Source organism: Chelmon rostratus, chromosome 23 (assembly GCF_017976325.1).
Source record: "Chelmon rostratus isolate fCheRos1 chromosome 23, fCheRos1.pri, whole genome shotgun sequence".
In the NCBI taxonomy this organism is placed as follows: Eukaryota; Metazoa; Chordata; class Actinopteri; order Chaetodontiformes; family Chaetodontidae; genus Chelmon; species Chelmon rostratus.
This window is the reverse complement of record NC_055680.1, coordinates 7,826,214-8,113,688: the sequence shown is the minus strand read 5'-3', so window position 1 is coordinate 8,113,688 and position 287,475 is coordinate 7,826,214. Positions and strand designations below refer to the sequence as shown.

The 287,475-nt window shown below is 43.6% G+C and overlaps 12 protein-coding genes across 17 annotated transcripts; 3 read left to right on the top strand and 9 right to left on the bottom strand.

The window, feature by feature from the left end:
- Nucleotides 1–61,850: 61,850 nt before the first annotated feature.
- On the bottom strand, nt 61,851–89,532 carry dhx15 (DEAH (Asp-Glu-Ala-His) box helicase 15). The gene is made up of 14 exons (XM_041965005.1): nt 89,390–89,532; nt 87,239–87,569; nt 85,737–85,930; nt 84,428–84,587; nt 82,851–83,069; nt 79,086–79,253; nt 70,882–70,968; nt 70,365–70,514; nt 69,771–69,879; nt 65,812–66,003; nt 64,604–64,726; nt 64,330–64,520; nt 63,350–63,519; nt 61,851–62,483 (listed from the first exon to the last, which is right to left on the bottom strand). The coding sequence occupies exons 1-14, from the start codon at nt 89,455–89,457 to the stop codon at nt 62,366–62,368; spliced, it is 2,280 nt and encodes a 759-aa protein (XP_041820939.1). The 5' UTR covers nt 89,458–89,532; the 3' UTR covers nt 61,851–62,365.
- Nucleotides 89,533–96,648: 7,116 nt separating this feature from the next.
- Nucleotides 96,649–111,559, bottom strand: ccdc149a (coiled-coil domain containing 149a). The gene is made up of 12 exons (XM_041965010.1): nt 111,450–111,559; nt 109,734–109,895; nt 109,505–109,543; nt 108,171–108,278; nt 107,925–108,041; nt 106,893–107,065; nt 105,834–105,906; nt 105,602–105,686; nt 104,829–104,973; nt 104,626–104,702; nt 99,014–99,118; nt 96,649–97,693 (listed from the first exon to the last, which is right to left on the bottom strand). Exons 1-12 carry the CDS (start codon nt 111,498–111,500, stop codon nt 97,179–97,181), a joined length of 1,650 nt encoding a protein of 549 aa, XP_041820944.1. The 5' UTR covers nt 111,501–111,559; the 3' UTR covers nt 96,649–97,178.
- Nucleotides 111,560–111,790: 231 nt separating this feature from the next.
- On the bottom strand, nt 111,791–117,003 carry LOC121626676 (serine/threonine-protein kinase/endoribonuclease IRE1-like). The gene is made up of 7 exons (XM_041965318.1): nt 116,890–117,003; nt 114,331–115,848; nt 114,044–114,207; nt 113,738–113,961; nt 113,301–113,430; nt 113,102–113,202; nt 111,791–112,911 (listed from the first exon to the last, which is right to left on the bottom strand). Exons 2-7 carry the CDS (start codon nt 115,670–115,672, stop codon nt 112,722–112,724), a joined length of 2,151 nt encoding a protein of 716 aa, XP_041821252.1. The 5' UTR covers nt 115,673–115,848; nt 116,890–117,003; the 3' UTR covers nt 111,791–112,721.
- A 26,241-nt stretch (nt 117,004–143,244) lies between these two features.
- Nucleotides 143,245–148,527, top strand: LOC121626561 (serine/threonine-protein kinase/endoribonuclease IRE1-like). Of its 2 annotated transcripts, XM_041965137.1 has the most exons (7): nt 143,245–143,367; nt 144,393–145,917; nt 146,041–146,204; nt 146,287–146,510; nt 146,818–146,947; nt 147,046–147,146; nt 147,595–148,527. In XM_041965137.1, the coding sequence occupies exons 2-7, from the start codon at nt 144,492–144,494 to the stop codon at nt 147,860–147,862; spliced, it is 2,313 nt and encodes a 770-aa protein (XP_041821071.1). In that variant the 5' UTR covers nt 143,245–143,367; nt 144,393–144,491; the 3' UTR covers nt 147,863–148,527. The 2 variants fall into 2 exon arrangements, with proteins under 2 accessions (XP_041821071.1, XP_041821073.1); XM_041965139.1 differs by lacking the exon at nt 147,046–147,146 and having other exon boundaries at nt 147,595–147,729.
- A 13,501-nt stretch (nt 148,528–162,028) lies between these two features.
- Nucleotides 162,029–167,317, bottom strand: LOC121626702 (sensor for unfolded proteins in the ER ire1-like). Of its 2 annotated transcripts, none has more exons than XM_041965356.1 (7): nt 167,200–167,317; nt 164,636–166,113; nt 164,349–164,512; nt 164,043–164,266; nt 163,606–163,735; nt 163,407–163,507; nt 162,029–163,003 (listed from the first exon to the last, which is right to left on the bottom strand). In XM_041965356.1, exons 2-7 carry the CDS (start codon nt 165,954–165,956, stop codon nt 162,745–162,747), a joined length of 2,199 nt encoding a protein of 732 aa, XP_041821290.1. In that variant the 5' UTR covers nt 165,957–166,113; nt 167,200–167,317; the 3' UTR covers nt 162,029–162,744. The 2 variants fall into 2 exon arrangements, with proteins under 2 accessions (XP_041821290.1, XP_041821291.1); XM_041965357.1 differs by having other exon boundaries at nt 163,606–163,732.
- A 7,456-nt stretch (nt 167,318–174,773) lies between these two features.
- LOC121626557 (sensor for unfolded proteins in the ER ire1-like) lies at nt 174,774–180,627 on the bottom strand. 2 transcript variants are annotated; one of them, XM_041965133.1, is made up of 7 exons: nt 180,504–180,627; nt 177,963–179,910; nt 177,721–177,884; nt 177,412–177,635; nt 176,549–176,678; nt 176,373–176,473; nt 174,774–176,136 (listed from the first exon to the last, which is right to left on the bottom strand). In XM_041965133.1, the coding sequence occupies exons 2-7, from the start codon at nt 179,890–179,892 to the stop codon at nt 175,917–175,919; spliced, it is 2,769 nt and encodes a 922-aa protein (XP_041821067.1). In that variant the 5' UTR covers nt 179,893–179,910; nt 180,504–180,627; the 3' UTR covers nt 174,774–175,916. The 2 variants fall into 2 exon arrangements, with proteins under 2 accessions (XP_041821067.1, XP_041821068.1); XM_041965134.1 differs by lacking the exon at nt 177,963–179,910 and having other exon boundaries at nt 180,504–180,619.
- A 1,848-nt stretch (nt 180,628–182,475) lies between these two features.
- lgi2a (leucine-rich repeat LGI family, member 2a) lies at nt 182,476–188,713 on the bottom strand. 2 transcript variants are annotated; one of them, XM_041965142.1, is made up of 8 exons: nt 188,303–188,713; nt 187,971–188,042; nt 186,856–186,927; nt 186,149–186,220; nt 185,805–185,876; nt 185,465–185,634; nt 184,835–184,999; nt 182,476–184,742 (listed from the first exon to the last, which is right to left on the bottom strand). In XM_041965142.1, the coding sequence occupies exons 1-8, from the start codon at nt 188,563–188,565 to the stop codon at nt 183,925–183,927; spliced, it is 1,704 nt and encodes a 567-aa protein (XP_041821076.1). In that variant the 5' UTR covers nt 188,566–188,713; the 3' UTR covers nt 182,476–183,924. The 2 variants fall into 2 exon arrangements, with proteins under 2 accessions (XP_041821076.1, XP_041821077.1); XM_041965143.1 differs by lacking the exons at nt 186,149–186,220; nt 186,856–186,927 and having other exon boundaries at nt 182,476–184,737; nt 184,830–184,999.
- Nucleotides 188,714–191,218: 2,505 nt separating this feature from the next.
- Nucleotides 191,219–200,558, bottom strand: sepsecs (Sep (O-phosphoserine) tRNA:Sec (selenocysteine) tRNA synthase). Its single transcript, XM_041965222.1, has 12 exons — nt 200,441–200,558; nt 199,276–199,391; nt 199,043–199,197; nt 198,642–198,760; nt 198,292–198,450; nt 197,918–198,071; nt 197,693–197,795; nt 197,343–197,472; nt 196,153–196,244; nt 194,236–194,329; nt 194,028–194,118; nt 191,219–191,983 (listed from the first exon to the last, which is right to left on the bottom strand). The coding sequence occupies exons 2-12, from the start codon at nt 199,387–199,389 to the stop codon at nt 191,737–191,739; spliced, it is 1,458 nt and encodes a 485-aa protein (XP_041821156.1). The 5' UTR covers nt 199,390–199,391; nt 200,441–200,558; the 3' UTR covers nt 191,219–191,736.
- A 14,593-nt stretch (nt 200,559–215,151) lies between these two features.
- Nucleotides 215,152–254,977, bottom strand: LOC121626470 (sodium/potassium/calcium exchanger 2-like). 2 transcript variants are annotated; one of them, XM_041965004.1, is made up of 9 exons: nt 254,930–254,977; nt 252,631–253,707; nt 236,177–236,285; nt 224,495–224,593; nt 222,468–222,550; nt 217,723–217,857; nt 217,519–217,608; nt 216,980–217,146; nt 215,152–216,264 (listed from the first exon to the last, which is right to left on the bottom strand). In XM_041965004.1, the coding sequence occupies exons 2-9, from the start codon at nt 253,531–253,533 to the stop codon at nt 216,015–216,017; spliced, it is 1,836 nt and encodes a 611-aa protein (XP_041820938.1). In that variant the 5' UTR covers nt 253,534–253,707; nt 254,930–254,977; the 3' UTR covers nt 215,152–216,014. The 2 variants fall into 2 exon arrangements, with proteins under 2 accessions (XP_041820938.1, XP_041820937.1); XM_041965003.1 differs by lacking the exon at nt 254,930–254,977 and adding an exon at nt 254,562–254,677.
- Nucleotides 254,978–264,670: 9,693 nt separating this feature from the next.
- rpl34 (ribosomal protein L34) lies at nt 264,671–267,134 on the top strand. Its single transcript, XM_041965188.1, has 5 exons — nt 264,671–264,696; nt 265,155–265,226; nt 265,347–265,446; nt 266,661–266,764; nt 267,004–267,134. Exons 2-5 carry the CDS (start codon nt 265,162–265,164, stop codon nt 267,086–267,088), a joined length of 354 nt encoding a protein of 117 aa, XP_041821122.1. The 5' UTR covers nt 264,671–264,696; nt 265,155–265,161; the 3' UTR covers nt 267,089–267,134.
- An 809-nt stretch (nt 267,135–267,943) lies between these two features.
- ostc (oligosaccharyltransferase complex subunit) lies at nt 267,944–269,715 on the top strand. The gene is made up of 4 exons (XM_041965237.1): nt 267,944–268,167; nt 268,561–268,654; nt 268,760–268,957; nt 269,146–269,715. The coding sequence occupies exons 1-4, from the start codon at nt 268,029–268,031 to the stop codon at nt 269,162–269,164; spliced, it is 450 nt and encodes a 149-aa protein (XP_041821171.1). The 5' UTR covers nt 267,944–268,028; the 3' UTR covers nt 269,165–269,715.
- A 3,304-nt stretch (nt 269,716–273,019) lies between these two features.
- On the bottom strand, nt 273,020–283,256 carry etnppl (ethanolamine-phosphate phospho-lyase). Its single transcript, XM_041965177.1, has 13 exons — nt 283,158–283,256; nt 282,588–282,706; nt 281,947–282,106; nt 280,598–280,672; nt 280,338–280,431; nt 278,290–278,406; nt 277,146–277,228; nt 276,569–276,794; nt 275,928–276,082; nt 275,376–275,465; nt 274,495–274,625; nt 274,264–274,334; nt 273,020–274,081 (listed from the first exon to the last, which is right to left on the bottom strand). Exons 1-13 carry the CDS (start codon nt 283,214–283,216, stop codon nt 273,986–273,988), a joined length of 1,476 nt encoding a protein of 491 aa, XP_041821111.1. The 5' UTR covers nt 283,217–283,256; the 3' UTR covers nt 273,020–273,985.
- Between the last annotated feature and the right edge of the window lie 4,219 nt (nt 283,257–287,475).

The window sequence follows — 287,475 nt, the reverse complement described above, 5'->3', positions numbered from 1 at the left end:
ACTCATTTGGCGAAGGAAAATGACGGCCGAGAGCAGGGACTAACTTTTTTATGACATCAAAGCGCTGCTGATTTTCTACCTGCCTGAGCAGCAGAACTAGTTGAGGAAGTTTGGAATTTTGAAAGGTGTTGTGTGCTTTGAAAAACAAGCATACAGTATGCCGAGCGAATTTTGGATCTGGAGGAGTGATACAGTATTCTGATGCATTGGAGAGTGTCTTCAGGTTTTCAGACATCAAACTAGCAGGCAGATTGGCACCTACAGGCTAGCACTGGCAGACTGTTTACTCACCAACCTGCCTTTTTTGTATTATACATCTGTGGACACGCTCTCAGTGGAGACAGAAAGCACAATGGCACATGGAAACCTCTCTAAAGCGTTCAACATTCAAGAGGTGAGGCAGAAGACGAGAAATTTGCCGTCATCGGCCATGCTATCAAAACATATCTAATGATTTCAATGTATTTACCGCAACCAAAGAAGACAGCAATAAATTGGCAGTTGATTATAAAAACAAATGCAAAAGTCCACCGCTTTTGATGATAAAACAAGCCAAGTTGATGACAACTGTTTCTCAGCGCTCGCTGGAGGTTTTGAGCTAAATAAAGCCTCATCTGCTCAATATCAGACCGCTTAATTTTTCATGAAAGGAAAGGTCATATGGTCCACGGTAATCTCAAGTCTCAGCCTCTGTGTATCAGCAGCTGCCTGTCTTATGCTGTAGCATACATTATTCAACAAATACTTGAGAGTTCTTCTGGAGGAATGCTGTGGTTTGCCTCACTGTCTTCCTTTGAATTACACAAATTCCACTGCAATATTGCAAAGGTGGCCTCAATAATTCACGATTTGCTTTCCCTTTCTTTGAGTGGAAACCAAAAGGGAGGAGGGATCTGTTGCTCTCCGAGAAGTTGCCAAAGCAGTTGACAGAGAAGAGAAACACACGTCAAAGTAAAGCCGACAGGTTTAGAGTGTTTCAAAGTCTAATTTTGTCTCTGAGTATTTGCATAAAATCACTGATGTGTTGGAGCCTTTCTTCTGAAGCGTGAATACTGGATCAGTGCTTTTACTTTGTGATAGATTCCTCCAGACAGTGAGGGTCCGGCTCACATTGAGACATTCCCGACTCAATTTCCACCCAAGTTGACGTGACAAGGTCTCCCATACCTAAATTTCACTCACTATACCTCAACCATGCTGCAGATCTACTTAATTTAAATTTGTGCAGCATTTCAGATGAATTAGAATATTTTACACCACCCATGTTGTGTCAAATCAAACTCAGCTGAGTTACACAGAACATCTTTTTTTTTTTTTCCGAGGTCTGCTGAATGCATTCTGCCTTCAATGGTATATCTCCCGCACTCATTCCTGTGTAAACGCTGCTGGGCCTCGGCTTGCTGCACGCCGCGTTAAAGCCAAGGAGTCATTGCCTCTTCTGAGGGGAAGAATCCATCAAAACCACTGGGGAATAGCTAGGTAGAGCAGCTGTCTCCCAGTAAGGGAGGCACAGAAAAGTGGCAGAGTTGCAGATTATGTGTTATTGTTGAGCTTTCAGTCCTTACTTTCGCTCTCACAAACTCCAAGTGTACTTTGCTATTTTTGTCTGCAGTCTCATCTTTATCACTATGGAAAACGGTGCTTGAGCCATTACACAACATCACTTTCAACTATAATCCACTGCAAATGGCAGCTACATAAAACTAAATTTAAGAAGAAAACATAAAAATCAGGCTTGAAATTACTTTTATAACACACAGCTGCAGTTTCTGGCAGGATGCGGCAGAAGCTGCGCGCCGCCGGGCCTCGACGAGGTCGGGCTGCTGGCAGTTTTATGTGTTATTAGCCCGCTCTCAAAAGTGATCCACCTGCCTTTCAGCCACAGCTAACAAGGTGTTTCCTGAAAAAGGAGAATAGAATCAGAGTGGAGGAGCAGGCCACGATGGAGGAGGTGTAAAATGAATTATTCTGAGGTCGTCCTCCAGTCCCTTGGACTAGACAGGGCGGACAAATCCAGCAGGTGTTCTGAACGTGTCTATCCATGCCAAAGAAAGTGATTTTCTCTCTCCCTCACTTGCTTTCTCCTTACATCCATTTTTTTTCCTGTTCACAGCTACATGCTGAGAGACATCCACAAAGATTTATGTATTAAAGCTTGAACTTAGCATCGCGCTCCGCACTCCGAATCCATCCCTCTGTCGCCCTCCCTGCGGCTTCAGCCGAGTGAAGTCTGGACTTTTCAGAAAAGCAGACGGGTCACTGCCCATACGCCGATCTGCCTGCCCTCGCAGGCCAAAGCCCCGGTGCAAGCTGGGAAAAAAGAAACCTTTGAAAAGAGAAGCGCTGTGTACACAGTCGCAATGTGTAAACATCCTTTCAGAGGCCTTCCCTGAGATGATGAAGGCACTCAGCTGGGACCAGAGAAGAGGAGACGGGAGGTTCAACAAGATAGCCCAGAATGTCTATTATCGCACAAGAGACGGGTCGGCATAAAATAAAAGTCAGCTTCCACGCTGAAGTGGGCTCTGCGAACATGTGATGCATGTGTTTGAAGGTCCCGAAACGTTCCAGACAAAAATGAAAGAGGAAGAAGAAGAAGAAGACAGAGAGTGGCGATAAAGCAGTTGTTGCATCTCTGCATCCCTGTGGGGAAATCAGGAAGAAAGTGCTTTTATAAAGCGTAGCAGCACAACAATAAATTCCTGAGTAACTCAATGTATTACATACATGATAGTTTTGTGGCCGCAGCGGGTTTTCATTTCAGAGAGCCCAACTAAGAGCAATAAATGTAAGCTCAACAACACCTTTGATGACTTATCAACTGCTTTTCCTGAAAGACGGGCATGGAAGAACTGTTGCGTGCTCACTCTTTGCGCGGACCACCTCTCCAGCCCCACACGAGGACACAGAGGCTCCTCGTGCCGCATTGATTCACACATTTGTGACTCTGTTCTGCATGAAAACTTTTCGCCATTATCATCTCCCTGACCTGTCCCGCATCGGATAATTGCCACTGATAAGCTAAATTTTCCCCTTCTGCCTGTTTCAGCCCAGCCTTTTCTTCCAAACGACTGCCCAGACCTACATTTCCCTGCATAATTGCTGTGGATCACTGTAGTTTATGAATTGATGATGGGTTGCTTTTGCCACACTGCATGGGAGTCCTAAAAACATCTAAACAAAGGCTTTAGTGTGCACTATATTATTACTATTTAATATGGTACATGGTTTGCCATGTTGCTGCTGTCTAAGGATGCATATTTCGAGTCTTTACTTAAATAACAGAGGCAATACCTCAATAAATAGTTATTTGAAAGGGGCCACTTGTAATGATGATCTCAGTGTTTTACCCACTGCACACCAACACACACAAACAAAACGAACAACGAGCTTGCAAACATATTGGAGCATTTAGCAGCTGTAGATGTTTCCTTCAGGAGCTAACGGAGCTAAAATGAGAGTGAATATTAGACCTCATTTACGCTTGGTAACTTCATGCATCTCGGGAGGATCGGATAGCGATCTGATCTCAATAAAGCCAAGCGTAAATGCAGCCAAGAGGCATTCAAGGCGGTCTGAAATCTGAATGCGTGATTCTGGCCAGATGTTGAAAAGGTGTAAATGCACTCGTCTCTCCAAGATGCACGTATAATCTTTACGCCTCTCATGGTGTCTCACTTAGCAGTCTGTGGAAATTTCCTTAATACATCCACAGTCTGTTTCCTCCGTCCTCATGACAACAGCAGCTGTAGTTACGTTAAAAGAACACTGAAACTGGCGCTCGGTCTCATTAAAGCAACAAGGAAACGCAGTTCTGGTGATTTCTGCACATACAGCACGATCAAACACAAGGCGCATCAAGCTGCTGTGGCGTTTATCCGATCCCTGGTCAGTTCAACCCCTCAATGATCTGCGTGGGTAGGAGAGCATTGATCCGTGTGAGGGAGGGAGCTGCGTGGAGACAGCGAAGCCTTTCCTGTCGAAAACTCGGATGAATCTGAAAACTCATCCGGATACGAGACACTTCAGTCGTGTATCATTGGATTATCATCACTGATTCACTGACGTGCACACGTCACTTTAATGTTGTGTATAGATCATAGTTTGTATGTAAAATCTTAATTTGAGTAACTTGAGTAAACATACTGAGTTCATGTCGCCACGGCACATCAGGAATGCTGCTGGTAAATTACATTTCTTTCATCTTTTTTTCACCTCCACAATTCAGAACAGGTCTTTAATGGAGATCTTGGCGGGATGCGAGACCCATCAGCATCAATAATTAAGGAGCAGAAGACAAAAGCGAGATGAAGTGTTTAGTTTTTTACATCTCTGCTGGCTAAAGAGGTCTGCGGAGCAGGAAAATCTCATCTGGATTGTGCGAGGCTCGGCAATGAAGTGCTTTTTAATCACTGTCCCCCTGCGAAGCAGCTGAACGCGCTCCCTCCCGACTCCGCCTACCCTCCAGCGTACCCTGATGACCGGCATCATGGTGGAGTGAAGGGCCTGAACGAGAGGATTCATGAGGGGAACACTGTTTTTATCATTAATGATATTCGGTTATCTGTGCCACCATCTCCACACAACTGTCCTCTTTTTTTGTTTGTTTTTTTGAAGAGCAAAAACAAACCCCAGCGAATTCACTCAGCGCGCTGTGCATCTACAGTAGCTTAGACGCAGCTCAGCACACAAAAACAAACACCGCACACAGACACATTTCATACCAGGGGAATACAAATTAACCTGAGATGCCATCAGCAATTAAGCCTAATTTCAATAACGTTCAACATTTTATATTCGTGTGTGCTTTCCCATTAGCGTAATCAAGCGACAACAAATGTTTCCCTGCATGATAATGGCATGCTGCCTCCTCTGTGTGTGGATGAATTAAGGAAAACATACAAGTACTGATTAAATTTGGCCCATCAGGAGGAAGAAGTGGGACGACGGCTGTACGCCTTCCAAGACGGCGGATCCCCCTCACCCTGATCTAATAGAAGAGATATGCGGAAACGCGCACATTCAGCTCACCCTTGAACCCTGCCAAACCCCAGGATCAATCACTATTCAGAAAGGCACCACTGTTAATGATGTTATTTCACTGATGAAGTGACGTTGCTGTTAAGAGTTGCTTGACATTAATATTCAGTAGTGCTCGTGGTAGGATGGAGCAAGGCAGGCGTAATTAGAGTTGATGGGCTCCATAAGCATTAATATTGTAGCGCATCAGCAACGTGGGCCTCTCGCGGCAGCCTCCAGAGCTTTCAGTTCCCCCTGCTGGGACAGCTCACTTTTTTCATCTGCATTGTCAGACTAGTCAAGAGGAACACAGTTGATTGTTAACATGAAATGCTTGGCTATTGTTGCCCCGTCGGAATCTTAAAACACCTAAACCAGCTGTTATTTTTACTTGATTACGGGTTAACACTCCATAACTACTGGAGGAAATTGATGAGTTGGCAGAACCGGAACCCCCTCCTCCTAGAAGTACACGCAAACAGGAATCAAACACGGGATATGAGGACAGAAATAGCCCCTCTGATAGGTGCTGACTGCATTTCATCCGCAGCCGGAGCCCCAGCTCGTTCCCAGGTATTGATGTCAATTACAGAGACGTCCATTAGCTGTGGAGTATTCTGAGGAGAGTCAATTTTGGTCATGTCATGCAGTTCAGTTTCACATTGAGGAATGACCCTGGGAACCAGCTGGGTTCAGCTAGCACTGGGGCTAATGGCCCTAATGCATGATACAATAAACATGTGCCTTTATAAACCAGCCGGAACCTCTTACTGTGACAGCGGGCTCTCAAATGACACACACTCAACATTAAGCCTGGCCCATAAGAGTGTGTAGCATAGTGTGATTACATTAGCAATGTGTTCGACACTGTGCAGTATGGCTCAATGAGGTGATGCTGGGATAGTAATTACTGCCATTCCACTTTGTGCTTGTGTTGTACAATGCGGGGAAAACAGCTGGCTCTGAGGTCACCTATCCAGTCTGCGTGAATTTGTCCATCACTAGCATCCTTCTTAAATCTTAAAGCGGTACCTTTGTGGCCGCGGTCTGATGTGATACCTTCGAGTGACAGAGCTTGCAGAATTCTTGCACATAAATATGTGCTGCACCACCATCTGCTTTTAGCTACACTGCAGAGATAAAAAACAAGCTCTGACCTATCTCATGAGGCATGATATATTGACCTGAGTGTATCTCCAGCCAGGTGCACACACAGGGAAACTGATACAGTGTCAGAAAATATTTCAACCAAACCACAGTCAAACTGTTCTGCCAAATCTGTGCAGGGATGGAAAGAGTAGTTAGAATATCTTACTATTTTAGTAAGAGCTCTGTCGCTTTAGAGCGATTTTACTCGTGTAAAAGTAAAAGGTCTTTGCTGCATGTTCTGTCTCTCTGCAGCTGTGCTATCAAATAAAGACAAAAAAAAAAAAACAAAACGGCAAAATATCTTGAAAGAAGAGGTGTGGCATTCAAGGTCAGTTCAGATTTTTTCAAGTGGTCATAGTCCCATAGTCATAATAATACCAACGTCCTGTTACGCTCTAATAAAGAGAAATTCTAAATGTGGATTTTCATGACTTTCCAAAGATAAACATTTTCCTGAGAGATAGGTGACGCCTATCTGACAATAGGAAGGAACCAGATTCACCTGTATTTTCTTGCATTACTTCAATGTAAACAAAACAGTGAAGTAAAAAGTGATTTAAAACTTAATGGCTGATGGTGTTTGTGTTTCTGTTTATACCCGTGTCCAATTTCAATAAACACATCAAAAATTTAATGCAATGGCAGAATAACAGCAGTATGAAAATTAAAATATCTTTCCGTTGTAGGCCTGGTCTGAGGTCCGCTGTGCTGGTTGGTCTGTGTGACTATGGGGTGAGAGGGGTCTGTGAGCGTGACTAGCCGGCTGCTAGATAGCTAATCAGTCTAAGTGTACGCTACATTTAGAAGATTTTCATTGCATCACTTTGCTGTCAGACAGCCCTTTCCGACTGGGAACTGAAGTCGTGATATTCACCTATTATTGTAATCAAAGTCACCAGACTCCATTGTGAAAACCTGTAATTGTACTTTACAGAACACGGGAGTCGCTGGCCTACCCCTGTCTTCATCTGTTAGCTTGTTTGTGTTACACTGTTTGGTTCGGATGCAAACTAAAGTGTTAAAACACCACAGTCACACAATGATATAAACAAAGTTGCTGATCAAGGCAGCAGTGGACCAGCAACTCCTGTGTTCTGCGAAGTAAAATTCCTGTTTTTGTCAAAGGAGTCTGGTGGCTTTGCTGAGAGCAATATCATGGCTTCTGTTAATCTTACCCATAACCCTTATTGATGTCATCAGTAATTTCATTGCCTTGTTTTGCATTTTCTGTCATGCTCACAGGCTGTCACCTCTCTGGAGCTCTGCCCTCTTGTGGCTGGAGGCACACCAGCCGCTTCCTCTGTGCTGCAGCTGCTGGCTCCTTTCCATTGTTCCAGTGTCACATAGTTTATTATGACTTTTTCATGTGACTTTTGTTTCTCCTCTGTAAGGACTGCAACTTGAAATGTCGCAAAGTAAAATACTTAAAAGTACAATGGCTGACTTTTGAAAATACTCCAAAAAGTTCGAGCACACAAAACAGGACTTTGTTACAGTTTACAAGAGGAAATACAATTAATCACTTCCACCCCTGAATCTGTAGTATCCTGAGACAAATTAGAATCAAAAGCATTTTGGAGGTTATTGTGATGAAGGATGGAGCAGGGCTGATATTATCAACCTCAAAGCATGGTCAGTATTTATGCACGTGGTGTACAGCCGGGGTGATTGAGTAAAGCTGAAATACGAGATGCTGGTTTGAAGGACAAAATGCCTGCTGGAGCATTGGGGAGTGGAAGCGGTGAGTGTATATATGGGCGTGTGTGTGTGTGTGTGTGTGTCAGTGGGTGGGTGGGGTGTGTAAATGAAGAGGTAATCTCAGGAGTGAATGCCTGGCAAAGAGCGAAGAGATGACCTCTCCGAGGAGGAAATCGAGGAGAAGAGGGAAAGGACTATAAAAACGAGAATGCGCCCGAGTAAAGGAGGAGGAAGAAATAAGGTAAAAGCTATCAGAAAGAAGAGAGGTCAAGAGGACAGCAGAGCAGAGGGCAGAGAGAGGAGGAAGACGGGATTGGTCTGTGATGAGGACGGCCCGACTCGCGGCTCTGATTAGAGACTTTACGGAAAGCTGTAAAGACTGCAAGACAGACTTCAAGTTGCCCACAGTTGGCTTTTTCTCTCACCTACAGCAAAGGACCTCTGTCTCATAAATCCCAGCGGAGAGGACTTCTATTGCCTCTGTCAGGATGGACGGGCTTTGATTTTGTCACTGTCCTATTTGCTATTTCCAGCTGCATACAAATCTCTTCTTTGCTATGCTAGTGGCATCGCTCCGGGGATGGCACAATGTTCACCAGATTTGTCCTGACTCAAATGTCTCAACGTTTGCTGGATGGGTTGCCAGTAAATGTGACTCTGGTGATGCCCTGATTTTTCCTGTGCTGCCACCAGCAGGTGTGATGAGCTTTCACTTATCCTGTGAAACATCTCAGCATCGCCTGCACAGATTGGCACAAACTTCAGTTCAGACATTCATGGTTATCCACTGACTCTTCATCTGGCACCATCATGAGGTTCACTTATGTGGCTTTGGCTGAAATATCTCAGCAACTAGTGGTTCAGAAATACTCTCCAGTTCTGATAATGCTACAGCAGCATCTAGGCTACCCTCCTCAGAAGCCACCATTGTTGTTGGCGAATGAACAATAGCTCGCTGTTAAACCCCGCCCTTAGCTGCCAGTGGCTCCTCATTGAAAGCGGATTGGTCCAATCCGTTGTGGCTCAGCCACAAGCATACACAGTAACTGGCAAGATGGAGTCTCGGCCTGTGTGATCTCATGATCTCATGAATCCAGCTGCCTTGCAAGGTAATTCCTGTCCCCATCAGGATGAATTTTAATAACTTTGGTTTTTCCACATAGCACCATTATTAGGCCCAAATTACCAAAACACTTTGGTTTATGATCAAATATGTGCAAAACTATCACCATTCCCGTCAGCATCAGCTGTAGTTCCTGTGTAGTGCTATTTTGCAAATGTTAGCATGCTAACATGCTAAATTAAGATGTGTTCGGCACATCTGCTTTGAGCTAAATGGCTAAATATGGCCTCAAAGAGCTGCAGATTTAGATGGATTTAGACTCTTAAGCTTATTAAATGAGGTCAGAACGGACTCATTATCTGCTTTTAAATTTGGTCCTGAAACAAAACAACACCTTTTAGCCGTGTGCGGGAATTTCTACAAGAACCAGAGACCTCTTAAAGAGGGCTGGCTGCAGAGCGTATCTGTGCGGGTTATAAACAGGCATAAGTTGTAGAACAGCACCCAGCATGAGTGATTAAAAATGGGGTGAACAGTGAACGCTTTGGCTAGGTGAGGTGCAAACATAATAGTGTGGTGTCGACACATTTTAGTAATGATGAGGCACCATTTCAGAAAAAAAAATGCACGAAGGCAATTTTCATTTATTAGGAAGCAGCAGCGTTTCAGTGAGCTTCAGTGAAAATTCCAAGATTGGGCCGAAAACAACTGCAACGCTCCATATACAAATGTACAGTATGAACACTCATAATCACCAGTGAAATGGAAAACATGCATATGCTTACAATATGTATATTTCTCCAATAGTTTACATCAGGAACAAAAATTGTGCACTGTTATGCATAATTGGGATGCACAGCAGCATGCATAATCAGGCCTTTTTCTTTTTTTATACGTCTACCGTGTCCCGGTTAGTGCACTCAATTTCACATAAACACAGGAATCCTGCTCTGACATATCCCAAAATGTTTGTTGTGGCCAAGAGGAGCCCTCTAATGCCTCCCAGCAGGGTGTCATGCATTTCCACGTGCAGCCCTCGCTATCTGAATTCCAATGTTGCCACAAGGGCCATTTGTCGAAAAAGACTTCTGTACACGGCCTCATGAATAGAACATTTTCCTGATCCAGCCAGGTGAACTGTGGTGAAGCGACAACCACGGAGAAAAAGAGGACTCCAGACATGGCACGCCTCACACACACACACACACACAGCCTAATCATAAACTGTACATGCAAACCAGTATGGCGAGCTCCACGGACTTATGCATGCAGAAAGAGAAACAGGAAGCAGGGCGCTCTGTGCTGAGAAACGATGGGGTATGCCAAAAACCATTAACAATGAACGCTGACCAAACAGGAGAAAAATAAAGACAACCGGGAGGAGAGAGTGGGGGATCACTGCATTTGTGCGGGTGCTCAAAGCGTCGCCTGTAATCGCGCATTGCTGCCCCCCCCCTTCCCCTCCTATCTGGGAGCCTGAATGTGAATGCATTAACCGAAAGGAGTCACAGAGAAGATTATGAATAAGAAAGTACCGCTGTTGATTATGCGTTTTCAGCGCGCGAATACAATTTACAGCTATCAGGTCCTGTGATGATTGAATGCCGTCTGTTGCCCCCTGGTAGTTGAATGGGGGAGGAAATGAAGAGTGGCGTGCACGGAAGGAAAGACGGCACTTTCAGAGGAGGAGAAACTGAACACCACACTATCATTTCTGGTCCTGTTTACCTTCCAACGCGATCCATCAGTCAAGCAACTGGCGAATCCCTCGTGGGTAGATTACACAGTGGCCCGGCTTTGTTGAATGCGTAATATTTATAGTACCATTAGGGTCTGTGCATTAGATTATGTGCTGTAGCCCCATCGAGGGAATCACAGAGGAACTGTCTTGTGTATTACTTGATTATCATGAAAGGAGAATGAGGCCTCGAGATTGAACAAAAGTCTACTTCAAGGAAGTCTGGAAGAAAGAGAGCACACGAAGTTTCCATTTCAAAGGCTCCAACTCACGAGCCGCCGCAACAACATAAACAGAGAGCGGCGCGCGGTACCTGTTGTGGGAGAAAGCTAGAGGAGGAAGATTCAGAGGGAGCATTAAAAGGCAGGGTATAACGCATGTACACATCACGCTTTAGCTCTTATCTGCTCCGAACAACACATCTGCTCAAAACAACAGCATATGAAAACACACCATTTGAAGAATGCAATCAGAGATGGTTAGGTTCCCGTGACAGCGAGGCGCCCCTTCATCTCCCTCCGTGCAAACAGAATCCCTCTTCCGCGTGGCGGGAGGCGGCGGCAGCTGCGATTTCACGAGGCCCCTGCCTCCGCAGCGCGCCCGCGCTTTGTGGAGTTCACAATTATTGGCGCCCATGTGTGACAATATGATGTTTGTAGAGAGCTGCTACAAGTGTCTCCAGTAATAAGATGGCATGTGGCAGAAAGAAAGCAGCGCTGCCTGAGTAAACAGACAAAGTTATCTCTGATGAAACACTAAACGAACAGCAGGAAGTAGCTCACAAGCAAGCTCTAACCATCTGAGATCCTCCATTTGATGTAAATTACTTTTTGGACGATTTGAATTTCACACATGCGTGCTTATTTTCAAATGCAACTTTCAGTCCCAGGCAGCCCAAAGACATACGCAACATGAGTGCCACTCTTTGGTCAATATGACACTTCACAAGACTTTTGACCGTTTGAAAACTTGAAAGCTTTTCACGCCTCAAATGGGTCGACCCAGCCTGATCTCAGCTGATCTTAACTCCTAACTGATGGATGGAAAGATGCACATTTCGGTCTCTATGTCTCTCCATCATCTGACTTCCACCACTCAGACACAGTGTGCATTTACTTTGGTGCAGCGACTAAGAGCATCATGTCATTTACTGTGCATGTGGATCCGCTCATATTGTCAGAAGATGCTGGGAACTGTGATCCCAGGAAATGCCATGAATCTACATTGTGCAGATAAAATATGATTATATGCAAATGAAATATAATCAGAGGATGCCAAGGGCAAGTCGAAATAATTGTGTTGCCATGGATACAGTGTTGGAGAGACAATTAACTAGTTTAGATCCTTGAAGAAAGCATCTAAGATTTTTGTGTGTGTGTGCACGATGTTGGAATCCATGTTTGAAGTGGATTTGTTTTCATTTTCTTTCTGTCTTTTATCAAACTCCTTTCTGTTTAATGGAGACGAAGACAAGACGGGTGTTTTTGCCCTGTTGCACTGGATGATGTGGTGAACATTTTAGAAAAGGCGATTAATCAACTTAAACATATTTAGCCATTGAAAAATCTTTTAATTATGGGGGCTGAGAAATAAGTACAATAAACCAGAATTACTGCCTCGCGGTTGTTTGCCTCCACTAACAAGCTGCAGTTTTCATCCATGTCTGTCCAGACTCATATAATACATGTAAGTGAGGACTTTCAGGGAATTAACTCAAAGGTATTAAGTGTATTTTTTGGTGAAATGGCAATTTCAATATTACAATATTGACATGTAAGATTCCAGTGAATAATTAGCAGTTAGAAACATGTTGTCTTCACTTATAGACTATTCTTACAGAGGACCAACAGAGAGCTTCATCACATGGTGCAAAGAAGATGACCTGGAGCTCAATATCAGCAGAACCGATGAGCTTGTGCTGGACTACAACGCTTCAAATACGGATGTTGCTGCAAAGAAGCTACAAACTGTAAAACATGGCTGCTTCACGCGTATCTTCAAGCACAGATGATCTAAACAATCAGCACAGTTTCAAGGTGGACGCCCAAGATTTGTGTCACCAATTCAGCGTCTGACCAAATGTGAAATATGGTCACAATCTGCCTTCTGTTTCTGAGTTATGGTGAAGAATAATGCCCAGAAAAGTGTTAATGATGCCACAGTGAAGTTGACCTTTGACCTTTTGGATATTAAATGTCATCATTTTGTCCTGTGAGACACTCGTGTGAGATTTTGCCATAACTAGCATGAATTCATTCTTGAATTATGGCCAAAAACGTGTTGACCTTTTGCCCACTAAAATCAGTTTATCCTTGAGTCCAAGTGGACGTTTGCGCCAAATTTGAGGAAACTCCCTCAAGGCGTTCCAGAGATATCACGCTTTTGTGAGAATGGGACGTACGTACCGATGGACGGACCACAACATGATGCCTCCAGCCGCGGCTGTCGCTGGAACAGAGGCATTAAAACATAAAGATGTAGCCTGGTAATTCTGAACAGGACAATATTTATTATTTATAATGTCACATCTAAATTAGTCCCGTTTAAAAGATGAATTCATGACACATAAAACAGCTTTCCTCTTTGGCACTCATGCTAATATGGGATGTCGTCTAACACAGATTTCTGTTTTGATCAGTTCACGTCCCAAATGATTTGATTTCGTGTTGCAGAAACTGCTCCAGTCTCCGGTAACTGTGATATTTGGGTGGTGGCGAGCAGCCACCTCATGCCATAATGACCATAACCAATTACAAATCCTCCAATAACTCTGAAGATAATGCGGCAAAGTTGGTGCTCGTCCCTGCCCGGGATAGCTGAAGACAAATTTCACGCTAGATTAATGCTGGCCAATTGTATGCCACTTTCAATTAAGTTCATTTTCTCCTCACAAAAGCTCACAATTGAGATATTTTGACGGATTCTAAAGCCAACCGTGCGCTGACTTTCATATCTTGATTCAAACTGGGCGGTGGCGGCAGAGGTGAGCCCGCCCCCGTGCGCCCCGATGATTGAAATCAAATTAACTATTTGCTTACATGCTTACGCTGGCAGATTGCATGTTTAGCATTCAATCAATATTTGGTGTTGTGGCACAATAACTTCTTGAAATGCAATTAGCTTCGCGGCACGGGGAGATGTATGGAAAGCGTTTCGGCATGAACAGACTTGATTCAGGTTGTCCAGTGCAATTATCTGCTGAGGGGAAAGTGGCAAACAGAGTGGCAATTTGGCCCCGGCTCGCGCACACTGTACTGTTATGATTACCTTTATAGTCCCCATTGATTTCCTGATGACATTATGACTTGTAATTTTCACAAGCAATCTCCATGAGAAGAAGCTCGCTGTTCATTTGAAAGTCATGATTTCAGTTCTCTCCTTCACCCTGGGTGTATAGTATTCTTTTCTTCCCCCCGTTCCCTCATCCTTTACTCTCCTCTCCCCTCCGTCCTCCCACTCCCCCGTGCACACATGCACAAACAGATGGGAATTTCTAAGAAATTAAAATCCCATTTTTGGCTCCAGTTCAATCCTTTTCTCTTTTTCTTCTCCCCCAAAGCTTCTGGCACAGAAATGGCCAATTCATGACGGCAAAGCTGAGTGAGCACACTAGTGCGCACATTTACCCGTGGCAATTCCTTCTAACAAGATGAGAGGTGTTTTTCGTCTCATGTTTGATGTGATACAGGTATGGATGTTACCATTCTAAGCCCAGACAAGTGTACTGTAATATCCCTCTAGACTAAATACTCTGGCATGACCGAAGACGAAGGGAAAGTGATGTCTAGGAGGGGGAAGTCACTTCACAGTCAAGGTAATGCATGGGAGTATTTACTGCGCCACTTCTCCACAGCATTCTGCTTATCTTGTGTTAAATAGACAGCCTCCTTCATAACATGCAAGACATGAGAAGGGGTGGGGTGATAACCTCCATCTCTCACCCCTCTCCTTATAATCAAAGTCACTCGCCACTGCCAGTGTAGCACTTGCAGCGCGATTCGCTTCTCGATAGCCCACCATCCCTCTAGCAATTACAGCTCTGACAGCTCCACTAAGACATGCTTCCCCGCTATAATTACCCGTGGCGTATTTATCCAGGGCGGGTATGTAAGTGTGTGTGCGCGAGTGTGCCAGGCCAAGGGGGTTTGGACTTGTAATGATGATCATCGGGGAACCTGATCGTCTAACGGGGTGGTATGTTTGTGCTAAATAGAAAGGGAGATCCCCATTATGTCCCCTTCACTTCTGCAAGGAGTGCGCCTGACGTGTGATTATAAAGCGACTGGTAGCAGCGTGTCCTCGTGCACAAAACGGCGTCTTTACTTTTCTCCAGTTTCTCCTGTTGATGAACACGATCATCAGTCCACAAAAGAAAAAAAAAAAGTGTGGCTGATGTCGCAGCTTCCTGATGAAGAAAGAAGGTCCGGCTGCACTGATGAGGGTCAAGCGTTTGCTGCAGCGCAGGAAATAAAACTCCTAAAAGCTGCCTCTTGTGATTGAAATCCATGATGAGATAAAGAAGACAGACCGCTTCTGGGTAAATAGGTGAGGTCCCTCTGCCTTTCCTCGCTTGCGACCCCGTCTGATGAGATCACAGTTTGGGCCGATGATTCCTTCAGTCGCCCTTAGCAAAAAATATGATTGGTGCAAATTCACTCGAGTCATCTGCGACAGCAGAGTGTTAGAGTCACTGTTTGCCTCTGCAGGTCTTGTAACATTCGGCTGATTGAAGTACGTGTCGTGATTAACATTCGTCTGGTCTCAGCATTGGTATGTGCTACTTGTTCCACAGCGACGCAGCAACACAATTGCACGCCTTTAAGTACGGCAGCTGTGCTGGCACATGTGAGTTGGCGAGACGATGCAAATGCATTCGGACATTTCACAGTGGAGGAGCATCAAAAAGCTAGTCACATTTTCCCCTCAGTGCAACATTAGGACTGTGTTTCCTGGGGAATATAAGAATCAAAGTAGGCTGTCCATTTGCAATGTGTATTACCCTCGAGATCCATAATATGATTTATCTTTACACCATCTCATTTCGTCACTTTACTGTGTGATCATTCGGTGGATTGCCTTGAATTTTGAGCATCCTTTCCCTCTGCTGTGCTAATTTGGCCACATTAAAAAACACACAGGGAAGGTACTGTTCTGACAAATTGCTATTTTGTTATCCTCAAAGCTCTCTGGCAACGGGAGGCTCATATTTACATTTGCCAAGCTTGTAAGTATAAGTCTTAAGCACACCATTGACAGAAAGCTGACAACTTTAGAAAAAGAGAAATGGAAGGGACTTCGACTTTGTTTGCACTTTTCCTGCTGCTATTTTGGTTGGAATGTTGTGCATCATGACAACAAATGATGGGAGTGCAGTTTTTGGTGTTTGTGGAGGTGGATGGAGAGGGGGGGGGCGGCTTTTTCCCTCTGACTGGCTGTCACTGCAGTTCTAAATCAGGCGTCATAGCCGCTCCTCATTAAAAACCATCCATTAGACACATGGCCCTGAAAGCCATCCAAACAGAGCTTGTTTTGACCCTTTTACATCCCTTTTTCTTCATGTGCCAGTGAGACGAGCAGAAAGCTAGTCTGCAGCTGGTGCACGATTGACAAGGTAATTTTAGATGCGCTACTAAGGGACCTTCTGCAGTATTTTCTCGCTGTGGAAAAATACGAGTATATACATATATTTGAGATTCTTCTAATCCCTGCAATTTTCGTCTCTGAGCTCAATCCTACAGACTGGCTCTAATGCAGCGTTTCAGTCTCAATTACATTTAATGGATGGATTAGACATCTAGCCTATTCAGTTTGCATGTTATGCAGTTGAGCATGTGAACTGGGCTGGAACTGCAGGGGAACACGACTTGTTTTCTTGGGACCAGCCTCTGAGGTGCACTCGGCCTGGCTGCCAAAACAGGCGATGTTTGCCTCCATCAAAATTCCCCAAAGTTAACCTTGTGGCAAGCAAAGTGGAAAAACCGACATGTCTTGCATCTCTGCACAACAGCACAAGACATGTCACACTGCGTTCCCTCTGCTTCGATGTTCTTAGCTTCTTGAAGGGAATTATATAAAAAAGCGATGCTGCCAAAGTGCTGAAGTTATGAGTCCTTTTGTGTTGGCGGATGAAAGACTGTCTCACTTCTGTTTCTCCTCTGTGCCCCAACAGGACCCTCCAACTTTTGTGTCATATAATTAATAATCTCGAGACGGATACATTACTCCTGAATGCTGAGGGGGCAACATCATATTTTTGAGCTGCTCTGTTTGTCACATGTGGAATTCAGGCGGCTCCCATCACATATGATTAAAGGGACAGTTCACCATTCCAGGAAGAGATTGATACCGGGTTAGCTTAGCTTAGCACACTGGAAACAAGGGGAAACAGCAAGCCTGGGCCTATCCTAAGGCGACAGAATCCGCCTACCAGTAGCTCTGTAGCTCACTGATTAAGACATTGTATCTGTTTTTATTTAATCCGTACAAAAAAAAGAAGTAAAAAAGGACAATTTGCATTTTACAGAGGCTTATGTGCCAGACTATTTTTTGGCTGAGACCAGTAACTTCCTGGAGACTCCGCTGGTTGCCTGGTCCCAGCCAAGAGAGAGTCTGGCACAGAACCACCAATAAAACACCCAATTGTCATCTTAACTCATCGGTTTTTCACCATTTGGACACGAGGGCGAGATCAATCTTCACATCTACTGTAACTGTCGGCAAGAAAGTGAATAAGCGCATATTCCAAAATGTCAAAATGCTCCCTGGAGAGGCATTCATTCTAAACTGAGCAGGTACGTTACTTCTTTTTGGGCGCCGGAGCCACTTGTGCACATAATAACGCAGCTGGTCATCAGCAGCCGTGTGTCACTGCAGTGCCTGAGTCACCGCCGTGCCGGACAACGTGCGGCATTGCGACATCTTTGGAAAAGCAGCAAACAGTCTGTGTAGCACAGTGGTGCAGCGGTTAGCAGTGTCACCTCACAGCAACCCTCCAGGGGATAAGCGGTTATGGATAATGGGTGCATGGATAGTCTATGGAACAAAAACAGACAAAGGACATGATGCTCCGTCATGCAAAACCAGTCAAATTCTGCAAACAAACCAGTTTGTTTACTTCCACTGATAAGTAATGTCTACAACTTGCAGAAAATTGAAAAAGCAACTGACAACTCTTTTTAGGCTGCGTGTGATCAAAGCACGGCAACATTTTGAACATCAAATGGAAAATCTTAAAAGGCTGGGTAATGAACAGTCAGGTTTTTTTTTTTTTTTTTTTTGGCCATTTTGGTGCGGACACATATTCATTATGTAGCATTGCGAGAGATGTGCAGCAGGACGTGCTACGAGGTCCTCCGTCTGCAAACAGACTGAACACACATATTACTCACACTGCGTCTTTTCTAATCAGTCTTTTGTGTGTTTGAGTTTTATCACAGTCATGGCACCGAGGAACTGACGCCGCCCTGCCCCACGTTCGCGAACGCCACATGAAACAGGTGGAAATTTCAAACATCGAAAGTGAATTATGAACAAATACAGCAGCGGCAGATATGCAACATGGTATGACAACGAAATGAGGCTTTTTCGAGAAAAAACAAAATGAGGTGACTTTCAGTATAACCCTTTTAATTTGTTTCATTCCGGGATGGGAGGGGTGGTTATCATTCCAATTCAAGTAATTAAAACATCACTCTGCATGTGCCAAAGAACTGCTGCTTTTCTCTCTCTCTCTTTTTGCCTCTGCACAGGGTCTCCAAAGCATCAGCACATTACAAACCAATTTCCCTATATCAGCTTATATTCACATTTGATTCTGTCGCAGTGCTGATGGGAGTTGGAACACGGGTCTCTGTACACAGGAATCTAAATAACGTTATGAAGCCTGGCGCAGACCTCATTTATAATCCAATGCCTTGGCTGAATTCCATTATGAGTTTCTCCCATCCTTTATTTGTGGGAAATAAGGGAAAACTGAGATTATAAAAATGGCATCAACATACAGTAGCTGCTTGGAAGCGGTGGCTCCAGTGTAAAAGCGACTATGTGCACAAAAGGTAGCCGAGGACAAGGTTTTATAAATTATCCTCCCTTTGGGGACAGCAACAATATATCAGCTTTGCTTGCTGAACTTTTATCACAGGCTATTGATACTTGATACCCACAGGTCCTATTTAGAACTCGGGTCCAACTGCTTCGTGTAAGACAGAGAGGCTGTGTGTGTGTTGGGGGGCGGGAGCTGAAATTACATCTTTCTCGATGGTGTGAGCAACCAAACTGAGGAAGCTAACAACACAAATTCATCTCAAACCAAACATGTCATCATAGGCAGCTGCCTTTATCGCAAACACCTGCGAGCCAAATCAACATCTGCAACGAAACTGATAAAGCATTTCCTGGTGCATGAGCTACGAGCGAAAACCGCTTTGATACACTCTGAACTTTGCTGCAAAGTTATTCGACAGACTCGGGTGTCGCACACGCAAAGTCAGGGTAGCGATTTGGCGACAGTGGCCCCCGCAGCGCCGGCGGAAACCTTGGAACATCTGGAAAGTCCCTTGGTGAGCGGCTGGCAGCCGGGCTGGGAGAAGGTGTCAGACCTGAGTGACACACAGATGTGTGGCCTCTTGCCCGTCCGAGGCTACGGGGCTGGGATAACTCATTAATCAGAGGACCCTGCCAGCCGGAGGGTGCTACCGCCGCCAAGTGTTTCCCTGCACACTGCCTCCACAGCTCACAGACATAAACACATTACGGCCTGCAATGCTTACTGTATAGTAATTGACATTCTGCATATATTTCCTGTTCTTTTCTGTCACATCCTCAGCCTGAAACTCTTCGATAATTGGCACAAATGACCACAGCCGACAAATACTAATGCAATCCTCTGCTGCAACCACAAAATATGATCTATTCCCTTTATAGTATCAGACACAAAACAACAAGCTGGGCGCTGTATATCATCATTACAGAGCTTCTCCACACAGGGGGGAATGACAAAGAGTTACCTGTCACCTTGTCTTGGGTAAAGGCTATTTAATTACTTATCAAATAGCCTTCAATGTCAACAGACTAAATCTGTTTCATAAATGTGCGAGTAACAATTTTTGACTTTTTCCACTTCCCAAGGGGAGGAAAATCAATTTTAATCTAAAGTCCTCAAGCCGTTCCATATGTATGTCCCAGTGCAGCATACTGTACATCATCTGAGGCAATAAATGGCCGTGTGACAGAAGAGAGGGGGGAGCGCAAAGAAAAAAAAAAACATAATTGAAGTTGTTGTTTGCATTGCTTAGTGGGGCACTTTTTGCTGAGTGGTGCCAGAGTCATGTTATATTGTATTGTCAACATTCCTAATGATTTGCTCTTATAATTTAGGGTGCCGGGCAGCTGATGAAAGATGGAAGGAAAAGGTGGAGAAAAAATAAAAATAAAAATCACTGTCTGCCATGTTGCTGAATGATTACAGCAACTGCACCCCCTTTTGCTTTGAAACAACCCACTCGTTCTGATGCGTTTCTGTGCATCACTTAGTCACTCCAAAAGCTCTCCACAACACTTGATTTATATATAGGAGCGTTATGCAAATGCGAGAACGCTAATGCTCTTTTTTTTTCCCTCTTTTTTGGAGAGTGTGCTCTCTGTGCGTGTGACACCGAGGTTGCTTTCCTTAATTCAACTCAGATTGCATTTTCTGACCCTTAATCCTGACAATGGCATTCGAAGGGAGGATTTCACATCCAGTTAAAATACATATATATTAATAGAGAGAATGAATTTGTTTATTTCTGTCTAAATGCTAAAGGGGCTGACTCCTTTCATCACCAGCTGGACTCTTGGCAGGCAAAATCCCAACAAATTAGCTGGAATGACAACTCTGCCTTAAGCATTGGAGGAAACTCGTTGGAGGCCACCATCTAGAGACTAATCTATTTATCACACTTGGCATTAACTCGACCGAACGGCTCAGACCAATGCATCAAAACATTTGCTGGTTGTTACGTATTGAATCACTGCGTTACACAAAGCTTTTTTGCATTTTCATTTTTTTCTCCCCCCGGTGATAGAAAGTCAGGCATGTTTATACATGAAATGCCCAGAGAATATTTGCTCTGAAGGGTTTCCACCGTGAATCACAATAGCCTTCTTAGAGAGGAGGGGTAGACGAGAGAGAGAGAGGGAGAGGAGGAGAGGAGAGGATGGACAAATCTGCTTACTTTGGAGCTTATTGAGCAGAATGAGTCATGCACAGAGATGAAACGTGACTGCAAAGCAAAAGGTAAGGAAAGCCTGACGAGAACAGAGGAGCGAGGAGATGAGACGGAGCGAGGGAGGAGGGTACGGAGAGGTGAGACAGACAGGGGGAAAACAGAGACACATGGAGACAAAAGGGGGAGCGGGAGAGGGAGTGGGAGTAAAGACAAGGAGGAATAAATGTGAGTGTGTGTGTGTGGGATTGGGGTGGGCGAGTGAAAGAAGGGAGGGACGGGAACATTAAAGGCCAGATGAAATTAGTTCCATCAGGCCACTCTGATTGTTCTTTTTATAGTGTGACCTGCCACCGGGGGAGCCGCTGCCTTCTGGGAGTGTCACCGGCAGGGTTGCTGACACACAGCACTTTCAATATCACTGACTGAATTGTTCAAGGTGTCACTATTGATAGTGACACAGCCCGCTGAAAAGGAGCCAGCCTTCACATTTTGTTTTTTGCTCCCTCCGTCTCTGCCTGTCCCGCTTTCGCCGCTGCTTCTTCTTCCTCTTCTTCTCCTCCTCCTCCTCTTCCTCTCCTCGTTTTAAAAATAACTGTAAAGTCTCCTCCCCTCTTTAGCTTTTTAGGTGTGAACGGTGTCAGTGTGGCTGCGAATCATCCGGCCTTTCCCTCTCCCGTCAATGTCATGACCCGACCGTGGCTAACCTCAAGCCTGCATTGGATTTCCTCTCATTCAGAAGGAACAATGCTAAGGGGTTTCCAGGCTACTTGAACATTAATGACTCAGGGGCCTTTAATTGTCAATGGGGAGCAAGTCTCAGGCACAATAGGCCAGGGACAAGGGGGAGCTCTTTTTAATGCTATCGATTATTTATCCTGACCTTCAGCCATGAAAAGAGAAGAAGGCAACAGAGAAAGGGAATGTTTCCTGAGCAACTGAACACCTCTGTCTCTCTGTTTCTCCATCTTTTTATACACTGCAACACCCCCCCATGTTTTATCCTATCCTTAAGCCCAGCTGCCTCTCCCTCTCCTCTTCCCACTGTAGTCTTTAAAGCCCGTCCAAAAGAGTAATCCCCATAACTAAACCAAAAAAAAAAAAAAAAAAAAGTCCAAGTCCAACAGGATGAGGTAGCCAAAGCACTGGCTTGATAGCAAACAACAACCCCTCTTTCTTCAGGACCACTGTGTGGGATTATCATGCACATGGAAATGAACATCGCTTAATATTTCCTGAATAGCAACAATCAGCAGAGCTATTGTGCTGCAGCGGTGCGAAAACAAAAGCAACATTTGAGTTTCAGTCGTCAAATTCTTAAGAGGCGCATTAATCGGGCGGTATTTTCACAAAATCTATCGTCTACACTGAGGTTACGCTTTGGGAAAAAGGCCAGCAATATCATTTAAAAGGCTGCGTGTATCATTGTGTTAACCATATGCTTAAGAAAATGGAAATTCACCAACCATCAGGGGAATTACAAAGGGAGAGAGGCAAGTTTCAAAGCCAGCAGTTAAGCTTGTTGACACATTTTAATCTAGGAAAGCCAGACGCGCGCCTCCCAACCCATGACTTTGTGGGGAGATGTAAAGGCTGGAGTGTGCTTGAAACAGATGTCAGGCGCTTTTTTCCCCCGTCCCTCTGAGTGTGATATGGATGCCATCAGCATCACGGGTTGCATTCATAACAGCGTCATTGTACCTGGGCTCGGCTCAATTGGAATTCACCGCCACGCCACGCTGTTAAAGCTCTATCTTAAAACATGCACCTGGCTACGTATGGAAAATAAGCTTGTTACCTGCTGGAGGGAGATGAGGAACCCCACTGGCTCTCAGCGAACTCACCTTGATGGCCAAAAGGCTTTTTCGGAAACAAAGTCTCTATATTTTCTGGAAAACGTGGAAACGCAATTGATCTTTAATTTGCATAATCCATTTGTGATTACACGGCTAATTTTCACCTCAGGTTTATCGTAACTCTGCCGAACTTTGATATGACCAAACACGAGCGCATAAATATTTATCAAACTAAGCAAAGTCCAATTTCAAATTAAAAGTTTTTATTGCACTATGCTGGATTTGAGAAAAAAAAAAAGAAAAAATGCTGAAAAAGACCCAAAATATCAGAAACTCCACCTTTATAGTGAGGCAGCTCACAACCAGGAACGATCTGTTATTATCCAGTCAAATAATTCCTTCCTGAGCGGATACAAAGGGAAGCTGTGAAGCTAAGAGAAAATAACAGAAAGAGGCTCAGCACACTGGCAAACATAAAAATATTGGTGCATCTAAGTGGGACAGAGTGTGACTCAAAAGGTGACGCTACATGAATCTACATCAAACCCTGGCATCTTTGTTCGCCTGAATCATTTGTAGTCGCGCCTCCCTCAAATGACTGCTGTGCACAAACCTCAAATCAGCAGCTAAATTAGCATCCTGTCAATTAAGAGGGAGCGATCAAAGTTGATTTTCATACTACGGGTAGGACAGCTCCTGCTTAATTGTCTTGGTGGCTGCTGGGACAGAGTGTTCCCTTATGTAACAGCTACAATGACTAACACAGTGATATTACTGCGGGGGGGGGGGGGGGGGGGGGGGGGGGGGGGGCAAAACAGGAAAACCAATAGAGCTCTGTGTGGAATTGGAAGTGAAACATTGGGTGCTCAAGACTTCAGTGCAGGATGCATGTTGGCCAGTGGAGTAAATAACGTTTAATTTAAATAAATGTGTGTTAAGTCACAATCATCAAAAAAACAATGGTGATTAAGCACACTGGTGAAAATGTTGACAGTATTATGAACTGGGTGGGACATTCCTGGAGAAAATGTTAAATGTAAAGCTTCACATTAAAAGCACTTCACTGGCCAAACATGAGTTGACCTTCATTATGAGGTTGTCACAGGAAATGCGATGAGCTTGTCAGGGAGCTTGGCACCTCTGCTGTCATTCATCAAAAACGCATCTGCAAAACAAGACAGCAGTCGGTTTCAGCATTTTTGGACGGCGGATCAGCTGGAAATATTTCTGGGAGCAGTGGAACAACAAGCCACAGTTGTTAGATGAAGAGCTCCAGGTGACAGGCTGCGCACCTCCAACTTCTGAGCAAGGTAGCCAACTCCTTTCCCTGTACCCTGCTGCTCACAGAATGATGGGAAAAGGCCAATTTTTGCCTGACTTCTTCATTAAATTACAACAGTTTGGGGCACCCTGAGAGCTCACCTGGTAGAGCAAACCCCCCTCATACTAGAGCTGTGTCCCTACTGCAGGGACCCAGGCTCAGTTCCAACCCGGAGCCCTGAGCGCCACGCTATCCCAACTCTCTTCCCCCTTTCCTGTCTCCCTCCAGCTGCAGTGTCAAATAAACCCAAACAAAATCCTTAGAAAAAGACCAAAGTTTATTTTCCTGCTTCTAGATTTATATGACCTGTAGTAATAAACTGCATCTGCTGTTCCCACCAGTAACTACAGGTGTCGCCAAATCAACCAGGAGTGAAATCTTCACTGAAATCGCCACTTAAAGACAGTCCTGCATCATCAGTGATCTGAGCACACACCTTTCACAAACAGAAAAAAATCCATGTGTAATCGCTGATGAATAAACAGTAATATCTGATCACTGAAAATCTCCAATCCTTCTAAAACTTGGTCAGTGATTAATCAAAAAGTGCAGGGCGTGGCATCCAGTGAATTCAGCCTCAGAACATTATTGACGTTTGCGAGGACGAGAAACTGCTTGAAAATGACCTGAAAGATTATCAGTAACTTTTTTCAAAACCATGGTTCAGGGTCCCTGAAGTCCTCTCTGAAAGCTTCTCCCTGCTTGCTCCATAATCAAAAACCAATTCAGAAATTGAACTGTCACACAGGAGCTTATGCGGCGCACATCTCCGCAGTGCTTAAGTTATACATAAACATTGCTGCCATGGAGCCAGATAAGCAATAGGCATTCCTGGGGGAGATAGAGGAGGTCAGTCCCCATGTCCATTCACATTCTCCTCTCCCTCCCCCTGTCTCTCCCCCGCTGGCCTTTCATGCTAATTATAAGATTTAGCTGTAATCCTGCACAAAGCCACAATCTGCCATGTAGGAAATATTTATGCTCCTAAAAACAGGGGGCTGCTCTCTTACGTTCTCTTCGTTCCCTTCGCTCACCGGTTAACGGGATCTCGTCTCACCTCCGCTTGGCAGGGGTCGCACACTTACACGGTTACACGGACTTATGCAAATATGGTCAGCTCACCTGTGGTGTTTGCGTGTAAGGCGACGCGTGTAGTGTGGAATCAGCGGCATAGCGGGGGTGGGGGGGTGGTGGCGGGGGTGGGGCAAGGAATCACAGAGGAGGTTTAACTCCCAGCAGGGCAGGTTAACAGAGTAACACAGCCTGAAGGTCAATCACCGCAACTCATTTGTTTGTTTAGGGCTGGGTGGCTCTGCTTTATCGAGGCTAGCCTCGACATACTTGGATATTTGCCCTCTTAAGGGCCCACGCAAGGTAGTTTTCCCTCAGCAGTTGATGGAACACACACCGCTGCTTACTGAGTAGATGCTGATCACTCAAAAAAAACGGTTGGCTCGTTTTCACGGGAGGACCGCGGCCATGCTGTAGATAATTCATCAGAGGGCTTCCACTGTCTTTCGCACAGTGGAGCAGCGCTGTCCGGTCCCTGCCAGCCAAGGTCCGGGTCCACCAGCTAATGGCACGGCGCTCCAATTAGAGGTGACAGAGAGGAAGGTCCTGACCCCCATAAACCTTGTCAGCGGAGAGCTGTCAATCAGAGCGCAGCAAAAGGGGAGGGCCCGTCGCCTGGCAGTTATTGGCATGATGGGCGAAACTAGGTCCGCGGTGATGAGGTCGACATTGACCTGCGTGCTTATCTCCGATCAAACATCTGCTGCTGATACAGACGCAGGAGGGAGGCGCCGGGGCGGAGTTAAATGAAACCTGCATCCGTTATGGCTTACGAACGTGACGGCATGGTTGAATGGATGGCTGTTCAATTAGAGGTCACCTGGACACTTCCCATTGTCATGCACATGTGAGATTCAATTTCCTGATTGCCCGAGACTGTCCTCACGCCTCCCCACAGCAGGAGCAACAGCGTTCCTGTGTTCATTTCGTCGAAGAGGAGGACGTTAAAGCGCTGTCAATTCGGGTGGTTCTGCAAATTTATCTCCCATGTTTTGAAACTGCTTCATACTATAAAAACATGTTGAGCAGAAAGTATTACATCAGTCTGTGAAGAGGCTGTCATTTATTCAAACCGCATTTTAAAATGTATGAGATGCAGCAGCAAACAACAAATCTAAATGGAGATGATTTCTGTGCTCGGAGATGTTTTGACAGCAATAAGGCGATTTCACATATAACATGAGACAATCAGGAAAACATGAAATGCTGTACTGAGGGATTAAGACAAAGTTGACAGAAATCAACCACAAAGGACTGCTTGGTCTAATGAATATGTGATCTTTTCCTTTTCTTTTTCAACTCATGACAATAAAAGGCAAAAAAGCAGCTTTTTCTCCATCCTTTTTGCCATTGAAAGACGAATGGAGACACACGATGTCTGTATTAAAACCTGCCCCGTGAGCCTATTTGTTTCAGCATTGTGACATTTTATGCTCACTCAGAATGCTTCAGACTTTAAACTGTTATAAAATATGTTTTAAAGACCCAACTGTCACGCCGCTAAACAACCTCATTTGAACTGTATGTTCGGACTGTGTATATTGTTCATAAGTATGAACTGAATGTGCCAAATTGCAATTCACACAGTATGTTTTTCTATCACATATCCCTAAATTTGGTAAAAACATCATTAGTATTTGATCCTTTAAAATTCAGCCTACTTCAATTTAGTAACTGTTGATAAAAGGTTCAAAATCAACATATGCAGTAAATGTCGTCAAAGTGAATCTCTGTACAACTTCTCAAAAACCACAATTTCCAAGACAGCCCTCAAAAATCTTTCATGTTGTGCCAGCATGAGGATACGTAGGAAAAACTAGGCTGCAGTAAACACAGTCACCGTTGCAACACAGTCACAGGAGCAGAGAACAGTGCCAGTAAAACAAATGCACTTCAAGCTCTCCCTGCCCACTGACCTGCATTTCCTGCTTTCCCTGTGCACCTAGATTCTGGCACAATCTTTTTTTTTGAGGGCTGAATTCGATAGTGTGGCTCTTTGAAAGGCTGAATACATGCTATGTTACTTTTGAAAGTGTTTTCAAATTCGACCTGAGTCCTTGGCGGGGAGGTGATCTTCAAATATAATTCTGCATTCAAAGTGAATGCCAAAAATCACCATCTTGCATGCATATTTAAAGATGGCTTCAAATTACTGGAGGGTGTTGCTTATGTTAAATTCATACAAAATACTGCAGCACCTTGGTGTACCAGACAACATTGTCCAGCACTGACACTCGTGCGCTCCCCATGTGCAGGATAACCCATGTTACACATGTTTCTAATCACTTTATATTGTCAAACTGTTAAAGCTACATCGAACTTTCATTTTTTTTTGTTGATTCTGGCGGCCCCTGTGGACCAAAGCGGTACTGCCTCCCATCCTAAAGAGCTTGATCTAATGGCACATGCTTTTGTTTCGGAATCAAGTGAAAAAAAACATATTTCACACAATCTTTCTTTTTTCAACTCAGCTGTCTGCAGGATGCGTATTGTGGCTATGCAAGATGAGTAACTGCAATATGACGATAGGGAAAAAAACAAAACTGCTTGCAGGTAGGTTACATGCAAGTCCACAGCTAACAGATTGGGTTGCTCAGTCATCATGCTTTTGTTGAGGTTAAGCTACACTTATAAAAAGCCAGAAAAAGTGGTTTTAAATTTCAGAATTAGACCTTGTTGATTGCTTATGTAGGTCACACAGACATTAATTACCAGTGAAAAGCTCCTTACACTATGTTTAAATAACATATATCTTCATATAAAGCTGAAATCAATTACACAGATAGAATTTTGGACAGGAGGTGCTGAAGGAAAGAGAAATAAAAAGGGGTGCACTGAGGCTCTCTTTTTATTGAACTGGCGCAGTGCTTCTCGTGGTTACCAATAATGATCTCACACTCATTTCAGGCATTTGATCACACTGATTATCATGCCACCTGGGCTGTGCTGCGACTTTCTGCTCCTGCAATATTGTTCGCCCTCGCATCCTGGGATAACTCAGACAAGGTGTTGTCACTGACAACGCAAACTATCCTCTCCAGGTTCTCCGCCCCAGACATGTGGAGATTCCTTGACACTGACGACCATGCGGCAGCGCTATGACAACCTGTTAGTAACGTTACATTGTGTGTACGGGGGTGTGTGTCTGAACACTGGTAAGGGGGTGTTTGATGGAAAGATGATTGAGGGGATGGAACATGGCAAAAGACATGCAGTCCTAGTCGCTGTCATTTTGAGAGGTGTGTGATGAAGCTGGTGTGTCTGCGAGCGACTTGTTTTTCTTTCCATCTTTAACTCCTAACCGAGCACGCCCTCCCATCCTCTCCCTGCGCCGCTTCTCCTCCTCCTCACCTCGCCTTGTCCCAAAGCCCAGCACAATACATCAACGGGTGTCCAGACCGCCGCTCTGTAATAACTCTGCAATCTCTGGAGGAAATACTCCGTCACAATGCATGAGACAACATCTTTTTTTAATCAATTGAGCGAAACAAACAATGCGCGCTGACAAACGCTGCCAACAACCACCAAAAACACGCTGAATGAAGAGCGATACACAAATGGAAAACTAAATTACCGCCAGCATTTATCTGAGCACAGATCCGGGGAAAGGGTGAAAAAGGAGGAGAGAAAGACGACAGTGGGGGGACGGATGGATGGAGAGAAAAAGAAAGAAATGAACACTCAATCATTAAATTATGCCCATTCTGATTTTGTTCCCTTCCATCACTTTCAATTATGAAACACCGCCTTTAAGAATGAGTTACTTTATAACTAGAGAAAGACCAATAGTCCCTAAAGCTGCACGTTACATTAGTAGACTAGGCTATGTGGAGAGCAAACGACTTTCATTTAGCTTTACAGCTGACTAGCTTTTATGTCCTGCTGAAAACTATCCTCAGAGCCAAACGGTCACGTGGAAGAGAATGAGAGCGTGTGTCTGTGTGAGAGGGGGGGGTAGAGATGGATGTGAGGAGGGAGTATATCAGTCCACAAGCACAATGGCTATAATTAATCATCAGCTGTGTTATTTCTTATCAGGAGATTATTTAGGGGAGGAGAGGTTGTGAGATGGGAGGAAAAAGGTGTGTATGGGAAGTGGTTGTTGGCTCTCAGGTGTGGTTGCATTGCAGCAGTTGGATTGAACAGTCACCCTGTGATCAAGTCAACAAAGACATCCTGGGTTCAAACGAATTCTGACAGGAGTAGAGGTAATATGCACGTTCTTGTCTCCTATCCTGTCCTTGCCGTTCTCCAAACTGAGCAGCAAAATACGTCGTCGGTGTGCAAAATGGCCCATACAGAGAGGCGATATCATCGGGCAGGTATCGTCTTTCATAACATAACGTGCAGTGTGAAGTAACCCCTAATCCACAGTCCAGTTTTCATACAGCGTCCGGACAACAAAGTAAACATCATCTGTTTAAGAATGCAAAAAATAGGAATAACCTGCATAGTCACACTGGCATGTTAGCATCAGATCTCGACTGACACATACGCATTAGTCACCCATCTACTCGATTTCTGACCTGCAAATTCAGACCTGTGTGGATGCTACAAAAGCCTCGATCCATCCAATCCACACAACTTCCATTGAATCGAAACTGCCCAGGCAGGATGAGGAGCCTGGCAGAGAAAGCGAGCGTCGCACGTTGTCTAAAAGTTCATAGCGAAAGGATAGTAGGAGACTTGTGCAATGCTGCCTTTGGGGATTTTATGTTTCACTAGGCCCCCAAATGAAAAATACTGTCAGATAAAGTGTGAACATAAGAACAAACAGAGGGTCACATATTTACATGGTGTGGTTTAGCCTTTAGTCAGCTGTTTTTTGCAGGGTGAAAGGCTTTAAATAGCTGCAGCTCTCGTCTTGTTATCTAGAACCAAGAGCCACAAGTTGATTTTAGGTACATAAAGCCTCTGGGGAATGCAGTGTGGCAATGTTACTGTTCGTGTGCTTGCAATTCACTTTTGGGAAAACAACCTTTCCAAAATCAAGTTATATGGCTGTTACGAGCTGTGGCCCTCCCGGAAAAGAGATTTCATTCTTTCATTCTTTTTTTTTCTCCAAGTTATTTCTCCTAACGAGACTGACAGCAGCTGTGCTGGAAGTCTTTGATGATTTCCAAATGACCACAAAAATCAACAAGATATATTTAGTAGACGCGCCAGAGGAATCGAGGTTGCTGTTGTCTCATAGACCCTCATAGGAGAAATGTTTCATGTTGCACTGAAAAACTAAAATCAATACAAAGCATAACTACTGAGACCTAGGGAGCTGCTGATGAGCGCCTGTCACCTTTAACTGACCTTTAAGCAGCTTTAATTTGTTGCTTCTATCAAGAGCAGGATTTGCAACAGGATGACATGTATCAAACCGCTAAGAGGCAGCAATGATTGCAGCGGCATAATCCTGCAGTGGTCACATTTAAAATCCACAGAAATATGAGAATTCTTATAAGGTAAAGAGATATTAGGTATTTGAGGGTAGGTGGATCCTCGGCGGGCTATCGCGGCTTGTCATTTAATTTCTCATAGCTCAGCATCACTTGGTCCTAATAAGCAGCGCCGCATCCCTCCCCCAGCACGGAAAATCAGCCAAGACACAGCAGCACCTCAGAATCTTTTGGCTAGGTGGCACTTGACTGTTTCACCATCAATATGGGATCAAGTACCCTCTCTAATGACTCTAATATCGATGCCCTGCACTTACAGAGGCACCGAGCCTCCAAAATGTCAACAGTGGCATTTTATGTGCTAATGCCATATGGGTGCAATGGGCTGGTAAAAAGCTTTTCCTCCTGCACGCTACGCTCAAATGCTAATACCTCGGCACTCTCTGGTCTGCTTCATTTTCAGTCCCCGTTATGCTAGATTAGCGGCTGGCGCCTCACGGCGAGCGGCCGGCCTGCGTTGATACAGAGGAAGTTGCTCGTGGGTGGCCGTTGTGACTCAACCCCGACAGATTGGCGTGCCGTACAACGCGAGTACATTCAGTGCTCTGCCCGGGCCCTTCCAGTCCGCTTTCTGCGTGGTGGCGAGGTGAAGGGCCCGGGCGCAACCTGTGCAACTTGTTCCGCGGAAAGAAAAATTATGTAACATCCATATTTCGCACCCAGAAATAGCAACGCGGGCCTGGCACAGTGCTGGTGAGCCACGCACGACAGCAGCAGAGAAGTGTGACAAAACAAAAGCTGCAGGAGACGTCACTCAACCTTAGATTTAGCATCATGCTTTTCAAACGAGTGTCCCATTTTACTTTTTTTGACTATTGCCCACATTTTCCCTTCATAATAGAATTGATGTATTGTTGAAAAGTAAGTTAATTTGTCAGAATCTAAAATCCAGGTCCAGTGGTGAAGACAGGTAGAGTGAGATTTGGTCTAATAGCTTCCCTCTTTGACAGGCCAACAGTCTCTTTGTTCCTCATCACACTCCATAACCCAACTGACAGCCATGACTCATTTTGTCACTCATCTCCCACACAAAGGCTGTCCTTGCCTTTTTGCCCTGTCAACTGACTCGCTCTAAATCTTTCTGTAAAGATGGGAATAGCGCCCAGGCTTTCCTCCCAGAATGGATTTGAAATTAGGTAGATAACCCCTGGAGCGCTTACTCTTTCTGCCATGCCTTGCACACTTGTCACGACCTGCAGGTGCGCAAACGCCGCCTCGCCCCCCCCCCCCCCTCCTCTCGCTCATTCCCCCATCCAGCCTGCGATGTGACAGGAACAGAGCACACTGGTTCTCTGCAAATTGCAGAATGTAAAAAGCGCTGAGGCCCGGAGAACGGCGGTGTTTATCTGCTCCGAGATCTGCAGATGAGCTGACTGATCTAAAGCAAGCAGGGCTCGGGGCAAAATGAGATTTCTAATCCTAAACAAATTCTGAGGCAAGGCGGAACAGAAGAGCAGAGCTCCCTTATTTACATAGGCTGGTATCACAAACACAAAGCGACAGGGAGGCGATCCAGGCAGGCAAAATGTCAACCTTGTTTGAGTGACCTCATAATGCAGATTAATACTGACATAACTTGCCATTTAGACAGGATCGAGTAATCCTGCAGGTTAAGATTATTTGAGTATCAATGGCTTGTAGGCCCATTCACAGATTCATTATGGTGACCAACCCTTTAGAGGAGTGAGATTGCGCTCTGTGATGCCCGAAAGCACTGCTGAAATGTCAGTCTAGCTGTCACTGAGATTTGATCAGTTTCAGGGCAGCAGCGTGCTGACATGCAGCTCTTCAGCCAAATAAAATCCTCCTGCAGTTGTGGAATCAGAAGCCCCATCTACGTTTTGTGTACAGTTTATACATCTCAGTGCGCAGCTTGTTCGGCCACTGCTCCTCAGCAATCGCCGAGGCCCTCCTCTCTCCACTGTTTCTCCATCTTGATGAGATAACATACAGTATAATTGCGTTCACTCACCGTGATTGTACATCTGCCATTAAATGGTAAAGATAACGCCTACCTAAAAACTCACTGAGTATCCAAGCGTGTCCGTCCGCTGAGAACAATTTGGAAACATAGTCTAATTCAGATTTTCGAGCTACATTAATTACAAAAAAGGAGGGAAAAAAAAGGAAAAAAGAATCTGATCTATACCGAATTAATTAGGCCCGGGTGAGCGAATGTAGTGAATGCTGGGGGAGCAACTGGGTAATCAAAGATGGTCTTAAATCATCACTTGTTCTACAATACCCCCACGGCGAGCCCGATGAAAGACTGCTGCAAATTAAAAAATGACCATCATTTATTGGTCACCGCTTGAAGCCAGCTGCCAGAGCAGAAGCCCGATAGCTGTTCCCAGGCCTGCCCGGGCCCACATCCTCGCAGGCCCCCGCAGCGGCGCCGAGATTAACGGCTCTGGCTTTTTCTTAGGAAAACAAAATTACTGGGGGAATATCACAGATGTCTCTTTTTAAAAAAAAAAAACAAGATGGATGTGAAGATGCCAGACTGGAAAGCACAATTTAAAAGCACTGGTTTCCTACAGCCTGTTGCACCAGGTGAATGAAGGTTTTCACTGAGTGTGAAGTCAACACTGTCTACGTTGTAACTAGTTTCACACTAAACTCGCCTCTTTGTTCATTAGCACCATCTGTACTTTCCATACAATTCTCTTCTAACGATCAGTTCTGTCACACTAGCGGTTAATAAGAGGTGATTACCCCTGCTCCCCCAAGCAGGTGCAAGTTTTTCTTGGCTCTACATTGCAACACGTTTGTGCAAAGTTATAGCGTCACTCGCACAACATGTGCTGCTGTTGCTTTACATCATCACCATCATGTGACACAGTGCACAGTTGGATGGTTAGGGAAACAATTCAGCTGACTCGACCTCGTGACCCGCCAAAAAAAAAAAAAAAAAAAAAAAAGCCACTTTTCATTTACGAGGAGGGGAGTCAGCTGGCGCCGGTTCCACACCATGAGACCTTGGCACGGGCTGCAGGAGCTGCACACACTCGCTGGAGCTGGCATCAGTTCTAAAGCTATGTAAAGGTCCAGCCGTGACGCAAGGCAGGAGTATTCTGGGATGAAGCGCGTGGGTTCCCATGGAGCGACTGGAGATAATTTTAACTGGGTGAACACAATTCCTTCCTATTCCAGCATTCCAGTGGAGAAGTTATTTTGGGGTGATGCTTTTACGAGGCACCGGGCACAGCGGAGAGACATACCGCACAGTTGGAGGAAACGGGGGAATGACACATCTGACGCTGTATGCGGTCCTGCAGCCGGGAGGAAGGTGCAAAAACACGTGAATCCTGCACAGAGTCACAGCCGAGCTTTTGGCAGGTAGAACCAGTCTAATTTTGTTGGTGTAATATTGTTCCTTGCTTCTAAAAACAGATTAGTTTCACAGCTTCTGACATGTCAAAGACTTCCAAAACAATCCATGATAGTATGATTACATTACAAACCTCCTCTAACGTTGTAATAACTGCGCATATCTGGTTTATTTATACCAAGCAATTAGATTACACCTGTGTTTTTGCATCTTGTGCACGCAGCGAGGAATAACAGGGTGAAAGAATCAATGTGAACTGTACAAAAAGCAGATTCTGGCTCAGGAACACGCAGCACACTGGAAATATAGATGGACACGTTTTTTTTTCACTGTCTAATTCATATCATCTTCTGCACAGAGAGGCTCATTACATTATCAACACCTTCCTGGGCGCATTGCCATGTCCTAGATTTACACAGCACACCTTGCACACTTCACTCATGCACTCGGAACAAAGAGGAAAAAAATAGAATAAGGCGATCATTCCTATAAAAAGGAGCAAACCGGGTTCTGTCTGTGGTTCACAAGCGACCAGTTTCCGGGTTTCCTGTTGCAATGCTTTGTGCGGACATTGCATTTTCTCTGTTCCTGGGTTTCGTGTAAAGCGATCCTGGCACACCACTGTTCCGGACCGTCTCGAGTGATCCATTACTCAGCCATGCCAACTGCACCCTTTTTAGTCTTCCAGCTTTGGCAGCTTGTAGAACAGGCACACAATCAGAAATTTCATCCCGGGTGCTTCTTGCAGCCCGTGTTTCTGTTGCAAATCACTGATTTTCTTCTTTCTGAGTGCCCACATGCGTACACATGCTCCTGTAAACCACACAAGAAAAACAACTACGCTTAACTCTCCATCTCAGCGTGAAAGCCTTTCGAGGTACCATTCAAGGCTGCAGCAGTGGCCTGTGTGTACCGCCCCATAATAACCTGTGAGCAAAACAGGTAACTTTACCATGTGGAGTTATTCAAATTCATTTGGCCCCAGGCTTTGTAGAACCAAGCCAATGGAGAGTCTGATTGTATTCAGACAAGGACAAATGGGCACGCTGCATCCATTGAAGCTCATGCAATAATTAGCTCCCGTCAGGCCCAAGAAAGGTTGACGGTTGAGTGGCTGACACATTAAAGCTACAAGGAGGAAGGGAAAGAGGAGAAGGTGAGGGCCGAGTGTGAAGCATGACACAGCTGCGTGTCGTCTAATAGTCTCCCGCCGCCGCCGACGTGGTGCTTGTTCAGCGATTACTGGAAAGGTGACATGAGGTGATGAGTGTTTGGGTGGGTTGGAGAAATAGTTGAAGTGAGGCTGGCCTAGCTTACTTTTTCCCCTCTGTGTGTGTGTGTGTGTGTGTGCTAGAGTGAGGTAGGGCCCGGTGCTCCACAGCTCGTTCTCCTAATCGTGCGGAAACTCAGACTACTTACAGGAGCAATGAGGGAGGTAATGAGAAAGTAATTTTTACTAATTTCGGCTAGCTCCGCTTCCATTCTGTATGACTGTGTGTGCCGTCTGCATCATTACGGGCAACATCTGCAACGACTCGCCATGCGTACGCCGCCGAGGAGGCGGAGGAGGGTGGGGGGTGGGGAGCAAAGAAAGGAAGAGGGAGAGAAGAACAGGAGAGAGACTCCAAGCTTTGATGTCGCCTGAAGAAAATAAAAAGCTGCCAATCCTCAGTGCTCGTGCTGCCTCCTGTTGTCGGGATTCTTACTCATCAAGGTGGTTGTGGTCGGAGACAATGAAACCCTCTGCCGAGATGTTTTTTTTCTCCCACCAAGTCTGTCGCCAAGCAGCTGCCGCTAATCTCTGTTAGCAGAGCCCCACTAAACAGCTGACTACAGCCTTTAATCTGGTCCCACCACAATCATTACCTCTGGAGCCAGGAGGGGGGGTGCCTAACACAATTGCAGAAGAGTAAACAAATGAAACCCGATTTGTGTCCATTTGTCTGTCATTCCTCTGGCTTTCATGTAATCTCATTTGAATATTTGTTGAGGAGCCAAAGTCGCTATCGTTTCATCAGGCTGTCGCTCGGCGGCTCGCGCCTGTGTTTGCCCAGTCTGCCTGAGTGTTGCAGAGATCTTGTTCTAAGAAATATCCTTTGAGCTCCATGTGCTCCTTTACCTTTATTCCACCTTTGACCTCCAAGGAGGATGCAAGCACACTCTTTCCACAGAGTTCAACCTCATCAAGCCACCCGTGGCCCCTGTAGCTCCCGTAGCGCCGCCGGCCCTCCCCTCCCACACACCGGCTTGACACGGACTCCTGTGCGCTTTATGATTTTCATGCCACGTCGAACTAGCGCGCCGGGGTGGGGGGTGGGCGGCCACTTCAGATGACAAACGCCAGCACAAATTTGTCTTTGCGAAACACGGCTCCACGTGTCACCGCCGGACGGGCTCGCTCGTCGTATAGCTCGCATTCCTTTCTCTTCGAGGATCACAAGTCTCTGGCTTGCCCCCAACGCTTCTATCAAAGCCTTGCGATTCGACTCCTCCGCCATGACCGCATGAGGGAACAGGTGCCCATGAAATGAAAGTCAGGCGAGGTTTTCAGAAGCGTGGAAGGAAACGCAGGAGAAGTCCCTGTGCTGCAAACTGCAGATTACCTCCACATGGCACGAGGGCCGCCGGAGAGCTGAGGCAGCCCCCTGTGAGGAGCCCACAGGGAGTACGTTACCGGCAACTTGACAATGACATCTGGACATTTTGTTCTTTGCACCTCTGAGGGGGAAAAACTGGACTTGTTTGGTGATCACAGGGGGGTTTGATGCTTGCTGTGTTATCAGAAGATGCAGTGCTTTGCCATTATTGTGCCCCTGTGCTTATTATAGATTCCATTAAGATGGCAGTTAAATTGGATGTCCCCATCAGCTCTGGAGCATGTTGTTTGTTTTAGAGAACGCAGTGCTGAGTCACAGAAGTATTATTAAGTCTTTCAGAAGATAACAGATGAATTAAAGTGACAAAGCGAGCAAGAGGCTGCCATCTTTTTTTTTCTTCTTCCCGAGCAGCTTTATTAAGAAAACGAGAAATCAAAACACAGTTAAGCTACCATCCATATTTAAGATAAATTAGTCTCATTCAAATGATTTTTAGTTGAGCGGCAGCGTCTCGGAGCTTAAAACATCGCTGACTTGAATATGTGATGTCAAGTTCGGCAGCAGAGCGATGCCGCTGATAACAGGCAGGAGACTGACGATGTGGACCCCGGCGGTGCTTGAGTGATTGGGGATATGAGGACATTAGTTTTGTCACATTAGAGGCTTAGAAATAAATCACTCCTCAAAGTTTTCGAGCCAGTGGAGCAGGCGCAGGATGTGTCGCTGGGGGACTTCAGGATTAGATAAGTTACAGTTGTAGTTAGCACTATGAGCTGCAATCACTATGTTTATCTTTACAATGGAACAAATGACTACTTGTATGTTAAAACGGTCGCTTGCAGTGACACCCACACAGAATTATGCCCCAATTCTGCAGCTCTGCAGAGCATTTCAGTGGCTTTAGTCCGAGCGCTTTATTGTCTTGCAGCTGTTTTCAGCAAAAAGCTCTGATAAACCAACTGTGCGCTACCCGCTCAGCGGCAAACACAGTTAGCAACTAGATGGTGAACATGGTGGAGCGTTAAGCAGCTGAAGAACCACATCTTTCCCTAAGGAGGTGCTGAGGAACAAAATAGAGCTATAAGGAGAGTGAATATTGGACTTTCATCAAGCTGATCAAATACTGGCTATATCAGGTGAAGATGTGAATGTTGTGCTTACAGCTTCTTAAAGTGGCCAAAAATAGCAATAAATTCAGTGTCAGGTTTAGTTGTGATTTCCATCTGCCATGTAACTGCACAACTGTTTAATTATCTACTTGTTATCCATTTGGAAATGAAGAAAGATATGAAAAAAAGTTTTGGTGTTGTTGTCTGGCAAAGACATATTGATATTCGTAATAAAATATGCAGATGTGAATTAACCTCATCAGGATCACATCAAAATGTGCATTTGCTGTACAGTAAAATTAAAAAAAAACATCTAAAAAATAGGTCAAATGGTCAATGGTTTCCTGTCGTATGATTTGTGACATGTGTGCAGCATGCACAGCATCTACTTCTGTATCTGCTGCTAATAGTAAGATCAAAATCTGCATTCCCAATCAACCAAAGCTTGAAAATCAAGTTTAAAACTGGCTGTGATTCACTCTGATTCCACGTTAGCAAACATTATGCAGCAATGGCTATATGCAGACAAACACAGGTCTGATGCACACACCCTCCACGTTTCCTGACTGCAGTAGAAAACTTCCCATAACCTACCACCTATGATGATTAGAAGAGATAATAATGCACTTCTTCCAGAGCCTTCACATTTCCTACTTTGAAACCAATTCCAAACTGAAAGTTTCAAACAACACCGCACAATCCTGCGAAGCAACAGCAGCAAGAACGACCTCTTACGCAGTTTTCTTTAACATGTAGGATATTTCTCCCTGTGACGCCCAACAACTACTTCGGCACACAGTAATCTAGTGGAACTCCGATGCGACCAATCTGGGCTTTCCACCGCAGCCACTTTGGGCTTTTAAGACATTTTCCTTGCATGGCTGGGGAAGGAGCACATTGTAAATGAAAGATTAGTGCGATTGTGTTACATTATTGTGAGGTTCTCCTCTCAGCTTTGGCTGATTTGTGAGCCCGTTCAGCGATGTTTCCGGCACACTCCCTTTGTAATAGATTCACTGGGCCTTGAATTGTTGTGCAGTAGAAGCAGTTCAATTAATACAGCACCACCATAAAATAACTATTGAAATGACAAACGGGTAAATGAATAAGCATTTGCCTCTGCAGGCGCCGGGAAGGATGTGTGTCTGCTGAAATTTATGCCGGCAAATCAAGCGCTTTTGGGGACGGCGATGCAGTCGACTAAATATATCCTGCTGTCGCACACAAGAAGGGGCAGGTAAAAGATGGACCCGTTATCGCTCACACCATCGACTGATGATGGCTCATTTGAATATTTACAGCTGCATCTAAGGTAGATAGAATGATCTCCTATCATTAGGCCACGGCCCTTCAGTGTAGCATAAAGATGCATCAAAGACAGCAGCCAATGCAAGGAGAGAGGGGGAAATAAAGGAGACTGCTCTGTGCTCAGCTACCTCTCCCACTGCAAGCAGAGGAAAGGCCCCAGAGTGCCAGGTGCACAAAGCTGACCGTGTGGTGGGATGGAGAACGCCCTCTCACTGTTGTCAATATTCATTTCCAGCAGCATTGACAAAAGCTGCGAGGATAAATATGCATGAAGGCTGAGGGAGGTGGAAGGAGGGAGAGCGAGAACTCCTGGTTTTAGTCAACGAGCCCACAGTGTTCACTGCATGCTGATTAAACACTCAAGTGCAGGATGACTAAGTCATGTCTGACAACTGCGGGGTGAATTTTTAATTTACACTTCGCCACATCCAGGAGGTTGTCTAGTATTAGTCATGGCTGCTGTTTTTACTCGCTGTAATTGGACTACGATGTTTTTGACTATCCAAAGCTGGTTATTTTTGGTGTTGCGTGTCACTGCTGGTTCTAAGTATATTTGGTCGTGGCTGTCTCCTGACATTTCCCGGCGAGACTTAATTCTGACTTAGCGGCTCCCGTGCACGGGGCTGGGAGATTTGCTCGGAAAAAGGAACGGCGCAAACGATGTGACTCGAGCTGAGTTAATCCCGGCGTCGGCCTCGGAAATTTGATCAAATCGCACGTGCACGTTTCCCTTGCGGAGGTGGCTTGCGGGAAAATGGATGGCGTCCAGAGTGTAGTTCACATGGGTTTCAATTAGCAGTGTCTAAATGAATTAAGAGGTTTAAAGCCATTGCTGTTCTAGTGGTGGTATTAACCTGGTGCTTCTCATTAGCCACCCCTGGCTGATAAAGAGAGTAAGGGGAGCGGCGGTGCAGACAGACACCTCTTGCTGACAACGTGTGACAGAGTGGATCACACTGCCTCATGAATAGTAATGGCCGCCAACATGTCCCACTCTCCCCCGTGTGAGGAGTGACGGATTCCTGTGTCAACAGGGCCCATGGCTAGGGAAAAAGGACTGACAACTGACTGAGACATTCTGGAGGGAGGAAGAATGGCGAGGAGGGGGAGAGAGAGAGAGAGAGAGAAGGGGGGGGGGGATTCAGTCCTGACATGAAGGCTGCATCATAAGATTGTTTGTCTGTCAGAGCTGCCTTCATTGCCTCCCTGAGAGCAAGTAAATAAACACTGTTTGCAGGGAAAGGAAGTGAGACTGGATTGTTACCTGGTGCCCTTTGGGTGCGCAGAGAGGCGCTGGTGCGTCTCAATAAATCAGGCTGAGCAGCCACTCTTAATGCACTCCCAAAACTATCGATAAGGGGAGAGGAGAGGCGAACGCCGCCTTTCCGAGTAGTGATGTCACTGATAACCCGGCGGGCTCCCGCTCGTCCTGGCTGACCGGGTCTTGGCCAATCAATGGCGGCACGGCGTCTCGCCCGGCGAACGCACAGGTGAGCGGAATGTCAAATAAGCAGCCGGAGACCGAGTTGAACAAAGACCGACTTCCTGATGGCGCCAGAAGTGGCGGTGCCGGCTGTGATGTCCAGTGCTTTCGGCAGGAGCCACAAAAAGCTATTCTGAGCCGAACAGTTGGACATCGCACTTCAGCCAAGTCTACAGCCTTGAAACGGGGATGGGGTGAAATGGCACCTCTGCTCCCAATTGTCTGGATGGAGCTTCGTTTTTAGCAAAATCTCTTGTTTTTTGACATTTGGCGCCGGAGCAGGGAGCTGTTGACTGAAACCTGAACACAGCTGGGTCCATGAATTGTTCATTTGTTCCTTGCGAACTCCCCTGGCCCTGGACAGAGTTTAGAACTAGTTGGTGCCAAAAAAATAAATAAATAAAGGTTAGAGGTTACAGCGGCAGTCGCTAATCAAATCTGTCCTCGGAGGCCAATTACAGAAGAACCTAGGGCAACACGTCTCGGGCCTTTTAACACAGCGGAGCACGAGCAGCTTTAGAACATCTCCATCCTCCGTCCTTCATCCTATTTTAAACTAAGCCCTCCTGTCCACACAGCTGCCATGTGCATTGCTCATACCCAGAACAAAATTATCTTCATGGAGCCGGCTTGTGACTCACTCGCAAACTCTCACATTCACATCTAGCAGGTATGATCTCCACAAGGGGGGAGCCGTTTAGTTCAACGCATGCCAAACTGTGCAGGACTGCAGGATCCTACAACACTCGCTACATTCAGGAAAAATGGCCAATGTATGAGTGGTTGTAAATCGAAAACCCCACCCCCCTCAAACAAGAAATCAGCCTCTGAAACACAATGACAGGCTGCAGCTGTCCAAATCATAGCAGCTATTACCTCGCCTTTGGGTGGTGTACTGCTGTTACTTTGCATGTCAACAGGTAGGCCTGGTTCCAGCAAGGTCTCCATGTTCTTACGGCACAGAATAGGCCCAAAGATAATGTTGCTCCGCTGCCTGATTTAAGTTGCGTTGTTACACTGTATTTTTTCATGAAGGACGTGTAAAATACCCAACATGATTTAAATTTTTTAGTCACTATTTCACAATCTGAAGGACAGTTTCGGCACCTTGCCTGGGGAACCTTGGTCCAGGGGCCGAGATAGTGGCACCACTGATGTTTCATGTCTCGCCATGGCTGCCAGGGACGTCACATCCAGAAAGATCTCCTTTGTGAAAGAAACCACTGTTGTTAATATTGTATCTCCCTCCCTCTAGATTTGTCTTATCGCACACACAAAATGCGCAGCGAGGCTGACATGTCGTGGTGCTGTTTGTCAGGCAGCCCTCCGACGGCATGCTTTTTCTCCTGATCAAACTGAAACGAAGCATATTTTCAGGCTATTTGTTGTCACAAAGTCAGCCGTTCTTCACGTGGATGTCGTGCGTGAATGATAAAGTGCACCGCAGCAGCTCAGAGCTCGTCTCATCCGGTCAATGAAATGGTTTGAAGAGTTAAAGAACTCACTGAGCAACACTCTTACATAAAGCTGGTGACAAACTGCACTGACGCGCGCTCCATTAGATAATCTTTGACTCAATTTGTTCTATATTTATGTTTCTAGTCATTTCAGTCAGCGGAATGGAAGCAAAATGTTCCTTTGAATTTGATTTTCACAGCAGAAAAATGAGGGGATGCTAATCTAAAATCTTAAAGACCATATTAAAAGCAATGCTCAGACGTTTACTCAGAAGCGTAAATCATGTGACATTAATGTTGGATGTTTTTTTATCATTTCCGCATTAATGTGATCACTGCAGCCAGGCAAGTGAGTCGCAGCAGTCGATTGTAGGTGTTTGTACATAAATTGAATAATTTGGGGGGGTGTATGTGTGTGCGTTGGGGTAAAGGATCTGGGGAAAGGGTGGGCGGGGCGGTGGGGATGGGGGGCGCATCATTATGGATCCTGAAAAGCTGAGCACGATTTCCGGCATCAATTATTCAAGTGTACAGCCTGTTTCTGTAATCACTCTCCTATTGTCCGCTAAACGTCCCAAATCACCACAGAGTCGACATGGAAGAAGACAGAGTGCGTGCTCAGCAGGAAATGATGGGATGGGGTTTCCTCCCACACCATTCTTGGGCAATTTTTTTTTTTTTTTAAGGTGGTATGATTTACAATACAATGCTTATCTGATTCAGATCATAATAAGGTAATGCTTTGAACGTATTGACGGCTGAGTTGAGCTATGCTTTAAATCGATTTCAAAGGTGCTTATGTTGAGCAGGTATAATGTTTAGCATTTTACTTTTGCATGCTAGCATGCAAACATTTGTTAATTGACACTAAACAGTCCAGATGAGGCTGATGAGGACAAAGTGAAATCTCACACGCTCTCAAAATGATGAACGCTTGGACCGAATTGCACAACTTCAAGTGTGTTGAATTTTGGGTTTGCAACTATAATTTGCTTTTGTTCTGGAGATGTGATCCACGATGGCCCGAGAGAAAAACAATCATCATACCTGAATTATTTGTCAGGGGGACGCGACAGCATCAATCCTCCTCAGCTGTTCAGTTTAATCACAGTCAATCAATCACTTCTGCGATCGCTTTTAATCTTGCTTTTCTGTCACCTACTTTGTTCTGCAGTTGGATTTTGGCCATCGATAGTCCACGCTCTGATCATTTATTGTCTGGTTTACAGCAAACACAGAGGTTGATGTTCTGTTCAGGGGGGTTTCGCTCGTCTCTGGGAGCTGGACGGCTCCTGGTTAAGGAATCAATTTGACTGGACAGCCTTACAAATTGCATAAAGAGACAAAGTTGTCCTTGGAGTGCGCCACAATTGATTGATGGCTCAACACACTTGCACCGTAAATCCTCCCGACAGAACGGAGGCGAATCAGTCGCCTTCGTCTGCTCCCCAACCTCCTGTGCTATTTACCTACCTCCCCTATCTTCCCTCGCTCTGCCTCTTTTTACACACACACACAACGCCACACGATTCAAATTTATTCAAAACAAAGTCAAATTTCTCCCAACCTTTACGCTTTGCGCAAAATGTGCATCTGCAACATACAAATGCGCTTATCAGACACTTTATATGTAAATTTGCGGTGAGAATTGAATGACAGTGAGTTTGTGTTGAGAGGCTGTTACGAAATTAAAAAAAGCCATCCTCTGTGTAGACCAGATGAAGCTGAATCCAACAGCGCTTTTATTTTTTTGGTTTAAAGTCAGCTCTGTCGCCTTCCTGCGCGATATCATCATCTTGTGATGTGAAAAACAAGGCATCGGCAAGCACACAGTTTAAAGCCCAAAGTTAACAGCACTTGGGAGATAAAGCAACTTCTCTCGGGGGTTGTGCTGTGCTAAGGAAACGGCGGCCTTCCCTGGGGAGGCCACACCAGTGTTTGTTTCTGGAGAAAAACACTACAGGCGTCTTTTTAGAGCACCCCCACTAATCAGAAGTGATCCGTTCACATGTGCTACCCACTTTCCCTCGGGAAGGACAGGAGGAAAAAAAAAAAGAAGTGCAGGATAGTTGCAGACGCAAGACAACAATGCTGGAAATAAACATCCAGAGAGCAGAAGTGGCAGGAAGATGGGGTACTAAATTTGCCCCAAAGCAGCATACTGCTTATATCTAATTTTTTTTTGTGCGTGCATGTGTGTACACCGGTGCAAAAATACATGTTCTGCAAACACGCTTTTGCAGAAATTCACGCAGGTGGAATGTAAAAGATGGCCTGCAGAAGACGTGAAGCCAAACAATCCGAAACTATCCAGCGCGCGCCAGGGCACACGCTACACACACACTACAAGCGGATGATACCGCTGCGCCTGGGGTTTGTGTGGGCAAGTGGGTGGGTGGGTGGGTGAGTGTGTGCGCTGTAGTTTTAGTGTGTTTTTATTAGAGTGTGTTCTTGTTGGTGTAGAGGCGCAAGCAGGTACGACACAAAATATGTCATCTGTTCAGGATTCAAATGCATGCCGCCATTCCCCAACCACTGCCACAAGACAAGAGTGCAGGATTTGGATGGAGTTAAAGTCTAAACCCGACACTCAAAGGGGGAATATTAGATTCCTTCTGTTGTATGCATGTTGGTGTCCTCCCGATTTTCATACCGTAACAGATAGGTATAAATAATTAAGCAGCCTGTTGCCCTGAATAGCCGGAGAGCAAAAGAGAAGAGGGAGGACAGAGGAAAATTAACAGCGATCAGCCCCGCTTGCGGCATTTTAAAGTACCACAACATTGTCATAATTAGGTTCTCTCTCTAGGAATCACCAGGAATTTCTCCTGCTAGGACAAAAGCCTCCGACACTCTCCCTCTCTTTCTCATAATTAAAATACAGCCTTCGCTGCTGCTTACATGAAGACGTAGTATGCACCATATTCTCTGTCACTTTAATGAGAGCGAAAAAGGCTATGCTAGCTTTGGCTATTTATAAATTTTATGGCTCAAATTGTGGCATAAAGGGCACAAATCAGATGAATGACAGACGAAGGACAGCTGCGGCATCGTCCCTCCATTAAACGCCGCAAATGGCCAACTGTGGCCCGAGCAGTTAATTAGCCAGAGAGGGCCTAATCAGAGTTTTGGAGCTGAGGTCTTCCCCAGGTAACACACTAATAGGAGAAGCTTGTGGAGACACAGATGGAGTAAAGAGTGTGGAAACAGGAGTAACTGCGGTTTTTGGCTTCTCATAAGAAAGGCAGGAGCATCCCACAATCACCTGCTTTGACTTGCTTGGAAAAAAAGGTAACTTGTGACTTTGGCTAAATCTGTCAGTTTTTTGAGATTTTATGACACATTGTAATTAAGCTGTTTTGTGTGAGCCGGTGGTTCCCAGCCTGGGGGTCAGAGCCCATAATGGGTATGAAGATAAACTGGAGGGGTTGCTACATGATTAAAGGTGCCCTGTGCAGATTTTTTTTGCAAACAAATAAACAACGTTACCAATGTTTGCATCTGTATTTCTTGAGGCCTTGAAGTGTGGTGTGCAAAACATTTGCAACATTTTTTTTTATTTTAAACCATGCATGTTTGCTAGCTTGCTGTTGTCTTCCTCCTTTAGCAGCCTGCCATGAACCGTCGTTCAGCCGAAGGGTGCAACACCAGCAGCAGTAATGCTCATACAAACAAACGTGTAAAGACATTGCTTCATATTATGGCTAGTGGTACAAAAGCCCACAGGGAACCTTTAACAAGACAGCAGAGAAGAAAAAGCTGTTACACACAATGTTTCCTGGCTTTTTTAAGTGTTTTTGTCATGAAGTACTTCTTCTGAACATCACCTGCTGGAGGCAGTTCTTCATTTTCATACATGCACATACAGGACAGCTGCCATAAAAATGCACCGTGGAGTTTAGCTCCATTAGAAATAATTTGAGTCATTTGGAAAAGCTTTTCTGATGAAACCCACTCGACAGTGTGCAACTCAAACAGAACAAACCGAACGACAAATATACATCACTCCGTGGTTGAACTGCTTACAAATTATAGACATAATGCAACCTGTGACAAAGTCTAGAAGAGGCGCTGCTTGGCTACAAAAGGTAAGAAACCAAAAAGAGTTGGTCTGTATAAGGGACGGCTGTGTGATCGAGACAGAGAGCATGATGGAAATCATCTGCCACACAGCAAACAGCGGAGCAGTTGCGCCTTGACAGCAACAGAGGACAGGAGCGAGCACATGTCCCCTGTTAGTGCGAGTGGAGGAGCTCACGCTGAGGCTGGCATTCACCGAGACACACGAGTGCCTTAAGCAGGCTGAAGTTCATGAGGAAAGCTCTCTGTATCCACATCAAACAGGTCCCCCGAAATAAAATGCAGCCAGCTCCTGTTACGTAATCGACCCAACGATCAGCCAGCGAGCTCATCCCACTGAGGAGAGGGAGGAAGAGGCAAGGAGGCAGAGAGGAAAAAGCAAAAATAAATGAAAGTCAGGCTGTCCTGACTGATGGTGTGCTGCTGTAAACAGGGAAGCTTTTTTCTAACAATTAAAGAGCAGGGGCTTATTGATTTCCAATGCTGCTCTCCAGTGACTTGCTGGCTGTCACAATGAGGCCTGCGGTAAGGTGACCATGTCTCTGCTCGACGTGATAAACCTTGCATGTCATCAGGTAGGGAGGACGCAGTGTCCCCCTCCCCCGGCCCGCCCTCTCCGCCTCGCGGGCTGCCGCTGCAGCGTCTCTCGCGGTGGCGCTGTGGATTCGCCGCTTCATTTCATGATGAAGTCAGCACAGAGCGCCACATACCGCCACAGGAGGAAGTGAGTCAAAGTTTAGAGCAAATTTAAAAGTTCAGGTGCTCATACACGCACAGATAGGATTTTTTTTTGTTTTTTTCCCAGATGACACTTGGCCCGGCAAGGCAATCATGCAACTCGATGTGCGCCTTTACAGGCATCATGGGAAGCGGTGGCAACCCTGATGAGGGGTCAGCTCCAGTCTTACTCCAGCGATAAACAACCATAAATCAGACGACGAGCTGTCACTCCTGTAGATCCATCATGGGCCAACCCGCGGCGCCGAACGCACGCACGCACGCACGAACAAATGCTTGTACCGCGGTGAGGAAAATAGAGAAAAGGGCCCATGCAGATTGATTGGCTCTTTTAAATGAGTGGCAGCGGGGTTATGTTGATCGATTCCATGGATAATTGACTGATTCTGGTGTTGTTAGAAGTGGAGTAACGACTACATGTCAATGCTGTGATGTGACACAGCCCGCGGGCATCGTAAGCTGTCGACGCGGCCTGCAAACTGAGAACGGGTAAAGAAATTGTCCCTAGTTTTTGCTCCCTCCTCAGATCTTTGGAATGTGTTAAACAGGTTTAGATGGCAAGATGTCATAACAAACACTTGAAGCTATAGGAAGCCATAGAAAACTTGGAAAGCATCACCAGTTGCCAAAATCCACAAAAATGATCTTGTTTGCCAAGCCCATTTGCGCTGTCTTGTAATATCGAGGCCTGGCTGAAATGCACGCTGCATATAAATATCCGTTTTTATTGTCACTTGAAGTAAAAGTTGATTGGAATTTTTATGGTGGAGAATTCAGCCAAACGGAGAGTGCTCTCATCTAATATTCCTACACCTCCGCCGGCAAGTCTCCATTCTCTCAAGACGAGACCAATCAATGAATGAACTTGTTACTCAGGCATTAAAAAGGCAAAGCCATGGAGGAGGAGTAGTCTGCGTTTTGGAAACCTTCCCGCTTTGTGACGCAGCAAATCGCAGCTGTTCGGAACTGTCAGTTGGCAGCAGGGAAAGAACAGGTGAAACAAGGGAAAAGGCGAAATCAGCAAGCCCACAAATTCAAAGATTAGGAGTTTCCTGCAGATTTATGACAAGACACGAGACAGAAAAAGGGTCCAGAAAATGCCAAATCATTTGTGAGTGAAGGGCCCCCCTCCCCTATGGTAAAATTCAGAAAGCTTTATTATGCCAAGAGGTGGTCACAGAGTGGAGGAAAGGACACTGATGCATAGAATGCAAAGCGACTTTTAATTATTCTTGGGGAAAGAGCACAAGCCCTTGGCTTGTTTACCACTTTACCGGAAACTGCTTATGATTGCTTTGTAATTATCTCCTTGATAATGTAAAATTTACCCCCCACCTCCTTTCCGTCCACTCCTTTCCGTAGAACACCACGCAAAAGTGATCAAGCATTCATCATTTAGCCCAAATGTTTTAACTTTTATTTGGGGGAGGCGGAGGGAGGGCTAATAGATTATGGGTAATGAAGCAGGTCCGGCAGAAACACAAATAGGACTTGCTGTGAAAGACACAGGCGAAGGCGCGCCTGTGCTGCGATAATCAGTCTCTCTTTTGTCTCATGATAAGCTGAGAGCCTAACCTTCACCCAAAGAGCACATCATTTCCCCTATGAGAGCCTTAATGAGACATTAGCCATACTAACAAATGGTGGACGAGAAAGTGAAAGTGACTTTCCAGGTAAAGGCCGTTTGCTTGACCATAATCAGTCCCCAAGTGCAGCTAAAAGATGGAAACAACTCTGAGTCTCCGTCTCAACAGCTTGCTGTGGCTTTTATGACGGGCCTCCGAGGGCCCATCGGATGGCATGTAACATCTTAATATCCCTCAAATAGAACAGGTAATCTGCTTTTGTTGTCGGCTCGTCTGCTGTCATACAGACAATGCAGTTTGTCCATTTGGGCTTGTAATTCTGTTTGGGTGGAGCACAGAACTCAAAAACAATTACCTGTCAGCTTGGGCACGCATGTGCACGCTTATGGCTGACTTATTGTATTGAGGGTTGTGTGATACAGAAGTAACGCAGACGGGTACCTCAAAAAGCATGGAATTTGCAGTGCATTTAAATCCTATTTTAGATCGCATCAATATGCATCTTGTGCATGAATCGTGCATTAAAAATAGTGTTTCTTCTGTGCAGAAGCGCAGGGCGGTTTGGAGATTTGGGACTAAAGACACAGTGGCGGATGGATAAAGAAAGGAAGTGACGAGCCGGTGCGTGGAGGGGCCCTGTTCCCCCGCCGGGCCTCCCAGCTCAATTAGCTCAGCTCATCCCGGCTTTCTGCTGATGGGGAAAATCAGCAACCCCACACTGTAGCATGCAGTCCAGGGAGTCCAGCCTGTTAGTGAGTGAATGAGTGAGCCGGTGTGCACATTATGCGTCCGTTCATGTCTCACGTGCCGATTTTGCGTGTGTGTGTGTGTGTGCAGGCTGTCTCATCTCTGCTAGGCTGGAGCCCCACAGTGCTCTCTGTATCAAACACCTGAACCAATTAGGCTACACTCACAAAAAAAAAACCCTAAAGCCACTTACAGTAATGTCATAAACAGTCATGCAAAACTTGGGTTAGACGAGAAGTTTGTCTGGATTCACTTACTGAGATAAAAAAAAAAAAGAAAAAAAAAAGATGAACTGGAGAGAGACCAAGACCAGAAAGTCTGAGTTCTGGATTATGAAACTCCCGCCTGACACTAGAAAGGTTATATTTCTAACGCTTTTCTGCCAACAACTCTAGGCTAAGAAAGAAACTTCTCCATGCCTAAATGCTGAACTCTCAGCCTGCACCAACAACAGGGGGGGAAAAAAACTGATTAAAACTTTTTCTTTACTCCTGTGGAAATCAAACTCCTGAGAACATTTTAGCACAGCGCTGTCCAAACTGTGAAGGTACTGTGGATGGTGTGCATGTGGGATGTAGTGCATAAATCATTGAGATGGCCCCTGGATGTGCTTTCAGGATGTCCTGAGGAAGAAGAGAAAAAAAGAAAAAGGGCCAAGGTCTGAAGGAGGCAGTCCGCTGCTTTATGGCGGTGTTCGGAGGCAGAGGCTGGGACCTTTGCAGAGACGTGATGCACATGCCTGTCTCAGAGGCAAAGTGAGATTGGAAAAGAGCACTCAGTGTTGGGGGGGGGAACGCTTGGCCAGCAGAACTCAAGGCCAAAATCTACTTAATCAAGGAATAAGAACAGTTCCAAAAAAGGCAGCGTGATATTCCTGCATACAAACTGCCCCATCCCCCGTGCACACCTGGCTGGGTGACCCGCAGACACTTCACGACCCACAACACATCCACCTCGTCCCAGCCGCTGCTCAAACTCTTCCCAGAAACGAACGCACCTCTCACACGTGCTCAGTCTGCCTTAAAATATACCCAGGAATGCTGCAGTGCGCCAAGTAACTAGCGAAACAAACAAAGTAAATACACAGATAACGCCGTTGATAACATCCAAGGCGAAATGAAAGGAGGAAGGTCAGTAATTGAGAGAAGGTGGGCTGGAGGGGGGGGGCATGGTGTGGTTTGTTTTTCTCCTGGCAGGGGTCCATCTGGGCGCGTGCGGCGGGCTCCGGGGCGGTGTAGGAGCACGCCTGTGCAAAGGTTAAGAAAAGCAATTAATCCACGGCGCAGATAATCAAAGGAACCTCCCCCTCTAGACAACTTGGTGGGGGAGGAAGAAGGGAGGCAAACGGAGGGAGACAGACAGAGAGGAAGATGGGAAAATACTTGTTTACAGGCACTGCTGGCGCGATCAAAAGCGCAGGGGTTCTGCTCCGCCACCGGGGCCCTCCGTTTCAGGTGGAATTGATAACACTTCAGATGTACAATTCAATGTTTGTGAGAGGACTTTTACCTCCCGGTGAGAAGGCAAGGATTTTTCACAGTCTAAGCTGCATTTCCTTTCATCTCAGATTTTGCAAGGTATCAACAGATTGTCAATGGCGAGGAAGACGTTTTCCCACACATAATCAAAGAATGTAGTCTGGAGTGCCTGCGCTGCCTCCGCGGTGACGTCAATTCGCAGTGCGAGGAGGCTCGAAAACCAGATTAATATCTCTGGAAACTAATATTGTGATTGCATTAAGTTATCTGTGAAACAAGCGCCTCGCAGGCACATGATAGAGGCTGAAAATGAAGCTGAAAGATGTTCCGTTTAAGTGCATTGGCGCTGCTCGCATCGCCTCTCTCAGCTCAGATGCAGCCTGTGCCCGGCCGTGGTGGTGGTGCAGTGAAGGAGCCTCTAACCCTGCTGAAAATCCTTACATTGAACTAATGACGGGACTAATTCTATAGCTCTGTGGGAAATCAGAGCTTGTTGCTCCCTCTGGTGGCTCACATCTCCCTTTGGAAGTGTGCCTTGGGAACATTTATGTTCATGTCGTGATCAAGAAACCAGCTTCAGTCTCTGCTCAGACACCTCCTCTCCTTTACGCTCCTTCGTGCTATGTCCTTCTCACATCCATGAACACATCACACAAGACATGGTCCTCTGCATCAGCGCCTATGCAAACCCTCAACCAGTGTCCTGCCCTGCAACAAACACCAAAATGCAGCTCTAAATTCAGTTTGCAGTGTGTAAACATCATGCAGCAAAAACTCCGGCAGACAGTTAGCAGGTCAGCTGTGAGTAAGCGGCGGCACCTTCACAAAGTCTTGATTAGATAATTACCCATCCATATCTTGGCAATATGCTGCAAGGGAGCGACACGCTTCTCATTATGCTGCCGACAGGCCCTGGTCCTGTGGGCTGCTGTCAGAAGCAAGGTGCTCAGCAGGCACACACTTGTTGATTTAAAAAAAAAAAAAAGCTGTGCCAACATGAAATTAGACTCCTTTGGGGGCAGCTGTAAGAGGTGGGAGTAGTTGACTGAAACCAACCACCACAAACACTTTTGTGAAACACACATTTTCTTATACTTAGATACTTTTTTATAGTTTTACCTTTGGTGCATTTGTCCATTTTAGTCCTAATTTGGAATGAACAGCTGCTCAGCACATGCTGCATTCAAGTCATCTTTGCAAGAAAAGCCTCTCCTGGCAAACACGGGCTGAATCAATCCTGTCAACTTGTTGCCTATTGACCATGTGTGGCACAGACTGCACCACACGTTAATTATAGTGGACATTGCCTGTGCCACTTCACAGCACTTGTGGGACGTTTTGAGTTCGCTACATGGGCTGTCGTGATTCAGTCGCGTGATGTAACGTTAGCTTTCGTTCGCGAGAGGTGTGCAGGAGTCCGCGGACGGAGCTAGCTTGACCATTAGCTCGTCCTTCTGCTCCTCCAAATGAGTTTCGTCACGGTAATGTTTGCTCTGGTAGGCTAACATGCTCAAGGTACAGCACTAGCACATCGCAAGCCGTCCTCGGCTATGGACTGAAACTCAACATCAATTCATTTTACTCAAAATCAGGAGGAAGAGAAAGGACAAAACTTCCACTGAATACTTTGCAAATCCACTGAACATAAAGTTTTACTTTACTCCTCTGTCATAAGTCACATGCTACAAAAAAAAAAAAAAACAAACCCAAATGTTTTTTATCTCGCTCTTGCTGTAACGTGCGCCTCCACTGAAACCACTCCGGCTACTGACTCATTACACAGAAAAAGAAGTGACTCGCATGGATCAAATACTGTACATAAGAGCCCACACAAAGGAGCTTTCATTTAACCAAGCCACTGAGTGAGTGGTAACGTAACATGAGCCTCGCTGTGATGAAACACGCTGTAGGCAGGAGCAGACACATGGAGGGAAAAAAAATGCATTAGTCCTTGCAGCTTCTGAGAGCACGACGTGGTACCTGCAGCTTTTTCAAACGTCTTGAATGATAGGGCCTCACCCTTTTGAGCCCGACTGCCAAGTGCTGGCACGCTTTTTTGTCCAGACAAACTGAATACATTGCTTTTGAAGAGCGGCGAGGGCCGGGCAGGGATTGCAAATTCTGAAAAAGACATGCACAAAATGTGTGATGAAACTTTCAGCACCGTGGACAGCGGCCCTCGAGAAGCCTGGCGAGGGGGGGGGGGGGGTGAGGCACAGAGTGGAACCGGAGAGAGAGAGAGAGAGAGACGGAGTAAAGTGGGAGGCAATGAGTTCATCTGATAATTAAGCAAAGACTTCAGCTTTCCCACCACACGCATTGCAGCTATCCCCATGTCTGCTTCTTCAAAAGTGGAGGCGTTTACCCCAAAACGCACACACACACACACACACGCACACACTCCTGCGGCAAGACCCAGCTTTTCCACAGTTTCTCCCCTCATCTCTGTGTCTCAGGCTGAATAATGCAGGGCCTTTACCCAGCGCTCAAGCATGAGTGGATAATCTGGCCACAAGGACAGGCTGTGTCAACATTTCCTTTTGCTTCCTTATTTATTTATTTACCCACCCGCCGTAGGACTTGGGGAGGGCAACGGAGGATACGTGCGCGGCGAACAGCATGCTGGCCGGGCAGATGACCCGCTTTCAGACGGTTCACTTTTCTTTTAAACCAGGAAGGACTTTTAAGGGGAAGCGGTGGACTGTACCAAACCGAATCTGGGAGATCACACTCGAGATTCGCGGGGAGGGCAGAATTTTGTTTGAACTGCGCACGCACCTGCAAATCTTGGAAAAATGATGAAGAATAATGACAGCAAAGTTGAAGTGGATCCTAACTTCTTGGTTTGTCCGACAAACACTCCAAAACACAAAGATACTCCACTTGCAGACATATCCAGCTGAGAAAAGCAGCAAATACTCGCATTTGAGAAGATGGAACAAGCTCGCGTTTGGTATTTTTGCGTGACAGTCAACTTAAAAGATGATTTGATTAAAATCGTACATCGCCATGGCACTAAAAGCACATTCCCACACATTTCAGAGCCGTGAAGTAAAGTTGTGAACTGTGATTTTTAAACCCTCTGTGTTCGAGGCGAACGCAGCGGACGGGTGCGAATCCGGCCAACGTCTCCGCTGCTTAGCCAATTCTTCATTGTGGAATTAAGTGTCTTAGGTTTGTAAATGCGCGCCTCCCGACTGATGTGCCAAAATCCATTTCGCAGCAGAAGCTGCTGGGGCTTAATTGTTGCACATTGAAAACGCCAGTCACAATGACTTTGCAATCCTGAATCATGTTTGCGGCGGCTTTTGTCTCCCCGTGCCTAAATAACTGTTACAATGTGACGGCCAATCGCGAGCCCGGGCTTTAAGAGCCTAATCCTCTTTAATTTGTGATTACTTGTAATTCAAAATGGTAGCCCACTAAACCACAAGAGATTTATTGTTCAAACGTCCTCCGTCAAAGTATTGCAACCTGGATGCTGATAACAGAAATAAATATCCTGCATATATACCCTGAGCTCTCGTGGTGGCATTCAAGCAAATTACCATAAAAAATCACTGTACAAACATTTTGGCATCAATCATCGAGCATAAATTGCTAAATAGCTGGGAGCCCTCTTAGCATTCACAGAGAACGATTTCATTGGCATTCTTGTGGCAGATGACTTTAGCCTCACACACTGCTCACACAAATTAGAATGTGAGAATTAAGAGGGATTTCATACGGCACGATAAGTGTATTTTAAAGGCAGAACTGATTAAGCTTGAGGGAAGAGGGAGGAATTAGGTAATTATCTCCAAACAGACGCCACTGCCACTCTGCTGTGAGAACAGGCCCCAGCACTCGGGGATCAAAGTGCTCGGCATCAAGTCCCCTCTCCGGACACAAAACTCAGGCCAGTCCGGGTTTGCATTGCCTGGCTCCACCTCGCCTATCCGGCAACCCACGCTTCTCGGGACACATGAAAGAGCCTTGTGATCTCCTGCGAAAAGCATCACTCGGTCCACACAACACTGAAGACGACGCATCTCAGTTACTTCAAAGGAATGCTAAGTTTGTGGTTGCCTCTTATTTATTAATAGAATTCCTGGCATAAGATTTATTTTGTCTACTAGGTTAATTCATTATTGATTTTAAGGGCAGGATGTTTGAGCCCTTCTAGTGGGAGACGTGGAAGTTCGGGAAGGCAGCATTTTAGGAAGGCAGTTTGGGCTGCTTTTCCCTTTAATTAGGCTGCAACTGTAACGTGAGGCAGCAAAAGTTTGGGGCAGACACGCTGGTGGGAGAAAGACCGCGGACGGGGGTTCGAGACCCCCCCGCGGCGCATCAATTAAAGTTGCCACCTGCGCTCACCTCATGTGCTGACTCACTCGGATGATCCCTCTGCAACTTCTGTGACTATTTCTGATCAGCGACGCCGTAATGTTGAAGAGAGTCGTGTCCTACCTGCTCGTAGCAATTCTCCCAGGTGAGGTTCAGGAGGCAGGAGGAGAACAGCTCATCTTCGGTCCGGGCATAACCGTCCATGGTGTGCGCCAGCCGTCTCGGTTGGAGCAGTCTGCGGAGTTGTTGCGTCGCAAACGGAGATTTAGTCTTTTTTTAATCGTCTTCCCTCGACGGGTGTCTCTTTTTCTCTGAGTGTGTGTGTGTGTGTGTGTGTGTCTGCCCCGCTTGCTTCTCCGTCCGGCGCCGTTGAAGCTATCAAACGAGCAGCGGCGGTGTGCTGGCTGCTGCTTCCCCCTGTCACGTGGGTGGCTTCTCCCAAAAAAAAAAAAAAAAAAAAAAACAAGTGCGGCATGCTTTCGGGGGCGACGGTTCCCAAAGTGGGGTCCGCGGACCCCCTGTAGGTGTCAGCCACAGGGGTCAAGCATGGCCCCTGCGTGATGGAGACCACTTTGATCTGACAGTCATTTCTGATGGTTGATGTCTGTTATCTCCCCACACCTGTGCAGGTCCTTTGTGAATTAGTGGTGGGAGCTTTCGTTCAAACCGTTCCTGTCCAGGAAAACCATGTATCTCCAAATGTGCTGATCTTGAGTTTTGAGTGTTTCTCATAAACAATGCATTGTGGGAAGTTTTTTCGTGCACTTCAGGTTGCCTGAGCTTTAGCGACTTGTTCTCCAGATAAATAAGTCTAATTTCTTTACACTTGCCTTTACAAAATAACACAATTCTTCAGCTTTTCTGTGAATTTAACACCAAAGGCTTGAACCTTTTAATTTAGAATTCCTGATGATTCGACTCAAACTGTGCAAGCTGGAGGGAAATGCATGTGTGTGTGTGTATGTGTGTGCGCATGTGTCAGTGCAGACCAGCACAGCCAGCCATATGCAGACATAAAAACTACTGTGGTCAAGCAACACCTGCAAAACATTCAGCTCAGACGTGAACAGGAATAAATCATCAAGGCCCAGTGGGTCACTTTAAAGTTTGAAAGTTTCATTGAAAGTTGCAAATCGAAATTTTAAAAATCTTGAATGGAGCCATCATTATAGTTATTACTCACACCTGTACTTTAGCTGCAACGGCAAGTCAGAAAATCTGCAGCGGAAAAGAGTCCACACAGTTCCGTCCACCATATCTAACAGCTAAAATCTTCACTGATGTGTCTTCGATTGACAAAATCTTTAGTCTCAGTTAAACTAACATTGAAATGTAGAAGAGGAAATGGAAAACGAAGAAGCATTCTGCCACACAGGACTGTGTGGACATGCACACTGTTTTTGATTGGCATCTTTCTCACTCTCCTGTTAGTATTGTCACACCTGTTGCTCGGGGGCAACACCTTTATCATTCGTACTATTGACACAGATAGACAGGTGGCATCACGCGATTCCTTGCTCAGCTTCGGTATGACCAGAGGTCAAACCAGACAGAATAAGTGACTGCACCCGTGTGAGTGTGCAGGACATTTAATTAGCATGACATTACATTCATTGAGGTGACACTTTTATCCAAAGCCACTTAGAATAAGTGCATTCAACCATGTGGATGAAGAACATCAACTTCATCAAATATGCTGAACTGCTTCATGTGCTACATGTAGAAACAAAACACGCGTCCTTGATGTAGGATGGGCCTGAGCCATGTGCAGAACGGTGGGAAGGCACCAGTGACTTGAATCGGATTGGAGCAGCCACCAGTAGCCAGTGCAGGGAGCGGAGGACGGTGTAGTTGGACGGCTGAAGACCAGCTAAATATCAGGAGCCTGACTGTGTCCTGATGAATCCATGGCACTGTCCATGGCACTGTCCATGGTCGAGAAGCAGACGGTTCCGTCATGGATCGATAATGTTCTCAAAACTTTATCCTATAAATGCTCAATTCTATGCTATACTGTTGCCTGTAGAGAGGTGTTATCTTCAAGGAGGCTACGAATGTGTAGTCACTGAACAGCGAGAGGATCATAGAGAAACACTGCTGCCTGTAGTATTCCTATAATATTTCATTTATGCTTCTATGATCATTCAGTAGCATGATCAGTAGCATTTTACGAAAGGGTTATGGTTAGTATTAAATTGTGTTGTGTTTTTTTCGCCATTCCCCCGATAAAACCCAATATAATAGTTTGTAACACATTCATTTTGACAGGACAAAATATATCACAGCCCACTGCATCAGAGATACATGTAGCCAGAGGCTAATTTGCATCAGGTTATCCCCAAATCAGGCCAATGAAAGAAAACAATCTGACGAAGAGCAAGCAAACAAATTAGTGAGAGACAGATTTTAAGCTGCAAAATGTCAGGTCAGTAATATCGCACGATATGATCATTTTGATGAAGTAATGCAGGATACCAACTGCATATATTTACCTGACTACCCTGTTAGGCTGAAACCAGGTTTGCTGGTTTTGGACTCTCTACATTGTGCAGTGCAGAGGTTTTTCAGTCTGTTTCATGCATAGTGAATACAGCAGGTTGAGTTTCGAAAAGCTTCACACCAAATACCTCAAGAATGACTAATTCACTAGATCTAAACTGCCTGACCAAAAGTTGAAACAAAATTCCCCTTTTATTACTGTCATGCCATTACATTGCAGTACCGACAGCATGCAGTGAGGGGCGGGGAGTGTCCCTGAACATGGTAGGTTTTTGTCCCTAAAGCATGACATCATGGACGCTTCATTTAGAATAACAGGGCTCATGCATGCGACAAATAAGTGCAGGTTAACAGCATCATCTATCATTTAAATATTAAAATCAAAGTGAAAACATTCAGGTAAATAATAATCATAATAATAATAAAGTTTTCTGCAACATCTCTGCATCAAGCTTGCCTTTAAACTTGAGCCTTGAATGCAGCATCTGATTGTATTTGGTGGACAATGAGGTTTTAATCAAGCCCATTACGATGGATCCAAATGAAAACCTGTCTGATTCAAGATTATACTCCCACAGCGTCAGACAAAAACGTGAAGTTTCAGGAGAGTATGTCACCCATTAGAATAACTGCAAAACGTTGTTGAAAGCCTTCCTCCTTCAGAGTAAAACCGGTACAACATTGCACTCCAGAATTTATTATCCACGTGCAGCCATGCCGAGCGCAGGGCATCTTTTCAGCTCGCTGTACGTGGAGGGCTGCTAGCAGAGCTCATTTGGAGAGCTGTCTTTTAGCACGCTGTTTATTGTGATGCGAGAGCCGAGCACTTCGACGGGCCTTTTGTTCATCCGTTTTCTTTGCTGGCCCCCTTGTTTGATCAGATGCATTGGCCACGCATGGCCTGCGCCCGTTTGAAGCGTGGTCAATTTGGCACAGCGCTGTGCATTTTCCTTTTCCCAGAGAAATTGTCGAGAATTCACTGCAGCGGTGAGACTGTAGAATGATAGAAATGACAGCGAATGTCCCCCCGTGGTGATCGGCCATAACACAGCCTACATATTTCATCTAATTCATTCTCACAAGGCTTGTTAGATGTGTCAATGCTGCAAAACTGTGGAATAAAAATACATTAAAATGCCTTCGAAAAGCGACAAAATAAGGGATTTTGCAAGGCTTTGAGCTTTCTGTGACAGTTGCAGGTCTGAGTGATTTACCACTTTTTGATTACACTGCTGCATATTTTAATAGCAATGCATTATTGGGGAAAACACACGGTAAACCGAACTCAGTGCCCTGCAAGAAATCAGGCCCTGATCTGGAGGTAAGGAAAAAGACTGATGCAAGCAAAAATGAAGAGCAGTTTGTTCTTTAGCCTTATCTGTCACCATCAACCATAATCTGTCCTGTCCTGTAGATTAATTTAAAGATTACAGAGCGCCATACATTTGCACAGTGGAGGAGGCTGCCAAGGCACGAGAGAAATCACAAGCACAGCTCAGCTTGCGCGTATCATCGTGCCCGTTTGCTTCCTCTGATCAGCTTCTTCTTCTGCCCAGTGACACATGAAAAGCTTTTCGCGGAATCAAATCAACAGCGCGAGATAATTCAGTGTGACAATGCAACAATTGTGTCAGTGTGATTTCATGTGGGGATATTCCTATCATTCGCACACATCTCATGGAGGCAGCGGCAGTGAAAATCGGGTGAAAGTTCGGGACAGCTACCGATCCGGCAGCGTCGCGGGGAAGTAAATGAGGTCAAATCAAATATTGTGTCCCCTCTTCCTACAGGTAGTGGCTGCACATTTCTGCACAGGTGCCTTCAGTCGGAGATTCATTTCAACCTGGCAGCCCATTTTAAACATGCAGTCTACATGCCACATCTCCCCTACACAACCAATTTATCAAGCCTAACCCCGCGGTACGTGCATATACTCCCATATCACAGAGAAGGCTGGAAAGCAACTGTCATAGATGGCATGATTGAATTGTTCCCTTGCACTGTCACCAGAGGGGCTATTACTTCAAATTAGCATACAAATTCAAACCAGGACAGATGGATTTGTCACATTCCAGTCGCCATCTTCCTGGAAGATTGGCCGTGCTTGTGCTGTGTGATGGAGATAAGACACCTGTCTCGTCTCCGATTGGTGGCGGCTGTGGTGGTTGCTGGCTGGGGGGGAGGGGGAGGAAGGACGGGGCGTGGGATGGGAGGAGGACCGGGTGCGGGGATGGATTTCCTGAAACGCTGAGGTGTTCTGCAATAAACTTCCCTACCCACGGTCTCAAATGATGATGAGGCACCATCCAGGACTCTGTGGGCGGTCGGAGATTGAGCTGTAGCGAGGTGATGATTCACACTGTTTGGAAACACGCTGAACAATACCTGTCCGGTATTTGTTTGTGTTTGCTACTTTTGGTGAGTTACTGTCAAGGAGCCACATAAACTGGCCTCTAACGTCAGCACAGGGTGCACGGATGAGAGTGCTCTGCACAGCCGTGTGAGGAAATCTACAGTACATGCTTGACCTCAAGTCACTTTCCAACTTGAATAGCTGAAAGGTAAACGACAGATCTTATCCCGACTGTCAGAGCTCAAGCTTAATAATATCTAAAGACCCCTACGTGAGGACATAGGAAGTAGGACTGCATGCACTAACGAAATACAAGTTGGAGACATAATGATTTTCATTCGTAATTATGGCAGCGTGAATCAATGGGAAGTATTGAGCATGAAAATCTGTCCTTACCTCAGGATCAATTCCATATAATTTCCAGATCAGCTCAAACTAATGGGTTTTCTATTGGCTCCACTTTGGAGGGAGACTAATCTCTCCGGCACCATTTTGTGGCTCTGTGCACGTTCCCAAGCAAAAGGCCAGCCACTTAAAAACACGTCTCCCAACAGTCCAGAAAATATTAAAGCACACATGCTAATTTCCTGACTTAGCATATTACACAATCTGCAGGCTCAATTTAAAACTCCCTTAGCAGGCCTGGTATCTCTGCCTGCCTACTTCCAGACACTACAGAGATTGGGAAAAATGCTTACTGGCTCATTTCTGCCTCTATCCTCAGGTCAATGTTATGTATATTCCCGTACAATTGATGTAAAGTTGAGATGTGGAACAGAGGAAAGCAAGGTTACGCTATCATTAAAGGCGCCTGTGTACCCACACAGAAAGAAATCTGGATTAGAAGCGGTTAAATAAATTGCTTTTTAAAAGGTGATGTAAGAGACAGCCAGAAATAAAATGGGGTCTTTGATTTGCATTTGTCATTGTGCCCGGACAAAGTAGAGCTCAAACTCACTTGATACAAGAATATTGCTTTTTTTTTTTGTGCTTCCAACTCGCCGACACAGAACAGTTCCATTCACCTGGAGGAGAATTGAGACCATAAGGTGATTAATGGATTAGTCGATCAACAGAAAATTAACTGACAACTATTCTGCGTTTGTCATTTTTCAGGTAAAAACGTCTAATATTTGTCGGATGCTGCTCAAATGTGAAGCTGAATGACAGGAAACTGAATATCTTTGAGTTTTGGAATGTTGCCATGTTCTCCTGGCCAAAAACTGGTGCCTACCTTACCCACAATGCAACTCGATTTTAGTGGGTTATGCGAACAGCCGCAAATGTAGCCTTGAGCCGCTAGCCTCAAGCGGAGACTTTCTCGACACGTCAGACTCGTCGTCCACAGCCCCAACTGACATTGACTCAGATGACATCACTTGAGGCAGTTTATCAAATTTGCCCCATTGAACTCCCTCTGAGAGATTTGAGGCACAACCGCCTTTAAAATGCACTTCTTTTTTTAACTTTAATTTTGTTAGTTCCCAGCACTCACAATTTGCTCCCTAGGTGCACTCGCCTTCTGACCTGAGTTCAGGGATAGCCCTTGCCTCTACACCTTCAAAGGCCTCTGACGAGTCCCGTTTATCAACCTCTATGTGGAATTCACGCTCCGCCACTCGCAGGCAGCTCGCCTCGTTTAAGTTGCTGACCCACAGAATGAGAGGGGAAGGCTTCCCAGGAAAGTTTGTCAGAACCCATCCAACTTTCTTTGCTGCTCAGGAATTCTTTCAAGTTTGGTGCCGGACGCCACATTCGAAGCTTAACCCGACGAGACACTCGCGGTTTGACTGTCGTGAAACTAAATGCACATTCGAGTCATGTCATTGACCATTATTCTGGTTATTTTTTACATCACCGCAGTGCTTGGAATTCAAGTTTCCCCAAACTGCAAGCTTTACCTTCCACATTCGAGAGGCGCTGACACAAAGCAGTACAGCCAGAACAGGCTCCAGCACAGCAGGGATTTCACACTGATCTTGTTCTGAAACATTTGTAATTAACATTCCCCCTCACTCCAACTGTTTCTGAAGCTATCAATATCCCAGTAAGAAGATTTAACTTCCCTGAAGAGGCAGGAAACGAGCTGGATTTGGCAGGTCAAAACGTGATTGCTCTCTCTCTCTCTCTCTCTGTCTGTCTCTCTCTGTGTGTGTGTGTGTGTGTGTGTGAGGGTGAAGTGAAAAGTTTTATGCACAGATTATCCTGTTATTTTAATGCTGACACTGGAAAAATGTTTTATTACAAAGTCATTTTTATTAAGTTGAACAGCGACAGGAAATGTGACCAGAGTGCCTTTCTTAGCATCTCCTTGACAAGAGAACAATACATTATGCCTGCATCAAAATACAGTATAAATTACATTTGATCAAAAGCTTGGCTCCGTGGACTAATGCCGTTTCAGCTGTACAAGCAGCCAAGAACCCCGAGCTGTGACTTAGTATGGATGTCTGAAAGAGGAATGATGAAATTTACATGAAATATCATGCTTTCAACAGAAATCGGTATTGGCTAAATTCCTCATAACCCTTAATTTACAGTACATTTCTAGTAGTGCTGAACCCTCTTGGCTTACAAAAAAAATGAGACATGAGGTGGCCCTCAAAGGTAATGCAACATAATTGATCAATCATGAAAATACGTTACACACAGACAAAAACAGAATTCAAAATGAGGCTGTTGGTGGAACAAACCAGCTCAAATGAGTTCAGATCTTCCTTTGCACAGACACTGAGGACGCCGTCGCAGTGCATGCAAACCTTCTTAGTACTGAGAGTATTCCTTGGATGAGAGTTTTGCAATGATACGCTCCAGCTGTCTCTTTGCTTCACACTGGGGGAAGTTACTCATCTCATAGTACTGCGGGGCAATTTTCACCAGCCTAGGAAAGAAAGCAAGTAAACATTAGTCACAAAAATTGTCTTCAGTGTTTACTTGTGGGAGAACGCTGTTCTTCCATATTCACGTGGTGACGACCAGTGCAGGCTCAACAAATGCGATGCTTAATTGTACAAGGTCACAGAAGGGGGGAGGGAAAGACGGGTAGCAGGCTGATCGCTGTACAAGTGTGTGCAAACACCGGTGAGAAGACAAACAAAACATTTATCTGAAAATGGAGAAAACGATGAATGTGTGGCGCCTGTCAGTGATATTCACACCTACTATATGAGGATTGCTAACAATACGAAGGACTCTGGCATTTATTAGAATTGTAAAGATATATTTCTGTTCAATAGCAAACTCACTGTATAAACTCAATCGTAGCTCACTGATCAAATCTTGAATGTCAATAAAGTGAATAATATTCCTTCAATATCAACAAACTGAGTAAAGAATGAAGAACACAGACATCAGCCAGTGTCAGTCCTTCCTCCTGCCCCCACTCCGCCTCCCTCTGCTGCCAATGGGATTCACTGCCTGCAGGTACCGCTGGCAGACGGAGGAGGGCTGGTTTTTTCTCAGCTGGCAGCTAACTTTACAAGACTTTGCCAAATTTTAAGATACCTGTCAAACTGAGCAAAACAGTTCGACTACATATAGACAGCTGTCGTTTTAGCTTGTTCATAACAATCAGCTGTTAAGACCACTCAGTGCTGTGGTTGTGTAAAATAGTGGTTCTTCTTGCAGAATTCAAGCTAACATCAAATAAAATGATAAGATATGTATTATACAAGCAAAGGATTTAAGTATTTACGTGTTTTAAATGTCTTTAAAACATATCACTCCGTAGCTACCACTGAAACGTACCACTCTGGTTTGATGTCAGTGCACGTGCGGATGTAATTCTTGGTGGTGAGCACAAACTCGTTGTAAAGCACCCACTCCGGCTTGTGGTCCAGCACAGTGGAGGGGTGCAGCTGCACGACCTGGTTGTCCTTCGCCGTCAGGTAATGGCCGGTGCGCTCCAGGTGAGCGACCTGTTCACACCACAGAGAGAGACGAGGGTCACTGCCAGTAACAAACTCTGAGATCCAGTTCAGGCAGAAAGACAGGAAAAACAAACACATATAGGCCTGTTAATGGTGCTTAATTCAATTTCTGTCTGTAATTTAACTATACAGACCCATCAAAACCTCATTAGTAAATAACTAATATTTCGATCCAACAACAGCCTGACGTTGACAACAAATTTATTTGTAACCAGGAGAGATTTTCCCGACTTTGTCGGTAAAGCTACAGAGGTTGTTGTGATTAACTCCGGCAATCAGTCTCAATAAAGGCCTCTTCCAACAAAGACATGATTCAAATGCTGTGAAAGCTCCAACATGAGCTGCAAATTTGTCTCTGAGATAAAGGTTAATGTTGACAAATATTTAAATATTAACACCATAATTCAACTTGTCAGGTTGCTTGTTTGAGGTAACCCCGAAAATGGCTTCTTGCAAAATGCCATTTGTTTCCTTGAGCGAGGAGCAAATAGACTTGATTTCTTTTTATGTGTTTAAAAGAAAGCAGCTGTGTGTGTGCGGGTGTTGATATGTGTGTGTGTGTCTGTGTGTACTTTAAAGGCGATTATCTCAGCTGCACTTTTTGTCACTACTGGGTTATGCACAAAAACACTACTTTTTCAAATGATCAAAGTTAACAAGAGCAAACAGCAGTGAGCATCAGAATAGCAGCGGAGCTGAATATTAAGACTGCATCTACACACACAGGGGAGAAAAAGTACAAATACAATCTGCTTTGATGAGCAAAGAACTTCACTGAGGGACCCTGATGTGACGAACCTGCATGAAGAAGCCAGTGACCAGCGCTCGGCGGATGTTGATGTAGTAGTCTCTGCTGCTGAACTCAGTGCTCCGCCGCGGCAGGCTGAAGCGGTCCATGATCCTGGACAACTGCTGGCGTACGTTGTCTGCCGACATCAGCGAGCGGTAGTTGACGAAATTGTCATAGCACCACTGAGTGGACTCGTGGTCTGTGTGAGACAAGCGCAGTTCAGAGTTGAGGCCGAATGGCGAAGACATGACGCTATCAAGAGTGCATGTAAGGGCCGCTCACTTTGTTTAAAGGCGTGGTAGACGTTGAGCAGCGTCATGTGGTCCCCGTCGATGTGGGCGAAGCGCATCTTGGACTCGTCGGCAACCTTCTTAGCCTCCGTGGGTCGGACGAAGCACTGTGGGACTAAACAAGGTTGGTATAGGCCCCAACACAGCCGCCCATAGGGATAAGTTAAGCAAATCCCACAGAGAGGAACAAGGCCTCAGCTAACAGAGAGGCACAGAGCACTTCACAGGGCACACTGCATGTGAAGTGTTTGTGGTGGGAAAGGAAAGGAGGAGGGTCAAAGAGGGGAGAAAGATGGGTTTCTCCATCCTGATGAGCTACATTACGGCTTTACACGAGATATAGCAGACAGATGACGAGCATCCTATCTTACAGACCTGACACAGAAGCAAGATAAAAGTGGAGCTGACCCAGAGGACTCTGGTTCTGTCGTCTCCCCTCTGTGAACTCGCTCTGAGTTGCTTAACGTCAAACCTGCTTGATCGTGGCCTTAATGGGGAAAAGCTGTGTTTATTGAGCCTTGTGGTTGGGTTGCTGTGGCGGCACCGTCCTCAGGTGTACTTTCACTGCTTACTCTAATGAACTCAGCAAAAAAAACTGCCGTCCTGAAACACCTGCTTTAAGTGCACACCACGTCCAAACAGCTAGTTAAATCCATTTCCCCGCTCTCAAAGACCCTCGCGCTCCCTTCAAAGGCGCCAAGATTCATCTCAATGAGCAGCATTCTGCTTTGGCAAGCCTAAAGAGCAATTACTGCTGTAGCATGCTGGTGCTGCTCCAGCTACACCTATACATTTAGTACAGACATGTATTTTCCCCCGTCCAAACAAATAATAGCTGACACCCCTGACTTTATCCTCTACTTGCCTTGTATTTAAGTTCAGTAAGTATACATTACATTTCTTCTACATTGATTTTGACTTCTGGGGTCTATCTATTGTCCAAGCTGTAATTAAAATTTGTGGTAATGTTACGTTCAATAAAACTTCTAATTATCCAGTTAAAATAATCATTTCCAAAGAACTAACATAAACACAAGGGGTCAAGGAATGCAAACACATTTCAGAGACTGAGAAGATAAAGAAGCTGCTCTGTATATTTCCTTTCCGCTCATAGGTCGTTTCTGCAGCACGGTCCACGAGCACAGGAAATGGAAAGAGTAGCAGCTCAGACCCACACAGTGGGCCAGCCCTGAGCATTACCTGACAACATGGCAGTGATGGAGAGGACCTCGTTTGAACAGTTGAATTCACAGCTGGCGATGACCATCTTGGCCAGCTGGGGGTCCAGGGGGAACTCTGCCATCATGGAGCCCAGCTCCGTCAGGTCACCGTCGTCATTGAGCGCCGCCAGGTAGTTCAGCAACTCCAGGGCTCGCATCAGGGTCTCTGGGGCTTGAAGAGACAGAAAGGGAGAGGTGGGCCATTAGCAATGTTCCAAGCCCATGGGCAAGACACACACAGATGAGGGAGAGAGAACAATTTGCAGAACTGTCATTTTTTTAATCACAGCAAAACTTGAGAAGAAGAACAATTTGGAGCCTTTTCATACACCTGTGTCAGGATTGATTAATACTCAAGCACTGCAGAGCTGATTTCAGCCACTTAAATGTGACTATTTGCTGCTTTTTGAACAGATTTGAGAATTGTGTGAATATCTTCAGGTTTGAAATTGTTGGTCAGATTAAACAAGACATGTGAATAAGTCATGTTGGGCTCTGGGATATAATAAATGGACAATTTTCAACTGACAATGACAAAGCAATGGATTACTTGAGAAAACAATCGACAGATTAATTGGTCATTGAAATAGTAATTTGTTGCAGCCTTATTTATTATTTATGCTTACGGTCCAGCTTAAAGGAAGGGTGCAGCTGTACGACTCGGTTGGCCTTCCCTGTCAGGTAATCTTCACAGTCCCACTAAATAATACATTTGTCTACTCTAGCATTAGATCAAACTATTTCAAGGATGGTCTGACACACTTTGCTGGAAAAATGAAAGATTTATTTGAAATTTGGCTGGTCGAGCGTTTAAAAATTAAATGCTGTTTGTGTCTTCACACTCAATTGGCTTCGAGACTGAGGAATGTTCATTATTTTTAAATGTAAGTTCTCCATAAACACAGTATGCGCAGTGTGCAAACCTTCACATTCAAGCAACTAAATAACAAAACATACATTTTCCAAATGATGGAACAACATTTACATCAAAAATAAAAATGTGAATGATGGCAAATGATTTATTTTTAGCCGAGGAATATACAGGAAAGTTCAGCTGCTGCTTGTCGGCACAGTAGCAGAGAAAATCTGCAGCCTGATCAACCAAATTTGACAGAGAGAGACAGAACGGAGAAGAAAAGAGCTGCTGCACTCAGACCTTTAACAGAAGACAAATGCAAGTTGAAACAAAGACACAAACAAAGGGAAGCTGTTTTGGGGTTTAGTGGCAGGGAGCATGGGGTCAATCAAAATGAGCAGGCCTTCTGTACGTGACGGCCAGAGTTCCACTAGACAGCAACTTAGTGGAGAAGTAATCATGACAGAGCTCATTTTTCATCCCCCTCTCAGGCAATCCTTAACAACGAATGCAATTACAGGGGAACTTTCTACTTAATGCTTCAACACAAAAGGCTTCCACCGTTTGGTTAAAAGATTTTTCCTCCAGATGCAATTATTGACCTTTGGCTCCCGAGAGCTGGAGCCTAATGACCAGTTGCATGTTAACTGAAAATTAGCTCCAAGCGCTCGCTGCGGTGTTCGTTCACTTTCATTTCTCTCAAGTGCGCCCAAAAAAATTCAATTTCAAACAGCAGGGAGGCATTTTTTTATGATTAACAAATATTGATTTGGGGCATCAAAGCTACTTTTTTACACAAAGTGAGCGCAGGCCAAATTACTTACCAAACAGCAGTGGCTTGTGTGGGGCTAAACAAAAGGTGAAAATCTGATTTCCAAGTCCTGCTAGCATGATGAACCAGTGTGGAAATTCAATCTATATACAACGCGGCTCATCAGAAAGTAAGTATTGACTGCCTCGACACACAAGAATCCGATATATTAACCAAGGGCCAAATCAATGAGACGAAAGGCTAAAGGTACATTAAACCACATTGGCTTTGAAAGGTACTTCTTTGGAAATGTCACAAGGCAAATGAATCCCACCCAGCCAAGTCCTTGTGTAAATCGCTACTGATTTCTTTTGGATTTTCCATTTGGTTGGCTGGCTCACACCGTCGCTCCTGTGTTTAGTGAGCGAGGAGCGAGCTGGGAAAGAGAGAAATGAACTAGATATTTGAGCATTTCACAGTAAAACGGAAAATCAAGGCTCCCATCGAGGTGTGGACAAGCTCGAATGGGAAAAACACCATCATCAGGGAGACACCACCTAAACACAAGCTGACTGGACTTGAAATTTAAACATCAAGAGTCAACAACAGAAAATGTAAGTTAGCCTAGCATTACCGCGATAAACACTGTGGTCTCAAACCAAGCAGCTTTTGACCATAAAGACGACAAGACTATTCACCAACCACCCATTTAGGGTTTGAAACATGCCCAAAACAGATTAACGAAGCAGTCGGACCAATAAATATAACCCGTAGCATCTCAGAACTCATTATTTCAACCTGTGTTCCTCGACTCTGCAGAGACACTTCTCAGACCTGTCCATTTACTCTGAGGTGAGCCTTTGACACAGCACATCGAAATTGATCCACTGTAAACGAGATATTATAAAGCTCCAGGAACTCTCTCAGGCTCAAAGCAGGCTTCATTCATTGCACTGAACTAGGTCCGGTGTGCTCAGGAGCTAGTTAGGAGAAACCTTCTGCCGCGAGTGGATCGAATAAATAAAAGGTAATCCTCCTCTTTTCCTTCACCCCACTGTTCCCAGTTAGACTCGGCAGACAAGGCCAATCCCATATGTTGACGCTTACCCTTGCGTTTTGTGAGAAATGTGGGGGTGGCGGTGGAGGTCAGTCACGTTTCACTGGAGGAATATAAAGGGAAGGCAATAGCTAAGGTGATAGCGCCGCTATTGATGTAACCAATTTCATTCTCAAAATGGCGTTTGCCACAGTGGACGGGGAGAGATGGGTTTAATCTCAGAGGTGAGATGAAAACTATATTATGGTGAGAAAAGGGGGGAGGGAGGAGGCGGTTAAGGATAGGAAAAGGAGGGGTGGTCGCCTCGGGAAGACATGGGAACACACACTCTCCTGGAGAATGCCATAACTTGACGCCTCAATGAGACTCGGTCTGTTTTTTGGCCTAGATCCAGCATGATTCAGATGTACAAGAAATAAGAAATGCAGAGACAGAAACATAAATTGACTGATCAGCCAGAGTACTAACTCCACACATCACTCTCTTTCCACCCTCTCACTTTGAACAGCAATAATCTTAACTTTAAGTAGACTGCTCATGAAAACTGCATAACGCTGCTGTGTAGCCCATGTCTGTCAGAGCACTTACGCTCAAATCTCCAAACATTCAGTTTGCAGCATTTGATATCTGCCAGGATCATTTTATCTCGGCTTTGTTGTTTTTCCCAAGCTCCCAAGCGACACAGGCAACCCAGATTTGATATTGTACATGAAACAACCACAGTTCAACTAAATGCAGATTTCATAGCAGTTTGTAACTGCATTTGCAAGGATTCAGATGGCACTGATCAAAATCAAGATCTCTATATTATTTGATATTGAAGTTTCAGACATCAGTCGTGTTTGTTTTGCTGGTGCTGTTAGCTGTATAACTACAGAAACACTTGTGAAGTGGGTACTTTGTCAGAGAGGCAACAGAGGAGCAACTGGTGTATCTGCTTACAGCGCAGCCAAACTAAACATAGTTTTAATGAAAGGAAACAGAATGTGTTTTGATGCTGCATGCCGCAGAAATAGTTAATTGAAAATAAAACATCCCTTGTGTGTGAAAGCAATTTGAATCCAGTGAGCAAAGGGTGTACCCCGCCACCAACAATGAAAACTACACAGAAAAGTAATTACAAAATGTAAATGCACTGGCTATAGCTGCAAAAATGATGACCACAAATATTCTCAGGAATGGGGTCACATTTCTTGAAAAACGTCCAACTTTAGATTTGACATGTACAGATTCATATTTAATCATGAAAAAAGTTTGTATTTTTTTCATACTAACCTGGCGGATCCATGAAGTCGAAGTGCACCAGGTCATCAATACCCAGTTTCTTCAGCTGCAGCACCACAGAGCCGAGATTAGACCTCAGAATCTCTGGATACGTGTTGTCCTGCGCCGGTTAAGAGGTACAAGAGAAACCCAAGGAACAATTCAAAATGAATTAGTTAGGGTGCTTATTATCTCCTCATGCGTCGCTCATATGTCAACTTGAACAGAGACCGGGAGTCTAGGGCATTTGAAGGGCTATTTAACTTGTTTAAAAAATTCCCTTTGCCACTCAGCGTGACATGAAAGAATTAGCCTGTTAAAGTGGAGAACTGGGCCTCCGCAGGTTCATTTGTCACAAGGTGGCTGCTTCGTTAACACAGGTTAGGAGGAAGGATGGAAGCAGTGTGGTTTGGCACCAAGCTCTTGGAATTATAATTCTGTTGAACTGGGAATCAGTGAGTTCAAAGAGCAAATATTGCATAATAGAGAGCTTTGCCTGCTAGAGTGCTGCTTTGGGGGAATATAAAGTGCTTGTGGCACCGAAGAACGAGAGAATCAAACACCTCATAGAATTTCTAACCATTTTCAGAGAGTCTTGTTTCCTACCTGCATTTCTGTCTTGTAAGCTTTCTCCGTGTAAAGGCGGAAACACTTTCCTGGCCGTGTCCGTCCGGCACGACCTGCCCTCTGCTGGGCTGAGGCCTTGCTGATGGCTGTGACCAAAAGGGATTCCACTCTGATACGTGGGTTATACACCTGACAGGGTTAAAATAAGAAAAGCTCAAATTATGCATGTTTTTTTTTTTTTTAAGAAAGCAGTTCAACACATGCTAACACCCACAATCTACTATATATAAACAAGCAGCTAACAAAAAATGTACCATAACATACAAACACAATCCGCCATAGTGCGTATATAATCTCTTTTTGCGGCATGCGTATGACTTGGCTCCAGGCTGGTGAAATGTCAGAGGAATAAATAACTGGCTTTTCCATCTTTGCCGTTGTCAGGTGTGCACTGCTGTGTTTATCTGGGGATTCTCAGGCAACAGACACAGATGATCGCAGCAGATAACGAGCGGTGGGTGAAGATGGGGGTGGTGTGGAGAAGAGGGAGGCTAACCTTTTGCTTGGCAAATCCGGGATCAATTACAAACACCACCCCATCGATGGTCAGGGACGTCTCGGCAATATTTGTTGACACGACAACCTGTGAAAATGAGAACAGATGGGTTCAGAAATGATCCACCCGGGGTATCTGGAGGGACCGACGAGACTTCAGACTCTAGTGCTAGACCTTGCATCAAAGTATTTTCAGTCAATTTTACATATGGTCTGAATGCAAGCATTCAAATACAGAGAACTCAACAACTGGTACATTTCAGGAATTATGGTCCTGACTTTTGTTGAAATATTCGAAAATAAAGTGCAGAACTACATTTGCTGATTGTCATTCACGAATTAAAAAGAGCTTTTGTACAATGAAAAAGTGTAGTGCTTTCCTACAGTGGAGCAGTTCAGAAATCAAAGTAATTCTTAAGCACGAGTAAGAGGAGAGACAAACAGGCTCAGATATCAGCTTTGCTTTAACTTGAAAACTATTCCCTGATGTGAGCCAGTTGACTGAAGAAGCTTGTAGAGCTGTCACTTTAGTGCGCTGTACACATGCTGTCTAATGCAACCCAACAGGGGAGTACCGCAACAGTTTCTGCAATCAAGTTCAATGTGCTTTCAACGTATTTGTGGAGAGAGCTGGCTTGGTGCTTAGTGTCCCATCCAAATGCATTACCTCTGGCCTTTTTGTGTTATGTGTATGTGTGTGCATGAGGCTGGGGGTTCTGGCCAACTGCCCTCAGCATGCTGCTGGTTTTGTCGAGATGTCAGCTTCTCTCTCTTGCAAAGCTCTTCCCAGAGTTTTTCAGAGTCACAGAAAACAGTTGATGTAATGGGTCCTCTTAGGTGGCCTGCTTTTTAACACATTGGGAGCTCTGCAACGGTTACATCCGAGCAACTTTTCTTCCCTCCAAATGAGGGCTGCTGTAGATATTTCATGTGAATCCAGCACAGTCTCGAGAAATTTGGAACGCGGCTGTCTGCGGACATGCCAACTGTGCACGGCTCATTGTCGCTGATTGGCTCTTGCTGTGTGCTACGCAATGCTGGCCCCTCCAAAGCTGTGTCTCAAGCACATGCAGTGGCAAACAGCATTGCAAATATTTTAAAAACATAACCTGCCCACTAGAGAAGTGCGATAGATTGTAGGAGCTTTTGAGATTTGACAGCAATTCTTTTTTTCTCAATTAACTTAAAAAAAAAAGTCAAAAAGAGGAGTTGTATTCCAGTTTGTGGTTCAGACATGTTAAAATATGGAAACTGCATATTGTGTGACAATATGTGGTTAAATTTGGTTGTTTGAGTTGAACAGGTTTGTTCAATGCTTTTCACAGACGATCCGTGTACCCTGGTGTTATAAAGTCATGAAAGAACCCACCAAATCTAAAGCTGGATTTATACACACTAACAAAAATATGAACGAACAGTTTTGTTTTCACTCCCATTTTTCACAAGTTGAAATAAAAGATGCACTATTAATTCTTTGCCCACAAAAGGTTTATTTCTCTCAAATTCATTAATAAACTTGTTTCAATCTGTCAGTGATAACTTCTCCCTTGTCAAGATAATCCATCCACCTTGCAGGTGGGTCACATCAAGATGCTGATTAAACAGCATGATTCTTGCACACGTGTGTGTTGGGCTGGTCACAATGAAAAGCCACACTGAAATGTGCAGTTTTATCACACAACACAAAGCCACAGATGTCACAGGTTTTCAGGGAGCATCCAGTTGGCATGCTGAGGGGGGGGGGGGGGGGGGGGGGGGGGGGGTGTCCACCACTGCTGTTGCCCGTGAACTCAATGTTCATTTCACAACCATAACCCGTCTCCAACGTTGTTTATGACAATTTGGCACTACGTCCAACTGGCCTCACAACCACACACGATATCTAACCACGCCAGAACAGGACCTCCACGTTCGGCTTCTTCACCTGCAGGACTGTCTGAGACCAGCCACCAGACAGCTGATGCAACAGCTGGTTTGCACAACCAAAGAATTTCTGCAGAAACAACCTTAGTGAAGTCTATTTTGAGGCTCTTCCTCCTCACCAGGGTCTTTACTTGACAGCAGTTTGTCGTTGTAACTGACCTGAGGGGGCAAATGCCCACTTTCGATGGTATCTGAAACTTTGCGAAAGTGTTCTCTTGATGGATGAATCCCAGTTTTCACTCTACTGGGCAGATGGCAGTCAGCGTGCCTGTGTCATGTTGGCGACTGGTTTGCTAATGTTGCTGTGAACATAGTTCTGTGGCTAATATGGCTAGAAGCATTCATTGCTTACCCCAACGCTGGAACAATGCTGCCATGCTGAATATTGAGGGACACTGAAGAGAAACTGTGTGAACATTAAGCCTCATTTGAAGCCAATGAAATCACCAGAACAGTAGCATGGATGTGGGAAAACTGTCACCTTGCTTTCTGTGTTGCCTCACATGTCAGACAAGGTTATCGCCACATGTCATCCTGCAACGTGAGCTCAGCTGGTTTTGTTGTTGGAGGAAACCCCCTCTGCTGCGTGCCATGTCGGTATGTGTGTCTGCTGCTGCCATTTGTAAATGTACTTCATAGACATGCCCTGTGGTACACTGACTGCTATATTTACATAATAATAACAATATAGTTTGGGTTTTCTGCCAAAGCATATCATGTTGTGTCCGTCTGTTGCTGCCGTATGTAAATGTACTTGATTGACATGCCCCGTGGTACTGTGACTATTGTACTTATACTGTGGGTTTTTTGCCAAATAAATGCTGTTAATCCTACCCTAAATGAACCACATTATATTTAATCCTTAACATTATGGGGCTGGTTACTCCTTCCAAAATATTTGTAGGCCTATACCGCATTTTCATTCCGATTTGGAACCAATGAACATATCCATTATTTTTTTTTTGTTTTTTTACCGAAGGCGTGTCGGCTTACATTGTTAATAGAGTGAAAAGGGGTTGAATAATGCTTTGAGTGGAGTATCCCTTTTTATAAACAAATATATTTTAGGTCATACTGCCCACCCCTACCATATTCTGAGGCCCATTGTTGTCCCAGCCATCAACTCATGTTGCTGTATAACGATGCACGGCCCCATGTTGGCCACCATCAACAGCCTGATCAACCCTATGTGAAGGAGATGTGTCACACTGCATGAGGCAAATGGTTGTCAAACCACAGACAACGGCTGGAATGATATGCTTATCTCACAATACCGCACAATGCTTAAAGAAGTATTTCGGTTCTACGAGTACTGTGATTTAATGTTACAATTGTTTGCAATTGGTTGATTTTGTAACACCAGATCATGGGGAAAAGATGAATCACACACACTTCTCAAGACTGCATATCAGGAGTCTTACATATCGGACTTCACTGCATGTAAACGTTGTAAAAAAAAAATATATATATATATATACACACACAGACAAAAATACACACTTTTTTTAAAGTGCTACATTCAGCTGTTCCTGCTCATCAAACGAGTGCTGTAAGAACAATAAGCTGTGTATGTGCTGCCCTCTCCTGGCATGCGAAGTCTCCACCTAGTGGTGGCTGTATTTTTAAACCAATTAGAAATTTTGAGTTTTGACCCTTTGAGGGTGCTGTAGCAGATTGCTGGTAAGAATGAGCATACCTCGTTTTATGTCAAGCATGTTCAGTAAAGCAGATCGTTTGGGAAGATAATATCACGGTTGCAAGGCTAACTTCTGTTTCCATGAGTTAATGCTAATTCCCAGTATGTGTTTGCATCGAGCTAACAATACCACTGTCACACCGCAAAGGTATGGGAGTTGATTTAAACACCAGGGCAGGTGTCGCTCTCAACTGTCCTTAGTCAGGTAGAGGAAAAACAAGTGAAATGAAAAGCTGACTAGTTTCTGAGAATAGGGAAAGTGGGGAAACTGTGAACCTGCACCATCTCTCAGTCTCAGATCTTTTTCAATTATTCCCAACAGCAAGGCTGTTGATGAGAAATGACAACTGATTCCGAGCAAATAATAACAATAAGAAGCAATCTAATGAGTCACAACATCCTATGGGTCTCTTGCTTTCAGCACATACACAAACAGAGGGAGGAGAGGAAGGCAGATTTGCAGCTGCACTCACGCGAACCTTGACCGCCGCTAGGATGAGTTATCCTTATATAACAGCTGAAACAGACTGGACAGAGAAACCCTTTAGATTCATCATAGCACTTGAGACTGTGGTGGCCGGGTCATAGCCCACTCTACTGGCAACTGCCACTCCAGTGTCATAGCTTAATATACGAGTGGGTGTTTGGAAAAATGCCTCTCCACAGTTCAGAACCTTTTCCTTGCTCACTTGCTCAACATCGACCACGACAGGAACAAGCTGTAGGCTGACCTGAGCAGTCATTTGGTGGTAGCCATCTGCTTTCTTGGTAGTCCTCATGATGAAAGCACAAAACCAAACAGTTCTCTGTAGTCTTGGCTCATACAGGTCCAGAGAAGCAATTTTGCACACTTGACACACTTCTTTTGTAGCTGTGCCTCCTCAGCTGTCTTCAAGCTGTGAGCCTTACAGACTTTTAAATCCCACCTTTTAAGCGAGGATTTCTCTCCAGCATGAGAATGCCTGACTGTTTAGTTATTAATGCCAAGGAGGGCCTTTTTTCCCCCCTCATTGAGCCCTCGACCTCGGGTAATTCACCTGTCGAAAGGCACATTCAACATAGTATTCAAGCAGAGGAATGAAGAGATGACAATAAATTCCTGTATGAAGCTGATCAGACAGCAGTATCTGGCAAATGGTTGGGTTGTTATTCATGTATTTCTTGGCTGAATAGCTGTCTGGATCTGATTGATGTGAGCACTCCATGACAAATTTGAGATGCTTAATTTTGATAGACAACTGAAAATTTTATGGGCTAAGTAACAGCTAGCTTCGTGGGGTTACACGAAGACCAACGGCTTGGTTCAAAGGTATGAGGTAAACTCCTTTCCCTATTTCCATAGTAGGAACTTACTGAAACGTCACCTAATATGTTTCCATTATCATGGTTCAACTTTTCTTTCCGCTGTTCTCCATCTGCTTAGGGGATGTGTTTTTAGAACTAAATTTCTCATAACTCAAAATTCAAGTTCCAGCTGCTTTCAGGGGTTGTCGACAGTGCTGTCAATCATGATTCGTCAAGCAGATGTGTTGTAACATCACAGCAAAGATGACTACAACAAACCATCACATCAGTACTGCATCTGTATTGAACTGGACAGCCAATACTCAAAAAAAAAAAAAAAAAAAAAAAAAAAAGAATAACAATGGCGAACACTTGAGAGCGGAGAGTGTGCGGTTACAAACGAAAAGGTATTATCAAACAGATAAAACCTATGGCCAGTAAGTGCAGGAAATGTTTTCAAGATCAAGGAAGATTACAGGGAAAGAAAAGAATAACAATGTGCGCAGTGAAACAAGCTGAAAAACTATGAAGTGACTTGACACACTGGATACCATTTTCATGTAAAATGATAAAGCACCACTTCTGATACTGTCATGCCAAACTCATACCCAGACTGTAAAATACAGGGAAAAATCAAGGAACAATCTAGTACCCAAGACTCACAAGGTTCCTAAAAGTTAAGTTTATGGGAAGCCCAAGGTAACAGGGTTGTTAAGTTCCTACAGTGAAAAAGGGCTGTCGGTGGTGCAAAGGTACAGACCAATCACGTCTTTAAGAAACCAATTAGTCACACATTGGCAGTCTGAAATGAAAGTGCCCCCCCCTATCAGACAGTGTCTCATGACAGCCTCTGTATGCCAGCAACCAACAACTCAGCAAGGAGTGAAAGGCATGGAATGCTTCAAAGCTAGGTGAGGTTGTCCTGCATGTTGGGACACAGTCAGTGCTCCAGCAGATGCCACACATGACACCCTCTCACATTTCATGATCATATGGGTGGCCTCATTGACTGCATTGATTCTGAAGGATTATCCGGGCTAGGGCCATTACACTGAACATAGGCTGGCTCCTTCCAGTCTGTTGCTGCACTGGATAATCCTGGCTTCTTCATCAGTAATATCATTAGAGCATCATCTCTGCATGTTATTTCTGGGTTATTACCTGCAGGAGAGCAAGTACTATGGCTAACACAGGCCATCTTTCACATTCGCTGGTGGGGAAACACAGCCTTGTTGACAAATAAAGCCTCCCCCCTCCACTGGGGAAAAGGAGAACGTGCCTCGAGCAGCGCCGATGCACCCACATTCGAAGCTCATTGAAATGGATGTGTGGCGCAATCGAGAGTGGCATTTGAGGGAATGTTCCAAACGTGACAATGCTAAAAGCAAACCGAACACTCATCACAGCACATTTGTCTTTGAGACGCTGGAAAGCAAAGTGAGATTATAATCTTTGTTTGTAATTAGTCAATTGCTGCCTTGGCTCTAAATGATTAAACTGTTCAAAAATAGAAGATCAGTGGCTTTCCTGGAGAAATGGAGCAATGACGAGCAAGTGCTTTATGTTAATTGAGGGGTGCCTAATGCAGTCATTAGCATGCAGAGTGGCAGACGTGGCGAACCTTAATTCTTTTTCACTACCTCCTCTTGGGCTAGCTTGGATGACATCTCTGCATTTTTCACTTGATCAGTCGCTCAAGTCAGTCATGGAGGAGAAGCACATTCACTTCAAGCACGGCAGCTCTGGATACCACCTCCACCAATTTATCGAGCAGCTAACAAATTATCTCGACGGGAAAAGAAGGTGCGTCGGCTCTGCTGTTCTGAAGCAAAAAGTGGCTGCTGGGTTAAGAGTTCAGAGGTCGCAGTGTCACTACATTCACTTTATTTCATGTATGAACTAAACTCATGGGAATCTGGGAGAAGTTGCTGCAAGATGTTCACCGAGAGGAGGAAACAATGTTATTCAGCAAGCCTGCCGCGAGTCGGTCCAATGTATGCAAACTTACAGGGCCAAACAAGAGGCACTGCAAGAGTAATGTATGTAATACTTTAAACCTGTCCCGTTGCAACCATGGCGCTGTTTCATGTCAACATCCCTTTGAACAGCAGAGGCAAACACTGGGAATAATATTTGAACTTTTGAAAAAGATCTTATCCAACACTGGCTGATCAAACGACTAAGAATGCTGAGTCTCTTAAGCCTGTGCAACACACACGCACGCACGCACACACACACACACACATGCATGCATGCACATGCACACACACATGCACCCGCAATTCAAACAGAAAGCTGCAAGAGATGAAACTATAAAACTCAGCACAGTAAAGCAAGATGGTGCTATACTGTTTGATCCAAACCTCGTGGTTAATCCTCAGCCTGTGCCGTGCTAGAAATGTGAACTTGGTAAGACACTCGATCCCTATTTTATGGCGTATCTAATACTTTTTAAAATTCTGATTCATTCACATTGCGAGGAATCCTAATATTCCCAAAATCCCGCTTGGATTGAGCGTTTTTTAAGTATCGGAACGTGTTTAACTTTGACAGCCCATAAACATTTTCGCTGCTCATATGTCAGCCTGATCTGCCTCAATTAGAGGGGTTGTAGCAATGAGTCATTCATCAACATCATCCCCTATCAGATGCTGGCGGTGAATGTTTGCTCATTCACTGGCAGCGATGATATTCTGATATTCTGTCAGATCCCTGGCCAACAGTGTGGCAGCGCAGGTGGTGCTGCTACTCTGGTGATGAGCCCGTCTGAATAGAAACTGTCACACAAAAGAGAGGAATTGTCTCTGTGTCTGTATCAATAAGAGGATCATCCACTCCTCTGAGATTAAGTGATTCAGGAAGAAGACGACTTGTCTAATTTTTGATCAGCTCGTTTGAACGTACACCTTTCGCGTGGTTGCAGATGGCCGAGGTCTTGGGCCTCCGCTCCGAGCAGCAGGGCCTGTGCAAATGTGGTGGAAAGATAAAAATGACTGAGAATGCAGTACTTTCCTCAGGCTCAGAGGGCGTGAGTAATACCCCAGTTATAATTTAGAGCAGAGAATCACATGCTGACAAAAGCAGCATATGTTGTGTGAGTCAGTTCTGCGCTAAAGCTGAGAAAGGGAAAAAAATAAGTTTCAGTCCCTACCTTCCAGCTCTCCTCCTTTACCCACCGTATTCCCCATCTGGCCTTTCTACATCAACTCCACTCATTTTGTCTTTCACTTCTCTTCTCCCTCAAACTCCCAACATCAACCTCCTCCCTCTCAGTGTTTTTTGTCACAGCAAGGCAGTTATACCTTCCTTCCGATGGCGCCATTTGGTTTATTGGGTGGGGGTGGCTCGAAGATCCTCTGCTGCTGCTGTGGAGGCAACGTGGAGTACAGTGGGATGATTTTGATGTCACCGACTTCGGGCCCGAGGTCGTCAACCTCCCTCTTGATTCGCTTGCAGGCTTCATCAATTTCCTGCGAGATGGGAAAGCACAACAATGAATGCGGGCGTTGCTTGAGTTTGCAAAACAGCAAAGTGAAACAGGTTCTGAACAACACCTGGATAAACAATAGCAGTGAATCTGGATGACAGGGGAAGGCGAGGGGAGGTGGCCGGGGGAAACCGTGGTTCCCTGCTACAGTACATTTGTTCTAACTATCGCTCCATCTGACGGAGGAAATTAAACCTGGACTGCAGTATGCTTTGCCGAGCTCCCCGTGGCTCTGTTGTCAAATGCAGCAATCATGGAAAACATGGACGCGCGTGCTCAGAGAGGCGCACACACACACTGAGCCAGACAGACTCAAACAGGGTTCATTATTCCACAGTGCAGTATTGTAGAGGGGAATGTGAGATGAGACTGCAGCACTGATGCATAACCAGCGGCAAATCATGGCAGATCAGTTTAGTGAAGCTGAACGTTCTAGAGCCGGTGGGCTGGCAGACAGACAGAGGACCTGAGCAGCGCCAGGAATAAGGAAGCATCATAGTGAACACAGGGCTATGGCCTATTCTCGAAAGGCTTATTGGAATACACTATTAAATGTACTAAATATGCATACATATTCCACACGCACCCCCTGCTCATAACTCATTAACATGAAGACTTTTTTTTTTATTTCTCCCTATAGACACATACAGATGTTTAATGATCATATTTGAAAGTTTTAAGGAGTATGGCCTAAAACAACATATAACAGCTTTTTCATTTCTACATGACTCCCCACTGTTTAGAACAATTTTCTTTGTTTTGCTAACAACAATCATTTAATCCTCATGAAGCAGCAGTTAGTACATGTGTCACATTACAGCCTATGCTGTTGCACCACCTGCAGGCCCATGGGAGCAATGCAGCGAAGAGATGAATCATAAGGCACTGATCAGGAACTCAGATTCCCCAAATTACTTTACAGGTGCTCATAGACACACAATGGAATACACCAGAGCTCTACGTGCATACTTATTATTTAACAGGCCAACAAAACAATCCATAAAACTTTTTTGTTCCCTTTTCTAAAAGCACACCACGCTTAAATTAGTTTAAGCACAACCAGAACTGACTTAATTTCTACCAATGTGTGAAGCCTGTAACGCTCACCTTGACATGAGAAAGCACCACGGTGCTGTTTTCTGTTTTCCTTCTGGACTGCAAGTGTGTTATTAGCCCTGTTTGTCCCCTTATTCATCGCATTAAGTCAAACCCTGCTGATGGCCATGTGCCTCTTAATCAACACACTGACAAGTGGAAAATGGTAAATCTGAATGGATTGGTAAAATTAGCCTGGGTATTAATAGCCTATCAAGCCTCTGGATGCAGCAGCTGCCATGGAGAAAAAAATGGACCTCTTTGCCAAAGTGCTGGAAGCAAGCTGGCTGTGTATCCCTTTGGGACATCAAGACAGAGTGAGTGAGTGCGTGTGTGAATGTGTGTGTGTGTGTACACGTAGGGGCAGTTGGCCAGTGTTGGGAACCTGTCCACCAGCTCTCCCTGCGACCCCAGAAGCAACAATCTCTAGCCAAGCTAATAACCGGCACATTTAGGCACTCCTCTTGACTAGCAAACAACCCCCCTGCCAATCCCCATGTTTTGATGTTAGCTGCTGAGGGGGAAGCTTAAATATTAGGACTTATCTTTGCTCAACAGCTGTGATAAGTTTCGACTTTCTTGTTTGGAGTTGGTGCTTCAGTTCTATTTGTTTGTGGAAGCAAAATATCTCACAGAAAAGCTAAGAGAGAGGAAGAGGGTCCTGTGCGTTTTGCTTTCGTCTGATATAAATTAAACAGTCAGATAAAAAGAGTCTATGGCTTTGCCATGGATCTCCCTCCCAATCATTAGTCTACATCAAAGTTGCTGAGAGACTGAAGAGGTTAAGAAGCGCTCGAGGGATGCGCTGCAGCACCCTTTGAACACCCATCTCTGTCAGACCTACCACACATTAACTTCTTTAACCCAATTAGGAGGGGGTGATAATGAACTCGCTGTGGGAGTGCTCTCAGTAATGCTTTAGCTTGACAACAGTGCAGGGGGTGGGGGAGGGGGGGTTGTGGAATATAAATCAACAAATTACATTGAATTGCAAAAAACGTCTCATACATTGCCTGCAAATATGCAAATATGACTTTTCTACACACTCACAGTATCACACTATCAGTGTTTCTGGCCATCCGGGCAGCCGGGATACCACTAAATCTAAAATCAATTACCAGCTCTTGGTGGAGACCACTTCAAACACCATGCCCCTCCAATGACTTCATCCCCTTTGTAACAAGCCGCATATTGATCCTGCTTTGGCAAATGAAAACTGACGTAGCGCCACAGTCAAGCCGCTGTTGACTGACAAATAATTACTGCTAATAAACATCCTGTCACAAGGTGTGACCGGGGAAGCCAGAAAGACGCAACTATATGAGAGCTTTTAAAGATTCCTTGTGCAGATGAAAAATCGGTACTGTGTAGCAAAAGAGTCCAACATGTACCTTAAATCTCCAGAGCAATTTCTGTTGTGTTTACACCAGTTACATTCTCCTTTACAACCACAGGCAATCACATGGTCTCCAATACCATCAGAGTGCTGAGAGAGAAATCATACCAGCACAGGCACCGTTGGCTCTGACAGGCTTCTCCTGTGCAATGATCAGGACATTGAAACATTTGTTGGTGCTTTTCTGTGTGTGCGAGTGTGTGCGCATGCATGCATGTGTCCCTACCCTGCTGTGACCAAATTCATCATTTTGGGCATGAACCCTGCCCTCCATTACACATCAGTGGACAACATTTGCAGGGAGGGAAAAAAATAATAAATGACTTAATTTCAGAGATTCGTGGGAAGGGCAGAATCTGGGTCACTCCTAGTTTCCCCCCCCCCCCCCCTTTTTCCCTTCGCTGTGAAAAATCCTGGTGGTTCCCAAACAGGCACACTCACAAACATTAACATCTATCAGTCTGAGGATTAATCATTTTTTGTGCAGAGGAGTGCATGTGTGCTTGTCACTAACTCGTCTATGTAATTAGATTAATATGCACACTCTTAACTTGAGATATGTATAAAATCTTTGCCTTTATTATTATGCATGTATCCCGTGCTGAAACAATTAGTTGATCAATTGACAACCAAAAATTAAATTTCTAAATTGCTAACTATTTTGATAATTGCTTACTTGTTTTGCATTTTTTTTGCATAATTTTGTGGAAGGATGTACTGCATTTCTCTGCTTTCTATAACAGCAAATTTACTATATTTGTGTTTGGGAATGTTAGTCTGGCAGAATGTTATTTGAAATCTCATTTTGGGTTTCAGAAATCTGTGATGGTTACAATTTTCTGACAAAATCCTGACTATTGATCAAAAAATAACCAATTAATCAATAATAAAAAAATAATCATGAGCTCCTGTCCAGCGTGTATCTGATGGAAGTTTCACTAAAGACAGTTTTCCTGTATAAAAAGCTTTCTAGCCAACATGAACCCATCATTGTTTTCTGTTTACAACCACCACAAATCTGGCTTTTAGAAAAGAACAAGGGCACTCTGTGAAAAAATAAAAAGTAATTAAAAACCTATGGAGTCGTACCTCTTGTCCGGTGAGGAAGAGCAGAACGTCCCCTTCATCCCCCTCACACATGTGGATCTGGATCACAGTGCGGATGGCCGCCTCCAGGTAGTCCCGCTCCGGTTCCGGCGTATAGAAAATCTCAACGGGGTGCGTGCGTCCGGGGATGGTCAGCAGTGGGCAGCTGTCAAAATACACCTGGAATTTACCGGCATCGAGCGTGGCGCTCATGATGATGACCTGGACAGAGAAGGGCACAGGAGCAGAGCAGCAAAGTCTGAGAGGGACAATGTATTCATAAAAAGAGGTGAAAGGAAAGATAAAACTAAATGTAAAGACAGCAGAGTGTAAATGACTGCGGCGATTACGGGCATGAGCAATCAAGTGTAGAATGAGTTAACATTTTATGCGGCTTGATGATAATTGGGGATAAGGACACATGCTAATTGGATAAGGGTGCAACATACAGAATAGATGGAGAGTGCAAAAAGCTATGCAGGCGGGATAATGCTTTGAATCAGAATTTAGGATGAGGGCACTGGCACAAACCCAAGGTGGTGTCCATAGTGTAGAACTTGGCATTACACTCCAAGTCACTGACCTACACGGAGCTATGACAGTCCTTGTTCCTGATGTTGGGTACACAATGTTCTCTCCAGAGCCATTAGATAGAGCGCATTAGGATTCTGATGGGAAACACGTCTCCCATTTTCAATCTCAAACATTTTCAGGGGCCAGTGTCTCGGCATTTCGCTTTACGCTCTGCGAGACATCATAATTGCTCTTAATCAAGGCAAATTAAACTTTCAAATTTGGTAGGGGATAGGGATGAAGGAGATAGAGGGGTGTGGGTGGATGATCATTCCCAATAACCCTAGACCTCATTTAACAGTCCGCGAACAACAATCTAACCTTTGATTCCACGCTGACAAACAACTAGTCATTATCCATCTGCTTTATGAGAATGATGTCTGGCACACTATGCCTATAAAATTTCTGCCTGCCTGGACGCTCCCATCCGTGGCGACAAGTTGCTGTTCTCCCCCCCGGTTGATTGGCTTAAAATGGGGCTGACTCAGGGAGCTACCTCCAATAGTGCTGCGGTGCAGAATAGATGTTCATTTCTGAGCCCAACAGCTCAGTTTTCTTTTTTCCACAACAGATACACAGCTGTCAGACACGGGGACAGTGACAGGAAAAAAAAATGTGACAAAAAGAAGGAGTGACAGAAGAGGGACATTAACACTCGCTGTTACTGAATTTATCCTCAGGGGAAGTAATATTCAGGGCTTTAACTGTGTTTTGTAGGCAGAAAGTGGGGCATATTTGTTGAACAAATCAGACGACTGTCAAGGGTACTTTCAATACCAAGCTTAGAGATAAGACAAAATAAAAGTGAAGTAGACTTGATTTCCAGAATAAACAGTGGCTGTAGGTGCTGGAGAAATGGTCTCATAAAGATTTAGGGATCCAACACTAGCTTTAAAATTAATCCACCTGCTATCAAAGGCAATGCCGATCCTGAAACTAAGGCCATAAATATAAATATTGAGAAACATACTCGATGAACTCAGCATATTTCTACAAACGGTTTTTACCTTGAGATCAGGCCTCTGGCGGACCACCTCCTTCAGGACCCCCATGAGGATATCGGTGGCTAATGTGCGTTCGTGCGCCTCGTCCAGGATGATGACACCATAGCGCTCCAGCAGAGGATCATTCATGGCCTCCCGCAGCAACATCCCATCTGTCATGTACCTGTGTGAACAGAAGAAATGCAGGTTTATCATCACATACAACAACCTCATCTGAATAAAACAATGCTTAGAAATGATGGAATGAGGAGAAACCCCCCCCCCCCCCCTTCAAAGTGCTATGGGCAGAACCAGAGTTCACACAGATAGGGGCAAGACAGATTCACTGGCTTACAAGTACTTTTTCCAGCACTCTTTTATTTTCAGGGATGAAACTGCTCTCTCTGCAAATGTCCATCTGTTGCAAGAGAACTGCGCATATTCAATAATGGAGCTAATGATCTAAGACCATGATCAGTCTCAATGACAACAACAACAACAAAAAAAACTTTCATTTTGAGTTAGAGACCAAAATATCTGATGCAGGTTTATATGCATGCCTGGAGCTCATTGCTAAAAACTGACTGGAGATTTGAAAATACGTATATAAAAAATATATTACGGACTGCATAATTTATTTTTCTCACAAAATGTGGCTCATAACATACGTGTACAGCTACATTCACAGTTTATACTGCTGACCTCAGTCCATCCTGACTGCAGGCAGCTCCCTAACTCTCACCTGCCCACTCACTCGCTCCACCACGCAGCTCAAACAGGTGTGGCGCCACAAACTGTCAAGACTGTTTTTCAGCACAATTTCGGATGAAACTTTTTGTCCTTAACTTGGAAGTTACAGTGCACAGCAAGTAATATGTTTCATAAAAGAATTTGTCATTCTGTTCTACACTCAGTTTTATTAAAGTACTTTTCAAGGACCAAGTTAAAACATATCTGATTTTCAACGTATTCCAGAGCTTAAATTTCTGACTGCCAAGTTCACATACTTCATGCACCTTGTATGAACCCTGCAGAACATAAAGAAAGGTAAGGAAGAATGAAATCAAGACAAAGCTAAAAAAGTCAAACCCATCCTTTAATGCAAGTCAGTCAAGAGTTAACTGTACTCGAGAAAAAAAAGTGCACTAATTATGGTCATATCCACTTTTGCATATTTTGTGTTACTTTCAGAGCAGCCTGAGACTATTGAATCCGTTGTCAAGGCTCCTGTTAAGCTAATGGGCTCCGACTATTGTCAACTTCTTCAATTACAGCTGTGGGTCTGTGATTGGTTGTTTTCCAAAAGGTGATGATTTTTAACTAGCCTTCTTACTTGAGTACCGTCTTGGCAGAGCTGCAGTCCTCAAACCTGATGGAGTAGCCCACCTCTTGGCCCAGCATAACATCCATCTCATCAGCGACCCTCTGGGCGACGCTCATGGCCGCTACCCTCCTGGGCTGGGTGCAGGCCACAGCTCTCTTCGGCCCTGGCACTGAACGCACCATGTCCACACACCACTGGGGGATCTGGAAGACAGCAGACAAGTCAGGCTGTGCTTGAGCCGCACAGATGCATGCAAGGACGGTGATGTAGAAGGATGAAGATTACATAGTAGTACTACTTGGAAGTGCATGAATGCAGTATTCTATGTCCTGCAAAGCAAATATATATGAAAGTCATACCTGTCAACATTTGAACTAATGGTACATTCTTGTAAAAGAAGAACAGAAGCAGCTTGCCAAGAAAGGCCCAAATGAAGAGTCTTACTTCCACTCTATTAAGCTTGAGGTTTGGATGAGTGGTAAGATTTCAATCATCTCTAAAGGGCAGTCTTTAAAATGCCATCCAATCGGAAAAACAAAAAAATGCCAATGACAGGTTTGGAAGAGATAAACATTTCACAGGCAGTCTTAAAATCTGTTATTAGTACTTACAGGACCTGACCCTAATCATCAGGGTATGTCTGGAGGAATGTTGAGTCGGGCTGTGTGATTAATTGTATTACCATTGCAATTTCAGTTAATACCTGCGTGCAACCTCATTTTGAGCATGGCAGTAACTTAAACTACATTTGCAGTAAGTGAATGAAGGATTTTTTTGTTTTGAAATAGGTTTTCCCTGAAAATTGTGGTGCAACTGTAAAGCTAAATTAGTCTGCTTTTCTACTCATCTTTTATGTTATAGATATGATGCTTTATTCTAATTTGACAACATGAAACATTTGCTCTAAAATTTCCAAAAATACCATGAATTATTAAACTGCATCAAGGATTATTTTTCCTTTCCTACATTTCAAGGGTAATAACCACAGATGACTGTCCTTAAAGTTTCACATATGTATAGATACCTTGGTGAGCGTACTACGTGTACTTGTGGAGTTCAAAAATTCATGATGAATGTGGAGAATACAAATGTTTTCCAGCATCATCAAGGCAGAAAGCACTGACAAGATTACACCACTTAATTTAAGAAATGTTTGGAAGATAGTTTATATTCCCCTCAGGAGGAGGCAAAGGCTCAACCAGTGATTTTCTCTAATCTTCTCTCTTGCAAATTTTAAAAAACAGACAACCCAACGCTTTCAAGAACTTTAAATAAACTTAACAACCACACACTGTGAATCCACTCCACAGAGAAACTGTTTAAAATGCATCATTTGTTCATTGCACCCTGTTTTTTGTCATATTATTACACCAATTATATTATAGAATTTCCAGTTTGAGCAGTATTTTTATTTAATCTGACACACTGCAGTCACTTTAGGGGCAAATTACAACTCTAGTGCATCTTTATGGGCTGGTCATGGAAAAAATGCTGAACATTTTGCCTTTTACCTGTGTTGTCTTTCCAGAGCCCGTCTCTCCCACCAGGACAAAAGACTGGTTACGCATCAGGATCTCAGTGAAGCGCTCTCTGTACTCCCAGACAGGCAGCTGAAGCCGCTTCTTCAGGATTTCATAGTAGCGTGGCGTGTGGGGCAGGTTGGTGAAGGGGTTGATCTGCTGCTGAATAGGCATTTGCTTAAGGAAGCCTCCACTGCCTGCAGTTGGGATGCTGGGCACCCCGAGTGACTTCACATCTCTGTCCCTGTCACGGTCTCGATCCCGGTCACGGTCCCTGTCCCTCGGCCGTTCATCACGGTCTCTGTCTCTATCTCGGTCACGCCTGTGAGAGGAAGACGCATGAGGTCAAGATCTGATGAAGCTTTGCCACACAAATGAACCTATTTAACCTACCACAGAGACACAATATAACTCCAAATGACCTTAACACAAATGCATACACACACACACCCACGAACACTGGAAATGACCAAATCTTGGTAAGTCTGCCCGAGAAATGGTCAAGATTGAACCAAACGGAAAAGGCACAACATAAAAGAGACAGTGCACAAATGTTAACCCATGTCAAGCCCTTTTCTTGAAAATTGCATGATAAGGTCACTGCACGTTCTCATTCACAAATGCAAAAAGCACAGCCCAATCAACTGTAGCATGCAAAGGTCAGGAATAAACTGAAAGTCGACAATCCACATCATTTTCCCGGCTGGGGATTCATAAAGTCCTGTCTTATCTTATCAAGCACATTTGTTCTCCTACTGCAGAGAGACGGATTTAATGGCTTCAGACCAGAATGTGAACCCTTTCCACACACACATTAGCTGGAAATGGCTGAGCACAATGTTGACTTTCAAGGTACCCTAGAGCTAGGTGCTTCACAGCCAACTGCTGCAGTGGAGGTGGCTGCACACAGGCCAGATGTGGAAGATGGTGTGTGTGTAGCTCTTTGGTAGCACTAGGGTGTTAGCTGTACCAAAAAAAAAAAAGAATAAAAGCATACAATCAAAACATTACGTCCATCCAGCAGTGCAAATTAACTAGCAATGTATTGCATATTTCAGTATTTCTTATTTTTTAATTGATCCTTTGTATTAACACTGATGATTAATATTTCTTTTTAATATTTTGCAACTAATTCCCAAAACAACTGCGTACAGTATAGCAGAAATGAGCAGACAAAAAAAGTGATGCCAAGCACGACTTGGTAGAGAGAAGGGCCGCATCATCTGGTCTCCCTTCAACCTTACAGCTCGTCTGCATGTGCGCATCTCTAGCATTCACGTCCTTGACTGTGGGAGAGCTGCAGCCTGCACATCACATCATGCAAGACTCTTTTGTTTCAACACTAATATAACTGAATTCATCGTTCACGCGATGCATGCAACATCCATTTATCCCCCGTGGGGGTTGGTTTGCTTGTCCCACCCGTAAGGTCAAAGCGATGTCAAATCCAGGGCAGTGACCCTGAGCATGCTCTCCGTGACTTTAGCCTCAGCATCAGCCTGGTGAGGTCCTCCAACTTCTACAGGCTTACCATGTCTTGTCTAGACACATATGCACGCTCACCCGCTTTGAAAACTCATATAGAGACCTTGGCTTCACAGAAAAAGCCGATTGGCACTGATTCGGACATGGCTATGACATCTGACAGGGCATCCCGTATCTGCTAAGCGGCTAACAGCAGCCCGGCTAGGGGTCCTGTGTGTACACGAGCATTCCGCAAAAGCCACAGACCATAACAACAACAAGAGCTCATCATGACATGCTGACTTTGTGTCATGAAATTTATGACCTTTCCATTTTAGACACAGCACTTGATGTGGCGCTGACTAGCATGTAGCCACGTGCAGACCAGACCCGGATGGTGGCTCTCTGTTTGCTAACTTAGCTAACGTTACACTAGCCACTTCGCCTGATAACCACTGCGTAACCTTACCGTCCAGCAGCAACTTCACGCAGCTGGCTGGGTTTCCTATCATTACAACGATGAGCTTACATCCCCGCCAGTGCTAAATTACCAGCTAAACCTGCAAAGAACTACCGGTAGCACGGCGAGTTAGCAAGCAGGACAACAACAAAACAGCACGCAGCAAGCAAAATCACTGCAACGGCCAAACGCTTTTAGCGCCCACTGATGTTACATACCCATCAGAGGGTCTCTTTTTGCTCGACGAATAATCTTCACCCAAGTCTAACCGATGTCGCTTGAACATCTTGCCACCGGCATCCGTTCAAGCAGCTGCTTTAGCTGCTAATATACTCGCTCCATGCAGATTCTTCTCCCCCAAACAGTTATTACACCGGGAAAATGGCGACCGGAAGCTCTTACCTCATCATTATTATCCTTCGCAAAATGATTCAAAAGCCGCGATTTACTGTGAGACCGAGCGAGCACGTTGCATAGAAAAGGTCCCAGCGTTACTGAGACCCGCACATGATGTCGCCCACGAAAGCCTGTCGCGGTGCCTGCAGATACGACGCAGCGGTCCAGGGATGCGGGGGAGGATGCGGGAGGTCTGCTGCCTGCCGCTCGGGTCGGGGACGGTGATGTGCCTGTAGCTGCCGGTGCCCGCCAAACAGCGCGCACAACAGGCGCTGCTGTTGCCTCGCCCCCTTCAATCCAAAGCCCCGGTCACTGCAGCACAGGCAGGTCCGTGTTCTCTGAAGAAGGCTCTCTGCAAATATGTTGTCGGTGTGTGACCCCGTTGCACGAGCGGGGCGAGCTCAGAATGTAAAGTTTCCGCCGCTCAGTGAAAGCCACACACGGCCAGCATCTTTGCCACCCATGCAGGGGTGATGCTGGGATGCTGCAAACTAAGCAATCTTGGGTCTGATGTGCTGAAGTACAAGCCGCAATAAAATAGCCTTTAAATGAATCAGAAAAGGGCAAGAGCAATTTAATTACATGACATATTTTCATTATTTTATTTAAAAATCAACACTGACTCCTGAGAACAGTAAGCAATAAATACATGAAATCAGTTCATACACAATACACTTTGAATGGCTGATGGGATCATTGAATGAATTTGCTCTCCCTCCTCGCACCCAGTTTTACTGTTATAAATCCACCGATTAGCCTAATCTATACCATCACTCATCATCATACTGGATGGGCCAACAGTCTACGACTAAATCGAGTCCAAGCTTCAAGGGTTGTTATCAACTGTTCATGCATTGGCAAATCTTTTGTGGAAATTGTTTATTTTCATGTTAGATTTCAGATTTTAACCAGAATTATTGGATTTTTTTTTTTCCGTCTTCTTATATCAGAACTGCAGTGCAGGGGAAGGTGCAGCCAGCAAAAGTGATAAGCATGAAGAAATTTGTACGTCTAGGCTCCGTTAGAAGAGCTAAAAATCCTTTACAATTAAAAAGTGATGAATAATCTGTCACTAAAGACAATCATTGCCGTTGACACAGGTAATTACACACCCTGGACATTGCTAACAAGCTGCATAATGGCAACTGGCTCATTGCTTATAGCTGGGGGATTGATGGTGATGGTTAAGGAGAAGTCAACGTTACAACAAAGTCATAATGCTCTAATATTCAAGGATAATTTAAAATGCTGGGGATTTTCCACCTTTCTGTCCGTCTCTCTTTCACAGGCTATTAAGTAGCAGTCCAATTGTATTGAAATAGCTTTGGCAAACAGCTGCAGAGCTGGCGGTAAGGGCATGGACAGCACTGGGGACTAATCATTCAGAATATTGCTACATGAACTCAAACTACAACCGCCAGCTTTCAAGACCAAGACGCGCAATGGATTAAAAGCTCTCAGTCACTTACTTCTGTTTAAGATAGGAATGTCTTCAAGGTGGTATTTTTTTGCTCCTGAATCAGATCACAGCCATTTAATATTCAGTATCTGCCAATGACATCCATTCCAATATGTTTTTGTAAAGCATACCGAGATTACAGGAACATGTCATTCAAATACAGCACCAGAGAGTGCTTTTCACCTGCAGAATGTCACTCAAAGACACTGGTAGGCTTCGAAAAGCAAACTGCAACCATGAACGCTGTGACTACTTTCTTATCTTGAAATAACATGATGAATAACACACTGTCTTAATGTAGTAAACACTTACTTGAGACTACAGTGATCCAAAGTAGCTTACTTCCCTGAATAAATGGTTTCATTAATATCTTCTGTGTTCATTTTTGCCGTGCAAGATTACATACTGAAGGGATTCCTGTCTGGAAGAGATTAAAGAAAATACTCTTTCATACCAAGTTAAATCAAGAAAAAAGACTTTGCTCTTCTGCAGAACTAAACAGAGCCAACAATGATGAATTGCAGTAAGCTGTAATAAGTGCAATTTATATGGTAGGTTGAAATCTTCAAACTTGTCTATCTATGTATAATATTTCAAATACAGAACCTTTCCGATTTAAACGTCAAAATGTTGCCATTGATTGTCTTCTGAAATTGCCAAATACTGCGAAATCTGAATCAAGAAAATTGAAGACTGCCTCATCATACCAACGTCCAGGACAGGTTGGGTCCAGCCCTGACCCCCCTGCTGGTTGGGGACAGTGTCATCTGCAGCGAGTGCCCCATCACTGATATCACATCACTCTGTCCTGTCGGCTCTTATCGCACTGGCCCACCATCTCCTATCTAAATAGAGATCTGACTGTACGCCGTGGCTACGTGCTGACCCTCGGTGTGGCCTTTCTGCTTATCGGCCGTCAACAAGCTCACGCTCCTCCAGCGTCCTGCAACTGTGCTGGCATTGCTTGCCGGCAGGGCCTTGGGAGCCATGTTGTTGCTGTCGTTGTTGCAGTCAGTTTCAGTTTTGCTTGCAGGGAATCTGTAAACGACTGAGGTAGGTCACAGTGGGGCAGGGCAGCCAGTCTTCTGTGATCAAGGAAACTTCTGTACTAATATGAGGGCTGATGGTAATTCCAGTGTATTTCCAGCCTTTCTAAAATCTGAGTCTGCTTGATGTTGCTTTAAAAGGAAAAGTTTGACATTTTGTTTTATTATTTGTTTTAGAGTATAACATTTTGGGAAATACACTTGTTTGTTTTCTTGCCGAGAGTCAGGTGAGAAGATCGATATATTTCTCTCATGTCTGTTTGCTACATATGAAACTACAGCTACAGTTAGCGTAGCATAAACCCTGGACAGTTTTTAACTTCATGCTTTATTTGAGGACATTTGTTTGGGACTCTACACTACAGTTCCACAATTGTATCTAATGTTAGCCTCAGATAGAGCCAGGCTACCTGTTCCATTTGGTGTCCAGGGCTTATGCTAAGCTAACTGGCTGTCGTTTCATATTTAGCATACAGATATGTGAGTAATATATCAATCTTCTCACCTGACACTCGACAAGGAAACAAGTGTATTTCCCAAAATGTTATACTCTGTCTGTAGTTTAAACTGTAAATAAGACAGAAAAATCAATCAGCAATGGAAATCTTTCAAGGGAGGACAAGCCCATGTGAGAGGACTGTTTGTCATGTACCCTAAGACTTCACAGCCTTTAGAAAGTGGAGTAGGGATTCAGGCTGACACAATTTACCTATCTCCAACTGACTATACCACATTCATGTCTGACAGCTGAAGTGATGAGAAAATGCACACAGTAATTGCACAGATGCCGAGTCCATATAAAAGTGCAAACCGAGCAAATGATGCAGTTATGCATATCGTATCTATGATACATTAGAATTATTAACTCCGCGTGAAACAAGCGGGAAGAAGATGACTGACATATTTTGCCTGTTTTTTTCCCTTCCCTCTATTATCTCAGATAATAACAGTCTTGTCAGCAACAGAGCAGAAAGTTACACTCCTCAAAATGAGCACCCGGGGAGGAAAACCTGTGGGGCTCTGCCAGTGTCTCAGAGGCGCCACACGATAAAACTCAGGTAAGCGTAAAAAAGCAAGGTGAGCGAATGAAGCATGGATCATAAGGGCACTGACCATCACTGGAAGGGGCATCTGGCTGGTATAGTAATTAACCCTGCTGAGCGGTTGGCCTGGAAACTGCTGGCTCCACATGCCCCTGTCCACCCCCATCCCTCAAACCTTTGGAGGACCCAGAGATGATGGAGTGTCAAACCCTCCCTGGTCACACTTATTAGAGCCAGTGAGCATTGCTGTGACCCGGCTGGTCTCTCCCACTACCCAAGCTCCAGGGTAGGATAAGTGGGGGGGCTAGGGATCAGAACAAAGCAAGCTGGTACTGTGAAAAGATTAGCGGTCTATATGATATGGTACAACTCATCTCAACATCTAAAACATGAAAAGGTAGCAGCGACGTACAAAGCTACAAAAATCACAGGACAGGCGTGCACACCCATACAAATCATTCCTCCCTTGATCTCTCTTTCAAGCACAGAGAGGCAAACACACACCTGAGTGATTTAAGCAGCACGCGGCCAATCGAAGCACTTCGCAATGCACATTTTTTACTTGCCCTCTAGTGGGGGATGTCGCTGTCACAGATAAGGGGCTAAGATTAGTTTTGGCATGGGCGAGTCTCAGCCTCATTTTATCTGTAGTGGTGATGATTGGCTACAACAGCTCTCAGCAATCCTCCGTTGCTCTCCGGGGTCTGGAGAGGCAGCCTGAATCTTTCAGCTGTGTGACAAGAGCAAACACTGGCCAATGAAATCCTGACAGGTAATGGGTCAGAGGGGCAGCGTCTCCGATGAATCTTTAGGAAGTAAAAAAGCTCATACAGTCTGTCTATGCTGGCTGTTTGTGTTGTTATATGAGGTTCATTCAAGTAATTATTGATAAAGCAAAGCACCGATACACTTCCAGAGCCCTGTCTTTGTGTTTTTTAAATGCCTAAGATAACTGGCAATACATTCATTGGGGCTTGAAATCAGCGTATGTGCTGAAACTGCTGTCCAATATAAACAAAGGGACGTCACCAACCTTTCAGTTTTTTGGGGTGGGGGTTCATGTACAGCTTGACTGATACTAGATTTTATAGGCCAATACCAAACTCAATATTAGGGACTTTAACAAATCCAGCTTTGAGATATTTTACATATAAATCAATGAGATTTTTTAACTAAGTGGGACATTTTGCAGTTGAGAAATCAACTTGTCAGTGCTTTCTGGTGGACCAACTATGTAAAGGCAAAACTAAGACCTCAAGCATATATTTGGCATTTCTACACCCCAATTTCTGACTTACTGGCCAACATATACCCTGATATTGCTATATCTGATAAGCAAATACTGCCCAATTTATCGATCCAGCTTTAGTTTTCATACTTTACTTTTGGTTGCATTAATGTTGATATCAGAATTGATTGAAAAAACTTTCTATATTATGTATCAAATGTATAATTGATGGGGATCCTCCTGGTTGAGGAATGGAGGGCAGACAAAAAACATTTCGTCAACCTTTATCCATGTCACAAGTCCAAGCAGCCTGCAAGAGTAGCCGATATGGCTCACTCCTCCCACAGTCACATCTTCCCTGAACCAGACAGTGCGTCTCACTACTGTGCTCCATCTTTTCTAACAGATATGCAAAGCTCGCTAATTTCTCCAAGGCGCTCACAAGCATGCAAAAATCAAAAATTGGTCAACGACTTTGAGAGGAACCTAGTGTGCAAGCTGGTGTCATCTCGCAATTCCATTAGCTCACATTCCATCTGGTTTATAAACTTAACAAAAAAAAAAGGCTCGCTGCAGTATGCCAAATCAGCTGCCTGGCACAGGGCCGACACTGGGTACACACCACGGCTCCCTCGCTCCAATCCTTTCTCTCTTCCTTGCCTCTATTTTGTGTCAGAGATTAAAAATAGCAAGTGGCCTTCTGCAGAATAAGCAGTTCATGGATTCTGGCTTTGACGCTGTGTTTGCCTGGAGAGGCCAGCTGTCACCTGCGTGCAGGAAGAGTAGGCCTCGCCACTGATTCTCAATACACAGTGGGCTCTGGACTTTGGCTGCCAGACAAAACGGGTTTGTCTGCGCATCCATTTCACAGTGCTGGAAAACTTTTGGTGCCTATAAATTCATTTTTAAGTTATACAATGATATGCACATATAATATTTATGGACGCTGGGCTGGAAAAAAAAACGTCTTCGGACATTGACAAAACCCAAAACAGTGGAAAATAACATAAATAAGCATCTAAATAGACACCCAAAATATAAACCTTCCCAGAAATTGATGTTAATTTGACTAAAAATAGAATTTGAATACTTCTATGATTTTAGACAGCAACACGTCTGGATTTGTGATGCCATAACAATTCTCTCCCAAGGCTGGAAAGAAGAGAATCAAGTTAAGCTGCTCTAATCTGTAAAACAATCAAACGACTGAGGCTGCTGCATTTAGAATTAATGAGAGACCAACCTTGTGAACACTTAGAAATTAGTCAGAGCGATTTTCTGCAGATATGGGCTCATTTTCTGGTTCAGAACATTGCGATCAAACAAACCTCATTTGTGTGTGGAAAGCTCAAACAAATATTACACCAAGTTCACAAAGTCAACCTCTGTGTCAGAGATGAAGTTTTGATGTGACGACAATTCCCGCTTGTGTGCTTTCTAAGTTAAGGAGAGAGCTGACACAAAAGCTTTCAATGTCACTGGACCAGACAAACCCTGGTGCTCGCCCTCAATGACACGACTCCTCATGATTCAAGCAAAGATTTTAAACCCGCTGTTATTTAAAGAGTTATTGTTAAGAGTGGATGTTACAGTTGAACTCTCATACAATTGAACGTTAACTAAAGCTCTGGTAGGCGGTGTATTTTTGACATCATTGGGCAAAAATTCCATAATAACCTTTCAGCTAATTGTTTAAATCAAGTGTTCTGAGAGCAAAACTAAGTGTGGAGAAAGGTCTCGCTTCAGTGGTCTTAGCATTGTGCCATCACTGGAGGAAGTGGGAGCCTAATTCAATGGCAGAGAATCCTGCAGAAAATCTTGCAACTTGTGATAAATTTCCAGCACCTCCTTTGCCGACAGCGGCGAATTGCACAAAACACGTGGGAACATGTCGCCGTTGCGTTCAATGCCATGGTGTTTGTATTGATGAGTGGCTCAAGTGTTGCCTACTGCAGCTTCAACCATTAATCCATCACTATTTTCACCATTTGTCCATTATTGTCATTGTTTTTACTGCCCATTTTTTCAATTTAGTTGAGCTTTTCCACAACCTTCTCAAGAAGGCCTTCACTGTGGTTAAATCCCCCTGGTTGGGAAACACTGCACAAGGCAAATCAGATATATTTTTTTGTGTATGTGTGTGAGTTGGAAAAGACTTCCAGACAGGTCTTATAGCATTGGTTTATGCATTTATATTCATAAATATCAGGGAATACTTCCACATATAAGGCACATGTAGTCTCATCTGAATATCAACTTCTAAATGAGGAAAAAAAAAAACGGACTGATTAGCAAGATTCACCGATACAGATAAATAGACATAAATAGTCTCTTTAATATTAACATCATTAATTCACACATATATACAAAACAGTTTTGGTAAGCCAAGTTAGACCCCCGATGAGAGTAACAACAAAATGGAGAACTCAATTTATCGGCATCCCTTAGGAAGAGGAAGAAAGCAAACAATTGGGATTATCTTATCGCAGGGGAAGGAAGAAGGGAATACGGGGCACAGAAGTTGAGGCTGCCATATTTATTATTTTGGTAGCTAATTTTTTCCTGCAGGGCATGAAGTTTGCGATTACACTGATTTCAAGAGTTTCTGTTCCTGTGCAGCAACAAGCCGTCTCAATACAATGTGCACCACCGGTTCTGTTAACGCTGGCTAGAAAAAGTGTTTTTTGGTTTTATTGGCTAAAACAGCGTTGAAAAGCGAGTTAGTGAGCGGTGGTTACATTGTAAGAATGCAGCAAGACGGAGGACAAAGATTTAAATAAACTCCCTCAGTCTTTCAGTGGTGTCGCAGCACTGTTGTCACTGTGACAGGCGTCACTACGCTGATTGACAGTGAGCGTCCCACTCCGTACTCGACACCTCTGTGGTCTGGTTCTCCGGCACTGATATTGAGGCTTCTACATGTTCAGGTACATTATTAGACCCATCGTCCTGGGATTCGCAGGGCTGATCAACCGCCTCTGAGTGATCAGCAGAGGTTTGTTTAATTGGGAGCCAAGGAAGGTCTGATTCAGTGGACGGGACACCCAGCGCCAAGGCTGCCTCTTCTCCTTCCTCCACCGTGGAGCCCAGTTCTTCATCTTCAACTCCCTCAACCTCGTGCCCCGCCTCTTCCACAGGACTCCGCCCCTCCTCCAGCTCCAAGGCGGCTCGATCTTCCGTGAGGGTCACGATTTCTCCCCCTCGCCTGTCAATCCCATTCGTCTCCAAGCCCACGAGAGGCTCCAGGCTGTTGAGCAGCGCAGGTGTGTCTTCCCTGCTGACGCCATCTGTGCCAAGGTCGCTGCCAGCGGTGTGGCATTCCCACAATGATTCATGTGAACTTCTGTCGTCTGACACAACAGGGAGAGGGAAGATGAGACAACTGGTCATTTTAATTACTCACTTGATCTGAAGCCATAGTTTCATCAGCAGACAAGTACTTTTGCCCGATTGTGTTCCTCTGTCGGAGTAAGACGGCCGCTGATTTGTGTTAGCTGGCAACAACGACAGTAAGTAACTTCAAATATCAATTATCAAATATTTTAAATTGACTGAGTAACAGACTAATCATTACAACTATACGATCTATTGCAAACACTACCAATAAAAAACTTTAGCTGAGTGGCAGCATTCCAGCCAGAGTTGTTGTCAAGCGTGCGTCATAGGTGCACTCCGGTACTTAAATAGTTCAACATCTCTGACCCAACCCACAGACTTTGCAGGTAAATGCTAAGAGTCTTAAAGTGATGCATCACAAGGATGGCTCACTTTATCAAATGTATTTGCTGTTTGCTTCTTCTGTTGATGGCATGATGGTAAAAGGGATTAGTAGAAAAAAGTTTTGTTGATTGCCAGGGCAGACAGCTACCTTCCAACCCTATTTGTACATGTGGTGCTGCATAACACAGAAAACAGATGAACAGCCAATATAATCCAAGTACGCTGATAGACCAAGGTCTACAGTGTCATGCCTGGTCTTTTTTATCTAAATAAATTAGGACAGGATGAAAAAACACAAGGAGAAAACATAAGGAAAACTTTCCTCTTTCAGAGTTGGACCACTGTGTCAACATAGAAAGTTATTTCAATTACTTATGTGACTGAAGTGCTTCCATGGCAACAGGCTAAATATAGCAGCAGTGCCCCAGACAAGGGGATGCAAGACAAGTGTGACGCCCCGCATCTTGGCAATAGCAACAGCTTAGTTCTGCTTCTTCGCCAAAATATGCTCTCACTTTGGGGATTACTGACCCATATTTGTGGATGTGCAGGCAAAAAGGTTAAAGACTGCGCATAGAGTCCCAGCCACCTTTCCCCACACATACATACACAGGAAAATACACGCAGGAAGAAAGCAACATTACTTGAACTGACATCCATATTTATGGGCCCCCACCCCCACACCCCCTTTCAAAGAGAACACGGCAGAAGTTTCTGAATGTCAGCAGGCGAGAATTTGCTTCACATTTCCAAAATGCCATGGCATTTGGGCAGCTTGCACCAATGAGAGGCAGGGAGGAGTGGAGGCGGGAAGGGAAAGGACTTGGGTTAAACATGGAAGATAGCGAGGAGTGTTTAGCACGCAGTGGCTAATTGCAGTGTTTGTGCCGTGAGCTGCAGCGCGCTTATCAATGGTGGGAGAAGCCAGTTGCATGCAATTACACTCTCACCTTTGGGTGGCTGCACTCTGGGCTGCATGTTGGGGTGAGACGTGGCACGTGTTGGATGGAGCTCCGGCTGAAGGTTTTCATTCAGGGTGATACTGTCTCGTGTTCCTGTAAGACGGAACAAACACTCGCTGTCACTGTCGCACAAGAAAAAGACAAAGTAAGTGCTATGGAGAGTTCTGCAATGTTTGGGCACGTCAGGACTGGATGGAGCTCATCCGAGCGCATGTACGGTGCTGCGCCGTGTGTACTTTCACACAGCGTACAGGCATGCACGCACGTAAGCATTGCAGTGCTCACAGGAAGTGGCTCCAGCTCCCTGTCATCTGTCTTCATTAGTGATGGCTGCACGCCTCTTAGGCTGACGCCATATGCTACTCATAGGAGACTGTGCGCGATAAACCAGACGTCACAAATACACACACGTAAAACTGTATTCACAAAGACGCATGCATACACTCGAGCCTGCGTGCGTTCAGATCAGCATTTGCCTTCACAGGAACGCTGTGAATAGGCCTGTTTCTGACCGTTCAAGTGTGAGACACAAAAACAAACAGAAGAATGAGAAAATGGATGACCGGGTGACGCGATGCGTGAGAATCATGAATGGTGAACGGGGACCATATTGTTATGAATGCAGTCCATATTGTCATGCGTGCTCAAGTGTTGACACTGATGTGGGAACAGTGAGTGGGAGGGTGGGGTGGGCTGTCTGGATCCTGAGGCTTCCACACACAAACTGGCTCCATCAGGAGAAGCAACAAAGTTGATATTTGTCTAAAAAGTTGTCTTATTTCTGTTGCAGAGACAGCAGCCTGATTCATGATGCCAGATTGTTTTGCTCTGTGGATGGCAATGTCGGTCTGATGGTCCACCACTGAAATATCTCAAAAACGACCCGATGGATTGCCATTAAAGTTTGTACATTCATGATCGCCATGAATCCTGATGAGTTTGGTGACCCTCTGACTTTTTCTCCAGCGCCAAAATCAGGTTGACATTTGTGATTTTGATTGAAATGTTTCAATAGCTATTGCCATGAAATATGGTACAAACAATCGTGTCCCCTCGGGATGAATTCTAATAACTTTGGCGATCCCAGGTCAAAATTTCAATCCGTCCAGCACTTTGGTTTGTGACCAAATAATTGCAAAACTAATTCCAACCAGCCTCAGCTGTACTTTGTGTTTCATTGTAATTAACAAATATTAGCGTGCTAACATCTCAGACAGTGAATCTAGTCAACATTGTGTTAAACATCAGCATGTTAGCATTGTCAATGTAAGCGGATGTTAGCATTTAGCCTGAAATGCTGCTGAACCAAGGTGGTCTCACAGCCACAAGCATGAAAGTAAACTAGTTTTGTTACTCTTTAATTCTAAATTGATTATTTTAAAGAGCCACTTAAGAAATTAACTAATTTCAAATGAGTATTAGCAACAGGTTCTGGTTCAGGTACTGTAACTAGGGGTGGGTCATATGGATACAATTTTACCTCATGCACCTCATGTACTTTATGTCATATTATAAATCTGTAAATACATTGAGTTTTCTCATAATTCTAAGAACTAAACTGTTTGCAGATAAAATGTAAAGGGAATTGTTGTTTTAAATATCTGAAAAATCAAGATGTTTCATAACATTAATGAAAAATCTTGTGAATCTAAGATTGCCATGAAGCGGTTGTGCTCAGTGACTTGCAACACTGCCCATAATGAACCAGAGATATCAATCAACTGTGTCAGCCGGAAAGAAAAATGTTTATATAAACATCTGTGATCTCAATACATACATTGCTATATGATTACTCCTAACTCAAGTCTCACTTCGCTCACAGCTGGATTAGTTTTGTTTGGAGAATAACAGATTCTTAAATGTTGTGTATCATAAAACAGCTTTCACAAGACAAAAGAGTCAGCAGTTCTCCAGAGGAAAAGTCATTAAGCTCAGATAGCTGGCCTCCAGCTTTCAGACTCTGCTCCTTCATCCAAGCGCAGTCTTTAAGTTTCCAGAGAGGGGCCTTAGAGGAGTTCTGCAGAGTGCCTTTTAAAGCCAGTAATAAGGTGGCGTTAGTTACTGGTATGAAGAGGAAAGCCCAGACTGAGCAGGAGCCATGCAGCACTCAGGAGGCGGCGGAGGCAGGAGGCACCAGCAACTTCCTTTCAACCGGACTGGAAGCTGCCTGTCCAACCATCTCGTAAATGTAAATAAAAACAAAACGCAATCTTTTTGCAAACAAACAGTGTTCACCCACAACGGTTTTACGAAGTATTCCTGAGCCCATGTAGCAACATCCTCGCTCCATCCTCGCTTGTGAAGCCTCCAAACAGGTGTTTTTGGAGCATTTCACAACTTTCTCAGTCTTTTGTTGCTCCTGTCCCAACTTGTTTAAAATGTGTTACTGCATCAAATTCAGAATCGGCAGATATTTACAAAAATCAATGAAGCTGATGCAGTAAAATATATTGTCTTTGAACTGTTTTCAATTGAGCATATGTCAAAAAGGGTTAGCAAGTTATTACATCCTGTTTTATGTATGTTTTACAAGTTGGAATCAGGATTGTATGAATATCCATATGCACCTACCCTGCTGGAAAAAAAAAAAAAAAACTGTCAACAGTTAGATGGTTAAATCCTACACTGGGATGCAGTGCTGTCTAGCTCCAGGGTGACAAGGAAATGCCTTCCTCTTAACTGGCAAGAGTCTGTCACTGATCCCAAACAGAGCTATATGGATGCACTCTGTATCCACCTCTGTCTTTTCAATAGCTGATGCACACTGACAGGCTTTCACTTGCTGTGTTACATTTCAGCTTGAGTCCTTCAGCATGGGGGGTGGGGTGGACCGCAAGACTGGTGGGGATCTATCAATCACAACTTTATCTGACTCACTGCATCGGCGTCATTGTTATTGTTCTTGGCTCTCTCTTATCCGGAGACAACGCAGTCACCTCTAGTGTTCTCCGGGCCTCAGGTAGGCAGCCAAGGCCCTCCATCCTATCCTGTTTGCCTTTAATATCCATCAGCCCAACTTCACATCACATCAAGGCCACAGACGATCACATCTCTCTCTATATTTCTGTCTCCCTAACTGTGGTGGACAGCGTGGTCGTCAGGCACTCTGGGCCCTCGCCTACAAATTCCCTAATAACGGCACATTCCCCTAAATGTGTTTGTAATGTGGGCAATCATTTTCAGTAATGGATGCTTGTCAGTTTTATAGCGGTGAGAATGACGGTCTCATGACAGGGCACCTCCATCCAGCCGCAGCCCCTCCACCTCTCTGGTTCATACACGGCACAACATCGCCCTCCAGTGGCTGAAGCGGGGAACTATTTTCCAGGTGGACTGTCGTGCCTCCTGGTTGGATTTGGAAATCCTTTCTCAGACACAGTAGTTGCACACGCAGGTTGGGATACCACTTTTGGTACAGTTGACATTTGATTGATTGTCATTTTGCATGTTTTTGTTTGGTTCTGCTGCTCTGAGGATGAGGTTTGTTTAAAGGAGGAAAATTTAAGTGTCGCTATGGATACAGAGCATGTCAAAGTATATTCTTGTCAACTAATGTAAGCATTAAGGAGCAAATTAAATGGCTAGTTTGCTATAGTTGGTTTTCCTCACAGTCTGCAACATATATCTTGTTCTCATGTGGGTTCTGCTTCAAATTCTTACCAGTGTGCATCTGACACCCCTTTCACACCTGGTATTAAAATGGGATCTGAATCCAAATACGTTAGCTGGGTAATAAACGATCTCATCTTGCCTTTGCGTTTACACTTGGCGTTTTTAATGCCTTCTCGTTATCCTCGTTGAGATCTGATCCGTGTCCTCCGGAGCAAAACCTGCATGTGAGGTGGCGGCAAATCAGCCCCAGACTCCCTTAAAAAAAACATCACAGACTCAGAGTTTTGTGAGTCTCTGGGTAAGGAGAAGCTTAATATTTTGTGAAACGCTGTTTCTGACAAATTATTTGTACTCTCTTGTAAATTCAGCAAATGCAATACATGAAGCATTCTTTGAATAATAAATGTTGTGTCAGTTGCTCCCACCGAAAAGGTGACTGTGACTAGATAAGGTCTACGCCTTGTTAAAAGCTGATCAGCTGCACAGATAAGTGTAGCAGTTATTTCCTACTGTATATCATGCTTTTTCCTCCTGTGCTGCTTTCATTTTTTGCACAGTTCTGTTGAATAAGGTATCTTTTGATGCTTCGTGGCACAGAATAGATGTATATCCAGTTCCAAAGAAAAAAGCTCCCACACACACTTATCATCTCTGCACTGATTTCACAGAGTGATCAGTAATTAGAGGCGTGTCTCTTTCAGCCTTCTCACTTGCTCCCTCTCTAAAATTTGAACAACGTCCTCTATGTCCAGTGTGTACGGATCCCAGCACATTGTACAGACTGCATTTACACCTACCGAACACAGTGCCGGACAGACTACCTCCAGATGTGTTCAGGTCGATCGGATCACATTCCGATCATGACGCATCTACACTTTGCATGATTTTCCTTATCTGGAAAACGTGTTCGGATTAGGTTCCCATTTTAATACCAGGAGCACACAGGGTCTGAATGCATGTTAAAATAAACCCAGAAAACATTAGTGTGCTGCCTTAAAAAAAGGACTCTCCTGCTCTGAAAACATGCCAAACCCAAATATTAAAAAAGAGCCCTGAGTGTAATATTTAAGACAGATCCACTAGACCAAAAGGATCAATGTGTGATATTCAGGCAGCCTGCTTCAGTCAATGGTATCATGAACACACACACGAGCGGGTGGTCAATGGAGTCGACACATTGTAAACGGTGGGCATGAGGTGACACGCTTTCTGGGCGTCTGCCCAGATTTGTCCTGGCATGACATAGTGGAGGGCATGGATGGGCTAAGTGGGGCAGAAGGAATACATACTCCCAATTCCCACAGATACGCGGTAGGTCAAGCCTGAGACGCAGCCAGGGAGAGAGAAAGACACACTGTTATGAACATAAAACCCTATTAATGTATCTCGATTAATAAAAAAAAGAGAAGAAGAGAAATTAATTTAAATCGGAAAAGATCCCTGGGTTTTTACTCATAAAGAGATAAGTGATAAAACAGGAGATTCAAAAGCAACTTATGGCAACATGTTAGGAAAAACATGATCTTCTCCAATTTCTAGAGCAAATTATTACTTACAAAGAAATGGACAGCTTGTCATGAGCTAACTGCAATTTCCCTTCTGTAAACACACACACAGTCACATGGTCACGTTGACTAATGCTGTGGTACAGTTACAGTTACCATCCAGGTCTTTGCAACAGGCTGAGACCGATGCCTTGCTTCACAGGGAGTTACAGTTAAGTTCCTGATCATTACAGATTTACAGCCATTTAATCACAAATTGAGCTATATATTTACCCACTGTCTTAAAAATCACTGTTTAAAAGCTTGACTGCACAGAAGAAATGTGTTTAATGTAAGGTGATAGACGAACAGGATTATTTTCTATTCAAGCCAAAATAACCGTATCCATGACAAATTACTGTGCCACTGAAATATTGCTTCACCAGTTGTTTGGTTTCATATTCTCAAGATAAGAGTTTCTGTCAAATTACTGTTATCACCCACCTGGAAGGCTCCACAGTCCTGAAACCTCCAGCGTCTTCAGCTTCCTTTCCAAATCTGCAACTCTGTTTCCGAGGATCCTGCAGACCAAGTGCGATGGGTCAGGTTACTCGGGAATGACGGGAAAGAGTGTGTACTCGCAGTGTTTGCCTTGCAGGTGGAGGAGGATTCTCGGGACGGGTAGGCAAACGTTACAGGTGCGTTACCTGTTGGTGTGCCTCTGGTGCTGGATGACCAGGTTCTTCTCATGGATGGTCTCCAGCAGAGCCGTGGCCAGGGACTTGAGGTCGGAGATGGACTGAGGTGTGGCTGGCAGGCTGCAGCCCTGCTCTTCCAAGAGCATCTCCTGGACTGAAAAGGAGAGGTAAAATAGGGGCGATAGCAGATAAAAGAAAGAGAAACAGGAAGGGAACAGAAGAAGGGAATAAAAACGACAGAGAGCTATTTTCACTTGAAGCCGCATGTGTTTATGATGCCATCAATGACAACATGGCCTCATTTATAAAAGAGATGTTGGGTAATAACCTGCAACATGCCAATAATGCCCCGATAAAACTTTCAACACTTGAAAAAACAGGTACAAGAGAGAATATGGTAATATAACAAGAGACGGGGAAAACAGCATGACAAGAGCAAGACGGAGATGGAGAGTTAGAAACAGCTGTCTGCTAGGTGACACTCTCCTAACTTTAACTCCGGAGCCCACTGTGCTGCTTCTGCCAGCAACTGTCAGTCATCATGGCAGGCTCATTTCCCTGCCAGTGGTGCTCTCCACCACTCAGAATACAATTAGTAACGCGGCTGGTGTCCGGGCGGTGGCTTGAAGGATGGGTGAAAAACAAAAAAACAAAAAAAAAAAAAACAGACTTATTAAATCTTCATGCTATAAAACAGGGGAGGCGCACACTATTTTACTGGCCTTCAAAGCTCTGGTTTCTATTTATGTCAGAGCTTCAGAGAATTCAGAGGGAGGTTTCACCTTGTTTGGCAGAGAGGACTCCAGTGAGGGGGCTGCTGTTTGATTTCCCGAATGTGCTGGAGTTTTTCCTCCTCTCAAGAGCCGTCTGTGAGGAGGGAAAAACGAGAGAACGATTTAAATAAAAGCAACCTCGCGTACTTTCACTGCAAAATCAACTTGAGGGAAGTTCAGGATTCAGGAGCCTCAGAATCAGCTTTACATTTCCGTTTTATCCGAGGCATTCAAACGGTACCTTGTACTTCATGATGTTAGATTTCAGCAGGTTCACCTCCTCTTGCAGTTGGCTGAAACGTTCATGCAGATACCTGCAGTGACAGAGATCAAAATCACAATTCACACACACCGATGGCACAGCTGTCAGGAACAATTCAGGGTCCAGCATCCTGCCCAAGGACACCTCCAACATGCAGGGGATTCGAACCACTGATCATTGATCTACATTTGTGATTGGTATTGTTTTTTTTAAAAAAGGATTAAATCACTTCAACACTGCAAATACTAATGAGGTCTTTTAATTAGTTTCTAATCTTGATAGAGCTCAAAGATTTCAGAAGAGGGTGCGTGCACAAGCAGGCAAAAATACTCAGGTGCAACACTAAAAATACTTTGTATCTCACTGCAAGGCACAGAGGAGACAGTGGGCTCCAAATAAGTAGTTGATTTTAATTATTTATAATTAATTCCCCTCTCAAGGCCATGTTTCAATCTACATGATCTTTGTCCGGCAAAAGGAAGCAGGCGTTTCTTTTAGAGGCAGTCAGCAGCTCATGTCCTGATCACCTGCTGGCCAGAAAGCAGCAGGGAAAAACAAACACCACAAGATGGCGACAAAGGCACTCCAGAAAAATAGGCACGCTACAAAATCCAGATTTTTCTTTTTTTTTGGATATAGTGTGTTATAGTGACAGCACCTGAAACACATGTGTGGGACAGGGAAAATGAATTAAAAAATATATATACCACACCCACACACACATTCCTCTTTTGCACTGATTTTGCATCAAGCTGGAGCTTTTGAGACAGCTCACATTTCCCATCATGCTGTGCTAGACTGAGTAGTTTATTAAATTTGCTGCTTTATATTCAAAAATGCAACTCTCAGGCTACTGTCTGTTAGTGTTTGCCGTGTGTCTATTCAGAACATGCTGGTTTATAGTTTTAATTACTGAAGCAGCTGTTACATTTCTTGACTTGCTGGCTTGCTGAGAACTACCAAACAATGTCTCCTCATCGTTACTGTACTGCATTCATTTTAACGTCTTTACTCCCAACACTGGACATCCCTGCTGACCTGTTCTCCATGCAGAGGGCATCCACATCAATGATGCGTGCCTCACGGTTGCCCAAGATGTGGTTGAGCTCCACGTTGAGTCGGTAGGCCTTCTCCCTGAACACACTGCGCTCCGCCTTCACGTCCTGCAGCTCGTCTGTCACAGCCTTCATGTTGTGCTCCATCTCCTCCATCTAGGAAAAGATAGCCAGGCAAAAGAATGCTCGTAAGAGAAGTCAGTGAGAGGAAATTCACAGCTTTGTTCACTAAAGCAGAGTCCTCTGAGAGTGCATACACTCTTTTCAGGAATCAGCAACTTTCACCAGAGCGAGTAGCTCCAGCAGAGCAGACAGAAGTTAAATGGCTTAAACCTTAACAGCAGCTTTAAAGGAAGGGACAGTACCCTTTTTTCTTCTAAAATCCAAAACAACAGCAGCTCACTCGCCTTATGAAGAGTGACCATCATAAGGCGAGTGACAGTCATGAGAATATTTCCAGAAAGTGAGGCTTGATGTGAAATGCAAAATATAAATAACTTGTATTGTGACAGACTTCTCTCTGTAGCATTCGTCCCTTTTCGACCAACAGCACGAACTAAGTTCAGGAACCAAACCCCGAAGTACGAAGGAACGAAAGAACCCCAAAGATTTAGATTCAGCGAAAAAAAACAACAACAACAGGGCACAGTCATTGTGTTCTTCTTTGTGGCACGACTTTATGGTTTCATGGATGTAATGCATTGATGGAGAAGGGAGAAGAAAAAAGAGACTTAAATCTCCAAACATCACGAGAAATGTCCTTCTCTCCTTTGAACTGATACCAGGGCTGAGGAATTAAACTCAGTGGTAAGGTAAGGTTCCTTTGATCCAAAAATGGTCCAAAAAAGTCCCTGTGGATGAATCAGGCTGACTGTTGGAACAGGGACAGTTTGGAATAATTTTTTTTGTCTTTGGCCTTTGACAGATTAACTGTCAATGTTTTGAATGTGCCATCTGATGTTTGGATGGTTTACGATGATGATTACAAAAAAGAAAAAAAAGGAAATGTATCAACCTGCAGCCCCGCTCTCTCTAGCTGGTGAACGAGATCCTCCCGTTCATGAGCGGGGAAATGGCGTGTCCCCACCTCCTCGTCCCCCAGCCTCTGTCGAGTAATGGTCATCCTCAGGAGCTGCAGGAAAAACAACTGTTAAATTTACTGCTTCACTCAAACACATCAACCCAAGCCCTGGACTGAGTGAGGGGGGGTCATGTTGAACTGCATCCAAGCTTGCGTGTGCGCTGCTACCGCTAACCTCACCTTGTTATCCCCCTGGGCCTCTGCAAGCCTCTGAGTCAGCTCCTTCACCTCCTCTGTAAGCTGCTTCGCTCGGTCTCTCGAGTCTCTCAACAGCTGAGCCAGGTTCACCTGAGAAGGTGGAGAGGAGGAGCAAATGAACTGAAGGAGAAAGATACAGAGAAGCAACACGGTCTGAAACTGCAAACAGCTGGTGGCCACTTGATGTCTCACGGAGGAGGGCCAAATCCACGGATAAAACCCATTTTACCACTTCTTCTGCTGTCAGCTCTTGGAAATGTATGCACAGGAACAATTGTTAACAAACAGAAATGAGTGCTGAACATGCTTCTTTTAACAGCTTCTGAATGGGTCGTGCATCATAAATAGATTTTTGAGATCAAAAGACTGCAAGGGCAAAGATAAAAAGATTATGCTGAGCAAAGACACACCGATTATTTCTTGGTTATGGTTGATTTCACACCTATATTACCCTTGTGGCAGTCTCGCTATCAATTCATAAATACTTACTAACAGGCATTATTTCACAAATTACTCGATATCAGTGAAATCACAGCCAAAATGTAAAGTCACTGTAAAATTTGTGACACTGAACTCTCCTTTCCTAGACTTTCCAAAGTCTGTTGTTGCTCCTGTCCCAACTCGTTTCAAACATGTTGCAGCATCAAATTCAGAATAATATTTACAAAAATCAATGATGCTGATGAGGCAAAATATTAAATATATTGTCTTTATACTGTTCTCAGTTGAATATATGTCACTAAGAATTAACAAGGTGTCACATTATGTTTTCTTTATGTTTTCAACAGCGTCGCAACTTTTTTGGAATCGGGGTTGTATATAAAAAGCGATAAAATGTGCATGTCAGCATTATCCTCACAATGCTGATGTTTGTTTTTTGTCCTCTAAAAGGCAAGACTGCTTTTTATAATGCAATTCAGCAGCCAACTCTTCAATTAAGGCTGTCACAGCGTCCTTGAAGGCACCACCATGCAGAGTCCTACGGGACTCTGACGACACGTCCCCACCCTTACGTTTAATCTAACCGTAAGAAGTCTTCAGACAGAGCTAATGAAAAGGTTGTTCAATCCAGCGTCACTAAGTGAGCGTATGATCTGTATTTGCTTGGTATTATGAGGTTGTTTGTTCATGGGCATCTTGAGTTTGACGTGAACTCAGGTCCAAGAGGTTGATCCTCATCTATCTGAATCAACAAAACAAAGGCAGAGAGCAGTTTCATTCAGCCACACCTTCACATTTACACTGTAACATCACAAAGGCAAATATGTTTAGCATTAGTGGCTGTGAGAAGATGCTCAAAACCAACAACGACTTACTTGATTGCGTTTTTCTGGCGGCAAAGAGGGGTCCCCATCCTGAAATATGAAGAGTTACAGAATTAACATCATCTCATGCAATTATTATATGACATTACGCAGGCTGTTAAACAAGCCCATTAAACTGACAGGCTGCCTCATCAGTGGGAACCAATCAACAAACCATTTGCGTGGACAACATCGTGCACATGAACAAACAAACACCTCCTCGAAGGTCTGAACCACTCACAATGAGTTCCCTGTACTTTTTCTTGAGGCCTTGGTGGCGCTCCCTCAGCTGGTTGGCCATCAGCTTGTACTGGTCTCTCTCCTGCTGACAGGTATCCAGCTCCTTGGACAGAATGAGCAGGGCCTCCTTCTTACTCTCGAGCTTCCGCTTACACACCAGGAACTACAACAAACGGCGCGCACACAAGGACAGAACTGAGAGTGGAGGCGTTATGAGATGCATTATTGTGGACACATTTCACAGTAGGTCCCCCAGCTCCGAGTGTTCATTCCAGGACCACGGGAGCAGGCATGTATATAACATCAGGCTGTACCACCTACTGGGACCCGGTCTTGACGTGGAAGCAGTCAAAGTACTTAGCTGTAACTGACCAGCTCCCAGCAGGTGGAAAAGCACACACTGGAGCCAAGTGTTTAAAGTATAGATAAGAGCCAGCAGAAGGAACAGTAAACCTTGATAGCCGTCAGACCAGTTCATAACCAAATGAAACAGCAGCAGCTGCCATGCAGCTGAATGTACAGGAGTGTGTAGTCAGGCAAGTTTTATCAATCATTGACAATGACAGGGGACGCAACTAACACAAAGAATCCAGGTTGAATTTCAGTTAAATAAATGTCATCTATGATAATCATTAAACTTCCTTTCACTCCATATTTTTCCCCTGCTCATCCAAGTTCCCCCTGCCCCACAAGGAGGTCCGCTCCCCAGTTTGAGAACCACTGCGTTATAAAAAGCTGCAAGTCATGATCAATGAATCTGACAACTGTTTCTTTTTTCCCCACAGTCCTCTAAAACTGGTTGTCTTTAGTATGTTTAGTTTGCAATCACATCTGACAAAGAAAAGCTGCAAATCCTTACAATTTTTGGCGTTAAAAAAGACCACAGCAATTATCTGAGCATCAAAATAGTTTGGATTCATCATTTCATCACTGCAGCTTGACCCCCCTGCTCTGTAAAATTGGTGGCCTTCATTCAAATTTCAGAGGGTACAGTTGGATGATCACCAATGTAGATATCAGATGATCAACCAGTCATGTCCTCCACCTTCTGGGTGGAGGTCTCTTCTTAATCACGGCTACATAAGCAGTCCCTGCAAGCTGCACGAATATCTGACTTTTATTTTGGAAAATGTCATTTTGACGTTCACCAGGTGGTGGTGGGTCACTCTGCATTAAACTAACCACTTCACTTCAGTCTGTATCACTGTTGAGCTGAAATATATATCGAATAGCGTTTTGTTTTTTTGTTGGTTTTTTTTTTACATTTTCGTGAATACAATTCTGCCATATCTTTACGGTGCCAATTACGTTATTAGCTCACACCGCGTTTTCACCTCCGAAATACACTCATATGTATTTTATGCGCCCACACAGCTGAGGTCGAACCTTACCGTCGGTTTAAATGCTAACAAGTAGATGTCGCCCCACAGGTGTGTTATCTATGCTGCTTCATACGTGCTTCAGAGGCGGCCAGGAGTGTTCCTGCATTAGCAGGCAGACACGGATGCTGTCGGCCTGTCAGAATAGCATGCTAGCGTAACCCCATCAGTGTCCAAAGCTAAAGGCGAAAAAGTAAGAGTTTTCTACGTGGCGTTGAACACCACCTCCGTCCATTAGGACGAGCGGCTCGGAGCTCGTTCCATATGGAGGACGGCGCATCAGTCAGAATGAGTCCGTCTCCGAAGCGGCTGTTCACGGCTCTCCGCCACTCTCTTACCTCGCTGACAAGCCCCTGCCAGTCACTCTCACTCCTCTTAGAAGACTGCATTATCCGAAATATTACGACCAGCTGTCCGGACACACGCTGCCTCCCTGCCGCCGTCCGACCTGCCGCTCCCCCGTTTGTTTATCCTGCAACGTCACAGTTTTTTTTTTTTTCTTGGGGGGGGGGGGGGTACTCAAGTCGCTCGGAATGACAAAAAAACTACTTCCGGTACTACGTTGAAATTAAAACGATCGAAGAAGAAAATTAGTTTTGAGCGGTAATTCTGATTTAATTTTAAAACAATTTTAATATAAAACAGTGAGCAGCGTGCATTATTCAGAAATAAATGCTCCTGAAGAGGAATTAGTCAGAACAAAACGGAAATTGAACAATGGGTCCTTCATAATAAAAGCATCGCGCATGAACAGCAACTTTATGTGACTATGAATGTTGTCTGGTGAAGGTCTGAGGACTGAAACATGAGTGAAGTTAGTACACCTGACTGGCGCAGTAAAGCAGGGATTTTGGACACACCCTCACCTGCTTTCAAGGTACACAGAGAAGTGGAAAAGTCTGAAGATGTCAACTCCAGCAACTCTTGTGCTATAAAAACAAACTTTATTGTCAGATAAATAGGTTTTGGAGTGTGACCTTCATCGGGGTCACCATAAAACACATTAAAAACAACATTTAAAAAAGAATAAGGTTAAACAATATTCATAAAAGTAGCAATGGGGCACCAACACATACAGTGCATGGGCTGGGCATCATACTGTATCATCATACTGTATGGTCAGGCCAATCATATTCTGAAAGTGCTTTATATAGATATATAAAGAAAACAGTGTCAAAATATGCAGATATCATCTTTTGCATCATAATTACACTAAATCTCTGGAAATAGTTATGACCTGACAAATAAGTCCTCCAGAGTCAACGAGAAAAAAAATTTCAGATTCAGTTTGTGGGCCCTGACACGTATGACCATCCCTCATATATGTTGAAAAACACCTGACTGGGCTCACATCATCATCACTGTATCCTTATCACGAGTGTACATACAATACAGTGTACATACATACATACACATATTATAAAAGCAAACTGTCACACCATCTTATAGCAACATTTTAAATACATCTTACAGGCTGCAAAAACAACTGCAACAATATTCTTTTTTTTGACAGACGGAAACCTGTATTTCAGCAAATCACATCCTCCATTGATTTCATTCACTGGCCTCAATAGCAGAGTAAAGGTTCCCCTGTTAGATTTGCAGTTGGCTCAGAAGGGAACTGGGGCGATGAGATGCTCCTCCTTTGTGGGGGGCTTTTTAACTCTGGAAAACAATGTTCCAAACATTTCCTGCAGAGGTGTCTTTAAATTCCACCCTTTCCTGTTGGCAAATGTGTAAACGCATCCAAAGAGACCAGGAAACATCGACATCAGATCAACTTTGTACGCATCCTCGGCCCTATGGAAACAGACAAAGACAAAAATCAGCAAACGCTGGCAAAATCTGTTGTGGCCACAATGATCAGTGTGTTTCCTCAAGTGAACAATTTATTCCTTCCACCAAAAGAATATTTCGAGAAAAAAAGAAGAGAGCATTGTATTATGGGTGAGTTTTGAACATTACTTTATTTTAGCTCAGTTTTACTTACTCGTGCTCATAGAGGTTTCGTATGAAGCGCAGTAACCCCAGAATGTTTTCGCTGTACACTTTCTTGGTGCCTTCCATCTTCTGGACCACCTCTGCTGGAAACTATAACCAAACATTGGTTATAATCATGCTTAGAAATAAAATTGACAACAAACCAGTGGGGCTCCAAATAAAGAATAAAATTGTTCTGTTGCAGTCACCTTCTCTTTCCACAGTTTGAAAGATCCAACCCCAGCACCTTCTTCCATTGAAGAAATTAATTCTGGGTCTGCATCTTTATATTTTCTCACGTCCGGCATGTTTCCGATCCTTCTCAAGTATTCGACTCTTCTGAAAGATCAAATGCATGTTTAGGGTGCGTGAACCATTCTGTCATGTTATATTGACAAAGGTGACAGATGCTATGGAAACACTGTATGCTGATAGCAAAAAGAAGACTTCCATGCTAGCTGCTCCATAGATGGCAATGTCAGATGGTGTGCCATGAAGTTAGCACTTGAAAGCACCACTGCATGTTTGAGAGCAGCCTCAAAGAGTGCCTCGTGTGGCTGAAGACTTCTAAGTCTGGTTAACGTGATGCTCGCTACTAAACATAATAATAATAGAAAATCAGTTGGCATGATCAAAGTGATTCTACCTTTCAGGGGTCCAGAAGAAGGGATGACTCAAGCATTCTTCCACTTTAGGCCTGTCCTTTGGTTCTTCAGTGATCATCCACTCGATGAGATCCTTCGCCACCACATCCTGAACATGGTGCAAACTGTAGTTCCCTTCAATGATGTTGTTCTCACATTTACAGGATTTGTCACCGAAAGGATGGTGTCCTCCAGAGAGGACAAAATAGATTAGCATGCCCGCCACCTTAAAAGTAAGCACAGCAGTTTGATTACAGAAGGAGTTTTCAGCTAATCGTGACGAGAATTCGCAGAGCAGAAAAACTAACCTGTATGTCGCTGCTCCGCTTGTATGGTATTTTGCCTTCCCCAGTTAAAGTCTCTTTGGCCATCCAGCATTTTGTTCCTGCACTGTTTGTGCGATGAGTTGTTTGGTCATCGAGTAATTGCCTGCTGATGCCAAAATCAGCCAATCTCGCCCTCTCGTTAACATCTGCAGAACAAATAGTGGAGATTGATTGAGAAAACAAATTCATTCATTAACAAGAATAATTTCAAATATCTGTGTGTGCTTTCAATTTCAGATCATGAGTTACATGTTTTTAACTTGTCCTACCGATCAGAACATTCCGTGGCTTGAGATCGCGGTGGAGAATTGGAGGTTTTTGACAATGAAGCGTCTTTAAACTCTTGAGAATCTGTTTGACATGTTTCTCTCTCTGCGAGCCGTCATCAATCTTTTCGATGTATTCTTCCAAGGTGTACTCACAAAGTTGAAGACAAAGATATCCGAAGTTCTCATCTCCTTCAAAGTCAATGTATCGTATAATAGATGGATGATCGAGCTTTGGAAGTCGAAGGATTCCCTCCTCGTTCTTCAGCTCCTTGTAGTTGCTTTTAGACATTCTCTTAATGGCAAGTTCAGTGCCATCTTTTCTCAGCCCCAAGAAGACTTCAGTACCATCACTTCCCTTTGCAATGCGAAATTCTGCATTATTCACATACATGATGTTCCCAATTCTGGTTACTTTACTTTCGTCGGTCATCAGAAGCTTCTCCAATTTTTTTTTAAACTTCTTGCTGATTTGCAGCCATTTGTGTGGCATTGATGATGTAGAGGTGATGACGTTTGAAGTTGAGTCCACAACAGGAGCTGATGCTGGATCAGTTGCAGCAGTGCAAACTTCATCACTCGGATCTTCTTGCTTTTCTGACTTTTCCTTCATTTTCTTCTTCTTCTTCTTCTTCTTCTTGGATCCAGCTGAGGCTGTATTATCTTTCGATTCCAAGTTTGGTGAGTTGAAATGATTTTTCAGTCGTCTGAGAACTTCTTTCAGCTTGTCATTCATTTTCATATCTGCAGATAATAGTACGTCCTCGGGCACTGAAGTGATCCCCACTGATGGAAAGATGTTGACCGCATGTTCAACTGAAAGCATGTTTGCAAAGACGCCGTATGTGTAGACTCTGATGTCAGAGGAGTGTTGGTTCTTGACAAAAGGAGCAACTGTTTTGCATAACTTCTCAGTAAATTTGGGATCCCAGCCATTTGTGCCGTTTGTTTTCTGTGTTATCACATACAGCGTTTTCAGAACAGCTTCCCATATATCAGGTCTTTCTTTTGAGTGAAGCTGGTCCAGTAGTTGGGGGATTATAGCCAAAGCCAGATCATTTGGTATCTCTTCCATTGTGCAGAAAACTGCACGTAAAGCAATGATTGCCGAATACACAAATTCCTGGGCAACGTGTGGAAAGCGAGTAGCTGCACTTTTAATGTATGCGGTCACATTTACTGTGTCTATCAGCCATTTGATGCGTTCTTGCCTTTTCTTTTCTGCATCATGCCCAGTTACGTTAAAAGGTGTTTCAATCATGGTCAGGTGGGTCTGAGGATCCACCCATAGCATGTGATTTTCAGAGGTTTTGGACACTTCAGCTTCCTCTACAGCAGGTTCCATATTCAGAAAGTAGATACTGGAGTGGAATTAGCTTCCTTCACCTGGATTTGCTTTTTCAGCAGCGTTTCTTTGGACACTGAGATGTGATACAAAGGCGTCAAGTTAATTTGTGACACCTTGTTTGGGGTCTGCACCCTCTTGCAGGACGAAACAGCAGCATCAGCATCAGTGTGATTCTGTGGTCATGGACAAAAGCATGATGTTATTCTTCAACATTTGATGCCATGCAAAGCTGTAGACCACAATTACACAGTGGTGGACTGAAGTCTTCAGAGCTTCTTTTTTTCAGAGCTGCTGTTTAAGTAAAAGTATAAACACCACACTGTGAAATGCACCACTACAAGTAAAGCAGATGTTTGAGCTTCATTGTAACAGCTTCATGAACTGTTGGGTCATTTCTTGACTTCATGAGCTCAGAAAAACAGCCCTGCTTTCAGCTCTGTGACGATGCATTTTCCAGCTCATCCAAAGCTTTTTTATGATGATAAAGTTTATCTATCTTAAGAATTAGCACTCATATTTGACTTCTTTATTTCATTTAAAATATTGCACTGGCTGTTGTTCACATGACACCACAATGTAATGCAGAGTACAGCCTGAACAGTTTTGGGATTTATGATTGATTAACTGACGTCCCCTACAACCAGAGACATTCTTTCTTAGAAATGAAAGAGGAAGTCGTGGTGCACACAAGCTCTGTCAGTGGGTTTTCTGTGGGTGGGGCCGATTATCTTCAAGTAGAAATGTAATCAATCCTGACAGGAGTGCCATAACTCTCACAGAAACACGGTGAAACACATCTTACAATCACACTTTTACACATTTACTTTGATGCTTTTCCATACTTCCACAGTTTGAGAGCAACATTAAAACCGAACAACGGATTCCCAGACATTTCCGTTAAGCAGCAAACAAAGCGCTGCAGTTCCTACTTTTGAACACAAGGAAACGTGCTGAGATGGCAAACGCTGATGTAATCAAACCTTAAACCGATGGTGTTTTGTCTTCAGGTTGTGGCCACATACTGTACTCTTTTTAAAGTCCTCTCTAACACAGCAAAAACTGATTAGTGATAATTTTAGTCTTATCTGGTTGACCGCTTGAGCGCATTTTGCCCTGTGAAGTTTGTCATTTATTAAAGGAACGAGAGCTCGACTTTCTCAACTTCAGAGCTCGACTCAGTCTTGGAGAAAAGTGAAATAATTCAAATAACTTACGATTCTGAAGTGTAATTGCCCTCTTCGAGATTAACGATCTTTCGAGCTCTGAGCTCTTCACTCAGGGTGTTCGTGTAAAGAAGCAAAGTTGCCCCGTGTTCTTCCGTCTCTGCGCTTCCTCCCCCTCTTCCTCTTTTTGAAATACAGCCTCTCTCTTCTGACTTGGATCAATGGTGACATGTTAATCACAAATGGTCGAGACAAGAGTTACATTCAGACCTGTGCCGTCAAGTGCGCAGTTCACAAAGACGTTAAAGGACACAACGTATAATTGCGACAGGGCACAGAGCAACTTTTGGGAGCTGCTGGGCTAACAGGGTATAGGCGACTATCCTGATCCACGTAGCCGCCGAGAGGCTGAATTAGGGAAAAAAACATACCATGCCCGACGCGCTGGCTGAAGTTTGTGTTCAATGAATAACCTGCTCCAAAGGTATACTGTTTCGTGCATTTATTAGTGATTAACACAGCACTTACATCAGAAAGCAGGAATTCTATGAATGACAAAATCAAGCGGTCAGCAAAAAGTAGCACTTCCCGTTCACCCCCTCTCAGTTCAAAAACCCCAATGCCAGGTGAATAGCTGACTATACCACCTCTGATGCTGACGTACCACCACCACGTGACCTGCCCACTCCGATGTGACAATACAATAATAACAATAAATTACCGCGGCTATAGCGGCCACAAAGAGCTGGCCTCTACACAGGGTTTTTCTGACACTCAGGAGTAAGAATGGAGATCAGATCTGAGAGACTAACATCCATCACAACCACACCACAAAAGGCCAGATGACATTATTTTTCCCATTGATGTGTACCTGTTGGGGCGAGGTGTCGCAGGTGTGGCCTGCTGCTGTTGTGCAGTATTTTGTCGCCCATGGCGATGGTAATATTGTGTCACACCCTTTGCTCTCTCTCTATCTCTCTCTCTCTCTCTCTCTCTCTATATATATATATATATATATATATATATACATACATACATACATACATACATACATAATATGGCGTGCCATTCAGGAAATTAATCCTTGAATATATTGATTGAACCTTGAATATATTGAATGAAACTTTGAATATATTGAATTAAACTTGAAAATATTGAATGAAACTTGAATATATTGATTGAACCTTGAATATATTGAATGAAACTTGAATATATTGAATGAAACTTAAATATATTGATTGAACCTTGAATATATTGAATGAATGAAACTTTTAATATTTTGAATGAAACTTTGAACATATTGAATTAAGCTTTAATAAGTTTCTACAAAATTGAGGATACTGAATGAAATCAAAAACCTAGTTGTGTCCTTTTCATCAAAGTGACAGCCTTCTGAACGCCTCCTTCTTTTGCAAAATGGCAACAGTTGAAATATTCCAATACTTTCTTGAACTGGAAAACTTTTTTGCAACTGGTTGTACTCCAAATGACACTAACAGTTTGGAAACTATATCGCGTCACCTTGAGGATCATATCTCCATTGTTGCAGCATTCATAGTGCTTATGGGTAATAATGTTCAACAAAACATTGCTGAAAGAACATTATGCGTCATTCTGGAAGGAATTTACGAGTCTCTAAGGGAGATGTTGGTGGACATAACATCTCAGCTGGAGGTTGATGTACACGCGCATGGCATGGGCACTCAGAGAGGAAGGCCGAGGTAAGTAATGTTTAAATAAGCATATCTAGTACATGGTACAATGAAGAAGATACAAACTTATTATAATTTATTATCACAGAAAAATTATTGTATTCTGCAAAGTAATAACACTATTCACACTGTGTGAATTAACACATTTGTTTTTTTTTTATTTTTTTGTCTTTGAAGGTACAGCATACCTGCTGCTCTGCTGATTCACATGCGGGACTGAGGATTTAGCTGGATGGCCATATCTCGAATGCTGTCTGTGAACATCCGAACACAGGACCCAACTCGGTCTGGTGGACTATGGGAGTTTCACTGACATTTCAAATGTGAGTCTGGATCGACTTATTGCTGAGATTCTCAGACAAACGCCCGGTTCTGGAGAGACCTATGTCACTGGTAGTTTGAGAGGAAGAGGAATCAGAGTTCAGCGCTGGCGAATACGGCAGCGTTTAAGAACAGTAGATCCAGTCGGGCAAGCCTTGAGAGGAAGAAGGGCAATTCAACGGAGGGTCGACAATGTTTCTGCCCCAAATGAAATGTGGTCTGTGTTGTTTAATAAATTTGATGAACACTAGTTAATTCTCCCTCACTGGTCATTGACGCAATTCATAAAGATAAATGCAGGGATTTAGGAAGAACCAAAAAATGTATGTAAAATATACATGCAAATGTGAGATAATGCAATAATGTTGAAAATGTTAGCATTTCAACATTTTTCAAGACATTTTTTGGGCTTTTTGCCTACTTGATAGGGCAGCTGTAGAGGAGACAGGAAAAGGGGTTGAGAGAGAGGGGAAGACACACAGCAAAGGGCCGCAGGCAGGAGTCGAACCTGCAGCCACTGCAGAGGACATGTAGATTCAGTAGACAGGGCGCCCGCTCTACCAAACATTCTTATTAGGAAGGAGAAACAGTTGTACAGCAAAGTCAATGAAGTTACATATTTATGTACATCCAGTGTCATTTATTACAACAACAACATTTTTTTTCTTGTTTCAGGCATATTGACACAAACCACAAGTTAAATCCATGGGGATTTGTGTATCATGGTGTAGTTGATGGCTACAGTCGCTGCATTACCTTCCTGAGATGTTGCAAAGACAGCAGAGCATCGACTGCCTTGCATCTTTTCCAGGGTGCTGTTGATGTATTTGGACTGCCACATCATGTCAGGGGTGATGCTGGTCGTGAAAACATTGACATTGCACGGTTCATGATTGAGAATCGAGGAACAAACAGAGGAAGTTTCATGGTTGGACGTAGTGTGCACAATCAAAGGATTGAAAGATTGTGGGCAGAAGTAAACAGAGTTGTCTCAGGATACTATAAAGACATTTTCCTCTTTATGGAAAATTCCGGGCTTTTGGACAGCACTGACCCTCTTCACATCACAGCTCTTCACCATGTTTATCAACCAAGAATAAACAGATCTGTGGATGACTTTGAGAACCAGTGGAACAACCACAGCTTGAGGACAATGGAGAGTCGATCCCCACTGCAACTGTGGACAATTGGAATGCTCCAGCTTCCTCAGCATCAAAGGCCACTCAATTGTGTGCCTGTGCAACCCCCTTATGATCACCAGTGGAATGTGGCGTTAAGGACCATCAACCCCTTCACCGATGATGGAAATCATGGAATTGAACTTTCTGTCAGAGCATGTGACCTTCTTGAGAGATAGTCTACTAGCGTGAGTAATTCAGTCATTACATTATTGTGGTGCCATACATTGTCACATATAGACAGCTGTTATGTGTACAGGTCGTAGGGCCAAATATTTGCTTATATTTTTCTTTCATAACAAAATGTGATGTTGTCACCATGTAGAAATGGGCCATGCATGTTATATTCACCTGTGGATGAAGAATTCAGTTCTTTCAGTTAAGTAAAAGTATATAAGTGTTTGACTCTGAGTTGTACAGTTTAAAGCAGTGGTTCTCAAACTTTTTCACTCCTAGGACCCCTAAACTGACACAAACTGAGATGCAGTGAAGTAGAACTATACAGTTTTATGCAATGCAAATACTCATGTGAAGGACCTGAAATCTGTATTTAAGGACAACACTTGGGTAAAAGTACTTAGTTACTGTCCACCCCTGATTATATTATACATAATTATACAAAATGTATTAATTTAACCCTATTGATAATGATGAACTTACAGTATATGAATTCATTTTGTGTACAGTTTTTCAAATCGGACAAATATGACAGGAGGCACATATCTTGTAGACATGAACCAGTTCATACAAAGAACATAGAACCATTTATTAAGAAGGGCTTACCCTAAACTTTAAAGGGAAAAATCTGCACTGATCACTCAATTACTGGTCTGGGTCATATCAGAGGGTGGAGATAAATGACATACATCATACAGTTGTCAACTTAAAAGATCACCAAGTGCACATTCGTAAATCTGAAACAATGTGTCTTACAAAGCAACAAAAAAACATTTCTACTTGCATTTCTTGCCTTAATTCAAGTAAATACTGTCTCTAGGAAAAACAACATAACTGAAATTATTTTTGAAAAACAAACAAACAAAATAAACATCCTCAATATAACTCAAGCTCGACAAGCCCTCCATAATATTATCTCTCACGCTCTTCCAAATCCTGGTGAATTGCGTTTGACAAAATCCATATCAGATTTGAAAGCAGTGTATACTGCATGAACTGGAATGAGAAGTGTAACGACTTGCCTGTCATTAAAGTCGTTTGAGAGGATGAGGTCCTGTATGTTTGTGTGACGCGCTGCTGTTGGTTCACAAGCACGCTGAGTCCAGGAAAGTTTCAAACATTTAATACTTCAAATCATCAAAACATCACAGCTACATCAGCAGCTTTCAGGTTACACACGCCTAATAGATGGTAAACGTGCACTGATGGCGAATATGTAACAAAACAATAAACTGAACAAAAGGCGGAAAATTGGAAAGTTGCGGTCAACAAAAATTGCGGCTACCTACACTCCTCTCTCTCCTCCGCCGTGCAGGTAAACCAGCTCCCTATATCACCGCGGCAATCATCCCCAGTGCCCACGTGACCCAAGCCCTGTGCATCACCGTGGCAACCAGCCCAAGCAAATCAAGAGATAAATAATCCACCAGTGACACAACACGGCTCCTACAACCCAGCCCCTAATTATGGAGTTAATCATAATTACTCACATACAGTACCAAGTAGGAGACGTGCACATGCAAAAAAACACTTTCAACCACAACAAAGATCAACAATTAATGTCCATCAATAATCCACTGTGAAATCTTCTTTCTTCTTGAATCAATATGACTCAAAAGTCCAAAGTCTCATCAGTCAAAGTCAAACACAATGAAAAACCCAAGGTGAGTCTCATAACAGTCCAAAAGTCAAAGTCACAACTAAAGCCTCAAGTGGCTTCAGCCTCCTGCAGCAGGCAAACCTTCATGATGGGCCGCTCCAGGCAGCTGCTCCGGGTTTTAATCCGCACCTGACGAACCAATCCTTTCCGATCTGGGAAGGTTTGTATGACTCGTCCCACAGGCCAAGAGTTTCGAGGTGCCGTGCTGTCCATGATGATAACAAGATCTCCCACGATGAGATTCCTCTTCACTCCTGTCCATCTCTGACGCTCCTGCAGTTGAGGTAAGTATTCTCTCACCCATCTCCTCCAAAACAAATCAGACATATATTGAACCTGTTTCCATCTCCTGTGTGTATATATGTCTGAGGGTTCAAATACCCCTGGTGGTAACATTGGTGAGGTCTTCAACAGTAGCAGGTGATTTGGTGTCAATGCTTCCAGGTCATTCAGATCCATGGAACCTTTGGTGATTGGCCTGCTGTTGATTATGGCTTCAATCTCACAAAGCACTGTATGAAGGCTTTTCTCATCCAAGTTTTGTACTTTAAAGGTTGAGTTGAGAACCTTTCGGATAGATCTTATCAGCCGCTCCCAAGCTCCTCCATGATGTGAGCCCGCAGGTGGATTAAAGCTCCATTGGATTCCCCTCTGAAGCAGGACATCATGGATCTGCACCTGATTCCACTGCTCGATGGCCCTCCTCAGCTCCCGCTCTGTTCCTACAAAGTTCGTTCCATTGTCAGAGCGCAGCTCTCGCACTTGACCTCTCCTGGCAGTGAAACGCCTAAGTGCATTAATAAAGGAGTCGGTATCCAGCGATGATGCAACCTCAATGTGCACCGCTCTGATGGCAAGGCAAGTAAAAATAACACCGTACCTCTTTACCATGCTCCTTCTGCTCTTAACCTCGAAACGTCCAAAGCAGTCTACACCCACACGCGTGAAGGGTGGTTCATCTGGGACAATCCTTTCGTGGGGCAAGTCTGCCATCTGCTGGCTCTCCACTATAAGACTCCTCTGTGCCACTGTCCTCTTGAAATTATTCATCTGCTCTTCCACAGAAGATGTCTGGTTTTCTTTGGTGATGTGAGACTGTGCATAGGTCAGGTGTAACTCTCTTCTCTTCTTTACACAGGACATGAGAAAGGTTTTAATCTTCAAGAGCCATGCCACCGCCTTTCTCAGACTTGTCCAAGAGGAAAAGTATTCAATAAAGTGAGTTACAGGTTCTTCCCTGGCCTGGACAACACTCACTGCAGCAACACTTTTGACCTCAGGGTCACCAGGTGAAAGATGATTGAGGTCTTCATGCTCAACAGGCCATTCACTCTCAGGATGCAAAAGAAAGTGAGGCCCTGACACCCACATAGCATCAGCAACAAACACATCAACTCTCACACCTCTGGAGGCCATATCCGCTGGATTGCTGCTGGTGTCCACATACCTCCATTGGGCCGGACAGGAAACCTTGAGGATTTGTGAGACCCGGTTTGCAACAAAAACTTTGAACCGAGAAGTCTCATTCCTGATGTATTTCAGAACAGATGTACTGTCCGTCCAGAACACAGAGTCCAGCAGATCCATCTGTAACTCTTTCCTCCAGAGTGTATCAATGCGGCTGGCCATAGTTGCAGCGACCAGCTCCATCCTGGGGATTGTGACACATTTTAACGGTGCTACTCGAGCCTTTCCCATCACAAAAGCACTGTGTATTTCCAAGTTCTTTGTTTCCAACAGCAGGTAAGTGACTGTTCCATACCCATGTTTGCTGGCATCACAGAAATGATGTAATCGTGCTGAAGCCACTTCTCCAAAGCCTGGTGGCTTCATGCATCTACTGACCTCAAATCTGTCCAACAGATACAGCTGCTGCAGCCACTCCAGCCACTCCTTTGAGACAGACTCAGGCACAGTATCATCCCAGCCTATCCCTCTCCTGCACAGGTCTCTCAGGATCTTTTTTGCTATTAAATTCATTCCAAGGGGGGTCGTAAATGGAACTGACGGTTGAGAGGATTCCTCTTCTGGTAAATGGTCTATCCTTAAGAACAATCTTGAACTTAAAGGAGTCTGATTTAATACTCCATTCCACACCCAGCACTCGCTCCACAGGTAGTGAGTCCAGCTCCATGTCCAACCCTTCAACGCCTTTTGCTCTGTGATTCTCTGGGATGGCTTCCAGCACTCCAGACCTGTTACTCAACCACTTTGTGAGAGTAAATCCACCCTTTGAACACAAAGAGACCAAATTCTTGTAAAGCAACACTGCTTCCTTCTCCGTGGCCACTGACACAAGGCAATCATCAACATAAAAGCAGTGCAATATTTTATCCACTGTTTCCTCAATGTAGTGATGTCCATAGTCCTCTGCACACTTTCTGAGAGCAAAGTTGGCACTGCTGGGGGATGATGTCGCTCCAAACAAATGCACCTTCATCCTATGCTCAGTAGGTAGTTGCTCCATATCCCCGTTTGGCCACCAGAGGAACCTGAGGAGATCTCTGTCATCAGGAGGCACCTGTACCTCATGAAACATGGATTCAATGTCGGCCATGATCACAACTGGTTCTCTCCTAAATCGGGTCACCACTCCAATCAGAGAGCTGGTAAGATCAGGGCCCTGTAGAAGTTGAGCATTCAGTGATGTATGTTGCACACTTGAATTACCTGTCAGTGTGATTTGTGTTTTTCTTCTTTTATTTCCATTCTGTAAATATACATATGAAACGGTGCATTACTTCGTGACACGTCTGTCCAACTCAGCAGGAAGTGCTGTTATTTACAATTGGCTTTAAATAAAATGAATTTTCCCCAAATGCAAAATACAAAACAAGAAATATCAAATACTACACAATTACACAAAATTTCTCTGGCTCCCTGCTTCCTAATTACTATTTTCCAATGGGTACAAGTGATTAAAACACAGCAAACATTCTATGTTGGAGTTCCTACACATTACAGCCGGAGTTAGCATAGCAACGGGGTCTACACCGGAAATTAACTTTCCACACAACAGCTCCAGTTACACTTCAAATACTCAGTGGGAATAAACGGCCAACTTTCCCCACTCTCGCCATAACTCCCTGCATACTTCTGTTCACTTATTACCCAGTTTGCTTACCTGTAAATATACATATGAAATGGTGCATTACTTCGTGACACGTCTGTCCAACTCAGCAGGAAGTGCTGTTATTTACAATTGGCAGGGGTGCTCACTATGAGGGATACTACCTCTTGTGGCGAAAAGAGGCAACAACACCTACTCTCCTATACACCGTTTTAAATGCAGGAACTCAGAGCACAATTGCCATCTTTGTTCATACACAGAAAGGAATATGTATTTTGGAAGGCAGTACCTTTTAGCTTTTTAACACTTTATGTTTTATATTGCTATAATGAAATGAGACTACAATTAAATGAAATTAAATAGCCATTACATTAAATGAAATATGGGGGGTGGCTTTTTTACATTAACCTTTTGTATTTATGAATTTCTTATCCAATGAACTAATGAACTCATCTTCACATGTACCTTGGTATCTTGCTCCACAGTCAAATACAACTCTGATCTTTCCTTTGGTGGGATGGTAAACGCCATGGTGTGGTATGTACCATACTTTCCTATCACCACGGTCCAGCTCCTCTATGGGCACCTTTTCAGCATAGCCTTTAGCCAACAGGTCATTTATAAAGGTGTTATACTCATTGTGAAATGTTGAGTCCTTCTGAAACCTTCTTTTCAAATAGCACAAACGCTGCTTAACAATTCTCTTGTTATTAGGCATACTGACATCAATGTTCCTCAAAGGTAATGAAATCTGGTAATGCCCCTCCACCTGTCTTGCTGAATTGATGACAAACTCCAAGAATCTCTGATCCTCTCTTGACATATCAGGTTGTTCTTCAATGCTGCTTTCAGGGAAGTCAATCTTAAACTGTTGCTGCCAGAGGTCCTCCAGGTTCATGACTGAAACTCTGTTGACAGATAATTGTGGATGCTCCCAGCCTACAGCATCTCCACCGTTTCCAGTCAGGGGACCATTGACAGTCCAGCCCAACATGGTACGGATAGCATATGGTCCATCATTCACGCTACACACCACTTCCAGTGGTTCCAGTGCTTGAGGAACATTGGTTCCTATAAGAAGCTCCATTCCTGCATCAATCTGAGGTAAGTGAATGTCTTTCAAATATGACCATTGTTTAATATCCTATTCAGTCGGAATATTTCCTCTGTTCACAGGCATGGACTCCTGCGTGTAAGCTCTTGGCAGCTCGAGAAAATTGTCCCCCTCCGGTGCAGCAACCTCCAGTCCTGACACAATGTTGCTGCTTACAGCTTTCTCCTGGCCCATGGTTCGAAGGAGAATGTGGCCCTTCCTCCCTGTGAGGTGGAGCTTTTGCATTAAGCTCTCAGTGCAAAACACCGCAGTGCTCCCCTGGTCCAAGAAAGCATAAGTGACGACAATTTTGGTTCCTTTATTAGAATTAACCTGTACCGGCACAATAGGCAGTTTGCAGTCCTGGTCTCCAGCCCCTGTAAGACCACTAGACATCAGTGTGATCAACACGCAGCTCTGGGCTCCTCTCCTCCATCTGCTCAGAATCTTTAACGCAGGCATCTCAAACCGGTTCCATAAAGGGCCGCGTGGCTGCAGGTTTTCATTCCAACCCAGGAGGAGCACATCAGGCCAACCAATCAACATCAAGGGATCACTTATTTGTCAGCTGAAGACTGAGATCAGCTGATGAATTGATTCCAGCCTGGTGTGCTCCTCCTTGGTTGGAATGAAAACTTGCAGCCACGCGGCCCTTTATGGAACCGGTTTGAGATGCCTGCTTTAACGGGTTCCTTGTGAAGTACAGTGGGATGTTTAAGGCTACATCTTGAACAGAAAATCCTTTTATGGCAATCCTTACTGATGTGTCCTGAACACAAGCAGCCAAAACAGATGCCATTTTCCTTTAAGAAGCCTATTTTCCTTTCATGAGGCATTTTTCCCATTTGTACACATACATCTAATGTGTGTCCTCCTTCACAGCAGATGCATACTTTCCTTCCCATTTGTTTGATTTCCTTTTCTTTCCTTGCAGACTGATGTTTGTACTCCAGAGGGCCTACAGTGGTAGCAAAACTGCTCCCCTTGTTTCCAGGACGAAACTGTGGCTTGTTTTGGTTAGGTTTGTTTGTTCCTCTAATCACTATTGGTTGAGAGTCTTGTATGTTGCCGAACACAGGGTCTGTCATAATTTTCACTTGCCTTTCGATGAAGTCAGCGATATCTGTGAATCTAGCTCTTTGGCCGTGTCGTTCTTGCAACTCGCATGCTCGGTTTCTCCATTTGTCTCTGAATTTGGAGGGCAATTTTTTAGTGATGCTCAACATGTTAGAAGGGATATCCATATCCAAAAGATACTGCACGTCCTCCATGACGTTACAACAGCCTCTGAGGAAGAGACTGTAGTCCTGCATGGCCTTTGCGTCCTCTGATTTAATTGGAGGCCATGAAAGGGCTTTGTCCATGCAAGCGAAGGCAATCTTTTGTTCATTTCCGAAATAAACTTTCGCACACACAAGCAACAAAGCACAGGCCTTATTCAGCGCACGGAGCAAACATATACACAGACATCGCTTAACCAACCAGCATCCCTTATTCAACTGTTCCAACTGTTTGAGCTGTGAGCGGTCGCTTTCTTGTTGCCTTTTTTGTTGACAAAATGCAACGACTTGCCTGTCATTAAAGTCGTTTGAGAGGATGAGGTCCTGTATGTTTGTGTGACGCGCTGCTGTTGGTTCACAAGCACGCTGAGTCCAGGAAAGTTTCAAACATTTAATGCTTCAAATCATCAAAACATCACAGCTACTTTAGCGGCTTTCAGGTTACACACGCCTAATAGATGGTAAACGTGTACTGATGGCGAATATGTAACAAAACAATAAACTGAACAAAAGGCGGAAAATTGGAAAGTTGCGGTCAACAAAAATTGCGGCTACCTACACTCCTCTCTCTCCTCCGCCGTGCAGGTAAACCAGCTCCCTATATCACCACGGCAATCATCCCCAGTGCCCACGTGACCCAAGCCCTGTGCATCACCGTGGCAACCAGCCCAAGCAAATCAAGAGATAAATAATCCACCAGTGACACAATACGGCTCCTACACGAAGAATGTTTTCACAAGTATTTGCCTGTGGAAATCGGGAATGGGTGATGAACTCAAGGCTTGGCTTTGGAGAGAAGCCAAGGGCTGGAACACTGTCACATCCAGTGAGGAAAACAAGAATATCCTCCAGAGAGACATCGTTTTCAACTGAAAGACATGAAAAAGGAAAAAAATTATATGATGGCTGCATCTACCAGCATTTTCATAAAGTCATTAAGTATTATACCACTGAAGTGATGCAAAACATGTAATGTAAGAAGAAGAAAATGTAATGTAATGTAAGACAGGTGAGTAGTTAAATTCCCCTAAACCAGCATTAGGCATTAGTTTTTTATTTTTGAAATGACAGTAATTTGAAAGGACAGCTCATAATGCTAAGACTAGCATTGCGTAAAGCCATAAACTTCAATCATACACTTTATGTATTCAATCATACACTCTATGTGACCTAATGAAATATGTTGTGTTAAAATCAGGTTTGGAATGCTTTAGAACAGCCACTGTAGGTAGCCATGGTAGCCCTAAAAACCTGTGTTTTGGGCTGTGGGAAAGTACCTAAAGTTACTAATAAGGTATAAACAATCATCACCCTCATTAAACAAAAGCAGAGGATGAGCAGGTTCAAAAACACCCGACTGGCCTGAAATAACACCAAATACAATCAGTCCAAGTAAAAAAGGGTCTTAAAGATGGCCTGAACCTACTCAAAGCAAAGGTCACAGAGGAGTAGGACAAACAAAACAAAAAAAATAGATAGGAATTATAAGACCATAAGAAATCCAGGCTAATTTTGCTTAAAGTTTGCTGAATGCATAAGAAGCAATTACAACCTAAATATATAGTACATCCATATAGATTACGGATGTACAGTGTTTTATATGAAATAATGTTGCCAAAATGTATTTTAAATCTAATTAGAAGATATACTTTATTAATTCCTTGAGGAGAAATACAATTTTTTTACTCTGTTGTTACAGAGAGATGTCAGAATGATGGTGGCTGTCTGTCCCATGGGATGAGAGGCTGCTCACTGCAGAGCCAATGACCTTATAGGCGACTATCCTGTTCCACGTAGCCGCCGAGAGGCTGAATTAGGGAAAAAAAACATACCATGCCCGACGCGCTGGCTGAAGTTTGTGTTGGATGAATAACCTGTTCCAAAAGTATACTGCTTTGTGCATTTATTAGTGATTAACACAGCACTTACATCAGAAAGCAGGAATTTCATCAATGGCAAAATCAAGCGGTCAGCAAAAAGTAGCACTTCCCGTTCACCCCCTCTCAGTTCAAAAACCCCAATACCAGGTGAACAGCTGACTATACCACCTCTGATGCTGACGTACCACCACCACGTGACCCGCCCACTCCGATGTGACAATACAATAATAACAATAAATTCCCGCTATAGCGGTCACAAAGAGCTGGCCTCTACATTCCGGCCCCTAATTATTACCATCGATACATAGCATAGAGTAATAATTACAGAATATTAACCATATCAAAATTCATATCATATACAAAATAATAAACAGTACAATGCAATTCCCTCTTTCTTGCAATATTTGCTCTTTTCAACACAAGATGATTTTCTTCTGAATCCAAATTTTCCATCATCAATTATGTGAGTTCTTTGATTCATTCCTCCTTTAAGTCAAGAGAAGTCATGTCAGGACAGAGGTTACTAGCACTTGTCCTTTCTTCAGAGTGAATAACCACTCAAGTCAAGTCAAACAAGCAAAAACAAACTAAGGTGAAGCCAAAAAAAAAACAAAAAACAGACTTCACAATTCAGACTCCTGAAGAAGGCAAATCTTGGTCACAGGCCTGCAGAGAGTGCTGGTCCGGGTCTTGATGCGTACCTGCCGTACAAATCCCTTTCGATCTGGCACTACCTCAGTAATCCTTCCGATAATCCAGGAATTCCGAGGTGCAGAATCATCCACTATAAGCACTATGTCCCCAGGGATGAAGTTACGCTTGACCGTTGCCCATTTCTGTCGCTCCTGTAGCTGTGGCAAATATTCCTTAGTCCACCTTTTCCAAAACAGGTCAGAAATGTATTGTACCTGTTTCCATCTCCTGCGTGCATAACTGTCATCCTTGTGAAACAAACCGGGTGGAAGACTGGGCTTAGATTTGAGAAGAAGGTGGTTGGGTGTTAACGCTTCCAAGTCGTTTGGATCTGTGGATTCTTTGGTAAGCGGTCTGCTGTTCAGAATTGATTCTCCTCCTCATCCAGATTTTGAATTCTCAGCGTGGAATTGAGAATCTTCCTGATGGAGCGAATTAACCTCTCCCAGGCTCCGCCATGATGTGATCCAGTAGGAGGGTTAAAAGTCCACTTGATTCCTTTCGAGAGAAGTGCATCATTGATTTGCTCCAGGTTCCATCCCTCAATGGCTCGTTTCAATTCACGTTCTGCACCAACGAAATTAGTGCCATTATCGGAAGTAGCTCTTTGACCTGCCCTCTTCTGGCAATGAAGCGCCGTAAGGCATTGATGAATGAATCTGTGTCCAGAGATGAAGCAATTTCAATGTGTACTGCTCTTACTGCCAAACATGTGAAGATGACTCCATATCTTTTCACTAGACTCCTCCCACGCTTGATGTCAAAAGGTCCAAAGTAATCAACTCCAACATAACTGAAGGGAGGTTCATCAGCTGAAACTCTGTCAACAGGCAAATCTGCCATTTGCTGTTGTCCCGCAGCTCCATGTAGCCGGCGACAAATGACACACTTAGCCAGGACTTTCCTTATGGCAACACTAGCCGAAGGAATCCAATAGCGCTGCCGCAGCCTTGATAGCACATGGTTCCTGCCACCATGGCCAACATCCTGATGGATATGCCGTATGATGAGGTCTGAGATGTGAAGGTCTTTAGCGATTATAGCTGGGTGTTTAGACTCCTCAGGCATGGCAGCTTTACTAAGTCGTCCTCCAACTCTCAATATCCCATCCTCCAATATGGGACTGAGCTTGTATATGTGGCTGTTTCCTTTCACACACTCTCTCTTTCGCAGACACGCTAATTCATCTGGGAACCTTCTTCCTTGACAAAACTTTATTATTTCCAGTTCGGCATCTCTGATCTCTTCCACTGAAAGACAACCATGACCGGATTTGTCGTCATGCACCTCCTTGTTGAGAGCATCCACATGCGCTGAATCAGGCGAAGATTGAGACAGATGTGCGACAATTTTCATTTTCTTCCTGACGTTCAGAAGTAAAGTCTTGAGCCTCAGAATCCAGGCCATCACTGTTGTGAGACGGGTCCATGATGAGCTGCGATTTATCAAATACATCACAGCATCATCCTCTTCTTGTTCCATGGAAACAATGGCACCCGATGCCTTAACTTCTGGGTCTTCAGATGGAAGCTCTCTGGAAGCTGCCATCACCGCTGCTGTCAGCTCCATACGTGGAATCGTCACAGGCTTAAGAGGTGACACCCTGGACTTTCCCATGATGAAGGCAGTGTGTGTATGGCCTTGCTGGTTGTTCAACCGCAGGTAAGTGACAGTGCCATAGCCCCCCTAACTTGCGTCTGCAAAGTGATGCAGCTGAGCTAAAGTTGCTTCCCCAAAATTGGGGGGCTTCAAACATCGTCTAATGCCGAAGTCTTCCAGCAATTGCAGTTCTTTAACCCAGTCTGTCCATGCTTGGGTAGCAGATACTGGTATGGGGTCATCCCAGCCTAGCCCTTTCCGGCGCAGGTCTTGAAGGATTTTCTTAGCAGTGAAAATCATAGGGGCGAGAATCCCTAGAGGATCATAGAAAGAGCTGACGGTTGACAAAATTCCTCTTCGGGTCAACGGTCTGTCTCTGATGGTTACACTGAACTTAAAAATATCATGTACACACCATCTCACCCCCAGGGCCCTCTCCACTGGTCAGACGTCCTGATCTAGGTCCAGGTCCTTAACCTCCTTTGCTCTTTCCTCCTCTGGTATTGCTGTCAGCACACCACGACTATCGCTGCTCCATTCAGTCAAATGAAAACCACCCCTGGCACAGATGGTTCTCAAGTCGTGATACAGAGACATAGCTTCCTGTTCTGAAGCTACCGAGGTCAGGAGGTCGTCAACATAAAAACTGTGCATGATGGTTTCAAACACCTGCTGGCTAAAAAGCTCCTTGTTATCTTCGGCGCACCTCCGTAGAGCAAAATTAGTGCAGCTCGGGGATGATGTAGCGCCAAACAAATGGACGACCATCCTGTATTCTGCCATATCTCTTTGGAAGTCTCCATTGGGCCACCAAAGGAAGCGCAACAAGTCCACATCTTCCTCTGACACATGAACCTGATGGAACATAGCCTCAATGTCAGACATCAGAGTAATGGGCTCCTTCCTAAACCTGGTCAAGACACCAATCAGCGTGCTTGTAAGGTCAGGTCCTTGCAAAAGATGCACATTAAGCGACACATCTTTGTATGATGCCCCACAATCAAAAACAACACGGATCTTCCTTTTCTGGGGATGGTATACCCCATGATGAGGGATATACCACACCTTGCCGTCACTGCGGTCCAGATCTGAGTGTGGCACTCTCTCAGCATATCCATTTTTGATCAGGTCATTCATGAATGCAGTGTAGTATTTGTGGAATGATGCATCCCTGATGAATCTCCTTTTCAGGCTGGTGGTGCGTTGCTCAGCAATTTTGCAGTTGTTGGGCATGCTGACCTTCCTGTCCCTCAAAGGTAAGGCGACACTATAATGGCCATCCACCAGCTTCACAGTTTTTCCAGCCATTTCCAGAAACCTGTGGTCCTCCCTTGACAGCCCTGCTTGCTCCTCCTGACCACTTTCAGGAAAGTCTGTCTTAAACTGTTGGTTCCAGAGCTCATCTAGTGTGACAGCAGCAATTCTGTTGACGAAAACTCCAGGCTGACACATTAGAGTATCACCACAGTCGCCAAGTGGTCCATTTACAGTCCAGCCAAGCATGGTCTTCACAGCATATGGCCCTCCATCCACACTCCTGATGACCTCCAGGGGCTCCAACGCTCTGGGCACATTCATACCGATCAACATCTCCACATCCATGTCTATTTCTGGTAGATGGACATGTCTCAGATGAGGCCACTTCTCCAGGTCCTTCTGACGTGGAATGTTGCTTCTGTTAACAGGCATTTCTCGTTGTGTGAAAATCTTTGGCATTTCACAATATGTGTCACTGTCCAATCCAGCAACTTCCAAGGCAGATGCAACGCAACTCTCCACAACTTTCTCTTGGCCCATAGTGCGCAAAAGAATCTTCGTTTTCCTCCCAGAGAGATCCAGCTTCTCCATCAGACCCACTGTGCAGAAAGAGGCTGAACTTCCTGGGTCTAAAAAGGCATAGGTTTCCACGACCTTTTGACCTTTGCTTGACTTCACTTTGACTGGCACGATGGCAAGTCCCGATCACCGGCCCCACTGACACCACCGGTGTTCACTTTCACAAAAACACTGTCCACAGCACTTGCTGATTCAGTCTTGTCTTTCTCTGCCTCTGCTTCTCTTTCCTTCCGATGGATGTGCAGCATGCTGGGATGTCGTGAGCCACATTATTTACATGAGAGACGTTTCCTGCACTGTTTACTGACGTGCCCAATGCACAGACAGCCAAAGCAAACTCCATTAGTTTTCAGGAACTCCATCTTCTCACTATGTGCTTTTCTCTCCAATAGAGTGCACGAATCCAGCGTGTGTTTACTGTTCTTACAGTAGAGACAAGTCTTCTCAGTTCCATCTTTGACCCTGCTCTTCTCTGAATGAGGCCCTTTTTCAAGTGTCGTAACAGTCGTGGCAAAACTACTCCCTCTAGACTTTGGTCGATGAACAGGTTTTACTTTGCCACTGTCTTTTCTTGCACCAACTGTCGGAGCATCCTGTATATCTCCAAATATGGGGTCGATGGCCACCTTCACTTGCCGTTCAACAAAGAATGCAATATCAGAAAACATGGCCCTTCTGCTGTACTTCTCCTGAATATCATATGCCACTGTTCGCCACTTGTCCCTCAACTTGTAGGGCAGTTTCTTGATGACGACAAGCATATTAGCTGGTGTGTTCAAGTCACACAGATTATATACATCCTTCATGACAGTACGACATCCACACAGGAACAAACTATATGCTTGTAGAGCCTTTGTATCCTCTGACTTAATTTGTGGCCATGAAAATATCTTATTCATGTAAGCAGATGCTATATGATGCTCATTTCCAAAATGTTCATGTAGTAAAGCCTTCGCTGTGGCATATCCTGTACCATCAATTAGGTGTTGACAGCTTCTAACAAGTTGTTGTGGCTGCCCACTGGTGTATTGCTCCAGATAAAACAGGCGGTCCACAGGATCCTTAGTCTTTGCCTCTATGGTGTGTTCAAAGGCCTGCAAAAAAGCATAGTACTGCAAAGGATTGCCATCAAAAATTTGAATATGCCTCTTTGGCAGTGAGGCAAGAGTTTGCTGATGCACTAATACTGATGTCATTTTGTTCTGGTTTTCCAATATAGACATAATATTGTGTTCACTGCTGTGGCTGGAAAAATGGCCATGCACATCTTCATGTTGAGACACAGGGGGCGCTGCAGCATTAGGGACTGCAGTGTCTGGTTTTAGGAGCACTGGGGGCCCCTGGTGGAGATAACTAACGCTGTTTCTGACAGGTGACTTTGGCCTTGCACCTCCAAAGTGAGGACTTGGCTTCACAGTTACAGGCAGCATCTGTCCATACTGTCCACCCTTATTCGGCACAAAGGGCTCTGCAGAAATGTTGAGACCTTTTTTAAAATATGACTCCATGCCATCCTTTTTCCAATCCCTACGACTGTGAATGCTTGAGCTAGAGGATTCGAAAACCTTTACTTTTGCCATTGATGCTGCTATCTCAGCCTCCAGCTCAAGTTGCTCTTTCCGCTCTCTTAATTGCTCTTCCTGTTCTTCAAGAGCATGCTTTTCTTTGAGCAACCTTTGCCGTGCCAACAAGGCAGCCATTTCGGCCTCGGCTTTGAGATGCACAGAAGCAGCAGATGAAACTTTAGATCTTGAACCACTCAACTTGCTGCTCAGATTTGATATGCTGTCCGTGGGTGCTACTGTATCCTGGTAATCAGTTTGAGGATGTTGGTGAAGCTGTATCATTTCATCCTCGACATCATTTTGGCAATTTTGCTGCAGAGCCATTTCCTCTTGATCGTCAATTTGAGGATTCAGGTTTTGGTTAAGTTGATGCTCTCCTCCACCTTCCATATCCAGCTGTGTTTCCATTTCCAAGGCCTCCTCCTGCTGGAGTGTTCCAGCTACCTGGGTCTCTGACAGAGCTTTGCTTGGGCATCCAGTGTTCAGTTTAAACCAGGCTTCCACATCCTGAACAAATACTTCTTTCCGTTTGTAAATTCTTGAAAACCATTCATTTTGCCTTTTTTGTTCATCATTTGAAATTAAAGGCAACAAAGAGTCATGCAAAGCAGTGGCATTTTCAGACAGTTGCGCAATTACATCAATCTGTGATTTCACAAGTGAAACATTTTTCCCATCCTTCATGAGCTCTTTTGTGGACAATATCAAACGTTTTATATCATCCACTTTCCTTTTGTTTTCTTTTCTTCTCCACTTTGCCACCAGTTCCACCAGTCTTCTCAACACCACTCATTTTACCACACACAAATTGATTACAGAGAAAATCCACGCCAAACCAGCGACATCAAAAGCCACACCAGGCCGCAGCCTTCCAGCGAAACGGCACTACATCACACAAGCCAATTCAGCGTCGCGCACCAACACACCTCATCCACAACGCTGATTTCCACACGGCAAAACTTGTTCAAACTGAACAACAACAAGCCAACATCACAGCCAAACAGAGCGGGTTACATACCGCCGGACACAGCGAAGGATGTCCGCCTGTTGCGTTCTCAGACGTGGCCACGGGTGCAATGGGATCAATGAATCCAACTATCCACTTGCTCCATGAAGTGCGTTCTAAAGCGATCCTGAACTTGTGTGATCCTGAGGCTCCAATCCGTAGTTTGTCTTGCTGCTTTTTTGCTGACAAATATAGGCAACTATCCTGATCCACGTAGCTGCCCGACGCGCTGGCTGAAGTTTGTGTTGGATGAATAACCTGCTCCAAAAGTATACTGCTTCGTGCATTTATTAGTGATTAACACAGCACTTACATCAGAAAGCAGGAATTTCATCAATGGCAAAATCAAGCGGTCAGCAAAAAGTAGCACTTCCCGTTCACCCCCTCTCAGTTCAAAAACCCCAATACCAGGTGAACAGCTGACTATACCACCTCTGATGCTGACGTACCACCACCACGTGACCCGCCCACTCCGATGTGACAATACAATAATAACAATAAATTACCGCGGCTATAGCGGCCACAAAGAGCTGGCCTCTACAGACCTAGACCAACTGCACCTCCCTGGACCTTTCAAGGCATGGCCCACCTCACTCTGTCTTTGATTGGCTTATCCAGATATTATTACCCAAAATCTAACAATAGATCCAGAGAGATGGAGCTGGACTGGTCCAGCTCCACCTCTCTTCATCTCCATTGGCTCTGCAGTGAGCACCACTTGCAAAGGATGGTCCCCCGAGCAGTTCAGGGTTCAGTGCCGTTGAGCAACAATGGGTACTTTGGCTGTATCTAGAGGGCGAACTGGAACCTCTCCAGCAACTAATCCACACTGAATATTTGGTCTGTGCTGTCTTCAAACTGCTGACAAACACTACTGCTGCCCCAATTAATGTATTTCTAATTCTGTCTATAACTGTCTTACATCGTGGAACAACTCAATTTAAATGATTTTTCACCCATGTCAACTGTTGTGGCTGTGATGTAGCCAAAACAGTTTAAAGAATAATGTCTTGTTGAAACACTGTCCAATATGCCAAACTTACATTCAGCATCCTGAAGGTAGTGGTAAAGGTATGGCACTCTTCTTGGAATGCATTACTCCCTCTTTCAGCATGAACGATCCGGAAGAGATTCTCTTCATCAGCTGCAGTTAAACTCTTTCCAGTCTTCACGAAAAGGCACTTCATCTGTTGAGGGTATCTCTGGAGAGCATCTGGGACACCTAGAGACATTAGGCCATCTCTAAACCTGTTAAAAAGGAAGCATGTAAGATATGAAAGGTAAGATATGAACCCCGGGTCGCTGCAAAGTGTTCTGGACCTGGAGTGCGTGCTGTACTGACAGAGCCACACACAACAGGGCACCCCCACAATGAATACATCCATCATTGAAATTGCTTGCATACAGTGGTAACATAGTTTCTATGGCAGCAACTCTAAACATACGTTTCAAAAGGTGCACGGGTCCGCTGGAGCACATACCAGTGAGTCGAGTCCAAAGCAGTCTCTTGTTTGTTTTGCAGTGTTATGTGAACAATGTGACCTGCAAGACTGATCAAGCTGGCTGCCTGTGCAACTGCATCTTGCAGTTGTGATTCGGTCTCAGTTTGTAAGATCTGAAAATATTAAAATAAGATTAGGATATGAGAACAACAAATATTTATTGACTTTTATTTAGAATTAAGATATACATCTGTTAGCTTTACTGTTTAATTTGTATGTTATTGAGCGAATGCGAAATAAATAATTTGTATATAAATTAAATAGAATCAAAGGAAAATATGCTCACCGACTGCACCTGTGACCGTGTTTCTTCATCAGCAATGTGTTCAGTTGTGACCTTTACATTGTCCGGCCCTTTTTGAAGACACTCATACAAGAGTTCTGACAGGAAACATGGACTCTGTCCCCCATGGGCAATTGACATTGCCATAATCTGGCCAGCATTGAAGTATCCATTGTCTTTCATTGCTGTTATCAAATGAAATTAAACATCACAAACGTCAAATGGTTACAATAATAAACATTAAAACAAAGTCATTGTTAGCATCAAGGGCAATAACTCACACACTGAACTATAAAATTGTTATTAATATTGATTAAAATCCATTTTCCATGTGATGAGGTGGATGGATTAGGGAATTATAGGGATGTACTTTGTTCTCGCTTATCCAGAAGTACTTAATCTACTGATATATCGTACATAAAATGCAAAGACCATGAGAAGAATTTACCCCTCTTTGTCCAAAGAGGCACTGAAACCACAAAATCACACACACCAGCCCTCTTCACACCTTATGTTAAAATGCACCTTTTGTGATCAGTTTGCATCAGATAATGCTTCACCTCATTAAAGTACATGCAACAACTCTGCAGGTGGAAATACGTTGTAAAATCGGATAGCAATTGAATCTAAATGTGGACACCGGTGATGCACATTCATGTATGTATGAATGTGTAGATGTATGAGTGCTATCTGACTGCAATTTGATGACAAAAAATGCCATATTTTAATACCAGGTGTATAGGGGGCCAAACATACACATGAAAAATAATGTATGTTATGGCACAGGTAATCTCCATTCAGGCAAGTTTTACACCATTTAAAAAATAGGTCTCTTGTATATTTTTGACAAAATATTCACAGAAATGATCGGATAACAGAAAAAGGACAGTAGAGGCTACAGCTTGCTTTTTGTGACTCCTCTCTAGGCTAGAAAATAATTTATTGTTATCATGGACTACAAGACTTACATTTTATATAATATCTTATACTGACCTCTCACTTGTGCTGGAACCTAAAGACCTGGAAATGGCTTCCTGGAGATCAGGGTTATCAGAGAAGTACTCTTCCTCAAAAAAGCCAAGGTATGTGCTGCAAAATAAAACAAAAATATTTTATAATTAAGGAACAAATATGATGTTTGTTCACACAAGCAGTTGTATTACCACTGGACAAAGAACTTCCTCAATGGTGAAATTACTTGAATTTTCTTGAATGGACAGTGCAGTATTTAAAAGTGTAACATATGCCATTTGACTGCTGCCTTTTGTAAACTAACATGGAGAGGACAGAGTTGGTATTGCTTGGATTAGGTGGTGGCTGCACATCATTTAAAGAGCTCTCAGCCAGCGCATATGGCAACACAATCAATCAATGGGTTGTTGAGTATATTTATGTTTATGTAACCACTGTGAAACAATAAGAAAATAACATTACATTTCTCTGTTTCACCAGTTGTCACCAGCCACTGCACACTTCTCACTGTCCTTGTTCACTCTCTATGTCACTCTACCACTGCTGTTGGTCTCTCTCTTTCTCTCTGATACCCCGCTCAGTGAAGTGGTGATAACGGTGTGTAACTTATCAAGGTGGCTGATACAAACAAAAATAATTAGAATGGACCCACGGACTTGCTTGCACTACCGTAGACCCATCCATGGGCCAGCAAAAGTTTTATTTGTTTGTCAAAGAGGTTCAGATCAGAACAAATCCAGGGGGACTTTCTTCTCTGTTCAGGACACCATGACTCCACAAAATCTATATGTAGCAAATAGTTATTTGCTGAATATACTGTCTGAAAAGAGATGAAAAATTTAGAAAAGATGGATCTGTAGGATGTGCTGGATGAACGACTGCCAGATGCACTGGGTTGAGTGGGTCCATGGGACACACTGGAGGTCTTCTTCTCCACGATGCAATGCCTGTTACTGCTAGCATTGGCAGTAGGGCCAACTGACAAACTATGACTTTTGCCAGTAGAGATGACAGGAGTTCCACTGGACATGGTTAGAGTCTCATCAATAACTGTGACATCAGCAGTAGTGGACATGAGGGTGTCAGCTGGGATAGAAGGTGCATCAGTGCAGATATCTTGGGTAGCGAAACACCACAGAGCGTTGTCACCACTGGACATGGAAGGGGTATGACTGGAGAGGGAATGGGCCTCAGAAGTGGAGATGTCTGGAACAATGCCTTTGGAAACATCAGGTGCACTACCAATGGCTGTAACTGTAACATGGAAAATTCAACTTTTGAGCAACATTTAACTTATATGAACATCAGGACACATTTACACATTTCAGGCTTGTACAATACAAGTATTATGTGATAGATTTTTTTTAAAAAAAGTGTAATCTATTTTTTTCTGCACAAAATATTACTTAAAATAAATCAGATTTTTAGAAAAAGACATAAGATGTAATGGTATGATGTAATATTTACCACATTTGTCAGTGTCAGATAGTTCTGCCAAACCAAGGTCATTCGTAAAGCTGCTTTCTCCATCAGAACATGACTGTCAATGCAAACAGATGAATACAATAACTTTCATGGATCCAATAGACTATACTAACAACACATCATTGTAACAGACTTTTGTATTATTTCAGAGCACACTACAAGTAACTGTTTAAATCAAGTATAAAATACAGTATTGCCTTTGTGACTGCCACTTTTATGAACATGTCTTGAAATCGTCAGTGCTACTTAGATTCTTTTTCCCCAATTAAAAGGATCTTGTCAGGCCTGACATAAAAGGATTTCTGATGAGTTTTTTCACAAGGTCTCCATTCAAACTCTGTGTGGGGGTAAGGGATGGCTCAACTAGTTTGTTGTAGCATGGCAGCAGGATGTGCAACCTAAGGGAAGGAAAAACACACTGTACATGAAACTTCTGTTGAAGCTAAATGAGCAGATTAAACAAGAATTTAACTTTGATGAAATAAGTGTTTCTGCACAGCCATGGGTGGTCATGTGCTGGTCACTGCAGGAACATAGATAGCTCAAGTAAAAAAATCCCGGCTGCACACTGACTGGACTTGCAAGTCTTGTTGAAGACAGACAGGAAATGGGGTAGAGAGAGAATGGATGACATGCAGCAAAAAGCCCGGGCTGTACTCGAACCCCGGCTGTTGTGGGAAGGACTTGGCCTGAAGTACATGGGGTGCACAGGTGAGCTGCCAGGACATCTCAGTTCAGTATAACTTAAATGGAATTGTTATTAGCTATTTACAACCATAATGTATTGACATAAAATGTGTGAGTGTGCATTGTGTTATATATCCCAGTAAACCTGTTGGAAACCATCAGCAGCAAAAGAGAATGTAAAATATATTTTAATTCATAACACACAAGCACTAAAAATGAAGCTTTCATAGTATAGCTGTTACGGATCTGGTTCAGAGGTTCAAGTGCGGACAACGACACGACAGACAGAGCGTACAAAAAAGGGGTTTATTGAACAACAAATGATACTTCCAGGTACAACAAAACTGGGACAGACAGAAAATAACACAAAGTAGAAAAATACTAACCTAACTAACAGAACTAACCATAAAACACAAGACTAACTAACCTGGGTTTCTTTAAATAACAAGGCTCTATTTCGGGTCAGGCAAGAGACTGAGGCTTACAGACTTTGTGAGAATTTGGAAGGAAGAAGGTGGGTGGTGAGGCAGCGTGGCAGGTCCGAGAGATGGAGGTGATTATGTCCGGGCAGGTGCAGCAGAAGGAGGGAGATGAATGCCAAGGGACTTTTCCAGGAGGAGTGAGCGGCTGAGATGAAGCAGGTCCAGAGTGGCAACAGGCAGCGGAGAGTGTTGAAGCTGAGCAGAACAGAGAAAAACCATTAGCCAGGCGGAATGAGCAACAACTGATTTAAACTGAGCAAGACAGGGTTAACTAACTGCTGAAATTCTACGATGCGGCGCTGAGTAGTGGTCTGCTGTCGTCTTTTATGGGAGGCTGAGTGAATACTGGAAGACAACTCCCTGCTGCCGCTGGAGAGAGTTGGGTTGATTGTAGATCAGCTGCACCTGCCCGTAACTTGCTCACGTGCCTCACTCACCAGCACCTGTGGAGAAAAGAAAGAAAGGAGGGGAGAGAGAAACTGCCCCTAGGCGGAGCCAGAGGGCATGACAATAGCATGTCATGGTATTCTTGCAAATATCCAATGAAAAGAGGTAACAAATATGACAAAACAATTCCAAAACTTACCTGCATCCCTCCACAGCTGGCTGGAAGGCTGCTGTTATTGCCTGCTTCACTGTGTGTGAATCCCAGTCACAGCCAAATTCCAGGGCAGACTTGATGTGGCCATTTTCAAAAAGCCAAGCTTTTTTGGCACGCCTTGGCACTTGTGCAGTTTTGTGGTCGGGCAGAAGAATTACCTCTTTGAAAAAGGACTGAGCCCCAGAATGTGAATTGCCTTGTGCCTGAAACCTAGAAAAATTAAACAAAATATTTAACTAATACAGGCAGTGTTAACAGTGAATTTATTTTACACCGTATTCATTCATATATTCTGTTGTTGATAGACACCATTTGAGTCTTATACACCATTAAACTATGTTACAGAGATCAATACATCAGTAGCCTAATTTTTTTAATCCCATGGTAATTATCTCCGTCAGGCATAAAGGGGATTTGTCTGCAGTCCGCTGTTTGCATAACGTGCCCAAGGCTGTGGCGCCGATCATCAGATACGTTCAATACTAAACTAAATATTCAGCCTGTATTAGTCTATGAATGTGGGCGATTTTTAATGCATCCAAACAATACATGAAGAGCTTCTGATACAGCTACATATACAGAAGATAAATCCGCAGTCCCGGAGAAGTGCCGCGTCAGAGCGCAGTGCCATTACGCACGGCCATTCATTGTATTTTACCTTCATTAAATCACCTGAAAACGATACCATGCTGCTACTATATAACCGTACAGACCGACAAACAGACCTCTACACACAGCAGAGAGTTCCGTTAATAGCTCTGCTTTTTTTTTTTTTTTATTGAAGAAGACGCCTCTTTCCACAAAGCAAGACACACACACACTACTCCCCCTTTTGTAAAATGTTGATATGTGAATAAAAAATTGTGCAATGTATTTGTTTAACGTACCTTTTAGCATCAACCTCGCGTTTAAACGACTATTGTCGGAAATAGACTATAAATGTAAATAAACAGGTCATCCAAGACGTGAGCCTGCACAGAGCAGGTGCTTTTATTCCATCGCTTCATGCCTGGTGGAGATGTGCACTAAGTTTTAAATAAAGCCTAGCTATCAGCTTGCCTCCTGAGGTTGGAATGGATGTTAGTCTCTCAGATCTGATCTCCATTCTTACTTCTGAGTGTCATAAAAACCCTGTTAGCCCAGCAGCTCCCAAAAGTTGCTCTGTGCCCTGTCGCAATTATACGTTGTGTCCTTTAACGTCTTTGTGAACTGCGCACTTGACGGCACAGGTCTGAATGTAACTCTTGTCTCGACCATTTGTGATAAACATGTCACCATTGATCCAAGTCAGAAGAGAGAGGCTGTATTTCAAAAAGAGGAAGAGGGGGAGGAAGCGCAGAGACGGAAGAACACGGGGCAACTTTGCTTCTTTACACGAACACCCTGAGTAAAGAGCTCAGTTTCGAAAGATCGTTAATCTCAAAGAGGGCAATTACACTTCAGAATCGTAAGTTATTTGAATTATTTCACTTTTCTCCAAGACTGAGTCGAGCTCTAAAGTTGAGAAAGTCGAGCTCTCGTTCCTTTAATAAATGACAAACTTCACAGGGCAACCAGATAAGACTAAAATTATCACTAATCAGTTTTTGCTGTGTTAGAGAGGACTTTAAAAAGAGTACAGTATGTGGCCACAACCTGAAGACAAAACACCATCGGTTTAAGGTTTGATTACATCAGCGTTTGCCATCTCAGCACGTTTCCTTGTGTTCAAAAGTAGGAACTGCAGCGCTTTGTTTGCTGCTTAACGGAAATGTCTGGGAATCCGTTGTTCGGTTTTAATGTTGCTCTCAAACTGTGGAAGTATGGAAAAGCATCAAAGTAAATGTGTAAAAGTGTGATTGTAAGATGTGTTTCACCGTGTTTCTGTGAGAGTTATGGCACTCCTGTCAGGATTGATTACATTTCTACTTGAAGATAATCGGCCCCACCCACAGAAAACCCACTGACAGAGGTTGTGTGCACCACAACTTCCTCTTTCATTTCTAAGAAAGAATGTATCTGGTTGTAGGGGACGTCAGTTAATCAATCATAAATCCCAAAACTGTTCAGGCTGTACTACATTGCATTACATTGTGGTGTCATGTGAACAACAGCCAGTGCAATATTTTAAATGAAATAAAGAAGTCAAATATGAGTGCTAATTCTTAAGATAGATAAACTTTATCATCATAAAAAAGCTTTGGATGAGCTGGAAAATGCATCGTCACAGAGTTGAAAGCAGGGCTGTTTTTCTGAGCTCATGAAGTCAAGAAATGACCCAACCGTTCATGAAGCTGTTACAATGAAGCTCAAACATCTGCTTTACTTGTAGTGGTGCATTTCACAGTGTGGTGTTTATACTTTTACTTAAACAGCAGCTCTGAAAAAAAGAAGCTCTGAAGACTTCAGTCCACCACTGTGTAATTGTAGTCTACAGCTTTGCATGGCATCAAATGTTGAAGAATAACATCATGCTTTTGTCCATGACCACAGAATCACACTGATGCTGATGCTGCTGTTTCGTCCTGCAAGAGGGTGCAGACCCCAAACAAGGTGTCACAAATTAACTTGACGCCGTTGTATCACATCTCAATGTCCAAAGAAACGCTGCTTACTGAAAAAGCAAATCCAGGTGAAGGAAGCGAATTCCACTCTAGTATCTATTTCCTGAATATGGAACCTGCTGTAGAGGAAGCTGAAGGGTCCAAAACCTCTGAAAATCACATGTTATGGGAGGATCCTCAGACCCACCTGACCATGATTGAAACACCTTTTAACGTAATTGGGCATGATGCAGAAAAGAAAAGGCAAGAACGCATCAAATGGCTGATAGACACAGTAAATGTGACCGCATACATTAAAAGTGCAGCTACTCGCTTTCCACACATTGCCCAGGAATGTGTGCATTCGGCAATCATTGCTTTACGTGCAGTTTTCTGCACAATGGAAGAGATACCAAATGATCTGGCTTTGGCTATAATCCCCCAACTACTGGACCAGCTTCACTCAAAAGAAAGACCTGATATATGGGAAGCTGTTCTGAAAACGCTGTATGTGATAACACAGAAAACAAACGGCACAAATGGCTGGGATCCCAAATTTACTGAGAAGTTATGCAAAACAGTTGCTCCTTTTGTCAAGAACCAACACTCCTCTGACATCAGAGTCTACACATACGGCGTCTTTGCAAACATGCTTTCAGTTGAACATGCGGTCAACATCTTTCCATCAGTGGGGATCACTTCAGTGCCCGAGGACGTACTATTATCTGCAGATATGAAAATGAATGACAAGCCGAAAGAAGTTCTCAGACAGCTGAAAAATCATTTCACCTCACCAAACTTGGAAAAGCAAGAGTATACAACTTCACCTAGATCCAAGAAGAAGAAGAAGAAGAAGAAGAAGAAAATGAAGGAAAAGTCAGAAAAGCAAGAAGATCCAAGTGATGAAGTTTGCACAGATGCAACTGATCCAGCATCAGCTCCTGTTGTGGACTCGACTTCAAACGTCATCACCTCTACATCATCAATGCCACACAAATGGCTGCAAATCAGCAAGAGGTTTAAAAAAAAATTGGAGAAGCTTCTGATGACCGACGAAAGTAAAGTAACAAGAATTGGGAACATCATGTATGTGAATGATGCAGAATTTCGCATTGCAAAGGGAAGTGATGGTACTGAAGTCTTCTTGGGTCTGAGAAAAGATGGCACTGAACTTGCCATTAAGAGAATGTCTAAAAGCAACTACAAGGAGCTGAAGAACGAGGAGGGAATCCTTCGACTTGCAGAGCTTGATCATCCATCTGTTGTACAATACATTGACTATGAAGGAGATGAGAACTTCGGATATCTTTGTCTTCAACTTTGTGAGTACACCTTGGAAGAATACATCGAAAAGATTGATGACGGCTCGCAGAGAGAGAAACTTGTCAAACAGATTCTGAAGAGTTTAAAGACGCTTCATTGTCAAAAACCTCCAATTCTCCACCGCGATCTCAAGCCACGGAATGTTCTGATCGGTAGGACAAGTTAAAAACATGTAACTCATGATCTGAAATTGAAAGCACACACAGATATTTGAAATTATTCTTGTTAATGAATGAATTTGTTTTCTCAATCAATCTCCACTATTTGTTCTGCAGATGTTAACGGGAGGGCGAGATTGGCTGATTTTGGCATCAGCAGGCGATTACTCGATGACCAAACAACTCATCGCACCAACAGAGCAGGAACAAAATGCTGGATGGCCAAAGAGACTTTAACAGGGAGAGGCAAAATACCATACAAGTGGAGCAGCGACATACAGGTTAGTTTTTCTGCTCCAAGAATTATCATCACGATTAGCTGAAAGCTCCTTCTGTAATCAAACTGCTGTGCTTACTTTTAAGGTGGCGGGCATGCTAATCTATTTTGTCATCTCTGGAGGACACCATCCTTTCGGTGACAAATCCTATAATTGTGAGTACAACATCTATGAAGGGAACTACAGTTTGCACCATGTTCAGGATGTGGTGGCGAAGGATCTCATCGAGTGGATGATCACTGAAGAACCAAAGGACAGGCCTAAAGTGGAAGAATGCTTGAGTCATCCCTTCTTCTGGACCCCTGAAAGGTAGAATCACTTTGATCATGCCAACTGATTTTCTATTATTATTATGTTTAGTAGCGAGCATCACGTTAACCAGACTTAGAAGTCTTCAGCCACACGAGGCACTCTTTGAGGCTGCTCTCAAACATGCAGTGGTGCTTTCAAGTGCTAACTTCATGGCACACCATCTGACATTGCCATCTATGGAGCAGCTAGCATGGAAGTCTTCTTTTTGCTATCAGCATACAGTGTTTCCATAGCATCTGTCAGCTTTGTCAATATAACATGACAGAATGGTTCACGCACCCTAAACATGCATTTGATCTTTCAGAAGAGTCGAATACTTGAGAAGGATCGGAAACATGCCGGACATGGCAAAGCATAAAGATGCAGACCCAGAATTAATTTCCTCAATGGAAGAAAGTGCTGGGGTTGGATCTTTCAAACTGTGGAAAGAGAAGGTGACTGCAACAGAACAATTTTATTCTTCATTTGGAGCCCCACTGGTTTGTTGTCAATTGTATTTCTAAGCATGATTATAACCAATGTTTGGTTATAGTTTCCAGCAGAGGTGGTCCAGAAGATGGAAGGCTCCAAGAAACCATACAGTGACAACATTCTGGGGTTACTGCGCTTCATACGAAACCTCTATGAGCACGAGTCAGTAAAACTGAGCTAAAATGATGATATGTTCAAAACTCATGCATAATACGATGCTTTCTTCTTTTTTTCTCGATATATCTTTTGGTGGAAGGAATAAATTGTTCACTTGAGGACATTTTTTTCTGGATAAGATGAGATGTTAATATTAACATTTTCAGTTGTTGCTTTTCATTCCCTGAGCTCCACAAACAAAATTCTATTGATCTTCATTGTATTGGGGTGAAGGCAGAACTTGAAAAAGTGAGAAATAAAATGCTCAGAAGACTGAGCTTTTCTCATTTTGTCAGACTCTTGGGAACATTGAGGATTAAGGAAATATTTTGTAATGGTTATATTTATTACATGTGTTTCTTGAGTTTAACACTGATCTACATCACACTGATCATTATGACCACAACAGATTTTGCCAACGTTTGCTGATTTTTGTCTTTGTCTGTTTCCATAGTGCCGAGGATGCGTACAAAGTTGATCTCATGTCGATGTTTCCTGGTCTCTTTGGATGCATTTACACATTTGCCAACAGGGAAGGGTGGAATTTAAAGACACCCCTGCAGGAAATGTTTGAAACATTGTTTTCCAGAGTTAAAAAGCCCTCCACAAAGGTGGAGCATCTCATCGCCCCAGTTCAAGAATCCCAACCCCTTCTGAGCCAACAGCAAATCCAACAGGGGAACCTTAACTCTGCTATTGACACTGGAGTCAAAGGCCAGTGAATGAAGTCAATGGGGGATGTGATTTGCTGAAATGAATGTAAATGAATGAAACATTTCATTGCAGCCTGTAAGATGTATTTAAAATGTTGCTATAAGATCGTGTGAAAGTTTGCTATTATAATATGTGTCTGATATTGAGAGACAATTGATGACATGATTGGGTGGAAGGTGGGACAAACACTCAGTCCTTTGACCTTTACCAGACGACATTCATAGTCACATAAAGGGTGCATCTCATGTCACAAAATTGTTGTGTCCTCGCTCGAACCAGAAGTACTTCTGGTCCGCCATCTTGTCGGTCGTCCCAAAGCACATTTTGCGGCTCTGAGGAGCGAGGAGGAATCTTTTTTTTTTTATTTATTTATTTTTAAATATTGTCACGCATGACATACAACACAACACCACTCACAGCATGCCTTATTTACATATATACATACATATACAGAAAAAAATGTCCAGGGGTATCTCACTTTTGTTCAGTTCATAAATAAATCATGTAATTCCCAAGGCTTCACATATTCGCACAGTTTTGATCGCCTTTTGGTTCTTAAGTCCTGTCAATGTCCCAATATAATGTCCGACTTACATTTTAAATTGCTGGATTTGTGTGTGTGGAATTGTCCAAATAATATCAAAAGGTTTAACACAAAAATGTCTTTGCTTTCGAAGTTTCTTTCGACATACAAAATAATGTCTTTCATATTTAGGCAAATGCTGAGTCTCATTCGGTCTTGAACAAACCTTTCCACATCGATCCAAAACAGTTTAACATAAGAACAATTTTAAACAAATTAAGCACAGTTTCTGCTTCGGTGTTACAGAAAACACACATTTCATCTATTTTTCTGAATCGAGCAAGTGTTTTTTTGACTAGATAAATCATATGAACAATTTCAAAAGAAACTTCTCTTCCCATATTGGTGACACAATATTTTTTATTAATATTCCATACTAGCGTCCACTTCATGTTTTGAATTTTTGCCTCCCAAAAAGATTTGATAGCAGGAATTGAGGTTTCCTGACAGTGCCTCCTGATATAATAGTTGTTACATCTCTTGTCAGTGAGGGTTAAATCTCCCACCATAGGGCCTGATATCACCTGCACTCTTCTGTCTAAGGCAGGGGTGGGCAAACTTTTTCACTTGTGGGCCACAAAGGGTTCTAAAATTTGACTGGGGGGCCGGACCAGGAGCAGATGGATGGAGTGTTTTGGTAATCCACCTCATTAGAGAAAATAAAATATCACGCGATATGTAGAAAACATGTGCTTTAATTTCAATTGAAAATGAACAAAAGCATTACAACTAAATATCTGTCTTTGAAGTCCCACATAACTGAGCTATTTATTGAAATGACTCTTAAAACACTGAAAATTAAATGAATAAAATATTTTTTTTTATTATTTTAAAGCACTGAAAGTTGTGCTATCCTTCAGGATATCATCACGCTCCTCCTGACTGTATTTAAAAAACGGTAGGAGATGCAGGTCTACTTGTCCTCTCCTTCTATTCAATCATCCCTAATGCCAAAACTCAATGAGCAGCGCGAGGACGGAACAGTGACAACGCGCCAGTTTGTGGAGCGCGTTATATTCAACCCAGTCTCACATATTTGATCGCGTTGCATTTGTGTCACACAAGGGTGTGAGGGTTCTTATTTATACCAGCACTTGATATTTCCACTGTTAAAAAATGACTCGCTTAGTGACAATTTATTTAAACCCAACAAAAAAAAAATCACAGCATTTACAAATGCAGGGATGTAATCAACGAAGGTAACAGTTGAAATGCAACAGTTAAAAGGGCTTTTTTAAAAATGGCTGACAGAGATACTGATGTTCAAATAAAAAAAAAACCTTCAGTTCAACCAGTTTGCCCGATAGAGTCCTTAAAAACAGTTCAGGAAGGGGAAGCTTCTACTTATTCGTTTGGAAGGGGTGGTGGTAAGGGATAGGCATTGGAGTATTCTCTCAGTTCCTCGTGGTCGCTTGGCGTCTCCTCTCCTCGTGCTTCCGCTGCTCCTCCTCTCCCCGACTGCGGCGGTGCTGTGGGAAGAAGAGCACGTTCTCAGTCACGTTGTCACCAAACAGGGGATACCATAGACACACACACACGCCGATACGCTTTGCTTGATCAACTTTCCTTTACTTATTTCTATGAAGGCGTTGATCAAGTCTCTGTCGCTCCGCGTACACGCGCTGGCCGCTGCCTCGGCAGCTTTCCTGCTCTGCTTTCCGCGATGCAGGTCCTCTGTCCGGTGGCCTCTGCTCTGCGTTCCGCCTCGGAGCCGCGTGTGTGCGTTGTCATTCTCTCGTCCTCCCCGTCTTTGCGTGTGCCACCTTGCTTTCCTCTTCCGCTGCCGATACCTGTGTCCGAGCACCTTAAAAACAATGCGCTGGCCTGTACTGGCCAATCGTGAGTCTTGAGGGGTGTGGTCAGTTAATAAGTCATTTTCCTCCTCGGTCCACACAGCATGCCCATCAACATTCTCTATATGCATGCAAAACAAAAGTAAAACCACAAACCATGCAAAAAAGGACTTGATAAAAATATAAACATAACTAACAGTCAAATAAATCCAGAAATACAAACAATTAAAAACATGCATTTAGAGTAAAACAGCAACTCAGACAAAGCACATAAAATCAACAAGAGGTCTCACTCTGACATTTGCGCACTTGGTTTTGAGAACGTACGTGCACCTGACCACCACATATGTGCATCCCTTAACAGACAGGACATGTAACATGTAAGGCTTATTGAAGAAATTATTTTCAGATTCAGCATTTTTTACATAACACAACGGAGAAACGTACTTTTAATTTCAGTGGGAACACTGTTGGTCTCCCTTTTTATCCAGCGCATCAAAGTCTGGAGTCAGTTTTCTTGCTGTATCATATTCTTTTAACACCGCTGTTGTAACTTCAGCCCTTATGACTGTCACTTAACTGTGGGTACTGATGATATAAGGAATAACACAAACACGGAGACGAGACTGCGGGCAACACCATCTTTTAGTGCCGAACCAACATCATCACATAGACCTCAGCAATCAATCATAGAACACTCCCCTAGCATGACAGGCCAACATAGTAGAGCACCGAGTGCTCGATCAAATACACCACATCCCCCTTTTCTAAGAATACTGAACAAACCATTCCAGTGACATGTGTATTAGCAAAATATTACTGCTGTAAATAATACTAAACAAGCATTATCAAACCTTCTAATGAAACATTCTTTGTAAACATTGCATTCAACAGTCTTATTCTGTCTCTTTTTTTTTTTTTTTTTTTTTTACTATTATATAACCAAGTTTCACACATAGCCGCTTGGACAATGGTCTAAGAGTTAGTCTCTGAACCTGACGGGCGGTCTCACGGCCCTGCCACTTCTGGTGTAGTATGTGGGTGGACTGTCCGTGCTCACTGGTTGAGGAGCATGTGGTGGTATGTCACTGGACCCAGGCGTCTGTGAGAGCGTTGCATCCGAATCCTCATCGGGGTCAGTGTCCCTGATCAGACTGGGATGTACTTTCCTCAGATGTCGCCTGTTCCTCCTGAATGTTTTTCCTGCTGGCGTCAGTACATTGTAGGAGCGGGGCTCATGTCTCTGGCTTGTCACTGTGGCAGGCTCCCATCCACGCCGCGTGTGCATGTGTACGGTGGTGCCTGGGTTCAGGGTCGGTAGAGGCTTGGCATCCCGGTCGTGGTACAGACGCTGGCGTGACTGCAGATCCTGTATCCTGCTGTGTATGTGCTGCGGGATTGACTGCTTTAACACAGCACTGGAGCATGGAAGTGTGCTCCGCAGGACTCTTCCCATCAGCATTTGTGCAGGTGACACATTCAGTCCTGTCACTGGCGTGTTCCTCAATGAGAGCAGCACCAGATGCGGATCTGTGCCAGTTTGCAATGCTTTTTTCAGTGCATGTTTCACAGTCTTTACAGTCCTCTCAGCAAGTCCATTGGACTGCGGATATCCTGGGCTGGAGTGTGTGAGTTTGAACTCCCATGAAGCCGCAAATGACTTCATCTCATAACTGGCGAATGGAACGTGATCACTCACTAGCTCTTTAGGGATCCCATGCCTGGCAAAAACAGACTTCATTTTTTGGATTACTGTATGAGCTGTTCAGCACTTCAGGATACTTTGTCAGATAGTCCACTATCAAAAGATATGACTGACCTTTCAGCTGGAAAATGTCAGCTCCTACTTTCATCCACGGGAGCTCTGGGACTTCATGTGCGATGAGCGGCTCCTTCTGCTGCTGTGGCTGAAGCTGTTGGCACTGCACACATTTCTCCACCATTGTCTCTATGTCTCGTGTCATGCCCGGCCAGTAAAGGACCTTTCTTGCTTTGGCTTTTGTATGCTGCACTCCTTGGTGAGCTAGATGGAGTTTCTCTAAGATTACTTTTCTAAAGCTCTGGGGTATGATGACTTTGTCTCCTACCATCACAATATCATTCTGAATGCTGATGTTGTGTCGCATCGGCCAATAGCTGTGTAGGCTTCTGTCCAGGCTGTGTCTTTTTGCAGGCCAGCCGTTCAGATGTCTCTTACTCACAGCTTGTAATACACTGTCTGCTGCTGTAGCCTCTTTCAGCCTGTGGAGTGTCTCTTCACTCAGTGCATCTGTGGCCTCCATGGCGTACACAACTTTCTCATCACAGGGATTCTCGTCGATGTTTTCTCCTTCTCTGCTGACTACGGCTCGTGACAGTGCATCTGCGATGTGCATGTGCTTGCCTGGTGTGTATGTGATATTCAGGTCGTACCTCTGCAGCTGCAGCAACATACCTTGTAACCGCGCGGGTGCTTTACTCAGCGGTTTTCGCACTATGGCCTCCAAAGGTTTGTGATCTGATTGCACCGTAACAGGCCTGCCAAAGACATACTGGTGGAATCTCTTGGCAGCGAAGACTATGGCAAGCAGCTCCTTCTCTATTTGTGCATATCGCTTCTCAGTGTCAGTGAGCGCCCCTGAAGCATAGCAGAGGGGTTGGCCTTCTTGTAGCAGGCATGCTCCTAGTCCGTCTTTTGACGAGTCTGCCTGTAGCGTCAGTGGCTTTTTGTGGTCATAGTACCGCAGCACAGGGGCCTGTGTAAGGGCAGTCTTTAAAGCCTCTAGCGCTGCACTGTGGTGTGGGCACCACTGCCATACTGCATCCTTCTTGAGCAGCTGTCTGAGGGGAGCTGTGAGTGAAGCCTCATTCGGTATGTACTGCGCCAGGAATTTTATCATTCCCAGCAAGCGTTGGAGGCCATGTTTGTCTTCTGGTGGAGGCATGTCGACGATTGCCTTGATCTTTGTGTCATCAGCTCTCTGTACTGCTGATGTGATTATGTGTCCCATGTATTTCACTGTGTCTACTTTGTATTGAATTTTGTCTTTGTTAAACTTCACATTTGCTGTCTTCGCCCTCTCCATGACTTTGTGCAGGATCTCATCGTGTTCGTATTCTGATGAAGCTGCGATGATCATATTATCTGCAATGACATACACACCTGGGATATCACCAAAGGTCTCACAGTTCTTCTGCTGGAACACTTCACTGGCTGACTTGATCCCGAAAGGGAGTCTGAGGAAGCGATATCGGCCCCATGGTGTGTTGAAGGTGCACAATTTTGAAGATGGCTCATCTAGCTTGATCTGCCAGTATCCATCTTTTTCATCCAAGATGGTGAAGATGGATTTTCCTGCAAGTCTGCTGCGCACATCTTCAGGAGTAGGGATGGAGTAGTGCTGGCGTTTGACAGCCTCGTTCAGGTCACAAGGGTCCAGACACACCCTTAGTGAACCATTCTTCTTTTTTGTGGCGACAAGGCTGTTCACCCATTCTGTTGGTTCGTTGACAGGTTTTATCACATTTCTCTTCTCCAGGTCTTGTAAAGTGTCTTTTAACGTGTCCATGATAGAGAGGGGTATGTTTCTGCAGCCGTGGATCACAGGGGGGACAGACGGGTGGACGTGTATGTGGTAAACTCCTGGAAACTCACCCAAACCTGTGAAGACCACAGCATACTTTTCAATCAGCTCCTTTTTGGTGGATGGAGGCTTTGGTGGCTGTGTGGATGTGATTGTGTGGACCCTCTTCACCAGCCCCAACTCTGTACACGCGTCTTCACCTAGAATCGCCTTCTCCGTCAGGCTGGTTACATGGAACTCCAAGATGGCGGTGCGTTTGGCGGTTTTGCACTGTAGAGATGCTATGCCACTCGACGGCAGGCGAGCTCCACCAAAAGCTATTAACACAGTCTTGGTGGGCCGCAACTGAATGGGACCTGGCAGTTGCTTGAAAATGGACATGGGTAGCACACTTGCATCAGCACCTGTGTCAAGCTTGAATTTTATTGGTACGCCTCTGATGGTGGCTGTCTCATACCATTTGTTGTCCTTTGTGTGGCGTGCTGCTCCTTCGTCATCTCTGCCAACTGAGCCTATGTATAAAGAGTCCACTGCACTCTCTATATTGTGCACAGTCTTTGCCTGGTCGTTGCCACTTCTGTTGTTGAGTGTGCGACATACCTTGGAGAAGTGATTATTTTTTCCACATTTGTGACACACTACTCCATAAGCTGGGCATATACGGGGCTCGTGCTTTCTTCCACATTTTTGGCAATTCATTGCGGGTTGCGCCTTGGTGTTTTTATTTCCACTGCCTGCTTGTTTTTCTCCTCTTGCTTTCTCAATGGCATCCACTCGAGTGTCGTGTGTGGCGGGTGAAGTCTGCATCGCCTTTATTTGGGTCTTAGCTAGCTCTGTTGACCTGCATATGTCTATTGCCCTGCGAAGTGTAAGGTCATTTTCACGTAGTAGTCTCTCTTTCAGATGAGAGTCATTGATGCTGAACACTAATTTATCCCTCAGCATATCATCTTCACATCGGCCAAACTCACAGTCTTTACTTTTCTGGCGCAGCTCTGTAATGAATTTGTCAACAGAAATCCCTGGTGCCATCCCATGTGACCAGAACTGATGTCTTTCAAACACTATATTTTTTTGTGGGCTGCAGTAGTCTTTGAAAGTTTTAAGAACATCTTCCATCGTTGTATCGTCCTCCTCAGCTGTGGTGACTGTGAATGTGGTATACACTTCCAATGCTTCTTCGCCTATGGTGTGAAGCAGGATGGCTATTTTAACCTCCTCTCCTTTGTCCGACGCACCTGAAGCAGTCATGTACAGCTGTTGCCGGTGAGGATCAGCTGTGACGGCGGCTTAAACTGCTCCATGCTCATGCTGTGAGCTGCACGCCGTTAGCTGCTAGCTGTTAGCTGTAGGCTCAGCTCGTACACAGTACCTCGGCTCACTCCGTGACTCCGTCTTCTGACACCATGTTGTAACTTCAGCCCTTATGACTGTCACTTAACTGTGGGTACTGATGATATAAGGAATAACACACACACGGAGACGAGACTGCGGGCAACACCATCTTTTAGTGCCGAACCAACATCATCACATAGACCTCAGCAATCAATCATAGAACACTCCCCTAGCATGACAGGCCATTGTAGTAGAGCACCGAGTGCTCGATCAAATACACCACAACCGCCACAGTCTCTTGGCATATCAGGCATACAACAGCTGCTCGGTGTTCAGTAAAAAATATTTAGTTGTCCACTCCTTCTTAAAAACTGGACATTCTCTGTCCACTCTTCTTTTCTTAGCTCCGCTCATCTTAACAAAAGCGCTGAGGGTCGAAGAGTAAAGCGCAAACGTGGAGTAATACGCCGCACCTCAACAAAGCTCAATGTATCTAGAGTGCGCCACCTATTGGGTAAAAGCCAGAATTGCAGGGAAAATAAAACATTAACAAGGTTTATTGATATAATTTCTTCAAGTTCGGCGGGCCGGATTTGAAAGGCCCAAGGGCTCGAAGGAGTCAGGACTCAAAAGCAGGAGACCAAACACAGTTCCAACAAAAGGCGAGCATGAGGGCTGATTTATTTACAAAAACAAAAGGTGATACAGGCAAACTCAGGGCTCAGAGGAAGTGTCAGAGGCAAGAACAAAAAACGCTAAGGATTTCAAAAAAGGAGAACTAAGGACGCTAAGGTAATCAAGACAATACACAACTATGGTACTTTTAGCAGGACTGACAGCGAGACGAGATACAGAGAGCACAAGACGTACAAGACAATCTGGCACAAGACAAAGGGAGACGCGGACTATATATACATGAGGTAACAATGAACAGGTGGAGACAATCAGGGTGGGGCAGACAATCAGACAGGCGGGAAGCACATCAGGAAGTCAGGGTCTGAAACGAGAGGAGACAAGGGTTTCACAATAAAACAGGAAGTGCCCGACAAGACTAGACACTGTGAACAGACACATCAGACACGGCGGGACATGACAGGATTAAAATTTGTAACGGGCCGCATATGGCCCTCGGGCCGTAGTTTGCCCATGCCTGGTCTAAGGAGTTGCATCCCTGGACCAGTCTCAGAAGACCTGATAGTATCGCATCAAACACAACTGCGTATTCCTTCGGAGTGACTGGAATTCCATATTTTCTTCAAAATTCTGTGTCAGTAAATAGATTTCCATCGTTGTTTAACAATTGTGTCACCATTAAGATACCACTCCTCACCCAATTATCAAAATAAATGGATTTATTTTTATACTTGATATATCTGTTATTCCAAATTAAATATTTGTGCGGAGAAAAGTTGTGTTTGTAAGTTAACATCCATGCTAAAAATACTTGCCTGTGAAAACTAGATAACTGAGTGGGAATTTTGTTTAAGTCAAAATCACACTTCAACAGAAAATCAATACCTCCAACATTTTGACAAATCAGATTTGGAATTATATACCACATTTTTTTCCTTACCCAGCATATAATTTTTTAACCATTTAATCTTTAAAGTAGTGTTTGAGGTGTTAAAGTCAAGAACATTGAGTCCACCTTGAGAGCATGGGTTACACAGGACATCCTTTTTAATGGTGAGGTTTGTTTCTCCAAATAAAATTTCGCAACTTAGAGTCAATTTGTTTAATTAAGGCTTGAGGAACATCCAGAGCCATGGCACCATATATAAGACGTGATCAGCCTTCGCTTTTTGACAGCATAACTCGCCCATATAGTGATAGATCTCGTCCAAGCCAGCTATCAAATTTCTCACCCATCTTCTCCATTCGTGGAGCAAAATTTTATTTGGCTCTTTCTTCTTGATTTTTGCAAATTTTAATGCATAAATTATGATACAACATCGTTCAGGGGGATCTCACATATTTCAGTTAAGTCAGCAGGTTTGTCCTTTAAAGGGAAGAGGTCACATTTCTTGACGTTAATTCTCAAACCTGATACCTGAGAGAAGACATTCAGACAGTCTCAAGCTTTTTCCACTTCACCTTCATTTTGTAGAAAGATTGTTGTGTCATCTGCCAGTTGACAGCATTTTAATTCCTCTCCATCCATTTCTATTCCTCAACCAGTCATATCCTCCACCTTCTGGGTGGAGGTCCCTTCTTAATCACAGCTACATAAGCAGTCCCTGCAAGCTGCACGAATATCTGACTTTAATTTTGGAAAATGTCATTTTGACGTTCACCAGGTGGTGGGGGGTCACTCTGCATTAAACTAGCCATTTCACTTCAGTCTGTATAACTGTTGAGCTGAAATATATAGCGAAAAGTGTTTTGTTTTTTTGTTGTTTTTTTTGACATTTTCGTGAATACAATTCTGCGATATCTTTACAGTGCCAATTAGTTAATTTAAACACAAGATACTTGTGCTCAAAAAGAGGATTCATTCTCAGTGAAGAACCTTGGAGCCCTAATCTGCCTCTATACATGCCAAAGAGCAGTGATTCCTAACACGTCTCTGGGGGTCATCAGGTGGAAACCTCCCTTCAACAGTGTTTCGCCGACTTAGTCCCACTACACCTCCAGGAGGCTAGGCAGTGAACTCCGGCATCCCAGAGTCACCCCCCCTAGTGCCAGTTCACACTGCTCCTACACATTCCAAACAGCACTGCCACGTTCAACTGACCCAGAGATACTCCAGGTAGTGGCCAGTACCGATGCAACCATTTAAATATTGCTAATGCTAGTACTACCCGCTAATCCGATGTTACCATTTAGCTAATGTTAAGTGCTAACCGCTACCTGCTAAGAGGAACAGAAGAAGAAAATAAAGCTCGATTCACCTATACTGTTAATGTTAACTGCTAGCTGCCAATACTAACTGCTAAGATACTATCATACTACCACCGCTTTAGCTATTGTTAGCTGCTACAATGCTACCACAGGCCTAGATGCCACATGTAGCTGCCAATTGCCACACTACCATCATCTACCCCTGCCTCTCACCAACTGCACCAATAAAAGCCCGAACATTTCCTTCAAGAAGCAAACAAAACAGAAAAACAACCAAAAAGATCAGAAAACAAGCCAACTCTGTATCTTACAACCTGAACAGGCCGCATGATCCCAAAGAGAGACTCTAGCTGGCCACACCCCCACCTTATCTAAACTTCCTCTTCCTGGTTCTCTTCCTATTGGGAGAGCGAGAAGATGGGGCGGGGAAAGCAGAGCAGAGGAGAGGTGTATGGTTCAGACTTTAACCTCTCCTCCCGCCGGGGTAGGCATGCATGTCCTCTGCCCCCCCCCCACAGTCCCTATTTCACCCCCCAACTACTATTATTTCCCCTGATCCATATCCACTGACTAGACCTAGCAGCCTCATCTGATCTCAGATTCTGTCTTTAAATCTGCATACTTACTCTTCTTCCTTTCATAAGCTGCCTCCACTGAATTTTCCCAAGGGACTGTTAACTCAATAAAATACACAGTCTTTTTACTCATGGACCATAAGACAATGTCCGGCCTGAGATTACTACAAACTATTTCCTGGGGCACAACTCGCTTTCCTCCCAAGTCGACCTGCATTTGCCAATCATCAGCCCCTACCAGGCAGCCACCTACCTGCCTTCTCCCTGACTTAGCAGCTCTATTTTTCTCCCCCTCTCGAACAAACTGCACACCTAACCTCTCCTTTCTAGAACTTCCAGAATTCACCTGCTTCCTTCTCTCTTCAATGCCTGCGGCTAAGCTTCTCAGCACCTGATTATGCCGCCATGTATACCGGCCTTGTGATAAGCTAATTCTACAACCTGACAAAATGTGCTTTAAACTTGCTGTACCTGAGCAGAGTGGGCACGATTGATCGCCCTGTACCCAGAGAATTAGGTTCTGCGGGGTTGGCAACACATCGAATGTCGCCCCTATCGGAAATTTAATACGGCCTTCCTCCATATTCCACAGGTCCCTCCAACTAAGTTTCCTCTTCTCAGCACCTTCCCAATTCAACCATTGTCCCTGTTTGGCTTGACCAACTGCTTTTGTCCCCCTTAACAACTCCTCCTGCCACGCACCTGTTCCACTACAAGTTTTCTTTTCTTCTTTAGACCTGCTTTATTCCACACTGGTTTGCCTGGGCCAAGCCCCAAGCCTCCCCGGCCAAATTGAACATTTCCTACTATTTCTGCATGCCTAAGAGCTGCCTCTGCCTCCTGCACTGCTGCCCTTGGGTTCCATTTCCTCCCCCCAGAAGGATTCGGAACCACATTGCTCACTAACACGTCCTTACTCCCAGATATTAAAAGTTCTGTCCTAACCTTAGTGCTTTTAAACTCCTCTGTTAGACTGGATACTGGCAGCTAAAGCATTCCTTTCCCATACAAAGCTACATTGCTTAAGCACCTGGGAGCACCCAACCATTTTCTAATATAAGAGCTAACTACCCTTTCCATTCTCTCTGCTACAGATAATGGGACTTCATATACTGACATTGGCCACATTAACCTAGGATACAAGCCAAACTGCAAGCACCACAACCTCAGTTTTCCTGGGAGCCCTGATTTATCTATTCTCTCCAGCCCTTCTGCAACATCCTTTCTAAATTGCACAACCTGTTCAACATCATTCAGGTCCACATTGTACCACCGTCCTAGACTCTTAACTGATTTCTCCCTAATTGTTTGGATTTCCTCACCATCTATAGCAAACTTCCTATCACTTACTTTCCCTCTGTATATTGAAATACTCCTTGACTTACTAGGCTTAATCTTCATACTAGCCCACCTGAGATTCTGATTGACTTTATCTAACAACCTCCTTGTACATGGCACTGTTGAAGTTAGCAGTGTCATACCATCCATCTAAGCCCTAATTGGTGGAAGACGCATTCCATTCTGCCGTCTCTCCCCACCTACGACCCACTTGGAAGCCCTAATAATTACCTCCATAGCCATTGTGAAAGCTAGCGGGGAAACTGTACATCCTGCCATAATACCAACCTCCAATCTTTGCCAGCCTGTTGTGAGCTCTGCGCTACTTGCACACAGTCTGATGTCTTGGAAATATGCTTTCACCAAGTTAACAACTATCTCCGGCACTTTAAAGTAGTCAAAGGAACTCCAAATAAGGTTATGTGGCACTGAACCAAACACATTAGCCAGATCTAAAAATACAACATTCAAGTCTCTTTTCTCCCTCTTAGCTGTCTGAATCTGATGCCAAATCATGCTAGTATGCTCTAAGCATCCCGCAAATCCTGGTATCCCTGCTTTTTGCACTGTCGGATCTATCATACCATTCCTTTCTAAGTAATTAGCCAGCCTCTGTGCTACGATACTAAAGAAAATCTTTCCCTCAACATTTAGGAGAGAAATCATCCGAAACTGGCTAAGGTCCGATGACTCCTTCTCCTGAGGGATGAAGACACCTCCTGCCCTGCGCCATGCTCTTGGAATACTTTGTTTCTCCCAAACTATTCTCAGGTATCTCCATAGTGTCCTTAAGATGCCAGGTGCACTCTTATAGACACGGTAGGGGACTCCATTAGGCCCTGGGGCCGAAGAAGCCTTTGCACGCCGAACCACCTCCACAACTTCTCTCCACCTAGGTGGGCTCACATCCATCTCCTGCTCCACTTCCCCTAATGGTGGCATGTCAGGTGGAAGACCTATGCTCCTATTCTCCTTTGAATCTGAATACGTCGACTTCAAATACTGTTCAATCTCTGATTTCGTTGCCTTAAGTTGCCCTCCTTTTACTTGATTAAACAAGCCTTTCACAAAATTAAAGGGGTTCCTAAAAAATGCTGACCTTGCACGTTCCTTCTTCTTTCTCTTCTCCCTAAGGTGTTCTGCCCTTCTGAGTACTGCTAACCTGCTACGTTATTAGCTCACACCGCGTTTTCACCTCCGAAATACACTCATATGTATTTTATGCGCCCACACAGCTGAGGTTGAACCTTACCGTCGGTTTAAATGCTAACAAGTACATGTCGCCCCACAGGTGTGTTGTCTATGCTGCTTCATACGTGCTTCAGAGGCGGCCAGGAGTGTTCCTGCATTAGCAGGCAGACACAGATGCTGTCGGCCTGTCAGAATAGCATGCTAGCGTAACCCTATCAGTGTCCAAAGCTAAAGGCGAAGAGTTTTCTACGTGGCGTTGAACACCACCTCCGTCCATTAGGACGAGCGGCTCGGAGCTCGTTCCATATGGAGGACGGCGCATCAGTCAGAATGAGTAGGTCTCCGAAGCGGCTGTTCACGGCTCTCCGCCGGCCCCTGCCAGTCACTCTCACTCCTCTTAGAAGACTGCATTATCCAAAATATTACAACCAACTGTCCGGACACACGCTGCCTCCCTGCCGCCGTCCGACCTGCCACTCCCCCGTTTGTTTATCCTGCAACGTCACAGTTGGGGGGGGGGGGGTACTCAAGTCTCTCGGAATGACAAAAAAACTACTTCCGGTACTACGTTGAAATTAAAACGATCGAAGAAGAAAATTTGTTTTGAGCGGTAATTCTGATTTAAATTTAAAACAATTTTAATATAAAACAGCAGCGTGCATTATTCAGAAATAAATGCTCCTGAAGAGGAATTAGTCAGAACAAAACGGAAATTGAACAAGGGGTCCTTCATAATAAAAGCATCACGCATGAACAGCAACTTTATGTGACTATGAATGTTGTCTGGTGAAGGTCTGAGGACTGAAACATGAGTGAAGTGAGTACACCTGACTGACGCAGTAAAGCAGGGATTTTGGACACACCCTCACCTGCTTTCAAGGTACACAGAGAAGTGGAAAAGTCTGAAGATATCAAACTCCAGCAACTCTTGTGGTATAAAAACAAACTTTATTGTCAGAAAAATAGGTTTTGGAGTGTGACCTTCATCGAGGTCACCATAAAACACATTAAAAAGAACATTTAAATAAGAACAAGGTTAAACAATATAAATAAAAGTAGCAATGGGGCACCAACACATACAGTGCATGGGCTGGGCATCATACTGTATCATCACACTGTATGGTCAGGCCAATCATATTCTTAAAGCGCTTTATATAGACACATATATATACACATATAAAAAAAAAAAACAGTGCCAAAATATGCAGAAATCATCTTTGTATCATAATTACACTAAATCTCTGGAAATAGTTATGACCTGACAAACAAGTCCTCCAGAGTCAACGAGTCGAAAATTTCAGATTCAGCTTGTGGGCCCTGACATGTATGACCATCCCTCATATATGTTGAAAAACACCTGACTGGGCTCACATCATCATCACTGTATCCTTATCACGAGTGTAAAACATATCGAGCAAGAACCACTGTAACCATTGCATTTCTATTACTTCCACACAGTAACAATGTCTGTCCCACCTTCCACCCGGTCATGTCATCAATTGTCTCTCGATATCAGACACATATTATAATAGCAAACTGTCACACCATCTTATAGCAACATTTTAAATACATCTTACAGGCTGCAATAACAACTGCAACTGCTTTTTTTTGACAGATGGAAACCTGCATTTCAGCAAATCACGTCCTCCATTGATTTCATTCACTGGCCTTTCATTCACTGGCCTCAATAGCAGAGTCAAGGTTTCCCTTTTGGATTTGCTGTTGGCTCAGAAGGGGTTGGGATTCTTGAACTGGGGCGATGAGATGCTCCACCTTTGTGGGGGGCTTTTTAACTCTGGAAAACAATGTTCCAAACATTTCCTGCAGGGGTGTCATTAAATTCCACCCTTCCCTGTTGGCAAATGTGTAAATGCATCCAAAGAGACCAGGAAACATCGACATGAGATCAACTTTGTACGCATCCTCGGCCCTATGGAAACAGACAAAGACAAAAATCAGCAAACGTTGGCAAAATCTGTTGTGGTCATAATGATCAGTGTGATGTAGATCAGTGTTAAACTCAAGAAACACATGTAATAAATATAACCATTACAAAATATTTCCTTAATCCTCAATGTTCCCAAGAGTCTGACAAAATGAGAAAAGCTCAGTCTTCTGAGCATTTTATTTCTCACTTTTTCAAGTTCTGCCTTCACCCCAATACAATGAAGATCAATGGAATTTTGTTTGTGGAGCTCAGGGAATGAAAAGCAACAACTGAAAATGTTAATATTAACATCTCATCTTATCCAGAAAAAAATTTCCTCAAGAAAAGAAGAAAGCATTTTGGGTGAGTTTTGAACATTACTTCATTTTAGCTCAGTTTTACTTACTTGTGCTCATAGAGGTTTCGTATGAAGCGCAGTAACCCCAGAATGTTTTCGCTGTACACTTTCTTGGAGCCTTCCATCTTCTGGACCACCTCTGCTGGAAACTATAACCAAACATTGGTTATAATCATGCTTAGAAATACAATTGACAACAAACCAGTGGGGCTCCAAATAAAGAATAAAAATGTTCTGTTGCAGTCACCTTCTCTTTCCACAGTTTGAAAGATCCAACCCCAGCACTTTCTTCCATTGAAGAAATTAATTCTGGGTCTGCATCTTTATATTTTTTCACGTCCGGTATGTTTCCGATCCTTCTCAAGTATTCGACTCTTCTGAAAGATCAAATGCATGTTTAGGGTGCGTGAACCATTCTGTCATGTTATATTGACAAAGCTGACAGATGCTATGGAAACACTGTATGCTGATAGCAAAAAGAAGACTTCCATGCTAGCTGCTCCATAGATGGCAATGTCAGATGGTGTGCCATGAAGTTAGCACTTGAAAGCACCACTGCATGTTTGAGAGCAGCCTCAAAGAGTGCCTCGTGTGGCTGAAGACTTCTAAGTCTGGTTAACGTGATGCTCGCTACTAAACATAATAATAATAGAAAATCAGTTGGCATGATCAAAGTGATTCTACCTTTCAGGGGTCCAGAAGAAGGGATGACTCAAGCATTCTTCCACTTTAGGCCTGTCCTTTGGTTCTTCAGTGATCATCCACTCGATGAGATCCTTCGCCACCACATCCTGAATATGGTGCAATCTGTAATTCCCTTTATAGATGTTGTACTCACATTCACAGGGTATGTTGCCAAAAGGATGGTGTCCTCCAGAGATGGCAAAATAGATTAGCATGCCCGCCACCTTAAAAGTAAGCACAGCAGTGTAATTACGGAATGAGTTTTCAGCTAATCGTGATGATAATTCTTGGAGCAGAAAAACTAACCTGTATGTCGCTGCTCCACTTGTATGGTATTTTGCCTTCCCCTGTTAAAGTCTCTTTGGCCATCCAGCATTTTGTTCCTGCTCTGTTGGTGCGATAAGTTGTTTGGTCATCGAGTAATCGCCTGCTGATGCCAAAATCAGCCAATCTCGCCCTCCCGTTAACATCTGCAGAACAAATAGTGGAGATTGATTGAGAAAACAAATTCATTCATTAACAAGAATAATTTCAAATATCTGTGTGTGCTTTCAATTTCAGATCATGAGTTACATGTTTTTAACTTGTCCTACCGATCAGAACATTCTGTGGCTTGAGATCGCGGTGGAGAATTGGAGGTTTTTGACAATGAAGCGTCTTTAAACTCTTCAGAATCTGTTTGACAAGTTTCTCTCTCTGCGAGCCGTCATCAATCTTTTCGATGTATTCTTCCAAGGTGTACTCACAAAGTTGAAGACAAAGATATCCGAAGTTGTTATCCTCTTCAAAGTCAATGTATCGTATAATAGATGGATGATCGAGCTTTGGAAGTCGAAGGATTCCCTCCTCGTTCTTCAGCTCCTTGTAGTTGCTTTTCGACATTCTATTAATGGCAACTTCAGTGCCATCTTTTCTCAGACCCAAGAAGACTTCAGTAACACAGCTTCCCTGCTTTATGAGGAATTCCACATCATTCACATACATGATGTTCCCAATTTTGGTTACTTTATTTTCATCGGTCATCAGAAGCTTCTCCAATTTTTCTCTCCACCTCTTGCTGATTTGCAGCCATTTGTGTGGCATTGATGACGTAGAGGTGATGACGTTTGAAGTTGAGTCCACAACAGGAGCTGATGCTGGATCAGTTGCATCTGTGCAAACTTCATTACTTAGATCTTCTTGCTTTTCTGACTTTTCCTTCATTTTCTTGGATCTAGGTGAAGCTGTATACTCTTTCGATTCCAAGTTTGGTGAGTTGAAATGATTTTTCAGTCGTCTGAGAACTTCTTTCAGCTTGTCATTCATTTTCATATCTGCAGATGTCAGTACGTCCTTGGGCACTGAAGTAATCCCCACTGATGGAAAGATGTTGACCGCATGTTCAACTGAAAGCATGTTTGCAAAGACGCCGTATGTGTAGACTCTGATGTCAGAGGAGTGTTGGTTCTTGACAAAAGGAGCAACTGTTTTGCATAACTTCTCAGTAAAGTTGGCATCCGAGCCATTTGTGCCGTTTGTTTTCTGTGTTATCACAAACAGCGTTTTCAGAACAGCTTCCCATATATCAGGTCTTTCTTTTGAGTGAAGCTGGTCCAGTAGTTGGGGGATTATAGCCAAATCCAGATCATTTGGTATCTCTTCCATTGTGCAGAAAACTGCACGTAAAGCAATGATTGCCGAATGCACATATTCCTGGGCAACGTGTGGAAAGCGAGTAGCTGCACTATTAATGTAGGTGGTCACATTTACTGTGTCTATCAGCCATTTGATGCGTTCTTGCCTTTTCTTTTCTGCATCATGCCCAATTACGTTAAAAGGTGTTTCAGTCATGGTCAGGTGGGTCTGAGGATCCTCCCATAGCATGTGATTTTCAGAAGTTTTGGACACTTCAGCTTCCTCTACAGCAGGTTCCATATTCAGAAAGTAGATACTGGAGTAGAATTCGCCTTCTTCACCTTGATTTGCTTTTTCAGTAAGCAGCGTTTCTTTGGACGTTGAGATGTAATACAAAGGCGTCAAGTTTGGGGTCTGCAGCCTCTTGCAGGATGAAACAGCAGCAATCAGTGCAATTCTGTGGTCATGGACAAAAGCATGATGTTATTCTTCAACATTTGATGCCATGCAAAGCTGTAGACTACAATTACACAGTGGTGGACTGAAGTCTTCAGAGCTTCTTTTTTTCAGAGCTGCTGTTTAAGAAGTATAAACACCACACTGTGAAATGCACCACAAGTAAAGCAGATGCAGATGAGCTCATAAAAACAGCCCTGCTTTCAGCTCTGTGACGATGCATTTTCCAGCTCATCCAAAGCTTTTACATGATGATGAAGTTTATTTATCTTAAGAATTAGCACTCATATTTGACTTCTTTGTTTCATTTAAAATATTGCCCTGCCTGTTGTTCACATGACACCACACTGTAATGCAAAGCACAGCCTGAACAGTTTTGGGATCTATGATTGATTAACGGACATCCCGTACAACCAGAGACATTCTTTCTTAGAAATAAAAGAGGAAGTTGTGGTGCACACAACCTCTGTCAGCAGGTTTTCTGCGGGTGAAGCCAAATATTTTCACGAGCTCCTTGAAGAGATTAGTCAAGTCACTGCCCACATAATATTTTATATTTTAGGAGTGTGAACTTTTTTGAAGTGAGAATGTTAGAAATGTAATCAATCCTGACTGGAGTGCCATAACCCTCACAGAAACACGATGAAACACATCTTACAATCACACTTTTACACATTTACTTTGATGCTTTTCCATACTTCCACAGTTAGAGAGCAACATTATAACCGAACAACTGGTTCCCAGACATTTCCGAGAAGCAGCAAACAAAGCGCTCACAACGCTGCAGTTCCTAGCCAGAGACTTTTAAACATAAGGAAACGTGCTGAGACGGCCAACGCTGATGTAATCAAACCTTAAACCGATGGTGTTTTGTCTTCAGGTTGTGGCCACATACTGTACTCTTTTTAAAGTCCTCTCTAAAACAGCAAAAACTGTTTAGGGATCATTTTAGTCTTATCTGGTTGACCGCTTGAGTGCATCTTGCCCTGTGAAGTTTGTCATTCATTCCAGGAACGAGAGCTCGACTTTCTCAACTTTAGAGCTCGACTCAGTCTTGGAGAAAAGTGAAATAATTCAAATAACTTACGATTCTGAAGTGTAATTGCCCTCTTCGAGATTAATTATCTTTCGAAACTGAGCTCTTCACTCGGGGTGTTAGCGTAAAGCAAGCAGAGTGCTCAGTGTTCTTCCATCTCTGCGCTTCCTCATCCTCCTCCTTGCTCCTCCCATGCACAGTGCATTAAATCGTCCTGTGATGGGCATGTTTGGACTGGTTCTTGGTCTACTGCCTGCAATTAAAGTTCAAATCACACCATAATGCAATGTCGGGCACAGCATGGACATTTATTGTGTCAAAAAGGCCACAAACTGCATATTGTCATAAAAAAATCCTCCACATTTAGAGTCTAGATTTAGTTGAATGTGGGGTTACATGGAATATGAAACTTAAGGAGACACATTCATGACATTTCAACCCAAATTAACCCTTTCGACTGCCTTTCTATTGCCTTCTTTCTTTGCAATCCCAAAATATGAAGCCTGGAATAGTAAAATAAATATTTTCTCTGCAGAGACAATGCCAGGCTGCGACATTAGCTTCTCTGTTGCTCCTAACAAACTATAAAATCAGACTGGGATATTTTTGAAATACAGCCTCTCTATTCTGATTTGGATCAATGGTGACAAGTTAATCACAAATGGTCGAGACAAGAGTTACATTCAGACCTGTGCCGTCAAGTGCGCAGTTCACAAAGACGTTAAAGGACACAATGTATAATTGCGACAGGGCACAGAGCAACTTCTGGGAGCTGCTGGGCCCTAATATCCATTACAACCACACCACAAAAGGCCAGATGACATTATTTTTCCCATTGATGTGTCTGTTGGGGCGAGGTGTCGCAGGTGTGGCCTGTTTACAGGAAACTGACATGATGATGAAACAGGACAGCATGCCTTGGAAAGTGAAAGAAAGACAATCATTTGCGATAAATGCAAGCTTCAAATTTTCCACCCCCTACCCGAACAAGGGTCTGTATCCAATCCCTACTTTCATCTTTTGACTCTACCTCTTTATTTTTTACCCCCTACCCGAACCAGGGTTTGTATTCCCACCCCGCTTTTTTGGTGCAGTTGGTGAGAGGCAGGTGTAGATGATGGTAGTGTGGCAATCGGCAGTTACATGTGGCATCTAGGCCTGTGGTAGCATTGTAGCAGCTAACAATCGCTAAAGCGGTGAGAGTATGATAGTATCTTAGCAGTTAGTATTGGTAGCTAGCAATTAACATTGACAGTATAGGTGAATCTAGCTTTATTGTCTTCTTCTGTTTCTCTTAGCAGGTAGCGGTTAGCACGTAACATTAGCTAAATGGTAGCATCGGAACTGTATTGTCTTCTTCTGTTCTTCTTAGCGGTTAGCATTAGCATTAGCAATAGTTAAATGGTTGCATCGGTGCTGGCCACTACCTGGAGCATCTCTGGGTCAGTTGAACGTGGCAGTGCTGTTTGGATTGTGTAGGAGCAGTGTGAACTGGCACTAGGGGGGGTGACTCTGGGACGCCAGAGTTCACTGCCTAACCTCCTGGAGGTGTAGTGGGACTAAGTAGGCGAAACACTGTTGATGGGAGGTTTCCACCTGATGACCCCCAGAGACGTGTTAGGAATCACTGCTCTTTGGCAGGTATAGAGGCAGATTAGAGCTCCAAGGTTCTTCACTGAGAATGAATCCTCTTTTTGAGCACAAGTATCTTGTGTTTAAATTAACTCTGACTGTAATACAGCAACTGACAACTTCTCAGAAAGTGAAAGAGAGCAGACTGTCTGACAGTTGTGTAATATTGTGCAATATTTTGTAGCCCATGGCTGTGGAAAAGTCGTGTAATATTGTGTCACACCCTTTACTTCCACCTGATGGTTTCTTTCTCTCTCCAAGTCTTTTTTTTTAGCTGGCAAATTGTGGTGGGAAGATAGCACCAGCTATCAGCCTCCATAGTGGACGGTGTCTGACTGGGCTGGGTATACTGGGACAGAGAGGAAGAGCGGACTGGTTCTATTATTCTGCGGGAGCAAGCCAGCAGAGAGGCTGAGCCTGGAGTAGATGCTGGAGAGAAAACCGTGGTCACTTTTGAGGCCTGAAAATGGATAGGGTGGCGAATGTTCACAGTTACACAGTTCAAACAGCAGGAGTTTGAAGTTTGAGACATGGCCATATTATGTATTCAAAAAAAAAAAAGAAAAGAAAAAAAAAATAATCCCGTTTAAATATTCTTTGTCATGTGTTTTATGGTGGTATGATGTGGGCCGGTCTGACAATAAGGTTCTCTTTATTCTTATTCTTATTAAGTGTTGCTGGAGTTTTGACCCCTGCTGGCTTCCCAGTCACCGTTTTGGGGCCGACACTCGTCAGTGTCACTCTCTGATGTGGAAGAACTTTGATGGAATTAACACAGAGTTGCTAAAAATATATCACACAGATTGCTGCTTGAGGGCACCAATATTTCAGATGTCCTGTTTAGATCACACCTTCACACCAAATTCAAGGGTTCCTTCTCAAAATCTTTTTGTTGGAAAATGAATCAAGCATTTGGTTTTTTCAACCCTGAAACATCAATATCAGCATCAATCGATGTCAGGTCAAACTCTAATGTCACTTTCTGTTTTCATCTGCAGTTGCAATGTGAATGGCAATGTGCTACCTCTGAATTAAGAAACTATTTTGTGGATTAACTTCCAAATTGCTCTTTTGATTTATTTATGGATGCATTATCAACATCATTGCTGCGCTATGGTAATATTCCCATATAAAAAAAACAAACTTGTTGCCATTCTTTCACAATCAATTCCACACTTTTCCAATACCTGCATAGCCCAAAATATCTGCCCTTTTACAGCAGTAGAAATGCTGAGCTCCTCACCCTATCTTTTAAGGGAGCGCCCCACCACCCTGCGGAGGAAACTCCTTTCAGCCACTTGTATCTGAGATCTCGTTTTTTCGGTCATGACCCAAAGTTTATGACCATAGGTGAGGGTAGGAACGTAGACTGACTGGTAAATCGAGAGCTTTGCCTATTGGCTCAGCTTTTCCGGCCGAGAACCATGGCCTCGGACTTGGAGGTGCTGATTCTCATCCCAGCCACTTCGCACTCGGCTGCAAACCGCCCCAACACATGCTGGAGGTCCACAAAAAGCAGAGATGAGATCCTGTGGTCCCCAAACCAAACTCCCTCCTGCCCTTGGCTGCGCCAAGAAAATCTGTCCATAAAGATAAACAGAACCAGTGACAAAGGGCAGCCCTGGGCAGAGTCCAACATGTACTGGGAACAAGTCTGACTTACTACCGGCAATGCGGACCTAGCTCCTGCTCCGGTCGTACAGACCCCGGACTCCTTTAAATCTCCCACAGAATGCCACAAGGGACACGGTCGAATGCCTTTTCCAAGTCCACAAAACACATGTGAACTGGTTGGATGGATGAATGGACACAGATATAATTTATCCCAAGCTGGGAAATTGCAGTGCAGCATTACACACAGGGAAATAAGTGAAAATTTGTGAAATAGGACTAAAGAACAAACTATACATAAAATATCAAAAATGGCAAACAGCCGTAATAAAAAGTATTGCACAAAAAAAATATCTACAGCAAATGCAGTGTGTACAAAATAAAGTGTACGGTGACTAAGCATTTACACACAGAAGTCAAAATTTGTGAAATAGATGTCAGGCCGGGACTCAGACGCAGAGAGTTCACAGATTTAGGCAACCAAGTAACCTCTTCGCTTCGTGCCTGTTACGTTCTGTGGTAGCGAACACATGTGGAGACCATACAGAATAAAGTATAAAGTAATTTATTTAACAAGCAAATGAATATGACAAAACAAAGAGCCAACCAAACAGTGCACTAAACAAAGGAAAAACCAAACATTCCTCTCTAAACAAAAACAAAACCAAACTAGCACATGGTATGGGAGATCCAACCAGGTGGGAAGCCAGAGAGAGAGACAGACTGCCCTGAGCAGCATTTTCCAATCCCAACTCAGTGAACACACCCACTTCCTTCCAGGTGTGAGCAATCCTGTCTGATGACGCTTTCTGCAGCACCAGGGTTTGGAGGAACCTCCTGCATCCATCACAGTGCCAAACAAACAGGCTATGAAACATACACTAGAATGAGTACAGGGAATCACAAGCAATTTATATCTAAGTACAAGAATAAACAACAGAAAACGCTCTAAATGAGGCTAAGAAACAAATCTCTACGGCTATGAAATGAAAGGATAAACTGAGCAACAAAATGAATCGAATTAGAAAAACTGCCAAAACAAAATACACTCCTAAAAATCTGGAGGAACAAGATTCGAACTCAGAAAACAAGCAAACAGAAAATCACTCTTAATCGAGGAAAACAATTTGGCTAAGCTATAAGCATGAAAAAACAAACAAAAAACTAGATTATCAAAGTTACAAACAAAAAACACTCACGATGAGGAACAAAGGCTTACGAGAATTAACGCTGTGGCAATGGGCAAAACATGCTCGGGTGAATCGACTTTCAGACAAAGACACACTGGCACAAGACAAGGGAGACGCAGACTATTTAACACGTGGAGGGTAATCAGGAACAGGTGGAGACAACAGGTGATCGGGGCGGACACACAGGACACATGAGGAAGGGCAAGTGCTCTGAAACGAGAGGAGAGTTAGACCTTCAAAATAAAACAGGACATGACAAGACAAAACCCCAAGATGAGACAGACCTCACCACGGTGTGACAATAGGACTATAAGAACAAACTATACATAATAAAATATCAAAATAGCAAGCAGTAAAAATTATATACATAATAATAAAGTACCAGAAATAGCAAACAGTAGTCATAAAAAGTATTGTCCAAAAAAGAGTATGTACAGCAAATGGCAGTGTGTAGAAAATAAAGTGTAATGTGACTGGAAGTTTTGACCTGAGATTTTTTTTTTTTTTTTTTTTTTTTTTTAACTGTTATTGTACAGTGTAATGGCATGTGGCAGGAAAGATTTTCTGTATCTGTCCCTTCGACACGGAGCTGTAGCAGCCTGTGGGAGAAGGTGCTCCGCTGTCTGTCCACTGTGTGATGGAGAGGGTGCTGATCATTGTCCATGATGGATAACAGTTTATTCAGCGTCCTCCTCTCCAACACAGTCTCAAAAGACTCAAGTCTGACTCCAAGTGCAGAGCCAGCCTTCTTGATGATCTTATCAAGTCTGTTGGTGTCGCTGGCTCTGATGCTGCTGCCCCAACATGTGTCAGCAAAGAAGATGGCGCTGGCAACAACAGACTGGTAGAAGATCTCCAACATTTTGCTGCAAACGTTGAAGGATCTCAGTTTCCTCAGGAAGTAGAGTCCGGTCATCCCCTTCTTGTACACAGTCTCTGTGTTGGATTTCCAGTCCAGTCTGTTGTCGATCACCACTCCAAGGTATTTGTAGTCCTCCACCTCCTCCACCACCTCCCCTCTGATCCGTAGTGGCTGTGAAGGCATCTTCTTCTTCCTGAGATCCACCCTGAGTACCTTAAGTCTCTGGATGTTGTAGGGCTGTCGAGGGTTCGTAGGCAAACTCCCACGAACCCTCGAGCACCCTGCGGAGGGTGTAGAGCTGGTCCAGTCTTCCACGACCAGGACAAAAACTGCATTGTTCCTCCTGAATCCGAGGTTCGACTATCTCCTCTCCAGTACCCTGGAATAGACTTTACCAGGGAGGCTGAGGAGTGTGATCCCCCTGTAGTTGGAGCACACCCTCCGGTCCCCCTTCTTAAATAGAGGGACCACCACCCCGGTCTGCCAGTCCAGGGGCACTGTCCAAAGCTGCCACACGATGTTGCAGAGGCGTGTCAGCCAAGACAGCCCTACAACATCCAGAGACTTAAGGTACTCAGGGCGGATCTCATCCACCCCAGGTGCCTTGCCACTGAGGAGCTTCCGAACTACCTCGGTGACCTCAGCCTGAATGATGGATGAGCCAACCTCTGGGTCCCCAGCCCTTGCTTCCTCTACGGAATGGGAATGGGATTGAGGAGGTCCTCAAAGTATTCTTTCCACCGCCTGACAATATCCCCAGTCGAAGTCAATAGCTCCCCACCTCCACTGTAAACAGTATTGGCAGGGTACTGCTTCCCCCTTCTGAGGTGCCGGACGGTTTGCCAGAATATCTTTGTGGCCAACCGATAATCCTCCTCCATTTCCTTACCCGAACTTTTCCCATACCCAAGCTTTTGCTTCCACAACCGCCTGGGCCGCAGCACGCTTGGCCTACCGGTACCCGTCAGCTGCTTCAGGATTCCCACGAACCAACCACGCTCGAGAGGACTCAGCCTGACGGCATCCCTTACTTCCAGTGTCCACCACCGGGTTCAGGGATTGCTGCCACAACAGGCACCAGAGACCTTACGGCCACAGCTCCGAACAGCTACGTCAACGATGGAGGTGGAGAACATGGTCCATTCAGACTCAATGTCTCCAATCTCCCTCGGGATCTGGTCAAAGCTGCATCCAACTCACCACTAGGTGGTGATCAGTTGACAGCTCAGTCCCTCTCATCAACCGAGTGTCCAAGACATACGGCCGAAGGTCAGATGACACAACCACGAAGTCGATCATTGACCTCCGGCCTAGGGTGTCCTGGTGCCACGTGCACTGATGGACACTCTTATGCTTGAACATGGTGTTCATTATGGACAAACTGTGACTTCCAATGAAAGATCTAAAATAACTGGACAAATATTAATTTAACTTTCAGAAAGCACTGGTAACATAAACAAACGGCCATCAGCCACCAACCATATTAAAGGTCATTTCCAGTCAGGCTGCTGCTTTTTAAAAGTGTGGCCATTCAAACAAGCCTTTGCGTCGTCCAAAATGCTCACAGCACTTCAACACCAGATGTTGAGCATCACCGATGTAATCAAATCTTAAAGCAGTGCCCTCTGCAGACACCTGGAGTCACGTTGCACACAACATGATATCGTCTTTTTTTTAATTCCACATATTTTTCTTTCTTGTCAAAGCTCATCTGAAGAAGGCCAGCCTGCAAACTTGGAGCAGAAATGAGGGGCGGCCTGCTGAAGTCTGCTAAACTCATTTCAGACAGACAGACGGAGGGCTCAAGGCGGAGCTCCGGAAGGCCAGAGAGGAGATTGGACAGAGAGATGACCAAATTGGCTCTCTCCACCATCGTGTCTCTGAGAAACGTTATGACACAGCCATGGTTTCCTGCAGAAGGATGGAAAAAGAGTGCTAGAACAGATGGATGAGGAGATCATCGCTCTTGGTCAGCTCAGCGTGGCCATTAATAAAAGACAAGCTCGGAGCTCTTTGAGCTGTCCGAGAGTGGCAGGCAGAAATGAGAAACCTGGGGCCTACATCCCCCACAATGCAACTCAGCTGAAGACAGGCAAACAACCCTGCCTCCAGACATTACATTGAATTGCGTTCATAATTTTGTTGTCATAATGGCGGATGGTGCCAGACAAAGTCCAGGACTGTGACACCAGAATCCAGGGTTCACATCTTGGTTAAGGTGAGGGAAAGATGGTGGCTTCACTGAAGAAACTAGAATGTGATTAACCCTAATTTGATCTTTGATGTTGTGCCGTAACTGTCACAAAAACACGATGAAACACATCTCACAATCAGACTTTTACACATTTATTTTGATGCTTTTACATGCAGTCGCTTTAGAGAGGAACAGTCAATATGTTGAAAACAAAACACAGAAGAGTGCATTTCGTAAAGCTTGCACATGGAGAAAAAGTTTTCTTATTCCATTCAGTTAAAGAGCAGTTTCTAAAATCAGTTTCTATTAAAAGAATTGGACAAACATCTTTTTTTGAATGTCGTGCTCTTGTCAGCTGCAGAAACTAGCCAGTGTATGATTTGATGATTCAGATCTGTTCCTTTAGTTCTTTTCCCCTCCACATAATGTGTCAATATCATGGGAACATACAAGAATAAAAAGTTAAAAACTGTACAATGATAAAAATAAGTAATTTTAGCTGTGAAAACTATGTCAGCAGTAAAATCTAAACAAAGGAACAAATGTTGAAATAGTCATTCTTAAATATAAGCAATTTCAGGTCATGATGCATCAAGCTGTCATTTACCTGACTGGGTGGTTATACTATAACAGTGCATCGTCTTCTTTGTTCTTCTCAGGTGACTTGTGTTAAATCCTTAATTTGTAAAGTAACGACAGCCATCAGATAAATGCAGAAGTAGAAAGGTTCCTCATCAGGACAAGTCAAAGTAAAACTACACACAAAAAACTTTGCTATATTAAAGTGAAGCAAAAGTCAACCTTTGGAAAGTAGTTACTGTGTACAATACCTCTGCAAAACCTCAAAGGCTTCGTTCACAGAAGCCATTTTCACATGTCACAGTCGGAGAAGCACAGGTGTAAATGATAAAAATGAATGATGGCTGAATTCTATTCAGCTGCTACAGCTTTTAGCACCCTGTTATTGTTCATGCTGGCTCACTGTCACACTGGCCGGCTTACTGGGACGTTTAAATAGGGGCAAAGCTATTGATGAGGTGAGCCACACTTGCGTTTTTCCTTTAATGATAAGCCTGGCAATGTCAGGAGTGGAAAGCCTCACTGGACGTCGTTTGTGTGAAGTCTTGTTGCCTGGTGTTTCGACAGCCTTGCTGTGGAGCATGTTTTAGACACACAACTATTTAAAAAAAAATTAAATTAAACATTAAAAACATTTAAATCAGAATTGGTTGTGTTTTTCCCCCTGACTGCTTAAAGACTTAAGACTCTCCAGTCAACTTCACTTCAAGCAGCTGGGTTGAGACTCTTGGACTGGGACGCCGAGGTGCTCTTCGGTGTTTGTGGCTGGCATTGTAAAGCTGTTGGTGATGTCTTTACTTCGAAACATTTCCTTCAGGGGGGTCTCAGAATTCCACCCTTGGTTCTTGGCAAACTTGTAAACGCATCCAAAGAGATCAGGAAATATGGTCATCACATCAACTTGGGCTGCATCCTTGGCGCTGCAAACAAAAAGGAAAGTTTATGTAGTGATGTTATGAGCTATGAGGTTTCTAGCACACCAATGCAAATCAAAAAGTCATGCTAAAAATTGGATGATGTCAAAATGACAGGATTTTTTTGTCTGTACATTATTCTTAAGACTCGTGTGTTAAAGTGTATAATCCCAGTGTTTAGAAATGATAAAGCATAACTTTTTAGTGACATTTTGCACCACTTTTAATTCAGTTTCACTCACTAGTGCTCATGGAGGTTTCGTATGAAGCGCAGTAAACCCAGTGTGTTGTCAGGGTAGGCTTTGTTCTTCGCGTCCATCTTCTGGACCAACTCTTGTGGAAACTGCAACACCAAAAATGATTTGTCATTAAGTGGAAATCAGGAATACAGATGTTACAGCTGTCATGTTGGAGTCACCTTATTTTTCCACTGTTTGGTGGATCCATCCCCGACACATGTTTCCAATGAACTTATTAGTTCCTGTTTAGCGTTGCGACAGTTTGTCACCTCCTCTCTGTTACCAACTCTCCTCAAGTATTCAACACCCCTGGAAAAAAAGGTTATTTTAGACGAGTAGACGATACACGATTGAACACAACAGGAAAAATGTCAGGGATGGACTGAAAAGAGTTACATATGCTGCAAACTGGCTGACTAGCTACCTACACTGACCATTCAATTCAAAGCCAATGAGAGTACAGTTAGTTACAATATATGTGGGGTCACAGGTCATGTTAGAACCCCCCAATTCAAGACAGCTGTATAGGGGTTGGTTCTGGATTATACTATGTCAGTTAGGCTGGGATTAGGCTTTGATCAGATGCAACACAGTTATCACAGCTCTATAAAATAGATGAGTCCATAATGAAGTAGAGGGGTCACGATTACTTTAGAAAGCATTCATGTTCCCCAGAGGATGAACCCCACTGACTCTGCACATCCCCTCACTTCACTTCTGATGCCACCAACAGTTTGACGACTATTAAAGGGAATGCCATGAAGTTTTGGCACAGGTATTGTATCACATACAGACCAAAAAGACATGCAAAGAAGATATGGAATTGTTGAATATTGTTCAGGAAATGGGATGCAGCCAGGATGAGGTCAAAATAACACGCTTTACCCTGCCTGCGTGGCTACTCATTTCATCCACTAACGTTGTAGGCCTACCAAACCACTGACAATGGCGTCCCATAGACAATTAAAGAAAATTAGTCAAGGATTTTAATTCACCCATCAATCAAACAATCAATCAAACAATCAATCAGTTTCTTCCTTACTTTTCAGAGGTCCAGAAGAAGGGATGACTCAAGCATTCGTCCACTTTAGGTCTGTCCTTTGGTTCTTCAGTGATCATCCATTCGATGAGATCCTTCACCACCACATCCTGAACATGGTGCAAACTGTACTTCCCTTTATAGATGTTGCCCTCACATTCATAGGATTTGTCACCGAAAGGATGGTGTCCTCCAGAGAGGATGTAATAACTGAGCATGCCCGCCACCTTGAGAATTAACATAACATTTGTCCTATTGAGGAGGCATTTTTCACAAAGTCATCCATGAAGTTTGTGTTGCAGAAAAACTAACCTGTATGTCGGTGCTCCACTTGTATGGTATGTTCGCTTCTTCTGTTAAAGTCTCTTTGGCCATCCAGCATTTTGTTCCTGCACTGCTCGTGCGATAAGATGTTTGGCCTTTGGGTAATCGCCTGCTGATGCCAAAATCAGCTAATCTCGCCCTCCCGTTAACATCTGCTGGACAAATCAGGTTGATGAACTCTGGTAACAAATTATGTATGATGATTACACAAAAAATTCAACTTGTCTTACCGATCAAAACATTCTGTGGTTTGAGATCACGGTGGAGAATTGGAGGATTTTGACAATGAAGCACCCTCAAACTGTCGAGGACCTGATAGACAAGTTTCTTTCTGAGCACATCACCATCATTATGTCTGATGTATTCTTCCAAGGTGTATTCACAAAGTTGAAGACCAAGATATCCAAAGTTTTCATCCTCCGCAGCATCAATGTATCGTACAATAGATGGATGATCAAGCTCTGCAAGTCGTAGAATTCCCTCCTCGTTCTTCAGCTGCTGATAGTTGCTTTTTGACATTCTCTTAATGGCAACTTCAGTGCCATCATCTCTCAGCCCCAAGAAGACTTCAGTACCATCACTTCCCTTCGCAATGCGAAATTCTGCATCATTCACATAAATCATGCTCCCAATTCTGGTTACTTTCCCTTCAGTGCTTAGAAGCTTCTCTAAATTTTCTCTCCACCTCTTGCTGATTTGTAGCCATCTGTGTGTCGATGACGTCGAGGCGTTGAAGTGGAACGGCTTCACGTTTAACGTTGACTCCACAACAGGAGCTGATGGTGGATGAGCTGCAGCAGTGCAAGCTTCATCATTTGGGTCCTCCTGCTCTTCTGACTTTTCCTTCTTTTTCTTCTTCTTCTTCTTCTTCTTCTTCTTGGATCCAGCTGAGGCTGTATTGTCTTTCGATTCCAAGTTTGGTGAGTTGAAATGATTTTTCAGTCGTCTGAGAACTTCTTTCAGCTTGTCATTCATTTTCATATCTGCAGATGTCAGTATGTCCTCGGGCACTGAAGTGATCCCCACTGATGGAAAGATGTTGACCGCATGTTCAACTGAAAGCATGTTCCCAAAGACGCCGTATGTGTAGACTCTGATGTCAGAGGGGTCTTGGTTTTTTACAAAAGGAGCAACTGTTTTGCATAACTTCTCAGTAAATTTGGGATCCCAGCCATTTGTGCCGTTTGTTTTCTGTGTTATCACATACAGCGTTTTCAGAACAGCCTCCCATATATCAGGTCTTTCTTTTGAGTGAAGCCGGTCCAGTAGCTGGTGGATCACATCCAAAGCTTGCTCATTTGGTATCTCTTCCATTGTGCAGAAAACTGCTTGTAAACTGTTAATTATCACCTTTACATGATTCTTATGAATGTTTGGAAAGCGTCTGACTGCACTGGCAATGTAGTGGTTTAGATTTCCAGTGTCCTTCAGCCATTTAATACTTCCCTGGCTGTATTTTTCTTGACCTCGCCCAGTAGCTGTAAAGAGCATTTCAATCATGGTCAGATGGGTCTGAGGATCCTCCTGCATCATGTGACTATCAAAAGTTTTGAACACTTCTTCAGGTGGTTTCCCTCGTACAGCAATTTCTACATCCAGAAAATGTCTCATTTTGGAGAAAATTTCACCTCCTTTTGATGCGAGGTTATGAATCATCTGAGATATTTTTTCATTGTGAGTAATATGTTCATGATCATTGACAGGTAGCAGCGTCACCAGTGCACCAGCAGAAACGAGCATTTTCAGGACATCATCTCTGTCACTGATGGCAGCAGTTTGCACTGGCGTGAATCTCTGCAGTTCCATGGGATTCAGACCATTTGGATTAGCTTTTGCTTCAAGCAGTTTCTCCACAAAAAGAAGAGGCGCTTTGGACAGCGATACATAATGTAAAGACATAAAACCAGATTGAGACGCAGTGTTTGGGTCTGCACCCTTGTGTAAAAGGAAAGTACAAATATCCGCATTGTGACTCACAACAGCGGCAATCAGTGGAGTTATGCAGTAATTCCACTCTTTGCATGGGTAAAGTCCATTCATGTCATTGTCTCTCAGTAATTTTTTGAGCTTCTTGAGGTTGTTGTTCATTATAGACTGTATTATAGGATGTGTTTCTCTTGTGGGGGTGGGGACTGTCACTTGAAACTGTGTGATATTCATTTCTTCGCCTCAGAGTAACTGTGAAAAAGGCAAAATTATAATATTACTGTTCAAACACTGGGTGCCATTTATGCATACAGCCTTTTGACTGAGGGCAACTCGTTTAGAAAACACCTACTCAACTACGTACAGTACTGCACAGCTAGAGGTGACGTTTATAACCAACGCTGTGATCCACAAACTCCTCAGCCAAGTATCAGCATGTACAGGTATTTTGAAACCTCCCACACATATTCACTGTATCTGCTGACAAAAGTTGAGTCTTGATTTCATTTGAACACAAATACAGTCGAGTGAACGCTGTCCTGTGTTTCAGAACTGCTAATCAATCAGGTTTTTAGATATGACTTGTTAATGCGCGCATTCTGTGACACACCTTGCCCTCAGCAGCTGTTTTCCACTCTGAACTTCCTCATTCAGGTCGACAACCAGAATTCAACTTTGCACAAGCAGAGCTGTGAAATGTTGGTCAGTAAACGTTCATTCAGACTAACCAAATGAATGGATCATGAGCAAGTGCAGAGCGACATGACAGTGCCTCTCTGAAGTAAGCACGGTGATTATTTTACAATGGAATTTGAAGGTAAAAGACTGTAGGAAAAGTAACTTACAATGTGAAGTGGGGTGTCCGCTTTTATGAATTAAATCGATCAAAACCTAATATGCTCTGCTGGTTCTGTATTCCTCTGTCTTTGCCTCTCTTCTCCCTCCCTCAGCTACAGCGTGGAAGAAACCTGTTGGGACAGATGGGTTGGGCTTACGCAGGACATGGGAGGACTCGCCCTGTTCACGTCAGCTGTTGATTTTCTGACTGAAATCTCTTTGAACATTGTTCTCCAGTCCACCAAAATCTAAATGTGAGCAGAGTCCAAATGAGTTCATAACAATGCTGATAAGCTCACCTGAGTCCTTTCAGTTATCACCATGCACTCAAAGCTGTAAGATCAGTGAGAATCAGCTCCGTTTTCCCTCTCTGGCTACATTCAGACTGCCTTATTGGTGAAGGTTTGGGGGCCTTAAGGAATACAATTTAAGCTGATCTATAAGGGAAACTGAAAAGTTGACAGGTGGGGAGTCCCAGACATTATGCTCTTGTAGGATCAACCCACCCAGCCATCATGTGAGTTGTTAGGGTCTGATGAATGAATGGGAATAATCACTGCCATATTTAAGTTGGGTTTGCATGTCAACAATGCAGATGATTACATAGCATGTCAATTCATTCTGTTATTCTATCATTATTATTGAGAGGGCAATAAACCGTTTCATCATCATCACCTGTTTGCTGGATCGATTTAAATGTCCTCCTCCCGGTGCTGTGGCAATCTGATGGGCAGTCAAGACAACACGGCCAAACTCAGCACGTACAACATGCATATGAAGCCTGCAGAGTTGCCAGAGTATCAACTGTCTCATCCTGGATCATTCAACTTTCTTGGAGGAAGACCTGTTTTGGAAGTCTGTCATGTGGACACATTGTTGAGGTTTAGGGAAGTGGCCAACTCACTAAATTATTATCTTAATGACACGTGATGTGTTCATGGGTAAGCCAGTGTAGCTTCCTGACTGTACGTCTGTGATGCTGCAGGCCATTTTTTACGGTGCTCATTTGCATTGTGGAATGACACTGTGTTAAACTGCGAGCTGGAGTTTCATATAAACCCTCAAATTCAATTACAGCATGGCGGACGGCGACATCATGTTGTGTGTACTGATGCAAATCTGCAGTTTGGTTCTGGGCAGGTAGTATTGAGTGGCTTTTTGGAGCTTTTTGGCCTTTAGACTATGACATTTTTTGACCACTAGATGGTAGTATGTACCAAGTATATGTGTTCCCACTGGTCAAGTGATGCTGCTCAGGTTGTTTAAGGTCACAGGTGAAAAGGAAGTTTTACAGAGCACACGTGACAGGAAGTGAATTTACGCATCCTCAATCAACAAAGGCAACAAGTAAGAGCCAATCCGAGGTGACAATGTGGCAGTGCATGGTTCCTCCTGTAATCATCACAGTTATCGTTTCTGGCTGTAACCATCATCATTCTGCAATAAATCAGAACATCACCCAAAGATACTCCATGACTCTGGACATTCATTCACTAAATGGACACACGACAAGAGCACTCCTTTTCACCTGTGCCAATGACTATGGTGGAACATTTAAATTAAATCAATCATCACAACGATGTTAAAACTCCCCATCGAACTGAGAGGGACTGCAGTGGTTTTGATAATTTACTGTGGGTTTGTCATTTCGAGTGAGACCATTCATATAAAAAAAAATAGATTGTTGCAGCTTTGAGATCCCAATGACTTTTGTTGAGGAAAAGAAAATAAATATCACAGTATTTTGTGAGCTTTTCCAATAATAAGATTAATTCATGATTCTTTGAGAGGAGGAAATAAACTGTGACTGACGTGCTGCAATCCCAATGATCAACAAATGATAAAACACATCTTACAATCATACTTTCACACATTTATTTTGATACTCAGCTGACTAAATTTACAGTATATTTTGAGAGTAACATTCAATATGCTTGAAACGAAATCATACAAAAGAATCTGCATGTTGTAAAGCTTGCATATTCCATTAGGATTTTTCATTTGCAATACCATTCACTTAATGAGAAGAAGCACTTTTAGACTTCTGAGTTTGTTAGGTTGCTCTGAAAAGAATTTGTCAAACACCTTTTTTTTAATGTCATGCTCTTGCAAGCTGCAGTATTTTCTTTTTTTTTTTAAAGTAAGTGCAAAGATCAGTCCAGTCTCTTGTGTGACAAACAGGTAGTGGCGATGCAGTCCTTGTTTTATGTACATTTTGTAGTTTGTAAGTCAACATTCAGCATTTTCAAAGAACAGAAAGACAGACTGAGGAAGCCTCTCAGCTTGAGTGGATATATTTACATTTTGTTTCCTTCAATTTTAGACAAACAAATTATGTCCTCTTTTCGAATGTATTTACTTGAGTCCGCCGACTTCTGCTGTGAGGAGCATTTTTTAGATGTAGCCTAAAAACAAAAGTTAAATCATGTCGGTCATACAACTGCGGTTATTTTTTCAAACTTGTAAGTAGGTTTAATTTCCCTGACATCACCGAAACACAGGTCATTTCCACTAAATGGATAAAAACAACCTCTATCTGCTTTGCCACTTAAAGCTCCTCTGAACTAAAAGGCTATCTACCGGTAAATGGGGATTTTCCATTCATATGTGTTTGTCTAAAAAGGCATTAGCTATATCCAGTCCTGAATATTTCACCTCCTAAAACAACAACACACTTCTTCATCTTTTTACTGTACGCAATATAATCTATAGCACCTACAGTAACATGTTCCACATGACAACTACACTCTAAGGGCTGGGGTCTCAGCTACGATAATTAAAGGTTTGTGCTTTCAAGACATTCCCTGTATGGAAAAAGCAAAGGGGTGTGATACTGTATCACGGCCAGAGGGAGGCCCTGTGGGCGCATGAGAACACAGAACCCCAGTGCTGATAAGGCAACATACTGTACATTACCACAGGGTAAGAGGACATGAGGTAAGTGGCAGCCACAATGTTACACCCTCAGGAGTAAAATTCTCTCAGGTCCTGGTTTATATTTTTTGGGGTATAAAACCGTTAGCGCAGGGGATATTAAACCGAAATCTGTACATCCAAATTAAATTTCAAATCTTTCCACCTTCAGGAATGTCAGCTGGACGTTCAGGAGAATTCCAGCTGCCTTGTACAAGTGTCCACCCTCTTGACTCTCCCCCTCACTCTTTGTGAACTGGTCGTATCTCTGAAAGTCTGAGAGGCCATGAGAACAGATAATGGGACAAGGCCTTTGAGAAATAGTCAAGACAGCTGAAGAAACTAATAGGATTCCAAACACTACTTGACCCAGCTCTTATTTGTCACAGAAAACTATGCAGGAATTGATATTTTAACAGTTCATTATATCTCGTCTGGTCCTTTCCTTTCCCTTCACAAATGTATCTTTTTCGTGGAAGACGTTCGATTGCAGGACAGGCAAAAAGGCACAGCCCCTCACAAGCTCAAGTCGATGATGATGTGCTCAAAGATCTGTGTGTTTCCTTTGAAGCTGGAGGTGAAGATGAAGTCCCTGCGGTCGGTGGAAACCACAGTGAAGGAGCGCGGTGCCTGGATGTACACCTCCTTGAAGCGGTCAAAGAGTTTCTTCTCATCATCCCACAGGTAGATCTGCGAGAAGGTGTAATCGCTTCCCAGGGCCAGGTAGTGTCGTTCTTTGAAAGAGAACGGTTGGAGAATCATGGAGCCCCGTGAGGGCAAAGCCTGGATCTCTGCAAACTGTTTGGCACCCCATTGTAGAACTTTGGAGTCGCCTATATAGCGTGTCATAGCCAGGTAGAGTTCCTCCTTGATCCGAAAGTGCTTCACAGCTACAACGTCCTCCATGTTGGGGATCTCGCCCTGCAGGACAAACTTCTGGTTGCTCCGGCTCCACTGGTAGATCACAGGCACCTGCGAGCGGCTTGCCAAGATAAGGTGGGCCTTCCCATCCAAGTCCAAGAACTCCGCATCTGTGTCACGGTACCACTCGTGCAGCGACTGGTATGAGTAAAAGCCCTTATCGTTCCACTTGTAGAGGGTGGACAGGCCCGCCTTTGAGCTGTCAGCAATCACAAAGAACCAGTCAGAACCAATCTGGAATGCCTCGATGTCATTGGGCTTGGAGATCTTGGACACCTCAATGTCCTGGAACTTGCTGAATCTGCTCTGGTCCTCATCAAACTTGTAGATGTGGGAACCACCAAAGAGCTGAGCCACGATGACAAACACCTGGTCCTGGATGACAACTGACTTGCACCCGACAATGGACTGACCTGGGAGGGAGGGAAAAGGATATAACAAGGGCAACATGAGTGTTAAACTCAACCAGGGTATTCCGAGACAGTTTGTTTAGGTATTGCCGTACCTGTGATGTTATCGTACGTCCTGAAGTTCATTTCTATGTGGTCCCATTGGAAAACCATACAGCTGTCTGAGCTGGGAGCAGCAATCGTCACATAGACATCATTCTTATAGCTGAACGTGTCAACAGACAGAGACTCAGATGCCACGGACTGATGGAGTGCGAAATCTGTGGAAAGGCACATTTGGAATTTAAGTTTTCCACAAACTAATTAGAAGCAACGTCGCGTTAAAAGAATAAAATGAGGAAGCTACACTCCAAGTCCTGACGCGGCAAACATTTAACTCAAATGAGGATCAGCTGTTTCCACTTCGAGACAAGAAGAGGAAGCTGGCTGTATTTCAAACGGAATACTTTTTACTTTTAGTAGGTATTTCAGCTGCCCGTACAAAGTATGCACTGTGGCATGCAGTACGTATATAACTGGGACATACCACTTTGTCATAACATCGCGCCTTGAACTTTGACCCTCTTGCTCATACATCTGTCGCAGATTTGAAGTAGAAAGAGAAAGTATGCGATTTGGAAATGGTGCCAATGGTCCCTTAGAATTCGCTTGACAATCTGCTGGAAACCCGGCTACTGATGCCAGTTAGACTAGAGACAAGGGCAGCCAGCGTAGGTTTGTCTCACCCGTTGAGATGCACTCATTGTGCAGGCTGGTCATATCATTGAGGCGCTTGTCCTTCAGGTCCTCCGGTCCGGCACACACGACATCCGACACCGTGGCGTTGGTGTTCTTCAGCCACGTCATCAGCCACTTGGCACGGCAGTCACACTCAAAGGCATTGCCTCGCAGGTCCCTGCAGAAGAGAAATACTGTATGTCATTGCACGGAAGTGAAATAGATAAGCTAAAAGGCACCTCAGAAGAAAAAAATAATGTGTCAACAGGAAGAACATTCTTAACACAGATCATGAAGAACAAACCAGAGGACATTACACTATTTTCCCAACACTTGTAACTGACTTACAGCTCTATCAGTGAGTCCAGGTCAATAAAGAGGTCCCTGGGCAAGGCTTTAATGTTGTTGTTTGCCAAAGACCTAGAAACAACAGCAATGAATGGAAATATCACAATTCAAGCGTTAGAAAAAAGAGAAGATAATTCACATATATTTTGCAGAGGTCAAAATAATGTCTAGGCAACTCAAACATAAAAACTTAATGTCATTCTTGTATTCATATATTAAGTGTTTAACACTGTTACCTTTAATCCTAATAAATCAGTAAACTAGCATCATGTACAATGGTACATATTTGCTCCATGTTAAAAAATGTTTTAACAGTCTGAATAATTTTAAAGGTTGGAACATACAAGTGAGTCAAGTCCCTGAGTCCTCTGAAGGCATATTTGGACGCAGTCTCTATCTTATTACTCTCAATGAACCTGTGGAAGACAACGAAAAGGCATGTTAGATCAAGTTGCTTTTTTATTTTTTTTACATGAATAATGTTGCATGCGGCTACAGTAATCCTGTGTACAGACTGTGAACACAATCAGCACTTGTTTCTGTCCATGGGGAGAAAACCTACAAGGTTTTGGTCAGGATATGTGCACGTACCCTTGTGATGCGGAGGTGAAATCTATTTCATAAAGAAGTACTGCACAACTTTTGTTTAATCTGGCTTGAGGACTGTAATGAACTCTAATAAATACAGTATTTTCCAAAATGCCTGTAATACCAGCAACAGTACTGATATGGATTTGTAATACTTTTTAAGAAATTGTTTGTGGACGAATTAGTCTTCTGTTCTAGTACAAATTGAACCACGAGAGGGCATACAGACGCTTCTTTTCTGCCTCATTAACTCTCTGAAAGACCAACTTCCAACAAGGCAGCTCCATACCTTTCACAACATTCCTAGATGACTATTTTATCACTTTAAAGTGCGGCATTTTATCCAAGTGCAACTGATTAAATAAATGCTATAGGCGTGCTGTGACGCCAACATGATGACTTATTCCACTAATTCGCTGAATGCCTTTGTACTACTTTGATCAAAATCAATAGAAGAACTTACAGATACTCCAGATGTGGAAGGCCTGAGAATGCATCATCCCTTACAGTTGTCAGAGAATTGGAATTCAAAAGCCTGCAATGAACAATAAAATACACATTAGCCACTTCACGATTGTGTTCAAAACAGCAAAGTCAGTTCAGTGACCAAAATAGAGCCAAATGCTGAAGTCCAGTCTTACTGCCAGTGCATGTGAAATCAAGAGCAGGGCGAGTGGTAATATCAGCACATTTTATGACCTCTGTCACCATTTCAGCACACTGTGGTGCTCAAAAACATCAAGGAAAACACATCTTCCCAAACAAAGTGTGACACGTAAAATACAATTGGAGTGTGAAAATAGTCAGTTTCAAGGAAAAAAGGAAGGAAACACTCAGCTGTGGGGCTGCTCTCTCAATATATATCCAGCTGGGTGTGTGGGTGTGGTTGTATATGCATTTAAGTAACTGCATATATTATTTTAGCTTGAGCTTTTTCTAATTCAATTATTTGTACATACATGTGCATGCAGGGGCTACAACTTTCACTCACTGTGCAAACCTGTGTTGTAAAATGACAAACGAACCTTGAAATCATCATGTGTGCCATGACTTTGGTTTAATGCTCTACATCTGCCACGCCTTTGTTTATGCTGGCATCACAGCGATCACCAGTGGAGCAACACACTAGATTGACGGCCTCTGGTGGGTACAATGTGGTATGTGGAAAGCACGGGACTCTATGTCCATTACTTACTTCCACGTGTCCCAGTACTTTAAAACCTTCCCTGCTGATTGTAGAGATAGTTCCAGGACATACATGTGCTTCAATAGCATGAATCTATGAATTCATTCTTGCTATTACATGCCAAGAGTTGATTCTTTCTCTGTGTGCACTGCAGCGTTAGCCTGTCAAATCTCCACCACTTTTTGGTCGTACGGTCTGATGTGTTTGACATGTTTAACACCCACATTCAACATATTTAACTTTTGAGGGTCACCAATTTGAAACAAGTTTTGAAATCAACCCATCTGCATTGTTCTGTCCTGACAAGATGTGTTTGCTCCAAGGTAAGGCCAGCCCCATACTGGAAAATCTTCTAACACTGGGGCAATGAAATGCAGTTGAGGCACTCTTACAGTAGCTGGAGAGATGGGATATGGGCAAACATCGCCTCCCTGACCTCGGAGAAAGTCCCATTGACGATGCTCCTGAAAGGATGGAAGCAGAAACGATGAGCATGAAGCCACTGGAGCAAATGAAATGCTGAAAAGTGATTAATCAGAGAAGGTGGAGCGGAGTCAGGACTGCATTGTCTTGCAACATCAGCTCTTATTAAGATGGTGCACATTCTGAAATACAGCCAGGGACAAGTGGAATCAAACTTAATTAGGCTATTTTTGCTGCATATTGCACATGCATGCATTGTCTGTATTGCTTGGTAAAAAAAAATCACATAGAAGGAACTCACAAAGAGCTGATTTCGTTGGGGGCAATCCTCGGGACATGGGAGGACCCGACGCAAATGATAGACTCCCTGGAGCAGCTGCATGTTGAAGGACATCGGAAAGCCTTCTTCAAATGGCCCGGTTGAGACAGGAAGCCGAGCGACAGGGAGAACAATGCCCAAATCTTGAGAGCTGGCAGCATCTTTCGTGCCGGGCTCGCATGTGTGAGGTTCGCTGAGAGCACCGATCGAGGCAGATGGCACCGCGCGATTACACCCTGCACCATGAAATGCTGCACTGGCTCCCTGACATCAGCAAATCAGCTGCAGCTCCCCATCCGTCCACTTTCATTATTTATTAAGTCAGAGCTCGGGGCGGCTAACTGTTGGTTAAACAACCGCGCACCGCACACCGAAAAAATGAGGCGTTATTAGGCTGCCGCAGACGATCTGGCGCCCTGCGGTCCACGCTGCTTTGACGGCGCGCTTCTCCAGAGCATGCAGTTACGAAACGTAGCTTCATGACATGAGCAGATTTTTATTATTATTGTTTGTCAATTGATAGATTTCCAAAATAAATTCAGAATGACGTCATATCCACGCATACATTTTGCTGCCATTTAACTCATATCTTGCTTATTTCTGGCAGCGCTTTGCAATACGCGCGTCAGATGGAGGTCTCCTCACGGTTTGTCTGAGACGCCGGGAGGTGAAATATTATGACACAGGAGCATTTTGGCACACAGGGGATCCACACGGCACCCCTCCTCCGCTCAGAGGCTCTCCAAGGCGCAGAACTGCAGCACCATGGACAGCGCATTTGTGGCGGTCTGTGCAGAGCAGCTCGGCTGGTGGAGCTTTTTTTTATTTTTTAACTCAACACAGTGGACATCTGAGTGGCTGCATTGCTTATTTCATCCCCATCTACTGATTACATTAGATTGTTGTCAATATGACATGTTAATTGACGGTGGAGGTCTAAGGGACTTTGGCATTTGGCTATTCCTGCTCTGACATGTGTTTAATCATGGAATCACTTGGGGGCTCCTTTGCTGTTACACACATACATAACCAGGTCAATACAATCACTCTGACGCTGACAATGCCAACAGGTTGGTCTCTATGGACCAGCCAGGTACAACCGGTACCAGCCTGGTAATCCATGACCCTGTTGGCGGTTTGGTATGCGATGACCCTTTCGCTGTGGCCCTGTTTGTCCCTCCCTGGCACTCCATCATCGCCGAGCTCTCCCTGGCAGCTGCTGAGAGCCAGGAGTGAAGGGCCATTCGTCATCCAGCCACATCCCTGGGGTACTTAGACTTATGATTGAGTGTGTGTAGAGCAGATTCAGGAAGACATTTTTTTTTTCCAAAGGCAGTCTATTTTGGTGAGGAGGGATGAAGGTAAACAAGCATTTGGCTTCAAGAGGAAGACTGAGAAAACACAATATCTCCCCACAATCTTTGCCGTTCGATTTACCTCGGTGGCTTCCTTTTTTACAACGATAACTGGATTGCATTAAAAAAAAAAGACTGCGATGCCCTGTTCAGGTTTCTCAGTGACAGTCCCTTTTCTGATTTAAACACTGCAGCAGACTTGATCAATGGGGGAGGCTTTAAAACTGGGCAGCACAAAAAAGTGGATCTCTCTGGGTCCCCTCAGCATTTCTGCAACATCAGCAAAAGATGGGGATGACAGGGGCTGGAGAGAGAAGAGGAAGACAGAAAAGCTTTCTGACTTCTCTCCGGATAGGAAACCATTTGCTCCACAGTTGTGCACGCTGAGAGGCAGCTGGCTTCGTTCACGTGAGCCAAATGTACAGCTCCACAGTCAGAATCAACGGCTGATTAATTCTTAATTCTGACTGAAGCTGAAAAGAAACAGCACTGTGGAAAGCAAGCTTGCTTTGAGAATGCCACCCTGTGCTTTTCAGAGTGCTGCACTGTACCAGCGCCGTCAGAGTGCACAGTGTTTTTCCACTATACAGTATTTTGTTAATGGTTCAGTACAGCTTGGGAACAGTGAGAGTGTGCTGATGCAGCACCTCTGTCTGACTCCAGCCCACTTTCCAACGCTGCTGGGTGGATTGGTTAGACGTGACTTCAGACCCGCATTGCTAATTGCAGCTTAAAAACCGACATGTGCCGACGGGTACGTTGCTGCACCCTGAGCGCACGTGGGCCCAGCGGGGATGCAGCAACTACGTCAGCTGGCACTTCCAGCCCTGATCCGGACGTGAGCGTTTGAAGTGCAGAACATGCAGCGGCATCTACTTCACATGCTCCAAGCTTTTCAAAGGGCAATCAACCTTGATAATCCGCAGCAGATGAGGGGGAGGGCACAGGAAGAACTTTGACAGTGCAGTATCGAAATATAGATTAGTCATCAGTGAGTGAGGCTTTAGTAGGAGTCTATTTTTGTGCCTCAGGGCACTACCGGCTCTGCTTCCTAATGACTGAGACTGGAGAGCAGAGGGAATGAGACAAAAGACTTGCAAACGTGGATGAGACTTGCGTGATTAAAGATCAAATCCCCTGGCGAAGTTCTGACTGAAATCCAAACTCTTCCTATGCTGTGTTACAGTAAAATACAGTTAACTACGCATCCCTTCACTCGTTAACATTAGATACAATGCAGGTTCTTACTAACAGTCAACATTACTTCCGTTACTATGTTTGTACTTCATTGATTTTCTGTTCCTTGCGATCTATTCCAGAGCCTGGAAGTCAATGTGCTAGTTCAATACACTGGATTCAAATGGAGTTAATGACTCAACAGCATTCGTATCACATTACAACACACTGCAGAAGACATGGCACAACATATTCCATTATAAAACTATTTCGCTTCATGTATCAGTGAGTGAAAGATCCTAATGTATTTCCTGAACAGAGTTCAAGCATTGTTTTCAAACTGAAAGACTTGCTAATTTATTGAATATTTCAGCCAATAATGTCAACGTGGGGGCTTTAGATGACTTAAGTTAAGAAAAACATGACACACAGCAAGTAGAGGTCATTGTAAATGGTAGATCCATAATCTATTTTGAGTCACAATCCATAATAAAGCAGTTTCAATATATACAGAAAACATTGCAATCGTCTTTGCAGACGCTTTGCCTTAAGTTCAGTCAGTGGTGAGCAATTACGCTCCAGAGAAGCAGGTGCATGCAGTTCGTGTCCTTACAGTATCGACCAATTAGCACCCTCACAGGGGAGGGAATTCGTCTGTGACATCAGCTCAGATCATTTTTGTTTGTAAAGAACTCACAGGTTCATCATTAGCTGCTGCTGCAGAGTTCAAGCCGATGTCTGGATTGATAATCCATCAGCAAGTGCCACTCAAACACACACACAGTTCAAGTCAGTTAAGAAGTAAGTGCAGGCAGAGGAGGGCTCAAACTAATCTGAAATCACTTTGTCTACTTTGCCTGTTAAAATGTTCTTATTTATGCTCAGTCATTCTCCAGCTGTGTCTTCCTGGCACGATGGAGGTACAGGGGAACTACTTTTTGCCACATTTCCCTCTTTCTTCAGGGTCTTCAGGCACTTGTCAAGCCTTTTGATGCACAGTGTCACATCTTCGCGAGTGATACCCACAGCGGAGGCAGCATTGAGGTACGGACAGGGGTATTTGTCCGAGTGCGACATAAAGCCACGGAACGTGTGTCCGCTTACGGTCTGCTCCTTGCCCAGCGGTATGACCCTGAAACACGGGTGACAAACAAGGATAATGTCGGGCAGTGGTGATTATTTAACATGCACGAAACAACGAGAATGTATTACTTTTTACAATTATGACCTGGCTTAAGCTTAAGCTATTCACTTTACACAATTATTGAAATAAAACAGCTTCATGATCATTTCCAATGACAAAGCAACTCATTAAATTAAAACTGTTTGCATTATTTACTCAATGTAACATTGTAAGGCTAAGCATTGGGAAACAAACTGTACACTCGGGTGTAATGTTCAGTTATTTTGTTTTCAACAGAAAGCAGCCCTCGACTGTGCCTCCTTCCTGTGTAACAGTCATGGAAAACCTTGACCTCAGATGCTCTTTTCTCAATTATAGAGAAAATGCTGCTGTAAATGTTGTACTGCAATGTGATGATTTTGCAGTAAAAACTGTGTTTCAAAAAGTTCAGTTAAATTTGTCAATTAAACCTGCAATATATATATATTTTTTGCCCACTCTGGGGCAGCAAAAAACAAGCTGAGAAGACAATAACTGATACTTTCAACTTTGACATTAATATGGTCAGCTTTAAGCAAACAGCTATTTACATCTACATCATCATTTATTTGGAGACATGTTTCTGGCCACCTGACAAATGAATGTCCAGTATTTCCTCTCCCTTTACCTCGATTTTGGTCTCCACCACAGGCTGAGGAAATACCTGGCTCTTTCAGCTGCTAGATGCTCCACTGTTTTCACCAGCTAGCTGCTAACTTTTGTCTGTCTGCCGTTTGGTGCAGGGCCGGGAGTGCACAGTGGGTTTTTAGAGATTTTTTGCAAAAAACAGCTGCCCGCTGAGGCTGTCGAAAGTCATGTTACGAGATCAGTGAGACAACCAAAACAATGAGCTGAAAGACACAGTAAAGCTCTGTTGAACTGCGGGGAACTGCAGAGTCTGGTGAAAATTGTCTAGTGGCTGCTCAACATTTCATTGCAAAGTTAAACGCCTCCTTCAGAAGTAAATTCCTTTACTAACTTGACTGTCTTCAAAAAAAGCAGAGAGACCAAAGCAGCGCTGCAGGTGGATTTTGATATTTTATGTATGTAGTGAGAAACTGCTCAACTTTTGACCTGTAGTTGGTTTCAAAGTGTTAAATTCTGCAATGCTGTAAGCCATACCTATGCCTCTGAAACGTGGCCAGCGTTCACCATTGTCAGAACACTTTCAACTCCCTTTAATGTGAAACCAATTACCGGCTAGCTATTAGGGCTACGTGTATGTAAGACCATTATGGTTGAGAAATGCATTGTAATAACATGGAGATCTCTATGAATGTGTTCTGCTGATTAAAGAGAATAGCTCACTGCAAATGCCCACTTGTAAGAAATCAAGAGAGGAAGGAAGGAAGTGTGGAGTCTATTTCTTTTATGTTTTTTTTAATGCAATTGAGCCATGAGTGCATTAAAATCTGAACAACACAAAACAAGCATGACAGAATGACCCAAATAAATCATTCATTGGGGATTTTTAAAATATTTACATGTGCTCCCAGGCTTGGTCAAAAACTACTGAAGGGAAAAATAGAAAAACAACAGCAGCCCCCAGCTTGAAATTCTGTATCGCAGCCATGAGTAACCGAGGCAGAAGACAACAATGAAGAATTGACAAATCCTCCTCTCTACCGCCAAGAAAAAAAAAGAAAAGCAAGGACATGGCTGTCAAAGCCGCGTCACAGTTTGTGCCGGCTGTGGAGATATCGCTCTGTGGATGGTAATGGAATCATCCTGTTAAATTGGGAGGCGGCCCCTGACAGGATGGGCAGTCTAATCAACTAAAGTAGTTTCCGCCATATTCAGGAGATCAATCTGGCTGACTGCCGGCTTCCACTTGCCATTTTGTTTGGCAACGCAGCGCATCTCGTCATTTTTGTGAATGCAGACAAACATATTTTTGACCTTTGTGACACAACTCACTCTGCAACACACACACACATGCACTTGTTTTCCTCTCCCTCCCCATGATTCCATCTCCAAGCCAGATTGTGGCCACGGCCTTTAAAAGAATTCATACCTGGCTCCTGACACTTGCCGGGTGAACAACATGGAGCCCAGGTGAGTCACTGCCTTGTCGCTCTCGGCTTGGAGACCATCCAGAGACATGGCTGCAGGAGGGAGGTGCCAAAGCCGACACACACGGACACAATGATTACATGATTAACTAGCCAAGATTAAAGAAATGTGCAAAAACAGGGCCATAAATGTAGTTTTCACCATCTTACCAAGTGAAATGGGGTTATGTGGGGTGTGGAGCAATCTCTCCCCGTGTGCAGAGGCCAAACTCTTCAGCTCCTGCGCCAGGAACGAATAAATCTCCTGCAGGACATGCAGACACAGAGAAGAGGCATGTAGATACAGAACCAGAGGGAGCAGGGGCCATACGAAAGAACTATAAATAGCAACACAATGCTCCTTTCACACTCTGCCACAGCCTTATTTTAGCAGCTGCACGCTTGCTTTTATTGCTAATCAAGCAAATCTATCCGCAAGCAGGCCTGTCTGTGTCCAAACCCCTCCCCCTTCCCCCGTTACTCTGTCCCCCGCCTGCCTCAGTGTGTGCGTTTCCATCCAAGCATGTCTTCACGTCCTCTCCCTCTTTCTTTACTCACGTCACGCATCCACCTCTGGGATCAATAAGGGAGGCAGGAGCACATGCTTTTAACATGTACATGTTTAAAATGTGCTGACAAAGTGTGTTTAGTCCAGAGTCTGAAAGCAGAGTGTGGATGACGGATTGGGGGGGGGCGATGCGGGTCTGGACACAGATGTTGTGAGCCCAGGCCAGGTGGGGAAGCTGCACAACAACAAATCGCAGTGTTTTTGTTGCTGGCTACTGGTGCCAGATTCCCCAGCGAAGCATCGCACATTAAAGGATCTGCTCGCTGCAACAGCCTGTGTGTGTGTGTCTCTGCGTACTGCGCTGACTCATACTTTCCTAATTTGAAAACATCAAGAAGGAAGATATTTTCTCTGTCATGAGTCAAACACAAACAGCCTTTCAATGATGTCAAGTGTCTCTAAGTGTCCCTTGTTCTCTCACAACAATGGATGACTTTATCATCCCTGGAGAGGAGGGGGTGCAAGTGGTGGAGAGAGTGCATGGCAACGACTCTGCAGACAATAAGTGTGTGTTTGTGTGTGTGTGTGTGTGTGTGTGTGTGTGTGAGATGACTAAAGCCCATCCATACCAAAAAACAAATATCATCTACTGATTCTTTTTAGTATCTCGACATTTCCGAAAATTCTTGCGTGAGGCTGTAAATTAATCACAACAGATGAAATGTCTGAATTATTTAAAGCTTTGGAATTAGCGGGGGGTGTGAGGAAATCACTCAGTTCTGCAGACAATATGGAAAACTGGTCCTGGACATTAATTATGCATGGCGTGGACCAGGAGAGATCAATAAGCTTTGTTGATGTCGGGTCATGCGAGAGGCCAGAGGTATTTCCTAGATGTATATTTCTGCTATGGTGTCAGTTTTACGTTAATGGCATTTTGGATATTGCATGCTGTCCGGCGAGAGTGTCCTTTTTAAGTTATGTCTAGTTTGTGATTATGCGAGAATTTTACCAAGAGCAAATGTAAGAAAATAAGATGTGAGCATCTGAGGTCCTGTCTGAAAAATGTCCTCCTCCAGCTTTTGGGGATTAAAGAAAAGTCGCTTATTTCTGAATCTCCCTGAGCACCATCAGAAACAGATAGAGTCCAGTACATGCACAGTACATTTATGGAACAGCAGTTGTGAGGCGCGAGAATGCTGCAGTGCCTACCATTTGAAGAGGGGGGATGCTGCATTGTGAGCAACTCCGCTTTAAAGCAGCGAGCCACCAGGGAATGTTTTCTGAAACTTCTGGATCAATGTTATCTTGCTATAGCATACTCCTCCCTCCACAAAGCTTATTGCTCACTCGAGTCTCATTCCTCCGTCAGACTGCAGGTACGCGCAGAGCTGGACACACGCAGTCATAACGTGTGATCCACTGCAATTCAATACAACTTATGTAAGCGGTGTTTTTTCTGCCTTCAGGGGAAAGATGTTGACACAGCGCGCGTAGAAACATTTTCAAACTGCCGCAGTGTTTTTACACCAATATATTGAAATATTTCGGTTTATGGGGTGGCGTCGGCAGGCTCTCACCTTTCTTTCTGACAGGAGTTTCTTGTAGCCGCTGGCTCCCAGAGTCAGAAGGGTAATGAGGACGTCAAGGGAAGGTGAGGCCGATGCCCGACCTGGACAAAGAGGAACAAGAGGTGACTTTGTTAAGCACCTACAGACACTGGACAGACTCTGCCGCATACAAACCTAATTATTAGTACAAATACTTCCAAGCATCAGTGGCTGTAAAGGTGAAGCATCACCTGCAGATAGCAGATCAGGTATCAACTTTCCCTCACTGTTTGTATGAGTTGTGCTCAGAACTGGCCTGACAAAAAAGAAAAAGTGAAACTGTATAGCCATGGCTGAGGGCTGGGGATGGGTATCAAATCTCAATACTGACCAAAATGTGCTTGAAACGCTGAGCACTAAAAGCTCTCTGCTATCAAAAAATTCTCAGTTTTTTTAGACGGTTCTAGATTTAAAGTAGAAGTCTGAGGATATTCTATATTTTTTGAATTGTCATCGTAGCCTGAAGCCTAACATAGCTTTTCCCTTATGTCCCTTCACTGGGATGAACATAGACACTGTAGTTTATTTTGAGTCAGTCCCACATCCATCGCCCTAATGCTGTAAAGACTCATCTGCGCACCACAAGCAGGAAATAGTCCCAAAGAAACACACAATTTGCTCCCATTTGGACATTGCTAAAAAGCAATGGTGACAACATTTTACAAACCTGGCTTCCATTTTTATCAAAGAAAACAAAAATGAATATTTCACAAAATAGAGGATCAAAATCCTTCTTGTACTGACACCAGAACTTGTGCATCATGTTAGTGCTGATAAATTGTAAATTCGTACCCATCCCTGACAGTGCCTTACTCTCACTCAAAATAATTAAAAAAAAAAGTTTTCCTTTACAATTCATTAAAAAATACACAACAATCAACAAAACCTTTTAAAATAAAAAATAAAAAATTAGGGCAGTTTATGTTTAACGCTTTACTCATTAATATACCTCATTAATTATGGCAATCCTGGGTTCATTTTCCCAAATTCATCATATTTTAAAAGTTGTAGATATAAAAGTGTCTCATAGAGAAAATAATTGAACAACATAACTTCAACTTTAAAAACAATAGGAAAAAGTACAATTCGCTTATTAATTTTATTAATAACCTACATGATTTCACCTTACATAGCTCAGCCATAGAGCTGTTAACACTCACCTGGGTACATCTTGCTTATCTCCTGTATGAAGGACTCATCAAAACCTGCGATGATGGCGCCACCTACTGGAACCATGAAATTCTTGTCCAGGCTTTGCACAAAGGCATCAATTCGTCCAACACGAGCCCCCTGATGAAAGACAGTCCAAGAAAAATGTAGGCAACCACTATATCTGTCACCGATGAGCAAAGTTCATCTAGTGTGATGACGGTAAATAAATGACACGCATACATTTGTATTGAGAGGGGATTTCCACTTCACGCAATTAGTGTACAAGTGAAGACAAGCACAAGTGTTCGACTGCTCCAAAAGCCATATGACACATGGATCGGGGATGAGTGGTACCTACCTGCTGTATGAGGTGCATGCATTTGGACGACTGTACTCCATATGCATTGTTAACTATGTGGGGAATGTTGTATTTGGCACACATGGCAGCCAGCTCCTCAAGCCTGCAAGACAAGATAATTGACAACAATTTATGATAAACTTCATGTCATCCTTTCTGGTATTTATAAATCCACTACTGTGACATCTAGAAAAGCCAGAGGGAGGGGGTTGATAAAAATATTACCTGTCAGGGACCCGCGGGGCAAAGCAGGACGTTGTTGAATGAACACACAGGATGTTCTCAGCTCCAAGCTCCTGGATCTTGCCTTCAACTGCTTCCAAGTCTGTCCGCAACTCATCGCCCTCAAGAACATTCTCCACCACCACCGGCTCAAAGCCTGATAAAACAGTCAGATATGAGCAAAGAGGCAGTGAAAGCCCTCAGGTGCAATTGTGACACTTAACATGACATTGCATCAAAATTTTGGAGTCTGGAAAACATGTCCTAACTGAAAGATTCCCATTAAAAATCGCTATCTGCTGCCATATTTCTAACACCACTCTAGTCTGTGAGCAGGATGTGAGGGTGACAGGATCAGATATTGATGTCATTATCACCTGCTGTGATCATGGATTTGAAACAGGACTTCTGGTCGATGCGAGGCCAAATGATGTAGCGAGCCTCGGGTCTCCGATGACGTAGGGTCAGGAAGCACAGAGTCAAGCTCATCCCTGTTGCCATGGGAACTACAAAGCAGCTCGCCACACTCCGGACACCTGTTATCCAAAAGAAACAAAGCATTTACACCAACATGCAAAACCTGAATCAAAAGGGCAAACCATAGATTTTACACATGAAGTTTACTCTGCACAAGGAGTCATACTTACCCTGTGAAAACATCTGTATTATGTCTGATGTCATCAGGGTTTCCTGGTATAAAACTCTTTGAATGACAGGATATACATACCTGAGAGCTTTAAGATGTCCAACACAACTGAATTGGTCAGCTTGTTAAGAAGACTGGATCCTGCAGCTTTGGGCTGAATCGCAGCAATGTCACCTGACCGACCAATACCATGGATCAGCCTACATGAAACAGGGACCATTCACAAACTTCCTCAACTTTATCAAGCATGACTGCCAATATATTGCCATATCAAAGTTTAATCAGTGTTTAAAAAGTGGCTAAAAAAGAGGCTCAAATACATAATGTGGTCGCAATTGTTTAACAGCCAAATTCATGAAATCTGTATCAAAAGTGTCTACGTTAAAAAACAGCTGGTGTAAAACTCTTTAATATCAATGTCAGCTTCACAAATCCAGTGTTGGTTGGGCTCCAATGTTATAAAATTAACATCAAACTTGAACCTGTAATGTCGTCTTGCCACAAGGCTGGACGCCACCCGGCCTTCCCGCTCTCCGACTCCACAGTTGCCGAGGAAGTTATTGCTGTCCATCACAGCCAGCTCATTCAGGAAGAGCTCGACGGTGCTCTCACTCCATCCCTCCTCTGGACACTTACCCTGCAACGTGCGCAACATTAAAAGTGGACGACTCTGCAGTGACTTTGAGAAAACATGAAGGCAGCGGTACATCTTTACCTGCTCCAGTAAGTGTCTGATGAGCTGCTCATGGCTACGACGCGCCTGGCTCCCCTGGCGAATGTATGAGGGCGACACTATCTTCTCACTCAGGCTGAAGTTCTCACTGTTCATCTCTGTCAAACAAACAGCTTCCTGTTAACATCATTTGACAACTCACAGGCACACATGGGGAATATTTCAAACAAGAAAACTTTCCTTGTTCATGTGTTGAGAACTTTATTGTTTCAGTTTAGAAGCACAGTCTGTCACTGCAGAAAATAAGATGGTTGAAACAAAACTATGACATCAAATAGTTTATCCTTCTCTCCTCTTCTCAGTATAACCTGATTTGAGCTTTTACATACACAGATACATCAGCATTAGCATAGATGCTGTCCAAGAAATTGCAGTCCCAAAATAGCAAAGACAGAAAGTGGAACCAGAGAGCACCAACAAGCATGTTTTTAATTTGTAAAATGTCCCACTTAGTATATAATTTGTTCGTAAAGCTCAAACAAATGTAAGGTACCCTTGTAAGAGTGTCTGTTTATATACATTTTTGCATTGATATCATCAGATATCATCCCCTTAAACCTCTTTCACCCTAATATTGAACACACAAGTCTACGTGTGATCTGCATATCCAAATAAAAAATAGCTGTAGAGTGTACATGACAATAGTGAAGACCTCTCAAGATTTACATGCTCTGAAACATGCAGCAGCAGCAGGTGAGAGGGGAAATAAACACAACACACTTAGAACACTTTTGGTGTTCTGTGTGGTGCCACAACACTCCTCTTAAAGAGATTTTTCAGTCTCAGTGCGGCCTGGATGAATAACGCTGCACGTCTCTCCCTGACTTGCCATGTTAACTTAAGTCTCTGCTCGCTAACTTATGCGACTTCAGCCAGCAAAGGTTTCAACAGCAAAGGGTCAAACACGAGCAGAGGAACAAAACGTCGAGTTACACCAGTGTTCAAGCACTCCTTCCCAACCACAGACGTTTGAAATTAAACATATCTTTGACTAATTGGTTAGTTTTAGTCGGTTAGCTCAAGTTATTTACCTTGGCAGCAAGGCTGCAAGCAGCTCTGCGGAGCTAAGCTAATGTTTTCACGCGAGCAACAAGCCCGTGCAGCTTCACCAGAGCTACTTTTGAATATGACAGTTATATCTTCTTACCTCACAGCTTTCCTGCGAAATTCCCTGTGTTTCAAACCGTCAGACAAACTCCACACTACCGACAGGCATGACAGCAGGCAGCAGGAGGAGGAAGCATGGAAGCAGCGGAGGAGCAGCAATCACGCTGCGTCACGAAGTCACGTGACCCAAGAGTGTTGATCATATGACTAATACTTGAGCGTGCACGTTAAACACACCAGTCAGTTTATAATTCATTTATTTGACAGTTTTATGGAAAATCGTACCGTAATAACAACAATAATAGTGGCTATTATTGTTGTTATTATCATACTGAATTATTATTTTGCGACAACAAACAAAAAAATATATATTTTATTTTTAATTGTTTAACTCAGATTATTTTTTCATTGTTCATTGGTAAAATACTGGTGTTTTATCGTTAATTTCATTGTTATCATTATTCTTGTATCATTATTATTTTCATCATTTTATGAGTGATTTTGGAAGAGGACAAATACAAAACAGATTAATTACCTAATATTTTTAAACATTTATGTTTTGTGAATGAGTTTATGCCTACACACACTATTGATAATGAAGCCTCAGGAATTTATTTCACAAAACAGACCATTCACTTAAGCTCTGGAATCAAATTTATTAGAATTAATTGCATTAGTTGAAGAACAGCAAAGCATCAACCCTTGATAGTACTGGGACCAACAAACAAATGACAAACACGGTTGTAGGGCAGGGCATCAAATCACTGAAAATGGCCTGTTACAAATGAAAATCTTGCATTTTAAATGTAAAAGTACATAGTTAATTTCATCAAAATGTTCTTAAAGCATTAAAACTAAAAGTGAACATTATGCAGAATTACCTCTTTCAGGGTGTTCATGACATGATTTTATACATTTATATCATATAACTGGATTTATTTTACAAATACATGTATGTGTGTGCAACAGTTTAATGTTGAAATGATCAATATGCAGCTAATTTAAATGATTTTATATTTCTCATGCAACACTACATGATATTTATTTCTAAATATTTCATACATGTCAAGGGAAAGCTGGAACCAAAAAAAAAAAAAAAAAAAAATAGAACCTCCAGTTGTCAAATAAGTGTAGTCATAAGTGTGTACACAAAATCTCTCCAATAGAGTACAGAGTAGAATAAAATTGAAATTATTCAAGGAAATATTCAGACGTAATTAACATATACTGAATTGTACAATACTATGCCATGTTCTTATAATTTGTACAGTATTTATAAAGGGTATATATGTATTCAATATGTTATACAGGTTATTGCTATTACTATGTCACTTGGCTTGAGACAGTATTGTACAATTAGATCAAGCACTGTCATTAGTTGCAGGTATTATATGTGTATTGCTATTGCCTACATTTACAATTATTTATTTTGTGTTTCTCTATTTATCTGTATTTATTTCTGTCTTTGTGCTGTTGTGCCAAAAACCCCTCTGGGGGATCAATAGCAGGGTACCTGATCTTGTATTATAAAGTACCAGTGCCTCAAATTTGTCCTTAAGTACAATATTTGAGTCAATGTACTTTCCACCACTGGATGAGTTAGCTACAAGGTATTTTGAACATATTCTTGTTCTTCAGGGGGAAAAAAAGCCTCCTTAAGTTGTTCTGTTTTGCGAGCATTATGCAAAGAGCAACACATTGTATTTGTGCAATGAAATGAGCTTCTGTGATACAGCTGACTGTTATCAATAACTATACAGATACAGTGCATTGCTCTATGTTTAATGTATGCAAAAAATAAAAAAGGCTTGTGCCTTGCACCAGGAAAAAAGCCGTACATGTCATTCTGTAAACTGAAACTGTGCCAAACCTGATGAGACAACATAAAAAGGGACACTCACACAGAGTAAGTGATGCAGTTGCTGGGACTTTCTTTAAAACATTATAATACTGTCGTGATTACCCCTGACTTTGTCCTCATCCTGTGGGTTGTAGCCCACAATGACAAAAACTACACTTTTTTTTCCCTCACACACACACACACAGATTAGTTTAAAATCAGAAAATTGTTTGTAACTATATATAATATTGCTAATCTTTCTGACCATTAAGCCCTACTGTAAACAGCTAAGTGCATTATATGCATGGTATTGAACCAAGTATTTAACCAGAGACTTTGCCAAGAGCACAAGCCTTTCTGGAAGCTTTCTCGGTGTAAACAGGTGTATTTATCCAGGGAGAACTTGCTGCAAAAGGGAGAGAAAGATGGCAATTTGATGGCATAGCAGGGCATTCAACTCAACAGCTATGCCAACATCTTGCCTTCCTTCCTGAACCCATGTTCACACAGAGCTTGGGTGGCACAGTCCATTCTTAAGCTTCAGGCCCAGGTTCATCATTTGCGCTGAACACATGAAACGTGGAGTGGCTGAAAGAATAAGCCAAACAGATGCACGCTGATCCAGTGCGTAATGGATGATTAGTCCAGTTTAAAACAACTTCAGAAACACACACATGATAAAAACAACACAACGAAGACCCTGATCAAAACGTCAATTAGACAAAAAAAAAAAAAGAAAAAGAAAAAGTTGGTCTCACAAAGAGGGTTCCGGCTCAAAAATACAAAAGCACCTCGAGAAAACGCAGACGTTCAGTGGACGGCAGTCAAATAACTACAGGCCTGTTCCATCCCGCCTGCCGTTGCCTCACAGGTCCAGCCTCACTCCTACCTGTTGAGGTGTGCGAAACAGGACTTCCAGTATCCAGTTCTCCCGCGGCCGCTGTCCTGGGTCCATGTGTCCTGGCATCAAGCGTCGGCACTGTAAAAAAGTAGGCTGAGGGTGGAGGAGATAAGTCCGCCTTTCGCCGCCCACTTCGCTCCTGTGGCAGGCAGGATCTGCTGATGACTATCGCACTTCACAATACAGTAGGTGTGTGCTGGGGTTGGCCGCTCGGCTCTGGGCGGCTTCCCGCACCTTTGCGCGCTGACGAGGAACCCAATTGGCCTAATTTAGCGGGGGGCATCCCTCCGAGGAGGAAGACAGGGCTGTGTCAGGACTCATGAATCTCCCAAAGGTGTCTGACTAGTTTAAGGTCACAATCCTATGACTTTTGGATATCACTGTAAGGACATGATATGAATCATATACCAGAGGAATAATATAAATGATCACTGGATGGACTATTGTCCAATTCCCTATGAAGTGTTATAAATAACAACATATTATCACATTAAAAAAAAAATCCCATAAATGCCGAAATACTGCCTCCGTTCATGCACATGACTAAATGGATGACGTCCATCAAGCCGAAACGGTCCCAGTCCCAGTTTACCAGAAGCCGGACTTGCTGATCCGCACACAAAATAGACCACGACTGCAGGATCTGCTTCATTAATGAATCACGCAGAATGATTCAAAAGCTGTCTAGACCAGAAAGTGGTCGCCATCCGGGACAGGAAGCATCGTTTCATGAGAAAACTCTTTATGACCCTTAATTGTTTGCTCTTCTGCTGCTCATGAGTGCCACTCACTGATAAATGAATATACAGGAACTTTTACGTTTTTACTCTCCATCTTATTTTACTTTAGACTCCTGCTTCACTACTTTTTACTTCACTACATTTCCACTCACACCTTCAGTAATTCATTCACTAACTGTTCAGATTGAATTTAACACACACTCTAAAAACTAAACTATGACAAGTTCAAGATTAAACCTGGTTCCCAACCTGGTGACCTAAATGAAGGTGGAGCGCCTTTAATCCTTGCCTTGTTTCTGATGAATATGAGTCATTAACAGTTCCACCAAACAGACATTTTCCCCTTTCAGCTTCTCAGGTAGTTGAATTTAAATCATAATTAAGGTCATAAATAAGGTTCAAAGAGGTCAAATTTTCAATTATTTGAGAGAAAAAAAAATGTAAGACAAATGAATATAACTTGTGTACGAGGGCTTTTTTCTTTTCTTCTTTCCTGAATCATGAACCATCTTGTGACCTCTCAGATTGATTCTGGGACCCTCTGGACGGCCATTTTCCTGCATGATGTTTACTTTCAGTTCATTTTGCTGGTAATGCTTCTGTACTAAAATAAGATTTTAAATATTGAACTTCTACTTACAATAGAGTGCTTTTGTATTATTGTGTTGGAACTTCTACTTCAGTAAAAGAATCTGAATACTTCGTCCACCACTGTCCTCCACAGATACTAAAGATCGCAGTCTCCAGCTTCAGCTTTCCTTCTAACTTAAAATGTAAACTAAACAGTCTGTTCTTCACTGCATATATAAAGCTGTGCTACATCACTGATGACCATTATATTCCTTTAGTTGTAGTTTTTGGAAGAGAGTTGTTCACGATTACTGATCGGATTGCTTTATTTTTAAGACATATATGAAGCAAAAATCAAATGCCTTAATCTGAGCTGATGAACAAGACTTAATTCTTTCATTTTAAACAATTTGACAATCCCAAAGTTGACTTTAGCACCTTTGGAATGGATGACTCACTTCCGAAGGTGTCGACACTGGCCACACCTGTCAACTCCCACAGAGCAAATACGTTAAAGTAAAAAAGACAATTGCAGGACCTGACAGGGTTAACGTTTCCATTACGTACAGTAAGCATTTGTTTATCCTGGTTACTGCTTTGTAAATAAAAATCATAGGTCGTAATCAATGTGAATAATTTTGATGCGTTGCGTTGCGTGCCTTGTGATAGATACGGTTTCATTTTTCAGTAAAGTTAACATAACACTAAATATACGCTTGAAAGTTTGCCAGATAATATACTGAGCTCTCAAAAAAAAAAGCCTGAGCGTTCACTCAGAGATCAAAAACTTACAAGATCCCCTCCAGATATGTACTAAGGCCTACATCCAAATCGTCTACAATAGACTATAATGTGCGTCTGAAATGCTTTTTCTGCTGAAAAAAATATCATTTCCATATTAAAATCTTTCAAACCTCATCTACCTCATCAAAAACTCCATGCAAATTTTGCTCGTTTCTGAAGTTTTCCTGCTGGACTCAAGATGTCTCCTGCTTCACTGCAAAGTCCATTCTCTGAGTATGTGCAGTGTAGGCTTCAAGTTTCCACATCACACTTATATAAGTTACAAATTTGACCAGAATTGACTTCCAAACTATTTGCGATGTCACAAGTAGGCCGACCCCTGTAAATCAGATTTTCAATTAGCAAACATGCAAAGTGAGGCTCAAACAACAAACTGCAGGAAACAAGAAGAAAACCATATTTCTGAGAGACATCTCAGTAGCATGAGTGGATCGTTTCAGGACAGATGTTTCACAATCACAGAATCACAAAGACTTGTAAACATTTCAACTGTTAATTTCCTTTTTCACTTTCCATTTCATTTTTGCTGAGTTGGAATACTAAATCAATGCATTCTATCCCTATTAATCCCTTAGGTGTAAGCCTTTTACTTTTCTCCTATATCTCTAATGTTTATTTTTATAAAACATGGACCAGTGCCACATACCAAAGCATTTATGGCCTGAGGTAGTTTCTGCCTGTTGATAGATGGGCCCTCTCAAACGAGCATAAAAATTAACAGCAAGCGCCAGATCATTTATGACTACACGACTGATCCCTTTTTATACTAAACGCAGTTTCACCTTCGGTTTGACATGATCACATTCATGTTCCATTTTTAGTTATATGGGTGAAGAGCTGTTGACATAAAAAAAACAGGAGGAAAAAATTTTGTCCAAAAGCTTGACCTTTTGGCCAATGCTTCCACACTAGACAACACAGTTCTTATGTTTTTCTCTTTATTTAGTGTTATTCCACTCTTTCTGACTCAGTTAAAATGCCATTATACAAGTAAACTTGTATGCAGGCCTGTTGTCAATCTGATTAACTTTTGTGACCTTTTGTGTTTATTTCAATTTAAGGTAAGACTACAACTCACTTTAACAGTGGCAGCTGTGGCCACAAATTACAAAATTACGTGATAATGATGCACGTTAAAACTTCGTCTGACAGCACAAGCAGAGTGGAATTATGAGTCAGGGATGTAGTTACACAGAAACATAGTTTCTAACATATGCTAACATTAGCAGAGAGGAATATTAAAGTGGGCAAACTGAGTCAGAGATGTTCATCAGACGACACAGAAACATCCGTCTAACATTAGCAGACAGGAGTGAAGTTAGCAAACTGAGTCAGGAATGTTAGTCACACAGAAATGGCAATCTTAAGTTTGCTAATGTTTGCTAACATTAGCTGACATGAGCAGAGAGGAATAATAAAGTCAACAAACTGAGTCAGGGATGTTTAGCCTACAGAGAAATGGCAATATAAAGTTTGAAACATCTGTCTGAAGTTTGCTAACATTAGCGGACAGGAATAAAGTTAGCAAACTCAACCGGGAATGCTAGTCACATTGGAAGTTTGATAACAATTGCTAACATTAGCAAAGAGGACTATTAAAGTGAGCAAACTGAGTAAGAGATGTTAGTAAGCTTACACAGAAACATCTGTCTGAAGTTTGCGAACAATAGCATAGAGGAATAAAGTTAGCAAACCGAACCAGGGATATTAGTCACATCTAAAGTTTGCTAACATTTGCTAACATTAGCAGAGAGGAATATTAAAGTGAGCAAACTGAGTCAGAGATGTTTGTCAGCCGACACAGAAACATCTGTCTGAAGTTTGCTGACATTAGTAGACAGGAATAAAGTTAGCAAACTCAACCGGGAATGTTAGTCCCTTTGGAAGTTTGCTAACATTTGCTAACACTAGCAAAAAGGACTATTATAGTGAGTATACTGAGTAAGAGATGTAAGTCGGCTTACACAGAAACATCTGTCTGAAGTTTGCTATCATTAGCAGACAGGAATAAAGTTAGCAAGCTGAACCAGGTATGTTAGTCACATCTAAAGTTTGCTCACATTAGCAGAGAGGAACATTAAAGTGAGCAAACTGAGTCAGAGATGTTCGTCAGCCGACAGAGAAACATCTGTCTAAAGTTTGCTAGCATTAGCAGACAGGAATAAAGTTAGCAAACTGAGTCAGAAATGTTAGTCACATAGAAATGCCAATCTAAAGTTTTCTAATGCCTGCTAACATTAGCTGCCATAAGCTATTGGCCAAGTAAAGCTATAGCAACAAGGCCCATGAGTTTGCTACACTGAGCAAAGGTGTGTTTTATTGCGAACAAAATCAACTTTTAATTTGTCAGATGAAGACGCTATAAAGAGTGTTATGTCACTCTTTATAGGCTACTTGTATTTTAAAGTTGTTACATTTGAATTGCTGTGACTGTTCATTGAAAAATTAGGCGTACTTGTTTATTATAAGGTTTAGACAGATTGCCACATAATCTGCCACTTCATTTTCCCTGCGTTGCAAACCAAAACTCTCTCACAGACGCTCTGTCAAGCTGAATCACAGCGCCACATGTGCAGCAGTTCCAATCCAGATCAACACAGACCCTCTTGTGAGTCATCACACGGTCTCAAGTCCACCGAGGCCTCTTTGTTTTTAAAGAGTCATGAAAATAGCTCCCCACATGAATCCCCAAAAACAGCAAAACAGGGCACTTTTGGTGATGACTCGCCTGTGTCTGAGATATTTTGAAACTATTCCCTCATTCTGCAGCCAGAGACTGCCTCAGACAGGCCTCACTGCTGCCGCGCTCGTAACAGGATCAAGTGAGTGTGCAGGATTTGGCCTGGAGCCTCCTCGGAGACGTTTTTTCTGCTGAGTCAAACGCAAGCACACCCTGTAAGAGCGAGCGGATGAAGTCACTGAGCAAAGTCTGGAGCCATTGTAAGCTGACTTGCTGAACAGGACGCCCTCGCCGCTGCTAACCTTGCCCCCAGAAGCATGTGGAGTTTATTAACTGCTGGCAAATGACTTAGAAAGTGAGTTGGTCTGTCGTAAAATGTTAGCTGGACCAGGGAAAATCCCCACGCACTCTGCCAACACGACCACTGACTCACACATTTAAAGGGAATCATTTCGCAGTTGACTTGAATCACCCTGAATTCTTCTGAAGTGACTTCCCGACAGCGATCATGTTGTACTTTTATTTCTCCGTGTGCATGTTCAAGCTGCGTAATGTCACAAAATATCACGGACATCATCCTGATAAATTTAGCTCTTGTGATTGTGCTTTTGCCCGAATTGACATCATCCGCGTCCACACAAGCAGGAAGTGCTGATAAATTCAGTCCATGTGTCCTCTGTACAATAATGGTCCTCTGGGGGCAAGGTATGAGAAAGTAGGACATTTTTATCTATTTGTTTGAATTTAATTTAGAAGTTTGAAGAAAAAACAATATTATGTGAGATTTAAAGCATAAAAGTTAAAATCGCAGTAAAGGATAAATAAAAAGGGTGTTTTTCTCGGCGTGCCAGTTTTGGGGCTCACTCTATTTCTACGTATAATAGTTTCCTGAAGGGAACTTATTTGATTGCTCAGGTTGCTATCACTTATATACACAATGAAGTATTTAAAGGCTTGTAAACTAAAATGAGACTCTGTTTTGTCTCAGATTCATAGATATTTTACATATCAAAAGTTGTCATCACTGCTGTCATTTACAGATCTCTACATTAAAGGAAATCCCAAAGTCCAGTTCTAATATTTCCATGACTTTCACCGCACCTATGGCAGCTACTGGTGTTTCACACTACCTATAAAATGTATTGTGCTTTAATGAAGTGTCTCTTTCAATTTAACACCAAATCTACTGAAACCAAAAGTAGAGGAGTCAGGATTAAAAAAGAAACTATCTCAATTCAACTCCAGTGAGGAAATCAGGTTTACTTTGGAACCCACACATCTTGCAGGAAAGACTTAAGAAAAGAAGGAAGTGAATGAGACATAAGCTAGACAGATCAGAAATACAAATAAATACCAAATAGTAGATGACACCACATGCAAAACTGCAGCATTATCAGTGGCAGCAGAGGTCAAAGTAAAGAGATTTAAAAAAACTGAGCTATGGCTTCTAAGAAATAATACTATATAAGAATAATAAAACTAAAATGATTGAGAATGAGTTTAATTTAAACAATGCAATAAATTAGCACAGTCAGCAGCTCGTCTTCGCAAAACCTTTACACTTTACACAAAGAATGCATTCACTGAAATTCCATTTTGGTCATTTCATCCTCTTTTTATATCCTTAGTCATCTCTGGACATTTAGTTTGGCTCCCTCTGTTCCTTTAAGTTGTTTTTATCTTCTTCTTCTGTTTTTGTTGGAGTTGCCTCAAGGACATGATTCATCACCACAAGCTTACATCCATTAAGGGACACACTAAATTATCGGCCTTCAGTTTCTGACCCTAGCTTTTAAGGGGAAAAAAAATCAGTCTAGTAGTACTTTCTTTAAACTGTTCTCGTTAATTTCTCTGGCCATTCATTCAATTTTCACTAATTGGATGTGGTCCCATCTTTGAAGCCTCGAGATGTATTTGTTCACAAAACAAGCTGCTTTTGTTTTTATACCTATTTACTGCTCCCTCCTTCACGCCATTGAGAGTATCTATGAACTGCACTGCCTGTTAATGAACTGTGACTTCCAGCTGAACAGCACTTCTCCACATGACTTCATTCGACTTACCATATGATCGTGTCTTCCAAACCAAAGTCTCACGTCTATCCAGAAAAAAACGACAATGCTATCCAGAGTTCTGAGGCTAAATGCCATTAAAACTCAAAACCACATTGTTCAAATGAGTACCCTGAATGATTAAAACAACTCCTCTCCAGGCGATTTGCCCTTTTACACACTGGAATTGAAGGTTGGTGAGGTGAACATGATCAGATTCAATAACCTCAGTGATGATTCGGCTTGACTCACTGCAGCTGAGGCAATGGAGAGAAGCACGCTGGATTGGTTTTCCAGGGAAAGTTGCAGGGAAGCAGTCACTGGGCTTACTGTGAGCACCTGGGAGGGTGAAACACACTTCTGAGGAAAGATCAGAGACTGACTTTTGGATCAGTCTGGAAAGTCCTCGAAGAACATGCAGATAAAGTGGGTACTCTGGTGAGTCTGTGCTCTGTGGATGTGGTGTCTTTTGTCAAGGGAAATCAGTGGGGAAAAGATAAAAAAAAAAACAAAAAAAAAAACGCTGAGTGGAGTTAGCAGGAAACACCTGGGGATTTCTAGCTTACTTCTCCCCAGGATCAACAAATTATAGTTTGGCATGCTTTAGCGCCATCAAAGTTTTGTTAACCTTAACTTGAGGAATCTCATGCATGTCTTATCAAGTTTAGAAATTCAAACCGCATGCCGTCTCACCCACATGCTATTTGCCCCCTTGGTTGTGAATGTCACATAGCTTTTTGAAATATTTAACCAGGATATGCCTGTGCCCTGATGGGATGCACTCATTTTAATGTGACCTCAGTGCTTCAAGTCGGCCTCCATGTTGGCCTCTTGTTTTTGCACCCAGTTGTGCGAATGATGGTGAAAAAGTGTTTCTTCAACTGCAGTAGCAGTAGAGTAGTATCTACTCTACCTTGGAAATACACCTGTTTATTTCCTAACACTAATCCATCCTGCAAAAATGAAAGATCTTGACATTCAACGCTTCAACAGAAGTTTGAGTCATGTGTCTATTTCCAGTCAGCGGGGGGGAAATAAGGCGATATAAATAGAGAGGTACTTGGAAAATTGTGAGACACAATTCTGAGGAAAGGTAAAAGCCATGCCATTCAGTAGAAAGCCTTTCAACCGCTGGAGGATAATTTTAGGTGGGTGGACGATCAAGATGGCATCAAAGTGACGATTGCCTCATTTGCAGTCCCTCATCCCCTTGAAGTGTCAGGGTTTGATCACAAGAGGGCGCCCCATTCCATGACTAGTCTTCATGCAGGCAAGAAGGGGCTCCATGAGCAGGGAAGAAAAGCAAATCACTGCCCTTGTTTCAAGACGAAACATGATTTCTCCTCTAATTTACAGTGCTGATTGCCAGATTTCAGACTGTCATTGCAGCTACCTCCGTTCAAAAACTGAAAATCATATTTCCTCACTGCGACAGAGTTTGGGGAAAGTGTCTCAGTTAAAGTGCGCTTGACTTGATTTTGACGAAACTCCACGGGATGGCAGACAGTGGGGAAATTAAAGAAGCTTGTATAGGTTTGACAGAACAATGGGGTGTATTCAGTTAACATCTGCAGGAAGTGTTTGGAGTATTTCTTGTGAAAAAAAAATTAAGAAGACAGACGCTCGCTGAAGAATTGTGGAGGCCAGGTGTGCATCCTGAGACATATTTTTTGTCCAACTGAGCACACACACAACTTTTTATGCGTTTCAATGATGCTGAAAATCATTCAAATTGAGTTTATGTGTACATGGGTTTATGTGTTGTCAGAATTAATCTTTTCAAATAATGCACAGAGTATTCTGACCCATTACTGACAATAAAAGCAATATGTGATGCCATTAAATGCTGCAGTACATGAACCTTACATATTGAGTATTACATTTGCATCAAATTGTGGGAACAAAAAGATAGAATGGTCAAAATTGAGGCTGCAAAAGCTGAGTTTTGTGTCAAGCCCAATCCAAAAATTCCCGAAGTGTAACTCCATCATTAGATCCCACTGCTTCCTAAATGCCCACTTCATTCAAACATTAATTTTTCTTTTACTTCATAAAGCTCCCTCCAGAACCACAGGAGCTCTATGAGAAGCTCTATGATGTACCTGTTTTCACCAGCTGAGCAGTACAAACCATGAACAGTAAAGCTGAACTTCATGTGGAAAACTGGTGGGGCGGCCCTTTAATTGGACTAAACAAGCAAAAGCCTGACAGGAAGCCTTGAAACTAAAAGGTTTCCAACACAAACACAACTTGTTTGCACCCTGAAACATAGAGAGATGAAGACGCTGACCATAAGACTTAAGTTGTGCAAAGGACTTCATTTCCCAAATCTCCCCTTAATCATATCTAATGATATTTAATTTCACATATGAACAAACTCAGAGTTAGAGTTGTTGATAGATACATTAATACAGTAATAAATACAGAGAATGCCCTTATATATGTGGACAACTCCACTATGGTGTGTTATAAAGCATTACTTCTAAATGCTAAATAGGGGGCTTAAAATAAATCCCTAGAATCAAACATTTTATAAACGATTGATTAATGCATTGATAATTCTGACATTCATATAAAACCAGCAAACAGTGTTGCATATTTGAATTATCATCTTTATTTGTTTTATTATATACTTTGTGTTTTTACATAAAGAGACATATTTCTTTTACACATATAGATTATATGGTTAATTTGTATCTGTATATATGTACACCTTAAGTAAATCTTACATTAACACCAATGAAATAAAACATTTACAGTGCAAGAATGTTGGTTAGTGGTCAACTCTCACGGTCGCTCACCCTGTAAACCACAAGCAATGCCAAGCTCACATGCTAAACCGGTCTGCCTTTTGACGTGATGCTTTTCAGTTTTGCTCTCGCCACTCGTGCTCTCACACAAAGACGGCATGGGAACGCTGGAGGGGGGGGGGGGGAAGCAATGGTTGTCTCGATAGGAGGGGCTTGGGGAGTGGAATTACACAAGTTGCACATGTGACAAACTCAAGCAAATGACCTCTTGACCTGTTAAAGGAAGAGTTCGTCATTTTTGAGAAAAATGCTTATTGTCTCTCTTGCAGAGAGTTAGACGAGAAGATTGATGCCACCCTCATGTCTGTCGGCTAAATATGAGATTATCACAAGCTAGCTTTTATCATAACTTAGCACAAAGACCGGAAAAAGCTAGCTTGGCCTGCACATAACTCCCCATAAAACCACCAAACAACTCCCTGTTTTTGTGCTAAGCTAACCAGGCGCTGGCTCCGTCTCCTCATCAAACTACTGGCAAGAAAGCAACAAAAATTTCCCAAAATGTCAAACGGTTCTTTCAAAGAGAGGGGCGAGTAGAAACTAGAGGTGAGGCGTGATCGTGTCAAGTCATCATCACACGAGAGCGTGTGTGTGTGGGCGCTTTGTGGGAAGAGTTTAATGTCAAATGTGCACAGGAGAATTTCACAAAGGACATGAGTCATCATGGAGGCCTGAAATTGACTCCTTAACTCGCCTGTGGAAATGCTCAGAGAAATAAACTAGGGGAGCGCTGCACAGGTAACTGTTTAATACATGAGTTTGGTTGATGCGGGGATCGCACTTATTCTTTTGCCTGCGCGTCTGCAACCATTGCAAAATATCAGAAAACATGGTGTCAGCATCGCCAAGTCCCACAGTTGCTGAATACGAGAAAGCAATATGGTATTTAAAGTCCTCGCTTTCATACGAGAACCGGAACCGACATGTTTACAGAGTAATGTATGCTAATGAAATGTTGAGGAGTCTAAAAATAAATGCTCTTGTGTTGTTGTTTTTTTTTGCTCTATAATACTAAAGGGCCTCCACCATTGTCCTTTTCCATCCACTCTAACAAAAAAGAAAAGAAATAAAAGCGAGTAAAATACATGTGGGAACCATTTGGCTCTTGCAAAAACAAAAAAAAAACAACAAAAAACAGGTGTTTATATTTACAAAGTAAAATGAGTTCTTGGTGTTTCTTTCTGAATGGATGCATAAAAGTGAACGTATATAGTTTGTCTAGGCTCAGCTGTACAGTCAGTGGGTAACCAGCCCAAATTCCTCGCATGCATTTTTCCTCACACATTCGGAGAATCTATTTACGATTATTTTACAGTTAAGTCCTACGAAGCTGCTGTACAGAGGTTGTGTTGAGGTAAAGCGGGTGTTTCTGGCCAGCTCTAACAGGAAGGGGCGCTTGCGGAGAGGCGGTAGGCCGCTTTTTCTCGGGGGTGGGTTTCGGAGCACGTCGGACAGGAAGGACAGCGGGGGACAGACGCATGGGGGATGCGATTCTCAACAACGACACACACGGTATATTGCTGTTAAATCTGTGATTTCCACATTCTATGTAGCTTAAAGAGAGATGGTGATTATGATTTCTATTTCCAGTATAAAACACAGATTGGTGTATATATATATTTTTTTTGCAGTTACTTGCAAAATACTGGTAGTATAACCTCTAGTCATAGATAAATATAAGGACTGGTCATTGTGTGATGACTTCAAATGCAGATTGCACACATGCACACAAAAGCACCTTTGATTAGAAAAGAAATTGCACAAGTTTGATAGATATCGTTGACCATACATGTTGACATTTTCTACATAGAGACTGAGCAGTGGTTTGCATTAAGAAGTTAAGAAACATGTTTGAAAAAGTATACATTTTGGGATACAACTTCTTAAATGTTGATTGGTATTATTCACCTCCAAGTGTCTATTTTTACATGCAGTTGACTCCTTGGAACTACGAACCCGGGAGCCTGACTAGCCACTGAGTTGAGCCCAGTTCTACTGTGAACAAAGCACTACACGTTGACTAATCTAGATCAACCATGACGCTGAAACACTGTTAAGTTCTTTTCAATTGTATTATTCTGACATCGACTTCATCATGGAACTTTGACGAGCCTAAAGCACTCGTGCCTTTTTTTCCCCCCCAACCAGTGAAAGATATCAAAGGCTGGCGTATATTTGTATGTTTTGAGAAGCTAAACTTCAGTTCTGCTTTTTTTTTTCTTGCCTCTGTGAGTCGGTGCGCGTGAGGCATGAAAAGTTCTGTACAATCAGAACGTGTTCAGTGGCAACAGGAAAAAAAAAAAAAGAGGAGATTGTCAAGACTCTACATGAACTCATATCGCTACAGTGCATCTAATGCTACGTCTAAGTATTTTATGAGGGTGAATCCAAAAATGAAATAAAAAAATCTTCTGGGGAGACATTCGGTGGTGAAAAATGACATCCGGCAGGGCAGAGGGGAAGCGTAAACTCGTCATTCAGACTAAGCATGTGACAAATTTGCAAATAAGAAATAACACAGGAGAAGTTCGCCTGGCCAGCGAGAGTGTTTCATCCCTTGTTGCTCAGGTGCAAAGCCTACAGGAGAGTCTTTCAGCTCAATACCATCAGACAGGAAACACATTCGGAACAAAATCATCCACAAATTCACTCTCGGCGACAGCGTCTTTGTCTGTTGAACTCGTGTGTTTGTGTGTGTGTGTGTGTGTTAAAATATGCTCACAATTTCAGCTCAGCCACTGCATTTATTAATGAGAGTTTTATACAGTGCACCTCTTGTTTTTCCCCAGTTCACAGGAGGTCATTCTCCTCAACCGTCCAGGTGTAGCCTCGTTTCCAGCTCATCTAGTGATACTAACGGCATGCATAATGCTTCTTTATTTAGCTGGTACAGCCATGACCCCCCACTATCCCCCAAAACTGCCAATTATAATAATAATAAATAAAAATCCACTCAGGTTAGGGCTACGCAAAACCAGCCAAGCCAAAGTCTTGTGCCCTTGTTGGTTTCACCCCTCCTCACCACCACCTGCTTCCTGAAAATATCGGTAGATTCCATAGTTTTTTTTGTTTTTTGTCCACTCCTCCTTATTCTTCTTTTAGTCCTGGGTTAAAGGATCACAAAGGTCAGGTGAGGGCGATGGCATACAGGGAGGATGGTTGTGTTGGTGGCGGTCGCGGTAGTGACGGGGGGAGAGGAAGCAGGTCCTCGGAGGTCCTCAGACGGACACCGGACAGGTAATGACCTTGTCCTCCAGCATGACGCTGAGCACCAGGAAGACGAAATACAGCATGAACATGATGAAGCCGAGCAGCTTGCTCATGCGCCACTTGCAGGCGGCGATGGAGATGATGACGAAGAGGAGCATGAGGAAGAGGAGCACGATGGCACAGAAGAGGCCGTTGGAGCTGACTTGCACCGGTTGAAGGCCTCTGAAAAAGGACCACATGAGCCAGGGGAAGGGCAGCCTGCAGAGACACAAACACATGTCACATGCTGAGCGACTAGGAGGAAACATTTTCGTATTTCTAAAAGTAGATGAAAATAATATCCTGGCTGACAAGGATGAAGATGAAAGTTTAGTAAGGCAACAGGTTTTGGAGACATTTTTTTTCTGGCGTCTCCTGTTAATATCAGGTTGCACACAAGCAGCAGAGCATAACGTAATGTGCATATAGATAACACCACAGCGCGGCACAACGTGACAGCAATACATCTGCGACTCAGACGAAAACAAATTAAACAGCGGCTCGACAGCGACTGGAGATCTTGCTTTTGCTGATCGACAGTTTCATCTCTCGCTCTTGCTGCAGTGATGAACTGCAGGGGGGCTCTGTAGGCTTGCGTTGAGGGGTTATGGGGTAGTTTCAGAGCCATCAGATCTACGTTGTCGCCGCATCACAAAGTAAATGAAAGAATGTGAACACAGTTGCTGTGGGGAATAAAGTGAAAGCACAATTCGGCCTGGAGGATGCACGAGGCTGGTGGTGCGGTTTTGCCTTCAGCGGGGTGGAATCTGGTGCTGAACTGTGAATCAAAAACTACGCCGTAGGTATCCGTGGCGGGACTACAGTTAACCCCAAGTGCGAAGGAAGATTTAGGTGTACTGCAAGGTGTGTCGGTACACTGTGACATCACGGCTGGGCGCGGTTGTAGTCACATGCTGGCACACAGGCAGCGTACCCAACAGTGATGTCGAAGATGTTGGAGCCCACGGAGCTGGATACAGCCATGTCACCCAGCCCCTTGCGTGCCACAATAACACTGGTGATGAGGTCAGGGATGGAGGTTCCAGCTGCTAATATAGTCAGGCCCATAATCTCCTCTGTAATCCCGATGGTCTCTCCAACCTGCAAAAAAGGAAAAAAAAAGGAATCTAAGCTGAGTGGTAAATAAAACCTAATCTTTTGTTCCAGCTATTTTTAATTTCCTTGTGATGCTCGGGAGGTGACGGAGGTGACAAAACTTCAGCTCTGACAATCTCTTTGTTTTGAATAAGACAGCTGTAATTAATTATGAGTGGGTGGATTATAGAATATGGTTTCATTTTAAATGTCAAGGATGGGAAATGGAGAGAAAAGCTGACTGCGCCTTGCCCTTGTTTTGTTTTTGACAAGGATTACGCTTGTGTTGGGATTTTATTATGTTCGGGGACTGCTGTCAGGATCACATGACGCCCAGTTATTTCTACAATGTCATGTCCCAGGGAGTGAGCGGCGTACCTGGTGAGCCCACCACACCATTAGGTAGGAGAAGCATGCAATCCAGCAGATGGCACCCAGGAAGGTGACAGGGAAGAACTTCTTTGATGACTGAAAGGTAGACAAGAAGAAACGCATAGTGAATTTAGTGAACAAGGATTCCAAACTTATGCCGCTAAAAGTGGTGACGTTCCTGCTTTCCTTGGAGAACTATGTGTCACGCACCGGTTTCCGGACATCAGGCAGCGTTAGCCACAGGGGGAGGACGATGGGCATGATTAAGAGGTAGGTGAAGCGCTTGCGGCCGGACTCAGGCCAGGACAGGCTCAGAGGCTGGTCCTCCTCCTCCTCATCCTCGGCCTGAGAGGAAACAGAGAAGAACAGAAGGAGACAAAGGTTACAAAACATTCAGATCAGAATGGATAGTACGCCTTAAAGGATGCAGTTTTGTTTATTTTTGGTCTGGGTCTGTCACATAAGGGCGTCATGTTTGGGTGTCTGCATACGATGTAGTGTGATCACTCGCTGTTTAACTTACCATCTGGGAATAAACATCAGATAAATGTGAAATAAATAAGATCACTGAGTTGAGTCATGCTTTTTGCATGTTCCTACAGGGATGAAGGGAAAAATTCATTAGACTCCAAGTGTCTCCTTTAGCTTGATAACTTGTCTCACCGGGATACACCTCTCCATAGCAACTATCCAGAGAGGCAGGCAGCACTCTTGCAACACAAGCACTTCGAGAAGGGAAAGGCGGCACAGAGGTCTGCAGAAATTGATGGCGGGACCTGGACGTGTGCACGTGCCTTCGCTCTGCGGTGACCTTAAGACAGAGGAGTCTGATGACTGTCATTTGGGAGATTGCGCCGAGCCTGAAGGGCTCTGCCTCTCCAGTCATCAGGGGCTCATCACTGCTGACTGCTGATGCTGGCTGCACCGGCAGACCCCCGGGGTCTGATTGGACCTGCCACTGGAATGCCAAGTGAGCCAAAGGCTGTCACCTCTCTGCAAATCAGCATGAAGTAAGCTGTCGCTGTCTGAAGATGACATACCCTGGCACCAGTGCCTCAGACAACTGAATTGTCGCGTCATCTATGGCATTAACCTACCTTGCCTGCTTTTGTGCCTACGTCTGCAAAAGCTGACTCTCAATTGAACATTCTGGTTCTTGCAAACTTTAATGGTACAACAACAAAGTCTTCTGAGAGCGGAAAGACATCTTGGGTCCCTTTGTATCCAATTATACAGGATGCTACGGAGCCGTGGGGACCTGCAGACAACAGGTCCACACATGCAGATCTGAGCACAGACACACTGATGACCTAGAATTTGTCTCTTGGCCTTCTGAAAGTGATATTAGCCAAGGTGTAAAGAAAACATGCAATAAAGCGGTGCGAAAGACAGACTGGGACAAAAGACAGCAGGACAGATGTTGACAACAGATGTTGATCAGTAAATAATAATTTTCTCAAGAAAACCATTTAAGTCTCGACAGCTTCAATCACATCATACCCAGAGAGCGAAGCAGAAATCTTTAAAGCTGGCGAGCGCACGAATCATGAATCATATGTTGCTTATCCTGCTGTGACAGCTACTGCTGTTGAGCATCGCCTGGTAACCTTGGTAATCAGAGCTGCCAAACAAAAGGCAGCGCTTGCATCACTTAGCCTCAGCATTCTGATTTCTCCTCCTCTCCAGATGGCTGCATTGTTGCCTGTTAAAAAGGCCTAAAAAACCAAAAACCTGAGGCTTTAGGAAGATCGGCTCTGAACCACAGCCACTGCTGTTCATAGATATAAAGATGTGAGAGGAGAGAGGAACAGCGGGGGAAGTTGCACTACATTGAATAGCAGTTTGCCCTGCAGCTCTTTCATGGATATGTTGACTGCTGCAGGTGACTATTTCTGGCTGACACTGCACACTATGAGTCTGTCATTTGTCTATTTATGTTTTGCTTTCCTTGATTTCTCTGCTGAAGTACCCCATAGAGCTGGTGCTCCCTTCGCTGAGATGGTTTCCAAATGCCAGCCCCTTGGGGGCATTTCCTGCCCTGTGGTGCCTCAGTTGGCAACACTGCCAACTCCGAGCTTAAAGGCACTGACTTTTACCACGCACCACAGAGCTGCGAGGGGAGGCGTGACATTTGCTATATTTTTCTTCCCTGAGGAAAACGTGTGCGCTGGCACCTGGCGTGAGGCTCTGCTTATACTTTTTGTATGGTCACACACACATCGTAAGCGCAGCCGCAATACGGCTGCACCCTGATGCATTTGCATGACTTTGTTGATTCAACTTTTAGCATCACGGAACATCTGAATTTAAAGTTTAGTTAGTTCAGTTCGATCCTTAAAACCCTCTTTGGTTTTCTACAGAGAGTCCAGCATGTGCTTTTATATACTTTCATGCTTTTCTTCAGAGAATACACTCATTTCTTTGAACAGTTCGACTGTTACAAGTGTCACATTAAAAGTGTCACGATTCATCTTTTTGGAACAGAACTCGTCACTGTTACAGCTGTCATGGCTTGAATATCGGCATCTGCTATGTGGATTTATTTTTTGACACAGAGGCTCCATCTGGACATGACTTGCTCATACTAGTTAGGCAAAAGCAAACAGGCAACTGATGTCACTTTTTCCCCCTGAAATTGTTTGATTTTTTGTATCAATAGAAGACGTAGGATGTGCCATGAATTCCTGTTGGTTGATGAATTTCCTTAGTTCAGTATATTATCTAAAGAAGTGATCACAAGAGCTTTACAATCTTTAACAATTAAATATTCAAAATGTGTGTCGAATGTCAAAAATCCTGAACTTTGCACTGAAAGACAATTTGCTGAGTCATACCCTGAATGTGATCATTTTTGATTTTTGGATGAAACATTGTAAAATTAGAACCAGATAAATGTTCACTCTCCTTCTACACCTCAGAATATTGCTTTAATGAAAAATAAACTCTTTAATTTCTTGGAAATTCGATCTTTTCCGTCTTTTCTTAAGGGTTTTAACAGCAGAAAAGGGAAACTGTGCAAGAAGTCTGCTGCAGATTTTCATTTGACCTTAAATATCTCCTCATTCCCCAATCCTGGTTACCAAGGCATCCGGGAGGAATTGAGCAATTAGTATGACGGGGCCTCTGGCGTCATATGAAGGTGTGAACTGCTTCCAGCTACTTCCTTGCTGACAAAGACAGGTGCACTGTGGGACGGACCTCTAAAAATAGCAGCATGTGAGACTTTGGCATGCCAATAAGCGTCCAGCTCCTGCAGGTTCAGTGAATTGGCCCCCTGAAAAAGGTGTTTCTGTGTTCCCTCTACCACGCTTTCTGCCTTCACCTCAAAGAGTTCAGTTTTGAGGTGAGTCTAAAAATTGTCTTTAAGTAGGCTGCCTCTGCTTTTTTAGACGCAAAATATTTTCAGCTTCAGGGCAGTGATGACAGTCGGATCAGTAAAGACTATTATTAACCCGAGAGTGAGAGATCAATCTGAAAACGACTCGGTGCAGTGAGAGAGATCAATACACACGGTCATGTTGCGAATCAGGGCTCATCTTTTAGCAGTTTCTTGTGCAGTCTATTCTGAGAACCTCCTATATGCTGCCACACCAGTCTGTATTTATAGGTTACTGGATCTCATCCAGGAGGCATGCTGTATGTCAAAGTGCTACAGTGCAGGTGGATCTTATTTTAAAAGAATCATTCAGTTCCTACAACTCGGCATTGTTTTTTAAAGGCTGGGTTTTGATCGAAATGGGGACACATGCAAGATTAAAATCTCTGTAGTTTAGTGGAGACCTTTGTATGGAAAGCTACTGGTCATATTACAGTTCATTTTAAAAGCCTTTTACAAATCCTTATACAAGTACAAATACAAGGTCAGCTGGAAAAAAAAAGGAAAAAAGATTAATATCATGGGTTAGTGGCTTGAATCAAGGTAAACTGCATCAGATTAACCCAGAGAACAGCCTCTGAAATTAGTTTTAGGCCTTGAGGAAAAAATATTAGGAATATGTGGATGTGTAGAGCTGAGATTTGACAACAATTATGTAAGAGAAAAATCATTTCAATGCAATTGTCAAGTAAATCTGGAGCGAAGCTTTGAAATGTCGAAATGTGAATCAGGCGCCTTTATATGAACTGATGTGGAGTAAATAAATTAGGCTACGCAAAGCGCAGCTTCATCACAAGCTGGCGGTATAGGCTCCGTTACTCAAAGCTGTGATAAAGCAGTAGAAGAAGTTAGAAGAGGAAGAAGAGGAAACAAAACCAGTGTTCTTCTTCCTCTTCTTCTTTGCGTGAGGTGACCGTAAAAACGTTTTTGCCAAACTGAGGTAGAGCGGACACGCCCGCCTCCTCCTTCTTAGTGTACGACTTTGAATGGCTGCCCTCTTGCTGCAGGACCGTCTGCTGGCCCGGCGGGTCGCTTCGTCCCACTGCCATCTCTCATGCCAGCCACTGCTGCAGGTCGCATTCTGAGGCTCTGTGCCTGGCTGTACGTCAAAGACTGTGTGTGTGTGTGTGTGTGTGTGTGTGTGTGTGTGTGTGTGTGTGTGTGTGTGTGATGGTGTGTTGAGGCGTGTGTGCGAGTGTGTTCGTCTCGAGCACCCAGTGGCGGGGAGCAGCAGGTGAGTGAGGAGTGTGATTACAGAGCTCAGTGGGAGGAGGCGGGTCTTTGGCAGTTCTGGCTGAAGATGGAGGAACTCGCCCGAGTGCATGCTGGGAAATTATCAGCAGTAGTGACCTGTGCCATAGCCAGTGCAACCTTTGCATCAATCACACTCAAGGTGGAACACAGACACAGATGAGAGCCATAAAATATTCATAAATGTCTAACTTTGAAATCTGTCTCTCTGTTTTGTCGCCCTTTCATAACTCGACCCAGTTAGTTAGCCGGTGGCTGAAATTAGAACAAATTTTTTTAAAATTTTTGTAGGGTTTTTTGCTGATGTGTGCACGTTGTGACGTCTTACCGTTTCCCCCTCTTGGCCTGCCGTCCCATTCATGGGTGGTGTCACTTCCACTTCCACGCTGGAGCTGTTTGGAAGGTTTTTATCTGTGGGAGGTTTGAAGAACAATGAAAGTTGCATTTTATGTGCACTTTTACTTCAGTAAGGTTTTTGACTGCAGGTGTTTAATTATACTGTACTAGTATTTTGACACTGTAATGTTGCTGGTTTTAGTTGAGGGTTCAGTGTGTGGGATTTAGCTGCATCTAGCAGTGAGGTTGCACATTGCACCCAACTAAACTAAACTAAATACACCTCGCGCTCACCCTCACCTCCAGTGGTCACTAAAAACGCACAAAAAAGCAAAAAGGCCCTCTCTGGAGTCAGTGTCTGGTTTGTCCATTCTGGGCTACTGTATAATGGTGCAACATGGAGGACCCTGTGGAAGAGGACCTGCTCCCTCTGCAGATATAAAGGGCTCATGATTCATATTCTCATGTTATTATATGCTTATTAAAAAACATACTTATGAATATTATTTTCCATTTCTGCCATATTCTGCCAACAGACCCGCCTAAATCATACACACTGGACCTTTATTCAATTCTACAATAACTATTAATAACAAGAAGAGAAATAGGGATTTTCTTACATTTAACAAGCAGGAAGCAGCAGATATTTGTCATTCCTGCTTGATAATTAACCTGAATATCCACCAGCTAATTGAGTAACTGAAACCTCATTCAGTCTGTGTCTGTTGGCTAATCTCTATGTCTTTTAATGACACTATTATAACTGCAGGTCAACATGAAATCAGTTCTGTTACTCTTTCCAGCTAAATCAGAATCAGACTCATCTGGAGGCTCGCGTTCATACTGAACGGGACAATAAAAGAGCGCTGGCCTCTCCGTGTGTGCATGTCTGAGGCTCCCTCGTCATATCCGGGTGGCTGACTCGGCTCCATTTCATTTGAGGCCAGACTTACTTAACAGCCCTTATTAAAATCCAAAGAGCCGAAAGCCATGTAATCAGATGATAAAACTATAATTGCGGTGGAAATTGCTTTAATCCAAGTGTGGTTGTGACAATTAGAGGGATTCTCAGATGGATAATGTGACTTGAAAGCGCCGTCGTACAACACGTGACCTCGCTGCCTCGCTTGGATGCTGTGACATTACAGATAAAGACAGGATATGAATCTAATACTAAACTACACTGACAGGAAACCTTTATTTACTACAAACGCCACACACTAAATGTAACACACGTGAGGCCCGAAAAGTAAAGTATGCTGTGATGACTACCAGTCGTGTGTTTTGATTAAGATGGTAATATGTTAATGCGGCGCTGTTAGCATAATTTCGCCTTGTTGATGAACATCTATGTCTCGCTTTGATTCTGCTACTCTGACTACATTGTGGCCATGAAAGCGTCTCGCCTGGCCTCCTGTTTGTCCTTTGGTCCGGCGCTCTTTGAAGTGAAAAACACACATAAATTACGCTCAGCGGCGACAGTGATCAATTTAAATACTGCTCGAAGACAACAGTTGCAATCAATTTGGCAGTTCTTGATAATGTCATGCTTGTTTAACATCGGATGTGATGCTCATTAACTGTTTCAGTGGGCCATCCTAATGACTAATATAAGGAGTGTTAACCCAAGTAATGCCTATTCATGAACTTTTAGGAACAGCACACTCATCGTTCAGACTAATCAGTTAATATTTCATCAAAGTAATTGTTTGACATTTTGGGAAATACGCTTATTAGTTTTGTTGCTGAGACCTGGATGAGAAGATTGATACCATTCTCATGTTTATATGGTACATTTGAAGCTACAGCTAGCAGCTGGTTAGCTTAGCATGTGGACATGTGTAAATTAGTGAGCTTTAGAGATGCTACTAGGCACTTCTTGTTACCTTGCTTGCTAGCTTCAAACTTACCATATAAACGGAGAGTGGCATCAATCTTCTCATCCAGTTCTTGGTAAGAAAGCAAAGAAGTGCATTCACCCAAAATGTCACAGCTAAAGAACATGAAAGAGCTTTTTACCTGATCGGCTCGTCACTCCATTGGCCTTCTCACTGTCCTCCACTTGGCATTTCTTTTTAGCGATCTTGTGAAGGATGGATGCCTTCTCTCGAAATTTACCTGCAACAGAATCGCCAACAGTGGTTAAACGTAGCACGGAGAGCTGCATCCCGCAGCATCTTCAAAGCCTCTCGGCCTCGTCCCAGTCAGAGCTCCTTCGCTGTCACCTCTGACCCCAGGCGGGCCACGTTTCAAAAGCACAGCACACACAGGGCGGTGGCTTTCCACAAAACTGCCTTTCAGGCAGCATAGAGAGTCAACATGACGTTGCATATCATATACTGATGATCCTGCAATGTCCTGGTCCTCGGTGGAGGCAAAGCCAGCGGGGAGGGAATCTCTTGTGACGAGATCTGCCTTCTGGAGGTCAGATCCGCTCCTGTTCAGCTCACAAGAGATGTCAGAGGCCAGCGGGGAACTAAAAGCAACCAAAGGTTTAGCTGGGGACAGCATCACAGCATATCAAAAAATAACAAATTTATAGGTTCAAGACATTATATCCAAATATTGAAACAGGAAGCACCTGACTTTATCCATTTTAGCTTTACTTGTATTTAAGTGCCTTTTGTTTTTAGGTACAGCTGCTGTGTGCAAAGCCTTGGAAAAAACATATACTGCAGCATGTACGAGACATCTCCTGATTAGAGTCACCAATCAGTGATCACTGGTGGTGATTAATTAACATTTATTGATTCAATAAATCCCCTCACACTGGAAACCCGAGTCTGTGACGCAGTAGACTGAATTGAAACCAGTCATTAATTGAACATGACCTTGCAGCTTACATAAGCAGCGTGCCCCTCTTGACAATACAAATAATGGCTCACGCAAGGCAACTGTGCCCATGCCTGATGATGACTGGCTGCTGGCTTGTGGAACAATGACTTTCCACGAAATCCTCACGGCCTGAGATCCCCCCGACGACACACACACTAACAACAATGCAGCACTGAGACGGGCAGAAATATGACTCCAAATGCACAAGAATCGTGACGTAGTGCAGGTTTTTATGATCCCATGTGATACAGATAATGTTTTAAAAGTTCATGGCGATGCAGGCTGGGCATACAGAGCAGCAGTTACCTCTGCCAGTGTTTTCATTTGAAACCAAACTGTGTTAAAAAGGATGTATCGTGTTCTTTTGGAGGAAAAACCTCCTGTGCGTCGTGAACCTCGCTGCTGTCGTGTATCCATATCTAATTTCACTGACTTCCTGTGCGTGTCAGGTTCTGCATGCATGTCCATCCTCCTCCCAAACAGGCCGCTGCAATCGATGTGAAAGATTTTTTCTTTTTCATTTTAAGAGCGCATGGCTGATTTGTCAGTGCTTGACACAGTGACGCGTCGATACGTACTCCACCCAACCATGTCAACGCTGTCTGTGACCTTCTGGCAAAATCATTAACCACCCCAAGTCACTGCCGGCCTTCCTCCCGTCTCCCCCGTCTCACTCTACATTTCTCCATCGTGCCTGTTATTCTCTTTGGCAAACACCATTTTTCTCTCACTTTGTCTTTTCATTGTTTGGCAACGCACAGCCCCTCCCCGCCTCTCGCTCCGTCAGACACACACGCACACACACACACTGTACATCTTCACAAGACGCCATCACACATTCCTCTGCCTTGACATCACTCACCTTCGGCGGTCATTGTCAGTTGGCTGTGCGTGGTGGTGAGCGTGCACTTGCGTGTTTTTCGAGATTTTTCGGGTGTGAGATAAATGTCTGTGCGTGGGTCTGCAGGCAGCAGGGTTGGGCTCTCTGCTGTAGGTATTCAAAGGAAATTCTGAAATGCTCAGGGAAACCACTCTGGCATGATGACCTTTCGGTCCTGGCTGTGAAAATAATTCCACAAACATCTACAAAGGCAGGGAGCAGTTGCTACAGACCCAAAGGGTTTAAAGTTTTCAAGCTGGTCAGCAAACAGCATTACAGATATAAAGGTTGTAACAGCTTCTGTTTATGCCTTTACAAGCTGATTATTTGACCATATTGTCATATAACTTGTGCATTAAGCCAAAGTGCATCTACCAGTATAAACCAATAAACCTCAGTGTTAACTATTTACAGTCCATAGCTTACAGGAATCAAATGCACCTCTGATTTGCTATTTATGGGCTATTGAAATCAATATAATAAATTCATTTACGTGTAACAATACACCTAGATTCGTGATTTAACAGGTACATTAATTGCACTGAATTTCCACTATACAGTCAGAAGCTGAGATCTTAAAAGACAGCTAGCTTTAGCAGGAGTTTATCTGGGTTTTTTCCCATCATGCCTGAATTAAGTGAAATGTCTCATTCAGTTATGTGGAATAACAAACTTTTTTACAAAGATGTCCATTCATCAAAATTAGTATTTTTTTCATTTACAGACACCTCGGAGAAGAATTGATGTTCAGTTTTAGCTTAAGCTAACTGCTAGCCTATCTGTCTCACAAGCTGCCTTTCACTTGATATAGTTTTTTAGCTGCCATGCATTTCTATGGCAAAATACTTTTTAAACGATATGTAAACAAATTCCCGTCCAGGTCAACTTAAGTCAACTCATTTTCAACTAAATATGTAGTTCCTGCATTTTGCCTTTGCAGGGTGTGGTTTGAGATTTCCTTATGCTTCAGCTCTAAGGGCAAAACAGAGACCTCACTCTTCATTTAAGGTGCAGGAATCAAAGTGCGCACACAGAGAAAGCTTTCAAATGAACAGCTAAGCAAGTTTTTCTTGATTGAAGGGCCGTTTGTCAGTCTGGAAAAAATGCTTCCTGGGAGGTCCAGTTGAGGTGCACACATTGTCAGAACCACCCAATCTGCACGACGAATGATGAACCAATTGCGGCGTCTTTAAGAATAACCAGCCCTTCCCTAGCTGCCATTACACAGCCGCTCATGTTCCCTGTCAGCCCTGCCTGTTACGCAACCACCGGGTGGATGAGTCACCCCAGTTTACCGAATTCAGCAACGTACGTCTTACGTGTGTGCACCCGCTGCTGGTGCAAGTGGAACCTCCGAGTGAGCTCTGAGGCGTGGATGATGTATTTCTCAGCGACGCAGATGGGTAACAGGGCCAAAGAAAAAAGGAAAAGAAAAAGAAAAAAAAGAGGACCTTGTGCCTTGTGTTGTCTGAGTGTGGGGGCATGGGATGGTACGCTGCGCCGTGTGTGCGTGTTCGTGTGTTGTTGTACCAGCCTGCATACTGATAAACGTCTTCAAATTTGCCAAAGAATCCAAAGAAGAAGCAGTGGCTTTCTCACAGAATCAAACATACGCAAGAAATGACTGCAGTTTCCTCGGCTTCTTTAAAATATTGTCAGTGAATAGAATAAAAATCCATAGAAACACTACACACAGTAACACACAATATTCTGTGGGCAGAAATTAAAAAAATAAGCCAAAAATAAAAATGAGAATATAAAGTAAATTTTATAAAAAATGGCATGGCTACCGTGATTTGCACTTAAGTCAGTGAAATCTCAGAGAGGTTGTCAAATCAAAAGCCAAAAACTGTATGTCACAAACAAACAAACAAACAAAGCAAAAAATGGGGTTGGAGGTGCTGTTTGATGGTTAAGATGGAGAAAAACCAAGAGGGATGACAGAAGCTGACTGAAAGAATCAAGTGAAAACTTTCAGGCTTACCTTCCTCAGTCATTGAGTGATAATATTTTAGTTTCCCATAAGTCCCAAGCTCTACAACATCACAGCAAAAGACAAGGGTAAGGCAACGGACACACAGAGAAAAGGAAAAGAGTGAACATGACAGAACAAGGCAGGTCCGCTGCTTCTACATCACATACTGTACAAACACTCACACGGGCACAGGGAGTGACATACAGAAAGACAACGGCTCTCCAAGTCATCACTGCGTAAGTGCAAAACAAAGCGGCAAGGCTTGGATTACAAATTAAACACATTGTAGTGTTACAGTAGCTCAGACTGATGAAGGGCCTGCCAATGGCACAGGTTAGAGGGCTAATAGAGAAGATTTACAAGATTTATGGAGGGAGAAGGGGCAGTCAGTAGGCTAGAAAAAATAAAAAGAGGTTCATACAAAGATATATTTAAAAAGAAGAAGAAGAAGAAGAAAAAAACAGAACAGGAAAGTCAGAAGAGAATTTACTGGGTCAACATGCAACAAAAAGATGAGTCCTCCTCTCCTCTGCACGCAAGCTTATTCAAAGGCTCGATGACTCGGCGTTTTATTTTCCACAATGAAACCCGAACAATTAATTTGATTCCCTTACTGTGGCAGTTCTTGGTGCTGCAGTAAATGGGCGGTCAGCACATCTGCATGATGAACTAGCTAGGAATTCAAACCTGCAGCAACAGCTGAACGCGAAGCAGCAGAACAGACGACGGCGGGGCCACGAGGCGCACCCTGGAGCCGTTTCAACAATAATAACTGGCGGAATGAGGATTTAGTCTTCAGGATACGAGCAGAGCGGCTGCAAATGTGATTACAAATATTGCTCGCTGTTGCAAGGTACTGACATCTACAGCAACATAAACCAAACTGACAGTGTTTTCTCATTTCAAGTAAGTAGCAACACTATATAAGTACAAAATACAGTGCCCACTTGAAAGGGTCAGTTCACCCAAATAACAAAGTATATACATATAATTTTTTCACTTATGCAGGGAGCTGCTGTTTTATTTGCCCCGGTGATCTGTTTTCATTGGAACTACTTTTGATCACTGATGAAAATGGTTGACAGCATGTTCCGTGTATATTAGCAATGGCGAATCAAAACTATCTGCATGACTTCATACCACTAGAAAAGAGATAACATTCCTGGTAGCTTCCTGTCTACCTGCTTTCTCTTGTCTCAAACCGCTCAGTCAGTCAGCAAGATGAACAATGCTGATGGCGCAGCACAAACAGGCTGTATTTTCATATTATGCCCACTGGGCTTGAAATGCACTGCAAATCTCATTTGAAACGCCGCCTTCATACCAAATGCCCCGTTCAAAGCATGGGTTATGAAGAGTTTAACTATTTTAAACAGTCAGGCTCTCCTTTAAACCTCTCAAGCTACAGGTGAAATCTGCCACGTTGGCCAGGTCTCTTGTGTAAAAGGGGTAATTCATGTCACTTCACAAGTTAAAAAAGGTGAAGTAAATCAAATGTGTTTTGTTTTTTTGTCATGTGGGCAAACTGACCCATTTACTCTCCTCCTAAGCACAGGCTTGTGGTTTTGTACATGCGGTAGGCATACAGTACTGTATAGTACAAGCACATGCACTCACACTAATATCAAACTCTGCCCAACAGTGGGCGACCACTCCGCTCACATGTGAGAGGATTATGGTGCCAGCCTCATGCCAAATGCGAGACTTGGCAGCCCTGAAAACACAATCTAACGAGATGAAAACACATCCCGCTGCCGAGTGTCTTGCTCATCTGCTGCACTCCCAGACAAGTGCCTCAATCCCATATGATTACGCGATTTGGGTTTTTGAAGTGCACTATCGCTGTGAGGCCTGCCTCTAACTGAGGCTGCTCACAGGCCAATTAACCCACGACGCAATCACTGCCCGCGCGGCCGACTGTTTGCCCTCTGCAACCAGGGAGGGAGGGAGGCGTGTTGTTGTTTACCAGGGGCCCTCTTGTCCTTGTGGTGTGACCCCTAAACCTCTGGTGAGCTGTGGGCTGGAGTGTGTGTGTGTGTGCATGTGTGTGTCTGCTGGGGGTTGGGGTGTCAGGGAAATTCACAGTCTGTGCTGAAGCAAAAAGGCTTTTAACATTGATCCTTTCACCCACCCGGTGCAGGCTGAGCCTCGAGGGGGGGGGCATGTGTGTGTCTGCATGTGTGTGTCTATGAGTGTTGGTGGTTGGTCTTATCTATATTAAAAAAAGAAACATTAAAGGACTAGTTTTGAGAAACACACTTATTTGCTTTCTTGCCAAGCGTTAGATGACAAGATCTTGTCCTTCGAATATAAAGCTGGAACCAGCAGCTGGTTAGCTTAGCTTAGCACAAAGGCTGGAAACAGGGCAACAGCAGCACTACAAGTAGCCCAGCTCATTTATTCATTCAGGGGGCTTATGTGACTAATTCCTGCCTGGGTCTCCAAAGTTCGTCATTAGTGCTAATCAGTGAGCTTTAGAGGTGCTGCTAGGTGGATTTAGCTACCTTTGGACAGAGCCAAGCTCACTGTTTCCACTTGCTTTCAGTCTTTGTGCTAAGCTGCAAAGGAGCAAACGAATGCACTTCCCAAAATACATTGTAATTACAGTATATTATTTACTCCACGGGACGCTATCATTTCAAACACATGCTAAGGTCATGGTGATATTGGTGTAATATGTAATCTATTGCTATAAAAGATCTAAGAACAAGGTTATACTGAAAGAAACAAAGAATAAACTCTAACAGAATGTCAATATAATATATCTACATAAATGGAAAATATATTTCCGTTCTACAAGGGAGGGGGAGGTCAGTGAAAGTGAGTGCTTTATTGAACCATGTGATCAATGGGGCCCTGGGTCATCACACAGACTGTCCTGCTGGCAGGGGGGAGCAGCAGCATGTGGCACACTGGAAAAGTTGCCTGGATAAATAGATTTACCTCTCACACTAAATGACCTGAAATAATGGTCCCAGCATCGAAAATTCTGAATTTATGCTTCCTTTTCCTTGATTGCTTCCTCATTTGCTTGCTCGTGTCATCCTGTTTAGGTATGTATTACACCCTCACAAAATTATGTACGCACATAAACCTCAATTGTTGCCCTTTTGGGGGATTTCCTTCCATGCCTGCCGCCAATGAAACAGTGGTCCTCTTTTGTCTCACCAGTCTACGGCCATGACCTTGCCTTGTCTCCGCTCAGCCTGTGGAGGACTTTGGTACGAAGTCTGCTCGATAAAAATGTCAGCGAAGACTTCCACGGCCACATTGGCGCATCTCGGTGAGATAATGATCTGCAGGAAAGCATCTGACGCGGTCTGGGACGCCGTATTTAGAGCGTTGCACCACATCATCACAGAGCGGTGAGGTAAACATGGTGGGATTGTTCATTTACTTCTGGTAGATTAATGTTTAAAATGCATGCATTTCATCAGTTTACCACTACTGTATGGTCTGTGGTTATATGCAACTTTGAGGTCAACTTCAGCTGCGGATGTGCACAGACTCAGCACCAGAGTTCAGATCTCAGGGTGATAAATCTTATTGCAGGGGCTCGAGCCAAAGGCACGCACGCACCCTGAATCCTGAGTGCTGTTTTAGGAGGCTTGTCTCAGCCATCCACCGAGAGCTCAGACAGTAGAGTGAGAGCCACTCTGCCCTTATCCCTCCCCATCTCTCTTTGTAGTTCAATATTTGATGCCACTCCTAAGTGATATTGTTTGTAGCTCCACACTGATGGAAAAAGAGATGCGGGCACTTGTGCCTGGAACTTACTGTACCAGACCTTTACAGCGTTCCCTCGGATGAAAAACATGCAGGATTAAAGGTCTGTTATTAAACTGAAGGGCATTCACGATAACAAGAACAAGAGAGCTGTTGTTCTTGGACATAATTTGGATGCTGAATTAACAGTGACTGTGTCTCTCAGGGAGCGTGTGAATTCTGGAATCGATAATAGTTTGGTGGGAACAGCTAATTGTAAAAGGCTGTCGAGGGAAACTAATTTTAGTCCACCGCCATTAATCGCTCTGCCAAGCTCTTATTGACTCTGAATCCTGACGAAGGACGTGTGAGGTGGACTGAAAAAAACAGCTGGCAACTTTTCTCCATCTGCCCAAGACGCAAATTCATGACCTAAGCACAACGTTGTCAAGTCGAGGGACAGAGGACGTGACACTCCGTCTTCTTCCGACATCGCTGGCATGTTTAACTAAACGTCTGCGAGGTTAAGGACCTTCACAAAGCTGGAGCTGGAGGACAACCCGGACAGGGAAAACCCAAATCGCTCCTTTTGGGCTTCTGCCTGTCTCACAGGGAACAATAATGCGAAGCTAGAACTAAATGGAGGTCATAAGAGGAGAGAGAGGATTGGGGACAATGGGGAAAACAATGCAGAGATGGTCACAGAGGGTTTCCAGGGAGAATACATCCACAGAAGAGAATGAGATATTTGAAGGAGAGAGTCTGCAGGGATGGAGAGGACAGAATTGACATACAATACAGCGGCACTTGGGAGATGTATACATAGGGGACACGTCGGGCAAGAGAGTTGCCTCCAGGCTGTTGGAATGAGAACAAACAGATTTTTTTTTTTTTTTGGGAGGGGGGAGGATACAGAAATTAGAGGAGTAACTCACCAGAGTCAGCAAATTCTGAGGGGACAGTAGAGGAAAGAGAGATAGGAAGACAGAAACAGAGAAAAGATAAATCCAGGTGATATTTAGTGTGATAGCCCACATTAAATCATTGATAGGTTTTATTCCAAGATGAGACTCCATCATTGTGTCATACGACTAATTCAATGATTTGAACTTCAAATAATTAGATATTTTGGAAAAGGTGCTTTTTTGCTTTCTTGCCAAGATGAGAGGATTGATACCACTTTGATGGCTCTTGACTAAATATCACATTGGGGAAAGGGAGCACTTAGCTTAGCTTAGCACAGAGATTTGAAGCGGGGGGAGCCGGCTAGTTTGGTTCTGCCCAGAGGTAAGAAAATCTACCTACTACCTCGAAAGCTCACAAGATTATGGGAATATATATTTCGCTTTTTTAATCTGTACAAAACAGAATTATAGAATTGAAAGGGTGGTGGAGTCCAGTAAGGCACTGTGTCCTAAAGAGAAATAGCTTAGCATAAAGACAGTCATTTTTCCACTGAAGTTACACATCAGTTAGATCTTAAGGTGCTGTTAGGGTCATTTTCTTACCTTCAGATAGAGCTAGCTGTTTCCCCCTGCTTCCAGTATTTATGCTAAGCTAAGCTAAGTGTGACCTGGCTTTAGCTTCATATTTAACGAACAGCTATAAGAGTGGTAGCAATATTCTTAACTAACTCTCGGCAAGAAAGCGAATAAGTGTATTTCCCAGCATGGCCACACACAAACTCCTACTAAACACCTACAACAAGGTTTTCCTGCAGAGGATTTAAAAGCTTGCCCAGACTTCATGCTGTCTGGCCATCTTTGTAAAAATCAAACCTACTTGTGTGACATTAAATGATTTGGTGAAAAGAACATGTGGCAGGATAACATAAAATCATATCATAATGAACATGAATAATGATTTAAATTTGTTCGGCCTGTCACAGCACAGATCGAATATTGGAGGAGGAAGGGACCAATAAAGGAGCGAACAGTGGTGAAGCCATGAGAACCCTTAAAAACACAAACACACACATTCACACACACACACACACACACACATACTGCACACCTAAACCACCCCTACTCTTAAAGTCTTACAAGTGAAAGGTAACCAGTTCCCAACACAACCTCAGACTCTCCTTCGGCTCGGAAGCACAGACGACTTTATTTTAAGAAATCTCTATGAAAAATGGATGGACGGGGCCCTGCCAGCTCCCTCCCCCGGCCCCGCTGGGCTACACTTAAAGCCTAAGAGCACACGAGGACAAGCGGCGCAGCCTCCGTCTTTGATGGGTGCACCTGCTCGCCTCTCTCCACGCCACGAGCTCACCAACAAAACGCTCCTTTGCATTAATTCAATCAGTAAATGTGCAAAGAACGCAGTCGCTCATCTCCAAATGGGGCCGACCTTTATTGGGCCCTCACGGTAACGGATCAATGAAGTTATTTAATGCGCTGAACGAACGAGGCATGTGATGAGCGCACTTTAAAACGTGGTTGACACCAGTGCCAGCGTTATATTGTTCACTGGAGCTTGTGAAAACTTCCAACGTGCTCCATGGAAATTTCAAAATAATATATTCAAATCAAACTGGAGCCCCAAGTGTTGCTTTTGTTCTCTGGTGCAATTAATTCAGTCCTCAAGTCATGTCACACTGTGGTTGTTGCTTCGGTGAATTCATTTTCACTCAGCAATCTGTCAAAAGACTCATCGGTCAAATCTAGCATTCACGCTAAATCAGAAATTGCCTGTTTGACCATTTTAAACCCACAATTAGGAAACAACATATTCATTTACATTAACATTAACATGAAAGGAAATGAGTTTTGACATATATTCTTCAATGCTTGGTCGTGATTTTGACTCAAACACAAGCAAAAACAGGTGGCTTTTGAATGCATAGTCCAGCCCATTAATCTTCATGCAGTCAAACAAGGAGTAAATATTTCAGTCTGCCATCATTAAAGCATGTTAGATACCAGTAAGAGGACCAAATGACAAATGGCTCTACAAGGAGCAGCAGGGCGGAGAATGCATGACCCTCTCTAGCATGTATACGACTGGCCGTACAGAGTCCCATTTCCCCAGCAGGTTATGATTTACATTTTAATCACCGAGATGGAGAGATGAATACACTCAGAGACGGGACGCCTTGGCTTCAGTGTACAACAATGCGTTGATGCATGTTAATGGGCACTTTAAGGTCGGTCTCGGCACAGCTTATTAATCTTTCCTGAGCTGACTCATTCGAGGTTTGGCTTTCAAGGAATGTACAGTCATTTCGGAGAAAGCTGAAATGCCTCCTCGCTACTGAGCAGACGTCTGCTAATGTAATCACGTCCATCCAGACGGGAAATATGAAGCCTGGCTATTGTTCAATACTCGCGTATGGCACCGTGACCTTGGCGGGATTTCGTTTTGTAGCCGCTCTGACCCTGGCGCTCTTACTCAAGCCACATTCACTGTGAATACACTTCCAAGAAAACTAAAAGGGCGAAGGGGAATAAAAACAGGAATTAGCTTCAACATTAACATTCATATTCGACAGATTAGGATTCATCACGCCATGAGATGCTGCCCCCACATCCGAGAGAGAAGACAGTCTACTGACACATTCTCCAAGCCCTCCCCACTGATGTGAATTTTTCTTGCCCTTCGTCTTTTCGTGGTGGTTTGAGAGTGGGATGACAGTGCACCCCCACCCCCCCGGCGTATTAACATATTCATCCCCTGCGCCGAGCACTGACACTGCCGTTTTACATTTCCTTTAGCTAAGCTAATAGGCCTTCATCTTGGATTAAAGGAAAATGATCTTCCACCTCAGCTGTGCTCTGACACAGCAGCGAGCTCACCTTGTCTCGCACAGACTATTTTTTTAAAAAGGGATCAATTCAGTCCTGGCATGTCGGGGCTCAGGAAGTATTTCCAAGCATTGATGGTGGAGCCATTGGGCTTGAAGGGATAGAAAACGTGGGGCACGTGTGTCTGAATGAAAGCCAATACTTTTTACTGGAAGGACTGAATTAGAAACTGTCACAAAAACACCATTTGGATGCTTGTGCTTGTAAGTCATAGCCAAGAATATGAGCTCTAGCTCGGTGCACGCACATCCTGAATGTGCTCGTAATCTTTTCCGGTAAACGGCTTGAATTTTTTGCTTTACATACATTTCATAGACATCTGAAAACAGGATTGAGGTCATGTTAAGAGAAAAAGACAAGAGGATAACTCGCTCGAGGCAAGATCAACCTGAAAATAGACAATGATGGACGGAAAAACAAACATCCTGTGAGACTTCCGGATGTGAAATCCACCACTGCAGACGGGTTTTATTATGTACAGTCCGTCTTGACTGCCTTACCTTCACTTAAAGGATCCAGCGTGTGAATCATCAGCTGGAAAATGCTGTTCCTCATCAAGCTGTTGTGCAGGGAGGCGGAACTACCCCCCCTCTGCAGTCGAGGCCTGGCCTGTGAGAGGAGAAACAAGGTGTCAATCAAACATCCTGCTGCCTGGGATGGGACTTACTACCTCGGTCAAAAAATATATAACTTTGATCCAACAACTGGTTCTTATACATCACATATACTGATATTAACATCAGGCTATCAATTGTAAGCACTTTACTAGAGCCATTTCTAATCCAAGCTGTTTGGAATATGGTTCCCTAATCCTCTTTTGCATAAAACCCCTAAGCGGAACCTGCAACCCAGTAAAACTACCATAAAGTGCCTCTGCTTCTTATAAATATCATCCTCATGGGTTGAGACAGGCATTTAGGTGGCGTACGAGGCCTTTCTCCCCAAACAACCCTCGCCAAGGTCACTCCAGCAGTCGAAGCTGAACTTGAGAACTGTGGGAAATTAGGCACCGTTGCAGGCGGCAGCTGTTCGGAGTGTGTCCCCCTTCGGCTGCCCACAGGTGACGCGTAGGCACAGGAGGTGCCGGGTGCTAATTCACAGGCCAATATGGGTGTGAGCGGGAGGCAAGGGAGACATGTAGACTGGCAGGGCTTGTGTAAGATGTGGCTTCCCGGTGCGACCCTGATGATTCTCCTTCTGCTGCTCTGTTTTATCTTCTTCCTCTGCAATCTGGATGAAAACTGAGCACGCCGGCACGCTTGTTGGAAGCACACAAGCATTGAAAGAGTCTTTCTCAACACATGCTCCTTCCTCGATCGACTTTTGCATGACCCGTACAAACTGTAGCTTGCGAAAAAAAAAGGCTTCGGAAAACAGACGGAGCTAGTCTCTGTGCAGGGGGAGGCTGGAGGTTAGAGATAACAGCGTGCATGTCTTGTTCACAGTATGGTGGGAGAAACACAAGTTACGCTACTACGTCTACACAGAAACAGGGACGAACACAGAAGCAGACGGGAAGAGTGTCAATCAGACAGGACCTACCGACAACTTGCCGTCATCCTCTGGCGCCCCCGGACTTGCCTTCTCATCCAACACGGAGAGAAGAAGAAGTAAAAGGGGGGGAGAGGGAGAGAAAGAGAAAACAGGACATAGATGTGAAGCATGCCGCACACAACCACACAGACAAGATGAAGAGACGATAGAGAGAGACATTACAGTGATGGCGGTGACTGACTGTGATGTGAGTGGACAAGACTTGAGGGACACATTCCTCCCCACCGCTGTGCCCGCTGACTCTGTCAGGCGCAAGCTGAGCAAGATCAGATTGTCGACTCGAATTTCCACGAAATGTATTCAAAAACGTCATTTCGGTTTCCCTAATTTGAGGCGAGGACGTCGACTCGTATCAGCACTCAGAGTAGAGTGAGGGTGAAGAGGCAAGAAATGTGATGGGTTTGGGAGATACACTTATTTAAATTCTTGCCAAGACTTTGAAAAGACTGATACCACTATGAGGCCTATTGTACTGTGATGTAAATATGAAGCTACAGCCTGCAGCCGGTTAGCTTAGCGTGGCACAAAGGCTTCGAATGAGGGGAAACTGCTAGCCTGGCTCCGTCCAAAGGCAGCAAAATCTGTTCACCACAACCTAAATTTAATCCAAAAATCAAAGTCTATGGGACAAACATGAGGTGTTAATTAGCTAGGTGTAAGGTGCTGTTTCCCCCTGCTTCCAGGGATTATGCTAAGATAAGCGCTACTTGTCTAACTTCATATTTAATGAATAAATATGAGAGTGGTATTGATCTCATTAATTCACAAGGAGTAGTTTGACATTTCGGGACATTAGTGTGCAGTTAGCTTAGCTTAGCAAAACAGGGGGACAAAGCTAGCCTGGGAAACAGCGATCCTTAGCCATGTCGTGTCTAATTTGTTTAATTTGTGCAAATTCAAAATGCAATAACAAACGGATATAACATGTTAATTAGTTAGCTTTAACTGTCCTGGTTGTTGGATATTTTTTCCCCCCTTTTCCAGTCTTTGTGCTAAGCTAAGCTAACCACCAACTAGCTGAAGCTTAATACTTAGTGGACTGAAATGATAATGACATCTATCTTCTCACCTAACTCCTTCAAGTCAACAAAATCTTTGCCTCACAGTTTCATGCAGCCAGTTTTAATGTGATAACTTTGCCTTTGAGAGAGCGTATGTGCCAGATCATGCCAACGTGACTCCGGTCTTTCAACAATCACTCTGCTATCATTCTCAGCGGGCCCATTTGGCATGTGCAGTGCTGTAACACAGTCTATTTTTGAAACAAAAGCCTTTCACCAACTGCCTGACTGAACTGCGCTCGCTTCATCTCCAAAAACGTGTGCGTGTGAAATATCAGTCGCTTCAGGCCCCTCTGTTTCAAACTGCAAGGGAACAAACACAAAGCTTTTGTTCAGATCTTTGCGTCTTGAGGCTTTGTTTCGCAGCCTACACGGTTTTCAGACAGAAATGTGGAAATCTGACATGTGGAGGAATGCTGTGTATCGATGAAGTGCCCGATGCCAAATGAAATGCAGATAATTATCCAGTTTGATCTTGTTAGTGTTTAAAATGCAGGGCAAACATACACATTTGAAGACAGGGCCTCCAGGCTTGTCAACCCAGTGATTCATTTGCATGTTAAATGACGCTGCGTCACAATGAATATCAAATCTCTTCATACGGAAGGAGGAATGTGGTGTTAACTTCGGTTCATGAAAGCTTACATTTGGCCAAACAAGAAAAAAAAAACAAGAAAATGAAATTATTTGTGATCCTTTTGTTGATTAGGAATTTATGAAATCAACTTTTCCATGAGAACTGGTGTCATTTTCAGCAAAATCCACCACTGCAGTCAGTGTGAATGTCAGCACCCACTGTGTCCCACTGTTTCTGTTTAACGGATCATAATTTACCATATATTAAGTTTCCCTCTGTATAGCTCCAGAATAAATGGGGAAGCTGAAATTAAACATTGCCCAAAAAATGAGCGGAAGCTGAGCTAATCCTGAGATTTTCCACACAGCTATTCAACTATAACCCAATTTTTTCCCCATTTCATATCTTCAGGGTAATTCCCTGCACACTCGGGGTATAATTATTCTATTTCACTCCCTATCACCCTCCTCAGAGGCAAGTCAGGGGGGTTAGGAGAGAACAGGTGAATGTGCCAGATAGAGATTATGCCGTGGGTCGCTCATTAAGCCAGCGTTAAATATTATGACTAATAATCACGTAGGGAGATTAGTATGTTCTCTGGAGTTTGTGTGTTCTGTAATACCGGCAGCTCTGCCTTCCAGCTCTTACGTAATGTCACATCAGGATCATTCTTGGAAGCGGATCAGCTGAGGGAGATAAATGTCCCTCTGCAGCCACATGCATGTAACGCTGTCTTACGGAGAATTATCGATGAAGAGTGTGACATCATGCAGAAATGCTTCCGCTTTCACCGCTCAAATTGCCCACAGCTTAACGAGGGGACTTTCGGAGGAATCTGAGCACGTCGGTGGAACGCTGAAAGCGAAGTCCTGACTTTCGAACATCAGTGGCGGATTATAGGTCTTCTCATATGCAATCTGGGTGCACAAAAGGGGTCTATATCTGGATGATTTTGATTTGCATTCCCTTTATACTTCGACATCCAAGCCAAATTACACAGGAGAATAATAGCCTCTTTTTTTTTTACACACTTTCTAGTTTCTCAATGGTGGCGTTTGATTAAATCCATCATAGCTTGATCCTTCAAATCCTTAATATACTCTCTAATATACCCTAGATATACAGTGAATTATGGTAACAGCAATCAGTATTACATTTTCTAAATCTTCCAGCCATTTTCCATATAATTTCCACTTAATTTCCTGCTTGTTTTTTTTCCACAATCTAAATCATGACACAAGGGGCCGTCACTGAGGATGCTGCATCTCGCTGTCACGCTTGGTTCTACTGTCACTACAACACACCACCTACTGCAAATTTCACAGTAGTAAATGTACCATCCAAAAACTCGAGTGGCATCAGATTCTCACTTGTAGTGAACTAATCACCTCGTGAATACAGTGAGAAAGATGGACGAGGACATTCCTGGATGTGATGCAGACTCTCAACTTCATTCCAGCACTACAGCTACAAAGACTTGCTGACTGCATTACGACTGGAAGCAGGAGGAAACAGCCAGCCTGGCTTCATCTGAAGGTTAGGAAAATCTACCGACAAGCATCTCTAAAGCTCATGAATAAATAAGTTACATTTCGTTTGTTTTATCTGAAAAGGCGGGGTTGATGCTCCCAGCCAAGAAATACTCAAGCGCATATTTTTGGTTAAATGGCAAATTGCTGTTTCACATTCTTTTACTGGTTAAATAAAGATATATTAATTTGTGAGCTTTTGGGATGCTGTTCAGCAGATTTTGTTACCTTTGGACAGAGCCAAGCTGACCGTTTTCTTCTGTTATCATTCTTTATGCTAGGCTAAGCTAACAGGCTGCCGGATCCAGCTATATAATTACTGTGCAGGCTTGAGAGTGTTCATGTTCCACTATTCCTTTGATTTGAAATGGAAAAATCAAATCTAATTTAGTTTGTCCAACTATTAATGACAAACAGGGCTTTTGCAAGGTGTTTTCATGGTTGTCACTAGGTAACACGCAGAAGATTAATGCGCACAAGCCAAGAATTAAGCCAGACAGACAGGCTTGTTGGGACATTAAGTCGATTTGACATTTCCGGCGTGAAAAAATTCTTGCATATTGAAAGTGACGCTTCAATATAAATAAAGCATTTGTGAGCCTGTGTATGTAAAGATATGTGAAAACCAGACTGCCTGTTAAGCAGACTTGAAAAGTGAAATCTTGCACAGCTCCAGGCGTTTGCCTACACGTGCTTACAGTCGGCAGCCTGTCTGTCAGAGCGTGACAGAACACCCTTCGAGATTTGTCCATCTAGATTCAACGTGTTCGAGCTAAACTGTTGAGCAGCACGACTGAGCAGCATCTCTCTCTCTGTCTGTTTCTCTCCCCCTCTTTCCTCTTTTTTTTTTTGCCTGGAGACGATAATGATGATCTTCAAGGAAAGAAGGGAAAAGATGCACAACAAGTCAAGAAGCCATCCACTTGCTAATTAGTAACCCCTTCATTTTTCTAACAAGCAGAACTAATTACAGGATCTGCCGCGACGCTGATTTCCCACAAGGCAACGCTCACCAGGACTAAGCCAAAATTGCTTCCTCTTACTCCCCCCTCCCATGAACCAATCAGACTCGGGCTTTTGGGAGAGGGGAACAAAAACTGCTGTGTCATTTTTGCAAGTGAATGCAAAGCTGGGTTTGATCACGAGCAAATCAAGTTTTTTGTGATTTCCCTATCAGTACTTCGTGTGCTTGAAGTGTATTGTAAAGTCAGTCTTCTTGTGTTAATAATAATGTGATTTATCCCCAAGATTAAATTTAGTGCACATGTAACGGAAGGTTTTTTTCTGAGTAAATACAAGAGGTGCAATAACGACCTCCAGCAAACCTGATCACATCTATATTTTCTATATTGACCTGCAGATGCAGTAAGCAGTTAACAGCTGAACAGGATCCTTTGTTTTTGTGATTGGAGCAAACAATGAGCAAAAGTTTCCTCCAGGAGTCGGCATTTATATTCTGCAGCGTGTCCGCTGTGCCCCTGCTGCAGCACTCTCTGCCCCAGATTTTTTCAGCCACCCTCTCCTGTTTGTCTGCATGCCTTAAGAGATTCTGATGAAGCCATGTGTCGTCTTTTGTTTGGGTTCTGCTGTATCCGTGCTGGTGCTGCTGCCTCGTCAGTTCCTGATGCTGAAAGACTTTCATTTGACGGAGAGAAGTGGTTCCCAGCAGAGGCAACCAGACCAAACTCAATTGTTGACAGTGGTCCAAGTGTAGTTGCCCTTAGGCGACTGGGCAGTCCTGGTTTTTTCCATGTATTGGTCTTAGGAATAACATATCTGCAGAGCAGCATCCACTGTACTTTCCTGTTTTCTTAGTATTGCTGTAATGTTCTTGTTTATCCCACCATCCACTCATGATGTGTGGATGTGTTTAATTTTCTTCTCTCTCTCTCTCTTAGTGTTACTCCAGCAAGCACACATTCCCAGCATATAGCATTATGCACACATGATACTACTTCACGTTTCATAACACGGTGTGAAAATCTAGCTGTATACACATGCAAAGTCAGAGATAATAGTGGCAGCACCTAGATGGGACAACAAAACTGGAGCCAACAGATGCTGAGAGGTCGAGGCATCTGGCAGTGTTTGCGCTCCATTTGCCCACCGACGTAAGCTGAAACCAAGATACCCTACTATGCTGTATTAAGTTCACCTGGATACTGAGATTGTTGTCGATACCATCAGTGAACATGAACTCACCCTTGGCATGATAAGAGGTTCAAGGTAATGGCTAGGTAAACATGCTCGTTCGTCAGCCTGGGTTGGTTTTCCTCGCCCCCAAACCTAATATGCAATGCATCCTGATGCGCTTACTGTGGACCTGTGGGACAGGATGTCCGAACAGCTGATTTCTCTGTCAATACAAATGGAACCAGGAAGCGTATACTTTTAATGGACTGAATGGGTCAGGAGCATGAAGGCGACGTCCAAAATTTACAGCCAAGTGTGTCTTCTCCAGCCAGACCCGCTTCCTTGGCTAATTTATTTGTTGTGCCATTAGAAATGTCAGAACAACAATCTATTTACAGTCATTTTCATTATTATTTCAAGTCCAACGATCCAGCTAATTGGCTTTACTCTAATGGATAAGGCTGGTCAACAAATTCCAGATACCTAGATCACAAACAACAACATATCAGTCCAACACTCAATACTTTTCCAATTTCCCGAGCCGTCGCCAAGACGTAGATCTTTGAAGATGGCTCACAAACTTTTTAAAAGGGCTCAGTAATTCCTGAAAACAGCTGGGAACTATGAGCAAGCGTCACTCAAACAAGAGGACTGTTGTTGGTTTTTTTGCATTTGTTGGGAGCTATTTTCAGCTGCCGACGAACACACATTCGGGGCTCTGGCGCAATGCACGACAGCAAGACGGTGCACGTGGGGCTGAGTCCAAATAAACTGCATTGTCCATGTTGATCATAGTGAGAGGGAAGGTGTCACCCAGTGCAACGGTGTGATGTGGATACGCAGGAAGGGTTCAGTTTCAGGTTTTGGACTTTTCATGGGATTTGATGACCATAATAAACATGTAGAATATCAGCAGACTTTTCCTTTAGCTCAGTTTCATATTAGTATTGCAATTAAATCCTACTTAAATATTGATGGTATGTGGAGGAAGCCTCCTGCTGGCCAGTCAGGTTGGCCAGTTACATTTAGTGCAGGCAGGGTAATATGCTGAGAGTGGCCTTTCAGGTCACCTTGGTGGGCTTTGAGTGGGGACGAGGGTGAGGGGGAGCCTCATATGCATCACTCCCCCATCGGTGATGGACATAAGTGGTAACCTTGTTAGACGAGAACAGAGGAGGAGAGGCTTTCAGCGGATTCACTGAGGCCCAGAGCGTTTTCTAATTAGCTCATTAGAGACTGTCTGATTGCAATCACTTCCATTTTAAGAGTTTACTCTCTTAAATCTGGTTTAAAATTCTCTGTGGTCGTCTGCACGGTGTCAGGTCCGTCTGCAGTCGTGAGATCTACACAGCAGCGCTGTGAGCGGCGCAGACATCGCCACCCTGGATTTCACAAATTACGGGTATTACATCAAGCACAGCCCTCAGAGCTGATGTAACGTTCAGCTGCTGCAGCTTAGTGAGGCTGACGCTGAGGGTCAAAAATCCCCCCGAGGAAGGAGTTAAGCACGTCAGGCCCGCCGGTCCTCGGCCACCTCCGACCATATGCACGGTTTCCATCTCGCTGTGGTCCTGTGTGTCATTTCATACGGCCACGAGATAGGGATCTCTGTGCCCTTCACATGATGCTTTTACAGTGCAGTTACATTAGCTAATTTGACCCTGCTTTCAAAAATAGCCTTTGATCGATAAGGCTTTCAGTTTCTTGCAAGCCTCAACGTTTCACCTTCAGGCTCTCCCTTTGAAAAAAAAGGGGAAAAAAACCCAAGCAATCTCTCATTTCAAGTTTTCCAGAATTTCTTTGCAACAGAGGCGTTACTAAATCTGGAAACACGTATGCCCTGACCTTCATGGCCTTGAGCTACTGAGTTAAATAGACAAGGGTCACATGACTTAGGACAACCACATGTCATTCATTCAAGACAATAGCGAAATAAAATGTGTAGCTGGGACTCTAAACTACATCAGTTCATCTCATATCTGATTATCTGAACACCTGCTAGCCTCAGGAGCTTAAATTACCCAAGGTTCAAACAATGGACAAATCAAATAGAAATGGCCTCCAATGAAGCTGGAGCCAGAGCTTTTCAGGCCGTCTGGGTCACATCAAAACATACACTCACTGAGCATTACAGAGTAACAGCTTCACAATCCAGAGATCCTCTGAGTGAGCCATAAAATGTGGCGGCTATGGCTGGTTCAGGAAAGCCCCCTAAACTTGCATGGTTTTATCTAAAGTGTTCCCTTTAACCGTTCCCCTTGTTGCAGAGTTATTGGTGTGATGTGGCCTTAAATGGAGCCCTTTTTTTAATGGAGCAGAGTGGCTGCATCCCTTTAACACGTAGTGGCTTGACTCATACGTGACACCCCTGCGCTTCAGATAAATGCATCTGAAGGAGAAGGATTGAAGGTGAGGTTGAGTGAAAAGAACTGAAATACAGCATTGACGCCACTGCTGCTCATCGGTGCTGAAGACCGGTGAGCTAGAGTCGGTGCTGTCCATGGTACTGCACCAAGGCCAAAGGCTGGGTTCAGTGTGACTGGATGTGAACAGGAAATAAGCTGCAGCTAGCTCACTCACTGAGCTTTCAAACCTGGGTGTGCAGAGGCGAGTTTTACCAGCGGGTTGAAGTCAGTGAGATAAAGCCACCAAATGACACCAACAAGCTGATTTACACTTGCTGCTGCTTTTCCCTTTTTGTGTGTATTTATCCTTTTTTAACTTTGGTCTCAACATCATTGGAAACAAGGACATGCCCTCCATGATTCTTCGAGATCAAAATAAAGTGAAATGAATGGATGAGCTGGATCATCAGAACGGGTTGATCAGCTAATTGACCGCAGTATGTGAACGTCTGTAAAGCACTGTGGTGCAGGCAGATCTGAAAATTGCAGCTTGATTCCATATGTGGTCTCGTTAAGTGCGTTAAGTGAGAGCACAATTGATGTCAACATTATATGATAAGATGATGAAGGAAATGTTTCAAACAGATATTAACTTGGACGCCATTGGTATCAAGTCCACATTTTTTTTTTTGTTTATCTCTGAAGTCGAACAACTCACGATGGCTTCTACTTTACATGGCAAAAATAATAAGCTTCAATGTTTTACTTCTTTTTAAAGCGGCCTGCATTGTGCTTTTGATAATTAGACAGGCACTGTAAAAAGTGACAGGGTGACCTTCAGACCATTAACAGCACTGAGGAGGCAGTGGAGAGCCACTGTCCGCTCTGATAAGGACGGAGGGGGGGAAGCCAAATCGTACAATGACCAATCGAGGACGACATAAAAAACAGACATCAGCACCTTTGATGCAAATGAGCATTTTGCGTGCACAAGTATTACCAGTGAATGCAATTTAATTGGATTTGGACAAAGGCAGGACGCCGTCGAGGAGCACGAGTGATTGTCAACAACAGAAGAGAGGCGGTGAAAGAAGCGGCTCCCGCTCAATAGCCCTCCACGCTAGTTTCCTAAAACCTGCGTTTTTGATTGGGCCGTTACTGTGTTCTGAACGATGCCTTTCTCTCTATTGACTAACAGCTAAAACACAAGGTAGAACCTCCGAATCCTAATTACTGGCTCTACAGCAGCGCCCCTCCTCCTCAGACGAGGAGCCACAGCTGGAACAGATGATAAAACTTGGACTCCTCATCGTCATGGTGAGATCAAAGTCGCAGGCTTTCTATTTTTAAATGATTGGACCCTGGCTCCGCTGTTGCTGGCTGAGCTCAAGTGCCAAAATGATCCGATGTCTCTCTGTGAGTGCATATATAGTGTATATACTGTATGTGTTTGCAGACGCATGTGCAAGTGTGACCTTAAAAAAGATCCAGTTCGACTTTGCCTGAAAATTTAGATATCAAACCATCGGTACCACTAATTTTCTTTGTTCCTACCTATCCCTCAGGAACCTTGGGCCTGCATGGAACACACACAAGCGTTTTCAACTTCTACCTGTTTTGCTTTCAGTTTAGACCAAGGCCACTTCTACAACTCTCCATTTGAAGGATACAAACACGACTACTCACCGCTTTTATATAACAGGCGGTGCAAATCAGGGGCAAGGGCACGCACTATACAAAGCATACCACGAAAAAGAAATTTCATTTTTTTCGTTTCAAGTTTCAAGTTCAATAATAGTAGCACACAATCTGTACATGGCTACAATAAAAAGCGAGGTGAATGTTTCTGGGTATTGTACAAAACATACTTTTACTGGGGTATTTCAGCAGGATTTCCTAGAAATTAGCTTGACAGCTCCTTTTATTGCAGCAAAATCCAGCCCAAAACAAGCAATCTGAAGCAGATGTAGTTCATAATTTGGTAGGAGTTCAGCGGTGCACATCTGGATTTTGCCGAAAATTAGGTTGACATCCGTCATAATGGGAGATAATCCCATGGATACGTCACACGACTGAAGCGCACAGCTAGTGACAAAGTTCATGCAAGGCAGCCTGGTATTACAGAGTATGAGGCGGGGGATCACTGGGATTGGACTGTAAAAATAAAAAAGGAGCAGCGTGTGTGAATATACAGAAGGCGTCATCAGCATCAGCGCAGCTGCCCGAACGTCCAATCGCACAGGGAGGAAATGCAGTCTGCTCCCTGCACAGAAGCCGCCTTGTAACTGATCTTTGAAGCGCATCCTGATGGAAGATCTCGCCTCCGTGACGCTATTTATAGCTTGGTAATACATCAGAGGTCGCACCTTCCATCTCAGCAGAACCAACATCTGCCTCGATACACGCTGGCTTATCCAGCGTTGACGATAGCAGCCATCGAGTCCTGTGGTTGGACGCAGAATACAACCCACGCTCCAATCTGCAAGCTCTATTCATTTCGACAAGTATATGAGGTGTTTTGCTCTTGCCTAATCCGCGTTCTGAAAAGTCTCACAATTACTTAACAGTCTTTAATGTGCCCATTCTGATGCTGACATCATGCTGACATCACATGGATTTAATGTAATGAACTAGCACGGTCAAATTTAGCATGATTCCACACTGTGAGGCGATATTCAGCTGCCTGTTGTTTGTCATGCGTTGTCAGGTGGCCCCGCTCTGACTTCATCATCATTGCTGACAAACTCCGACGTCTTGTGTGTCACCATCATCATAACAAGGAGAAGGGGGCTCGTCGCCCCCCTGTCTTCCATAAAACCGCAGCGTGCAAAGTGCTGGCTAATCTGATCTGCCCGAGCCAGTATTTTCAAAAGCAGCCAGTCAGTCCATCAGCTAAACAATGAGAGAGGCCGCAAGATAACAAGATAAGCCTGGGCTGGCCCGGTGAGGTGGTCCTGAGGAGGGGGCTGGGGGAGGGTGTGCATATGATGAGAGATCCTACTCATGCCACGCCCGGACAGAGCAAGCCTTCGTTGTTGTTCCTTACAAATCTGACTTTATGCCATGCCAGACCTGAACTGACCTCTTTAAAAGAGGTTTTTCAGTGGGCAAAATCTATCGCGTGAGTGTTGCAGATTGGAATGGAAAAGCGCTACTTTTCTTTGTGGAGTGCGGTTAAGATGCCAGCATTGATTGGCTTGGCTGACTGGTTCGACAAGGGTTGGACGAACGATTGCTTCGGTGGGACGCCATCGGCATGCAAAGCCAACTCTAGTACACGCACATCTGCTGTTTCTCCAGCGAAAAATGGCTGAAGCGGGGAAAATCTTGAGCCACATTTACAGTATACTCCCCCCATCTGAGGCAAACGTGGGAGCCTCAAGCTCTGTTGTGACCTTGAACTGTGCCACCACAGTCTGCGCAACAATCCGCAGAGTGCGTGTGAGTGGGACGCATTCAGATGGCGAGGAAATGCCCTCATGCGTTGGTGAGACCTCCTTCGGTCGCTCCGCACATACTGAGTGACCTCGGGTGCAGTAATCAGACCCTTGTGCATCAGTCACCACCGCGCCACAAGACTAAGAAGCTTAACTCCGAGAGAACGTGCAACATCTAAAGGCAGCGATGCAGTAAAGTGACGCCATCTTTGACCTATGAACTATTGTAGCTCACAGTGCCAAGTTGTGTGACACTGCAGTCACCCTTTGACGCTAACACGAGGGGGGGGGCTGACTTGACAGATGTGACATGATCACAGCAGCAGACTAAATATACTGCAAAAATAAAAACGGACAACTATAGAATCAGAAATCCTCAAAGAAAGACTATTTTAAGCTTCACGAAGGTGGTATTTGTTGCAGGGATATTGCATTGGATTATATTACACTGCAGTGTTTTTCTAGGCAGGCCACTGGTAGCCTTGTATAGCCTTATCCTCAGTATGAAATCAGGACTTTTTAGAATTCCTCTAAACTAGTGTTTGTCAGTGTCATCTCTGCTCCTGAGTGGATTTAGCAGTACAGTCCAGCCAGTCTGCAGGGTTGTGTCTCATAGGAGATAGAATGGAAAGCTAACTCCCTGGGCTAAGGCAGACTGCCCTTGTTGTGAGATTAACCAGCAGCTAAGCACTTATTAGGTAAACAAAGGTATTAGGCACCAATCGGGCCAGAGCTAATAGGTAAATACATCCTTCCAACATCTGTTTGGGTCAAAGAAGAACAAATGAAATCGCATGTCATGCGCTGGAATCAAGCGACAACTCTGAAGCTCTGAAGCAATTTTGACCTGCTTCAAATAACTGTTTGTGAAAGGGGTCATGGTGACGAATCAGCAGTCACCCTGACTCCACTGGTCCCCCTCTGTTTTTCAGCCCATTGTTTTGGCTTACTGACCGCTTCGTTCTCAGCTCTTTACAACTGCACGCTAGCACCAAACGTCCGGCGGCAAAGTTAGCGACCAGCTGGTGAACACAGTGGAGCAGTTAGCACGTTAAACAGTCACGTATTTCCCCCAGAAGATGGTGGAGACCAAACCAGGGCGAGAAAAAAAGTGAAAGGCAACGCCAAATGAAGGCAATGCCACTTCGCCTTTGTCTCCCCCAAGTGGCCAAAAACAGTTAATGCAGCTTTAAGTGTCATTTGTAACTCTCAAATTAAGAGCTCTCAGTGTGAGTGGTGGTGTTTATTTAGAGGTGCAAGCAGAGTTAACTTTGTATCGAGCTGTCATCATCGGTGGTAAGCAGTTCCAAACAGGAGTTCAAAACTGCAGGAACGTTTGCATGACCAAGATTGAGGGAACGTGTAACCGTCATTCTCCAAAAACTACGTGAGGTCTTGAATGCGCTCCCATCTTTGCTATCCTATTTTGCTGTAAATCCAAGTAGTCTAAGTGCACTGCATTATGGAGCATTCATGGTGGTGTTAACTGGATTGAGAGATTATTGCAGATTACATTTGATGAGGCTGAACTGCTATGAAACAATGGCTTTTAAAGTCGACCTAGCATCCACGCTGGGATCTGACAGTTGTGTTTGTGATGTATGAATGATGTTACGCCTCATCCCTGGACAGAGGAGGGAAAAAGAAAGACGCAATCTGTCAAATGATGGAATAGCAAGGCCTGTGCTCACCATTTAACGCTGGGAGCTGAGGCATTACTTTTGAGAAAATAAGAGAAGCAAAGCCATCTATTTTTGCATTACCGGGAGCAGAATAAACAAGTTCCACAATGAAACTTTTTATGTCAATAAAAAACAAAAAAACCAGAGGGATTGCAGTACAAGCGGTTATGTAATGAGATGAGGGGCAGCGGTCACAGACGGTCCAAAATTGACTGATGACTTGTAAATGCAGAACATCACACTGCTGTCCATGTTCGTCTCCGAACTGAGCTTCACGCGCCACTTATAGCAGAATCTGTTGACGGCCGACAACCAGATGGCGAACGAGCGACCTCCACGCTTTTGTGTTGAGGGCGGCGCCACTCGTCTTCTGCTGCTGACTGTCCCGTGTTTCTGTCTATGGCAGCAATGCAACACACAGCGGGGACATCCCAATATCATAATGCGTGAAATAATCTCAGGGAAGCCCATTTTAATCAAGCGTTTAGTTCAAGGGCATGGCATCAAATGACATCCTATTGTCCTTACAGTGCAATACTTCACACCTGAGCGGTAATGTATGGAGGATTAAGGACACCTTGGAGCTCGGCCGTGGCGGGGGCATGATTAAAAACAATGCTCTTGCTTCATGGTGGCGAACGTCATTTAAAAATACAAAGACGAAAACAAAAAGAAGAAAATCAGCACCTCCATTGTTTTACAGAGTTGTGGAGTTATCCTTGTTCTCGCCCGGCAGTCTCCATTAGTCATGTATGAATTTACACACACACTCACATGCACACACACACACACACACACGCTTGCTAAATTGCCAATTAAATCTCAAAATAACGCTTGTGTCTTGAAATACACGTCCCCAAAGTGTCACGCCGTGATTAAAATGGGTGTTTAGATGATTATATTCTAATAATATTTGTGCCTTTCTGGTTCTACTAACCCAGACCACAAATTAAAACAGGTTAACTCACAGCCTATATGTCGCAAAATAATCACTTCAGAGCTTTTTTTTTTTTTTGGTCCACCTCTAACTCATTCGTTTTGTTTATTTTGTGTTTTGGGTGCTGAGAAGTGCGAGAGAGAGAAGCTAAATCTGCTGCGAGCGTCACAGGAGATGAGACGTGATGGCGGGGTTTGATCGACTCATCTGTCTCACACTACCCCCCCCATCAAAAGTTGCCTTTCAACACACACATGCAGATGCACACACACGCACACTGTTCAGTTGGCCAAGGTACCCAGAATCCATTGCAGCTCAAGGTCACCTGAGTCTTCTCTGGCACTCGGCCTGTACACCTCAGTTCTCACTCGTTTCCTGCACATAAGCCCTAAATCAAATTAGCATGGCCGTAACAGGACCCACACAGAGTAACTATTGTCATGCCTGCTTTTTAAATGAAGAGAGGCTTTCATTTTTGCATTGTGGTTTACACACTGCATAGCAATTGCAGTGATGTTGGCTTCCTTGAGAGCCCCCCCCCCCCCAGTATCATTGTGTAACCTGCAGTTTAAATATCCTTTATGTACTTAGAATAAATCCAGATTTAATTAAAGCTTCATAATACAACTTTCTCAAAATTTCATTTCCATTTCATGTAACAAAAGAAATCTAAATCCGTCCGGATAATCTCTACACCAGCATCAAATTGCACTGCAGTGTCTTTTGCCCTCAAGTGTCATTGAGGTAGCGAATGTTTTTTGAAGCAGCACAACAACTTCTGCTGTTTTTGTCCGTGGAGCACTCACTGTTTATGCTACGGAGCAAACGGAAAAGTACAACGCTGCGCCGAACGACCGTGCATGAAGAACACCCCCCCCCCCGGAAACCAACATGGAGGAAATGCCGAGACTAGCGCAGCCACCATGGAGGCATTCGCCTCAATCACGTTGTGTGCGGTTCACGTGTTTACGCAACAGTTTAGACACAATATTTATGCTGGAAATCTTTAACTGGGGGGAAAAGAAAATAGCTCCTGAGATTTTCCGAGGGATTTGTTTGTCAGACGGGGACACAATTTGTAGAGCTTAACCCAGAATTACACATTTGACTCTGTTTTATTAATCCCACAGTGGAATACTGTAAGCCAGCCCTATGCAGCGTCGCTTGAACCGCATTAAAGCACAATGGTCAGTTGAGTTGTTGAATATACTCCATTCTTAACACCCACTAGGTTTCTATTCTTTTACCTATTCTAAGGTAATGAATATGCACGCCATAATCCAGTCTCTTAAAACATATGCTTGGCATTGGCTGTTGCATATTGAATGATCTAAGAGTGAGACTAATTTGAAAATGGTTGTAGGTTGATGAGAACAAAAAAAAAAGAGATGCATGGAATTAAAAAGCACGTCTCCACCAACAGACCGGTTTCACTTTTGGGCTCAGCTGAAACAATTATCAAAGTCGGCCTGAATTCATTAAAATCAGCTGCATGATACGTGCAGATGGATGAGTGTGTGTTCCAGCGCCAGAGGAGACACTGAAGGTCATTTCTATTAGCCAAAATACTAAAAGTCATCACTGCACAACTGCTGTAACTTCCTCATGGGCTGACATTTCCTATGAAATTGGATTTTCAGAGGAGATGGTGGTGAAGGGAAGTGGGAGAAAAATTATGCGGGTCGAGACGCCAACTCACCTTGGGCTGCACTTCTACTTCTACCACTTGGTTCTTGTTCATGCAGTTTTTGACGAAGCCCTCGACTTTGCTGTTGAACTTCATGAAGATCACGTAGGCGGCGTAGCCCGTGAGTAGCGTGAGGCTTTCCCACACGGAGATGACGTTATCCAGGAAGAAGACGATGAGCAGGATCAGATCCAGGATGTAGAAGGAGACGTCGCGGAAGAGCGGCCACCACGTCAGGTTGAGGATCTCCTTGGAGAAGATGGCGCACATCCCGATCACGAAGAGGATGTTGAAGACGGCCGAGCCCACAATGGTGCCGATGCCCACGTTGCTGTGCGAGATGAAGACGCCGATGATGGAGGTGAAGAGCTCCGGGGCCGAGCCGCCAGCCGCCATGAAGGTGGCGCCCGCGACGTCGTCCGAAATGGTCAGCTTCTCCGTGATGACTGTCAGCGCTGGGACGAAGAACTCGTCGCACACTATGGCTAAGGCTATGAACATGTAGATCATGCCGAACATGTGGAGGACCACTGCGCCCTGGCGCCTCTCCTGAAGGGTGAAGATGTCTGGCGGGTACTCCCCCTGGCTCTCGTTGCTACCTGCTGTGGATCTCATGGCTATTGGCATGTCGGCTGACACATTGGGGTCCCTCTGAGGTGGGGTGAAAAGGAGAGTCCTGTGGGGCGCCGACTGGCGGAGACTCTCCTGGGGGAGCACCGGCTCCCTGAGCCCCCCTGAGCTCCAGGTCAAGGCACTGAAGGAGACGGCACTTACGGCCACCAGGCTGAAGACGAACCCCAAGATCCGCACTGGCCTCAGCTTTTTCCGCAGACACCGGTGGCCCTGCCGCTTGCAGGCAGCGCCCAATACGGGCCTCCGCTCCAGCGAATCCTCGCAGGGCTGGTGCGAACCCATGTCTGTGCAGCTCGTGGTGTCCTCGCTCTCAAAGGATCGGTAGGAAGAGGGGAGAGAGGGGGCCGGGTTTTACCGGAGACGATGCATGGCCTTGTCTTCAGGTTCAAATGAGTTGAAAAGATTGTAGGTGCTTTCCAGGGTCTGGTTTGCCGAATGATGTCTTCATATTAGCCTCTGCTGGACAATGTGGAAAGAAGGAAGAAAAAATCATTACTGAGGCAGGAAAGAAACCGAGCAAGATATGATAATCGGCTGTTTGAGTTCACTAGGATTACTCTAAAGATCCTGCTGTCAAGCGTGGTGATGATACAAAGCATAAAGAGACCGAGAACTAAACAATTAGTTAATTGATTACATAATCAGCAAAAGTTAATCTTTCTCCATTTTGGTAATTACAATCGATCATGTAAAACATCTGATTAAAACACATTTTTTATATAACATTGCAAACCAGCTCCTAATGTGTGATGGACAATTATTTTTTTACCTTATATTTATGAAAGATACAAAACGTAATAAATAGCAACTAGATGAACCAATAATCATTGTTGCTGTGGAAAAGTCTACACATCAGGACTAATCCTGACTAAGCCAAAAACAGCTCCATGTAGATTTGTGGAAATTAAAATCGAGCAGGATATTCCCGATTATGTCACGCAGCACACGTGGAATAAAGCATATTTCGCAGTTGGTGAGTTTTACAGTCACCCCCTGCTCTTAGTATTGTCATTCTCTCGCAGCACTCCAAGAAATCTCTATAATTAAGACGAAACACACGCACGACATCTTCAGTTTGAGCATTTCCGTGCAGTGTAAGTGAAACCGTCCATCGTGGTCAGGATGTAGAATCACAGGAGCAATATTAAGTGTTCGGATGCAATTCACAAATACAAGAAATTCAAAGCACGGGATGCAGCAGAGGCAGGGAAACTTCCATGGGCAGATGATGCGTCTGGTTCAACAGCCTCAAATCTTCAAATGAGACAACTTGCAGTCAGAAAAATTGGAAAGCTGCTGTTTTTTTTTACCTGAACGAATACCAGAAAACGAGGAGGCCGGCGGTCACTCGGCTGCAGTCAGTGGAAACGGCTCTGCCGCTGCCGCTCAGGTGAAAAGCAGCTAAAAACACATCCTGTCCTGTTTGACTTTTCAATGGTGCACAGCCTCCGAGCTGCACGGCTCGTCTGAGATGCCAGCTCCACGGACAACTCTTTCACACACACACACACAGACACACACACACACACCCGCCTCGTCGTCTGCCCTTCAATAACGCCTTCGCCCTTTCAGCTGTATCACCACACAACAAACAGCCGACAGACAACAGCCCCAACACGAGTTTCCCCCGGCGAGGCGCATGACGCGCGGCGGCGCTGCGGACGGTGTCATGTCTTACCTTTGACAGAGGCGAGAGAAAACAGCCGCACGGCGCAGCAGCAGGTTGAAATTAGGAAATCCTCTCCGGTGCCCTCTTCCTCTCATTGAGCCAAAAAGAAAAAAAAGGAAGAAAGAAAGAAAGAAATGTGACCGGTCTGTGCTCTCCGGCGACAGAGGAGGAGCTTTGGAGGGAGAGGAGGGGGGAGAAAAATGCTTTTCCAACTGCGCTCACCTCTCTGCCTCACAGCAGCGGCAGCAGCATCCCTCCCGTCTCGGATGAGAGGAGGAGGAGGAGGATGAGGAGGAGAGGGGAAAAAAATCCCCTGGTCGAAAATACCTCCCGAGTGAGGCAGAATATTGTGCTGGGCTGGGCTGACCACGTGAGCCGGTTGGTTTATTAATAAAGCCAGGTAAGCGGCAGACAGCGTGTCCGTTCCTGCTGGGTTCACGCGGTGGGGGCTTTGGTGATGTTGCGCTTTGAGGGAGGAGTTGCCGTGGTTACACAGCAAAGGCAGTATTTCCACTGATTTTTTTTTTATGATGATGATGATGATGACGGAACAGGTGGATAAGCGTCAGCTCAGTTGCTGATTTATGCGCGCGCCGAGGTCATTTCAAGGTTATTTGCAAGTGGTGCGTCCATGTCTCTGACAGAGCACAGCTCCAGGTGCAGCATCACTGTTTTTTTTTTGTTTGTTTGTTTTACACATGATGCATCGTTACACTCCAGCTTAATATTTCATTTTGAAGGTGTTTTAACATTTTGAGAAATTTGCACATCTGCTTTCTTGCCAAGAGTTTGGCACCACTCACATCTGTCTGTTCAAAATAAAGCTGTAAGCAGCAGCTGGTTAGCTTATAGCATAAGGAGTGGAAACAGGGGTTTTAAAAATCTCTCTGCCAGGACTTCTAAAGCTCAGTAATTATATCTCGCTTTATTTAAACCATGCAGAAAATGAAGGATTTTTTTTGGGTTGGGGCAGGTTGTGACTATTTCTTGGTCGGGTGCACTGACTTCCTGGAGTCTACCACAGCTTTGGTTTTGCATCAGACAAACAAACCATAGCAAAAACAGTGAGCTTTCAAGGTGGATTTTGTCACCACTGGAGTGAGCCAGGCTAGCTGTTCCTCCCTGTTTCCAGTCATTATGCTAAGCTAGGCTAACTGGCTGCTGGCTCCAGCTTTATTTTGACCAGACAGAGTGGTATCAATCTTCACATCTGACTTAGCGGGAAAGCGATAAAAGTGTATTTCCAAAAATGTCAAACTCCTCCTTTAATATTTGTATTCATTTTGAACTTTTTTCCGTTCCGACGCCAAACGGCAGAGTAAACATTAAAAGGTCACGCATGCTTTGTGTGTCTGTTTGCTTCACTCTGAATATGCCAACCAAGCCTTCGTCTGACATAACCGTCATCCCTCCAGCTCCCCGGGTCGCCGTGTTTCCCCCCTCATGTCAGATAAAGCCTCCAACCACTTAGCATTGGTCGACAGGCAGGACCCTGCTAGATAGATGCACACACGCAATCTCTACACACTGTGACAAAGTATGTGTGACACTAATGGCCCGGTGCTGTATAATAAATCATGATTCAGTGACCTCATTGATTGCCCTCTCCTCTGCTCTCATCTCCTCCCCACTGTAGCAGCCTCTTGTTACCTAACAGGAAACACAGAGGACGACAGCATTAACTTACCTCAGATTATCAATAGTCAGATGTTTCGTGACTGCCCTGCGTTGTGGTTCATATTGCGTTTTCTAATTAGCAGATTGGTAGTACTCTGAATCAAAAGAAACCTCTGAGCGTCCTCTGCTATGTAATTATACACCTTTGAATTAGATGCCTCTGCCATTGTTGTCAAATAGTTCCTCAAAGGAGTATTTTGACATTTTGGGGAGTGCGCCTACTTTTTGTCTTGACTTAGTTTGACGAGAAGATCGATACCGCCCTCACATCTGTTCAATAAATGCAAGGGTACAGCAAGTTAGCATAGCTTAGCATAAAGACTGGAAACAGCTGGCTTACTCTCTGCAATAAAGTGAAGTGTAAATGTGCCAAACTGGTTTACAACAGTAGTGCTGTGCTTTATTATGAGGTTGCCAATCAACTAACCAAGGTAAACAACTGCTGAATGTGGCTTTATATTTATTGGACAGACATGCCAGTGATGCTGATCTTGTCATCTAACTTTATTCAAGAGAGCAAAACAAGGCTACTTCCAAAAAATGTCCAACTCTGCCTTTCAGCATGAAGACTTAACCTCCATTGTGTAATGTCCGTCATTATGCCCTCTCACAGCATCAAAACACGCTCCAAAGCCCAGGAGGCTATTCATGTTGTTGCAGCGTGATTGAGTTTGATCGCATCAATACATCCATAGTCTTCGTGCTGGAGCCATCGCCGCATCGTATCCTTGCCAACCAGTCCCAAGGTTTTTCCACTGGAACAACGTGGTGGCTGTCGGGTCAAGCTTATGGCAATGAGGACTTGGCGTGAATAAACACACGCAGCGAGTCGGCGACGTCACTGATTTTACACATGGAGTTCAGTTTACGTGTCACGAGGAGTTTTACTCACCCCGTGAAAACAGTTGCGTAACGTCTCCCGTGGCTCTGGAGGGAGCTTTCCAAAGTTTGTGAGAAATAAATAAATAAATAAATAACACTGATGATGTCGTAGCGATGTCGTCAGGAGCGCCTCAGCTTAGGCTTCAGACTTAAAATTTTTGTCGAAAGCTGTGGGATTTGAAAGAAGAAGGAATTTAGCAATTAAGAAGGGTTTCATTAAAGATGCTATTTAGCTGAACTTTTGGAGCTTGACCCACACTAAAACACTACAAGTCAGGATTGTGCATCCTTTTTTTTATTTGTCTCTGGTGAGTCCCCAAATCTTATGCAAGTGCAATACTAAATTGCTGGTTTGTCCCTTTATAGTTGAGCTGCAATAAATAGTCAATTAATTGATTCGTGGATTGAGAGACAATCCACCAGGAACTATGTTGACATTAATCGTTAAAGTAATTTTTCAAGCAAGAAATGGCAAACAGTTGCTTTCAAGGTCCTCACAAGTGACAAGCTGCTGCTTTCTTGATCTTATATCACAGTAAAGTGAATATTTTGAGGGTTCATTCAATGAAATGGCTCTGTGATATGTAGTTGGGAAAGCGAGGCTGTGCACAAGCCAGAGTTACCCGAACAACAGCCCATCACGCCCTCTTTGGCTGAGCTGCCTCTCTGGAGAAAAAAAGAAATTGCTGCTGTGGCTGCATTAACATGAGTCAGCCATTACTGCTAAAGTTGGTCAGTGTCTTTCAGTGCTGGTCCAGGAAAAAAGAAAAAAGTGACACAAAGCGATGCACTACGCCTCCTGTCATGTGACCCTGTAGCATCCAAACTTGGTATTGTTGCCATTGTGAGAGTCCTTTAAAGTTGGGGCAATGATTAACAATGAATTGTATAAACGGTGGGATGCCCTGTGAATAGAAATATTGACCTTGCTTCTTAACAATGCACAGTCTTAGCTAGATGGCCAGCTGGATAACGAAGTGGCTTATTTTTTTGCAGGTAAGAGCAGCAGCCCCTCAAAATGTGCCTGTGCATAAGTCAAAGTTAGGATTCTTTTCAGGTGTTTTGACCTTGTGCACACACCTGGCCTCAGGGAAATGTGATAGTGCATGAGAAATTTAGTTCGAATAATGACTGTACAGCACACAAAGGCTGCAGCTGCTAGGTTTTGTATAAAATGATATGTTTGGTGTAGGCTGAGCCTGTGACCCCTGCTCTTCAAATTAGATCTGTCAATATTTTCGCCTATCAAATGAGATCCCGTTCAGGCTGTCAGCTCTTTTTCAACAATGGCCCCCCCGCACACGCAGCCGCTCCTCCGCACCGCCACACTGGCCGCTCCTGATCTGGCTGCATTTCCAGTATAAAAGTGATGACTGGTCACGGGTCATGTGGTGGTGGTGGGGAGGAAGGGGGTTTTGGAGCGGTGATGGTGGCAGTTGTTTTGATTTGTCTGAAATCTGTGCTGTGACAAAAACAACAGAAATTTCCATCCTGGCCCTGCCCCCCACCCGGCCCACCCTCGCTTTGGCCCGGCAGCTAAATCCGAGCCTTTGTGTCCCACATAGTTGTATGGATTTGTCAGCAATGGGGCAGGGGCAGTGGGGGGGTGATGATAACCAAGCAAGTTTTTCCGGTGAAGAGTGAAGGACAATTGACTGAAGCAAGGTATTGAATTAGCACTACTGAACAAGTAATTGTTATTAATAACTAACGCCAAGAGCTGCCTGGTCCTGCAGATGAGGAAAGCAGTGAAATTGGAGAGTCCCCAGATCAGCTTTTTCTAAGAGACTTGCTCCGGATTAGATGTTGAAAGCCTCATATTAGCACCCCCCCCCCCCCCGCACCCAACACCACCACCGCCACCACAAGTCTGTATAAGGAGGCTTGGACAGACCACCTGCCCCTTAGGAAAATGTGGTCAGCAAAACAAAATGGGCACAGACACCAATGGGATGCCCAGGTCGTAAACAGCGAATCAATGAGGCTCTTAAAACAGCTGAGTAAATGTATTCCAATAAGCAAATAGTCTGCCTCTGAGTTACAACACAAAAGGAAGATCGTTCAAAGATAACGCGGGAGGGACCATTTTGAAAAACGGGGGTGGATGAGAATATTCATTTTAGCAGTAGTGGCTCTAAAGAGATTAACAAATTAATAATCCACAGCAGGGTCTGATCACTAAGTGCTGGAGCTGATTAGATACGAGCACACGGTGTGGACGTGAAACGCTGCGTATACGGGTGGTGCATTGAAACGTAAAGTGCAGCCACGCCTTTAGAGAAAGTGTAATTAATGCGTTTGCAACAGCTGGATGTCTCAAAGTTTCTCTCCTTGATGATCTCTAAGTTGTCAGGAATAAACTCTGGTGGAAAAATAAGTGAAATTGCTGTATTTATTCATTTATGTCGGCATGCTAACATGCTCACACTGACAATGCTAACATGCTCGTGCTCGGTAGGTGTGATGTTTACTATGTTCTCAAGCTTAGCTTTGTGTGTTAGCATGCTAACATGTGCTGAATAGCACTTAACACTAAGTGCAGCTGAGGCTGATGGGGATGTCATTACATTTAGGGGTATTTTGTCACAAACTGAACGTGGCTAGTGGTTACCTGATGATCAGCACTAGAAGAAAAGGCATGGGATCAGCAAAGCTATTAAAATTCATCCTGCGGGGAACATGAATGTTTTTGTCGAATTTCATGACGATCTTTGAGTAAAAAACGAAAATGTCAGCCTCCTGCAGGCATGAGAGGCAATCAAGCAATTTGGATTCATCCTCTGACAACCATGAATGTCCATAAAAAATTTCACGGCAATGCATTAGCCGATGAGGTTTAATGACACGATGCACGACCTCTCTGACAGCCCTGGGTGCAGTGATTCATTCTGGTACATCTTTTCAATCACAAGTCAAACAGCGGTGCTGCCGGATCTGCAGACTTTTACTCTAATATTTTAACCTGCTAACAAGCATTTAGCATAGCAGAAAATACATATTTTTCCAACAGATGCTTACAGGTAAAGAATCAGTCGCCAGTTTTTAGAACATAGAGTACAAAGCAAGCCGAGCTCTACGTCAATCTGTTGCAGAGAGAAGAAGCTGGTGTATTGAGTGTACTGTATATAAGAATGTGTAGGGATGCTAAACTTGGAATAATAAAAACTCGATTGCCTCCTATGCCATCTGTACACACTCAAGTATCTGTCGAAACTACAAGATAAAGCTCTCCACATCATTTTACATCTGACTGTTGAGCTACGATGTCTATTGAAGTAATAATAATAAGCATAAACTTCATTTATACAGCACCGAAAAGAATTGCAGCTCAAAGTGCTTTGGAACAATAAATCAAATGCACCGAGTGCTTCACATAAGTAGAATACACTATTTTAATGGCTTTCTCTGCTGGGGTCTTGAGCTGAGCTGCGAAAATCCAATCAATCTTTGCCTTTTGTGACCTTACAGCATTTAACCATCGCAGGACAATGCTGAGTAAGGACAAAGAGGACAAAAGGGTTGTCGCGATTGCTGCGTCGGTGAAGGCGATTTCACGCGGAGGTTTCAAGGTTCGAGCAAACAACAACAACCTGACACTGGAGCGGAGATTTCCTCTGGCTGTTATCTGTCATTGAGAAGTCTGATGTGGCGGAGGACAGCATTGATACAGGATGTGTGCTGCATTATAAGGTTAATCCTGATGTGAACAGGCCCACAGATGGGCTGACCTGCTGGGCTGCAGGGATGAGGTTTGGGGGTGGGGGTGTTGAAAATCACCGCTGCCTGTCTGGCTACAACAAGTCGGGGGGGTGGGCGGGTGGATGAGTGAGCTTGGGCAAAAACCGGACAACTGGAGGGGGGGGGGGGAGTCAAAAAATGTTTCATGCTCTGATGTCATTAGGAAGGCGAAAGCAGAGCTGTAATCCTATTTTAATCGCAGTGGATTTATTAAACAGGAGCAGCAGGTTTAAATCTCAGCAGATTACACAGAAGGCCCAAGGAGATGTGGAGAGGGGGGTCGGAGAGGCTTGCGTAATCAAGTGCACTTAAGGTGATATGGTTCATCTTTGACTAGGCATGACTGATTGAGAGGGAGAGGCCACGAGTGTCAAGCGTCTCCTCAAAATGTGAGTAAATTCAGACGGATTTACAATAAATAGACTTTCTCTAAAAATATCCACCCATCAGGAATTTATTGATATTTTGTTGGATTAAGATCTAAATTAAATATCCTATTGAGATGTGTTCTGGAATAATTACTTCTGACATGATTAAGCCAGGCGGCCTGCAGATGTTACTAATTATTTGGACGTCTGTGTGTGCGCTCAGTGTCCCTCGGAGTCGGCGCAAATCTCCTTGGCACCCTTTGTGAAAGACCTTGATTCTCGTGAAGAACGGGTTAATCCCAGGTCGCGTCACATCTGGGCTTCATCAAATCAATCCTGTAACGGAACTTGTGGAGCAAGCTCGGACCTCTCGAGGTCACCAGTAATAAAAGGTTTCCAATCGGAGAGCAGCGTGCGGGGGAGGCGTCCGGGTTTGTACGAATGCTTGTCGCACATTCACGCAAAACGTCTCGGAAAAAAATGACAGTCTTGCTGCTCATGCGCGCAACTCAACATGAGGGGCTTTAGCAAAAAAGCCTCTCTATTTGAATATTGTTTGTGACTGGCTCAAGTTAGTGCACTAATTGAAAGAGAGGACAAATTTATTCTAAATATTACAGAATTTTATACTTCACAAAGCTGTATAATTGTAAAAAGGAAAAAAAAAGCTGATTCGACTGCAAAAGAAGTTGTCACTGTTGAAAACTAAATCAAAAGGAGCTCTGACTCAGTAAAGCATAAGAGCAGACAGCTAGTTTCATGCCCTTAAAACGGATGTGTAATGTGCCAGCACACTGTACAGAGCCTTGTGTTGTCACTGAACTTTGCCTTCGCCAAATGCTTCATCGAAAAGGATGCCAAGCTCACCATCTGTTGGCTGAGCTTGGCAAATGTCCGTTTGTGACACAGCACCTCTTTGACGGGGAGCCATTTTGAGTTATTTCTCTCGTTTTCAGGGCTGGATATTGGGTGTCAGCGTGCGCGGCGTGCGCTGTTTGTGTTGCGAAGAAATGCTAATTGCTTTGAGGGACTTTATGGAGAGTTTTGAGCGGGAATCAGCTGGATTTTTTTTTATGAATGCAGATTTTGACACTTTTTAAATGGCTTTTGATAAAATTGGCATTTTGTAAGAAATTTTAACAAAATAAATAAAGTTCAGCCTTGATCCTTTTGAGATATTGAAGAATATTTTTGTGAAACTTAAATTTAGTAGAATGTTTAAAATATTTGCACTACTTTAAACAAGCCATGGCTTTTGCTGAATAATTCTAAGCTAACTTGATGTGCCAGATGGTAAATTATTGTGTGATCTTGTGAATCCAGCTGCCTCTCAAAGAAAATTTTGTGCTAAACTGGAAGAAACATCTATTTCTCTGTTTGATGCCTTTGCTAACTCCTGTTATAAGGCATAGCCAAGACATAAAGAGGCAAAATTGTCAAACAAAGTTGAACATAAAAAGCTCCCTTTTTATTTAGAAAACTCTTATAATTCTAAGTAAGGTCCCATTTTACATGTTTTGTGTGATATAAAAGTTGAAGGGACTTTAAAACTAAATGGGATTCACTGAGGTACGTGCATATGCATGTCCATCTGTGCCTGCAGCCTGATTAAAGATCCAAAAAAAAAAAAAAAAAGCAAATGTTTTCAGAATCATGTTGACAGAGTATGAGCGTGTGCATTTCCATGGATGTGTGTGCATGTTACAATGTACATTGACATTTACATCCTGGTCCAGAGTCTGAAGGACAGACTTGCTTCTCACTTGAAACTGTCAGGCATCTACAAGTAGCACATCAATGCTGCCACCTATTGGACAATCCATGCATTGTTTTTATGATGCAAATAAAATGTACTCCTTTTGGTTTCCAGTCACTTCCACTGCTCTTTAGTTGCTTTAAATGAGTCTCCTCTCTGGATTACACTCTTGCCGTTTCCATCCTGAGCTTTTGAACTCGTCAAGCAGGAAAAACATGGGTGCAGCTAATCACATTAATTAGCGCTCTGGTAGAATTAGGTGTGCCACATGTCAGCAGGAAAGCAGGTACAATAGCCAAACTTGAGAATGGAAATTGAAGGCGGCCGTCGTTAACATGATCAGTTACACCTGTGCTTGTCCTGCAGAGACATGCCGAAGTGAGCTGAGAAAAGGCCTGTTTAAATCAAGTGGTCCTAAAACACAGCATCTCAGTTTGCAAGAGGGATTGTGTCTATTGCTCACCTGTTTTCTTCTGTTTTATCCCAGGACCTGAATTTGATTTATCATTGTTAGAACAGCTGTTTAAAAATATGACAATTTATCAGCAGTATTAAAATCAAAAAGATATTTGTTTTCTGATTAAAGTGTTCCATCCTTACGGCAAAGTTACTTTTGAACAGAAGAGCCTGAAGCATCTGACTCATTGGTTTTAAAGAATGGCACATTCAGGACTCTGTTCTGGGAGATTTTGTGCTGTTTGTACAGAGTACAGAAAACAGGCTGCTTGCTGGATCTTTGTGAGTGTGAGAACCTGAGAGAGATTAAATAATTAGTGGTGAGAAAAGGGTGGGGATTAGCTCCATTTGACCTTTAAATGGTTTATTTTTAAAACAGCTGAATCACTGTGGATGTAATTAGAAAGTGACACAGATCGGCAGAAGAAAAAAAAATCTCAAAGTGAAAAAGTTGCAACACAGTTCCAATCTACAAGCAACATAACAAACAGTGTGTGCCATTTTACATGCAAAACAAGTGAAATTATTGTCCTATTTAGGATCATTTAATTTTTTTAACGTTGGATACATTATATTAGTAGGTAAGTATTTAAAAAGACGACGTTCACGGTAGATTAGGTAAAGATCTTCAATGATTCTGTTTTATTTCGTGTTTAGTTCTTGCTGAATTTATTTAATTTGTTGCTGTCCACGTCAAATGTGTATTTCAAAGCAAAAAAAAAAAAGCTAACAAATCCTTACATCATCACACATCCCATACATTTTGTTTCATACGCGTACATCTGTAGTAACAACGATACGCCAGCAGGGAGCAGAACAACAGGCAACAGCCGCCATGGAGGCACTTTAACCTTTAGCACCCGCCTTGCTCCTTCCTCTTCCGGTTGCGGCCATAGCAGGTAGGGCGGCCTCTGCATTTCTCTGAAACATTATGATTTTACAATCTACTGTAATCCTGCCTTTTAAAAGAAATTGTGGTCGATTTCAAGTAAAGATACTGTTGAAAACAACTCTTTGTTTCTAAGGACGTGATAATTTTATTATTTAGTGATTTGTATGTGACATTATAAAGATGGCGTTACTGGGTCCCTATGGCCGCGATCTAAACACCGAACTGAATGTGATAGCAGTTGCTAACAGCCACGCTGAAAATGTATTTTCATACCGAATTGAGTTAAAGACAAGATTCCTCTGAGGTGACGTAGCCGGGTGAACTCAATCGGTCAGTGTTCATACAAACTAACGTCCATGTTAGCCGGTGTTATGAACATATTTCGGTGTAATAGTGGTAACGCCAGCAGAGTTAGCTTCCTAGCATCATGTTGCAAAACTAACTGTATATTATCTGTGTTTTCAGCTTCAAAATGGTGCAGCGCCTGACTTACCGTCGTAGGTTATCCTACAACACCGCCTCCAACAAAACCAGACTGTAAGTGAGCTTTCTACGGCGATATGTCGCCTATTACGGAAGCTGATATCATCGCAACTTCACGTAGGAGCACCCGTGTAGCTGGTTATAGTTAACTAACATTCTGGTGGTGGTCTGCAGGTCCCGGACTCCTGGTAACCGCATTGTCTACCTGTACACGAAGAAGGTCGGCAAAGCTCCCAAGTCGTCATGTGGCATCTTCCCGGGAAGACTGCATGGAGTAAGTACATCTTATCTTACATTTTGGCTCATTGCATTTCCCCTACAAGCTTTTATATGTGTGGTTAGTTAGTGTTGACAGTCAGTGTATGCATGTGAAGACTGAAGGGCCCACATGGGACTGGTCTCATTAAATGCTAGCATCAATTGAATCAACTGCAGAAAGGCTTGATTTTCCTTGTCCTGTAACTGCGACAAGTATCCAGCAATCTGTAGAACTAATGAGTAAATCCCATTTTCTAGAATAAACCTATGATGTTAGATAAACTTTGAAATTATAGATTAGCAATCTGCATTGGATGTGAATCGGTACAGAAGAGATGGGGTGGGTGATTCTGTTGTATATACATGTATGCTCTATACATTCACTTAGTGTGCTTAAATTTAGATTATTTTTGAATTAATCCTCAACATGATGCAGCACTGTGACATCCAGTTGAGCCGGGCATGTGCGATGTGACAGGGAACTAACCTGGATGGAGACTTCTAAAACCACCATCTTAAATAAAGTTATGACATGAGTAGACATAAAAACAAAGGTTCCTTAATTAAATTCATGCCTTGAGCAGCTGGCTGTACTGTTCAGTTTGTGGGAAACTGCTGGTTTGTGCAGTGGTTTTCCTACCTCAGTGTGTGGATACATCTTCTTGTACTGGTGCACCGGTCTTGTCTTTATCTGAATGTCAGAATTCAGGATGAGAAGTTCAGGTTCTCTCAGGTTCCTAAATTACAAAGTAGTATTTTAGACCTGAAAGTAGAAGGCAACACCAAAGTAAGATGTTTTTTCTTGATTTGTCAAAATAAGTTCAGAGCAGTGTGCTGATCCAGGAACATAACAGTATAAAAAGTGTGGTCCAATGAAATTGCACACTTAATTCTAAGAAATCATGCAGGTATTGCATTTGTGATCATGGTGGTGTTAAAAACCTGGAGTGTGTTTTTCACTTGCCAGTACTTGAGTTGCAGAAGTATTTTTCACTCTTGATTAGAGAGCAGGTTGCTCCAGTCGTTATCGTTCAGGATGCCTGTAAAGGTTTTTGTGACTTCAATTAAGTCGCCTAAGGTCCGGGGATTGGCTGTTTTTAAACACGCAGACTGCTCCACTGCATTAAACATGTTTTGGATTACTTTTCACCGTTTGTGTTGTTGGTTATTCTATGAAGTCAGTACCCATTGTCTGCTGTGGTCTTACTCTGGTTCTGTTCTGTCTTGTAGATTCGGGCTGTCAGACCTCAGGTTCTGAAGAGGCTCTCCAAGACCAAGAAGCACGTCAGCAGAGCCTACGGAGGCTCCATGTGCGCCAAGAGTGTGCGTGACAGGTAAAAGAGGCGTTTCCCTTCATTTTCTTACTTTTTGACAAGAAACTAGAATGGTGCTTATATTCACCTTGTTTAAGATTGTGACAGCATGTCTACTACTGCTACTGCTCATAAGTTATCTGAACTTTTCATCAAAAACATGGAAAAGAGAATAATAAGAATTCAGTCACTGATGTGGATGTGAGTTTTAAAAGACTTCTGCATTATGACTAATTTGTCTCTTTTTCTTTAATTCTCAGAATCAAGCGTGCTTTCCTGATTGAGGAGCAGAAGATCGTTGTCAAGGTGCTCAAGGCTCAGGCACAGAGCCAGAAATCTAAGTAAAATGTGTATTTGTATTGCCACAATAAAAAAATGACAAACAAATCAATTTACGTTGTGACTTGCAATGTTTTGGTGTATTTCATGGAAAAGTGTGTGTGTTGGGTCTGTGTGAGAGGTTTGATCTCTGAAAGCCTTGAATCTGATAAATGAGGATTTATTGGATTTGTTCCACCATCCTTTTTCATTAAGTTTTGCATTTGGCTGTACAACATGGTCTATAGTTAAAGATTTTGAAATTACATCACTTTTATAGATGGTTGTTTGTTACCTACAGTGAATTTTAACACATTTCAAGTGGTTCTCAGTATTTAAAGAGAAAAATGTTGAAGATGCCTTCCTAATCGTTGAAAAAAAAAACTCTCAGATGTGTTTGAATAAATTACTCATCCTAATGCAAATCAGCAATCAGTAATTTTACTCTTCCCATGTGGAAGCAGATAATGATTAGGCAGCTGAAAATCAGCTGCATGCTCCATTAAATCTGATGGATGGGGAACATTATCTACAGTATTCAACACTGACTTCACTGGACCAAATGGTCACATAAGAAACTAGGATGGCGGCCGGAGTTAGAGGGAGTGAAGAACGCTATTGAATTAATTTGACCGTGAGTTTTTTTTTTTTTTGTTTTTTTTTTTTTTTTTACCAAACTCTTTGTTACTGTCGCTTTAAATCTGCGTCACGCACAGGTCTTAACTGTCGCGAGCCAAAGCTTAAGTTGTTAAAACTTTTACGATATAGTCACTTTAACTATCACGGAAATATTTTTACTTAAAACGACACTTGACATTATCAGAAATATAATAAAAATAATAATGAAACAAGTCTTAATAAAATTGTAGACCGTTCATGTACTTCCGGGACACGTCAACAAAGTCGCTGCTCAGACGGATCTCAGCGTCAGCAGCCTTCTTTAAGAGACGGGGAATCTTCTACAAAGATGGAGACATTATACAGTATACCGTTTGCTGTGCTGGAATGTCCAAATATAAAACTGAAGAAACCGTCATGGCTGCACATGCCCTCGGCTATGACTGTGTACGCGATCGTTATTGTGTCCTACTTTCTCATCACGGGAGGTAAATGGATATGCTAAGCTAACGTCAATACAGGGCTGCAGTCTTGTTAGCATTAAATCTCCATTGTGCCACCATGTTATTTAAAGTCTAAGCTCATTCATTTGTGGTTGGAATGATGTCAAATATGTAGTTTTGGTTGCATTCGTTTAACAGCCTGCTAACTGCGTTCACGCTAGCATGGACGCAGTTAACATACTGGACGAGGCTAACTTTGCTGCAAAGCTCGCACACAAAACTTAGCGTTAACAGTTAGTTGAGTACATCTTACCGCAGTAACGTGAGTTGTTTCGGAAATATTCAACACGATCAATTTGCTGATTTATGAGCTTAACGTTGCTTACATTTAGGTCAAGTTCATTTATGGTCTGATTGATTTCCTCTCCAACATTATAGGTATCATCTACGATGTGATTGTAGAGCCACCAAGTGTGGGTTCAATGACTGATGAGCATGGACACCAGCGGCCAGTGGCCTTTTTGGCATACAGGTATGTTAGTCACAACGTTCAAGCATCTCAGCAAACTCCAGCTAAAATAAGCCAGTTGGTGATGGTCACCACAGACAGTGATATGAAAGCACATTTGTCTTCCAGAGTAAATGGGCAGTACATTATGGAGGGACTGGCCTCCAGTTTCCTCTTCACAATGGGAGGCCTGGGCTTTATAATCCTGGACCGCTCCAACGCACCAAACATTCCCAAACTCAACCGCTTCCTGTTGCTTTTCATCGGATTTGTCAGCGTCCTCCTTAGCTTCTTCATGGCCAGAGTGTTCATGCGCATGAAGCTGCCGTGAGTATATGCTTGTTTCTCCCACTAAGAGTAAAGCCATACACGTGAAACATTTGTTATTTAAAACACCAGCCAGTGTCTTGAAAATTGGTTTGACTCAACAGTAAATGATGGTCTGGAATTCTGCAACTCTGAACTGACATCACGGGGTCACAGCGTCTTAACTCACTTATCTTTTGTATTTTCAGAGGATACCTCATGGGCTAAAGACAAAAAGAGCCCACTGGAGATGGAGAGAAGACGTATGGGCCCCAATGGGCAGTTCAACTAAAATTTGAGCTTTGATATAATCGACAACCAATCAGGACGGCAAGCACTGACCAGCAGCACTGACAGTCTCTCACTGGCTGTGTCTCAATGGGGTTTTCAGTGACTTCCTTTCCTCTCCTATTCTCCAAATTTCCTTACAAACTGATGCAGAAGAGGAACACATTTCCACATAGATCGCTGTTAAAGGCACAACATTATCACTAGTTTTCTCCTGTTTTATTTCATAAAACAACTACAGCATCCAGCTCCCTCTCAGTATAATGCATCTGTAGCAAACTAGTATCGTGCAGCAGGTGAAATTTCTCGAGGAAGAAAACGGAAAGGAAGTTACTGAACACCGTTGGCATGGAGCCACGCATTTGGTATCAGGAGGGGAGTCTGAATAATGTTTAAGTTGTTTGTTTTTGTAAAGAAATCATTGAAAAAGTCTTGAACTTGTCACAGTTGCATTTTTGTACAAAGGGTGTGAAATAAATCTTCCTTTCAGAGCTCCTTGCAGTTGTCATATGTATAAACTGTATTCTTTACCATGGAGAAAAATTTAAAGTCAATTTCTACCTAAATGTTTCAAGAGCCAAACTGGGCGAAGACTAAGATGAATATACAGGATGTGTACCTGCACACTTTTACACACAGAAAGTTTGTGCAATATTAGTGTAATAAGAGTATATTGTAGAGTAATTTTAAAGGAGTTTGGTTGTACCGGGAATAAGATAATAGGACAGTGATGTGCAAAAGCTCAATGTGATTCATTTATGGTGGAGCTGATAGATGCTCCTCTGCAGTCTGGTGGTCCAGCAGTGGATGCTCCTGTATTGCTCGGCAGGCAGCAGCAGGGTCAACAGTCTGTGGCCAGGGTGGCTCCTTTGGGCTCTGTGCAGGCACCTCGCCTCCCCATATCAATGATGTTCTTGGTGGTTTTATCACCCGCTGCAGAGCTCATCTGTCCTGGGCTGTTCACATCCCGATGCCAGTTTGTCCTGAGCTTTCTTTCCCAGGGTGGAGACATGTGATGTCCATGACACCGTCCTTCACCTCCTGCGCTTTGTCTTCTTCTTGCGCTCACTGATATTGAGCAGTGGGTTGTTCCCTGTGCTTCACTCTGCAAGACCGTCGATTTCCCCGTGATGAGAAGCCTCATTGTTGCTTGACATTTGGCCAAAGATGGTTGGCTCTCTGATGTCTTTCCTACAAACTGACTTAAAATGTCAAAAGTTCAATATTTACATCATTCACTTTCACTCAGTGTCTACAGCTTTTGATGAGCCTCTGGCACTTACTTCCACAATACCAGAAACACCAGTGACTCTCGACCAGTGCCCATTATTACAGAAGCAACAGTAAATACAGCCATTTTTATGTCAAAAGTTTCAATATTTGAATATTTGCTCAAGAAACAATGAATAGCCTACAATTGGACAACTAAAATTGACAAAATGTAGACATTCATTTTTAGGATTTCAACAATTTAGTCAAGTCAAGTTTAAGCAAATTCTCAGCAAATATAAATTTGACAGACTCCTTAAAACGACTCAGTTTGGATTCCTTTTGCAAGAGTCAGGATGGCAGCATCTCTCTCTATATATTTATTTATCTGTTTATCCTTCTTATGATGTTATTGCCTATACTTGCTGTGAAGTTGCTGTCTTCAGGGCACTGCTTCTCTCCCCATCTCTGTCCTTGTAATGGTGGACAGCTGAACAGCAAGGACAACATATTAGTTTTAATAATATGTTTTGTTCACAGAAATTAATGCAATGACCTCCACCACCTGTCCCTGGACAGCCATAAGCCCTTCTGTCTCCTCACAGGGGGGAATTTAACCTCCAGCAGTGCGTAGCCGACTTAAAAAGCTGCTTGTCCTTCAGCACATGAATAAGGTGGAGAGGGGCCTCCCCTGATGAAATATCACACTGTGATTTCTTGTAATTCAGTGATTGTACCACACAGAGAGAAGACATCTGCATTCATTATTTTTCTCCAGGTTTTTGTCTTTAATTGTCACCCATCTGCATCTACACTTTGTGCCCTGTTTGCGCGCACAGTATCTGGGGTTGAGAATTCTACATAAGCATTGCAATTTGCCCTCCACAAGGGGGCAGCATAGAGCTACCAGGTAGTCGTGGGCATCTGAGTAACAAGACAACACAACACAGCGATGAGAGCCTCAAATTAGGGTTGTTTTTTTTTACAATCATGTGTTTTCATTGAGGTAAAGTAGTCGTGGTTATCCGCCCTGGGTGCTTATTACTTGTGTAAGTTTGACCTCAGATCAAAGTGAGACCTACATCAGAGTTCTGCATAGTCATTATTACATACAGTGGAAGATGCAAAGTCTGCTTAAAACACCCAATGTTGACATGACGTAATTGGTTCATCTTAAACCTGCACTTGAGGAGGGAGGAAATAAACGTCTGCTCTGTGAATGGTGATTATCACTGTTTTCCAGCTGTGTGGAGACATAAAACCCTAAAACACATCTTGCTCATTAATAAACTACACTCGCTGCTCATTGTTCTTCAGGAGTTTAACAGAGCAAACCTCTGCCATGAACTGCAAAAGTACAGACAGCACACAAAGGGTTCTTTTGACCGCACTGATTGGAGTGTTTTTGAGGCTGCAGCTCCAGACGTGGATGAACTCACTGACATTGTGACATCTATTGACAGCTTCTGTGACAGCAACAACAAACCTTGGCTTACAGCTAATTCAGGTCAGGGAGGAGGCCGGCAAACATGTACATTCAGGCCAAAAGCACACTGGCAAAGGAGACAGCTGAAAAGCTGGTTTTCTGCTAACGACCCTCAGTCAGCTGCAGGAAACCAGACCATACACACTGCAGAGATCCATTAACTGGCTGAAAACCTGAATGTGCTTTCGTGTAGGCTTGACCAGGAAGTTCAACCTGCCTCAGGAGCTGCTGTTCTACACCACAATCATCCAGTCTGCATCCAGCATCCAGCACTGTCTGGTTTGGATCGACCACCAAAAGGGGGCAGGAACAGACCACAACGGTCGGTCAGGACTGCAGCAAAAAAAAAAAACACTGGCACCACCTGCACCTCTGTTCAGCACATCTACATCACCAGAATCAGGAAACATCATTGCAGGCTCATCACAACCAGTTCTCCCCTCTTGTCCCTGCAGAACACTGCACCCCAAAACAACCAGAAACAAGTCACCCCCGTCAGGCCGTCACTCTGATGAGCAGTTCAGTCAGTCATTTGTGTCAATAACCCTGCAACACCAAAACATCCACTTCCCTGCATGTGATAACGATTTATTCACAGTTTAAGACACACTGTATTTAACTTGGACATATCATTGATCACTGTCAAATATAAGTCGTGCATGCTGCATAATGTGCATGCATACATATATATACACTTTACATAGGCACCCACTAATGTGTATATTCTGTTCCATTAATCATATTGTAATTCATCCGCACTATTTGTATTTGTTGACAATTTACAGAAAAATGACTCATAGATATATACTGTTGTTCATTGTTGCTTTTAAAATATATTTAAAGAAACAACTATTTTTTAACTGCTTGTGTGTTAAAGAATTGCTCTGTGTTCATTTATTTTTTTGGCTGAATGTCTATTTCTATTTGGTGTAAATTGTTGTGTGTATATTACAGAGAGCAACTTCAAATTTCTTGTGTACACAGACTTGGCCAATAAAGCTGAAGATCGTCCCACTCATGACACAACGCTGAGATTACAGAATAATCCCGTGACAAAAGAAGGATTGGCACATTCAGTACAAGTATTTAATGATATAGCAAAGCTTTTGGTCACAAGATGCTCATTCAAGGAATCATCTAACAAAAAGGAAATTAAGAGCTTGTAATGACACACCTGCTGTCATGCAAGTACATACTGGAAATACAGTCCACAGCTGTAGGTCCTAATTCTGCACATCGGATGTTATACAGATACAACACATGCCAAAAAAAGATTAATCAATGCATAATTCAATCAGGAAGTAAAACAAAATCATCAAACCGCCTCTGTTAAGGGACATGGGACCGTTAGTTAATCACCGCTGACTTGTCAAACAGCGTCCATGTTTGTGAGGCAGACTGGTTTAAGATTTGCTTGGTGGCCTTCACACAGTCCAGCTAGTTTTCACTTTCATGTACATTCCACATGTGCTTGATTCAGGCCAAATCCTCCTGGAAGGCAGAGGTCAGGGCCAGAATTTGCACTCTGGATATCACATACAGTACTTTCATACAGTATTTTATTCAATTCAGATTGATTCAAGACAAAAAGTGTCGCTGTATTCCGCACTTTCAAATACAATGAGCAGTTTTCACAGTCAGTCACGACTGTATCTTCATATTCAAGTCACATGACAACACCATTTCTTGTTCTGACATGATACGTTTTGATTAAAATCATCACTCCCTGAAAATCACGGTCAAGTGAATGTTGGCAAAAATTAAAATAAGAACAGTTAGTTAGGTTGTGTAATCTGGTAAGTGTTACACAACCTGAGAGTTATTATGTTTTGCACCATAATAACACTTTGTTATGCTAAACAAGTGTCTTAATTATCAAGCGTAATTGAAAAAATAATACCTGAGAAGACACTGTAATCTCATAGATAGACAGTGTATTATTATTATTAATTTAATAAACATTTTTCATTAGGTTACATGCTAAGGCACTTCACTTTGTATCCCAGCGTTTCCTATGTTTAGTGTCTGTTACCAGTTATTTAAGATAAAGTGTCGAAGCAGCGCTGTTATGTCTTGAGGCGTTTGCTTTGTTTGGTTTGTTGAGATCCTGGGTTGTGTACTAACCCACTGTGACACTGGTGTCCATTTTCATCAGATGGCAGCTTGAAATAAAACCACGAAGAGATGAAGTTGAAAGGAAAATCAGTGAGGCTGGAAAATCTTGCTAATTATATATTTGTCCTCTTTATGCAAGAGATAGGATTTACTAGCCTGGAGCTGTGGTCTGAAACTAGCTGGGGTTTATTGAGCTCTCTTGGATGCAAATCAGGCAACTCACACTCACCTTTCTTTTGCTGCCGTCATTCTTTACATTCAGTGTGTTGTGCAGCTTCAAACCTACGGCTTCCTCCAGTTCTGGAGACACGGACAAAAAAGAGAGAGAATGAGTGAGAGCTCTTTCAGCAACAGCCGGGTATCATGAGACACCTCGATCTCGTTAAGCAATGCACATGCCGGCGAGAGGCACAACCATCCTAAACAACACTGCAGAGTGAACGAGGAGAAAGTTAAATACCTGTGAGAATCTGGTCGATCTTCTCCACCACCAGGTCAGCGTCCTCCGTAGTGAAGCACATGGGGGGCTTAAATTTGAGCACATTGCGATGAGGTCCGTCAGCACTGAGCAGGATGTGCTGTTCCTTTAGCCTGGGACCAAACATGAATTATTCTCCACTCTGTATCAAGTGTTTTTTTTTCTTTACTTCTGGAGCAGGAAAAGCACTGATAAACTCGAACTAATAATATGAATGACGGGTCTGCTTCATTCAAGCGTCCAGGAAACAATGGCAGTGAGCCAGCGTGCACAAAAGCAGCCACAGTGAGTGCAGCGTTAATTCATGTTATTGATTCCACCTGTGTTTTTCCTCCTGCTACCGAGCGTCAGTCCAGAAAAACTGCATCCCATCGTAGTGAAATTTGTAATGTCCATCATAATACGGTGGGAGTTTGGTGACATTAACATTCTCTCCAATCCCCAGATCTTTCAAAATAATGTAGAGTTATAAATGCATAGAGCAGGGGACGAGGATTGTGCATCGTGCGGGCGGAGAGGAACTAAACCACTTGTTAGTAACTGTCAAGTCCAATATGAGTGAACTCAGACTGTCTGATATCTTAATAACTACAAATGGCTTAACATACAGCATGATTTCAAAAGCTGAAGCACATACATGAATGAGATATCATGACTGGTTCATGAGAAAAGAGTCTGGACGGAGATCCCTCTTTGAAATATTATACACAGAATTGCAGCTTTGTTGATTAAACTTCCATACTTCCCACCATAATTTGATAAGCCTTAGCACTGGCTGGACTTGGTTTGCAGTAAAACACAGGTGCTTTAAAAGCTCTGTTTCTCATGATGAATATGACACTGACCTGAGATCTTACACTTACTTATAGATGACTTCTTGGGCTTCTGCTGTAGCAGGGGTGAGCTTCAACCTGTCCCTCACAAGCTCCACTCCGACAAAGAGGCCTCGCCCCCTGCAGGACGTGACGTTGTTGGTTTAGTCATCTCTGACCCACAAAGGATCTCATGCACCTCTGCTTGCCTCTCCGAAATGTTTGCTATTTTTAAGCACAGGAAGTCGCTCTGGATCATGGTAATAGATACCAAATTAACCCTAAATTAAGTTAAAATCTACCATTTTTTATAGCAATATTTATCTTTACAGTAGTGACAAGTTTCAATTTTTCAATTGTGGTTTGTCAGAATATAACGACAGCTGTTTGTACAAGGTAAAACTATCACAGAGTCTCCAACAATGTTTAACTGACAGTCTGGGAAGTGCAACTGTGTCACTGCATGAGAATCTAACACCACAATTGTGTTTAGTTGTGGAGATTTCCATGTCAGATAAAATCAGGGGTGCTCTGGATAAGCTTTGCAGGACATGCACGGGACTAACCAGCTGTTGCACACACTGTACTTGTGTGTTTGCTTACCTGATGTCACCAACCAGCGGATGCTTCTCTTTCTGCTTTTCCAGCAGACTGGTCAGGTATCGCCCCACGCGCAGCGCATTACCCTGCAGATCCTCTTTCACAATCACGTCTAGGACGGCCAGGCCGATGGCGCACGACACTGGGTTGCCGCCAAACTGAGAAATTCAAAACCCACACACAGAGGAGAGATTGCAGCGAGGTTAGTCTCAGTCATCTGCTTGATCAACAGCATGAGTCAGCATGTGTTTGTGCTCAACCGATTATTGCCCCAGCACACTCAACTTAACTATTTTCAGTATGTAACTGGAAAAGAGCCACACTGCACCAAACTGCCTGAGAACTCTTACATTTCTAATATCATCCCTTCCCTTGCACAGGAAATAACTGTAATCTGAGACCATCGACGAAATAAAAAAACTGTCCAATATGGAATATGGAATGTATTTTTCCCCATAATGTGGAAAGCAGCTGTGTTGATAAGCTTGGCAGTTATAGACAAGAACATTATGTCAAGGATGAGGTCGGTTCAGAGCCAGTTCTGGTCAACTTGGGTTTATCAACCACATTTGCAGAAGGCTGGAACAAAAGGAATTTTTTATGATATCACAAGCACAGTTCATTATTCTCCATAATAATCTTACCGTATTGAAATACTCCATTCCAGACAACAAGAAGGCCTCTGCCACCTCTTTGGTCGTGACCACACATGACATGGGGTGGCCGTTGCCGATAGGCTTTCCCATGGTGACAATGTCAGGCACGAAGTCCTCTCCCTGGAGCTGGAAGGCCCAGAAGTGGGTGCCGACACGCCCGAAGCCCACTTGGACTTCGTCGGCGATGAAAACGCCCCCCGCCTTGCGCACATGCCTGTAGACATGGGCGTAGAGATAAGCTGTAGTTAGTTGCACATTGTCTTTGTGAGGCACACACCCATACGCATGCAACAATACACAAGACAAAACAAGCCTGCAAGCTTTGTTTACACTGTGGCACTCCATAGAGAGCACTGCTCAGTTAATAAAATCATTATTTATATTAATCATCAAATATACATTCTGCTGCATTGTTTCAAGCATTTCTTGCAGTTTGCCATAACTGTACTTTCATGTTCACTCTAGTTTGTGGGTAATCATTTCAGCTCTCCATATTTGATGTCGGTGAGCTGATTCAAACGCTGAGCATGAACGTGGGTGAATCTGAGATAACTTGGGTACATACTCTGCCACTTGCTGGAAGTAGCCCACGGGGGGAATGACCTGCCCGCCGCAACTCTGCAATGACTCAGCAGTGAAAGCGGCGATCTGCATAAGAGAAGAACATATCAGGTCTATCCACGTGAAAACCAGACGGATAAACTGGAAAAGAGGACGAGTTCTGCCATCTTTAAACTGCAGATCTTCTGCGCAATCAGATTTTTCAGTTGGCACGACTGTGAGAGAGGCATTCATGCAGCACTTGGGCAGAAATAAATGTTAATGCAGGTCACTGTGGAGAAAAATGAATAAAAAGACATGTGCATTATAAGATCAGCCTGGTGCAACATGTAATCACATACATGCATCTGTTCATTGTCACAGAAAGTGTGATTGTACTCTGTTTGCTAATTCTGGCTTCCTCCTGCAGACATCACAAACATCCATTAGAAAGGCATTCTGTACAATCTCTGGGCTGGAGTCCCGTCGCTATGGCCACTGGAAGCACAGAGCTGCTCAACATACGATTACGGGCCAACATGCTTGGACACATAACAGCTCTCTACACATGTTCTTGTGATTGGGGATTTGACCCTAAAAGGCAGAGTTCTCGGCCTGAACCTGAGACAGGGGAGAAAAACAGAGGAGAGAGGGGAGGGAAAGGGAAAGACGTATCAATTGAGTATTTAGAAATAAAAGGGGACAGACAGTGTGCAGCAGATAAAATTAAACATACACATACACATACACATTTCTGACAGTTGAAATCTGAAGGCACTTGGAAATGGAAGGTTGGACAAAATGCTACTCTTTTTAAGAGGACCTTCGGTGAGCGTTTGGAAATTTGACATTTAAAATCTTTAAATCAATCATCATTGTGATGTTATTCTGGGGGCATCACTGACTTCTTTGGTAAAGTCGACACGATTGGAGTCTGACAGGCACTTGAAGGACAATGACAACTTAGAAACCTTGTTATCTCAATCTTATCCTCACACAAACACATGACAACAGTTTCATGACAGAGCATAAGACTTTTTGGTAATTCTGGGCCATTTCCTTTAAAAACAAACAAACAAAAAACAGTCATCTTTTATTAACACAATCAAGCAGCTGATACGCGCATAAGAGCATTGGCTTGATCTGACAACAACAAACTCAAACTGTACCTTGCCTCCTTTTTCATGGACTCTGTGTATTATATCTTTGACTTCGTCTGCATACGCTGTGGCAGGGTCTGGGTGGTCCGCTCTGTATTTGCCTCTGTACACATCCGGGCTTGGAGCCTGTGCGCGGGATAAGACGCCGAGATGATTACTAAAGCAGATTCATCGGCCACGTCTGCATAACCAGTCCTGCGGCATGCAGCGCATTCACACACAAAAAAGTGAACGATGAAATGTAATGACAATTATGGTATTTATGCGAAATTTGCTTCACATTTTTATAACATCATATCCACGTCCATGCAGACTTGTGCTCAAATGTGCGCTCATCACATTTCATCCTGGGCTGCTCTGAGAACAGCCCAGGATGAAATGTTGGTCAAGTAGTGAACCAGCAGCATCTGAACCACAGGCTGATCCCTGCGTGTCTTTGTTCATAATAAAATATGCAAGCTGGCGAAACAGACTGAGCCGCCCCACCTTGGAATGCAACACCAGAGGTGAGGATTCCACAAGCCGCCGTATCGCACTGCACCGAGGCGATGGAGCAACAGAGTGCACAGAATCAAACACCGCAATGGGTGCATGTGGTTAGCTTGTCTGCACACAGACTGCTCACTTCTGCTTAATAAATTCGTAAAGTCAAAGTTTCGTGTTGAATGCTCTTATCTTACAAACTCCATTCTTCAAAGTGTCAGCCCAAACTCAAGATGACCCTAATGACATCACCAATGGTAACCATTTTCACCAGCATTTAAAGGGGTGAGCTGGCCCTTTAATTGGTGCGAATGCTGGAAGCAGCCACACAAAATGATCTGTTGTTATTATTTTGCCTTTTTCTTTTTTTTTTTTCTTTTTTTTTGCAATTTAACTCCTTCCACAGTTTCCAACGTGGAAACATCATTCATCATTCATCATTCATAACTTTTTTACTTTACAAAATATTCCAGGTATTCAGGGAAGTTTTCCTCAGTCAAGTGAATGGGTGGAATGATCAAACTGACACACTGTCATGTTTTTTCAACTCCATACAAACTTTCACTTCACTTTTCACAAAATTTCCCTCCCGATACATTATTTTGGCATCAAAAAGTAGGAAAATTTAGTGGCAGGAGCGCCAAGCAGTGTCCACATAAGCTCCAATGTAAACTGAATACAGAAATTTCAGCATTTCTAAGATGCTCTAATTCACACATTTCTGACACCTCACACATACATTTCTCATGACGCTTTCAGCAGGATCTCCTCTCTCTTACGGAACCTTAAATTAGGCGATGAGAGTTACATCTTTCATATATTATGGCTGTTACTCAGCTTTTAAAGCTTAAAGCAGTTTAGCTTTTCAACATCCAGCATTCACACTGCTAGTGTTCCTTCAGAAATCGCTTCAAGAGTTGTCGATTGGAAAGGTCAGATCAAAGCTTTCTTTTTAAAAAGCACATCATTATTTCATCTTTTTGTTGAGTTGAACATTGTGCAGCCATACCAACAAATAAAAGCTTTAGTGTTCCATGCAGGCTTTACTAATAGCAAAACAGAGACTGATTTTACAAACTACTGTAAATACAGACATTGCCAATTCAAATACAGGAGATGGAAAAGTAGGCCATGGCTCACTGTGGTGTATATTTGTGGTGCATTCAGACCTTAACGATCCTGTTCTGCCTCTGCAAATCACTGTCACCTGTCTTGAAGCACGTTAACATGACGTGTGCTTCCCACTTTTAACTAAAAGGAATGGAGCGTCCACAGCCTCCGGTTGTTTCAGGATGCTTTTAGATGCTCCTTTACAAGCCACCGTCGCTAAACCTCTTGCCTCTAGCAAAAACAGCAAAATTCCTCCTTCTCAGTTGAATTTGTCGTGAAAAGCGTTTGCATTTCCTGCTCCTGTCTCCCCTTTTCTTATCCACACACACACACACACACACACACACACTCACATGTGCACAGGAGTGAACAGTCAGTAGCCTGCCAGAGCCCAGAAGTGCAGTCTGAGTCATGGTGTTTTAATAGTGTTCAGGCAGGCAGACGGGGAGAGAAAAAGCACTCACCACATGGACAAATTGGTTCTGCTCAGCATCTGACAGCTGGTGGAACTTATACGGGCTGATGTCAATGAGCGATGAGACATGGCCGTGGTACGCGCTGCAAACAAAGCAAACACAGGCCATCGAACAAATCAGCCATTTGTCTTTGTGAGAATTTCTCATCATTAAAACAAAAATCCCTGAATAAAATATCATTTCTGCGGTATTCTGTCATTTTGCTGATCAGGCGCCGCACCGGCTGTTAACCGGGCAGTATCGCTTACTTCTCCAACGTGATGATGTCTTTGTGGCCCGTGTACTGCCGTGCCAGACGGAGCGCCAGGTCGTTGGCTTCGGAGCTGAAGTTCAAAGGGGCAAGGGTTACTTCTAGTTACTCAGTCACCACAAAATACACATGTACGTCAGTCACAGTTTGATGTTTTACTTCCTATTCTGCGGGCATGCGAGGTGACACTTATTCATTAATGGTGGCAGATGAACCGACACGTGGATGATTCTGCTGTCTGCCTCACCTGTGTGAATCAGCCTCTGCCACGTGAACAAGTCAGCCACTGATAGCAGCAGTTTTGCACGCTGGAAAAAGAATCACGCTGCAACGCAACAGAGCTGGCGACCTGATATTTCACTGCAAAATCAGAGGGGTTGTTGTGGTGCACCTCTGGGAAGGCTCTCCACGTGAGGCGTTACAGTTAATCTCTGGGGGTTGAGGTCAGGGCTCTGTGCAGGCTAGTCGAGATCAGACTTGAAAAACTGTTTTGCGATGGACCTTGTCTTGTTTACAGGAGCACTGTCACGTTGACACAAGAAAGAGTCCTCCTCAAACCGGTGCCACAACAATGGAGCTGTAATATTGTCTAAAATGCTTTGTACGCTGCAGCATTATGATTTTGCTGAAGGTGGACGAAGGAGCCCATATTTTATTTAGTACATTATTTCCCTCTTGTCTTCAGTGTGTAATCTGATTGCACTTTTGTACTGTTGTGCAGCCCTTAGAAAACTTTTGCAGCGATAACTTGACGACTCTGTTTTATCAGGTTTATAACGTCTGTCGTTGCGTTTATTTCCCCGTGACTGATAAATACTCAGTCTGGCACTGAGTGGATATGGATCATTATCTAGAACATTATTACCCCCGGCCAGATAATTCCTGCTCGCGCTCCAGTAAGTGGCGTCAATAAGTAACCACGCCAGACCCGTCCAGTTTAACGTCCAAAGCTGGACATGTATCATATTATGCTTTACTACTTTACTCTGGAAGTCCAGACACTCCCTGGGCATACTGATCTGCTGACTTCAGCTTTTTCCCTTGTGACGAGTGATGCTGCTGTTCCAAAATCAGCCTAATTATCACACCTGAAAATCCAGACCTGCAGGAGGCTGTTCCAGGGAGGAAAAGCAACTAAAACAACTGTCGTGTCTTGTCTTAAAATGTGTGTCACTTCCTCTTGAGTACAGTATAGCAATCATTTGTGTGCGACTACACCCTCCTATCTCGCCCAGTACAGTCGATAAGAGGCAAGGCATGCATCTTCAGCACCCTCCTCCAAAAAAAAAAAAAAAACCCTCCATGGCGTGTTTGCTGTTTGAGGAGTGGGAGAACATGGAGACATACCCAGAGTTGACAAAGTAGCACACAGACAGCTTGCTGGGTAGCGTGGCCTGCAGCCTCTGGGCATACAGTACGAGGTTGTCGTGCAAGAAACGTGAGTTGGTGTTGAGCAGCTCCATCTGCTGAGCCCCCGCCTTCACCACCTCCGGGTGACAGTGGCCCACTGGCAAATGGAAGAGAGGACGCATGCAGGATTAGAACTCGGCCTCACGTTCAGGACAAAAAACACACTTTAAATCATCTGACTGTAATCTGAGGTCAAAACACACAGACGACTGATATTAAAGGCCCTTAACTGGGGGGCACATGTTGAAATGAAAGAGCATTGAACGTCACATTCCTGGCTGCCTGCAAGTGGTGCAGCTTGTGTCACTCTCAGCTGTGTGTGCATTACGTGACGACTTCGTGGAGCATATCAGTTGAACGGGTCTTTCTGCTCGTGCAGTCCGGTGAAAACTAGTCTTCAAACACAACACCTCTAACTTTGAATCCAAATCTGAATACCAGGCTGACACATGTCAGAGAGAGCAACTTGTTCTTAAGTTTTGCAATTAGGTGGACATGTTTACATAAGAGAGGGAAAGAAAAACACTGATGCACATGTCTTTGTGCGTTTGCATGTGTGCGTGCAGCTGTGTGCTTACCGTGAGCCACGTTGTTGATGCAGTCCAGGTAGCGCTGCCCTTTCTCATCATACATGTACTGGCCTTTGGCTCGCACGATCTTGATGGGGTCATGGCTGAAGAAAATCTTACAGGACGGCCTGCAAACGAGGCAACATTAACATTTCCATGTGTGGAGACAGTTTTTTTCTTTTTTTATCTTTTACAGCGGTAATAAAAAGATGCTTACTTTTGAGTTGAACTCAGATATCACAGTGTACACAAGTGAACCACATCTGCAGCTCACAGATAAAGCACTGTGTGCTTTCACCATGACAAAGCATATTAAATCAAAATAGAATCACACAGCACCTTAATGAACAGCTGCTCAGCTGCAAATATATCAGCTAATTACTGAATAAAATCCGTTGACAAAATGATATATATTTTTTTTTCTTGAAAAAAGTTTCAGCTCTGTCATGCTGCGTCTCTACACTGTAGATACCTCCAATGACGTTGACAGGACTGTTCTGTATTTTAGTAAAAGCTCTTGCTGTCACCTCTACAGGAAAGTTTGTCGCGTATTCGTGCGACAAATGTCACCAGTCTTACCCAACGTGCTTCTTCCTCAGGTCTATCGTCTTCTGTTTCTCAAATAATTCCCCTGACATCCTGATGTTGTGCAGCTGGCGTCACTTTGCTCCCGGCTCACTCACTGAGGAGCAGCGACATCGGCTCGAGCACAAACAAACCCGGCTTCACGCGCGCGCGCACACACACAAACGCGCGGAAAACCTAGAAACACGTACAGGCGGCGGCGCGGCTCGCGCAGCTCTCTCGTGCTGCCACCTAGCCGGAATGTTGCAGCGTGCAGATGTCTCGAGGACAGATATGTCTGGGAGTTTGTTTTCTTTAATACATTTGACCAGTTTTAACCCAACAAATAAACAGATATTATTCCTGGCACGCGCAGAGTCGGTGACCACTGTGTTTATTCAGATTGAGAAAATTCTCCGTTAAAGGAATAAATCAAATATTTTAGCTTTTAAATGGTTTCTGGTCTTATTTTCTGGGTGGTGGTGGAGCTGGACCTCAGTATTTCTAAATTCCACTCCACAGCTGTTTGAAAAGTACATACTGCAGACTTTTCAGTGTGTCCAGCTTCACTTGGCTGTGTTCATTTTGCTTAACTTTCAATGGAACTGCATTTCAGAAGCAGGTATTGTGTTACACCACTAAACTGTACTTTGGCCTGAGTATTTCCATTTTCTGCCCTTTTACAACCAAAACTCTAACACAAATATACTTTTTACCCCACTACACTTATTTCCCATTTACATTATTTTTACATTTACACTGGTTTATATGTCAAAATATTATGAAATAATGAAAAAAAATGATGAAAAATACAACAAAAACAATTTACTTTTGATATTGAAAAGTACTTTTGAGTTGAAAAGTGACATTTTTGAATGTACGACACTTCGCTTTCAGTTAGCAAATGTTGGCATATATAAATTCAGCCGTTTTGCAAACCTTGAATACATTTTCTTCATTGTATGCTGTACTTATATGCTGCATATGTACAATATACAGTTGGGTTAAAAATGCAAGTTTCAAGTGCACGTTAATAGATTTTCTTTTATTCTAACATTATAGTCAGCGATTGAAGACACTGAATGTGATGTTGAATAAAGGCCAGACTATTGTTTCATGTATTTAATAGACTGTGTTTATTTGGCTCCAACAGTACAGTCATGAAATGTCATCTTGAATTATAGTCGTGTGTGAACACAAGGGTTTTTAAAGAAATGTCAATCAAGTGGGTCAAAAGAAAGGAGAACTGTAATACAAATGCAGAACAGAAACTGAGCATATACCACAACCAAAGACACAGTTTGACCTGGAAAAGCCACAGCGCCGATTTTGTTTTGAATTTTTGCTCCTGTAGCGTGGCTGCATTTTATTCTGGAGAATATGTGGCAATATACCCATTTCAGTAAGGCTGTGGTGCATTGGAGGGTACAGATGTGTACGAGTTTGAGTTCTGATAAGAGACCAGTGTCTTTTGGCATAATGCAGAATGTGACTATGTTGATCATCCCACACCAGCACTTTTAATTTGAGACGAGTGAAATGTGGCTCATGAGTGTATGCAATGTTTCAAAAGAGGAAAACTTGACTCAGAGTATTTCTGCAACAATGACAAACACGCAGCTGTGGCCTAACAGTGAGTCGTTTTGGAGCCCCTCACCAGCTCGGCTAATACTGATATGGAAATAAATGTTTGAAATGTTTTGGCACCTCCGCTAATAGCAGAATAAACAAAATATGACACCTTCACAAGGAAACACAACAATCAAACAAAAAAAAAAAAAAACAATCAAATAAAAAAAACAATTAAAAAATTAGCTGCACATGCTAAAGATACAGCAATTTGTGATAACAAATACTGTAACAAAGGCTGGAAATCAAAACACAAAATTTGAAAAAAAAAAACACAAATTTAGTAAATATTAAGCAATGGAAATAACATGTTAAAACATGAGTGAAGTGACAGTATTTGAGGAAATATTTAAACCAATCAAAAATTGCTATTTAATGAGAGGTCTATGTTTCCATTTGTTTCTTTGTCTTCTGGTGAATACACATTTTGTTTCCAGGTAGTGGCATACAAGGTAGCATGACTGAGCAAACGGAGCTGTCGAAATCACAGTGACGTGATATTTCAGCTGCATTTGATGCTACACACATTAACCAAAGTATAAATTGCACTTCTTGTCAAATGAGCACACATTTTAACAGTACATTAATAATCCACTATACATATATCAAACTACATTCAATGTAAAGAGAGAGAGAGAAAAGAGGAAGCGTGAGAAAAAGCTGTGATATTTAACTTTTACGCGGTTGCATTGGCTGGGCCTGTCGACATGCAGGCCATCAGTACTTTGCTGTCACAGTTAGCCTTTGCACACACTAAATTAAATAAAAGCAGATGTATTCCGTTGTAAGGCCTAGAAGCTGAATTAAATGCACAGTGAATACACACTGGTCTGCAATTTGTAAATGTCCGCCTTCTCACACACTGCACCATTTGCATAACTGTTCTGTGATGCCTTAGCATGATTCTTCATCGTGTCAACAGAGACGCAGAGGAAACCGACATCAAAAGCCAAAACAACTGAAAGGAATGCTGTTCAGAACCAAAATGCCTTCATTTAAGAAATTATAGAAAAATAAATAATGTAAAATACTGAGACAAATACACAAATATATGCACAAAAAATGTAAATTGTTACATACATAAAACCCCAACAACAATAAAGAAACCTGTTGTGTAGTTCTTGCCACTGGTAGAGCGCATCAGCTGAGCTGTTGTTGACCTACTAACAGATAGCACCATTATAATCTATACAGATGTGCATCCATTCTTTATAACGATGAGATGAGCTGTACAATTAAACAGAAACCATATGGGAACAAATCCTCCATCTACCTGTGGTTGCTGCTACATCACAACAAAATGTTGGTTTTTCACATCCACCCTGACAGTAAATCATTCATGCATATTTCTAACGCTGAAGAAAAGAAGTACTGAGCATCACCTTGCATAGCACCTACTATGTCGGAAGGCAATTTGAATATAAGAAACATGACAGGATGAATAAACTGTGGTGACCTACTGCTCCACTTTTTGCTCCATCTGATATGGAATGTGACATAACTGGCCACTAGTTAGGCTGTGGTGTGTTAATGGAAGTTTACCAACTGAACTGTCAAATTTAGCTTTACTTGCACCGTAATGCATGTTTTCCACATGTTTAAGACAATACATGAGGTGTAAAAGAGCAGTGTGATGCAACTGTTCCGCCCAAAATAATCTGCATAATCTAAAATACCAGCGACTGCATCTTCCAACCCCAGCCCTGAAACAATGCTTCATGCTCCTTTGCTCAAATCAATGCTTATTTTCAATATTTAAGAAAACCATAAGTAACAAATTGTGTACATGCAGTGAACTGACAACACTGTACAGTTAACATCCCATACAACAAGTCCAGAACGAACAAAGTAGCGTGTTTGTTACAATGCTGGACGTGTTTTGCACAAACAAAGAGCTTCTCCAAAACTGCGAGTAAGATCGGAGGCTGCGCAGTCGCCATGGATGCAATCTTACCGTCAGCTCAGGTGAAGCTACAACCTACATGCTAGTTCAACATCCCGTAAAAACAATTCATATGAAAAACAGTGCGCAATGTGTGTCTTCAATCCTCTCACAACTTTTTTTTTCAACAAACAAAGCTTACCTTTCTGAAACAAACACCATTCCCAATAAGTCAAAATATGATATAAAGTTGTACATTTCTGATAAAGGAATGAATAAAAGCTTGAGGCACCAAAGGCTATTATACACAAAATACAAACAATGTTAAAGAATGAGAGCAAAAACAAAATGAAGAAAAAGAAAAAACGTGATTGCATTCTGTTAACGCTCTCAGTAGACCTTGAAGCGTTGCCTGTCAGGAGAGGCAGATGCTCGGGCTGATCTCCGTGGAGATCGATGAGGCTCCTGGCGACTCTCCTGCAGAATCCAGTCCCGTGCTCTGAGGGGGGTCCCCGAGCAGGCCTCTCCAAGCTCAAATCCACATGATTTGTTTTCCTGTCAGTGCAGCGAGCCTGCCAAGTGCTCCCCTCTCGTCAGGAGACGTGCGGCTGCTGGGAGGCGCCACGCTGATGATGGCGATGAGGATGAGGAGCCGAGTGAGTGCAACAGTGAAACCCTGCTGATTATCACACCCTCTTGCAGGCATCACCACAATAAAGCAACAATAACCAACAGCTTTACTCTCTGGGGATTTTCAGGCTACCAGCCATGGCGTGACTCCCTTGGGAAGATTGAAGGAAAGCGAAAATTACTAATTCAGAG

What these genes read in the sequence shown, in the direction of transcription:
- dhx15 (XM_041965005.1), bottom strand. Translation starts at nt 89,457, where the DNA reads ATGTTCAAGCGACATCGGTTAGACTTGGGTGAAGATTATTCGTCGAGC. An exon ending in GCCAGAGGCCTGATCTCAAG is followed by an intron (nt 83,070 to 84,427) that starts GTAAAAACCGTT and finishes TTCTCTGTCCAG; the next exon opens with GTCATCATCATGAGCGCCAC. An exon ending in CGACTTCATGGATCCGCCAG is followed by an intron (nt 66,004 to 69,770) that starts GTTAGTATGAAA and finishes TGTCTCTTCAAG; the next exon opens with CCCCAGAGACCCTGATGCGA.
- ccdc149a (XM_041965010.1), bottom strand. Translation starts at nt 111,500, where the DNA reads ATGCAGTCTTCTAAGAGGAGTGAGAGTGACTGGCAGGGGCTTGTCAGC. An exon ending in AGGCCCAGGGGGATAACAAG is followed by an intron (nt 108,042 to 108,170) that starts GTGAGGTTAGCG and finishes TTTTTCCTGCAG; the next exon opens with CTCCTGAGGATGACCATTAC. An exon ending in GCCCTCTGCATGGAGAACAG is followed by an intron (nt 105,907 to 106,892) that starts GTCAGCAGGGAT and finishes CTGTCACTGCAG; the next exon opens with GTATCTGCATGAACGTTTCA.
- LOC121626676 (XM_041965318.1), bottom strand. Translation starts at nt 115,672, where the DNA reads ATGGAACCTGCTGTAGAGGAAGCTGAAGTGTCCAAAACCTCTGAAAAT. An exon ending in TCAAACTGTGGAAAGAGAAG is followed by an intron (nt 113,203 to 113,300) that starts GTGACTGCAACA and finishes GTTTGGTTATAG; the next exon opens with TTTCCAGCAGAGGTGGTCCA. An exon ending in CGAAACCTCTATGAGCACGA is followed by an intron (nt 112,912 to 113,101) that starts GTAAGTAAAACT and finishes CTGTTTCCATAG; the next exon opens with GGCCGAGGATGCGTACAAAG.
- LOC121626561 (XM_041965137.1), top strand. Translation starts at nt 144,492, where the DNA reads ATGTCCAAAGAAACGCTGCTTACTGAAAAAGCAAATCCAGGTGAAGGA. An exon ending in AGTGGAGCAGCGACATACAG is followed by an intron (nt 146,205 to 146,286) that starts GTTAGTTTTTCT and finishes CTTACTTTTAAG; the next exon opens with GTGGCGGGCATGCTAATCTA. An exon ending in TTCTTCTGGACCCCTGAAAG is followed by an intron (nt 146,511 to 146,817) that starts GTAGAATCACTT and finishes TTGATCTTTCAG; the next exon opens with AAGAGTCGAATACTTGAGAA.
- LOC121626702 (XM_041965356.1), bottom strand. Translation starts at nt 165,956, where the DNA reads ATGGAACCTGCTGTAGAGGAAGCTGAAGTGTCCAAAACTTCTGAAAAT. An exon ending in AGTGGAGCAGCGACATACAG is followed by an intron (nt 164,267 to 164,348) that starts GTTAGTTTTTCT and finishes CTTACTTTTAAG; the next exon opens with GTGGCGGGCATGCTAATCTA. An exon ending in TCAAACTGTGGAAAGAGAAG is followed by an intron (nt 163,508 to 163,605) that starts GTGACTGCAACA and finishes GTTTGGTTATAG; the next exon opens with TTTCCAGCAGAGGTGGTCCA.
- LOC121626557 (XM_041965133.1), bottom strand. Translation starts at nt 179,892, where the DNA reads ATGAATATCACACAGTTTCAAGTGACAGTCCCCACCCCCACAAGAGAA. An exon ending in AGTGGAGCACCGACATACAG is followed by an intron (nt 177,636 to 177,720) that starts GTTAGTTTTTCT and finishes TTAATTCTCAAG; the next exon opens with GTGGCGGGCATGCTCAGTTA. An exon ending in CCAAACAGTGGAAAAATAAG is followed by an intron (nt 176,474 to 176,548) that starts GTGACTCCAACA and finishes TTGGTGTTGCAG; the next exon opens with TTTCCACAAGAGTTGGTCCA.
- lgi2a (XM_041965142.1), bottom strand. Translation starts at nt 188,565, where the DNA reads ATGGTGCAGGGTGTAATCGCGCGGTGCCATCTGCCTCGATCGGTGCTC. An exon ending in CTTCCACATCTGGAGTATCT is followed by an intron (nt 186,221 to 186,855) that starts GTAAGTTCTTCT and finishes TGTCTTCCACAG; the next exon opens with GTTCATTGAGAGTAATAAGA. An exon ending in GACGTACGATAACATCACAG is followed by an intron (nt 184,743 to 184,834) that starts GTACGGCAATAC and finishes CCTCCCTCCCAG; the next exon opens with GTCAGTCCATTGTCGGGTGC.
- sepsecs (XM_041965222.1), bottom strand. Translation starts at nt 199,389, where the DNA reads ATGAACAGTGAGAACTTCAGCCTGAGTGAGAAGATAGTGTCGCCCTCA. An exon ending in CAAATCCATGATCACAGCAG is followed by an intron (nt 198,072 to 198,291) that starts GTGATAATGACA and finishes CTGTTTTATCAG; the next exon opens with GCTTTGAGCCGGTGGTGGTG. An exon ending in GATAAGCAAGATGTACCCAG is followed by an intron (nt 196,245 to 197,342) that starts GTGAGTGTTAAC and finishes CTCTTTGTCCAG; the next exon opens with GTCGGGCATCGGCCTCACCT.
- LOC121626470 (XM_041965004.1), bottom strand. Translation starts at nt 253,533, where the DNA reads ATGGGTTCGCACCAGCCCTGCGAGGATTCGCTGGAGCGGAGGCCCGTA. An exon ending in AAGTAGAAGTGCAGCCCAAG is followed by an intron (nt 236,286 to 252,630) that starts GTGAGTTGGCGT and finishes CTCCTCTCACAG; the next exon opens with GCCAGGCCTCGACTGCAGAG. An exon ending in GCTGGATCCTTTAAGTGAAG is followed by an intron (nt 224,594 to 236,176) that starts GTAAGGCAGTCA and finishes ATTCTGTTGCAG; the next exon opens with GTAAATTTCGAGAGAAGGCA.
- rpl34 (XM_041965188.1), top strand. Translation starts at nt 265,162, where the DNA reads ATGGTGCAGCGCCTGACTTACCGTCGTAGGTTATCCTACAACACCGCC. An exon ending in TCCCGGGAAGACTGCATGGA is followed by an intron (nt 265,447 to 266,660) that starts GTAAGTACATCT and finishes TCTGTCTTGTAG; the next exon opens with ATTCGGGCTGTCAGACCTCA. An exon ending in GCCAAGAGTGTGCGTGACAG is followed by an intron (nt 266,765 to 267,003) that starts GTAAAAGAGGCG and finishes TTTAATTCTCAG; the next exon opens with AATCAAGCGTGCTTTCCTGA.
- ostc (XM_041965237.1), top strand. Translation starts at nt 268,029, where the DNA reads ATGGAGACATTATACAGTATACCGTTTGCTGTGCTGGAATGTCCAAAT. An exon ending in CTACTTTCTCATCACGGGAG is followed by an intron (nt 268,168 to 268,560) that starts GTAAATGGATAT and finishes CCAACATTATAG; the next exon opens with GTATCATCTACGATGTGATT. An exon ending in GTGGCCTTTTTGGCATACAG is followed by an intron (nt 268,655 to 268,759) that starts GTATGTTAGTCA and finishes TTTGTCTTCCAG; the next exon opens with AGTAAATGGGCAGTACATTA.
- etnppl (XM_041965177.1), bottom strand. Translation starts at nt 283,216, where the DNA reads ATGTCAGGGGAATTATTTGAGAAACAGAAGACGATAGACCTGAGGAAG. An exon ending in TCCATGAAAAAGGAGGCAAG is followed by an intron (nt 277,229 to 278,289) that starts GTACAGTTTGAG and finishes TCTCTTATGCAG; the next exon opens with ATCGCCGCTTTCACTGCTGA. An exon ending in GCCCAAGAAGTCATCTATAA is followed by an intron (nt 274,626 to 275,375) that starts GTAAGTGTAAGA and finishes GTTTGGTCCCAG; the next exon opens with GCTAAAGGAACAGCACATCC.